A 288358-nucleotide genomic window follows, 5' to 3' on the forward strand; every position below is an offset into this window, starting at 1 on the left:
TCGATAAGTTTACCTTTGTGCAGTTCTGTATCACTTCTAATAATCATTTAAACCGAATATTCTCCGTGCTAGAGAGTACAGAATGTGCTGGACAGTTGTCAACAAGAACCAGTATTTTCCTTTTCTGACTTCTAAGCTCTCGTTCCCAACACCTGATTTCAGCTTCAAAGATTTCACAGATCATCCAGCACTTTTTATTAGCACTGTAGTGCACTGTCAGATTTTCAAAAAATGGTTCAAATGGCTCTGAGCATTATGGGACTTAACAACTGAGGTCATCAGTCCCCTAGAACTTAGAACTACTTAAACCTAATTAACCTAAGGACATCACACACATCCATGCCCGAGGCAGGATTCGAACCTGTGACCGTAGCGGTCGCGCGGTTTCAGACTCAAGCGCCTAGAACCGATAGCCACTACGGCCGGCTTGTCAGATTTTGTACCAGCTAAAAACACCAAGGATTTTTTTGTTTACCTATCGCGGGTAATTCCATCCTGTGTTAGAACAAATAAAAATTATTATTGTTCTTTAGATAAGATGCCTTGCAGATGTCACAGTCTGCATATCCTTCGCGAATTATAGGCCACAAGACAATGACCCGTTGTTAGACCATTTCAGTATTCAGACTGTTGGCTTCACCACTCACTTGCCAAAAGTAATGCAGCGACGTTGCATGAATCTGTCAATCCACAAGCTGCTGCACACAAATTTCTCATCTTTCAATTTCTTTGGAAATTTTTGATTTTTTGATTTGCCTATGACAAACATTCGTTCCCTATGTAACTTGCCATGTACTTATTTTTCGCCCTTGAATTCCAAAGTTTCGCCATGTGTCAATTTAAAGAAAACGCCAGTCTCGTCTGCGTTAAAGTTATAGCATTCTGCAGATCGTTCACGAATTGTAAGCCACACGGTAGTTGGATTGTTTCAGTATTCACGCTGTTGGCCTCACCGTTCACTTTGCAAAAGTAATGCCATGACGTTTTCTGAATTTATAAATACAGAAACCGCTCCATACCAATTCCTCATCTTCTAATTTCTTGGCAAATTCTTCTACTTTCACCATAAGGAGAGGTCCACTAATAGGTACATTGATGTTTCTCTGTTGCTTGAAGCACTTAAGCACAGCTTCACCCACGTCGCTCTATTCAGCTTTCCGTAACAGCTTAATTTTACATACATTTTGCTCAAACACAGTGTTTTATCCTCGTTTTTCCAATTCGTTTCGACTGTGGAATTTACAATGCCAAATTGACGACACATGTCAGACTTTTTAGCTCCATTCTCGATTTCAGGAATCACTTTCAGTTTTTCTTCTGCCATTAAAATTTTTGTTTTACCGGCCATGCTGTTCTAAAGTGAGTGTCCTTCGTAACGAATTGTTATGGAAACTGACACCATGCGTACTGTTGACGAGTTCTGTGACTGTCACCACTACTGTAGTATGAATGTGCTAGAGTAACAATGAGGTGAAGATCCTATACTGCACCTGTTTTTGACGAAAGGACAAAGAAAAGAATACGGAAAGTTGCCGTATTAGAACAACAGATTTCCTTACATTGATTCTTGGAAAGTCGTTTTGCTAACGGAGGCTGAAAAATACGTTATGCATGAGGTACAAGCATAGACATTTGTCGTATTAAGCAAGGATGAGATATTTCTCCTGAGGAATACGACCGTATCATAGGAATTCGGACGCTATAGTCGAGTTGTCGTTGTAACCGATGTCGTTCAACTGCAGTTAAAAGTAATTCGAGAACATATTTTTTGCTTAGAAATAATGTACCTGTGTTTTGTTCCTCTTGTGTTTTATTAACCTGTATTGAAGATTTGTGTCATACATATTCATCACACGCCACCTATGTCTGTAGCTTCGACTTATTTTTTTTAATATGGACCTTGTGTCTAAAGAGCTGTAACGTATCACAGTTTCCGTGAGGGATCTGTGACACTGCTTGCGAGGTAGATAAACTCTGCACTCGGCAGAAGCGTGTCCTTGTTGTTTGCTCCAGAAGAAACGAATATGCTCCAGTCGAAAGTAGCGTACTGTCCGAATGTAGCTGTTAATGACTCATGCCCACAGTGTAACATGCGACTATCTGTTTCGAAAGGAAAGAAGGAATCCACAGCAGATGCACGAACACTATGACTGCAAGGAGCTGTCTGCAAGTAATGGGTTGTAAGGTGGAACTCTGAAGCTACCTATTACAGTTCAAATGGCTCTGAGCACTATGGGACTTAACTACTGTGGTCATCAGTCCCCTAGAACTTAGAACTACTTAAACCTGAGTAACCTAAGGACATCACACACATCCATGCCCGAGGCAGGATTCGAACCTGCGATCGTAGCGGTCGCGCGGTTCCAGACTGTAGCGCCTAGAACCGCTGGGCCACCCAGGCCGGCGCCTACCACAGCTGTCGTATTATACAATGAGGTGATAAAGGTCATGGGACACCTCCTAATACCTTGTTGGACCTTCTCTTGCTCGGTGTAGTGCAACAACACGACGTGACGTGCACACAATCATGTGTTGAAAGAGTGCTGCTGAAATATTGAGCCATTCTGCGTTTACAGCCATCCATAATTGTGGAAGTGTTAACGATGTAGGATTTTGTGCACAAACCGACCTCTCGATAATGACCCAGAAATTTTCGATGGGTTTCATGTTTGGCGATCTAAGTGAATAAATCATCCACTCTAATTTTCCACAATGTTCTCCAAGCCAATCACGAACAATAATGGCCTGCTGACATGGCGCACTGTCATCCATAAATATTCCATTGTTGTTTGTGAATGGCTGCAAATGATTTACAAGTAGCCGAACACACCCATTTCCAGCGAGTCGTCATTTCACTTCGACTACCGGGCCCAGTCCATTTCATCTAAACACAGGGCACACCAATAGGGAGCCACTATCTACTTTGACAGTGCCTTTTTGACAATTTGGATCCGTGGCTCCGTGGTATCTGCGGCACACTTGAACCCTGCTATCAGCTCTTATCAACCGAATTCTGGACTCATCTGACCATGCCACGGTTTTCCAGTCGTCTAGGGTCCGAGAGACACGGCCACGAGCCCAGCTGAGCCGCTATGTTGTGCTATTAGCATAGCAACCTGTGTTGGTCGTCTGCTGCCGTAGCTCATTAACGCCAAAATTCGACCCACGGTTCTAACAGAAACTTTCGTGGTAGGTCCCATGTTGATTGCTGCAGTTATTTCACGTAGTGTTGCTTCTCTGTTAGCACTGACAACTCTACGAAAACGTCGCTGATGTTGACCGTCAAGAGAAAGCCGTCGACCACTGCGCTGTGTGCGGTGACAGGTAATGCCTGAAATTTGTTATTCTCGGCACACTCTTGACACTGTGGATCTCGGAATACTGTACTCTGTAACGATTTCCGAAATGGGATGTCCCACACTTTTAGCTCCAACTACGATTCCGCATTTTAATTCCCGTCATGCAGCCATAATCACGTCAGAAACCTTTTCACATTAATCACCTTGTAAGGTTCGTGTCTGATCAACAACAACTGTGTAAGTGGTAAATAACTTTGGTTTAATGTTGTGGACTTATCACAGAAATACACTCATTTACACAGTTTACAATGTGACAATGTTACGACAGTTGTCAAACGAACGGATCTCGTCCTCAGAAAGTGAAGTAATCCTAAACACAACAATGGTAAATTTTAACTAGAACTTTCTTTACAAAATTATTCTTACGACTACGGCACGATGTTGTCCAGTACCACAATATATCATCCGATCCCGATTCAAAGTTCGGTACTATTTAGGATGACAATCAAGTCTACCGTGGATGGTTGGTTTTGTGGCAAGTTGAGCAAAAGATTACCCAACGTCGTTCGAGTTTACAATGGACACAAGCTGGTGAACCAACAAGTTTACACCTCTCTGCGCGGTATTTACCTTAGCTGTGATAAGCTGGTGCCTGCATGCTTGCTCTCGCCCACTAGAATTCCTATAAAAAGCCTTTGCTGACTTTTTTCAGCAGATATTCTCCCTATGTTTCTCGTGATGCACTCATCCTTAGTCTTGGAATATGGCGATATGCACGCGCATGGCTGGAGCAGCGTGCACATTAAAATGCCTTCTCAGTCCTCGCAAGGAAAATTAATTACCTGGCTGATTCGTTTCTCCACAGTGGGAGCTCAACGCCGCTACAGCTGATACCTAGCTGAATGTCAGCCGCAGTGAACGCAGTGTTCACTCTAATTTCTCCTCTGCGCCGTACAGAGCGTTATGCGCTCCATTCTGAACTTGACGTCAGTTGAGAGAAGAGTCCCCGAAAATTTAGCTCCCGCCTTTGTCATAGCGGAACCTTCCCCTCACCTGGGTTCTTTCATTCTCCACATCACGACTTTTTTGGACCAATAGGAGCGTTCCTCTTATTTTGTGGAAACTCTCTCTACCAATTGCAAGGGTCCGACCATTGAAATGCGTCGAAATCTCGGCACTTTACTCTTTCCTAGTTCGTTTCCGCCAATCGGACGTTTCGTGCCTGCTTACATGTGTACCATTTGCAGTTCACGTTATCAGCTGCGTCACTGGTTTTGTTCGTATCCATTTGGAATTCCGAAACTCAGTTTTCTAAAGCTTCTTTCTGTCCTGCGTCTGGTGGCCCGTTACTCGCTCTGCAGCATGCGTCATTTGTCCGGTCACTGACTTCCGCCGTGGGACACCCCCATTAAGAGCTTTCCGTAGAGCCTGCCGGGGTGCGGCCTCTGAATCTGCCCACACTGCCTTCCACACAAAACGCTGCTTGTTTCACCTTCTGCTCACTGACATGCGTTATATAGAAGTGATGTGTTAATACCGTCGATTGAATGTCATCCCTTTTGAATTACATACGGTACTTACAGGCAAATCTGCTCATTAGCACCGAAGTAAGTTAGGTGTCATATTCACCTTCCCATTACGAAGTATAAAACTCTTATGGAAGGTGCGAAATTGACCTACATTTATTCTGCTACCTTACAACCTGAGTACAAATGACAGCTTCGCCAATGCACTGCCCTTTTATGTCTTGTGTACACGGTACTACCACCCATCTGCATATGCGCATATCACTATCCCACGCTTTTTGTCAGCGCAGTGCAGAACAGTTGAGTTACTGCAGTAGTGCCACATGTATATTGTACAGTTGTAAAAGAAATCTCTATGTATTTTGGGAACCAATACAGACCATTTTATTTTGACGCAAGATAAAATTTTCGGAAAATCGAAAATCCCTCTCTTTGTAGAACCTTGTTCATTATTGTCTTTGACCGTGCAGTGTTTAAATATCATATTTGGTGCATTCCAAAGCTGTATTTCTATATAACGATAATATGTGTTTGAAGTAATATAACACTTTAAACTCTTGAAAATTCACTATATTTAGAACTATTTGTTATGCTAAAGTATCGGAAAATGCGATTTAGATCGCTAGTAGGACATAACTTCGAGTTGGTCCAAGATCAAAAGTGATATAAAAGATATTTTTGAACAACTGTTTTTCCGGAAACAGTCTTGTAACTTACACAAATCTGTCATGAAAGGTCAATATGACTGAAATATTTAATTGACACTAACGAAGATGATAAATTGCAGTACTAGCGATTGTTGGTAACCTCACTCTTCTTTCACACGTTATTCGAATTTGCAAGTGTTGTAAAAGTGAGAGAATGTTGAGAGAATTCTGAATGATGGAAAAAGAACACTGAGCGCCAGGAGGAGTGGAGTCGGCCATCACCTCTAGAGTCAATTGTCAGAAGGCGTGCCGAGGAGAAGTAAAGGTCAATAACCCAACGGCCATCACCCACGCTTTTATAGTGCTGCACCAGATCGTCCACCTTTGTTCTGAACGAACGCAGATGCGGTCTCCTGTGCCGTGAACTCCTGGCAAAAAACTTTTTACAGCCTGGGAGGGGTGACGACAAAGATCGCCTCATTGGCCACATGAAGAGGAAGAGAGAGACAGAGAGAGAGAGAGAGAGAGAGAGAGAGAGAGAGAGAGAAAGAGAGAGAGAGAGAGAGAGAACATAGAGAGTGGAGCGACTCTTTTCTGTGGAATGTGGTAGGACATACATTAGCTAAACAAAGGGGACTATTGTTTTATAAGGAGCATTTTTATGGTTTAGCACTCTGTAATGCATGTTACATATAATCTGAGAAGAGAAGGATATACGAAAATTCTTTGATAAAAATAATGTCCTCAGTCGGACTGATTCATTGTTCATTAGTGAATCGTGATTTCACATCACGTGAAATGCCCATTTTTGATAACAAATATTTTATGATAAAATATCCTTTTCTTACGCCGTAGCTAAGTAATGAGAGCATGGAGTGTTACCATCCTAATTAACGGGGTTAGTTAAAAATTCTATGACTGTGGAATTTCAAATTATAAGTTTACCAATTTCTGCTTCCACTGGAAAATCGGACTTTGTGAAGATAAAATAAGCAGTTCTACGCTGAAGCGCCAAGGAAACTGGTATAGGCATTCGTATTCAAATACAGAGATATGTAAACAGGCAGAATACGGTGCTGCGGTCGGAAATATGTAAATAAGACAACAAGTGTGATTCTTGAGTTTCTCCCGGCGTATTTGATAGTCAAAATATCCACGGGTGTGCTGCCGGTCTATAGTGTCCAACGGGCACAATATTTCAGCGATCATACATGTCGCCATCATCAGGTGAACTGACGGACTGAGCTCCTGTGAACGTGCCGGCACAGAGATCCGTACGCTATGGCTGCTCAGAGGGAACTGGGTTCGGTCGCGGCGGCGGCCGATTTAAATACCCTCCGCCCGCGGCGCGCTCCCTCCGCCGTCCGCGCCCCGCGCCACGGTCGCGCGGTGGAACAGATTGCGACGGCGTCTGAGATGACGTCGGAGTGATGGCTCTGTCCGCCGTGGTCGTCACAACTATACGTTTGCTCGATTTACTCTTGATTAACCCGATCGCTGGTTCCCAAGCCTTGCTAAGTGACTGTGGCTATAATCTTAGCAAGGCTTGGGAACCAGCGATCGGGTTAATCAAGAGACATTCCTTGACGTTAATTATATATTTCTTGATGCGTTATCTTCTTTTCCGCCCTGAAATGGCGCATGATTAGGTACGTCTTCGTGCTACCAGTAGCATTGCTTCGTTTAGGCCTGTGAGAACATGTCAACTACCATTGCATCACGTGAATGGGTTTGTTTATACACTGAAGCGCCAAAGGAACTGGTATAGGCATGCGATTTCATATACAGAGATATGTAAACAGGCAGAATACAAGGCTGCTGTCGGCAACGGCTATACAAGATCATTAGTGTCTGGTGCAGTTGTTAGATCGATTACTGCTGCTACAATGGCAGGTTATCAAGATTTAAGTGGTGCTATAGGCGACGCACGAGCGATGGGACACAGCATCTCGGACGTCGCGATGAAGTGGCGATTTTCCAGTACGACCATTTCACGAGTGTACCTTGAATATCAGGATTCCGGTAAAACATCAACTTTCCGACACCGCTGCGGTGGAAAAAAGATCCTGCAAGAACGGGACCAATGACGACTGAAGAGAATCGTTCAACGTGGCAGAAGTGCAACCGTTCCGCAGATTGCTGCCGATTTCAGTTCTGGGCCATCAACAAGTGTCAGCTGAAGGCCCACTCGTGTACATTTGCTGAATGCCTCGCCTGGGCCCGTCAGCGCCGACATGGATTGTTGATGTTTGGAAACATGTTGCTTGGTCTTGTTTCAAATTGTCTCGAGCGGATGGACGTGTACGGGTATGGAGACAACCTCATGAATCCATGGACCCTGCATGTCAGCAGGGGACTGTTCAAGCTGGTGGAGGCTCTCCAATAGTGTGCCGCGTGTGCAGTTGGAGTGATATGGATCCCCTGATACGTCTAGATACGACTCTGACACGTGACACGTACGCAAGCATCGTGTCTGATCATCTATACCCATTTGTGTCTATTGAGCATTCCGAAGGACTTGGCAATTCACTACCACTGCCATACTCAGATAATAATTGAGCACGACAGTTTTCCCTGTTTTGTTCAGACATCAGAAGACGAGACAATGAGACACTGCTTGACCAGCATGGGAAAGTCTGTTGGTTTTTCTCCAAAATGTGGTGCACTCAATCGAATTGAGTCGTCCTACGACTGTGCTTGGCTTGAAGAAACCGACCTACCGATGGGACACTGCTCCACCCCAATACCATCATCATCTTTTTTAAGGTCCGTTTTGAAGGCCAAGAGTGGGAAGTTCTTGCAGCGTTTCCCATTTTTTCAAATGATATTTTCCGCCATCACAATGGCAGCAGCATTGAGTCATCTCCTCGATATAGATGTTCTCGAAAGTAGAGTTTTGTTGTCATTTGATCATCAACCGCTGTGAGCGTCACCCATCTCCTGGCTGCCATTTGATGTTGATGGGCACAGGATTTGCTGATTTTGGGGAAATGTAGGTGCAACCCAACTTGTGCTGCTTTATTAGCTTATAATTTGTGGCACCTTGTTGTATGTTTAACTTTGACTTTGCGAGCTGCGCAGGCAAGCACGTGTCTTTGAGATTTCTGTACACAGTGTTCCTCATATTTGGTACAGTGTTAGCGTCGTTTTTAAGTTTGAGTTGAGTTTTAGAGAACTTTATTCCCTGGTAATTTTTATTGTGATTTTTTCCAGTCATTAGAGCAAATAAATATCTGTTAATCTCAGTCAAATGGCTGTGAGCACTATGGGACTTAACATCTGAGGTCAGCAGTCTCCTAGAACTTAGAACTACTTAAACCTAACTAACCTAATGACATCACACACATCCATGCCCGAGGCAGGATTCGAACCTGGGACCGTAGCGGTGGTGCGGTTCCAGACTGAAGCGCCTGGAATTGATGGGCTACACCGGACGGCACTTAGCTTTCAAAATCCTTTACATTATCCTACAACTTTTCCATAGTTAGGCCACCCGCTAATAATAAATATAATCTGGTGCACACCTAAGTTTGTTGTCCCCATTGTGACGGTACTATCGTTGTGGGCAATGAACGAACTCAGCAGTCAATTATATCTACTATTCAGTTGCTGATGATATGTGATCAAAGATTTGTTTCGCAACGGGCACTGTACTTACGCCCCTCGACTCTGATTCAAAACTGAGACACAACTTCCAAGTTGCGGGATTTCACCAATCATTTTCAATGGATAAAATATAAAATGCATCAAGTTCTTTTAGCCACATATGGTTTTTCTGTTACAGGACAATAATGCAGACTATTTAGGCATGGAAGTAGCTTTTGGCAGTTAATTTGACAGCGTACAGTCTTAGTGTAGGTGTCAAGTATATCTTAGCCTGTAAATTATACAATAAGTGCACTCTTCCAAAACTTACATTAGCTTCATGAGCAACACAGCCTCTTTAGATGTGGAAATACCGTGATTGACACTGTTTATGTAGTATTGATAAATAATTTAGACATGAAAATAAATAGCGACATCTTACATAACCATTGTGGCTCATAACGCTATATGTTTTTGATAAATAATACACACATTTTAGATGTTGAATTAACCATAAGTTACACATTTTAAATATTTTTGACAAGCATTTGTTGTAAGTATACCAGTATTGTCAATACCTTTACGTGTTTTTGACAAACATTGTGCACACGAAAATAACATTGTGAGACTAAGGGTCCGCCAGCAGTGCCAGTAAGCGAGACACGTGCGTTTTGTACTGTTATAGAACAAATATTTGTGTGTTTTGGTAAATAACACAGTTTTTAGTTACATTTAACTGTGGTACAGTGATTAAAGCCTGGTAGTTGTCAAGTGCAGCTTCACCTGTATGTTTGATAACCAGTGGCAATAAGAGTCGTGAGTATGTCTTTTACTGCTAAGAAATTCTTGCGTAAATTGACAAAAAATATAGTTTAGATGAGGCGATATTTAATTGCGCATTGCACCAAGTCTGGCACAATGATCAAACTTTCCTCATTGACAAGTGGGAGGTACAGATAACATGACAGGGTCTCACAGTTTTGTCTTAATGGTGCGTAAAATACTGGTGTGAGATATACTGTTTCGTTTTAATGGCTGGTAATACACCGGACTGTGATAGGAGGAGAGCAGACGGTGTTAAAAAAAAAAAAAAAAACTAAGGTGTGATTGGAGGACCTAAACATATGCAAGTGGCATAGTCTAAGAATCTTAAAAACTCTACTACTGGTCTGTTTCCAAGAAAAGGGGCGTGATTTAGGAGAGGGGAGAGGCATGATGACATTGTAAAATGGACCGTGGTTTTTGACACAGCCGGTAAAGTATGTATACGTATATGGTATGTATACATGCGCCGAACAGTGTGCCAGAAAACTCATAGCTATACTAATCATATTAACTTCTGTATTGTTGATAAATGTCCTAACACTTAAAAAATGGAAATTTGGTAGACAAGTGCTTAACGATGTCCATGACATATTTGGTAAATTCGTTTCGTCGCTGTCCAGCATTTTCATCTCAATTACTTTATTAACATTTTTAGCACTACACCCATGTATCAGCCATATCCCGTACGGTTTATTTAGCGTATGGCATTCAAGTACATTACAATATAAGATCATCTTATTCTACATTACGTAAAATTACTATATGCACAGACAAACATGTAGTTCTTGTATATATTCGATGGATTTTTGGGATGCAACGAGGAATTCTTCAAAGTCCCCACTGAACGCTCTAGCACTGCATTCTTGTCTGATGTGCTGGATTGTCTGCTTAGGCGCGCCGCAGTCACATGCTGGCTTTGTCTACTAGATGCATCAGGCGTCGGTTTACCAGTGTGTCTTTGCTGAACATTTTGTAGAAACATCAGACACTAGGTGTCGGAACTGTCATGAGAACATAAAGGGCCTATCAGTAAAGTTCAAAACAAGGAAGCTGGTTTTTATTTTGAGGAATGCTCCTATTCTAGCACTTGAATGGAAAAATAAGGGTGATGTACATTCGTCTCTGGAAAACATCAGGCAGCCACAAAAGAAGATTCTGTAGGTCCAAAAGGAGGTTTTGCAAGAATACAACAAAACATTATCATAATGTAATACGAGTAAGACTGAGTAGACCGTGTCACTCAGCTTTACAGCTGATACCCATTTCCAAGAAAAACAATGAAAAGTGGTGGAAAAAACTTTTAACTTTTCTTTTACGTTTTCCAACTTTACTGAAAATGTTTTATTTCCTAGAAAGACGTCATCAAGGAAAAGATAAAGCTAGTGGAATATATAAGAAAAGTTAGCATGGGCTTGGTAGGTGCAAGAGAAGCCATTCGATCACTGGAACCAACACCAACCACTAGCCCAGATGGAAATTTTGGTCGCCATTTTCTAGGAAAGGAACCACCCGCTGGCAACAAAGTAAATGCCAAGCGCTACTGTTAAGTTTGCTCTGATGAAGGAAAGAAAGAGAGTGCCAAGATTATAAGGAAAGGAAGCAGATGCAGCTACAAAGAGTGTAGTGTTGTCTTTTCAAGACAAGCTTTTAGAAGTAAATTAAAAATTACATGCAATCGTTTTTTCATAAAACATTAAATAAATACCCCTGTGAAGTTATTTTTTGGTTTTATTTACGAGCAAATGTAAAACATTTTTCAGGGGGAGTTTTGTCTCGGTGACGGTAATACAGTAGTAGCGATGCGAAAATACACTGTCAGAAACAAATCGCAACACCAAAAAATAATTTACAGTAATGAAATTTACGGAACACATGTTTATAGGTACATACGAGGGTTGGAACTTAAATAGTGGCAACTATTTATTCACAACTGACACAAAAGAGTTACATGTTTGCACCTCTTACTGTCCTTCAAAGTAGTCACCAGCGTTGTGTAGAACCCTTACTTCATTTGGGCCTGAGGGACCATGTCAACTATCATGGCATCAAGTTAATGGCCAGCGACGTGGAGGGCGTAGTATACCTTTAGCAGAGCCTGTTCTGTTGATGGTGCGAATGGAGCGGTCTACTGCCTGTCGAATCTCTGGAACAGTTCTGAAACGAATCTTCGGAATCAAATCAAAGTCACAAGGAATTAAGTCCGCGGGGTATGGTGGAGGGTACAGTACTTCCCAGTCCCATCGACCGAACAGAGCAGCCACAGCTTGCGCTGTATGCGCCCCGCATTGTCGTGCAAAATGATAGGTGGGTTGGGCAGAAAGTGTCGCCGCTTCTTTCGCACGCCTCCTGAAGTTCTTGATGACACTGTCGTGCTGTACGACCTCTGGCACATTCCATCTTGATCCAGATCCGCTGTTCCTGTTTCGAAAACATAGTGACACCGTTACGTTAGACTGCTCACTCACAACTGACTGTGTTTTCCTCGATTGTGAGCACGCTGGTGCCGTGCGACGGGCGAGTCCATTTGCTCGGAGGTAAGTTAGGCATGTAAACAACGTGTGCTATCAGTGACAATAGTAGATTCCATTGCATAGTGTCTCCACAGCATGGTTGCCACTATTTAAGTTCCAACATACCTATTTACGTGATTAACATTGAATGTTCACGGATTAATGTAAGCGCGATACAAGCCATTGCAAATGTCAAATTCTGGTAGATTAATACCCGGTTTAACCGGCAGAATGTTGAATTCAAGCATGCAAACTTTCATGCGTTTCTTGTTAGATAGTTTGAGAGATGGAGCTCCATACCTGCTGCACTTGGTCGGTCAGTACAAAGACGATTAATGCTGGTTGTAGATGGCGCTGTGGTTGTCGTCCGATCATATCTCATATGTACTCTATTAGAGGCAGATCTGGTGATCGAACAGGCCAAGGCAATATCTCGACGCTCTGTACAGTATGTTGCTTTACAACAGCGGTATGTGGTCCAGCGTTATCCTGTTGGAAGACATCCCATGGAATGCTGTTCGCAAATGATAGAGCAACAGATCGAATCATCAGACTGGCGTAGAAATTTTCAGTCAGGGTGCGTGGGATAACCACGAGCGTGCTCCTAGTGTCTTACGAAATCGCACCGCAGCCATAACTCCAGGTGTAGGTCCAGTGTGTCTAGCAGGCGGTTTGCTGCTGGCTCTCAACTGGTCTCCTTCTAACCAAGGCAAGGCCGTCACTGAAACCGAGGAAGAAACAGCTTTCCTCAATCCCTCCAACGAGCTCTCGCTTGACACCACTCAAGTAGCAGATGGCGGTGGGTATGGGAGCTACAGGGCGTCTGGTTCTGGACTGGCCTTGAACTAACTGATTTGTGACAGTTCGTTGTGTCACTGTGGTGCCAACTGCCGGTCAAATTGCTGCTGCAGATGCAGTACGATGGGCCAGAGCCATACGCCGAACACAATGGTCTTCCCTCTCGGTAGTACCACGTGCCTGCCTGGAGACCAGTCTTCTTGCGACTGTACAGGGTTATTACAAATGATTGAAGCGATTTCACAGCTCTACAATAACTTTATTATTTGAGACATTTTCACAATGCTTTGCACACACATACAAAAACTCAAAAAGTTTTTTTAGGCATTCACAAATGTTCGATATGTGCCCCTTTAGTGATTCGACAGACATCAAGCCGATAATCAAGTTCCTCCCACACTCTGCGCAGCATGTCCCATCAATGAGTTCGAAAGCATCGTTGATGCGAGCTCGCAGTTCTGGCACGTTTCTTGGTAGAGGAGGTTTAAACACTGAATCTTTCACATAACCCCACAGAAAGAAATCGCATGGGGTTAAGTCGGGAGAGCATGGAGGCCATGACACGAATTGCTGATCATGATCTCCGCCACGACCGATCCATCGGTTTTCCAATCTCCTGTTTAAGAAATGCCGAACATCATGATGGAAGTGCGGTGGAGCACCATCCTGTTGAAAGATGAAGTCGGCGCTGTCGGTCTCCAGTTGTGGCATGAGCCAATTTTCCAGTATGTCCAGATACACGTGTCCTGTAACGTTTTTTTCGCAGAAGAAAAAGGGGCTGTAAACTTTAAACCGTGAGATTGCACAAAACACGTTAACTTTTGGCGAATTGCGAATTTGCTGCACGAATGCGTGAGGATTCTCTACCGCCCAGATTCGCACACTGTGTCTGTTCACTTCACCATTAAGAAAAAATGTTGCTTCATCACTGAAAACAAGTTTCGCACTGAACGTATCCTCTTCCATGAGCTGTTGCAACCGCGCCGAAAATTCAAAGCGTTTGATTTTGTCATCGGGTGTCAGGGCTTGTAGCAATTGTAAACGGTAAGGCTTCTGCTTTAGCCTTTTCCGTAAGATTTTCCAAACCGTCGGCTGTGGTACGTTTAGCTCCCTGCTTGCTTTATTCGTCGACTTCCACAGGCTACGCGTGAAACTTGCCCGCACGCGTTCAACCGTTTCTTCGCTCACTGCAGGCCGACCAGTTGATTTCCCCTCACAGAGGCATCCAGAAGCTTTAAACTGCGCATACCATCGCCGAATGGAGTTAGCAGTTGGTGGATCTTTGTTGAACTTCGTACCTGAAGTGTCGTTGCACTGTTACGACTGACTGATGTGAGTGCATTTCAAGCACGACTTACGCTTTCTCGGCTCCTGTCGCCATTTTGTCTCACTGCGCTCTCGAGCGCTCTGGCGGCAGAAACCTGAAGTACGGCTTCAGCCGAACAAAACTTTATGAGTTTTTCTACGTATCTGTAGTGTGTTGTGACCACATGTCAATGAGTGGAGCTACAGTGAATTTATGAAATCGCTCCAATCATTTGTAATAGCCCTGTACATTCTCGTGACCACCGCTGCCAGCGATTATGTAAAGAGGCCACATTCCTGTCAAGTCTTTCTGAAATATCGCAGAAAGAGCATCCGACTTTTCGCAGTCCGATTGCGCGACCTCATTCAGAATCAGAGAGGTGCTGACAATGGCGTGTTTATCGCCTCAAAGGTATTCTTGCCGAACATCAACTCACAACGTCCAATCCCAAAGGCATCTAACGCTCACAACCGTTACAGCGAGTATTTAGAAGCAAACCTGAGTTGCATCCTCACAGTGGCGCTAGTAGCGCCACTCTTGTGCGACTGGCGCGAAAGTTGAACAGGCACCATCTTTCAGACGAACAAACATGCCTAGCAACTTTCGGCTATGTCGCAAAAATCCTTCTTGGTCTTGTGATTCCTTTTTCGGCAGCGAATATATGAGGAACTGGGTTTCTTGATCTGTAATGAATAGGGTTTAAAATGACACTTTACTATTGAGTCAATTATTCTTTAAATTTGCTAGAAAATCGCTATTTCACTCACGCAGGCGAAGAGGGGAAATAGCAGTGCTGAAAGTGTTAAAAATTTAAATTTGTAATCAAATCGGCTTCTTCGATATTTTTACTAAGATAATTGTATAATGTGAAGTGTTCTCGAAATCTCTGCGAAGTGTGGGCCAAGTGAGCGGCTGTTTCTGTCTAAGTAATTTCAACTTTTAATAGTTATGAAATGATATAGCAGCACCGTTTTAAAGTGGGAGAGATTGGCAAACTGCGGTTGAAATTCCCGACCGCCATATAGACGCAAAGCGTAAAATATGTCGCAGATGTTACACATTTTTCCACTTGCGACACTACTTTATAATGTTCAGACAACTTTCATAAGACTGAAATAAGCAAAATCCAACACTTAACTTCATGAGAAATTCTAATACTACAAATAAGAAAATGACGCATAATAAATACCCTCACAGCAACTTACGAGTATGTCTTTTATGCAACTATACTGCTTTGACTCGGTTTGTCGTAGTTATTTTGTGCGGAAAACCAAACTGCAAAAAGAAACTGTTTTATGATGACAATGCTCGTCGCGCCGGTATCACCTGGTCGAATGGAGACCGGCGTTAAGGCCCCCAGTGGCGGACGGCCGGTGGCCGCTGTTGGGTGACAAAACTCGCGAACATAAACTGTTCTGATCTGGATGCAGCCACGAGCTCTCTCGCGGGAGGTTGTGGGCTGCGAAGTGACTCAGATTATCTTTGAACTACCATCATAAACAAAGGAAGGAAATCACGACCTTGTGTCTACACTGCGCGACGTTTACCACTTATTCTCCCGGCCTTTTGCCTCTTTTTCGCCAACATTCTGCCATCTCGGCCTGCCTTCAGTGGCGACGTAAACACCGGTAAGTCTTCGCATAGCGACCGCCGCAGGTAGACTGACTAGATCAATTACTCAAAAACAGTCTTAATCGCACTTATTATTATACCGCCAACCGATTTCAACCCGACGTAGGGGTCATCTTCTACACCCTACGTCGGGTTGAAACCGGTTGGCGGTATAATAATAATAAATGCAATTAAGACTCATTTTGAATAATTGATTAATCATACTAAACCCTGCTTCATCTCCACAACCATGTTCTCACCCCCCGCCCCCCCCCCCCCCCCAAAAAAAAAAGACTGATTAGACACTAGACTGACAGCACACTAACATATCCAACTGGAGACAACACCCAACACCCCCGCGTGCTAGGGTGTTACCAGATCGTGCTGATGGCCGGACTTTACTGCTGTGACGGGCTGCCGGTTTCATTGGCACCTTAAGTGAATGACTCGGACTTAGTCTCTGTGGCGGTTGACCAACGGGTTGCTATTAAATCTAAGATTGTACGTTAAAAACTCATGACACCATAAATGCGTAGTTATTGACACTAATATAGGCAACGGCAATATTGTCGAAAAACTCTGGCGGAATTGCAAGAGATTGGGTCAAAACTGGGTGCAGATTTTGTTGCTGGTGAGGTGACATGGAGAATGCAGTGGAGATCGATGCAGGGTCCTATTATGGCGAACATAGTGGACCGAATACTCGAAAACGTACCCACAAGTCGAAATGTCGTATAATTTACACTCAAATAGTAACAAATTTATAGTCTGTGTTTTCAAGTAAGCTCTTAAAAGTATTTTGTGAAAATTAAAAATGGTGGTTATAAAAATTGTCTGATAATAAATGGAATGCTAACAGACAATCTGATAATGTGTTTTTCTTTCAGAAAGATAAACAATCCAGTTTCTGTAGGAAATGCTGCTGGAACGAAGAGCACGCACTTAGTCATCGTAGATTCGCGTCCAGTTCCTGTGCATTGGAGATGTGAATAATAAGCAAAATGCAAAACGTTCCTGGACGTATTGTGCAGTTCTTTCTTAGAAACTGTTAAAATACGGATGTCATTTATTTTCACTAGATATAGACATAAAAATAAAGAAGCATACAAGGCGATTTAATTTATATATTACTCTTTAAGCCGAATTAAATTCAGGATTGCGAAAATTTTGGTTTGTTTACGTTAACGATTAGCGGCTATAGATATTTTGTAAGAGCTGCTGATGACTGGATGGTGTTGCTTTTAATGACAGGGAAGGTATAGAAGTCTAGAAATTCATTGATACGAAGAAATATTTTTATGATAAATTTACGACAAATATAAATGTAACATAAGTACTAAACAACAAGCGTTATTTGTATCATTCTCTCTATCTCGTCAGTGTCCTACAAATATAATAAATGTTTTATTCAGAAGGAAAACTATTTGTTTTGTGTAGGAACTATTGGACGCCTTTCATAAACGTTAGAAAGTGCACCGTACAACACATAAGTGTAATTATTCATTTATATTATCGATTTTGGCCAAATTCAGACCATCTTTGAGTCATAGAATCTGTTCAACCCTGTATATCTCAATTGCAATGACTTATCATTCTGAAATCTAACACATATTATAACAAACGCATCCTTTGTCAGGGAATGTAAACATTAGTGTCACGTGTTTGTACAAACATGCTTTATGCGAAACACTTTCTGAAAAAGGTATTTGTGATGTTACAGAAACTAACAAGAATTAAAACTCATTCATAAAAATTGGTGTCTGAAGAAGCCGCATTGAGGCTACTTCGTGCAGAACGGAACCAATTCCAAAGGTACTCTCAGAGATAAAATATAAATCGTAAACAATTTTAAGGAAATTGGATGATCGTTTTGAGAAAAAAAATGAAGATTCGCACAATTACCCATCCGTGAACGCCAACGCTAACTAAAATGGATGACCCTACATCAGACTTCCACTCTAGCAATAAACCAAAGAAACTGGTATAACAATGTAATCCGGAGGAGCTGGCATAGGGATATAATTCACTAGGTACAGTCAATTTTCAAAGAAATATAATTTCTTAAAGACATCCACATGTCATTTCGCATCCACCATTTACAATTTTTCTGAAATACTTTTAAATATTTATTCCTAAACATGAAATATATGTTTTCACCAATACTTAACTACATTATATATCAGGTATTCGGTCACGTTTTCAAACACGCCATCCATTACGCAGCAAGGGCGTAAAACTCTGCTTATACTAGGACCAACAATTGCAAGGTGAACCAGAAGTCCGTTAACATTAAAAAAAAAAAAAAATTCTTTATGGAGTGATGTACGAGGGCTATTCGGAAAGTAAGGTCCGATAGGTCGGGAAATGGAAACCACGGTAAAAATCTAAAATGCTTTATTTGCAACAGTTAGATACACCTTGCAGCTACTTATCTCCATAGTCGCCGATCCGACTTAGACGTGTATCGTAGCGTTGTACCAACTTTCCAATACCCTCGCTATACAAGGCAGCCGCCAGTGCTTTCCGCCAATTCTCTACGCTGGCCTACGGCTCGTTGTCTTGTGCCAAAATGTTGTCTTCGTAGCCAGCGGTTCATGTGAGCAGAGATGAAACTCAGAGGAAGACAATTACGGGCTGTATTGTGGGTAGTCAAACATTTCCAATTGAAAACGATGCAGGAGCATCTTCATTGCCCCTGCAGAATGCGGCGGAGAATGGTCTTGAAGAAGAAACAGCACGACAGTTATGTAAAGTTAGCTGCATAGCTTCAGGCGAAATTTCTCACCAGGCCCTCGTACTTGGCGGCAGAAACTATTTTCTAGACATCTTTACGCACTCACTGCGAGCTCAGAAATGGGAAGAGCGACGTGATGGTAACTGGGGTTATACTAGAGACACTACCCAACACATCTGTGCAAAGCTTTATCGGATTGTCATAGTCGTTTCCATTTCGCGACCGATCGGACCTTACTTTCCGAATAGCCCTCGTAGTTAGAGAGGTACAAACTGACACATATGATTCAAATGAGAAGGGGTTTTATTGAAACAGAACAGTGTACAAAATGATCAACAGATACCGATTCATACTATACAAACGTAATAATTAGAATACTCAACACATTGGCCGTTATTCATCAACAATACCTGTAGTCGGGGAACTATGTTGTGAATAACACTGTGCGGCATATCGGTAACTATGGTGAGAAATTGCCGACGGATGTTAATACTGATGAGGTCGGACGATCGCGGTAAACTTGCGACTTTAGCTAACACCACGACCACTAATCACACGGATTGAGGTCTGGGGACCCGGAAGGGCAACCATGACGGAAGTGGCGGCTCAGCACGCGATCCTCACCAGTCGATTTGCGCAAGACTCTTTCACATGTGTAGAAAAATGGAATGGAGCGTCATCCTGCATAAAAGTCGTACTTTCCAGAAGGTACCAGCCTGGTTATGGATGCTGCAACATATCTACATACCTCTGTCTCATCACGCTGATAGTTTGAAAGACAACACCCCGCTGTCCTGTGTCATCTATTGGGAGGTTTTTGCACTCGGTTTTCATTTCAGTAAGACCAATGTCATTTCAGATATGTGTGTCAAGTTTTACCTCTCTGCCTACATTATTCCGTGACTTAGTGCATTCTCAAATGTTAACGATCTTCTGGGTTACCACGTACTTTAACATTAAACGCACCTGACAAAAAAATTAGTCACCCACAGGAGACATCCCGTTAATCCAGGGCAACACTGCATCACTTCGGCGACTAAGAGTGTCTACAGCTTTCTTCATTTATGTCATATCCAGCTGAAGCCAGTCATTGCAGATTAGATCCACTACAGCTGCCGTTTTGATGTAATTTTGATTGCTAGGTATGAACTGCTGTTCCAAATGGTAACGCGCAGTTTCTGATAGAGTACACCAGGTGATGTAGCAGGCCCGTCGAGAGTGGTATGGTTCTCTGAATCTTCGTAAAACCAGCAACGGATGCTTGTTGCCCTGGAAACACTGCTATTATCTTCCTGGAAGATGAGAATAACACCACCACTCTCGTATCAAGATGTGGAAGAAAGGGCAACACATAATCACCGAGAAGTCGAAATAAAAACCCATATTCAAGTTAGCGGTAACTTGAAGGAGTGGGGTCCAAGTCACGATACGGGAAACACCTCCAAAACATTACAGAACCGCCGCTGGCATGAAATGCACCCACTACACATAGCGGATGAAACACCACATTGCGCCGTCGCTGCGTTCCATGCCTCGCATCATTCGAAAAGAGCAAACACTCGCGACTCATCAGACTAAAGTACGCACTTCTAGTCACCTACTACACAGTTTCTGAGTTGTTTTGTCCACTTGGCATGTGCAACTTTATGTGCTGCAGCGTGCGGAGACGTTTTCCTAGGTACCAGACATCAAATTTTTATTTTAATGCAGTTATCTTCGCAGTGTTCGCACGTCAACTGGTTGAGATACAGGGTGGAGCAAATAAAAGTGGCCAGGACGAGTAGATACGATTAGACGTGAATGTATGGATGCAACCACATACAGTGACGCGCAAACCATGTCTACGCTCGCCACGTGATCTACGCCGGTTCAGAGGGCAGTGCGGTCTGTGTCAGTGTGAGTGGGGCAGTGCAAAGTGGACGGTGGTACTCACAGTGGAGCAGCGGGTGTTCGCTGTGGAAAGTTACTTGACATCAAAGTCACGGAAACACTGTGGTCAGTTGTTTGCTGAGAAGTTTAATAGCGTCAAAGTCAGAAAACAGTGCCATGCAACGCCTAGTCGGAAAATGGCATCAGAGAAGATCTGTTTTGAACAAGTCAGAACACGTTCCGAAATTTGCCCGCACGCCAGAAAATGTTCCTGCTGTTCACTAGAAAATGTTTCAGAGTCCTACCAAATCAACCCGACGCCTGTCGCAAGAGACGGGCATATCACATCGATCAAGCAAACCTGCACATACATGTTCCTTCAGCCATCTTCAGAGTGAGCCGCAAGACTGCCGCTCCAGTGTTTTTTTTTTTTTTTTTACTTTATTGTTATATTAAAACCTGTACAATTCAGGTAGGCTGGCAGCGGCACACTACGCCGCTCTACAGCCATAGCGTTTTACAAGAGTATAAAACATGGTGAATGACAATGAACAAAGTGACGGGCAAAAGAGAGAGGTCACAGAGACATAAAAAAAAAAACACGGAGTCGTTCACATGTGACGATAACAATACTGAAAACACGTCGGCATGGCGCACAAAACACTGGTGAGTCCGACGGCACAAGTGAACGTAGGAGTGGGACGGCGGACACCAAAAACACTATATGACGTCACACACACGAAGCACAAAAGGAGACGATCTCCGGCGCGCGAATGTTCACTATACGTGTGCGAGTCCGGGGACCTGCCAAGAGAGGAGGAGGAGGAAGGGGAGTGGGAGAGCGAGAGGGGAGAGCAGAGATGCCACGGGCAGGGGAGATAGGGGGGGAGGGAGGAAGGGGGAGAGGAAGCCCGGGGGAAGAGGGGGAAGGGAGGGGACAGGGAGATGGAAAAAGAAGGGAAGAGAAGAGAAGGGAGGGAGGGTGCCGAAAGGAAAGGACACGGGAAGTGGGGGGTGGGGCAGGGTCAAAGTTGATAGGAGGGGTAGATGGAGGGGACGAGGACATCATCAGGGAGAGGGAGCTGGCGGAAGCCACCTTGAGAGAGGGTATGGAGGGTGGAGAGATGGAGACCGGGTGGGACGTGCGAATACAGGCGCGGCAGCGGGCGGGGGTGGGAGAGGAGCGGGGAAACGAGCGGGTGAGGAGGATCAAGTTTACGTGAGGTGTACAGGATACGTATCCTTTCAAGGAAAAGGAGGAGGTGGGGGAAGGGGATGAGATCATACAGGATCCGCGTGGGGGAGGGGAGACGGATGCGATAGGCAAGGCGGAGAGCATGGCGTTCAAGGATTTGGAGGGATTTATAGAAGGTAGGGGGGGCGGAGATCCAGGCTGGATGGGCGTAACAAAGGATAGGGCGGATGAGGTATTTATAGGTGTGGAGGATTGTGGAGGGGTCCAGACCCCACGTGCGGCCGGAAAGGAGCTTGAGGAGACGGAGTCGGGAACGTGCCTTGGCTTGGATTGTCTGGAGATGGGGAGTCCAGGAGAGGCGACGGTCGAGGGTGACGCCAAGGTACTTAAGGGTGGGAGTGAGGGCGATAGGACGGCCATAGACGGTGAGATAGAAATCAAGGAGGCGGAAGGAAGGGGTGGTTTTGCCTACAATGATCGCCTGGGTTTTGGAGGGATTGACCTTGAGCAACCACTGGTTGCACCAAGCGGTGAACCGGTCAAGATGGGATTGGAGAAGGCGTTGGGAGCGTTGCAGGGTGGGGGCAAGGGCGATGAAGGCGGTGTCATCGGCAAACTGGAGGAGGTGGACGGGGGGCGACGGCGGCGGCATGTCCGCCGTGTACAAAAGGTACAGAAGGGGGGAGAGGACGGAGCCTTGGGGCACACCGGCGGAGGGGAAAAAGGTGTAGGAATCGGTGTTATGGATGGTGACATAGGAAGGACGGCGAAAGAGAAAGGAACCGATCAGACGGACGTAGTTAATGGGAAGGGCAAAGGTTTGGAGCTTGAAGAGGAGACCGGAATGCCAGATGCGGTCATAAGCGCGTTCGAGGTCAAGTGAGAGGAAGATGGCGGAGCGACGGGAATTAAGCTGTTCGGAAAGGAGATGAGTGAGGTGAAGGAGAAGATCGTCGGAAGAGAAGGATGGCCGAAAGCCACACTGGGTGACGGGAAGGAGGCGGTGCTGGCGGAGATGCTGGTGGAACCCGCTCCAGTGCTCGCTTCGTCCCTTTATACTGGTGTACCCCGCGCGACTGCGCATGCGGCCACAGGTGCAAATGCGCCAGAGACGTTGGTCGGCGGCAGAGACGTGCATAATGCGCGAGTTGTATCTATGACTCCGCAGTTGATCTTTGTTGGCATATCGATATATCATTGTGAGCTGCACTGTGACGACGTCTTTGCGAGTTTATCACAGCAAGTGCCGGATTCTAGGATTTATCAAGATTGGAACCACTATCTCTATTAATTAAGTTCGTCGTCAAGCGAATTTCAATTGCCTCCTTCACTATCGACTCCCAAAAGGACGATGTAATTGCCAAAATTTCGACGTTGTCATACAACATACTGTGACCATTATCAATACAGTGCTCTGCCACTGCCGACGTGTTAGGCTGTAAAAGTCGTGTGTACCTCTGGTGTTCTGTACATCTTTCTTGGACATTACGAGTTGTTTGTCCGATGTAAGAAAGGCCACATTCACATGGAATTTTGTAAACTCCAGATTTTCGGAGCAGCAAATCATCTTTGACGGAGCCCACGAGTGCAGCTGTCTTAGGTGGAGGACGAAAAATCACTTTTACTTTGTGTCTGCCGAGAATGCGTCCTATTTTTGATGAGAGGCTACCCACATATGGCAGGAAGGCCGTCGATGCCTACCGAGTGTCTGTTGTTCGTGCATTAAAAACAGCGGATGCTCCTCAGAGCCTCCAGATTTGTGAGTGGCTGTTCACTGAGATAACAGTGAATGACTTGGAAATGGATCTGCTCTTCATGTCTGGTGAAGTCTGGTCTCATCTGAGTGGTTATGTCAACTCGCAGGTTCTCGACAGCGGAGAATCTGCACAACTTCCACGAAACGCCATTGCATGATCAACAGGTTGGGGCTTGGAGTGCAATGTCTGCAGGCCGCATTATTGGTCACATTTTATTTCATCAGACGCTGACTTTGACGAGTTACATTGGCAGTATTTAGAAACCATTTGTGTCAGCATTAACAGAGGATGAAAAGACCTAGAGCTACTTCCAACAGGATGGAGAAACTGCCCATACAGCCGGCCGAACCTTGGAGCACATTTACACATTTTTCACGTCTGACACAGATGTTAGCAGAGGTCAATCTAGTCACTGTCATAGCTGGCGATCCAGGTCACCTGATCTGTCAGTCTGCAATTACTTTGTGTGGGGAGCCTTCGAGTCTAATGTCTTTTGCAAGAACCCTCGTAGTCTTCAAGAAGTGCAGCAGAACATTTCGTATGAGACTGCAGCAATTCCCGCAGTCCATTCACTGACAGGGCGTGACACTCACCTTCCGTCCCTGTAGTTAAGGATGTCTTTACGACCACTACTCTTATGCCGTGACAGATACCTGTGAGTGGTATGCCATTCCCTGTCCATAAGCTGGACACTTCGCGTCGTGAAACTACAAAATCAGTGCTCTTGATTCGTGCTGTGCTCATTGGCGCGCCTTAACGCTGACCCATTTGTGTCATTCTGTCACGCCGATAGCGATCATATTGCCATTAATCCATTTCACTGTCATAACTTAGGTCAGCTGTGAAGGGCCACATAAACGCTAGCACCAGTTCTATTCCCTGCGTAGCGTTCCAAAGCGACCAGTGTGCTCTTGTAAGGGTACTGATATATAATTTCATGATATTTTTGCATGTAAAATAATAGTTACGATTGATGGTTTCACGAAAGTAATTTAGTAGCCGATAAGGTCAATACAGGGCGTCCCAGGAGAAATGGGAAATATTCAGCGATATGAGAGGAACGATCATTCAAAGCAAAAACGTCTAGTAAACATGGGCTCTAAAATGCGTACCTTAAGAGCTATGAGCACTTCTTCATCTTAAATATTATGAAGCCAGTCTCTTCTACCGTAAGCTCTTTCCTTTCCATATTTTGAGAGGTGGTAGCAAGGACAAAAAGAAGAAAAAAGCCCAGTAAACATCGTCTTTAAAGTGGATACCTTAAGAACTGTGAGCATTTGTTGATCTTCCCTTCTGTGAAGCACATCTCATCTACCTAATAATTGCTCGTAGGTCTTAAGGTAAGTGCTTTAGAGCTCATGTTTACCAGAAATTTTTTCCTTCCTTTCATTTCTATTTCCTCCCCCCAAAATATGAAAAGCATAGAGCTTGCAGTAGAAGAAATATTTTTCACAGTATCTAAGTGCTTAAAGCTCTTAAGGTATGCATTTTAGAGCTCGTGTTTACGAGATTGTTTTGTTTCGAATAAGCGTTTCTGTCGTATCTCTGTTACCCATTGCTCGCATAACAATCTGTATAAATTTCTTTTTGCATTTCATTAGCCGATTCGACGATGAAACTATTGGCTGAGGACGACACGACGGTAGGTCTTCAGGGCCTGATCACAGGGCTTAGTTTACGTTTCATTCCAAGAAACAGGTTGATCCAGTGGGTGTTGTCGGTCCTGGAGCGTGGAAGATTTAAACGAAGCCCAGGAAACCACGAAAGCCATGCAGTGTGTCTCCCCCCACCGACGACAGACACGCATGTCCTTTCCTGCTTTGCTGAATGCAAAACGTGTATGCGCAAAGCTGAACAGGACAGGAGCATTGTGTAGATGTCCTTGGACGGTGTTTTCAGCGAGGGCTCCGTCTGAAAAGTAAAGATTTTAAACCCCGGCGTCTGGTGGACCCTCCGCCACCACCGCCCCCGCTACCTGGCGCGGTGGGAGCGGCTCGAGCACCAGAACAATGCGCCGCCGCCCCCGCCCCAGGGCCCTCGCCAGCCCTCTCACATCTCCGGCGCGGCCTTGCCCCTCGTCCGAGCAGCCCGGAGAGCGTTACATTCCCTTTAACTGCTTCGAAGATGTCTTATTCGCTCACAGACTCCAGAAAATGAGCGAAAAACACGCGATGCGTGTAAAGAATTCGGTAAGCAGACTGACATCTAAATGTCTACGTGTTTGAAGACTCCTTTAAGCTACTAACTTCCTTGTATCCTGCTCGTGTCACGTCAGTCTACTGCAGCATCCCTGGCGCATTACTGATTTACTACGCTTTTAAAGTTCGATCAGTAGTATGTGTTCACATATTAGCGCCAAACTGCGTCTGTATGACTGCTGTCTGTTATGTACAAAGTGGTCTGCGGGTTTGAGACTTTCCTTCTCAAACAAAAACAGGGGGATAAACAGAAATTTATAGACACACAGTCCGAGGTGTCAGAGAGGGAATACCTGTGTTTATTATTTTTTTTTTTTATGAAGCGTACGTCTTCAACACTAAACATTAATAATTATCACGAATTACAAAGTAACATCCAGACCGTGAATGTAGTCTACTCACCCCTGTCATCACTAGGAACTCTGTTGGTGCACTAGGGAAAGCTGTTATAGGACATTCTTGACACCTGCCGGTGTTGGACAAAAATATGGAAACACCGCAGGAAATGTATACTTGAACATAAAAACAGATGCTAGCGAAGCCTGCAGGTAGCGCTGTTGTACTTGACCACGAACTCAATCTGTCCAATGTTCTCACCGTGTTACAAGTCTCAATCGTGGTCAGAACAGAGTCCCGTGCAGCTGTGAGTGCATTACGTCGGAGCTAAGTCGATCGTCAGCAGATTGTTTCCGTAGGACCAAAATGAGGAGCAAAGCTCCAAGTACGTGGAACGTAGCAGTACATTAAATTACAACGTAAAAATAATAACAGATAAAAATAAAATGTTTATGAACCCCAAAAAAATCAAGCCATAAGTTTAAGTAAACGTAATCAACAATACAACATAAGTATCAGCATAATTTTTCAAGGAACTCCTCGACAGAATAGAAGGAGTGACCTATCAGGAAACTCATGGTTTCGATTTGAAAGCGCCTGGATTACTGCTAAGATTTTTGCATTACTGTGGTAGCTTATAGAAAATGGATGCAGCGGTATACTGCACACCTTTCTGCCCAAGAGTAAAGGAAATCCGATCCAGGTGCAGGTTTGATTTCTGCCGACTATTAATTGAGTGAAACCTGCTTATTCTTGGGAATAAGCTGATATTGTTGTTAATAAATGATAGTAAATAAATATATATACTGAGAGGCCAGAGTCAAAATACTCAGACTAGTGAACAGGGGTCGACAAGAGGTTCGCGATCATACACGAGTTACTGCCCGAACCACCCATTTCTGAGCCAGAAATATACCTCAATATAATACCATTCGACATAATTGAATGAAAAGAAGCAAAGTACATTTCTTGTCGAACGATCACTTACTTCAGATACCGATCGAATAGTAAAAAGGCAGCATTAAGTCTTTGAACAAGATCCTGAAAGTGGACTTTCCACTATAGTTTACTAACTATATGAATACCTAAAACCAGTTCAACTAATCATATGCCCATTCTGTGAAATTGAAACGTCTAGTTTTGTCCAATTGTGTGTTGGAAACTGTAAAAACTGAGTCTTACTGTGATTTTGCGTTACTTTATTTTCTACAAGCCACGAACTTATGTCATGAACTGCACTATTTGAAACCGAGCCAATGATGCATACAACATCCTTTACTACCAAGCTAGTGTCATCAGCAAACAGAAACATTTTAGAACTACCTGTAAAACTAGAGGGCATACGATTTATATAAATAAGGAACAGAAGTGGCCCCAACACTGATCCCTGGGACAGTCCCCATTTGACCGTCCCCACTAACCCCCCCCCTCCCCCCCCCCCCCCCCCGCAGCCATTCTCAACACGATGAATAATGACCTTTTGCTGCCTGTTGTTAAAGTAAGAGGTGAACCAGTTCTGAGCTACTCCCCGTATTCCTTAATCGCCCAACTTCTAGAACAATATTTTGTGGTTAACACAATCAAACGCCTTATTTAAATAAAAAAATGCCTAGCGTTCGAAACCTTTCGTTTAATCCATCCAGTAATTCAAAGAGAAAAGAGAAAACAGCATTTTCAGTTGTTAAACGGCTTCCAAAGCCGAACTGTACATTTGATAGCAAATTGTATGATATAAAATGATCAATTATCCTTACATACACAGCCTTTTCAGTAACTTTAGCAAAAACTGATGGCATAGAAATATGTCTAAAATTATTTACATTATGCCTTTCTCCCTTTTTAGAAATCGGTTTTACTACTGAGTACTTTAATCGTTCAGGGAAGTGACCATCCCTAAAGGAAAAATTACAAATATGGCAAAGTACAGGGCTAACATGTGCAGCACAGTAGTTTAATAATCAGCTAGGCACTCCATCATATCTATGAGAGTCTGTAGTCTCCAGTAATTTAATTATTGACTCAATCTCCCCCTTGTCTATATCACAGAGAAGCATTTCAGACGTCAATCTCGAAAAGACTAAGAGAGTTATATGATTTCCTGAAGAAACCAAGATGTTATTTAATTCACCAGCAAAGCTCAGAAAATGATTGTTAAATACTGTACATATATTTTCGGTAACAGAAAATATTTTTGCTACGAACTGACTTTATATCGTCGACCTTGTGCTGCTGACCAGATACTTCCTTCACAACTGACCACATGGTTTTAATTTTATCCTGTGAATTAACCATCTATTTGTGTACCACATACTCTTTGCCTTCCTAATAACATTTGTTGCTGCTTGTACGATGGATGCTGCCATAACAGAGGCAACAGAAGTGTCTAATGTTTCAAGAGGCACCATATCGGTGGTTCACATCGTACACAGGCAATGTGGAAAAACATTATCCGCAAAGTCACAACGCGGACGTAGTGTGAGTTGAGTGATCATGACGGATGGTCGTTGACGAGTACTGTGACGAAAAATATGAGAGCGATAGCTGCAGAAGTCGCTGCAGGACTGAATGGCACACTCGTGAAACCTGTTAGCACCAAAACAACACGAAGGCAGCTCTATAAATGAGAACTGCAGCACGAGCTGAATGTCCAAAACCACTCATTAGCGATGCAAATGCCCGCAAGAGTGACACATGGCGGGTTTTCGGTGTTGATGCGTGTAGCTAAATCGTGTTTTCCTATGGTCCCCATAGGTACTCTGCAGGGTAGCATTACGGTCAAGTATTATGTGACCATCTCACTTATCGGTTTCATTATTTGGTACAATGGTTATTCCCTAACAGTGATGCTGTGTTTCAAGACGACAGAGTCCTGTTCATACAGCTTGTATCGTCCAGGTGAGCGCGAGGATGAATTGTCACATCTCCCCTGGCCACCATAGAGAGCAGATCTCAATACCATTTAGTCTCTCAGGTTTACTTTGGAGAAAATCTTTGATCCTATCCATCCTCACCATCGTTACCTTAACTTGGCTCCATTTTGTAGAAATAATGGTATAAGATTCCCTTGAAAGCCATACAAGACCTCTGTTTCTCCATTCAGATACGACTGGAAGCCCTTTTGAATGCCATAGTTTTCCTACTCCATGTTAGGGGCGGAAATGTGTCTTGTTTTTAGGGTACCCATATTTTTGTGTATGGCGAACACTCTGCATTTTAGTGCCACAGTCATAACTAGGAGAAATTATTTTCTTCCACTTGTGCAATGAATCAACACAACTACCAGTGTTGGTACACATTGGATTAAGAACCAATCAGATCTTGCGTGGCAATTCAGAAACAGGTAGTGCCGTCAACATGCACAGCGTCATTAGTTGTTCCATTGTAGCTTTAATCTGCCATGTGTTTCTCCAGTAGTTATTTGCATTACAGTCATTGCGAAATAACATCATTGCAGTTTCCAGCAGTGGATGACGATAGATAATGCTTTCCTTTGCTGATGGTTGGAATGTCTGTGTGAACAGGGAGGTAAGGTAAGCCCACTTCCCTGCCGCGCAGAAGGAACTGATACCTGGTTGAGTACGGGTATTCTCTGCCTCGTGATGACTGGGTGTTGTGTGATGTCCGTAGGTTAGTTAGGTTTAAGTAGTTCTAAGTTCTAGGGGACTGATGACCATAGATGTTAAGTCCCATAGTGCTCAGAGCCATTTGAACCATTTGAAGTACGGGTAGCCCGAATGTAGGTGTAGATCTGATTTACAAGTTCTAAGACGAATGAAATCATTGCGCTGTAAGTCAACAAGCAACAAGTCTTGTGTGAGTGCTAGCTGAAGAGCAATATTCCGCAAAGGGACAAACCAATCACAGGGAAAAACCTTGGTGCCATTTTACCAGCATGGTGTCCGTTTTGGAAGGTCATATCATGGACGAAACTCTTGAGTTTTAGACAGAAAGGAATCATGTGATATATTATTTATTTATTATTCAAAACTACAGCTGATTACATTTTAGCGGCTAATGAAAGACGTACAGTTGAACTTTCTTATAGCTACTTCGGTTACAACAACAACTCAGCCATGACATCGTGATAAATTTGTTACGGCTATATTTCTCATAAGGGCCATATGTCTCATCCTTGCTTAACACGACAAACATGTATGGGTGTATGTTGCATATAACGTCATTTTCAGCCTCAGTTAGCAACAAGATTTCCCAAGAGTCAGTGTATTAATCCGCGTAAACATACACTAGGCGAGCTGATTTGGGGAGGCGGGGGGGGGGGGGGGGGGGGGGGTTGATTCGATACAAATCGTATGCTTTCGATCGTCAGTGACAGCTAGCTAGCAAGAAGCATTGCAGCGTTAATGATTCTTCTGTTTGTTTGCGGTAGCATACGTGACAGAGTTAGTGACTGCTTCGTTGCTCTATATATATCCTCAGTGTTATGCGTAGTAATTAGAGCTGAAGAAGTCTAACTTACTGACATATCGTGCTTATTAACATATCCACTGCTGCAAATTACGCAGTGTAGTAGCTACGAAATCTCTATGTAAAGCCTATTTTTGCAGATGTGATGCATTAACAGAAGTTTACTAATGATTTTTACTTACATTCTTCATATGTACACAATATACAATGTGAAAATCACACAAAAGGAAGGAACGAACAATACCAAGTCTGTGTAAAGTCATTCAAGTTCAGACACTCCACTAACGTCGGCAGCTTGATATGAACTGGACTCTGACATTCACTGGGGTCACCTGTGCCTACAATAAAATTGATGTCATCAATGGCAACTTCCATTATACTGTCGTTCGTCCAGTACTCCTTCCCCGATTGTTACACCTTACGACAGTAGCCTGCCCAGCCATCTCCAGTGACTGACATAAGGGAACTGGCATCAAGTTTACGGATATTTTCCGCAGGTATGTCTCGAGTGACATTTTGTTCCCTGAACGCTCTTGTTACTTTCGCCCACGCAAGTTCGACTGCATTTAGGTCACAGTACAGAGCGATAAGCGTCTCACTGTGTGACCTTTGCCTTGTAGCAATTGTGTCGACAGCATAAGACTTTTTGGCGGACTTACGTAGCCGAATTAACGAGCAAAGAGCCTCCTCTCTCATGGTCTAGTCGCACTCTACTTTTTTTCTTAGTCATGTGTGCATTTCCGCCTTTGAATCGTAACATCGTAACCAGCTGGCTACTGTCATAGGGAGCATTGTCTAAGACAATAACTGAGTCAGAGGGAAGATATGGTAATACCATTTCTTCAAACCACTTTTCAAAGTTACTCGAATTCATCTGGCTATCGTAATCTCATTGGCTCGATCTCGCAAAGAGCTTGAGCTCAGCAGCCGTTCTTAGAGCTGGCAGATGCTACTGTTAATCTTTTGGTATCTCTTCCGTTAGCCGTAACACCAACCACGTCTTCGCTTTGCCAACATTTACCTCATGTTCGAGTAACAATGTCCTTTTCCACATGAAAGACTTCAAAACTGCCTTCAGAGAAGTACCACACCAATTTCATCGTATCTTTGATCTCAAAACTGGCAACAGTTTCGCTATGCCGCAACTTTCTGCATCGCATAAATGTATCTTACTGTGTCATGAATGATGTTGTTGTTGTTGTGGTCTTCAGTCCTGAGACTGGTTTGGTGCAGCTCTCCATGCTGCTCTATCCTGTGCAAGCTTCTTCATCTCCCAGTACCTACTGCAACCTACATCCTTCTGAATCTGCTTAGTGTATTCATCTCTTGGTCTCCCTCTACGATTTTTACCCTCCGCGCTGCCCTCCAATGCTAAATTTGTGATCCCTTGATGCCTCAAAACATGTCCTACCAACCGATCCCTTCTTCTAGTCAAGTTGTGCCACAAACTTCTCTTCTCCCCAATCCTGTTCAATACCTCCTCATTAGTTACGTGATCTACCCACCTTATCTTCAGCATTCTTCTGTAGCACCACATTTCGAAAGCTTCTATTCTCTTCTTGTCCAAACTAGTTATCGTCCATGTTTCACTTCCATACATGGCTACACTCCATACAAATGCTTTCAGAAACGACTTCCTAACACTTAAATCTATACTCGACGTTAACAAATTTCTCTTCTTCAGAAACGAATTCCTTGCCATTGCCAGTCTACATTTTATATCCTCTCTACTTCGACCATCGTCAGTTATTTTACTCCCTAAATAGCAAAACTCCTTTACTACTTTAAGTGTCTCATTTCCTAATCTAATTCCCTCAGCATCGCCCGATTTAATTTGACTACATTCCATTATCCTCGTTTTGCTTTTGTTGATGTTCATCTTATATCCTCCTTTCAAGACACTGTCCATTCCGTTCAACTGCTCTTCCAAGTCCTTTGCTGTCTCTGACAGAATTACAAAGTCATCGGTGAACCTCAAAGTTTTTATTTCTTCTCCATGGATTTTAATACTTACTCCGAATTTTTCTTTTGTTTCCTTCACTGCTTGCTCAATATACAGATTGAATATCATCAGGGAGAGGCTACAACCCTGTCTCACTCCCTTCCCAACCACTGCTTCCCTTTCATGCCCCTCGACTCTTATAACTGCCATCTGGTCTCTGTACAAATTGTAAATATCCTTTCGCTCCCTGTATTTTACCTCTGCCACCTTCAGAATTTGAAAGAGAGTATTCCAGTTAACATTGTCAAAAGCTTTCTCTAAGTCTACAAATGCTAGAAACGTAGGTTTGCCTTTTCTTAACCTTTCTTCTAAGATAAGTCGTAAGGTTAGTATTGCCTCACGTGTTCCAACATTTCTACGGAATCCAAACTGATCTTCCCCGAGATCCGCTTCTACCAGTTTTTCGATTCGTCTTTAAAGAATTCGCAGCTGTGGCTTATTAAACTGATAGTTCGGTAATTTTCACATCAGTCAACACCTGCTTTCTTTGGGATTGGAATTATTATATTCTTCTTGAAGTCTGAGGGTATTTCGCCTGTCTCATACATCTTACTCACCAGATGGTAGAGTTTTGTCATGACTGGCTCTCCTAAGGCTGTCAGTAATTCTAATGGAATGTTGTCTACTCCCGGGGCTTTGTTTCGACTCAGGTCTTTCAGTGCTCTGTCAAACTCTTCACGCAGTATCTTATCTCCCATTTCGTCTTCATCTACATCCTCTTCCATTTCCATAATATTCTCCTCAAGCACGTCACCCTTGTATAAACCCTCTATATACTCCTTCCACCTTTCTGCCTTCCCTTCTTTGCTTAGAACTGGGTTGCCATCTGAGTTCTTGATAATTATACAAGTGGTTCTCTTCTCTCCAAAGGTCTCTTTAATTTTCCTGTAGGCAGTATCTATCTTACCCCTAATGAGACAAGCCTCCACATCCTTACATTTGTCCTCTAGCCATCCCTGCTTAGCCATTTTGCACTTCCTGTCGATCTCATTTTTGAGACGTTTGTATTCCTTTTTGCCTGCTTCATTTACTGCATTTTTATATTTTCTCTTTTCATCAATTAAATTCAATATTTCTTCTGTTACCCAAGGATTTCTATTAGCCCTCGTCTTTTTACCTACTTGATCGTCTGCTGCCTTCACTACTTCATCCCTCAGAGCTACCCATTCTTCTTCTACTGTATTTCTTTCCCCCATTCATGTCAATTGTTCCCTTATGCTCTCCCTGAAACACTCTACAACCTCTGGTTCTTTCAGTTTATCCAGGTCCCATCTCCTTAAATTCACACCTTTTTGCAGTTTCTTCAGTTTCAATTTGCAGTTCATAACCAATAGATTGTGGTCAGAATCCACATCTGCCCCTGAAAATGTCTTACAATTTAAAAATTGGTTCCTAAATCTCTGTCTTACCATTATATAATCTATCTGATACCTTTTAGTATCTCCAGGATTCTTCCAGGTATACAATCTTCTTTTATGATTCTTGAACCAAGTGTTAGCTATGATTAAGTCATGCTCTGTGCAAAATTCTACAAGGCGGCTTCCTCTTTCATTTCTTCCCCCCAATCCATATTCACCTACAATGTTTCCTTCTCTCCCTTTTCCTGCTGACGAATTCCAGTCACCCATGATGATGGGTGACTGGTCATGAATTCAGGTCATGAATGATACCCTTCTCAAAAGCACCCAGTTTCTTTCGAATGTTACTATGTCTCCTATTAAGGAAAGAAAGGAACACCTATTCAAAACTTTGTATAGTGACTGTTTCGAAATACAGTACAGTACATACTTATAAACAAAGTCATTAGAGAGTAAGCAAAGACACATGAAAATAAATTAAGATGCAGTAGAGGGGTCTATTGAAGGGCATTGGAACAGTAGAGTACTAAATTAAACTAACATTTTCTTACGGGGTTCTTGGAGACTCGCCAGGATTACTTTTGGTAAATTTTACTACACTCCTCATATTAGACAGGTTCCTTCCCGTGTACTTAGCTGCTCTCTTCCCCTACTGTGAAATCGGGAAAAACAGTTGCTTCTGCATTGTTTCCTCTTTACAACACTTGATGACATTAAACACTATTTTACGTGCTTGTTTTCGTAACATTTTACTCCGTTTACCCTTAGGTGTGGAAGGAGTTGATAACTCCTCAGAAGGTATAGCATAGCTCATTCGGAAACTATTATAAAACAGTATTTACCGAGATAAATCTCAGCATGTCAAAGGCAAGATCGGATGACAACAATACCGGTATTCCTCAGAACCTGTATTACACGAAGGTTGATAGATCCCTAAACATACGAATGTAGGATCAATGTCGTACACTGTCCTTAGATTTTCGTGCATTCCGCTCCCCTCTCCATCAACATCCCCGAGTGCCAACTTAATTCGCAGGATTAATATTGTAGTAGGAACTCTGTTATTGTAACATGGCATCTTATCATATTCTTCCCTCTCCCTTCCGTCAACAATAGGTGTTGTATCGAACCTCACCTCATTGTTACCCTGGCGTGTTCATACTATAAGAGTGGTGACAATCAAAGGAAACGTCAACAGTACACCTTATGTCAATTTCCATAACAATTTGTTGCGAAGTGCACGCATCTTAGGACAGTATGGCTAATAAAAGAAAAGTTTTAACGGCGGAAGAAAAAGTGAAAGTGATTCATAAAATCGAGAATGGAGCTAAAAAGGCTGACATGTGTCGTCAATTTGACTTCGTAAGTTCCACAGCCCACAAGATTGGAAAGAGCAAGGATAAAATTGTTGCTGTGTTTGAACAAAATGTATCTAAAATAAGTGATTACGAAAAGCTGAATGTATCGACGTGGATGAAGCGTTGTTTAAGTGATTAAACTGTCGTGTGGCCTACAGTTCGTGAAGGTTGTGCAGACTGTGACACCATTAATGAAGACGAGACTGGCGTTTACTTTAAATTGACACCTGACAAAACTTTGAAATTCTAGGGCGAAAAATCAGTAGGTGGCAAGTTACCTAAAGAATGAACAACAGTCCTGGTTTGTACTAATGCAGATGGAACTGAGAAGAAAAAGTTGCTCGTGATTGGTAAATCAAAAAAACCTAAGTGTCTTCGGCATGTTAAAAATCTGACAGTGCACTACAATGCTAATAAAAAATTCTGGATGACCTCTGAACTGTATGAAGCTGAAATAAGGCGTTAGTAAAGGAGCTTAGAAGTCAGAAGAGGAAAATACTAGTTCTTGTTAATAAGTGTCCAGCATATATTGCACTCTCTAATCTGAAGAATGTTAAAGTTGTTTTTCTTCTTGCAGATACGACAAACTTATTGTAGGCTATGGACCAAGGAGTAATTAGGAGTCTGAAATGCCGCCTTCGTAATCTCATATTACTGAAAACGGCACAGTGCACCGAGAACAAACAGGATTATTCTATTACACTGACGGGTTCTATCAGATGCATATTCCTAGAGTGAGTGACGCTTTAAAAGCTACTAGGGTTGTGATCATATTCTATGAAGCTAGGAGACGGAGAAGTGAAGTAATGAACATAGAATGTAAATTAGGAAGTGTATGAACAAATAACAGATAACTGTGTGCACTGTGAATATACGTTACACATTTTTTGACATCTTCGGAAATTCCATTTCCGACTTTGTTATGTTGATTTGAAAATGGGTCTCGGCCCGAAACTTATCATCGAATGAAAAATAAAATATTTACAACTAGTACTGTTTTTCGTTTTTTCTGTCGTATTTGATCTCAAGTGTCTTGGTGGTGTCCCCCCCCCCCCCCCCCCCCCCAAACACACATTATCAAGTGCAACGTCGCAACTGTCCCACTGTTGTCCTCAATTCTTGGTCTCATTCAGAATTTGTATGGGCTTTCGAGCGCCCGACAAATCAAAATCATAATTATTATCATCTTGTCTCACTGTTGACTTTGTCATCTAACCGTTCTTCAGTTTTCTTTTCCATTCTTCTATGTGTTACCCTTGTCACTGGCTTGGATGTGTGGACTGTTAACCTGATCATGCGATAATTCTCGTATTTACGTGTCCTCTCTATCTTCCGAATTTTGTGGATATTGTTTTTTCTGAAATTCTGATAGTACGTCGCTAGTATCATAGATTCACACACCAACTTGAAGTCGTTCAGTTGGCACTTCTCCCAAAGATTTAGAAATACCGATGGAATCTGTTCTTTCTGCCGTGCTTGATCTCAAGTGTTCCAGACCGCTTGTAAATTCTGACTCCAATACTAGATCTGCTATGTCTTCCACATCGACTCCAATTTCCTCTTTTATCACGTCATCGGACAAACCCTCCCCTAACTACTCTCTCCTCTGCGTTCAACTGTGAGAATCTCATTGTTTTCTTAATATTGCTAACCTTCCTATTAATTTCACCGAAGGTTGTTTTGAGTTTTCTATATGGTTGAGTCAATCCTCCCCACAATCATTTCTTCTTCTACTTCTCCACATCTTCCCTGTTGCCATTTCTCATTGCCTGCCGTGCGCCTCCTTTTTATTTCATTTCTAAGGAACTGATATTGCTGTATTTCTATCTTTCCCTGAACATTTCCGTTCTTCCTTCTTTTGTCGATCAATTGAACCATTTTTTCTGGTACCCGAGGTTTCTTCCTTATACCTATGTGTGACTGTCCAACAGCTGTGATTACCCTTTTTAGATATGTCCAAACCTCTTCAACTGAACTGTCCACTGTGGTATTCTTCATCGCGGTATCTACACAGGTACACCCGTAGCGAACTTCAAACGCCAGTTGCTCGGCCACCATTGACGAGACGTTTTCAGTTGGTTAGAGATCTGGAGAATGTGCTAGCCAGGGCAGCAGTCAATCATTTTCTTTATCCAGAAAGGCCCTACAGGACCTGCAACATGCGGTCGTACATTATCCTGCTGAAATGTAGGTTTGCGCAGGGATCGAATGAAGGGTAAAGCCACGAGTCGTAACACATCTGAAATGTAACGTCCACTGTTCAAAGTGCCGTCAATGCGAACAAGAGGTGACCGAGATGTGTAACCAGTGGCACCCCATACCATCACGCCGGGTGATACGCCAGTATGGCAATGACGAATACACGCTTCCAATGTGCGTTCACCGCGATGTCGCCAAACACGGATGTGACCATCATGATTTTGTAAACAGAACCTGGATTCATCCGAAAAAATGGCGTTTTGCCATTCGTGCACCCAGGTTCGTCGTTGAGTGCATCATCGCAGGCGCTCCTGTCTATGATGCAACGTCAAGGGTAACCGCAGCCATGGTCTCCGAGCTGATAGTCCATGCTGCTGCGAACGTCGTTGAACTGTTCGTGCAGATGGTTGTTGCCTTGCAAACGTCCCCATCTGTTGACTCAGGGATCTAGACGTGGCTGCACGATCCGTTACAGCCATGCGGATAAGATGGCTGTCATCACGACTGCTAGTGATACGAGGCCGTTGGGATCCAGCACGGTGTTCCGTATTATCCTCCTGAACCCACCGATTCCATATTCTGCTAACAGTCATTGGATCTCGTCCAACGCGAGCAGCAGTGTCGCGATACGATAAACCGCAATCGCGATAGGCTACAATCCGATTTTTATCAAAGTCGGAAACGTGATGGTACGCATTTCTCCTCCTTACACGTGGCATCACAACAACGTTTCACCAGGCAACGCCGGTCAACTGCTGTTTGTGTATGAGAAATCGGTTGGAAACTTTCCTCATGTCAGCACGTTGTAGGTGTCGCCACCGGCTCCAACCTTGTGTGGAAGCTCTGAAAAGCTAATCATTTGCATATCACAGCATCTTCTTCCTGTCGGTTAAATTTCGCGTCTGTAGCACGTCATCTTCGTGGTGTAGCAATTTTAATGGCCAGAGTGTAGATTTTCGTCCCCCTTCACATTCTGAATTAAGCGTTCGATATCGTCATAGACCTTCTCTACTTCTCCATCTTCCGTTTCCCATGTTGACATGTACACCAATAATGACGTCGTTGAATGTGGCTATACACTGATGAATCAAATCATTACGGCTCTGAGCACTAAGCACTATGGGACTTAACATCTATGGTCATCAGTCTCCTAGAACTTAGAACTACTTAAACCTAACTAACCTAAGAACATCACACAACACCCAGTCATCACGAGGCAGAGAAAATCCCTGACCCCGCCGGGAATCGAACCCGGGAACCCGGGCGTGGGAAGCGGGAACGCTACCGCACGACCACGAGCTGCGGACTCAAATCATTACGACCACCGTTCACCGCCAGAGTGAATGCCACCTCGCGGCATTGTGGACACGCGATGCCGTAAGAAGCGAAAATGAGTGTGGGGACGCGAACTTGTGTGGCATACACGATTTTAAGAAAGGACAGATTAAGGCCCGAAGCCTGGAAACGAACATCTCGGGAAGGTGAATCAAGTCGGCTGTTCGTGAGCTACTGTCACGAGCGTTTATGGAAAGTGGTTGAAGGGCGGTAAATCCATGAGTGGGCAACAAGGTATTGGACGTCCACACCTCATCACAGAATGTGGAGGTCGGAGGCTCAGCAGCTCTTTAATACAGAATATGAACCAATATGTGCAGATCTTACGACATAGCACAACTCTTTCGGAGCACTCTATTCTGCACAGATAGCTGAAAATGACGACTTTGTTGCAGACGACATGTACATGTTTCCCACGGTGGCCGAGCGGTTCTAGGCGCTTCAGTCCGGAACCGCGTGACTGCTACGGTCGCTGGCTCGAATCTTGCCTCGGGCATGGATATGTGTGATGTCTTTAGGTTAGTTACGTTTACGTAGTTCTAAGTTCTAGGGGACTGATGACCTCAGATGTTAAGTCCCATAGCGTTTAGAGCAATTTTTTGCGCATGTTTCCTGGTGTTCCCAACGGAATTGTGAGTTACGATTGCAGTGGACACCGTATGGTCCATATTGGAACGCGGATCAGTGGAAACCTGTGACCTGGTCGAAAGATACACCAGATCGATGGTTGTGTCCGGCTCCGCCGTCATCCAGTACGGACGGTAGAAGAACGGCTCGAAACAAGCACCACGTTACGGTAAGGGCAATATTATGCTATCAGAGACACTTACTGGGCATCCGTTGGACTTGTGATTGTAAGCAAACGCACCAAGGCAGCTGAGGAATGAATGAACATTATTGCGGACCACCTGTGTCTCTTCATGTTTGGTGTCTTTCTCAACGGTGATAAAATCTTTCAGTAGGATAACTGCGCGTGTCAGAAGGCCAGAATTGTGGTACAGTGGTTTGAGGAGTGTCATAGTGAACTCACGTTCATGTATTGGGTACTAAATTTGCCTGATCTCAACCCGATGAAACACATCTGGGACTATAGTCGGCGTCAGATCCGCGCCCACAATCCCGTGACCCCATATTTACGGGGACCGCGCAACCTGCGCGATGTCTTTCTGGTGCCACATAGCTATAGACACCTATCGAGGACCTTCCGAATCCATTGAACTCAGAATGGTTATTGTACAGGCGGTCGAATACGATATTAGTGGTTACAATGTTTTTGCTCGTCATGTGTATTAAAATTTAAAGTGTGCTATGTGTGTAAAACATTCACAAATCGTTGTATAAAGAAACAATTACTATCGAGTTCCTTAGGCGAAAACCAATCACAAAAAAATTACGTTAACTGGAAAGAACTGTACTGTGTGGCGTAATAGCCGCATTAGGGCACTCCAGACTAAACTGACACAAATATACACGATACTAGTGTTGAAAAGTGTGGAATTTCAAGCAGTATTAAAGCATAGTAAGCCCACTTATTGAGGACATAGATGCAAGAGCTACACTGAGATGAAGAGGTTGGCACAGGAGGGGAATTCGTGGCAGGCGTCTTCAGATGACACACACACACACAAACACACAAAGAAAAAAAATGTTTGAATCCATATCAATAATTTCACAGGGACCAAAACGAGCAGTCACAACAAAACGATGCTGGACGGCAGCACCCATAGCAACCAACTCACTCTATCCATTGCCAACGACGATTTATTTTACTTGTTCTACCAATGGCCCATGTTACTTGACGAACTATCGAAAGAAAATAAATCGATGGCGGCAGTTGCCAAATAATAAAAATGAAACTTCAGTTAACCTGTAATATTTGTATGAAAGATGATGTGTGAGGTTACAGAATCCTCACACGGAGAATTTTGTCAATACGAAATGAATGTTAAGTTAATGAGATTCAACATTCGTGGAACACTGCGTGTCCAACAGATCTCCAAAGGAATACCAGAATATCAAGATATACCGCGGGGTGAATAACGTGTTTACAACTACGACGAGTAAAAGACCGTGAAAACTTGGCCTGAAGCCTGGCGTCAGACGAATCGATGATGGCGACAGCCGAAAGATGACGACCGCTGCCGCCAGCTAAACTTGTGGTGTGCTTGTCACGGCAGCCTACAAGTCGTGTGTGTTGATCCTCAGGTCAGTCGTCCTACGTGTTCCATGCCCATTGCAGTGCATACACTGATGACTGGACACCGAGCGAGGTGGCGCAGTGGTTAGCACACTGGACTCGCATTCGGGAGGACGACGGTTCAATCCCGTCTCCGGCCATCTTGATTTAGTTTTTCCGTGATTTCCCTAAATCGTTTCAGGCGAATGCCGAGATGGTTCCTTTCAAAGGGCACGGCCGATTTCCTTCCCAATCCTTCCCTAACCCGAGCTTGCGCTCCGTCTCTAATGACCTCGTTGTCGACGGGACGTTAAACGCTAACCACCACCACCACCACTGATGACTGGGGGCTTCGTGTAACATATAACAAACCAATTATTTCTGTTTTGGCTAGTTAAATATTGTGTCTGAAATCTTATGTGACTTAACTGCTAAGGTCATCAGTCCATAAGCTTATCCACTACTTAATCTAAATTATCCTAAGAACAAACACACACACCCATGCCCGAGGGAGGACTCGAACCTCCGCCGGGACCAGCCGCACAGTCCATGACTGCAGCCCCTCAGACCGCTCGCCTAAGCCCGCGCGGCTCTTAAATATTCCAACTGTGAATGGAGGAAGCGTAGTTTTAGAAACACTCGGATTCCCATGGAGTTATTTGTCCTCTGAAGGGATTTAACACGACATTTGTTCTTTTTTGCCAGAAAATCCATTCACTACCTCCAAAAATGCCTTGCTCACAACATTCTCCTTTACATTTATCTTACTCTCAAATTACATCATTTGTGACTTTTATAATATCAGGTCCAATGAAAGTTCCTTTCTTCAATTTCCTTAGAGTTTTCAGGTTCGTATGTAGGATCAAAGTTATTGCAAGGAACATCCTCAGTTGCATCACAGTGACAACTACATCCTGAGATTTCAATATCTTACCACTCTAATGGAGATTCTGGCATTGATGAACACTCTCCATGTCAAACTGGTCTAAGGATAGAACATCAGAGTAGACAATTTTGTTGGCTGGTTGGTTGATTTGAGGGAGGGGACCACACGGCGAGCTTATCGGTCCTAGTCGATTAGGGAAGAATGGAGAAGCAAGACGACCGTGAGCTTTCGAAGGAACCATCCCAGAATTTGCCTGAAGGAAATCACGAAAAACCTAAATCAGGATGGCTGGGCGCGGGTTTGAACCGTCGTCCTCCCGAATGCTAGTCCAGTGTGCTATCCCCCACGCCACCTAGCTTGGTGACAATTTTATTCTTTCGTTTTTGGGAATATCGTTTTGATTTCGTTATCGTAAAAATAAGTCAATAAAATGGTTAGTTGTCTCATGCCAAACTACAGGCGTGGCGATTGGCATTGAACTTATCTTGCCTTTCATCCACTGTATTAGACTGACATCGCAGCTTACACAACAAACACGCGGAGCCCATAGTTCATCTTGATCGTTTAATCTACACCTAAAGTATAAGAAATATGCTTTTCACACATATTTTTTATTGCTGGCCTAACTTCACAAATGCAAGGAAATGTACTCAGTGAGTTTTTATGCAGTCTTGGAGTCAACATAGCTGTTACAGGACTAAACTGCATTAGGAAATAAACAAAACTATAACGTTAATTTACGTTACTGTATTTTTGCTCTGGGTCGGTCGTCATTCTTTGGTTTATTCTTAGTGCGTGAGCTGTACTCAGCTGTTGGTCCCATTCGACATTTTGTGATACCACATTTGTTTTAAATTCTTCGTTTGTGTGGCCATACTGTCCGTGGTTGCTTTACAATTCTTGCGGATATATTCGTTCTGTCGTTGCAACTACAAAATATGCGAGTTTTTTTCACCGGAAATGTTTCGCTTTATTGAAGTAAAGAATCATCAGTGGTCTGTAATTAAGTTGTTTACATTTTTATTTGTTTTAAGATCGAAAAAGAGTTTGTTATCAATATGTTCTTTTTTACTTATGGTGATTTGCGCTTGATTTCTCGCCTACGTCGGGAAATGCCGTCTGCTTGCACATCGTTGATGTTTTTCTTCTTTAGACATTGATAGTCGTAGTCAAATTTTTAGTTGCTCTGCAGAAATATGCATTTTTTTTGTTTTACACTTTTTCGTACACCACTGTTTCTTGTTTATTTTTATGCTTCGAGGTATGTATCGCGGTGTGTGTTTTGTAGCGTTGCCAACATAATATTGCCACTAGTTTGTCTTTAACCTATTTTCTTTTTTCTAGTTTGTTGTGTGTATGTAATTCTATTTAATTATGTTGTTGTGTATTTGTATAACAATCTTTTGTTAGGGAATTAGATTATAAAGTGAAATAAAAAGATCTTGGTTGCCGAGAACAGTATAAGATGGAAATTCCGTATCTTCGTTCGTCATTATAAAAATAATTTTGGGCCAGGTTAATTACAATACAATGCCTTTACGCTGCCATTATGGGTGGCCACGAAATATGACGCCGACCGCTAGAGGAAAAAATTGGAAATTTGTGGTAGGGTCTTATGGGACCAAAGTGCTGAGATCATCGATCGGTCCCTAGACTTACACACTACGTAAACTAACTTACGCTAAGGACAAACACACACACTCATGCCCGAGGGAGGACTCGAACCTCCGACTGGGGAGCCGCCCGGACCGTGACAGACGCCTCAGACCGCGTGGCTACCCCTCGCGGCCAACCGTTACATGCTCTTTGGTTTGGATAAGGAGCATAGGTATATCTTTCTGGAAACTAGTTGGCCGCTAGGGCCTGCCAGATAACGGCAACTTATTAGGACTACAACTGTGCTTCCGCCGTTTTGCAATAGATGGCAGTAGTGGTGGTGGTGGTGGTATGTGTCAAATACGTAATAAGCATAAACATCAAAATATTAGTCGATTTGTGATTCCATCATAAAGTTATTCTCGAGTGAATAAGTCAACTACGAACCCAATTCAGTGCATTTCATTTGCGAGATATTTTAATTTTCTGCTTTCACATGAACAAATCTGCGGTTGAGGGTCATAAAATGCAGGGTAAGACCTACGGCGAGGCATCTATTAGTGAAAGAAAGCGCATGGAATGATTTCAGCGCTTCAAGAACGGTGATTTTGACGTCGAAGACCAGCGTAGCGTTGGAAGCGGGATGGTCTTAGAAGCCAGAGAGACCGACTGAGATAATCATACGAGACCGTTATCGAAAGCTACTGACGCGTCTGAGCCGACCGTTGAAAGACAAACGGCCACAATACACCGATAGACGTGAAAATGTGATTTTACAACATGACAGTGGTCGACACCATCTTTCAAAAGCCGTCAAAATATACTTGGGAACGTTGAAATGAGAAGTCCTACCCCATCCCTCGTATTCTCCAAACATTTCTTCCTCTGACTACCAACTTTTTCTGTCAATGGCACACGTCCTAGCTGACCAGCACAAGTGCAAAATTGGATCGATTTGGGGATCTCCTCCAAGTTCTTCCACCACGGACTTCGTATCCTGCCCGAGAGATGGACGAAAGTGGTGGCAAGGGATGGCCACAGCTTTTTATGGCAAAATTAAAGCAATAAACAGCCCTAGCTAGCAAAATGAGTTTTTTTTTTTTACCCAGGTTTCGGCTACTTCTAAGAGTGCCTTAATCGGAAATAAGACATTTAAACTGGCCTATAACATAAAAGTTTTAGGAAATATTTTTTTATGAGTGTAAGTACGAATTTTTTTTATAGCTGTATTTACTGACTAGCAGTATAAAAAGATAAGGCATAGTACTTACATGTCACGTATTAAAACTATCGAGCGATAAAGCTTTAGTTACAGAATTTTGAAATAGAAAACATAGAAGGCAAGCCACTATGGGCTGCTCACACCTGACGGACTGCGGTGGCATCAGACTGATGCTACTGCAGCTGGGTGGCTGCCCAGCCCATAGCGGCTTTCCACTGGAGAGAAGAGGCCCGTGCACAGCGCTTCCAGGGTCCTGGACGACGCCAAGTGACCACAGCGCGAGGTGAGCCCCGTCTTGTGCGCTTGGCCGTAACGGACACAACAGCTTCCTCCACACCGCTGGTGTGAAGTCGGAGCACTGCAACGCGGTTGGACATCTCTGGGTCGACGGTTCGATGCCGTCTTCTACGAGGTGAAATGGTGACACGCGTGCCATTCCGTCTGCTTCCGCTGGCCAGAATTTGCCAACGCAGCAGACTGAAATGGGCACGTGAACGCGTACACTGGCGTTCTTAGTAGCAAAATGTAGTGTTTTCAGTCGATTCCCGCTTCGTTTTGTCCTACAGTGACGGCCGATTACGCGTTAGACGCCTCCGTGTGAACGCAATCGGGCAGACTGTATTGTTGAGCACCATAGCGGACAAACGCCATGAGTAATGGTTTGGGGCGCATTTGCCCATAACAGGCGATCTCGCCACCTACGTCTTGAAGGAAATCTGAACAGCTACCACCACATCAAGGTGGTTTCACAGCCCGAGACTCCGCCCCTTTTGCAGGACGTTCCATATGCCATATTTCAGCAGCACAACGCTATACCGTATGTGGCGAGGAATATGCAAGGCTTCTTCGAGGAACAACGTGTACCACGCTTCACTGACCTGCTCATACGCAGAACATGTCGCCCACAGAGCATAGTTCAGAAATAATAAATACTAAAAAAAGTAATTGTTGGTAGTCGGGTTAGAACTGGCGAACCAGGGTACGACAACAAGCGACACTAAGCACTACGTACAGTGGATGCGATAAATGTCGCAATGTTATTGAAGAAGAACATAATGTTTACCAGTTAATGTAATAATGTTCAAACACAATTTACATAATCGAAATCACTGTTTACTTTACTGTATTTGAGAAAAAAAATTATTTACATGAGGCGAAAAATGTTCCATAGAAGTGGTAAACTTCGTGTAAAGAATATATAAATATTTTTTTCTCTAAAACTGCATTAACGTTCAGTGAAAGGAAATCAACTTATGGTAAACTGTCTGGCAAAATTCCCGTAATATATCCCGAATGAAACCATTTTGTAGTGTTTTATGTTGTTTACAGATACCGTTAGAAAATGGCTTTATACTAAAGACGAAGCAAAATCAAGGACTTTTCACAATAACTTCATTAATTGATTCACATCACCCACCAATCAAAAGACCGTAAGTACACAGAAAACATGGCATATCGTAGTTTAAGATACCCACAGAGAATATTCGTACAAAGTATGTCACTGTAAACTACAGCTGCTGAGTATTGATTTCTCTACTACTTACGGTTTTCTGTACGAGAATAACACTGTTAGGTAGTGAAACTATTCTACTGAAGTTTTAGTTTGTGATTGTAAAAGAATGCGTGAAAGCTTTGGTAATCTTCTGACTGGAATTTCACTCCTTGGCAACGTTCATTTTGTGTTTATAAGCCACTGTAGTCTGCTATCACTAGCACATGTCTGCAAGTTGTCTACATTTTTCTGCCATTCTAATGGATTACGTGCCATCTTTGAGGCATGTAAGCTTAATATTTTTAGTATTAACTCGTGGTTATATTACGCTCAATTAAAACATGGCCCAAAACTGTACGGTACACCAAGGTAAATTATTCTATTGGTAGCACGGTAGGGAGGTACGTCACTTTGGAAATGACACCGATCTTTCCAATACCATATTTGACAACAGATAAAACCCTTTGCGGAAAGAAACAAAAAGCAAGTGACATGACAAAAGGAGATCCAGCCAATGTTTTGCCTTATACTCTGAATAGCGTTGTGAGATCGAAGTGTGAGAGTTTGGAAATAGGTTCTTCAGTTATACCGAGCGAGCGCAATTCTTAAGACAATGGACTTGTCTTCGGGGGGACAACGGTTCAAATGCGAGTCGGACTATCCAGATTTTGGTTTTGCGTGACTTCCCTAAATCGCTTAGGGCACGATCGATTTCCTTCCCCATCTTTCACCAATCAAAGCATGTGATCTGTCTCTAATGTTCTCGTCATCGACAGCGAGTTGAACTACAATCTTCCCTCTTTTCCTCTTCAGTAATATGACGTTCCAGTCGGACATACGAAGAAGCGGGTGATTTACAGCTCTCACTGATGCCGGATGAGAAACTGGGACACACGACGTCTGACGGTATGAGACAGTTACGCCACAGGCTGTGTCACACATAAAGTCGCGACGCGTTCGGTGAATTTTTGTTATTCGCTGCTACAACCGTGTGCCAGCTGGTGAGTGTCAAGAGTATCGTTTGTACCGATTTGTGGAAAGGATTTTACAAGAGTGAGAGTGTTATCCTCAGCAAATCAGAGCAATAACAAAACGAAGACACCAAACTTGTCATTCTTTAGGTTTCTAGAGACCCTGACAGGTATGAGTCCTCACATTACATGCTGTTCGAAATTAGGAGGAATAATAAGTGGGCTGAGGCATGAATAGGAATTTGGATTGAGGAGGGAGGTGTGCTAGGGTAGTCCGTCAGTGTGCAAAGCCACTGTGCCAGGGTGGCGTAGTGGTTAGCGCGTCTGTCTAGTTAGCAGGCGAACTGGGTTCGAATTCCGAGTTTATTACAAATTTGCATTCGTCGCTTCAGTCTGCATACATAAATTACAGGACTGTTTAGCTACGATTCTCGCACAACGTACATACATTTATTCAATGTTAATATTTCTTTTTCGAACCATGTAACGGTTATTAAATACCAGGAGGAAGACCTTTCGCAGATATGTGTGGTAAACGCTTACAATAACGTGGAATGTTGTTGGCTACACTTTAAATAAGTTCCTTTGACGGCTTCATTGGCCCATTTCAGTCAATCATTTTCTGGTCATCTTCCTTAATGGGTTTTCCTTCCGAATTGCCCAGTATCTTTTCATTCGTTTCGTTCTTATTTGTCGTTCTCCTTCAGTAACTACCCATTTTATAGTTTGCAGTTTGTTTATTTTTGGTTTGAATCTCATTTTTATGTTTTTCAGTTTCTTTAAATTTTCTGTCTTGTTTTGCAAATTACCCAGGGTTAATTCTAGCTCTGTCATATCCTCCCAGATTTCAGTTACCCACCCTACTTGTTACTTCATCTTCTAAAGATTCTCTGCAATTTTTCTTGATAATCTGATTTCTGGCGTCCTTACAATGAGATAAAAAAAGAGATCCTTCTTTCCCTATAGTATCTGAAATGGGCTGCACTTCACTGTACACCACTTCACTTGGCACTATTCGCCATTGTCGCGATACGATACGATAAGCCGTAATCGCGATAGGCTACAATCCGACCTTTATCAAAGTCGAAAACGTGATGGTACGCATTTCTTCTTCTTACACGAGGTATCACAACAACGTTTCACCAGGCAACGCCGGTCAACTGCTGTTTGTGTATGAGAGATCGGTTGGAAACTTTCCTCATGTCACCACGTTGTAGGTGTCGCCACCGGCGCCAACCTTGTGTGAATGCTCTGAAAAGCTAATCATTTGAATATCACAGCATCTTCTACCTGTCTGTTAAATTTCGCGTCTGTAGCACATCATCTTCGTGGTGTAGCAATTTCAATGGCCAATAGTGTAGAAAGAGTGACCCATAAAGAAACTCTTCAGTTTCGATTTGAAAGCGCATGGATTACTGCTAAGACTTTTGAATTCTTGTTGTAGCTTATTGAAAATGGATGCAGCAGTATTCTGCACACCTTTATGCACAAGAGTTAAGGAAGTTCGATCCAAATGCAGGTTTGATTTCTGCCGCGTATTAACTGATTGAAAGCTCCTTATTCTTGTGAATAAGCTGATATTCTCAACAAGAAATGACAGTAAAGAATATATATGTTGAGACGCCAATGTCAAAATACCCAGACTAGTGAACGGGAGTCGACAACAGTTTCGCGAACTTACACCACTTTTAGAATGGGAAGAGTTACCTCAAAATGTAATACCATACGACATAAGCGAATTAAAATAAGCAAAGTAAATTAACTTTCGTGTCGAATGATCACTCACTTCAGACACCATTCAAATAGTAAAAATGGCAGCATTAAGTCTTTGAACAAGATCCTGAATGTGGGCTTTCCATGTCAGTTTACTATCTATCAGAGCGTCTAGAAATTTGAACTGTTCAGTTTCACTAATCATATGCCCAGTCTGTGAAATTAAAACATAAGGTTTCCTTGAATTGTGAGGTAGAAACTGTAAAAACTGAGTCTTACTGTGATTGAGTGTTATAGTATTTTCTCCAAGTCATGAACTGTACTAATTGAAACCGAGCCAATGTTGCACACAACATCCCCTGGAACCCCCCCCCCCCCCCCCCCCATTTGAGTGTACCCCACTCAGATCCCACACCACAGCAATTCTTAACTCTGTGGATAACGACATTTTGCATTTTGCTGTCTGTTGCTAATGTAAGAGATGAACCAATTATGAGCTAATCCCCGTATTCTCTAATGGTCCAACTTCTGGAGCAATATTTTATGGTTGACACAATCAAACGCCTTAGTTAAATCAAAAAAATGCCTAGCGTTCGAAGCCTATTTGTTTAACCCTTTCAGTACCTCACAGGGAAAAGAGAATATAGCATTTTCAGTTGTTAAACGACTTCTAAAGCAGAACTGTACATTTGATAGCAAATTGTGTGATATAAAATGATCAATTATCCTTACATACAGAGCCTTTTCAATAACTTTAGCAAACACTGATGGTATAGAAATAAGTCTAAAACTGTCCACTTTATCCCTTTCTCCCCTTTTATAAAGTGGCTTTACTACTGAGTACTTCAAATCGTTCAGGAAACTGACCATTCCTAAAGGAAAAAGTAAAGATATGGCTAAGTACAGGGCTAACATGTGCAGCACAGTACTTTAATATTCTGCTAGTCACTCCGTCATATTCATGAGAATCATTAGTCTTCAGTGATTTAATTATTGACTCAATCTCCCTCTTGTCTGTATCATAGAGGAGTATTTCAGACAACAATCCCGGAAAGGCATTGAAACGTCCCCTTTTTTACTATTTATGCATGACTGTGCTTAAACTGACACACAATATTTTTAGCGCAACGCAATCTGACTATCAAAGATCCCTGCAAAAGAATGGCCCTGACTAACATTAAACTATACCTCTCACAAATCACTTACCTCACAAAAATCTTCGCTGCTCAAGCTACTGCAATACAGCGAGCGCCACTACTGCCAGCTAAATAAAAGATTCAAACTATGGAAGGCACTAACTACTGATAGGGATAGTTAGCAAATGAAAGATATTAATAGAGAACAAACAATGTATTTACCTTAATATCATCACAAGTCTTAATATATATATCAGTTCATGACAAATTACAAATCTCCGCCATCTCTCTCCCCACATTCACCACTGCTGGCGGCTCACCTCCAACTGCGCAACGCTACGCGCTGTTCACAGCCAGCTGCCGCTGCCCAACACTACAATGGCGAGTATTACAACAATGCAAAGCAGACACAGACTGCCCACAGCACAGCCAGTGATTTTCATACAGAGGTGGCGTTACCAATGAAAAAACCTAAACAGCCTACTTACATAGCCCCCATGCTCCCCACAAAAATTTTTACAAATAGGATTGGGCAGTGGCCAATACAGAATTGAAAAAAATTTTTCATAATTACAATAACAAAGAAATCAAATGCACACACTTATTGATACAACGTTGGTCAAAAGCTAAAAATTTCTCACAGTCCATAAAGACAGTCCACATTGTTCATCACAGTAAAATAGTGTTTTTCTCAAAGTCTGAGCAGTAGAAGAAAGTGCACACGGAAGTAGTGGATTTCCATGCAGTCTTGAAGAAGTAGTTTTGTCCTTCCAACGGAAAGTCAGTGCTGACTCTCGACATGCTGACAGGTAATGGGCCACAACAGAGCAAACCCACTGCAGAGTCAGTCGAAGTTTTGATGAATATTGGTAGGTAGGTCATCACAGAGCAGACCCACTGTAGTCCTGGTAGAGATTACGGTATTGGTGGGCCACCAGAGGTGCAGACCCCACTGCAGTCCTTGTAGAAATAATGGTATTGATGAATCATCAAAGATGTAGACCTACTGTAGTCCTTGTAGACACGGCCAGCAGCCATCTGTTGCGACTGTGCAGGTGCACAATCACCATCGAAGAGTCTTGCGGAGAATATAGCAAGTCCATAAACCACCCCTTGTCCACTCACAAAAAATTTGTTTGACATGTACTTAGAACCAGCAATGCTGTTATCCAGTCCCTTGCGGAATTATTAACACATGTGCAAACACTAACAGTCCTAACTTCTCACATATTGTCCATATACTATGACCAACAGAAACGTGTGCAGTGAAATGTAACTTACGAGTTAATAATATCATGAACTGGTGACAATTACAATTTTATAACAGAAGAATACAATAACAAAGGTACAAAATACATCATTAAAGAACATAACAATACAGATAACATTTGTAGTACAGGCTTTACAAAAGAATCGAACTAACATAGACATCAGTGTTACAGGAATTATGACATGAGTACGTACATAAAAGATCAGAATAACTTTCGAAACATCAACTTCACACATAAGCATTTAAACAGAATGAATAATGTCTAATATCTTTACAAAGTAAATAACATATTATTAATGCCAATTATATTTGATGATAACAGTATTCCTCATCATAGTGAATGTAGCTTAATATTAAAAGAGGGAAAAATTCTATGAAACTACACAGAGACAGGAAGAAAACAACTACACAAGGGTACACAAACACATAGTGGGATAACACCAATAGGAAAGGACAGGGTTCGTTTTCAGTGTAACATTTGGTACTGCAGTCCAACCCAAAACTTCATTCTATAGATCTTTCATCTTATTTCAACCTTTGCTTCCCCCAAAAAAATCTTATCCAAGCATGCTTTCTGTATTCTGTTCATATTTCTTTCAAAATAATTATTTCTGATTGTACAATACTCATTTGGGGCCCAAATCCTTTTTATATAACTTCGCAATGCATTCTTTACCTATTCTCCATAGTCAGTTTCTCATATAGTCTACCCCCTCTTAAGCTAACTTAAATCTACTGAGCTCAGATGCTAAACTAAGGGACGAGGCAATGCAGCAGCACGTAAAACAATTATTATAAACAGCAATGCAAAAAATGCAAATTGGCAAAGCTAGCAGCATAAATGAGCAAAAGTCAAATTCAATAACACTATGCCTGGCAAACAGCAGCAACTTATACCTAAACATGACATAGCGCAAGCAGAAAAAATATTACACTAAAATGGCCATGTCTAATACCTATGTCACATCTTAACATTAGAGTGATGCATCACAATTTATTCTACAAAAGAAATTACCAAGTACTTGAAAAGAAAATTATGTGTTACTGTTATTAGTTCCTTCTTATTGTTCTTTCCTTTCCAAGTGCTCCTTTTTTTTTAAAGAATGTGGATCATAAAATAATTATTTAATAGATCTGTTGACAGAAAGTGTTCACATTAGCAAATGCATTTCATTTTATAAAAGCAATGCTGCAACACAGCTGAAAAACAGGTATCAAATGAAATAAGCAGTTACGCAAACCAAAGCATAAAAATATCATTCAATAGTCATGTGACATTTCATAAGTTAGTAGAAATTCTCTCAACTCTCGTAGAAAGACGCTTGTCGTAATCAGGTGTGCAGATGTACGAATATTTCCCATCAATTCAAAAGCATTTCAGTAATTAGCACAAAGTGCGAGTAATCATATGTTTTCAAGTAACGAGGGTGTCGCATTAGCGATGAAAGGCACACCCTAATGGCTTGTTCTCCAGGTGTTTGACACGTCCCACGTCCCCTTTTTTTTTCTACCTGTGCAGCTGAAAAGGGCTCGCAATAATGGCTTTTTCTCCAGGCGTCTGACACAGCTGGGTGCCCGCGACGCATTACGTGCAGGTGGTCACTTAACTTTCTTACGGAAATATTTACCACTACAGTGACAGCCTCACATAAAAATATTTCACAGGTCAAGAATTAGCGTTGCAAATCTGTAGAAACAAAATCCTATGAATATAACAGTGTCCAAAAAATGTTCAGTGGCATTGTGATACATTCACACATGATTCACACATGTCATAACTCTTAAAGTACGATTCTTGGTTTCCAACATCCTTTTTCACAAGTCAAGAGTCCCTACCCACTATTCATTACTCCTTACCTTATTACACATATACGTATCCATCGACACTCGTCAATATTTCGTCATTATAAATATGAAGCATAATCAAATAACTCATATAGCCTCAGCCTATTAATCGTAAACATACCTCAGCAGCATAATACACATCGTCGTCGTAAAAATAACATCATAACACCTCGGTCAAATCTCAAAATCGTCGTAGCTTCCTCCAATAATTAAAAAAATTCTCTGCTCATGTCAAAAGTGTCATCTGCCTCAAACGTACTTTAAAAATCATAATCCCTTTACCAAATACATCATTCAAAGCTCTCGTAGTATCACAATGGTTCCAAAAAAATATGAAGAGTTCACACAGTACAGACAAAATACAATTTCGTAAGTGTGAAGTTATCCAACGGTGTAATTACGTAAACATGTGTCACTGATGTAGTAAAAATAAATGTTTGTCTCTCTCAGTTAAATGATCAGATAGCTGTGTAAATTGTGTGTTAGAGAAATATGGTACCGATGTGTAAAGTTGTATAAGCACATACCATATTAGCTAGGGTTCCTTGTGGTTGCCACACACATGGTACACAAAGTAAGCATGTACCCCCCTGAGGATTAATGTAATTATACCCTCAGGTGCTACAGATTATTGCAATGGAATGAAATGTATCACGGAAAAACTTTGTATCATTGTGTTTCAAATATCTTTGAAAATAAATGTTTTTAGTACAAAATTGATCACTCAAATACGTGTCCTGTAGCGCTAAATGTGCGTCTTGTTGCAACATAATCTCTGTGGAAGTGTCGTAGTTATCGTCCTCCGAAAGCTAAGTTCTGCAGAAGTCAATGTACTGACCTCATGATAAACAAAGTGAAATGCTTTGCGTATGGATATCATACTTATTACGCTTATTGCCGTGATGAAGAAAGTACTGTGCTGTAACGTATTGTTGTGCTACAGAAAAGGCTGTCTCCTTGTAGCTATACCATAAAAGTTACTACTAAAACATGTTTTACTTTCCAGAATAATACAGAAAAACTATGCAGATATAAAACAGAAACACCGCAAAATCAACATTGTAAATTGTCACTCATTAGTAGCGTCGTGATAAAATCGTGTAGCTGTCACATAAACTAACTATTGTCTCATCTGGTATCTCACAGAAAGTACTTTAAATCCGGAATGTATTTTCAAGTAAACCAAAATGTTGCATTAAAATCTCATTAGCAGTACTGGTAAATGTTCTAAGTATGTGAGCTTTATAGTCGTTACGTAATCGTGCAACAAACAAGCAAGAATGCACACACACAATAACACTGTGTCGTCTGTCCACAATAACAATGCATTCGTAATTTCTGTTTAAATAAGTTCTCTTGGTTCTTGGCTGGATATTTAACTTCAAACATTGTTGCATGGTAACAGTTTCTAAAGCATACTAGTAACGTGAAGTGAAACGCTTTATGGCAAAGACAAAGTTAAAAAGCAGATTATCTCTCAGTAAGCGGTTTTACATGTGAAGTGTGGTGCAATCCTTTACTCTTCCTAGTATGCAGACTTTCAACTTCAAAGCAATTATCATGTTGTATACATCGGTAAAGAATGCTAAAATTTTTCTCAAGGCTAGCATCTTTGTTATTTTTCCCTGAGCCAGCGGCCGCACGCAGCTGCCTGCTGTGCGAGTCATTGTCTGTCTCTTTGTTGGCGCGCGTCGTTATTGGGATTAGGAGACCTAACTTCTACAAATTCGCCTTGCCGAGAGGGCCCAGCTCTGTTTAAAGCTCGCCAGTTCTGATGGAATTCAGGTCCGTCGTTTTGTCGGTAGTTTCTGTAGTTTCTTTCTTGTCGGTTAAGTCGTGGAGAATTTCTCCCTGAATCGTAACTGCGCGCTGAACTGTTGCGTCTGAAGTTATTCTGTCTCCCTTGATAATAATTATTTTGGTTCCCATATTGTCTGTGTCTCTGATTGTCTCTGTGATAGTCACTACCACGGAAATGCGATCTTTCTCTGTAACAATTATTACTCTGCCAGCGGTTGTCATATGGGTGGTGTCTGTTTTGGTCACGATTTGCGTTGTAAGAATAGCCTTTTCGTGTCCAGTTATTGTTTCTGTCGTCACGGAATTGTGACGGATGTGACCTGTAGTGATTGTTTTCCTGTTTTCGCATCCCGCGACGGTCTGTGTCAATTTCCAGTTCTTGTAACAGTCCCTGAAATGCTTCAATGTCGTCTTTGCAACGTCCTGCTAAAATAATATGTCGTAAATGTTCAGGCAATTTGAGTAAGCAAATACGGATGAGTTCTGAGGGGCTGTATGGGTTTGATAGATATTGATTCTTATGCAACATGTCTTCAAAATATTTGACAAGACTGGAAAATTCAGATTGTTCAAAGTGTTTCATCATCATGATGCTATGTTTTACACGGTCTTGTGTAGCTTGAGACCAATACGCTGAGAGGAAGGCATGATAAAAATCTCCTTCACTGTGACAATCGTGAATGACCGATCGCATTCTTACACCTGGTTCATTCTCTAAGTAGCCACACATAAATTCTAACCTGTGCTTCAATGACCAGTTGGGAGGGAAACAATGAGAGAATTGATGGAGCCACGCTTGTGGATGAATGTCGTTGGCAGAATTCTTAAACGTTTTGAATTTACGTGTAGTAATGAACAGCTTATAGTCAAAATCATCGTGTCTGCGAGTAGCATCTCGGTCATAGTTACGTCGTGTCGGCGGTTCCATCTCAAAATTCGGTGTACCTTGCCAATTTCTTTCATAATTACCGAAATGCCCTGTGTTATTATTTTGTGGCTTTTGCGTATTTCTAAGTTCCTCTTCCCGTGTTGGAGCGCGAGTGTCTTCTGAAATACGTAATTCTTGTATTACCTGTGTCAGCTGATCTTGTACTTCCCGGATTTCTCTCTGGTGTTGCGTATCAATTTGATTCAGATTTTGTTTCAGTTTCCTAATTTGTTCACTCTGTTCTGTGTCATTAAAGACTACCGGTTTTGCGTCATTCAGATTATCATCTACCTTCGTAGATAAATTATTTAGCTGATCCAAAAGTTGAACTACTTTCTCTGATAATGAACACATTTCCTCAGTGTGTTTTTCTGAACCAAGTTTCAGAGTGTCCATTTGTGTTGAAATCGAATCTACTGTGTCCTTTAAGTTATCCTGAGTTTTTGCAAGTTGCGTAACCGAATCGGTAGATGCAACTGAGTCAAATTTAGCTTGCAAGGTCTCATGATTTTCATGAACAATAATTTGCAGTTCTTTTATGGCTGCTTCATGATTCTGTAATGCATTATCATGCCGCGAAAAAATAGGTTGAAAATGCTCACAAATTTGTGTTTTTACGTCATTACAGACTTTTTGACATTTCGATTCAATGTTATGTAACTCAGTAGTTAAGTCTTCACGTGTTTGTTCAAGAGTTTGTTCCAATGAGTCTAACTTTTTAAGATTTTGTTCCACTGTGTCTAACTTTTTGAGATTTTGTTCCACTGTGTCTAACTTTTTGAGATTTTGTTCCACTGTGTCTAACTTTCGAAGATTTTGTTCCATTGTGTCTAACTTTTGAAGCTTTTGCTGTGTTTGTCCCATTTGCTGTATTAATTGTAATAACAATGCACTGGTGTCTGGAACATGTTCCTCAGTGCTTTTCGGCAGTGAATTTGCACCGGCAACATTCACATTTTGACAAGCAGAAAATGTGTCTTGACTTATTTGAGAAAACGGTGAGGAACCAAAACCTGAATCTACAGTATTTGCGAGATTGTTTCCTGTCATTTCGGATTCCTGAGGCGAGCTGTTGCCGACCGATCGTTCGATAATGCATCCCTCTTCACTAATTGTTTCACTGTCCACGCCATTGTTTGCCGCCCGCTCCATTTCCCTATGCACAGTTACCAAATTACTACTTTGAATGTCTGTTAATTCATTACTCTGCGGCGCTAACACACTGCTTTCATCTTCACTGTCATTTCTCAGTTTACTTTGGAGCCTAGTATTACGTTTTACACACGCCATTATTGTCACAATATTTCACACGACAACACAGAAAAGCACAATTTGAAGAGCAAAAATAAGAGAACACATTAACATAAAACTGAAAAAATATCTAGTTAATTGCACGCGCTGCTGAGAAATACTTGGTGTAAAACTGCATGCATGCTACAACTGTTTTACTGTACCACAATGAAAGACTGCAACTACAAAGGAAATTCTCTCTATAATTACGCGCTAGCAATAAACAAAATCTACACTAATTGCACAAACTACAAGGAAAAAATCAGAAGATTCCAGTGAGGTATCCTAGGCTAAGGGTCGACATATGAAACGTCCCCTTTTTTACTATTTATGCATGACTGTGCTTAAACTGACACACAATATTTTTAGCGCAACGCAATCTGACTATCAAAGATCCCTGCAAAAGAATGGCCCTGACTAACATTAAACTATACCTCTCACAAATCACTTACCTCACAAAAATCTTCGCTGCTCAAGCTACTGCAATACAGCGAGCGCCACTACTGCCAGCTAAATAAAAGATTCAAACTATGGAAGGCACTAACTACTGATAGGGATAGTTAGCAAATGAAAGATATTAATAGAGAACAAACAATGTATTTACCTTAATATCATCACAAGTCTTAATATATATATCAGTTCATGACAAATTACAAATCTCCGCCATCTCTCTCCCCACATTCACCACTGCTGGCGGCTCACCTCCAACTGCGCAACGCTACGCGCTGTTCACAGCCAGCTGCCGCTGCCCAACACTACAATGGCGAGTATTACAACAATGCAAAGCAGACACAGACTGCCCACAGCACAGCCAGTGATTTTCATACAGAGGTGGCGTTACCAATGAAAAAACCTAAACAGCCTACTTACAGCATTTGCCAAGAGAGTTATTTAATTGACCAGCAACGCTTAGAAAACGATTGTTAAATACTGCTCATACATCTCATTTATCAGTAACAGAAATATTTTAATGCGAACTGACTTTATATCAGCTATCTTGTGCTGCTGACCAGACACGTTCTTCACAACTGACCATATGGTTTCAATTTTATCCTGTAATTTAGCTATTCTTTTTGCGTACCATATACTCTTTGCCTTCCTAATAACATTTTTAAGCATCTTACAGTGCCGTTTGTAATGGGGTACTGTAGCTTGATATAATTCCTGCTTTGCTCTACATGATATCCTAATCCCAATAGTCACCCACCCATGCTGCCTTTTACTGCTAGTACCACGCTTAGAACGTTCCAATCGAAAGCAGCTCTCAGGGAGCATTAGAAATGTGTTAAGGAAAGCATTATATTTGTCAACTATGTTATCGGCGCTATAGACATCCGACCACTCTTGTTCCTTGACAAGGTTTAAAAAACTCTCTATTGTTGTTAGATTAACTTTCCTACATAATTTGAAATTATATGTGACATTTGTTTGAGTACAAAAGCATTTTAGTGTTAAAATTTGTGCATCATGGTCGGAAAGGCCTTTCACGCTTTTACTAACAGAATGCCCATCTAGTAATGAAGAATGAATAAAAATATTGTCTATGGCTGTGGTATTGTTCCCCTGCACCATAGTTGAATAAAAAAAATAGTCAGCATCAGATCATATGAATTTAGGAGATCTACCATAATCTTTTTTCTTGCACACATCACATAACTAATTTTTGGTAGTTCCTATAAAGTGAATCAAGAACCCTCTCTAGCTTGAGCAGAAATTTTCTGAAGTCAGATTTAGGGGACCTATAAGCAACAAAAGTTAGACGTTTAGTTCCACAAAATTCAACTGCCCCTATACAACACTGAAATGTCTGTTCAGTGCAATGCCGTTATACGTCTACGGACTCAAATGGACAACTGTTTTGTACGTACATGGCCACTACCCCACCCCGCAAGGCACTCCCTGAAAAACAGCCAGCTAATCTGTATCCTGGTAAAGGAACCTCTGAATTGTCAAATTACTTAAGTGGTGCTCCGATATACCAATAATTTCAGTCAACGTCTATAAGCAGTTCACTAACTTTATCTCACCTTAGGTACAGGGACTTCCTGTAAGCAGGTATGCCTATCAGCAGATATCAGTCTAAAAAAGCTGGAGCTCTAACACCAACTACTACAGGAATTTTTCCATGAGTGATCCCACCACCACCCACTACACTGTCACTTATAAGCTGTGCCAGCCTCCCCTTCCCATGCCTATTGAGCTGCAGGCCATGCACAGTGAAACCTGGTCCACAGATAGTCAACTGGCACCACTGCAATGTGACCCATGCCCTCTGTCATCAGTGCCTTCTCCAGCCCCATGTTAACGTCCCTAACTGCCTCATTAAGATGAGGCCGATCATGACGCTGAAACAGATACACGAAATGCCACCAATTTAGTGCCACCAATTTGAGTAGCTATCTTTACCAGGTCACCATCTACATCATATTTCCCGTCCCTATCAAGACTATTCCCTGCTCCACCCACTATCACTACCTAACTGTAAAGTTCCTACGTAGCTCCCCTATGCTGTCAGTCACCTGAGCCAACCCTACACTAGGCTTCACAATGCTGGTGACCTGGTATTCACTCCCCAACACATTCTACAACTGCTGTTCCCCCCCCCCCCTCCTCCCCCCTCACCACTTTTCTTGGAACGGCGTGTTGCAGGGTACACGTGGCCCTATGGTTGTTAAGTTCCGCCAACTTCTGGCCTTTGCTGCATTCTGGCGGCCACCCCAACATATTTCGCTTATTACTTACTTTAATCTTTTGTTTTCTATCTTTTCGCTTCTTTTCCTAGTTATTCTATCAACTTCATATTATTATATTTGCTTCATATGCTTGTTCTTACGTATGGTATTATTTTTATCTAAAATGATCGTAAGTGTCGAAGAATCGCATATTATTACTTAACCATTTCATTTTTAAGAATTTTAGATTTCAATTTATTCGTGTTTTTAATTAATACATTTTATCACTGTAACAACTTATACACTTGACGAGCACACTATAGACTTTACCTATTGTATTATTCATTTATTGAATTCTGTACAATTTCATAATTGACGAATGTGTAGAGTTACAGTAGCGATATCTAACGAGCTTATGGCACAAACATATGTTGTGCTGCAGTTTGTTCGAACAGTAGATCTATTAACAGGCACTATGCCCCAGCTTACACCACATTTAAAATATGTACGACGATGCTAAGCTGATTGTGGGTGTATTTTGTGACGATACTACTTTGGCTTTATTGTATTCGGACATGTTATAAAACAGGTACTCCTCGTCATATTTTAAGCTCATATTTCCGCATCCATGAAAGTAATAATTTGTCGTTACGACATATTTCATTGTTTTAAGATGTAATCTGTGTACTAGTTGTATTTCTATCCTATGTTTTTCTACAGATGGTCATTGCTGATCGAAACCGGTAGTCAAGGACCAAAAGCTTTGCGATCATCCAAGGAAATAACAGAAATTTATTGCACACTTTCGGAATCGGTTTTAATCCACGACTATGCTGCAGCTTGTGAAATATTTAAAGGGTGTCCATAAAGCAAACAAAACAATGTAACTCTTTATTGGATACAGTAAATGGAACATGCATTACACGACATATGCCTCTACTCATCAAAGTTTGAACCCTACATAATCATTTAATACAGGTAATATACTTAGACATGTCAGGGTATACATATTCACTCACATTGTTTCCGATGAGAAAAATGGACCAGTCACTCGATCACACATTAAGTTTTGGACTGTCCCGAATCTGTTGTCTTGCGACATAAGGATTTTCTGATACCCAAAACCGGACATGATGACTGTTGACTGAACCACAGATACGAAATGTAGCCTCATCGGAAATCACACACGCTTCAAGAAATTGTCGTCCTCATCCAAACGGTTCAGCATGTCTATCACAGACCGATCACGTTTTCGGAGATTACCTGGTTGTAATGCCTGAACAATTTGAACCTTGTACGCATACAATTTAAAACGTCTGCGAACCACTTTATGCACTGTACTCTTTGGCACTTGAAGTTTCCGCGAAGCTTGTCTAATCGATCTGTGTGGCGACCTTCTGAAAGCGTCTTCCACTGCCTGCACAGTCCCTTCCGAAACAGAAGGTCTGCTGCTTCCTGTCCATTTCTGAACCCCCTTCCATCCTTGTTGAGATTAACTTGACATCAAGTGCTTTCTTTCCATAATGGGGCACAAACTTTCTGTACACAGTAATCGTTGGTGGTGGTAAGTCCCTATGGGACCAAATTGCTGAGGTCATCGGACCCTAGGCTTATACACTACTTAATCTAACTTAAACTAACTTACGCTAAGGACAACACACACTCCCATGCTCCAGGGATGACTCGAACCTTCGACAAGGGAGGCCGCGATAACCGTGGTAAGACGCCTAAGACCGCGCGGCTACCCCGCGCGGCCCAGTAATCGGTGATTTGGTTTCTGCTGGGCGCACAACACATTGAACATTCTCCTAGGCGGCAGCCTTTTTTCCATATAGCTCACACAGCGCTCCTTGTGGCGAGACTATTGAATGAGACACAGGTGAGAATGAGATTTTCACTTTGCAGTGGAGTGTGCGCTGATATGAAACTTCCTGGAAGATTTAAACTGTGTGCCCGACCGAGACTCGAACTCGGGACCTCTGCCTTTCGCGGGCAAGTGCTCTACCAACTGAGCTAGCCAAGTACTGGGCACGCCCCGTCCTCACAGCCTTACTTCTGCCAGTAACTCGTCTCCTCTCATTCTGGAAACCTCCCCCAGGCTGTGGCTAAGCCATGTCTCCGCAATATCCTTTCTTTCAGGAGTGCTAGTTCTGCAAAGTTCGCAGGAGAGCTTCTGTAAAGTTTGGAAGGTAGGAGACGAGGTACTGGCAGAAGTAAGGCTGTGAGGACGGGGCGTGAGTCGGGTGGCTCAGATGGTAGGGCACTTGTCCGCGAGAGACAAAGGTCCCGAGTTCGAGACTCGGAACGGCACACAGTTTTAATCTGCCAGGATGTTTCGAGACACAGGGGTACAGAAACGTCATGCGTTCGCTAGGAGACCAGTAACAAAAAACAAACCTTACCATCATAAATACAATTAATATTTAATCTTGAAATTAGGGTAAACGTTTATGGACACTCTTTATATTGATGTTAGCTGTGGTGTAAACTACGTACTACAAAAAAGTTTGAATCGTATTTTTACCTTTGATTGTAAGAAGCTAATACTGCAAAGAAGAATAAGACGAAAGATGTATTTTTAGCAACGAACACACTAATGACTGCGGAGCGTATAAGGGGTGTTTCAAAGTTCCTGTTGCAGGCTTCTAAGCGTTGCAGACATAAGATTCGATAAGGAAGCTAAGTCCTGAAACGTACCTATTGAATGTAAAACAAGTTTGAAATTTCCAGCTTCATGGTACACACACGGAGGGTACCATGAAATCTCACCTCTGGGCTCTCCACAAGCTTCTTCACGTGGAGACCTTACCGTTGTTGTGCACAAGGTACACCTACGGCGTACGCTCCCACAAACCCTGATGCGACTCCGTGGATCATCACACTCAGCTCTTCTTGTTGCGAACGTACGAGTTTGTCGTAGCCGTTGTTGTAATAGCACGAAAATGGTATGTGTTGCACTGAGGCGATACGGTAAACGTTCTCGATACATACGTTGTGCAGTTCTACCATTACGTACCATACCGCAATGTGGGAGATATGAAAGTGATCTGATCTTCAATCCTGCTGTATATGCAAACAGTACGTTTCTGGGCACATATACCTAATGAAAACTTTTTCTACTGTTCCTCTCTACATCCCCCAAACGCCTGTAATTGAAACTGTGAAACACTCAATATATGCCTATGAGCAAGATAATATATATTCATTACCATATTTAGAGTATAGGGTTGCACCTGTCCCGTATTGTACGGGGCATCCCTTAACTCAGGTGAAAAATACTGCGTCCTGTGTTATGAACAGTTGTCCCGTAAAAACGAGCTTTTGTCTTTTTTTGTATCTAAATGTTTTAAAAACCCTTGAAGTTCAAAGTAGCTCCTTTTTTCGTTAGATCCTTAGAAGAAGGAAATCTCGTGATGTCTCGCCTTTGCAGGTGAAGCTGAGCACGCTGAATTGTTTGCCTTGTCTTCCGCCGCGTACTTTCGAAGAACTTCCATTTAAATTTCCAACGTCACTGTTGATACTGTTTGAGATTAAATCGACGTGAATTGTGAAGTTATCAAAGCTCGTCGAAGACACCAGTGTTAAGATGTCAATCTGATGAAAAATCAGTCAGTACAAGTCCTACAAAGACAGCTAAACGAGTAATGTCGTGTCAAAATAGCTGGAAACAAGTTACAGAACTTTTATGAAAGTGCCTATGAAACCCCAAGTTCAGTTCACGAGTGTGTCATTGGTCAATGAAAATGGCATGCCTTTAAACAAAAGTATTTCCTGTACTGTAGACAACACTAATTTAAATTACGTTAAGTACAATTCTGTTTTTAGGCTGCTACATGATGACATTGGAGAAACCTGAAAGTCAAACTTTTCACCTCATATTGAGGCATGCAACTGACTGCCTTGATACAGACATAGGAAATGCTATTTTGAAAATGCATAATCATTTTTCCATGTCAGCGAAGTGCCGCAAAGACCTGAACAAATATTTTGAACTTATCGATGTTGTATGGATGGAGACATTGAAACACGTTACAGCTCGCTGGCTTTCTTTAGAACAAGCAGTAGGAAGAACAATACACAACTGACCTGCCTTCAAAAGCTACTTCAAATCACTGGGAGACGGGTATTCCACAGTTCTGAACAAGTATTTTGATCCAGAAGAGTAACTTAGGGCTTTTTGCAAGAAGTCCATTTACTATTCTTTAGCAATGTAGCTACGATTTTTGTTAGGTGCATCAAGGTCTTAGAAAGAGACACCATTTCTGTGGTTGAAACTTATGACGAAGTGTGTTTACTGAAGAGAAAACTGGAGCGAAGGAAAGTTCTTCTAATATGTACCTACGAATGCCATAGAAGCTTCTCTCCAGAAAGAACCAAACTGAAGAGAATATTTACGCAGTTCTATCAAGAAGCATTAAACTACCTTCAAAAATCGTACGATTTCTCGGGGGAAAATGTTGCAGCGCACCTACAATTATTGTGATTAAACAGAAGCATAGATTTTTCTTCCCTGAGAGCTGCAGTGACATCGTTCCAATTAACTGAAATAACAGATGTGGAGGAACTCTGTGAAGAGTTCTGTCTTGTTGGGAACATTCCTGCAAGTAATTTGGAGAGTACGGTAGATACCTTAAACAAGTAGTTGTCAGTATTTACTAATTATAGTGATCAATACAAATTAATAGAATTACAAAAACTTGTATCTTTTGTGTTGAGCTTTCCTGGGTCAAATGCATATGTTGAGCCCATTTTATCTTTAATGTGTTATCAAGTGGGTAGTCAGTAGAAAAAGGTGTTCAGTAGATCTGATTAAAAGTGAACTACTAATTACTGTAAACATGAACATGCCTTTAAGAGAGTTCCATTGCATGATAAGGTAAGACAGTGCAATTTTAGTCAGCTGGGTCAAATGCGAAGTAAAAATGAGTAAAATATCGTTGTTCCACTAATATTTTTTTGCATGTTTTGTCATGGCTAATGCATTGCACTGCATATATCCTTAAGAGGTCGTAAGTTAGTCTTTTAAGAACTTCAATAATTATATCATTCTCTTAATGAAAAAAATTATAACGTAGTTGAAATTGGTAGCTAGCATTGACCTCAGAGTCTATCAGAAACTGACAACCCTGTTAGCGTATGTCATTTCATTCAGAAGGTTTTGCTCTGTTTACATTTACTTTGACATCTTCCATGTCTCTTGATAATTTAATACTGCTTGGGACGCAAAAATGTATCCACAATTTCCTAAATTATTCGGAAAAAATTTAATAATGAACCTAACCCTTAAGGCGAATATGACGTTAGTAGATAGTAGGCTTCCACGTCGCTTGGTGCGCTAGTGTCGCTCCAAGTTCGAAGGCCCCCGCTATGTTGTAAGCGTCTTTCATAAATAGCGCGCTACAGGTATATCAGAGTGCTGGGCGCGTACTTTTTGGTTGGACATGTCATACAGTTCTAACCACAAAGCAATCGCTTCGAGGCCAGCATAACGAGCTGTAGTAATGGAGACTTTCGTCTTGCGTATTTGATATAGTCGCTTCCGCGCAAGAACTTTCGCTATGGTGGTAAGATTTCAACAAGCTGTCAGCATTAGGACTGTATTCATGTTACTGGAAATCACAATTTTGGTTGTTGTTGTTGTGGTCTTCAGTCCTGAGACTGGTTTGATGCAGCTCTCCATGCTACTCTATCCTGTGCAAGATTCTTCATCTCCCAGTACTTACTGCAATCTACATCCTTCTGAATCTGCTTAGTGTATTCATCTCTTGGTCTCCCTCTACGATTTTTACCCTTCACTCTGCCCTCCAATGCTAAATTTGTGAGCCCTTGATGCCTCAGAACATGTCCTACCAACCGGTCCCTTCTTCTTGTCAAGTTGTGCCACAAACTCCTCTTCTCCTCAATTCTATTCAATACCTCCTCATTAGTTATGTGATCTACCCATCTAATCTTCAGCATTCTTCTGTAGCCCCACATTTCGAAAGCTTCTATTCTCTTCTTGTCCAAACTATTTATCGTCCATGTTTCATTTCCATACATGGTTACACTCCATACAAATACTTTCAGAAACGACCTCCTGACACTTAAATCTACACTCGATGTTAACAAATTTCTCTTCTTCAGAAACGTTTTCTTTGCCATTGCCAGTTTACATTTTATATCCTCTCTACTTCGACCATCATCAGTTATTTCGCTCCCCAAATAGCAAAACGCCTTTACTACTTTAAGTGTCTCATTTCCTAATCTACTTCCCTCAGCATCTCCCGACATAATTCGACTACATTCCATTATCCTCGTTTTACTTTTGCTGATGTTCATCTTATATCCTCCTTTCAAGACACTGTCCATTCCGTTCAACTGTTCTTCCAAGTCCTTTGCTGTCTCTGACAGAATTACAATGTCATCGGCGTACCTCAAAGTTTTTATTTCTTCTCCATTGATTTTAATACCTACTCTGAATTTTTCTTTTGTTTCCTTTACTGCTTGCTCAGTATACAGATTGAATAACATTGGCGAGAGGCTACAACCCTGTCTCACTCCCTTCCCAACCACTGCTTCCCTTTCATGCCCCTCGACTCTTATAACTGCCATCTGGTTTCTGTACAAATTGTAAATAGTCTTTCACTCCCTGTATTTGACCCCTGCCACCTTCAGAATCTGAAAGAGCGTATTCCAGTCAACATTATCAAAAGCTGTCTCTGAGTCTACAAATGCTAGAAACGTAGGTTTGCCTTTCTTTAATCTTTCTTCTAAGATAAGTCGTAGGGTAAATATTACCTCACGTGTTCCAACATTTCTACGGAATCCAAAATGATCTTCCCTGAGGTTGGCTTCTACCAGTTTTTCCATTCGTCTGTAAAGAATTCGCGTTAGTATTTTGCAGATGTGACTTATTAAACTGATAGTTCGGTAATTTTTACATCTGTCAACACCTGATATCTTTGGGATTGGAATTATTATATTCTTCTTGAAGTCTGAGGGAATTTCGCCTGACTCGTACATCTTGCTCACCAGGTGGTAGAGTTTTGTCAGGACTGGCTCTCCCAAGGCTGTCAGTAGTTCTAATGGAATGTTATCTACTCCGGGGGGCCTTGTTTCGACTCAGGTCTTTCAGTGCCCCGTCAAACTCTTCACGCAGTATCATATCTCCCATTTCATCTTCATCTACATCCGTTTCCATTTCCATAATATTACCCTCAAGTACATCGCCCTTGTATAGACCCTATATATACTCCTTCCACCTTTCTGCTTTCCCTTCTTTGCTTAGAACTGGTTTTGCATCTGAGCTCTTGATATTCATACAACTGGCTATCTTTTCTCCAAAGGTCTCTCTAATTTTCCTGTAGGCAGTATATATCTTACCCCTAGTGAGATAAGCCTCTACATCCTTACATTTGTCCTCTAGCCATGCCTGCTTAGCCATTTTGCACTTCCCGTCGATCTCATTTTTGAGACGTTTGTATTCCTTATTGCCTGCTTCATTTACTGCGTTTTTATATTTTCTCATTCCATCAGTTAAATTCAACATTTCTACTAGCCCTCGTCTTTTTACCTACTTGATCCTCTGCTACCTTCACTACTTCATCCCTCTGAGCTACCCATTCTTCTTCTACTGTATTTCTTCCCCCCATTCCTGTCAATTGTTCCCTTATGCTCTCCGTGGGAACTCTGTACAACCTCTGGTTTAGTCAGTTTATCCAGGTCCCATCTCCTTAAATTCCCACCTATTTGTAGTTTCTTCAGTTTTCATCTACAGTTCATAACCAATCGATTGTGGTCAGAATACACATCTGCCCCTGGAAATGTCTTACAATTTAAAACCTGGTTCCTAAAGCTCTGTCTTACCATTATATAATATCTATCTGATACCTCCTAGTATCTCCAGGATTCTTCCATGTATACAACCTTCCTTTATGATCCTTGAACCAAGTGTTAGGTATGATTAAATTATGCTCTGTTCAAAATTCTACCAGACAGCTTCCTCTTCCATTTCTTACCCCCAATCCATATTCACCTACTATGCTTTCTTCTCTCAGTTTTCCTACTCTTGAATTCCAGTCACCCATGACTATTAAATTTTCGTCTCTCTTCACTACCTGAATAATTTCTTTTATCTCATCATACATTTCATCAATTTCTTCATCATCTGCAGAGCTAGTTGGCATATAAACTTGTACTACTGTAGTAGGCATGGGCTTCGTGTCTATCTTGGGCACAATAATGCGTTCACTATGGTGTTTGTAGTAGCTTACTCGCACTCCTATTTTTTTATTCATTATTAAACCTACTCCTGCACTACCCCTATTTGAATTTGTATTTATAACCCTGTATTCACCTGACCAAAAGCATTGTTCCTCCTACCACCGAACGTCACTCATTCCCACTATATCTAACTTTAACCTATCCATTTTCCTTTTTAAATTTTTTGACCTACCTGCCCGATTAAGGGATCTGACATTCCACACTCCGATCCGTAGAACGCCATTTTTCTTTCTCCTGATAACGACGTCCTCCTGAGTAGTCCCCGCCTGGAGACCCGAATGGGGGACTATTTTACCTCCGGAATATTTTACCCAAGAGTACGCTATCACCACTTAACCGTACAGTAAAGCTGCATGCCCTCGGGAAAAATTACGGCTGTAGTTTCCCCTTGCTTTCAGCCGTTCGCAGTACCAGCACAGCAAAGCCATTTTGGCTAGTGTTACAAGGCGAGATCTGTCAATCATCCAGACTGTTGCCCCTGCTACTACTGAAAAGGCTGCTGCCCCTCTTCAGGAACCACACGTTTGTCTGGCCTCTCGACAGATACCCCTCCCTTATGGTTGCACCTACGGTACGGCCATTTGTATCGCTGAGGCATGCAAGCCTCGCCACCAACGGCAAGGTCCATGACTCATGGGGGGGGGGACGCAATTTTGGTGGGGTTACGTAAAATCTTATCCTTTTCCCATAGTATTTTCCATTAGGACTTGTTGTGAAAAATGTTATACCTTAGTTGTCGCTTTTGATCTCATCAAAACGCATGGTGATCGGTATCCGTTAGAATTAACCACCCATAAATTCAAGTACTTTATAGATTCTCTCAGTCTCATAGTCATTTCAAGAAATTCTTGAATTATTTATACATATTGTTGAAGTGTAATATTTAGAAAAGTGTTAACTCTTATAATCAAATGATCATATTTTCCCTTGACGATTAACTTTGTATTCCTTGGTTATTCATTCATTATACTGGATTTATCATACGTTTCGTCTTCACGAATTCACTATGTTACATTTTTTCCTTTGTTCTCAAACTTCGTCACAAATACCTTAACTCCATGTTTGAAGAAGGTTTGCTTCATACAAAGCATGTTTCTTTCACTTATATTGCAATTTACTCAAATTACTTAGCATATTTACATTAGCAGCACTTGCAGTTATCTTCTGTAAGAACTTTTCAATAATTTAGGTAACGTGTGGCAAATGCAGTATTTCAAGATATATGGCGACAGAGCCCATGTAATCATAAGATATTGCTTCTATGTAGAGTTGCGCTCTACCAAAACTGTGGTTATGGAGTTCTGATACACTACAAAAATGAGGTAGTAAACGGTTAAGATTACTGGTGGTGTTGGTAGAATTGGTAGGGAAAGAAACATAAATGAATGTGTGAAAGAGAAACTGGGAACCAACGATTTTTCTTTGTTCTTTGTTTGTTTGTTTTGCACGTATTAGAACCGCACATAATTCAGTGTTAATCCATTGTGTATTTCACGTCCTTGCACAACATAAATTGCATTTTATAAATTAAAAAAATTGTTGGTCATGTAACTACTGCAGTTTACAGTTTACATGTACCAACATAAAAAGTGTATATAACTGCTGTTGTTGTTTTGTTCTAAACAGAATGATCAATGCCAAGAGTTCCATCTTATTAGTAGTAAATGCGAAAGTTGCTTATGAATAACAGAAACATGTCTTATATACGTTCGATGCAGTATTGACACGATGTTTGACATATTTTTGTTTTGATGTATTTTATTTTACCTTTTTATTGAGAAAATCGCTTTCTCTAGCGTTATGTGATTAATCTGTTATGTTTTGCGATCAACAGTTTTCGAATAAAATATGAATTAAACATTGACAATTTCAATTTTGCTACCGTTTCTTTTTAAGTAACAAAATGTTCAACTGTGTGTGAAATCTTATGGGACTTAACAGCTATGGTCATCAGTCCCTAAGTTTACACACTACTTAACCCAAATTATCCTAAGGACAAACACACACACCCATGCCCGAGGGAGGACTCGAACCTCCGCTGGGATCAGTCGCACAGTCCATGACTGCAGCGCCCAAGACCGCTCGGCTAATCCCGTGCGGCTTAAGTAACAGACAGGAGGATAATTATGTAGAGTAAAAATTTTCTGGAGGTTACCTGATCCTATATATATCTTCATTCAGTTTATAGATAACTCACGAATTCCGGTTTTTAGGGAAATCTAGTAAAACACTGATCGCATATGTAAAGAAAGCAGATATTATGTGTAACGTCTGATAGTTATGCAATACGCCTAACATACAGGTAATGTGGGTCTGACCTTAACTGACCAAAGCTGCTATGACAACTACCGGATTTTATGCTTACTTACGAGAGTCTACGGTAGCCTACTGTAGTTTTACAACTGTAGTTCTACGACACAAACTCTCCATTTAGATACGTAGTATATGCGGCAGATAACAAATACATCTGTCCTTCACAAATAGAGCCAACGAGACCAAATTTCAACACACTTTGAGGCAGCGTAGTATGATGTTTGCAGTCGATTTTCTAATTCAAAACTCTGTTACTTCCGTGCTCCTGCCCCGCCCCCACCGGTCTCCCCCCGCCCCTCTTTCCCGCATCCTTTCGTTGTGCTTTGCACAAATTTTGCTCCGGAGCTTAAACACTGGTGCCGGAATGCGTTGTGAATGGGTGATATACAGTGGCTGAAGGTATATTTTAGGGTATAAATAATGTTCATAATCATATATGAGCACTCAAGTTCAGTTTCAAAGGAGTGGCAGGCTTACAGAACATCGAATGGTAACAACTTTCACAGCACTGAATGTCGGGACTGCGTATGCGAGACTGTGGAACTGGCAACGCTGCCACAAGTCGAGCCTTGCCGACCCTATAGTTTCCCGTCCTTCTGCCCACGCAACAACAACGTTACGGGGTCGGATATAGAATTTTGGTGCCAGGAAGGGAGTGCAGAAGGATGCAAGGAACGTGGTTCTGTTGTGCAGGAACGGGGGCGAGGGGTTGTAGCGATCGATCAGCGCTGGAGAGCTATTCGCGGGCGGCGTTTCCTCCGCCGTCCGTGACGAGATTTGCGCAGGAAGTCGCGCGCCTGCGAGCGGTCTACCCGCACGACGGCCGCCACGTAACCCAGCCGCGTAGCAGCAGTCTGCGAATCCTGCGGCGTCGCAACGCGGCGAGCATCTCAGAGATTCGCGCTGTCTGCAGCTCTTTGTGGCGCCGGCGCTGAAAGCCCGCCTGATTGGGCAGCGGCGTTCCGGTGTAAGCCGCGACAGCCAGACACCCCCTCTCAGCCAACGGGGAGGCCGACTATGTCGTCACACTGCAGACCCTACGCCACTGGTCTGCATCTACAAGCAGCGTATGAAAATGTTGGATGGCAAATAAAGCTGTCACTCTAATACCGGGTCACGAAGATGAGCCATTATCTGTTTTGTTAATTCAGTGCCATTTGTATATTGTAATACGTAATTTTCATCGTTACAATACAAAGAGCATATCTTTCCACTCACTTTTATCTCTAACCAGTCAGCGACGGGGTGTCGCTTTCATCGTTCAGTATTCCCTTCACATTTCTAAGCGGATGTAATTATAACTTGTAACACTGAAGGAGGACAGGGGCGGAGAAATGAAAGGAAAGGGAACGGATTATTGATATTAGCTGCGTTAGGACTTTGTGAGCGGCGACATGCGAAAATGTGTGCCGGACCTCGATTCGAACCTGAGATCTCCTGCTTACTAGGCAGTTACGTTAACCACGGCTCCACCCGGGCATAGTGTCTGCCTCTACTGTGCGGACAATCTCGGCACCCCTCTCAGCCGAACCACACTCCTACCTATCATCACCCATCCACAGTCTCTGTCCATATCCACTATTCTCGCTAGTTAAAGATTTCTGCAAGAGGTCGGACGTAATTGTGCATTTGCACTGAATGTGATAGATCCATTGCCTCCCGAGTGAATCAAATACATGAACTAACTCCCAGTTACGGTTCTGACTCTAGTGTCTGATAAAGTAGTTAAATATTTCGTGCTTTGGCCCTCCCGGTTGACCGTGCGGTGTAACGCACAGCTTTCCGGGCGGAAGGAGCGCCTGGTCCCCGGCACGAATCCGCCCGGCGGATTTTTGTCAAGGTCCGGCGAACCGGTCAGTCTGTGGATGGTTTTTAGATGGTTTACCATCTGCCTCGCCGAATGCGGGCTGGTTCCCCTTATTCCGTCTCAGTTATACTATGTCGGCGATTGCTACGCAAACAAGTTCTCCACGTACGCGTACACCACTATTACTCTACCACGCAAACATAGGCGTTACACTCGTCTGGTGTGAAACGTTCCCTGTCGGGGTCCACCGGGGGCCGAACCGCACAATAACCCTGGGTTCGGTGTGGGGCGGCGGAGGGGTGAAGTGGACTGCGGTAGTCGTTGTGGGGTTGTGAACCACTGCGGCTGCGACGGGGACGGAGCCTCTCCGTCGTTTCTAGGTCCCCGGTTAACATACAAAACAATATAATACAATGCTCCGTTTTATGCACACTCTACATGAAAAAGGGAAAAAAATCGCATGACGAGGGAGTTATCAGAATGAGATGGAAATCGGTAGATGTGACGTACATGTACAGACGAACAAATGATTACAATTTCAGAAAAAGACTGGATGATTTATCCAAGAGAAATAGCTTCAGAGGCTGGGTAAATCAATAACGTATTGGCCCACCTCTGGCGCTTATGCAAGCAGTTATTCTGCTTGGAATTGATTGATAGATTGTTGAATGTCCCCCTGAAGGATATCGTATCACATTCTGTCCAACTGGCGCGTTAGATCTCCAAAATCGCGAGCTGGTTAAAGACCCTATCCATAATTCTGTAAACATTCTCAATTGGGTAGCGATCCTGCAACCTTGCTGGCCAAGGTAAGGTTTGGCAAGCGCGAAGACAAGCAGTAGACACTTTCGCCTTGTGAGTGCTTTCATTGTATTGCTGAAATGTAAGCCGAGTGTAATGGGACGCGAAATTAAAGCTCAGTTTGCAGGTAAATATAAGTTTAATTTAGTGATTTGTTTATGTATTTGTAATATTTTGTTATGTTTATAAAATATTTAAAGTTTTGTACTGTTGTTTTGAATGTTTCATGTTTGGAGAGAGCATCGCAACTCGCGGAAACAGCATCTTGACTGCATGAACCAGAAAGAAAATTGCTGGCCACTAGACGTCGCGGGTCAACGACCAAAGAGCAGCAGAAGATCCTGTGACCGGGTTGTTGCGTCGAACCTCCAACCAATTTGTAATTTTCCATTGCAATGACGTCACAAAATGTTTAGTTCATGTTGTAGTTTGTTCAGTTCTGTTTTGTCGAGTCTGATGTTCACACTGTATGTAGCATATACGAGGACAATAAAACATTGTATGCTCTAAAGCTTAAATACGTGTTCGAGAATTATTTACGAAGAGTTATATCGAGGAAGAATTATTACTGAATTTTTCCAAGATATTAATTTCCAAAAGAGTCTGATTTCGATTTTTTGAATCTTAAAGGTTTTACAGTCTGATTTTAATATGGGAGAAATAAGATAACTTGCAAGAATATAATTTCCAAGATGAAACAAACGACATCTAAATTTCAAAAGTCTGCCCAAACCAGCTGGATTGAGTGACGTAATTTTTCACAAACGACTCTTTTAAAGTTTTTTGTAAACGACATAGGTGACGAAGTCTGCACATGGTCGTATTTCAAACAAAAATTATTGAGTCAAACGCGTCGTTACACTACAAAAATGGCTCTGAGCACTGTGGGACTCAACATCTTAGGTCATAAGTCCCCTAGAACTTAGAACTACGTAAACCTAACCCTAACTAACCTAAGGACATGACACACACCCATGCCCGAGGCAGGATTCGAACCTGCGACTGTAGCAGCCTCGCGGTTCCGGACTGCAGCACCAGAACCGCACGGCCACAGCGGCCGGCGTTACACTACACCGGGTTCAAAATGGTTCAAATGGCTCTGAGTACTATGGGACTCAACTGCTGAGGTCATTAGTCCCCTAGAACTTAGAACTAGTTAAACTTAACTAACCTAAGGACATCACAAACATCCATGCCCGAGGCAGGATTCGAACCTGCGACCGTAGTGGTTTTGCGGTTCCAGACTGCAGCGCCTTTAACCGCACGGCCACTTCGGCCGGCTCATCTACACCGGGATGGCTTGCTATGAAAAAAAAAAAAAAACGGCGCGTGGAATATCGTTTACGGACCGTTGTGATGTAAGGCTGCCGCGGATGACAACAAAAGGTGTCCTGGTATGAAAAGAAGTCGCACCCCAGACAACACTCCTGGCTGTCGAACCGTACGGCGGTCGATAGTCAGGTTGTCATTCCACCCCTGTCTGTGGCGTTTCTAGACACGTCTTCGGTCTGGAATCTCACTGACTGGAGTAGAACTGTCTTCAGTGATGAGTCCCGCCTTAAACTGAACCCCGATGACCAGTGAAGACGTGTCTGGAGACACCTCTGACAGGAGTGGGATACCAACCAGAGTGTAGCCCTCCATAGGGCCCGACAACCGGAAGCGATGGTCTGAAGTGCCATTTCGTTCGTAACAGGATTCCATTGGCTGTCATCCGCCGCACACTTACAGCACAGCGGCATGTCGATGATATTATGTGCCCAGTTTTTTTCCCTTCCTAACAAGTCACCCTGGGCTTAAATTTCATCAAGACAATGCCATCTTGTACACAGCGAGAGTTTCTACTGCTCGTCTTCGTGCTTACCAAACCCCACCCTGGTCAGCGAGGTCGCCGGATCTCGTCTCCAACTGAGAACGTTTGAAGGATTATGTGTAGGGTCGCCCAACCAACTCTGGGTTTTGATGATCTAACGCGCCAGTTTGTCAGAATTCAGCACGATATCCCTCAGAGAGTCATCCAACAACGCAATCAATCGTTGTCAAGCCGAATTAATGTCTTCATTAGGGTGCAAATAGTTCAAATGGCTCTGAGCGCTGTGGGACTTAAGTTCTGAGGTCATCAGTCCCCTAGAACTTAGAACTACTTAAACCTAACTAACCTAAGGACATCACACACATAAATGCCCGAGGCAGGAATCGAACCTGCGACTGTAGTGGTCGTGCGGTTCCAGACTGTGGCGCCTAGAGCCGCTCGGCCACTCTTCATTAGGGCCAGAGGTGGACTAGCGCTTTATTGGTTTGCTCAATTTGTGAAATTCTTTCTCTTGAATTAATCGTCCATTTTTTCTGAAATTGTAGTCATTTGTTTGTCTATACATTTACAGCACATCTGCCGATTTACGTCCCATTCGGATAATTCCTCCATCGTGCGTCTTTTTTTTTGTCTTAAAGTAAATTTACCGTACTTAACATTATTTTATTTGTGTTTGTTTTACTGTATCAGTCCACCCACGCTCCGTTCCTAAAATTGTATGTCGTCGGTAAGTACGCTTACTGTAGCCCAAGTATGTGCACGTTATGCTCTGTAAGTTCTATTTTTATTTTGTCAATCGAACAACCAACGGGTTTTCTATGGTTTGTATTTTAATTATGAGGTATGTCCACAAAGTAAGTTCCGTTTGGTAACATAAAACAAACGTGTACACACATAGAAAAAATATTTACTGTACAAAAATCTACAACTGTTAAACTACTTTTCTGCATAGCTTCCGAAATTTTGTAGGCACTTGTCATAGTGTGGCACAAGTTTCTGTGTGCCTTCTACATAGAAGGTTCCCGCTGTGTATTCAACCATGTGGTAACATGTTCTTTCAGCTCGTCATCACCGTTGAAGTGTTGACCAAAAAAGGCAGATTTTAGGGGTAAGAAGAGATGAAAGTCGCTAGGAGCGAGGTCCGGGCTGCACGGAGGCTGATCAAACGCGTCCCAGTGAAATTCCCGTAAGAGTTGTTTGGTCTCATTCGCGGGAATTATCGTGGAAAAAAACAACACCTTTTGACGGTAATCCTCGGCACTTGTTCTGTATTGCGCGGCGCAATTTGTTAATGGTCTCGCAGTAACCATGTGCATTGATTTTTTGCCCTCGTGGTAAGAAATCAATCAGCAAAATGCCTTTTCTGTTGCAAAAAACGGTGCATATGACTTTTCGAGGTGTCAAGATTTACTTAGGCTTACCCTTCGTTGAGGATGAAGTGTGCTTCCATTCCATTGATTGCTGTTTTGTTTCAGGGGTGTCGTATGATACCCAAGTTGCATCCCTTATCACTATCCGAGAAAGAAAACCATCGCCTTCTTCATTGTAGCATGTCAAAAACTAAAGTGTACTGCCCATCCGTTGTTTATTTATTGTTCAGTAAGAATTTTGGGTACCCAACGTCAGCAAAGTTACTGAAATTTCAGTTTTTCAGTAACAATTTCATGAATTAGTGATCGTGAGATTTGCGGAACTTCCATAGCAAAGGCACTAAGTGTAAACTTACGGTTGTACTTAATCTTCTCTTCAGTTGTGTGAACCAGTTCATCAGTAACCACAGACAGACTTCCACTTCGTTCTTCATCGTGCACTTGATCACGTCCTTCACTGAACAGTCTGACCCAGCTTCTAACCACTGAATTACTCATAGCATTTTGTCCGTAAACCTCGCAGATTTGCTGACGAATTTCCTTTGGTTTAACTTTCTTTGCATTTAGAAAACGAATCACAGATCTGATTTCACACGCGGAGGCACTTTCAATTACGGCTGACATTATAAAGAAGCACCACAAAGCACACATCGGCAGCAGCGATCTAATAATGACGCACATGTCTTCTCTTGAGTCAGAGTAAATGCCGCTCATGCTCGGAACTGCGGTCGTAGCGCTGGCGCGGATAGAAATAGAAACGTAAGTTACTTAGTGGACGACCCTCGTATACTATACCATTAACCCTATCCTCCATTCCCGTAACTATAGAGACTCAGACTCCCATTTATAAAATAGCTCCAAGTGTTTGATTACTTTGACTGGTTGGTTATAACGCGTCGTTTCAGTCATTGGAACATAGGACTTCGACGGAGCATCATTAACGGTCCATGTTCTGTGCCGTTGCCTTGATTTCTCCCCACGTTCTTCCTTCTTACGTTGCATCTCTTTCCACGGTGCTCCCCCACGTTATCCTCGGTCTTCTGCACATTCCAGTAAGGGCCATGTCTCTCCACTGCCACCTGATTTTTGCACAGTATGTGTCCAATTCGCTTCCACTTCCTTACCTTTACCTGTATATCCACAGCCTTCTCTTTGGTACATTTTCACACTTCTTTACTGGATATTACATTCGGGAAAAGTACTGCTAGGATTCTTGGTAAGCACCAGTTTCCAAAATTTTGCATTTGCTTGGTAATTTTGTAACATTCCGGGTTTCAATCCTGCACATCGGCAACGATTTGACCGTGCTCTTCGGCATTCCAATTTTTGCATTTCCAAAAGGAAAGCGGTTGAAAGAACTCCGCATTTGCTTTCTTGATCCTACTACAGACACCCTCTCCCGCTCCACACTGCTAGTCTCAATGTTGGGGAGGCGTGTGAAGTCCTCAAACATCTCTGCATTCCTACCATTTATATGGAACTTCCTATTGATAGCCGCATTTGGCACAGGGATCTGGCCTGTCCCAAATTTATATTTAGCCCGATGCTTCCCACCTCTTTCTGGAGATCTTTTAGTTTGTCATTCATGTGGCAGAATTTTCAGAGAGGAGACATACACGTAGGCAAAATCCTCTAGTTGGTATGTGACCCTCCAGCATATTCCCCTTTTTCTGCCTTCATTTGTTTTTATCATCTCTTCATCCACCAAAATTAAGAAGAAAGATGGAAAGAGAACTCATCTCTCTTTGGCCGCTGACTTCACGCTAATTTGTGAGATCAGTTTCCCTTGGTGGATTGCTTTGGAGTATCCATTATACATTTGCTACATTATTTTGACGATATTGACAGGTATATCACAGTTTGAGACGGTTTTCCATATGCTTCTTGATACTGAATCATATGCCTTTTCAAAGTCTGTAAACACTAGTTATAGACTGGTCATATACGCTACACGTCTGTCATTGGAGGTTAGTATCGACATAGTGTCTGGCTGGAATATCCGTCGCGGATGGCCGGCAGCGAGAGGTCAGGACAGTTGGCGGAAGAGGAGATTTTAAATTTGGATGAGCGGGCCGAGTGTGGGACGCTGGAGTTGGATCTCAGGTACGCTGTGAGCGAGGACAGCTGAGTTACAGCCCAGACTGGAAACTGCGCGGCGTGTCGTGGCTCTCAAGTTTGAACTAAGATCTCTCGAGCGAATGCGCCGTGGATTCGTTCACGATTGCACTGTCTCGTGAATGACGGGCCTGTGGATGTAGTCCGTCTCTAACCATGCATCATTTTGTTGACCAGGTGTCATTACTGTGAACACTGAATACAGAAGGTGAGAGTAGTCCTTACTAGCGTTCCAGAATTTATTAAATTGTTTTGCTGCTATAATATGCTCGTAATTGTAGTGATTAGTTATATTGTATGCATATTGAACAGTGAATTTACTTTCAAAACCTTTTCTTAAGAATTTACTTTATTTACTAGCGATTCATCAAAAACATTAACACATTTAATCACACTATGTGAGCGTGGAAGTAGTTGCCAATGGGTAACTGATGACACAAACTAAAATTCTTTTTTTTTTAATAAATGGAAATTTTATTCCTAAAAGCCTTTTTTTTAAAACAGATTTAAAATTATAATCAGAAAGCACTGTGTAAATATCAAGTTACAATTTATTCAGAGGCAGAAATAACATTATATTTTTTTTATAGTATGAGCTTTCGGGCTGAGAACCTTGCGGCTCTCTTTTAACACGGCCGTAGTCACGACCGCTCACAACAACCTCTGAAAGACTACACTGGTGCAAATCTGCAACACACCAGATTATTTTAAACTGAAAATTTTAACAACTCACACAAACAGATAAACTATGCACCCCGTGAGAGGGATGGAAATGGTACAAAACACTCACATTAAAAATTATTTGCCACGGAAAGTGCAACTTGTTTTTAAAAGAACTCTTACGGTGGAAGGGTGGCAACTTTATGTACAAAAAAGACCATTTAAATAAAATCCATGAAATGCAGTTTTACATAAAATGTACCAACATGCTCTACATTACACATATACCACCTCGCAAGATGATAGGCCAGATAAAAACATATTTTAGGAATTAGGCCTTTACACCTTAAGCAATAAATTCGTTAACACCGAATCCGACACACATGACAGAGGCAGCTACTAACGTATGGCTGATTGAGAGGGGGATTACTGAACAACCCGAACCGCAGATTGCTCTAACCCGCCCCAACTCCACAAGGGAATGTTTAGAGTAGTCCTTAGGTTTTAAGGTAAATTATTGGATGATTTATGAACTGTGTGACCCTCTGGGGCTGTGTTTTCATAGGCCGCCGCCACACCATTATTATTAAATGCGTTTGATACCGAAGCCGTTACGGGCTTGCATTGAGGTACGTTTTCCTCCACCTGAGTTGTCCACGTGTTATTGCGCCCCTTTCATTTCAAAGGCTATGGATAGTAAATAACGTCTCATGTTGACGCGTTAATTTATTGAAATCTCATCGACCGCGTCATTAGCACTAATATGTTACTTTATGTCTGTAACCAATCTTGTTGTTACATAAGACCTGAGTCACTTCTCTCAAATTTAAAACTGGCAATTGGCCGTTACTGTCAATAATGGGTTACGTGATTGAAAGTTGCCTTTGATATCTCTTTGTCTGAGGTAACCAGTGTCACGATCTTCGTTTAGTTAGTGCCTACATAAATTAAAACTCACTACTGTTCACTCACTACTGTTCTACTGTTAATACACGATGTTGATTCACTGTTTACCTCCTTATATAAAATCCGTTCGGCCTTTATTGTAAGTGACTGATACGTACTGCTACCCGTCTATTGCATTGATTGCTTGAAGTAACTTGCGCCATGTTTTAAGCTCAATCCTGTTTAGGTTTACATTACCTAAGTAAATTCAAAATTTGTCTTATCGCTGGTCATTTGTCCTGGAAATTGTTTCTACCGGTTCTGAAGAGGGCCGCTGGCCGTTATGTCAATTAACCGTTACTTGTGAGAATTGTCTAGAACATGATTACCTCTTAACTGAATTATGTCAATTTATTTTATTTTATTACTATTATGGCCTTGATGCGGGCCATGGAGCCGTGGCAGCTGAATAATGCCACTTCTCTTTTATGCGTTAATTTGTACCTGAAAATCATTAATGATTTAAAACTTGTTAAGGGTCAATCAGTCTAGAGACAAAGTTGTATGACCGTGAATCCTGGGGAAAAATTCTTTCTTGAATTTGAACATTAACGTTGTAATTAACGGTTTGCTAGTGAGCTACATAATAGTTGCTGTCGAGATTTCGGTATTGATACAGGCTGATAGTATTGTTTTAAATTTTCCATCTTGATTAATGCTGTATTATTTTGCGTCGCATGTAATTTAATTAATGTTTTAACAAAAAGTGTTAAATTATATTCCTTGCATTTAATGTGCTGAGCACCTTACCACTCCACCTTATCGGCATCCCACCAGAGTAACACAACGTTTGGATTTGTTTCGCAGTGCTTTAATCTGATCTACACAGGATCGGTTCCTACGAAACCCGACGTCTTCCTTTCGTAGGTGGGTTTCAAGCTAATCCTTTATTCTGCACGTCTTCTCTTCACTACTGCTATTTGTACACCTAGTGTTAGTATGTCTGCTTCCAAAAGTCCTCTACACATTATAACGACAAAAGGAATGAGGTGGCTTAAACTATTTTAACCCTTATCCGTGAAGATAGTCCATGACCTCGTATCGTATTTATGAAGTGACTACAGTATGAAACCTTTTAGTGAAAGTTTGGACGTTTTAAATAACTTTAGTTTGGAAGTTATTTGCGTGTTATCTTTCTTGTCGTGCTTCAAACTCCGCGTGGCGTGTTTCGTGAACATCGTGAGACATTATGGCGAGCACTTCTTTTTAAGAAGGCCACTCAACTATTTGATGCAGTAGTCCGCGCATAGCTGTGGGTCAGTGACTGTACAGGACGCGAAAATCATTCGGGTCAGACTGATAGACTTACGGCTGCTTTTTGTGTGAAACATTGTAATAAAAAGAGTGACGTCGGAGTCTTTTTGGCGCACCGGCCAGACTTGTCTTGCATCAGAAAGCTTTACCATACGTCTGTCCATAGTCATCCTACGAATGTACGCAGAGAATGGAGTTCACATGCAGCTACCAAGTGAGACAAACCATGTGGAGAAGAGCACCGAGACACTGTGGAAACAGCATAACGTACTGGAACGGTCACACGAGGCGTGGCCAGTAGTATTGAAAACTTCGTTGAGCAGGGTTAATATACGGTACTTTTTTCGTTGGTGACCAGGAGAATACGGCAATTCACAGACAGCGAGGAGGAACGGTGGAGAAGTTGGTTATGGGAAGACAGTGCACAGCACAAAGTTACGTGCTCTTTTGGTGGGTAATATTTGCTATTGGCAAGATGTAGTAGCTGTCAGAGTTAGGTCGACTACACTATAGTTCAGCGATTGGTGCCAGGTTAGGTAAAGCCAACTCACTTTAGTTTGTTGTTGTTTGAAAGAACGGTAAGGACCTGAGGAATCTGCTTGTGACAAAACTGTTGTCAGGTGTTTTGTACGGCATTGTCGTGGTGGAATGGTGTGTGTATTAGCAATAAGCTATGCGTCTTTTGCTGACCAGAAGTTTCTACTATTGTGTCTTTAGCTTATCTGTGTTTTCTCATATAGCAGTTGCAGTTCTGTGTGGTTGTGTCGCGTGTAGGGCTAGCTTTAGGTAGCAGTAGATCCTAGTTAATTATAGTGAATAAGCGGCTGGTCCTGCTTGATTTTCTGGAGTTCCTGTAAAGCTATTAGTGGGAAGATGCTAGTTTTTCTCTATTTGGTTAATCAGTCAGAAATAAGCAGCATTTTTGTTTTGTTTTTATTTATCTTGTACAGACTTTCTGGATACAAGCAAAATTATTTTCTCTCTGGAAAAAAACTACGCACCACGAAAGAATTATCCGAATGCTTCGAACTGAGCTGCAATGACCATTGACGTGTCTGACGGATCTTTCGTTTGACTGTAAATGTCCATCACACCTACTGATTTCCGCCTCATTCAACCGACAGGAAGAAGATGCTGTGATATGCAAATGATTAGCTTTTTAGAACATTCACACAAGATGCTGACATGAGGAAAGTTTCCAACCGATTTCTCATAGACAAACAGCAGTTGACCGGCGTTGCGTGGTGAAACGTTGTTGTGATGCCTCGTGTAAGGAGGAGAAATGCGTACCATGACGTTTCCGACTTTGATAAATGTCGGATTGTAGCCTATCTCGATTGCGGTTTATCATACCGCGACATTGCTGCTCGCGCTGGTCGAGATCCAATGACTATTAGCAGAATATGGAATCGGTGGGTTCAGGAGGGTAATACGGAACGCCGTGCTGGATCCCAACGGCCTCGTATCACTAGCAGTCGAGATGACAGGCATCTTATCGGCATGGCCGTAACGGATCGTGAAGTCACGTCTCGATCCCTGAGTCAACAAATGGGGAAGTTCGCAAGAGAATAACCATCTGCACGAACAGTTCGACGACGTTTGCAGCAGCATGGACTATCAGCTGGGAGACCATGGCTGCGGTTACCCTTGACGCTGCATCACAGACAGGAGCGCCTGCGATGGTGTACTCAACGACGAACCTGGGTGCACGAATGGCAAAACGTCATTTTTTCGGCCCCATCGGCGCGCAAGTCGCCGAAGTGGCGTCAAATCGAAAGACTTGCAAAGGCGAACGGTCTACCCGACGGGAGGCCCTCGTCACACGACATTTCATTTTTTCGGATGATCCAGGTTCTGTTTACAGCATCATAATGGTCGCATCTTGATATGCAAATGATTAGTTTTTCAGAGCATTCACACAAGGTTCGCGCATGTTGCAGGTCCTGTACGGGCCTTTCTGGAAACAGAAAATGTTCGACTGCTGCCCTGGCCAGCACATTCTCCAGATCTCTCACCAACTTAAACGTCTGGCCAATGGTGGCCGAGCAACTGGCTCGTCACAGTACGCCAGTCACTACTCTTGATGAACTGTGGTATCGTGTTGAAGCTGCATGGGCAGCTGTACCTGTACACGCCACCCAAGCTGTGTTTGACTCAATACCCAGGCGTATCAAGGCCGTTATTACGGCCAGAGGTGGTTGTGCTGGGTACTGATTACTCAGGATCTATGCACCCAAATTGGATGAAAATATAATCACATTTCAGTTCTAGTATAACATATTTGGCCAATGAATACCCGTTTATCATCTGCATTTCTTCTTGGTGTAGCAATTTTATTGGCCGGTAGTGTATATAGAGGTATTTTACCACAAGTTCTGTAGCTCCTTGTGACCTAAGCTTATTGCATTTCTTTTGGGTTTGCACACTGTTTTGATCTCTTGTCGCTTTAGATTCTTCTAACTAATATTTTTAATACTGAAATTGAGTGCGAAGATTTAATATCCGTGTGTTGTAAAACATATGTTGTGAAATAAAGGAAATATTAATTACAAGCTTATGCTTCCACACTCTCCGGCTAAACTTCATCGACCCAAATCCTACGCCACAAGGCGTACATTCTCCAATTAAATCACCTGGCCAGAATCTTTTTAAAAAACTTGAAGAATAGGTGCTCAAGGTAGAAAAATCTTCAAACTACTTCTTATCCATCGAGCAGTGAAAATTAGGCTAATAGTGGCTTGCACAATGACACACACGCAATTGTTCTTCTAACTCTTCATCATTAAATGAAAGTAGTAGGAAAAATACTGTATCGTTCAATAATAAATACTCTCTGCAACAGTCTTCATATTAACTCGCAGAATATAGCTGTAGAATGGAAAATATGATATAACCAAGAGCAACGTTTTCATTTCGATAACACATTGAGCTGTAAAATATTTGTTAGCAATCAATAAGGTACGGTTGATTCAAGAACGGGCACTGCTGCTGTTCAAGAAACATTAGTCAATCGCTCTTGTACGTAGTTCAGAAAATATTCTACAAGTGTTTGTAAGGTACAAGATTTGTAGCGTTTCTAATGAGGTTGACTGTCTACAAATGTAACAAACTCAAAAATGTATTTTAGATACTGTTCTTTACAATTTCCTGTTGTCTGAAAGGCTCTGGCATACCAATTGTACACATTAACATATGAACACGTTAACAAAATGAAGTGAAACACTTCGTTTCTATCATTGTAAAGAATTTAATTTTGAGTTTCACCGCATTTAGCTTCATAAAGAATTTCTGTGGAAAATATGGGCTTCGAATTTACGCCAGCTGCCTGATATTGTGGAGCAGAAACGAGCAAAGTTCTGTCGCCGCCATGTTCGCTGCAGTAGTCCTGAAACGCGGATAAATATTTCACAGAGGGACTGCGCGCATTGCGTTACCTTCCCCGTACCGCCCGCGGTTCGTTGTTAGGAATTCGTGCGCTGCATAGCGAATTCGCCGCATTTGACTTCGGAAACGACGACATGTAGCTGCAGCAGAGCTAAAAAAACTTTCTCGGGGGGCTGGGGAAACCCTGTAGAATGTTTTACGCACTCTTTCAGTTTACAAGTAATTCTTAAAGGAATTAATTGTGCTGAGGCTCTTCATTTTCTGTATTATTCATCCACACACACATTCATATTTCACAGTTATGTCGAACACATTTTGAATTTTATTACTCAAAACTAGCGAGACTTGTTTCTAACGTAACTGAACAATCATGTCGTTTTGTTGCGGCTCACAATGAGCGGAGTATCGCGACACAGATATAAGATACTGGACACCTAAATTGCAGGCATATTGTTCGAAACGTTATTTAATGATCTTAGTTTGGATTCTACATGGTTATGAAAAATTACTGAAGGAAAATGTGAAGATCCAGACTGCAATTTTCACTCTGCAGTGGAGTGTGCGTGGATATGAAAGTTCCTGGTAGATTAGAACTGTATGTCGGACCGTGATTCGAAATCGGAACCTTTGCTGTTCGCGGGAAAGTGCTCCAGCGACTGAGCTGTAAGAAAAAGACGTCATTCGTGCTTGGATAGCTCAGTCGGGAAAGTACTTGCCCGCGAAAGGCAAAGCTCCCGAGATCGTGTCTCGGTCCGACACACAGTTATAATCTGACAGGAAGTTCAAAACTACGAAGATATATCAGAGTGGCATCATTGTGGAACATTCCCAGCTGCTGACATTGTTTCAGTGGTTGTGAAGTCCTGAAGATAAAACAACAAAATTCAAATTATGTTGGTGGTGAACAAAAAGAATTGGACGTTTCTCAGGCGTAAAATACAGGACCTTACATTAAAAGTGTCCTTCAAGGCAAAAGCAGTCAACCGGCAATATCATTTGGGAACATTTTCTTTTCGGAAGCTTAATTCTTGGGCCACTGCCGGACGCCGTTTACGGCAGTTCGTTCGCTGAGAATGTCTGTGAAGTTTGATACTATTTTTCTTCTCTGAGGACATAACACGGGCTGTACTGGCAGGCTTTACACAGGCCTTTGTGCGACGCATTTGTAATGTAACAGAAATCACATTTTGCTTTCAATTGAGGACGTTTATGATAGCAATGTTATAAAGGAATAATCGATATACAACATTGGTGTACTACCTCATACACAATAATTTTTATTGTGTGGTCATTCATTTACTATTATCTTTATTTCTTCCACATTTATCAGTCCTTATGTAACAACGTTTAAATTAATTGAATGGCACACAGATAACAAAGTTAGTTATATCATTTGACATGCAAGATTTCTAAACTATGTGAAATTCGAAACTTAAATTTGGTGTAGGAGTATTTATATTCAGCCAGATCGATAACTTTAAATACATGAAGACAAAAACTGATTGTTAAGTGTAGATTGTGTATAAAATACGCAGATTCATCGAATAGATACTTCTGGAAAACACTGTAATATGTCAAAGTTAGTTAATCAAAATGTAAGCATTTTAGTTGTTAACAGCTTTCAATACGATTTTAAAGACAGTCCTCTGTATGAAGTGACATTACATTACAACTGAAAATTCTGTAAATGAATGCAATCTAAATACTATAACTGGAATTCGGGTGTTTCAGAAAATATTGCTAAAAGAAATATTTTATGAAATTTTGTAGACGTTTCCTAAAAGTAGAAGAAAACGTGCTCTTGCACATGTTAAACTTACAGTTACACTTACGGTTTTTAGACTATTTAATTAAACGAAACTATTAACATTAATGGCAACGGCCTTGCCGCAGTGGAGACACCGGTTCCCGTGAGATCACCGAAGTTAAGCGCTGTTGGGCGTGGCCGGCAGTTGGATAGGTGACCATCCAGCCGCCATGAGATGTTGCCATTTTTCGGGTTGCACTCAGCCTCGTGATGCCAATTGAGGAGGTACTCCACCGAATAGTAATGGCTCCGGTCAAGAATACCGTCATAACGACCGGGAGAGCGGTGTGCTGACCCCACGCCCCTCCTATCCGCACCCTCCCCTGAGGATGACACGGCGGCCGGATGGTCCCGGTAGGAGAATTTATTAATTGTTGCTTTCCTATTTAAGGACCGGTGCAAAGTATACTGAAAAGAGCAGCTGTACTAGTAATAAGAGGAAGTTGTGCATTGATTTTTCAGAGTTTGAGTCAAAATATTCCATGTAAAACCTTGACGCTGTATTGGAAATTCACACAATACAAGATAATATGAGCATAAACCCAGCGATTTATTATGTCTCAAATTACTGTTTCACTACCATGAACAAACGAGAAATGTGTAACCACATATCGTAGTAAGTCGGAAAAACAGCACCACAGCTTGATTCCCTTGTAATATCTGCAGACTCGTAGGATAGACGATAAATGTCTATATCTACACAACACAAACTACTGTGCTGTGTATTGTGGAAGTTACAGTGCCTGCCACTATCACTTCTTCTTCTTATGGCGATTTGTATTTTTAAGTCTGCCTCAAGGAAACAGTCACTTTAATCTCGGCTTAAGGCTGAGATACCGACGCTAGATAATTGTGGTTCCCCTTTTTGTTGTTCACACTAAACGGAGAGAATACAAAGAAACAAATCTGCAGCAAAATCTCCACAGCTGTCAGGAAGAACTCAACACGGTGTCTTCGTTCCCCCGCCCCGTCCTGTTGTTTTGGCGCTTACTTTAGTTCCCATGTTCGACAATAGTACACTGGACAGAGGGTAGTTATTCCAGCATTCATTTGCTGCTACCTAATCTAATTCATCAACCGACCACGGCATAACAGCCTGGATAATTATAATGGACATGATATTTCCGGCCGTGAAAGTTTACATTTTAGTATCAGACGCCTCTACGGGGAGGAGATGTCAAGAGAAGTGCGACGCCTGGAAGGACTCCAGAAGAAGAGAGTGCAGCTTCTGTGTTCCCTCACATTCCTGTCTCGTTGCAGAGCCGTCGGCGTTATACCGAAGTTTCTGAAGATAAAGCGACTGTTCTATTCGGGAAAGGCACAACGCATTTTCAAACGGACTGAGCAGGCCTTACTACGAGAGTGCATTCAGCAGACCCGCCGGGTCTTGGCAAGCACAAACTGTAAGTTAATGTCACTCCATATTACGATCAGTAATAAACTGTGCAGAGGTGACTGGGATAAAATTGATAGACTACTGCATGACACCATGGGGAAGCGTATGTTGACGACGTCTAGTAGACAGAAGAAGAAGTTTGATAATTTGCTACCTAATCAGACTGTTTGGCATTTAGACGTTTCCCGGACCGTTATCAATTTGTCCAAACGTTCGTTATCTGACGATGAGACATCTGTGCTTGCCAAGGGAGGAAATTTTGCTGTTAGTCCGCGTTTTGTGCCCACGGAAGAAATTATAGCCAACGTAGAAGCAGGAATTCGCAGTGTAAATTCTGTAACAGCTGAAGAAATCCGTATAGAAACAGTGAGAATATTAGCCAATGCAAAACTGTCGAAAAGTAATATAACTGTGGGTGAGAGAAGAGCTTTAAAACTCCTGAATGACGACGATAGTATTTTGGTTCTCCCAGCTGACAAAGGAAGCGCAACGGTGGTTATGGATGTAGCCGACTATCAGAGAAAAATTACGGATCTACTGGATCCGCAAGCTTATAGGAAGCTGAATAAGGACCCCACTAACAACGTTCTCAGAACTGTGTCGCGGTTAATAAAAAAGTCCTCCATTGAAGAGAGTGTACAGAAAGGTCTCTGCAGTTCGGTTGCGCTACCACCGAGGCTTTATGGATTGCCCAAAATTCATAAAGAAAATGTTCCGTTAAGACCGATACTAAGTGCCATTGGTTCGCCCACCTACTCGTTAGCCAAGTTTTTGACTACGCTGTTAAAACCACATGTGGGACGGTCGGACTCGTATATAAAGAATTCGACACATTTCATCAGCAGATTGAATGGCATAGTGGTCCAACCGGAGGACATATTGGTCATCTTCGATGTAGTATCGCTGTTTACCATGGTTCCACTTAATGATGTATTGGAACAGCTGGATCGAATTTTTCCTGCCGATATTTTAGAGCTGTTTAAGTGTTGTTTGACGACCACATACTTCAAGTGGAATGAACAGTTTTATGAGCAAACGGATGGCGTGGCTATGGGAAGCCCCCTAAGTCCCGTAATTGCAAACTTCTTTATGGAGAAATTCGAAGAACAGGCCTTAGGTACTGCCAGCAAGAAACCAAATGTATGGTTCCGATACGTGGATGACACGTTTGTGTTGTGGAGACATAGTAGGGAGGAACTAAGCCGGTTCCACGAACATCTGAACAGTGTAGACTCAAGAATTCAGTTTACAATGGAGGAGGAGGTAGACGGCAAGCTACATTTCCTCGATGTGCTTGTGTTTAGAAACGAAAATGGTAGTTTGGGCCACTCAGTGTACCGCAAACCCACCCACACGGACCGTTATTTGCACCGGGATTCGAACCACCACCCACAACAGAAGCGGGGTGTTATCAAGACGTTAGCGGACAGAGCTAGAAATATTTGTGAACCTGAGTTGCTCGACGCTGAGATGGAACATCTCCACAATGCGCTAACGAAGAACGGATATTCGTCCGCCGAAATAAAACGTGCGTTGAGGCAGCCACGCAGAAATCATACTGACGTACAGGCTACTGCAAAATCTAAGGTTTTCCTGCCGTTTGTTAAAAACGTAACGGAAAGAATAGGGAGGATCTTGACGAAGCGGAATATTACCGTAATTTACAAGCCCATCAGGAAGATACAGGAATACCTTAAGCCTGCCAAGGACGATCGCAAACCATTGGAAAAATCTGGAGTGTATAGGATCCCATGCAGCTGTGGTGATGTTTATGTGGGTACCACCAAAAGAACTGTTTCTAAACGTTTGGAAGAGCACAAGGGAAATTGTAGAAGAGGAGAAACGGAACGATCACCTGTTGCGAAGCATGCTTTCCAACCAGGGAACCACAATATTCGTTTCGAGGAGACGCAAGTACTAGCGGCCACGAGCGGATACTACGAAAGGCTCTACAGGGAGGCAATCGAAATCGCTAAACACCGAAATAATTTCAACCGAAAGGAGGAGGGCGTCAAATTAAACGGTATATGGATGCCGGTGTTAAAGAAGATGTGTACCACTCGTCCACTACTGGGTGATGGCAACGGCGATCGACGGCGACGGACAGCGGCCAATTGCACCGACGTATTCAAAACACGTGACGTCACGCCGCCGCGCGGGGGCGCGCGGACACGGAATTTAGCGGCAGTCAGTAGCGAGCCAGTGTGTGTGTTGGACCTTCCATCAAGCTACGGACCCCCTTGAAGATGTCTCCCGCAGTCGGAGACGAAACGTTGGGAATCACCACAGAATTCATCAACCGACCACGGCATAACAGCCCGGATAATTATAATGGACATGATATTTCCGGCCGTGAAAGTTTACATTTTAGTAATCTGTTTGTGTAATCTAAGCCATCATGGGTCTGCTATCTAAGTCATCAAATTATATTTCCCATGAACGGCTGATTTTCAGTGACAAAACTCACCTCCGTAACAGAGGCCCCTAAGTTCGCCGTCAACAGACTCTGCGCGTTCGTCTTGGATTCAGTTCCAAACCTCTTTGCACATCTCATGGCGTGAGGTCATGTGACACAGTTGACGGGAATCCAGCCGCAGATGAATCTCTTAGTGTTACTAGAGAGTAACAAGCTACAAGTGACACCCTCTCCTTGCTCACATCATCATACAACACAAACATGACACCACAATTTTTCTTGTCATCAGTCTTATGACTTATTTGATGCGGCCCACCATGAATTCAACTCTTGTGCCAACCACTAGCTCTGGAAGCTATCGTCCTAAATTATTAACTGAATATATTTCAGTTTCTGCCTTACTCTATACTTTTTACCTTCTACAAGTCCCTCTGCTGTCACTGAAGTTATAGACTTGTGTCTTGACACGTGCCCTAATATTCTCTCCCTTCTTCTTTTAGTGTTTTCCACCAGTTTCTCTGCTCGCCGGTTCTGCAGAGAACCTACTCATCTGTTATCAGTCCACCTAATTTCTTACATCCTCCTATAGCATGATATCTCAAAACGCTTCGATTCTCTTTTCTTCCGGTATTCCACGATTCACTTCCAGACGGCGGTCTGCTCCAAACGTATAACCTCACAAATCTCTCCCTCAAGTCAAGGCCGAAGTTTGATACTAGTTGGATTCTTTTGCGTCGGATCGCAGCCTCTGTCTGTGCTGGCCCGCTTTTTATGTTCTCTTTGCTTCATCCGTCAGGGATTGTTTTTCTTCCGAGGTAACAGAATTCATTCACATGGTCCACTTAATTTTGATGTTAAGTATATCACATATCTCATTTCTACTACTCCTGATTATGTTCGTCTTTCTTCGGTTTGTTCTTTCTTCGGTTTATCCTATGCTCAGTACGTCCTGTAATTCATTCTCGCTTTCACTGAGGACAACAATGTTATCTGCAAATGTTATCCCTGAATTATAACTAAAGTCCGAACCTTTCTTCTAATTTCGTCATTGCTTCCTAGACGTATAGATTGAGAAGTAAGATGAAAGACTGCTTCCCTTCCCAACGTTGTTTTTTATGCGAATACTTTGTTCTTGATCTTCTATTCTTGTTGTTCCTTTTTGGTTCTTGTACACATATTATATTTACCAATATTTCCGAGAATATCTAACATCTTGCACCATTTAACATTATCGAACACTTTATCCAGTTCGACAAATACTATGAAACTGTCATGACTTTCCTTGAGCCGTGTTTCCACTATCAATCCCAACGTCAGAACGCCTCTCTGGCCGCGCGGGATTAGCCGAGCGGTCTTAGGCGCTGCAGTCATGGACTGTGCGGCTGGTTCCGGCGGAGGTTTGAGTCCTCTCTCGGGCATGGGTGTGTGTGTTTGTCCTTAGGGTAATTTAGTTTAAGTAGTGTGTAAGCTCAGGGACTGATGATCTTAGCAGTTAAGTCCTGTAAGATTTAACACACGTTTGGACATTGTGAACTGCCTCTCTGATGCCCTTATGTTTCCTGGTGGTTGTGTAACAAATCATCGATTTTGTTTTCCATTCTTCTGTAAATTACTGTCGCCAGCAATCTTCATGTATGAGGCGTTAAGATGATTGTGATACAGTTCTCGCATTTATCTGTATCACATTATACTTAGGTCTATTACGGTCACCAACACTCTATGGATACACTTCAGACACAACACTCCGACCACGCGTAGATTGTGTGAGCGGCTGAAGAAATCCGTTTCCGATTAGATGACTGAACGTTCCCTCCGGAGTCTACCAGCCGATACGGTTCTTACTTCCTATTATAAGAAGGAGGTCATATGGCACGAATTAGAACTTTCTTACATTGCTTGTTTTGGTAGTTAGTACAAGGTAATACATTGCGGGTGCAGTCTCAACATTCATTCATGAACGAGTCAACATCTGAAGATGCGTTTCACAAAGTTTCCATCTGTCCATATCTTCAAAACAGTTTCATTAATTGATGTTCAAAATTCTCATTATTGATAAGTAGGCTTTCACGGGACAGTTGGCGCCTATCTTCGAGTATCTGATAGTTCAAGTGACGCTCTCCCATGATTCGAACAATCCCGTCATCATTTGTGCTGCCCTTCTTTGTACAGACTCCTTGAATATTGTATGTGCAACCGTCAATACGATCTATTAGGACCGAGTAAATCAAAACTTTATAACATAATCCCTGAGGATCCAAAGACCGTATATGCATTCGAGGACTAATACATATCAACAAATGCTGTACATGGTCACCGTTCATGTGAAGGTAAACTTCAGCACCTGATTACGTTCAGAAATCCCAGATATATTCCAAATGCATTGACAACCATCCACAATGCGTTTACAGAGTTCATAGGCGCTATCAGCAGGGCTGGAATGTACCAAACTTTTAAATATCCCCACACAAAAAAATTCAAATGTGGCCTTAGACATTGCAGACTTATAACATTTTCACAGTACATCTACGAAGCGAAGTCTACCTCCTTCATTAGCTATTACTGAGCCTAATCAACCATTCGATTTCATCTCCTCCACTAACTGTTACTCCAAAAAGTTAGTATGATTTGCCTGGTTTCAATTGTGACTCACAGATGTAGTAATCGTAGGATACCTTTTCTGCATTTTGTGAAGAATTCAGTTTTACTTTTCTGAATAATTAAATCAAGCTTCAAATCTTTGTACTACTTTCAAATCATATCATCATGTTACTATTTATTTAGCTTTTTACAGACTTACTTCGTTACACATAACTGCATCATCTGCGAAAATTCTGATGTTGTTATTAATATTGTCGACCAAATCATTGATATACAGCATTAATAGAGAGGGACCCAGAACACTTTCCTGGGGCACGCCGGAAGTTACTTTTACATCCGTCAGTGACTCGCAGTCCAAGATAACATACTGTGTCCTCCCTTCCAATAAATTCTCAATCCATTCACAGACATCGTTCGTTACCCCATATGGTGATACTTTATATAACAGACGTTGATGTAGTAGTGAGTCAAATGCTTTTAGGAAGCCAATAACTACTGCATCTGCTTGACTTCCTTGATCCACAGGTCTATGGATGTCATGTGAGAAAAGCGCGAGTTGGTTTCTATTTGATCAATGTTCTCTACATCCATGCTGTTTGGCATGGTGGAGGTCATGTTATTCGAAGTACCTCATTATGTATGAGATCAGCATATATTCTACGTTTAGCGTCTAAGACTCACATTTGGCTGTAGAGTACCGTAAAATTAATAGTTTTATTTCAAATATTTGAGAATGTAATACTATTTTTCTTTTCTAGTGACCTTTTTACGCTTTCCTGAATATCAGCCTTCTTCGTGCTACTGCTTTTGCCATTTTATTTTCCATCCTCGGCCCAAATTATGAGCTAAGCTGCAAGTCAATACCATTAAAAAAATTTTCCAAATCTTTCTTACTATCAGGGATAATGCCAAATAACGTTTACCAGTCTAGGTACTGATACCTTTACTCCACGTAGTTTTATCACTATTATCAACTTCAGTTTCATTCGTTGTCTTTCCAACATATAATTTAAGCAGCAGTAACGATAAGCAACGATTTTCCCATTACTCTGTAAACTCGACCTGGTTTCTTCAATAGCCATCTTTTTATCTCGTTATAGTTTATATTAACGAGATTTGAGTATGTACTAACATTTGTAGATCGAACACGTAACTGACTCTCATAAACAGTAACTTATACAGTTTACGAGAGGCGAACGAGTTAATTTAGAGGTGTACTACGGTCATGCCAAATTAATACTGAGATAGGTTTGCGTGATTGTAGTTTCTACTGCTTCATTACTTCAGATGATTTGCTCTTGGAACACATTCTGTGCTACAGAGCCGATATCAAGAACATTCTACACCGATAAAGCGTACCATCTGCTTTCTTATGAATGATTCTACAAAATTGTTCGTCCTCTATTACCTGAATTTACCAGTTACAAAACACTAACTCGCTGTTGCGCTGGAACACAACGCTCACTGTATAGTGTAACCTCCCCACAAAAAATTTAAAAGACGTACAATATTTAATAGAAATGTGAGCCAAACGTAACCTCCCTGCATGAAATGTACTGACTATGACAATTAAATGTTTGAATCTCAATCTGACTTCAGGTGTAAGCTCTCACGAAAATAATGAAAAACAATTCAGTGATAATAAGACTTCAGTGACAATGTAAACTCAATTAAACCGAAATGTCGGTCTTTGGCCCTGTGCAAAAAAATCAGAATTAATTTCTTACCTCAGTATAACTGCATGTCAAATTTCTGCTCTTATTGTTGGCCACGGCTTGGAGGAACTGCATTGCAAATAATATTTTTTTTTTTTTGAAATTTAACTGAAACTTTTCTTTAAAGGAAATGGAAGGAGATCGTTGGTTCAATTAAAAGGTTCTTTTGTAAAAATTGCTTTGAAATCAAAATTATTATTGGGGCGATTATTGCATAAATTAGTTACAGTTGATTTACATTATTAGCTGAGCATTGCTGATTCATTACCTTGTTTAAAAAATAATATACCTCGTCCTGAATCTTGACCAGAATGCCATGTCGACGCCCGCCGACTCCTCACACACAACTGCACTCGACTGCTACTACCGACATACTGTCCACTGACACTGCTCGCAACTGTACTGCACGACTACTACTGACAGAGTGCCGCTCGCAACACTCGCGCGGTCAAGCGCAGACTAACCACGATAAATGGCTCTCTGGTCAAAGATTTTATCATGCCTCACCATCGCTGTTACGTTACATACGTGTTTCATAACCCTCCATTGGGGGGGCAAAAATTTGGCAGCGATGGTGAGTCATTAGGACTTGCCAAGCGCGGCAAAATTTTTTTTTAATTAATGAACTTTTACAATTTACAGAATATTCAAATGTAGTACATAAATTAAATGTGGTGCACATGCACCGAGTACAAAACATTTCAGACAAAGACAAGATATGAGTACAAAACATAGTAGCAAATCAGAAAACTGTATATACAAATTATTTGACAGATAACAAAGTGCACACGCACTGAAAAAATTCTTTAGCATTTTCAGAACAAATAAACAGAATGGCAGAAAATCATGTTGACAAGTGACATGAGTGTAGTCGCACTGGAGTTGAGAACATATCAGCAAATGACGAAATGTATATACAATGAGTAACAAATGACATAAGTGCATACGCACTGAAGTATTGAACATACAGAATGAGTACAAATCAAATTGAAAAATGAGAAAAGTGCACAGGCACTGAAGTTCAGTAGAAAACATATTAACACATAACATAAGTGCACATGCACTGTAGTTCAGAACATATCATCAAAATAAAAATGTTTATACAATATAAAAGACAAGAGTGCACATATACTGTACTTCAGAACAAATCGAAAAAATGTCTTTAGCATTTTCACAAGAAATAAACATAATGGCAAAAAAATCATGTCGACAAGTGATATAAGTGTACTCGCACTGGAGTTCAGCGAATCGAAAAAAAAAATGTACAGCCATGAACATAAATGATGTTAGCAAAAAAATGATTTTCATTATTAGGATAGGAAAGGGAAGGATTGCATCATGGTTGTAGCACTTTAGATTGCACACAGCTGTTCTGAAAGTCCATATCTTTCCACAGAAGTACAACACCAAGTGACACAATTTGAAGTTCTTTTCCCATCAGAATTTATCAGCGTAGCCAAGACATTGAACTGTCGTAGTAATATTCCATGTTCTCATTTTGGCAGTACACTAGGTACACCAAACAGTGCGACCATAATAACGTCTTCATCGCTCATGGTGGTGGACAGCATGTCGTGTCAACACCACGCTCTTACAAGGCACACCAACGTAGAATTAGTGCAAAAACCAAATACAGTGCTCCATGATCATGAGGATGGACAGGACAAATGGATATTGCAGTAATTCAGGGTAGTTAGCTCATAAGGTAAAGGACATTAAGTCACATAATATTGAGAATTACAGTAGTAGTTTGCGGCATTCATAGCCCAGTTATTGAACATTTCTGTACCAAGTATGTAGTATTACAGAATAATGTCCATAAAATTAAATTATTGGCATCATGGGTAATCGTATTACAAAAAACAGTGGCAGTCCTTGGCCAGTTACAAAGCATATTTAGTATGACAGAATAATGTTCATCAGAAGTCTTAATTGAAAAGGAGAGTCAATTATTGGCCTAGCATTAACATAATACATTGAGTGATACAAATTATTGGCACTCATTGGCCATTTACCAAAACATGAAAAGTCAACATTGAAAACAAGAGCTAATTAATGGCATAATTAATAACATAATTCATTTAGTGACATTAATTATTGGCACTCAGTGGCCAGTAATAGAACATGAAAAAATCATCATTGAAAACAGGAGCTAATTAATGGCATAATTAATAACATAATTCATTTAGTGACATTAATTATTGGCATTCAGTGGCCAGCAAGTATTGAATAGTATAAAACATTGTTCATCATTCAGTGTTATTCAGATCATTAAGAAGTCATTATTAAAAATCAGTTAATTACAGTCATAGCATTAATAATCATGGGCATTATAAGTAGTCTCATTACAATAAACAGTGGCAGTTATTAGCCAGTTACAAAGCATTTTTTTTTGTATCATTAAGAAGTCATTACTGAAGTGACATACTATTCAGAGTTGATCAGTATTATTCAGAATTGTCTTAAACTAGGGACTGGTAATACATTTTTTTGTTAGCAATGCATTGCGTTGGGATCGATAATTAATTGCTGAGGCATAACAATATTTGCTTTTGACCTATTGCTGCAAATGAGGATAGGTAACGTCATTCGTCATGAGTCAGCTGTAGCAAGGTTATGTAACAAGGCAGTATATGTGATCACATTTATAAAAGATAGACACAAATGGGTAAAAAAAATGCAAGTACTAGAACAGGTATAATAAGTAACAGGTTTAGTAAGTATCATGAAAAGCTTCTCCTGGAAAAAAATACAAAATGGATTATTGAGCTGAAAGAAGAAACGCATACTATGCTGAAAAGTAGTGAACTTCGAATTAACAGGTAGTGAAATGTGTATAAAAATGTGTTCCATAGCTGTCCTTTCCAAAAGCTTCAGTCATCATACCATGCAATATAACACCTGCTGTCAAAGCAAACTGCAACAAATACTTAAATAACTACATAGCATAAATACATAACTTCAACATTATCCTCATCTGTAAAGAAAAAACTTCATTATCCATCACTTCATTATCCATATTATCATAATTTCATTATTATCATCACCTGTAAAGAAAAACTTCATTATTCATAGTAGTATATCCTTCATCATTATTCATCAGCATTCATTATCATCTGCAAAAAAAATCACTTCATTACTCATTATACAACTATTCCTTATTTCTAGCATATTTCACCACTAAAACTAAGATGTGTAGTTCTGTCTGACAGCCTGCATCAATCACCTTGTATTTTGAAAGAAAAAAATAGTTAAGACTGCTATTCTACGATGAGTATAGTATATTCTTGTTACTGCTTGTTAATCCTGATCCATTTACTCTTCCTCATAAAGTTATTGCATCTTCTTTCGTTTATTCCGTAGGTGAAATTCCCATTTCTGTTGAATTTATTTCTTACACGCATCATTTCTTTCTGAAATTGATGAACAAAGATTAATGTCTTGCATTTAAATCATATACCCACTAAATAATGACTGGTTTATGGTGACGTAATTAACCATACAGCATAACATGACAGAAAACGTAATATGTCAAAGACATTGACAGTGTTCAGATGCAAAAATGTACAAAGAAGAATACAATGCAGCAGCAAAAAAAAAAAAAAAAATGTAAAACAGTCACGATGTTGAGATATCATAGGGCAAAAAGAATGTCAAAGTCAACTGGTGAGTGTTATATCTTAACTATTTCACAGTGTATACAAACAAAACTGGAATACAATCATATACACAAAAAAATGGAAAATGTGCACGGTCTGATGTGTAACGACAAGAAAAGCGACCTGCTAACCTTACCTTGTCGGGCACTTGCCAAGAAAAAAATACGATAATCAACAATAATTAGTCATGTGAATATAATTGCATAAATGGTCATAAAAAATTAGTAAATGGCATCATAGTGTGTTAAATTATAAAGTGTCTTCATTCAATAAAGGGTTTAATATTTGACCAATGGTGGTTGCCTTTCGATTTTCTGGTTCTCAAAGTTTCGACGTGTACAACATTGGGGTGAGGGATGCTGCGAATCCGATATGGACCTGCGTATAGAAGTTCAAATTTATTGCACTTACCTTTTATTCTGCTGGATAAATAGTGTGTACGTACTAATATCTTCTGTCCAACGTGAAAGTCGCAGCGTGCACAAACCTGTTTTTGTTGTCTTCTCCGGCGCTCTGCGGCACGTTTGATGTTGTTCAGCGCAATGTCAATTATTTCGTGGTGTCTTAGTCGACGACAGGTAGGGAAGTTTACTAATTCTTTAATTGTGTTTGGTGGTTCAACGTTTTTCAGTATAACAGACGGAGATAGCATAGTGGATTCATTTGGAATGGAATTAATTACATCTTGGAATGAGGGTATGTGTGTATCCCAATCAATATGTCTTTTGTGGCAGTATATTCAGCACAGTTTACCAATTTCTTTCATTAATCTTTCACAAGGGTTCGAAGAAGCATGGTACTTGGATATATAAATCGGAGAAATGTTTCTAGCTCGTAACATACGTGTCCATATACCAGAACGAAATTGTGATCCATTGTCAGAAATTACTTTCATCACATGCCCTACATGAAATAGAAAATGTTTTACAAATGCTTTCGAAACAGTTTTAGCAGTAGCTTTGCGTAACGGAGTGAAAGTAACAAATTTTGAAGTGAGTTCAACAGCGACAAAGATGTAGCAAAAACCTCTGTTAGTTCTCGGAATAGGACCAAAAATGTCTACAGCGGCCATATGTTTTAATTTAACAGGTACAATGGGATATAAAGGAGGAATATGTGAAGTGGTGTCTGATTTAGCTTTCTGGCAAATTTTGCAAGACGCTAAAACTCGTCGTTTCCGTTTTTCCATGTTGATAAAATAACAGTTCTGTCTCAGTGTAAGAAAACATTTTCGTGCTCCGTAATGTGCGTAACTTAAATGAGTGTACCAGATTAATTTGTTAACCAGTTCGTCAGGAATGCATAATAACCAATTGTTGCTGTCAGGATGAGAGCGGCGAAACAGAATGTCATTGCGTACAGTGTAATGGTTTCTAATCGTAACATTATCCCTATCTTGCCAAAGGTGTTTAATTTCTTTCCACACGTTGTCGTTATTTTGCTCTTTTGCTATGTCCTGTAATGACGATGAAATAAAATTTTCAAATGCTACTTGCTGAATGTACATGACACTGAAATTTGCTTTGCAAAAGTTGGTTGCTACGACTTGCTGATTGTTGCTCAGAGAACGCGATAGTGCGTCTGCTATAACATTTTGTGTGCCGGGAATGTGAACTATTGTAAAATTAGATTCCTATAAGTAAAGTTTCCATCTGTTTAATCTGTCGTGAGTGAATTTAGCCGAAAGTAAAAATTGTATCGCTCTGTGGTCTGTGTAAACGGTGGTATGTCTGCCATAAAGAAAATGCCGAAATCTCGTGAAAGCACATACAACATATAATATTTCCAATTCTATAACGGAATAATTTCGCTCAGCAGGTGACAGAATGCGACTTGCAAATGCGATGTTTTTAATTACTATTGAACCATCTTCTTCAATTTCCTGGAAAATATGTACGCCTAAAGCCGTGTTAGAACTGTCGGTGGCAATGGAAAAATTTCTAGTAAGATCTGGGTGCGATAAAAGTGGAGCATTCCACAAGGCATGTTTCAGGTTCACGAATTCAGAGAGTGCTTCCTTATCCCAAGACCAAATACTGTTTCTACCTGTTAATTGGCATAACCTGGGTGTGTCTAATGCGGAGTGATGAATAAATTTACGAAAAAAATTAATTAAGCCCAAAAAACTGCGTAGTTGCTTTTTTGTCGTAGGAACAGTAATATCACGTAGAGCTTGAAGTTTTTCCGGATCAGGTGCAATGCCTTCTGCTGAAATTACGTGTCCAAGAAATTTTATAGAAGTTTTACCAAAATGCGATTTACTAAGATTAACTGTAAGTCCTTGTGCACGAAAAGTTTGTAACAGTTGTTCAAGAATCAGATTGTGTTCAGACCAGTTAGCTTCTGCGATAAGAATGTCGTCTACATACGTCGTAATTCTGTCTTTAAGTTCTGTCGGAAGTATTGTGTTCAAACCGCGAATAAAAGCTGCAGAAGAAATAGTTAAGCCGAACGGTAATTTGCAAAATTGATAACAATCGCCAAAACAGAGAAATGCTGTGTATTTTCTGCAATTCGGATGAAGCTGAATTTGCCAAAATCCCGATTTCAAATCTAATGTGGAATAAATAGCTGTACCGTGAAATTTCTGTAGAAGTTCCTCTAGTGTCTGTGGTCGATCTGTTTCATTAATAATAATTTCATTAATGTGACGTGAATCAAGTACAAGGCGAAGTGAGCCATCTTTTTCTTAACAATATGTAGCGGGTTTATGTACGGACTAACTGCCGGTTCTATAATTCCTTGGTCAAGCATATCCTGCAATTCTTTTTTAACCTGATCTCTGTGAATATATGGAATGGGATAATGCTTTGCTTTAAATGTGTCGTGCTGTTTCACTTGAAATTCATACGTAAAACCGGACATAGTACCAGGAATGTTGTCGAAAACTGTAGCTTGCTGTAAAAGAATTTTGTGTAATTGCGTTCGTTCATCATCTGTATTTGCACTGCTTTGTTTGACTTTATCATAAATCATCTGCATTACGTCGTAGTCAGTTTCGTCTGGAGTATTATAGTTGTGTACGTCCGTATCAGTGAACAATGTGGAATTACAGTCAATGTTACGTGTTACGGAAATGACCTCTGTGCGGTTAATTGTTTGTTCTTCCGCAGATAGTGAGTGCTGAAATTCTAAAGCAAGTTGTACATTTTCATCCTTTAACATTAAATAAGAATTTTGAAAATCAACCACTGCATCGTGTTGTACGAGAAAATTAGTACCTAAAATTACGTCTGTCGTCAATAAAGGAACAATCCAAAAATTTGAGTGAAATGTGTGACGTGCGATACAGAATGATAAATGCGTCTGTAATTTAACGTGTACTCCTTTACTTGGTACTGCTCCTTTCACTTTCATTTTGCCTAATGGTAATTTAGGATACGTATTCTCTTTGTTGCACTCGTTGAAAGTCTCCTCATTTATTACCGATACAGGTGATCCGGAGTCAATTACTGCTGAGAATTTCGATGAACCAATTTTAATTTCGATAACAGGATGTGAAATAGATTTCTGAACAACTGGTCTTTCCTGCAAAAGAGTGTCTCTGATGTCGTCAAAAGTAATTACATTTTCGTGAACAACATTTTGCGTGTCAAAGGTAGTGCTTGTGTTATTGGAAGATGCATCCTGTACAGTATCTAGTCAGATTCTATCTGACGTGTTATTATTATTAGGAGGATTCTGTGGCATTTCTAGTATTTGAACAGTTCTATTACTTCTTCCAGACGTATTACGCTCTGGATGATACCTACTGTCGGGTTCATTCATGAGAATAGGTTCTTGTGTATAATTTTGCTGTTGGTATGTCCAACTGTTGTTAGATGTACGCTGAAAATTGTTCTCATTATTTTTACGTCTGTCGAAATAGTCATTCCTATACGGTGTATTGCGATAGGAATTGAAATAGTGTCTTCTTTGTACGGAGTTGCTTCCTTGCTGTCGTGTGCTACCATTTGTTGGATCTGGGACTATACGTGCACGCGGCGGAACATTAAAGCCTGGTTGACCTTGTGCATTACATTGTTCGTTACGTATGCTAACCGGTTGACTTTCATGCTGTTGCGGTGGAAAACTTCTATTATTACCAAAATGTGGTTCCTGTTGCTGATGATTTTGACGATATTGATAAACAGAATTCTGTCTGTGATTTAAGTCCTGGTAGTTGTCGTTCCTAAAGCGTCTGTTACTTTTCCTACTGAAATTACGTCCCTGATCATAATTACTGTAAGTTTTTTGACCTTGGTTATTATACGAAAAGTTTTCGTTTACAAAAGAATAATCAGATTGTTGTACTTCCAAGAGCTGTAACAAATCTCTGAATGCTGAAATATTTTCTTTTTGCTGACCTGTTAAAAGTGACACTCTTAATGACCGTGGTAATTTAGAGATACATAATTGAATAAGTGCAGATTCACTGTACGGTTCACTTAAGTACTGGTTTTGTTGGACCATATGCTCAAAAAATTGCGTGACACTGGGAAAATTTGTGTTCTCATAATTTGGTAAGCTAATTAACTGGTCTTTAATTCCGCGCTGTGTCGTCTTCGACAAATACGCTGATAGAAAAGCATTCTGAAATTCTTCTACCGAGTAACATTGCCTCGCGATCAGTCTCATACGAGTTGCCGGCTCGCCTTCCAAAAAACTGCAAATAAATTCAAGTTTATGTGTTACAGGCCAAGTCGGTGGAAAAGCAAAGCTAAACTGTTGAATCCAATCCAGTGCGTGAATCTGCGTTCTATCGTTTTTAAATACTTTAAACTTTCTCACTGACAGAAAATGTTTGTAATCGAAATTATCATCTCTGTGTGATGGAACAGGTTCAGGATCGTAAGAGAATCTATTGAACTGTGATTGTTCGGAATCTAAGTCCCGTACTCTCTGTATATTACTCAAATTATACGCGTTGCGCGAGTCTGACAAATGTTCGCAAAGTGGCGTCTGCTGTGGTGTGTTATTAACTGAAATACTTTTCATTTCTGTTACCTCTTGCTGTAAGCTTGACAATTTTCTACGCAAGGTGTTGTTAGATGAATCTATCTCATTAATTGTCTGCTGTAAATTTTGAAATTCAGGTGTTTGATTAAATGAAACCGGTGAAGTATCGTCTGATTTGTTGTCATTACTACTTTCTATAACATCAATACGACTGGCCAATTCATCATATTTTTCAGTCAGTATTTTTGCCTGATCATCGGTTTTAGAATCGGACGCAGTAATCTGTTTTTGCAACTTACGTGTAGTTTCGCTCAGTTTTTTAACGTCAGTTTTGACGACATCGGAATCCTGTGTTAGTTCTAATTGTTCGAGTCTGTCGGTCACTGTTTGAAAATCGGTTGTGTATGTGTCTGTTTTCGATTTGAGATCAGAAATTTCGTCACGTAATTCTGTGTTCGACTGTATGATGGAATTAATTTCGCCGGACACTGTGGCAATATTGTTGTCTACGTATGTCTTCGCTTTCGCGAACATTTTACGTTTGTCTTCTTGTCTCTGAGCAGTGATTGTTTCCATGACTTGACGTTTGACTTTATTTTGATCCTGAATAAATTTGCGGAAACGCGTATCACTGTTTTGTATGTAAAGATTAAAGCGTTCGTCAATCTGAGTGTTCTGCTGTTCGAATCTCGCGTCTATCTTTGCGTGCATTGTGCGCGAAAGTTCTACCGTCATTGCTTTAAACTCGTCCCGTAATTGTGTAGCTTTTTCAGAGCATTGTTTAGCGACTCCGCTAATTTCGTCTCTGAGTGTTTCTGTTGCAGCTGTTTGCAATTCCCTTAATTCCTGAGCAACAGACTTAATTTCTTCGCTACTTTTTCTTGAACAAGCGTCAATTTCCTCGCGCAGTTGTTCCTTAGTGTCATGACACTGTGCGGCAACGTCTCTAATTTGTTCACTAAGCTGTCTAGAACTGTTGTCTAATTTTTCATTTAACTGTCTGGAACTGTTGTCTAATTTTTCATTTAACTGTTTGTTCTGTTCACTAAGTTGTCTGAAATCTTCACTTTGTTTTTCACTAAGTTGTTTGAAATCTTCACTTTGTTTTTCGCTAAGTTGTTTGAAATCTTCACTTTGTTTTTCGCTAAGTTGTTTGAAATCTTCCCTCTGTTGTCTGAAATTATTGTCTATTTTCTCACTTTGCTGTTGTAGAAAACTTGTCATAATTCGTACCAAGTCAAAATTAGCGTTAATATTCTCTGTGCTGTTTAGTGGTGGATCTGGAATTGTTTCGTTTTCTGTAACCATTTGGTTATTCTGAGATTTACAAAAAGGTTTGCCAGTTAAACATACACTGTCAGTCCCTATTTCGGAATTAAATAAATCTGTCGTACTTTCACTACACTGACCATTTTCATTCGAAAAATTTGTCTGTATGTTACTTGAATTTTCCAAACCGGTTGTGTTAAGCTGGGTAGCGCTCATTACAATAGAGCGTCCCGCGTCATCAATTGTCGTCAAATTAACAGAAGAGACAATTGAGTACGTTTGTTCATCATTAAGATAAAAGTCATCATTAATGGTTGGAATGCACTGATTGTTAGTGAACGCAGGATTGTCATCATTACACTGTGTGTCACAATTACTATCGGTCCCGTTGTTTAAGTAGGTAATTTCATTCACAATACTTCGCGATACACTATTCACAGTCTTTCGCGGCATTTTTACAATAGTCACAAATATTCACAAAACAATAAGCACAATGCAAAAACAACACACAAATACAACAGAGCAACGAATTGCCATTGACCTGTAGAGAGAAAGCCACAAGATTAGTAAAAGCGTTGCGCCAAACCCTAATTATATCTAAGCAAATAAGAGCAGATATCTGACTGTTTTTCAAAAGATTCTCAACGAAATACGATCCTGGCAGGGTCGCCAAGTGTAACCTCCCCACAAAAAATTTAAAAGACGTACAATATTTAATAGAAATGTGAGCCAAACGTAACCTCCCTGCATGAAATGTACTATGACAATTAAATGTTTGAATCTCAATCTGACTTAAGGTGTAAGCTCTCACGAAAATAATGAAAAACAATTCAGTGATAATGAGACTTCAGTGACAATGTAAACTCAATTAAACCGAAATGTCGGTCTTTGGCCCTGTGCAAAAAAATCAGAATTAATTTCTTACCTCAGTATAACTGCATGTCAAATTTCTGCTCTTATTGTTGGCCACAGATTGGAGGAACTGCATTGCAAATAATATTTTTTTTTTTTGAAATTTAACTGAAACTTTCTTTAAAGGAAATGGAAGGAGATCGTTGGTTCAATTAAAAGGTTCTTTTGTAAAAATTGCTATGAAATCAAAATTATTATTGGGGCGATTATTGCATAAATTAGTTACAGTTGATTTACATTATTAGCTGAGCATTGCTGATTCATTACCTTGTTTAAAAAATAATATACCTCGTCCTGGATCTTGACCAGAATGCCATGTCGACGCCCGCCGACTCCTCACACACAACTGCACTCGACTGCTACTACCGACATACTGTCCACTGACACTGCTCGCAACTGTACTGCACGACTACTACCGACAGAGTGCCGCTCGCAATACTCGCGCGGTCAAGCGCAGACTAACCACGATAAATGGCTCTCTGGTCAAAGATTTTATCATGCCTCACCATCGCTGTTACGTTACATACGTGTTTCAATAGGTATTATGCACGTTTGAGTAATATCATTTCTGCGAGATAAGTTTGGAATGTGAAGCTAACAAATACATTACAGGTCTTGGAATATGTGGTATATCAAAAATACTTTTATAAACTTTATGAACGAATATTTCACGCCAAATAATAATAGTTCACACATCTACATCTGCATCTACAAGCATACTCCGCAAGCCAGTTGAAGGTGTGTGGCGGAGGGTGCTTCCGATAGTAGTATGTTTCGTCCCCCACCCCCTCCCCTCCTCCCCGTCACACGTCCTCCTCCACCTCTCCTGTTGCATTCACGAATAGCGGATGGGAAGAATGATTGCCAGTAAACCCCGTATGGCATCTAATTTCTCTCTCGTCGTGATGAATTCACGGGACGTATGTGGGTGGAAGTAATATGTCACACGACTCTTCTTGAAACGGACGCGTTCAACATTTCAACAATAATTCACAACGCCTCTCTTGTAGCGTGTGCCACCGAAGTTCGCTCAACATGTCTGTGAAACTATCGCTCCTAGCAAACGCTCCCATGACAGAGCGCGACGCCCTTCATTTGATCTTCTCTCTCTCTCTCTCTCTCTCTCTCTCTCTCTCTCTCTTTCATGCTCGCTCGCTCACTCTCTTGCTCTCTCGCTCGCTCTCTCGCTCCCTCCCTTTCTCTCTCTCTCTCTCTCGCTCCCTCCCTCTCTCTCTCTCTCTCTCTCTCTCTCTCTCTCTCTCTCTCTCTCTCGCTCCCTCTTCCTCTCCCTCCCCCCCTCTCTCTCTCTCTCTCGCTCCCTCTTCCTCTCCCTCCCTCTCTCTCTCTTTCTTTCTTTCTCTCTCTCCCTTCCCCCCCCCCTTCTCTCTCTCTCTCTCTCTCTCTCTGTCTCTGTCTCTCGCTCGCTCTCTCTCTCTTTCGATATCTCTCTCTCTGTCGCTCTTTATCTCTCTCTCTTAGCTTGCTCGCTCTATCTCTCTATTTCTCTCTCTCTCGCTCGCTGGTTCGCTCTCTCTGTCTCTCTCTTTCTGTCTCTCTGTCTCTATCTCTCTTGCTCGCTCGCTCCCCCTCCCCCCTCGCATCTCTCTCTCTCTCTCTGTCTCTCTCTCTCGCTCGCTCTCCCACTTAATTTTGCAAGGTAAGAATTCCAGTCTGGTTAACAATAGTCAATACCCAGTGTTTTGAAAGCCATTTCTTTTGTGGATGAATTACATTTCCTTAAGATTCTCCTAAGTAATCTCAGTCAGGCATCTGCTCTTCCTACCTTTGAAACACGTATGTAACGTAACAGCGATGGTGAGGCATGATAAAATCTTTGACCAGTGAGCCATTTATCGTGGTTAGTCTGCGCTTGACCGCGCGAGTGTTGCGAGCGGCAGTCGGTCAGTAGTCGTCGTGCAGTAGTCTGACAGTAGTAGTAGTGCAGTACAGTTGCGAGCAGTAGTCAGTGGGCAGTCTGTGAGCAGTGCAGTATGTCGGTAGTAGCAGCCCAGTGCAGTTGTGTGTGAGGAGTCGGCGGGCGTCGACATGGCATTCTGGTCAAGATTCAGGACGAGGTATATTATTTTTTAAACAAGGTAATCAATCAGCAATGCCCTTAGCTAATAATGTAAATTAATTGTAACTAATTTGTGCAATAATCGCCCCAATAATAATTTTGATTTCAAAGCAATTTTTTATAAAAAAACCATTTAATTGAACCAACGATTTCCTTCCATTTCCCTTAAAGAAAAGTTTCAGTTAAATTTCCAAAAAAAAAAAATATTATTTGCAATGCATTTCCTCCAAGCCGTGGCCAACAATAAGAGCAGAAATTTGACATGCAGTTATACTGAGGTAAGAAATTAATTCTGAGTTTTTGCATAGGGCCAAAGACCGATATTTCGGTTTAATTGAGTTTACATAGTCACTGAAGTCTCATTAGCACAGAATTGTTTTTCATTATTTTCGTGACAGCTTATACTTCGAGTCAGATTGCGATTCTCATTTTTTATTGTCATTAAATTTAATTGCTAAGGAGGTTACGCTTGGCTCCCATTTCTATTAAATATTGTCTTTTTAAAATTCTGTGGGAAGGTTACACTTAGCACAATGTCCATTTGCTTTTAAAATATTATCATTTAAATTTCTGTGGGGAGGTTACACTTGGTGACACCCAGTCCAGGATCGTATTTCGTTGAGAGTCTTTTGAAAAACAGTCAGATATCTGCTCTTATTTGCTTAGATATAATTAGGATTTGGCGCAACGCTTTTACTAATCTTGTGACATTTTTTTCTACAGGTCAACGGCAATTCGGTGCTCTGTTGTATTTGTTTGTTGCCTTTTTGCATTTGTGCTTATTTGTTTTGTGAATATTTGTGACTATTGTAAAAATGCCACGAAAGACTGTGAATAGTGTATCGCGAGGAATTTTGAATGAAATTACCGACTTAAACAGCGTGACCGATAGTAATTGTGACACGCAGTGTAATGATGACAATCCTGCGTTCACTGACAATCAATGCGTTCCAACCACTAATGATGATTTTTGTCTTAATGATGAACAAACGAACTCGGTTATGTCCTCTGTTGATTTGACGACAATTGATGACGCGGGGCGCACTATTGTAATGAGCGCTGCCCAGCTTAACACAACCGGTTTACTAAATTCACGTGACGAACAGACAAATTTGTCTATTGAAAATGGACAGTGTTCTGAAAGTATGACGGATCCATTTAATTCAGAAATAATGACCGACAGTGTACATTCGACTGACAAACCTTTTTGTAAATCTCAAAATAACCAAATGGTTACAGAAAGCGAAACAATTCCAGATCCACCATTAAACAGCACAGAGAATAGAAATGCTGACTTTGAGTCGAATCCAATTATGGCATTGTTGCTACAAATGACTAAGCAGTTTAATGAAAGATTTGATAACAATTCCAAACAACAGAGTGAACAGGCCAAACACTTAAATGAAAAACTTGACAATAATGACGAAAATCTCAAACAACTTAGTGAACAGGTCAAACAAGATAACGAAAAACTCAAACAACACTTAAATGAAAAATTAGACAACAATGATGTAAATCTCAAACAACTTAGGGAGCAGAACAAACAGTTAAATGAAAAATTAGACAACAATTCCAGACAGCTTAATGAGAAATTAGACAACAATTCCAGACAGCTTAGTGAACAAATTAGAGCCGTTGCCGCGCATTGTCATGACACTAAGGAACAGTTACGCGAGGAAATTGAGGCTTGTTCAAAGAAAAGTAGCGAAGAAATTAGGTCTGTTGCGCAAGAATTAAGGGAATTGCAAACAGCCGCAACAGAAACACTTAGAGCGGAAATTAGTACAGTCGCTAAACAATGCTCTGAAAAGGCTACACAATTACGCGACGAGTTTAAAACAATGACAGCAGAACTTTCGCGCACAATGGATGAAAAGATAGACGCGAAATTCGAGCAACAGAACTCTCAAATTAACGAACGTCTTAGTGTTCACATACAAAACAGTGATACGCGTTTCCGCAAATTTATTCAGGATCAAAATAAAGTCAAACGTCAAGTCATGGAAACAATCACTGCTCAAAGACAAGAAGACAAACGTAAAATGTTTGCGAAGGCAAAAACGTCTGTAGACAATAAGATTACTACAGTGTCCGACAAAATTAATACCATCGAACAGTTGAACGCGGAATTACGTGATGAAATTTCTGATCTTAAATCAAAAACAGATACACACACAGTAGATATTTAAACCGTGACAGACAGATTCGAACAATTAGAACTAACACAGGATTGCGATGTCATCAAAGCTGATGTTAAAAAACTGAGCGAAACTACACGTAAGTTGCAAAAACAGATTACTGCGTCCGATTCTAAAACCGATGATCAGGCAAAAATACTGACTGAAAAATATGATGAATTAGCCAGTCGTATTGATGCTATTGAAAGTAATAATGATAATAAATCAGACGATACTGCACCGATTTCATTTAACCAAACACCTGTACTTCAAAATTTGCAGCAGACAATTAATGAGATCGATTCGTCTAATAACACGTTGCGTAGAAAATTGTCAAGTTTACAACAAGAAGTAACAGAGATGAAAAACATTTCAGTTAATAACATACCACAACAGACGCCACTTTATGAACATTTGTCAGACTCACGCAGCGCGTGTAATTTGGGTAATCTACACAGAGTACGGGACTTAGATTCCGAACAACCACAGTTCAATAGATTCTCTTACAATCCTGAACCTGTTCCATCACACAGAGACGATAATTTCGATTACAAACATTTTCTGTCGATAAGAAAATTTAAAGTGTTTAAGAATGACAGAACACAGATTCACCCACTGGATTGGATTCAACAATTTAGCTTTGCTTTTCCACCGACTTGGCCCGTAACGCACAAACTTGAATTTATTTGCAGTTTTTTGGAAGGCGAACCGGCAACTCGTATGAGACCGATCGCGAGGCAATGTTACTCGGTAGAAGAATTTCAGAATGCTTTTCTATCTGCGTATTGGTCGAAGACGACACAGCGCGGAATTAAAGATGAGTTAATTAGTTTGCCGAATTATGAAAACACAAATTTTCCCAATGTGACGCAATTTTTTGAGCACATGGTCCAGCAAAATCAGTATTTAAGTGAACCTGTAGTATCGGTAGCGGGACCGACACTGTGAAGTGGATTGCTGCAAAAGAAAGCTTGACTAACGCTGTAGCCGATAGTGCACGCATTAAGCATACGGGCGTGAAGTCTGGAACATGAGAACTTATTAATGAATAAGAAGAAAAGTATGTAGATGCTTTGTACTTATCTTTTATTTCTCTTGAATACTCGTAAGCTATAGGCACTGATACAAATGGCTCCTTGCTAGTTCGTAGCCATTAACTTCTGATGGCTATTCTGTCTCTCGGCTAATGAGAGAGAAAGGCTTCATACAACTGGGCGATAGCTAGGCTCGCGTACAACTGGTCGGTAGCTAGGCTCTCGTACAACTGGGGTCGAGTCCTCTCTCGTATCACGAGACCTGCCTTGGTGGTGGCGCTAGGTCTGCGATCACAGTGGCGACACGCGGGTCCGACATGTACTACATGGACCGCGGCCGATTTAAGTTACCACCTAACAAGTGTGGTGTCTGGCGGTGACACCACAGAACCCTATAGTGAATCCGCACTCATTCAATTATGTATCTCTAAATTACCACGGTCATTAAGAGTGTCACTTTTAACAGGTCAATAAAAAGAAAATATTTCAGCATTCAGAGATCTGTTACAGCTCTTGGAAGTACAACAATCAGATTATTCTTTCGTAAACAAAAATTTTTCATATAACAACCAAGGCCAACAGACGTACAGTAATTATGATCAGACACGTAATTTTAATAGGAAAGGTAACAGACGCTTTAGGAATGACAATCACCAGAATTTTAATAGCAGAAAAAATTTTGATTATCAATATCGTCAAAATTTTCAGCAACAGGAACCACACTTTAGTAACAATAGAGGTGTTTCACAACAACAACATCAAAACCAGCCGGTTAGCATACCTAACCAACAATGTAATGCACAAGGTCAACCAGGCTTTAATGTTCCGCCGCGTGTACGTATAGTCCCAGATCCAACAAATAGTAACGCACGGCAGCAAGGAAACAACTACGTACAGAGAAGACAGTATTTCAATTCCTATCGCAATGCACCGTATAGGAATGACTATTACGACAGACGTAAAAATGATGAGCACAATTATCAGCGTACATATAATAACAGTCGATCTTACCAACAGCAAATTCATCCGCAAGAACATATTCTCATGAATGAACCCGACAGTAGGTATCATCCAGAGCGTAACACGTCTGGAAGAAGTAATAGAACTGTTCAAATAGTAGAAATGCCACAGCATCCTCCTGATAATAATAACACGTCAGATAGAATCTGACTAGATACTGTACAGGATGCATCTTCCAGTAACACAAGCACTATCTTAGACACACAAAATGTTGTTCACGAAAATGTAATTACTTTTGACGATATCAGAGACACTCTCTTGCAGGAAAGACCATTTGTTCAGAAAACTATTTCACATCCTGTTATCGAAATTAAAATTGGTTCATTGAAATTTTCAGCAGTAATCGATTCCGTATCACCTATATCAGTAATAAATGAAGAAACTTTTAACGAGTGTAACAAAGAGAATACCTATCCGACATTACCTTTAGGCAAAACAAAAGTGAAGGGAGCAGTATCGAGTAAAGGAGTAGACGTTAAATTACAGACGCATTTATCATTCTGTATTGGAGGTCATACTTTCCACTCAAATTTTTAGATTGTTCCTTTATTGACAACAGACGTTATTTTAGGTACGAATTTTCTGGTACAACACGACGCAGTCATTGATTTTCAGAATTCTTATTTAATGTAAAAGGATGAAAATGTACAACTTGCTTTAGAATTTCAGCACTCACTATCTGCGGAAGAACAAACAATTAACCGCACAGAGGTCATTTCCGCAACACGTGACATAGACTGTAATCCCACATTGTTCACGGATACGTACGTACACAACTATAATACTCCAGACGAAACTGACTACGACGTAATGCAGATGATTTCCGATAAAGTTAGACAAAGCAGTGCAAATACAGACGACGAACGCACGCAGCTACACGAAATTCTTTTACAGCAAGCTCCAGTTTTCGACAACATTCCTGGTACTATGTCCGGCTTTATGTATGAATTTCAAGTGAAACAGCACGACACATTTAAAGCAAAGCATTATCCCATTCCATATATCCACAGAGAACAGGTTAAAAAAGAATTGCAGGATATGCTTGACCAAGGAATTATTGAACCAGCAGTTAGTCCGTACATAAACCCGCTACATATTGTTAAGAAAAAAGATGGCTCACTTCGTCTTGTACTTGATTCACGTCACATTAATGACATTATTATTAATGAAACAGATCGACCACAGACACTAGAGGAACTTCTACAGAAATTTCACGGTACAGCTATTTATTCCACATTAGATTTGAAATCGGGATTTTGGCAAATTCAGCTTCATCCGAATTGCAGAAAATACACAGCATTTCTCTGTTTTGGCGATTGTTATCAATTTTGCAAATTACCGTTCGGCTTAACTATTTCTTCCGCAGCTTTTATTCGCGGTTTGAACACAATACTTCCGACAGAACTTAAAGACAGAATTACGACGTATGTAGACGACATTCTTATCGCAGAAGCTAACTGGTCTGAACACAATCTGATTCTTGAACAACTGTTACAAACTTTTCGTGCACAAGGACTTACAGTTAATCTTAGTAAATCGCATTTTGGTAAAACTTCTATAAAATCTCTTGGACATGTAATTTCAGCAGAAGGCATTGCACCTGATCCGGAAAAACTTCAAGCTCTACGTGATATTACTGTTCCTACGACAAAAAAGCAACTACGCAGTTTTTTGGGCTTAATTAACTTTTTTCTTAAATTTATTCATCACTCTGCTTTAGACACACCCAGATTATGCCAATTAACAGGTAAAAACACTATTTGGTCATGGGATAAGCAAGCACATTCTGAATTTGTGAACCTGAAACATGCTTTGTTGAATGCTCCACTTTTATCGCACCCAGATCTTACTAGAAATTTTTCCATTGCCACCGACAGTTCCAATACCGCTTTAGTCGTACATATTTTTCAGGAAATAGAAGAAGATGGCTCCACAGTAATTACAAATATCGCATTTGCAAGTCGCATTTTGTCACCTGCTGAACGAAATTACTCCGTTACAGAATTGGAAACATTATGTGTTGTATGGGCTTTCACGAGATTTAGGCACTTTCTTTATGGCAGACATACCACCGTCTACACAGACCACAGAGCGATACAATTTTTGCTTTCAGCTAAATTTACTCACGACAGGTTAAGCAGATGGAAACTGTATTTACAGGAATTTAATTTTACGATTGTTCACATTCCCGGCACACAAAATGTTATAGCAGACGCACTATCGCGTTCTCTGAGCAACAATCAGCAAGACGTAGCAACCAACTTCTGCAAAGCAAATTTCAGTGTCATGTACATTCAGCAAGTTGCATTTGAAAACTTTATTTCATCGTCATTACAGGACATAACAAAAGAGCAAAATAAAGACAACGTGTGGAAAGAAATTAAACACCTTTGGCAGGATAGGAATAATGTTACGATTAGAAACCAATACACTGTACGCAATGACATTCTGTTTCGCCGCTCTCATCCTGACAGCAACAATTGGTTATTATGCATTCCTGACGAACTGGTTAACAAATTAATCTGGCACACTCACTTAAGTTACGCACATTACGGAGCAAGAAAATGTTTTCTTATACTGAGACAGAACTGTTGTTTTACCAACATGGAGAAACGTATACGACGAGTTTTAGCGTATTGTAAAATTTGCCAGAAAGCTAAATCAGACACCACTTCACATATTCCTCCTCTATATCCCATTGTACCTGTTAAATTAAGACACATGGCCGCTGTAGACATTTTTGGTCCTATTCCGAGAACTAACAGAGGTTTTTGCTACATCTTTGTCGCTGTTGAACTCACTTCAAAATTTGTTACTTTCACTCCGTTACGCAAAGCTACTGCTAAAACTGTTTCGAAAGCATTTGTAAAACATTTTCTATTTCATGTAGGGCATGTGATGAAAGTAATTTCTGACAATGGATCACAATTTCGTTCTGCTATATGGACACGCATGTTACGAGCTAGAAACATTTCTCCGATTTATATATCCAAGTACCATGCTTCTTCGAACCCCTGTGAACGATTAATGAAAGAAATTGGTAAGCTGTGCCGAATATACTGCCACAAAAGACATACTGATTGGGATACACACATACTCTCATTCCAAGATGTAATTAATTCCATTCCAAATGAATCCACTATGCTATCTCCGTCTGTTATACTGAAAAACGTTGAACCACCAAACAAAATTAAAGAATTAGTAAACTTCCCTACCTGTCGTAGACTAAGACACCACGAAATAATTGACATTGCGTTGAACAACATCAAACGTGCCGCAGAGCGCCGGAGAAGACAGCAAAAGCAGCTTTGTACACGCCGCGACTTTCACGTTGAACAGAAGATATTAGTGCGTACACACTATTTATCCAGCAGAATAAAAGGTAAGAGCAGTAAATTTGAACTTCTATACGCAGGTCCATATCGGATTCGCAGCATCCCTCACCCCAATGTTGTACACGTCGAAACATTGAGAACCAGAAAATCGAAAGGCAACCACCATTGGTCAAATATTAAACCCTTTATTGAATGAAGACACTGTATGATTCAACACACTATGATGCCAATTACTAATGCAATTATATTCACATGACTAATTATTGACGATTATCGTATTTTTTTCTTGGCAAGTGCCCGGCAGGGTAAGGTTAGCAGGACGCTTTTCTTGTCGTTACACATCAGACCGTGCATATTTTCCAGATGAACTTACACATTTTATGACCACTTATGCAATTGTATTTATGTGACTAATTATTGATGATTATCGTATTTTTCTTGGCAAGTGCCCGGCAAGGTAAGGTTAGCAGGTCGCTTTTCTTGTCGTTACACATCAGACCGTGCACATTTTCCATTTTTTTTTTTTGTGTGTATGATTGTATTCCAGTTTTGTTTGTAAGCACTGTGAAATAGTTAAGATATAACACACACCAGTTGACTTTGACATTTTTTTGCCCTATGATATCTCAACATCGTGACTGTTTTACAATTTTCTTTTTTTTTTTTTTGCTGCTGCATTGTATTATTCTGTGTACATTTTTGCATCTGAACACTGTCAATGTCTTTCACATATTACGTTTTCTGTCGTGTTATGCTGTATGGTTAATTATGTCACCATAAACCAGTCATTATTTAGTGGGTATAGGATTTAAATGCAAGACATTAATCTTTGTTCATCAATTTCAGAAATAAATGATGCGTGTAAGAGATAAATTCAACAGAAATGGAATTTCACCTACGGAATAAACGAAAGAAGATGCAATAACTTTATGAGGAAGAGTAAATGGATCAGGATTAACAAGCATTAACAAGAATATACTATACTCATCGTAGAATAGCAGTCTTAACTAATTTTTTCTTTCAGATTACAAGGTGATTGATGCAGGCTGTCAGACAGAACTACATATCTTAGTTTTAGTGATGAAATATGCTAGAGATAAGGAATAGTTGTGTAATGAGTAATGAAGTGATTTTTTTGCAGATGATAATGAATGCTGAAGAATAATGATGAAGAATATGGTACTATGAATAATAAAGCTTTTCTTTACAGGTGATGATAATAATGAAGTTATGATAATAGGGATAATGAAGTTTTTCTTTACAGATGAGGATGATGTTGAAGTTTATGCATTTATGCTATGTAGTTATTTAAGTATTTGTTGCAGATTGCTTTGACAGCAGGTGTTATATTGCATAGTAGGATGACTGAAGGATTTGGAAAGGACAGCTATAGAACACATTTTTTATACACATTCCACTACCTGTTAATTCGAAGTTCATTACTTTTCAGCATAATCTGCGTTTCTTCTTTCAACTCAATAATCCATTTTGTATTTTTTCCAGGAGAAGCTTTTCATGATACTTACTAAACCTGTTACTTATTATACCTGTTCTAGTACTTGCATTTTATTTTTTTTACCCATTTGTGTCTATCATTTATAAATGTGATCACATATATTGCCTTGTTACATAACCTTGATACAGCTGACTCATGACGAATGACGTTACCTATCCTCATTTGCAGCAATAGGTCAAAAGCAAATATTGTTTTGCCTCAGCAATTAATTATCGATCCCAACGCAATGCTTTGCTAACAAAAAAAATGTATTACCAGTCCCACATAATGTCGCTAGTTTATGATAATTCTGAATAATACTGAATGAGGAACAATGTTTTATTGTAATGAGACTACTTATAACGCCCATGATTATTAATGCTATGATTGTAATTAGCTGATTTTTTATAATGACTTCATAATGATCTGAATAATACTGAATGATGAACAATGTTTTATTCTATTCAATACTTGCTGGCCACTGAGTGCCAATAATTGATGTCACTAAATGAATTACGTTATTAATTATGCCATTAATTAGCTCCTGTTTTCAATGATGATTTTTCATGTTCTATTACTGGCCCCTGAGTGCCAATAATTAATGTCACTAAATGAATTATGTTATTAGTTATGCCATTAATTAGCTCCTGTTTTCAATGATGATTTTTCATGTTCTATTACTGGCCACTGAGTGCCAATAATTAAAGCCACCAAATGAATTACGTTATTAATTATGCCATTAATTAGCTCTTGTTTTTGATGTTGACTTTTCGTGTTTTGGTAAATGGCCAATGAGTGCCAATAATTTGTATCACTCAATGTATTATGTTAATGCTAGGCCAATAATTGACTCTCCTTTTCAATTAAGACTTCTGATGAACATTATTCTGTCATACTAAATATGCTTTGTAACTGGCCAAGGACTGCCACTGTTTTTTGTAATACGATTACCCATGATACCAATAATTTAATTTTATGAACATTATTCTGTAATACTACATACTTGGTACAGAAATGTTCAATAACTGGGCTATGAATGCCGCAAACTACTACTGTAATTCTCAATATTATGTGACTTAATGTCCTTCACCTTATGAGCTAACTACACTGAATTACTGCAATGTCCATTTGTCCTGTCCATCCTCATGATCATGGAGCACTATATTTGGTTTTTGCACCAATTCTACGTTGGTGTGCCTTGTAAGAGCGTGGTGTTGACATGACATGCTGTCCACCACCGTGAGCGATGAAGACGTTATTATGGTCGCACTGTTTGGTGTACCTAGTGTACTGCCAAAATGAGAACATGGAACATTACTACGACAGTTCAGTGTCTTGGCTACGCTGATAAATTCTGATGGGAAAAGAACTTCAAATTGTGTCACTTGGTGTTGTACTTCTGTGGAAAGATATGGACTTTCAGAACAGGTGTGTGCAATCTAAAGTGCTACAACCATGATGCAATCCTTCCTTTTCCTATCCTAATAATGAAAATCATTTTTTTGCTAACATCATTTATGTTCATGGCTATACATTTTTTTCGATTCGCTGAACTCCAGTGCGAGTACACTTATGTCACTTGTCGACATGATTTTTTGCCATTATGCTTGTTTGTTGTGAAAATGCTAAAGACATTTTTTCAATTTGTTCTGAAGTACAGTATATGTGCACTCTTGTCTTTTATATTGTATATACATTTTTATTTTGATGATATGTTCTGAACTACAGTGCATGTGCACGTATGTTATGTGTTAATATGTTTTCTACTGAACTTCAGTGCCTGTGCACTTTTCTCATTTTTCAATATGATTTGTACTCATTCTGTATACCTTTTATGATTTCCTGATATGTTCATTACTTTAGTGCGTATGCACTTATGTCATTAGTTACTCATTGTATATACATTTCGTCATTTGCTGATATGTTCTCAACTGCAGTGCATGTGCACTTATGTCACTTGGTCACTTGTCAACATGATTTTTTTGGCCATTCTGTTTATTTGTTCTGAAAATACTAAAAAATTTTTTTTTCAGTGCGTGTGCACTTTGTTATCTGTCAAATAATTTGTATATACAGTTTTCTGATTTGCTACTATGTTTTGTACTCATATCTTGTCTTTGTCTGAAATGTTTTGTACTCGGTGCATGTGCACCACATTTAATTCATGTATCTAAATATTCAGTAAATTGTAAAAGTTCATTAATTAAAGAAAAAATTTTGCCGCGCTTGGCAAGTCCAAATGACTCACCATCGCTGCCAAATTTTTGCCCCCCCCCCCAGTGGAGGGTTATGAAACACGTATGTAACGTAACAGCGATGGTGAGGCATGATAAAATCTTTGACCAGAGAGCCATTTATCGTGGTTAGTCTGCGCTTGACCGCGCGAGTGTAGCGAGCGGCAGTCGGTCAGTAGTCGTCGTGCAGTAGTCTGTCAGTAGTAGTCGTGCAGTACAGTTGCGAGCAGTAGTCAGTGGGCAGTCTGTGAGCAGTGCAGTATGTCGGTAGTAGCAGCCCAGTGCAGTTGTGTGTGAGGAGTCGGCGGGCGTCGACATGGCATTCTGGTCAAGATTCAGGACGAGGTATATTATTTTTTAAACAAGGTAATCAATCAGCAATGCCCTTAGCTAATAATGTAAATTAATTGTAACTAATTTGTGCAATAATCGCCCCAATAATAATTTTGATTTCAAAGCAATTTTTTATAAAAAAACCATTTAATTGAACCAACGATTTCCTTCCATTTCCCTTAAAGAAAAGTTTCAGTTAAATTTCCAAAAAAAAAAAATATTATTTGCAATGCATTTCCTCCAAGCCGTGGCCAACAATAAGAGCAGAAATTTGACATGCAGTTATACTGAGGTAAGAAATTAATTCTGAGTTTTTGCATAGGGCCAAAGACCGATATTTCGGTTTAATTGAATTTACATTGTCACTGAATTCTCATTAGCACAGAATTGTTTTTCATTATTTTCGTGACAGCTTATACTTCGAGTCAGATTGCGATTCTCATTTTTTATTGTCATTAAATTTAATTGCTAAGGAGGTTACGCTTGGCTCCCATTTCTATTAAATATTGTCTTTTTAAAATTCTGTGGGAAGGTTACACTTAGCACAATGTCCATTTGCATTTAAAATATTATCATTAAAATTTTTGTGGGAAGGTTACACCTTTTTATATGTGGTTATCCCATTCTGGTCGCTCTGGATGGTCACTTCTATGTATTTTATGGTAGTTATCAAGTCCAGTATTTATCGACAATAGTGTAACTGTCTTCCCTCATGGTGGGAGTTTTAGTGTGTGTGGAAGTTCTACAGGTTAGGTGGTGATGCTCCTGGTGTTGGAGGCCGAGTTCAGGACCTAGTGTGAATGACACTCTAAAGTAGCGATGCTCAGTCTTTTTGGGCTTGAGATCTACTACATTCAGTTTCTTTATTTAGCAATCTACTGACTTAAAAATTCATAAATGTTTGAACATAAAAAACATTGTATCGAAAATCAGTCACTTTAATTACACGAAATGCACAGATGGTAATTTTTTCTCTATCAAAGTTGCAAGCCTACTACTCACTTTTTAAGATACTACAGGTGCGAAAACAGTTAAATTATACACTATCATAAATATTAAAAACGTTGAGTGAGATACTTGGCTTTGACTGTCGTTAGCGAGTTTATTATAACCTGGTGAGTAATTTGTTAGAGCCAACCTTACAGTCTGAAAAACTGAGATCAGCCGGTTTATTTCTACACTTGGATTTCATTATGTTCATCGTTGCCTCACAGAGATAAACTGATCCAAAAAAAGATTTGACGTACGATATCACTTTTATAATGTTAGGGCAGGTTTTTAAAATCACTAATTTGCAAACGTTATCTTCATTGTATTCTGACTTTAAGGAAATGACATTTTTAAATCTAATTATTTCCTCTTCAAGTTCAGTCTCACTACAAGAGGAAAAGGCACTCATTTTACCTCATATATCTTCCACTTCCTTTTTTGGAAAGGTGTAACTGTGAAAGCTAGACCAGGTCTCATTTCCGTGAAATCAGAAAATTGGTTTTCTAAAAACCTGTCTTCCATGCTGTCTCGTCGGCCGTATACTCTCTGCAGCTGTTTGATTCAATGATATTTGTTAATCCGATAGTTCTGACTGTATTTGAGGAAAGAGTTTCACATTTAATTTCTGTAACTGTGCTACGCAGAAGGTCAAACGTTTGTGTGAACCACTTTGTAGAGGACATGACGGTTTGTTTTTTTCCTTGAAGTTCTTTGTTTAAGTCATATTAGTTACAAATGCCAGACCTAAAAATCTCTTCAAATTACGCAGTAGTGAGGAATCTCCCTCTTATTCAAATGCAAAAGATTTTATTGCTTGTGGAAATTTCCTAAATCTGTTTAGAACCATACCTCTACTCCACCATCGATCTTGATGTATAATTGCAGGTCCCCATACTACTGCTCCAATTCTTCTAATAAAACTTTCTTTTCTGTAGTGATTGTGAGCGAACTGAATTCTCAATTTTTGTGACAATATTCGCAGCATATGTCATTTTCAAAATATGTGGGTCCAAACAAGGGGATTTTATGGGCTGCTCTGCTGTGTTTCCCGATACTGTCCGTAGGATAGGGCTCCCAGAGCAGTTCTCAGTTTACTATGCAGAACTGTTTGACATTCTGCAAGCATTAGAGCATATACGACGACATCATGGCACGAAATTCATCATCTGCTCCGATTCCCAAAGTGCTCTACACGCTCTAGAACAGATGTACCCAGCAGATCGGATGGTGCAAGAAGTGCAGGACGCACACCTGCTCTTGCAAAAGCAGGGTAAGGATGAAATTTTCTGCTGGGTTCCAGGGCACATAGTAATTCCTGGAAATGAACTTGCAGACGCGGCTGCCAAGGAGGCTTGCTCCATCCCACCTCCTGCTCGCTGGTCCGTCCCCCTGCAGGCAATAACGTCATTCGTGACTCGGAAGGTCATGCGTTGTTGGGAGACTCAGTGGCTGGAGGTGAGGGATAATAAACTGCGAGCGGTGAAGGATTCTGTCCGACGGTGGCTCACCTCCTTCCGACAACGACGCGCTGAGGAAGCAGCCCTTAAACGTCTTAGAATAGGGCAGTATCCTTTGACACATGGCTTTCTGTTACGTCGTGAGGGGCCACCAACGTGTCAGACACGTGGGACACAGCTGTCGATACGACATATTTTAACTGAGTGTGTTTTATATGCGGGTTTGAGAGAAGATTTCAGTTTCCCACCAGACCTGCCCTCTATTTTAACTATTAATGAGGCGAGTGTCGCTAGAGTTTTACGTTTTTGTGTGATGTCTGGACTTCTTCCCAAAATATTGGGATTGAGATCTTAATGTGCTGTAAAGTGGTTTGGTCACCCATTATTTGTAAGTGGTCACTTAGCCACCGTTAATTATTTTTACCTGTTTTGTACTGCTATTTTATTTTTAGTTTTATCTACCTGTTTTGATGTGCTGTGTCCAATCTTGAAATTTGAACATTTACAATTCTCGCAAAGATCGGCCCTGAGTTGATCCTTGTTTAACAGATCTTGGCTGCACTCATCAATATTTCTTTTGGGAACGGGCGCTGATAACCTCGTTGTTGTGCGCCCTGAAACACTAATCATCATCATCATCATCAAAAAGCACCTGCTGATGCATAGTACAAAGGCAGGAAAAATTCGTCGTTCGCACACAAGGTAACAAATCCTTTGTGTGCGACTACCATGCAAGACGCTCCATCAGCAGTAATAGATGCAAATTTTCTAATTGGAAAATCATATTCAAAAATGAAAGATTGAACTCATTGTAAAAATATTCTCCTAGTGTGGTGCTTTTAAAGGCGAAAATCGTAAGCAAGTCCTTTACAATGAAGTCCGAAAATATCAGTCTTACAAAAATAGTAACTTGAGGTGAAAGATTCCACCTACTAACTCACGTAACTGCCATAATGAGCGTATGGCATTGGTGGCCGGGAGACCACACTACGGCGACTTGCGAGGGAAGGAGGATCAAATGATAATGAAAGACACACAACACCCAGCCATCTCGAGGCAGAGAATATCCCTGACCCCCCCGGGATTCGAACCCAGGACCCCCACGCGGGAAGCGAGAACGCTACCGCAAGACCGCGAGCCACGGACACGTAACTGCAGTGAGAAATGCATAGAGGCTTGCACATATGTTATCAGGTGGTCTTTCACATTTTCCGCGATTAATTCCACTTTTCCTGTTTAGTATGCCTTGACAGAGGCACGTTCCTGATGGTTGATATTGTGGTGTCACCGCCAGACACCACACTTGCTAGGTGGTAGCCTTTAAATCGGCCGCGGTCCGGTAGTATACGTCGGACCCGGGTGTCGCCACTGTCAGTGATTGCAGACCGAGCGCCACCACACGGCAGGTCTAGAGAGACTTCCTAGCACTCGCCCCAGTTGTACAGCCGACTATGCTAGCGATGGTTCACTGACAAATTACGCTCTCATTTGCCGAGACGATAGTTAGCATAGCCTTCAGCTACGTCATTTGCTACGACCTAGCAAGGCGCCATTATCATTTGCTATTTATCTTGTGATGCATGTACCGTCAGACTGATGTTCACCAATAATGGATTAAAGCTAAGTATTCCAGAAGCTGCGTACTTTTTTTACTAGACTCAATTCCTTTAACTGTTCCAGACCTCACGCCCGCCTGCGTGAGCTTAAACGCGTGCCTTTCGGCTATCTCCTAGTGGTTTGGCTGTCTTGCCAAGTCACAACAGATATGATCTGTGATTTGTTTTTAAATATGGGGAACAAGGACTCACTAGCTGCAACGGTTCTTCTGATACAAGTAATTATGCTATGTTTGATGAAAGACTTTTTTGTATGTGCTTAATTAAAATGACAGCTGTCATTGTAAATTAGTTTTAAGATTATAAAGTTTCTTCCTTCTCAGTCCACACCAACAGCTGCTTCCGATTCGATGTCTTCGTGAACTGTTCTAAACTGGAGTTCAACATTTATCATTTTGAGTATGGCTGAGGTAGCATCACATATAAAACGTATACACCTATCTTTATGTTTTGTAAAAAAGAAAAAAAAAAACTTTTCTTTCCACTTATCGTGCAAATTTTTTCTTACGTTTAGCTGCACTCATTTTTCAGAAACACACTACTAAGCGAGAACTAAGAACTATAACTAGGTTCGTGGAGTCCATAGTTCTGATTGTTAGCCCACAGCAGCGTGCGGGAGACTTCGCGCTTTAGTGGTTTGGAAATGTTCATCGCAAACTTTACAGTATACCTGATCACCTGCACTGACTGCATTGTCACTCAGCTCTGCTGTCGGTGTGATGTGCATCGTAGCGCCCCCTCCTCCCCGCAACGCACACCACACATCAACCCACAACAAACAATGAGTGTTCTCCCAGCACACCGCAACCGACGCTCACAATGGGCCAAGTTACAGTTCGCGCATAATAACCTCAGCGTGGAGGAATAAAGATTGTTGCTTGGTGCGAGCATTAAGGGCGGCGAAATGCAGATGGAGTGAAAGTGGCAGAAATAGCGCTTTTTCAGATTTACCACCTGAGCCGTGCTGCGACTCGCGTTGGTGCCGTGTGTAGGTTTCTGCCAGACCGTATCGTTTATTTGGCATGGTTGTGTTCTATGTCTTCTTCTCGTGTCCACTGGCGCCGCTCGGTTTCGTAAGTGTTGCCTGTCCGCTAGTGGCAGCAGCAGCGCTTATCGATATGTAGTTTTGCAGCCGTATCTTTGGGACCACCTCGTCCTTCTTCCGTGTGATGTGAGTGTGGACGCAGGAGCTCCGAGGTCCGCGCAGAGCGACAACACGCTGGGACCGCTGGCGGCGTGAATGGACTGCCGGTTCGAAGGGCAGTGGTTCAAATGGTTCAAATGGCTCTGAGCACTATGGGACTCAACTGCTGTGGTCACAAGTCCCCTAGAACTTAAAACTACTCAAACCTAACTAACCTAAGGACATCACACACATCCATGCCCGAGGCAGGATTCGAACCTGCGACCGTAGCGGTCGTGCGGTTCCAGACTGTAGCGCCTTTAACCGCTCGGCCACTCCGGCCGGCGAAGGGCAGTGGTCACGAGGGTGCACGACCTCGTCGTAACCGGATCCTGCATGTTTAAGTTGAGTGCATTTCAATCCCAGTAGAGAAACCTCCACCATTGTGAAATCTCGCGATTCTCCAGTGACTTGGGTTAGTGTTGCTACTCGTAGTGTCGCCGAGGCGAAAAGCAGCGAGTGGAGTACCTGGGGAAGGCGGATATGATTAGCCTTCATGAGCATCTAATTACTATTTACTATTTTCAGCTTCTTACATTGTTCAACCAGCGGTATTTTTCTGTCTTGTGGCCGCTAACGCCCCAGTTACCTGACCTATGGTTAGGGTATGTAACGGCAGTGTACAATTCCTCGCCTTGCCTCCGCTGTCCAGTGAGACGTGTAAATTTGACAGCTTCTTGATTGTAGGTTGGGTGGCGTCCTTCTACCTTAGTCGTAGTAATTCCCTCTTGTTCTGGGCGCTCTAAGCACAGTATTCTGCTGCCGGAGCCCAGACCGCCGGTTCTGGCTTTGGTGTAATTTTACATCTTGCATTTGTTTTGTTGCATGTCAGGTAGCCTCACCAAGATTATCATTAGTCGCTCGTTAGACTGCCACTAGTCCGAATTACCATCTTGTGATCTGAATGCAGCTCTTGGCTGCATTTCTTTTCGCTTGCGAAAGTGTTTTTGGTGTGACCTACTCAGAGGTCGATTCCTGGAGCACCGTCTGTCACTGGCCCTTTTGTTTTATTTTATGATTGTATTATTAAGTTACCATCATTTGTCTCACCTGAAGTGGATGGATAGTGACAGATGATGACGCGAGACTGGACGCACACGTAGTTTATGTATCAGCCGATAGAGGACAATATTGTATAGGGGACTGTGATTTTAGTTTCGATTGTGCCAACTAGAGTGCACTAAAGTAACTGAATGTTTTTCATAAACTGTTCTAGTATTTTCATAAAGTGTTATTATGTCTTTTTTGTGTATGTAAAAATGTTATGAATGTATTTTAGCAGTATGAATGATGCGTGAGTGTGATTTAAGGTTAAATATGAAGATAATTGTTTAAAGAGTTATGTAGCTGGATTTAGTGTGGGAACTGTTGTGGCTTGGCAAGACAACCAAGCCATGAAACACGTATGTTGTGTGGCGGCGATGGCGAGGCATTGCAGAGTCTCTGACCAGAGAGCTATTTGTCGTTCCTAGTCTGCGCTTGACCGTGCGAGAGTTCAGTTCAGTTGCGAGTTAGCAGTTCGAGAGTAGTAGCGCATGCGAGATGAAGTAGTCTGTGGTTTTAGCGCGCGAGAGATAGTCGCAGTTGCATGTAGGGAGTCGGCATTGTTGTTGCAGTCGAGTTACAAGAGAGTTCAGTGCAGCTGCGAGTTAGAGTTCGAGAGTAGTAGCGCATGCGAGATGACGTAGTCTGTGGTATTAGCGCGCGAGAGATAGTCGCAGTTGTGTGTGAGGAGTCGGCGGGGGTCGACATGGCACTATGGTCAAGATTCAGGACGAGGTATATTTTTAAATAAGGTAATGAAGCAGCATTGCGCACATTTGATAATGTAATGTAAATTAACTGTAACTAATTTGTTCAAGAATCGCCCCAATAATAATTTTAACCAAGCATTTCAACAAAACAAGCAGTTTATTGAAAGTGTGTTTGCCTTCCATTTCCTTAAAGAAAAATTTACTTAAGTTCAAAGAATATTTGCGTTACATTTCCTCCAAGCTACGGCGAAAAATAAGAGCAGATGCAGTTTTTACTGAGGTAAGAATTTGAGTTTAATCAGGGCCTAAGATCGACATTTCGGTCTATTTGCATTTTCATTATCATTGAATTGACTTACATTTTTGTGGGGAGCTTATACCTGGGTCAGATTGCTAATTTTTATTTAATTGCCATTGTCAATAAATCATGTTATTTTGCTGGGAGGTTACACTACGTTTTATTCTCGTTAACATTTAAATATCAGTCTTTCGAAATTTTGTGGGGAGGTTACAGCCACTATGAGGAAGCCGAAAGGCACGCGTTTAAGCTCACGCAGGCTGGCGTGAGGTCTGGAACAGGACAAGGAATTTATAGTAGCAAAGAACGTACGTAACTACTGGAATACTTAACTTTAATTCATAATTGGTGAACATCGCTCGTGACGGTACATGTTTTACAGCATCAATAGTAACTGCTAATGGCGCCTTGCTAGGTCGTAGCAAATGACGTAGCTGAGGGCTATGCTAACTATCGTCTCGGCAAATGAGAGCGTAATTTGTCAGTGAACCATCGCTAGCAAAGTCGGCTGTACAACTGGGGCGAGTGCTAGGAAGTCTCTCTAGACCTGCCGTGTGGCGGCGCTCGGTCTGCAATCACTGACAGTGGCGACACGCGGGTCCGACGTATACTAACGGACCGCGGCCGATTTAAAGGCTACCACCTAGCAAGTGTGGTGTCTGGCGGTGACACCACAGGAACATTTGGAAAAAGTATAGATATGGACAAAGGGGATTTTTGTAGAATAGATTTGTAAAGTCAGTTTATGGTAAAGGGAAAGTTAATACAGATATAAATAACAATAGTAAATAACTTTATGCATAAGCAAAACTTCAGAATATTAGATAATTACGTCGGTAAAAAGTGCAGTCGTTAGGTTTACTATTTTGCGATTGGTTATTGATGAAAAGCACGGACTGACGCGGGAGAATGTTGAATTGCTATTGGCTGTTGAGTAAACTGACCAATCGTAAAGCAATATTCTTCGCGCGCTTTCTCTGCTGGTAGAGAAGACTTAGAGTATTCTAGAGAAGTGTGGGAGCCTAGCCATGAAACAGTTCGGACGTGTGTAGTAGTAGTTCCGATGGAAACGATAAGTTGCCGGATCTAGCAGTGTTTCATACATCGAAAGTGTGGAAAGTGACGGCATAATTATTCCAATGTGTGTGTAGAAATTTTGGAATTCTTAAGTGAATTTCGTGACGAGAAAAGACATATATTCCGCGTGGCTGCATTTGGTACCGACAGGTTTAATATTTGGCGAGCATTGTCGATCTAAGACAATCAGTATTTTCGTAGCTATTATGTTTCCGGGAAATGCAACACCATAAACTTGCTAACGTGAGTGAAAGGGATTGTGAGTGACTGTGTTAAGACTAGCACGGGCTTGGCAGTGATACTTGTTCACCTAGGTTTCAGAATATATTAATTGATGACCTAATTTCCAACCTTTCATTTCGTGTTTCTCCCGAAACGTAGATTAGTGACTTAAATTGCAGCCTGGTTCACGTCGAAGTACAGTAGGTTCGACTCGGCTTCCCTACTGATGGTCTGCTGAGACAATGTTCACAGGTAGGTGCAGTTCCGTCGTAAAATGGACGGAAAGAACCGAGCCGCCGCAAGCCGCAATCCAATCCTGCCTACCTTAATTACCAGATTTACCACCCATAAAAATCGTAAGAAACACTTATTGTCAACAATCTGATATTTCGCAAAACAGCTAATTTAAACAGATTTCGCATAGAGGTTTTGAAAGACCGACTCATATAGCCACGGTGACTGGTTGAGCACGCGTACCCTACAGCGTCAGTGGAAAAGCGGTTATCTGGAATAACATTTGTTTGGTGCGTAAAAAGTGCAGATTTGTAGGTGTCTTCAGAGGTGTAGTCGACGGCCGTACACGGAAGTGTACGCGCCGCGAAGAAGTCCGGATGCCTTGTCCCGTGAGTCGTGACGATCATTGTGCTGTGCTGGTAGCGGCGGCGAGCGAAGAAGGCGCTGCCTGCCCAGATGTTCTGTGAAGACACAGTGTGGTTTCCAAGTCAGCGCCCTCAAAGAGGTATGTGCGCTTAGGTGCTGGCATGTCACAGACAGCAGATGTTCTGCAAGTGGAAGCCGAGGACCAGGATCGGCGAATAGCGAACAGCCAGGAAGGCAGTACTAGCTACAGCCAGGGAAGCAGTACTCCAGTGTCACACACAACAGCTGGTAGACACTAGTTTGCAGTGGCTCGGTATGGCCTTTGACTAGAGGAAGGCCCAGTCTCTCCCACGTCTTCTTCAGGCCAACGACCAAGCAGCAATAGCAAGCTAAGTCCCACTGTAACCAACTGGCTCGAGTCCTGGAGGCGAAGTCTTCTTTCGACAGCGGAGAGCACATCACAATTAGTCCGTCAGGTTATTCCGTAACTAGCAAGATCTTCATTCCTTCAGAATCAGAGATACAGACGGGATGATCACGACACAGAGCCTTCAGAAACGGTCGTATTTAAAGCTGGATATAAAGTCATCGCATCATAAGGGGGTATTTGTCCCCATTATCCGGAGGTGTCAGCGGACTGTCCCCATCGTGGTATCTCAGTTATTACCCACTCCCCTTGCCTGCGCACTTCCTGTCCGTACTTAGTTACGGAATGACTTAGGGTGGAGGTTACATGTTATGGCTCTGTAGTGCAAGGCTCACAAACTGACGTACTACGTAATGTCATACTACGTTGTTTGCTCTTCTAGATTAAGGCTCGCCTCGGCTCGATGTGGCAATGTACTACGAGAAGGGCCCTGCCTTCTCCAACATAGCGCTCCTTGCGTTCTCAAAATATTAATTGTGAAAGACAGTATGAGCCGACTCTGGTTTTCTGCCGTCCGTGCCAAGTAATACCTCTAAAAAGTTATATGCGCACCGGAGAATTAAATTTGCTGTGCAGCAGTAGCGTAATAGGACAGTATTGCATCTCTTAGTGCATCTCAAAAAGCCCTTTCTATCCCTTGGAGTAGAGAATCGGAAAGGTCTTCCAACGCTTAAAACAATACCTTGTAATTGATCGCACTACCGTCTAGAATGCAATTTCCTTCATCGACTTCATCGATGCACTGCCCTTTCCCAAAAACCTTCAGACAAATCTGAGTCTTCCAACCGCTTTCCATAATATTGATTTTAGGTCATCATCTCATTTCCCTTCCTCGTATTGCCCCTAAATACTTATAGGGTCTGACCTTCTCAAGACGTTCACCGCTAATCTTGTAATCAGGTAGTATCGGGTATTTTCTCGTTGTTATTGTTTTGCATTTACACCAAGTGAAAATATTTTCAAAGTCTTTCTGCACTTGCTTAGTACTGTCCAACGACGATGTTGTCCCTTAGATAACGTGTTGTGACAGCGAGGCGAAACCGCTGCCAGCTAGACGTCCCTCTAGCAACGCAAGCTACCCTGCACGGCCTAAGAGCCAGGTGGAGGGAGCCACCAGCAAATTCTAGAGACCTACTACAGAGGTCACTAGCCTTGCGGGAACTATGTTTCATGTCACGCACCACGTGGGCCAAATAGTACTGAGAATCGTATCACTGCGCACCAGAGCATAAGCAACTCTCTGAGGCTTAACTGGCAGAGTTCCTGCACAGTTCCGGTGAGAGCCAATCGTTCAAGTTTCAATGGCAGTCGCTGATGTAATAAAAGACGTAGTTACAGTCCATCGCAGCTCACCTGTCAGAAGAAGTGTCTGCCGCTCATCGACACTGAAAAAAAAAAACAAACACACACACACTCCTCTCACGTCTCTACCTACATACGAGACAATTTCACTAACTCTCTAACTCTCTCTCTCTCTCACTGACACACACACACACACACACACACACACACACACAAAATCGTTTCATAGGTTGGCAACACTCGCACCGTGAACGAAAACAGACGAATAATCATAAACACTGTGGCAGTGAAGAATGAAAAACAGTTAAGAAAGTCAAAAAATGGTTCAAATGGCTCTGAGCACTATAGGACTCAACTGCTGAGGTCATTAGTCCCCTAGAACCTAGAACTAGTTAAACCTAACTAACCTAAGGACATCACAAACATCCATGCCCGATGCAGGATCCGAACCTGCGACCGTAGCGGTCTTGCGGTTCCAGACTGCAGCGCCTTTAACCGCACGGCCACTTAGGCCGGCTTAAGACAGTCAATTTTAAATAGTGCAGCACAAGAAATAACGCAGAATACCAAAAACTGCTAAGTGCAGATGTGAAATGAAGCCTGTCGATACCAACCACTGCTATCAAGAGGGGAAGGAGTAGATTATGTGAAGGAACACCATAAGTAGCTTGCAGACCAACTTTGTAAAGAAAACGCTGTTTTTAGCTATAAACAATAAAAAAAAGTACAAACGTATTTATCCAATTTAGAGAATAACCACAGAAGATGCTTTGTAAATACAAGCGAAACGCGTCTGGTGTAATTCGTTTTAATCAGATTGCAGTTAGTTCAAGACAGACAACATATAGCAACAGATGTTGACAGCTGCTACGGAAGATGGCCACGCAAACAAACGTAAAATTGGTAGATATTTGACTGCATTTATTTGTAGACACTTGATTTGAATACATCAGCTACATAATAGACAAAAATGTTCTATTGCAAAATATAACACGTGAAAGGTGGCTACACTGAGTCACAGCGCCAGAGATTGCGCCAAAGGTTATTATTCCGCCGCCTCCACTGGCGCAGTAGTAGTTTAGAGGATGTCGAGAACAGTCGTTGTTCTGTTGGGCGAGAGAGTAGATGATCTGGGTGTTGACTGAAATGTTGTACTGTTCGATTGGTGTAATGTATGGCTGGAAGAAGATGCAATTGTCAGAATATATTTGAGAAAGGAGATGGATGTTTGATTTATGATGCTGGTGTTGTGGAATATTTTCGTCAATATATAATGAGGTAAGAAGGTATTACAGTTTTCTTTAATAACAATTCCTCTTGATCACAGGTACAGTCAACAAGCATCTGGCTCGTGTTCACTTATTAGACTTGTAATTCTGGTTTCTATGTGCAATTATAGTATTTCTGGTTTTTCAATTAACTCATTGTAAATGGTGTTTAAAATATTTTGTCGTATTGAGAAAGAACCGAGTCAAATACATGTACGTTGAGACACACTACCACACACAGAACTGTTACACTTGCGCTTTGTTGTTTCGTAGCTTTTATAGTTGCAGGGCACTTAATTAATCAGTTGTGTTAATGGAAATTCCTTGTCATTCTTTATTTTAATTTTATGCAGTCAGATTGCGTGCTAATAACAGTCAGGGCCAACCGGTTTCGAGACTTCGTAACCGGTCACACAGCTAACAAAATTATTGCATTTATTCATTAATATTAGTCTTTTTTTTAAATGAAGCCCCCATGCACACCTTACTGCAACCCTTACGAAAAGGAATAAATAAACTCATGTGATAGGAAGCGAGGTGAGTGGTAGGGTGCTTGGCACATTATATCCAAAAACACCTGTTAATAGTCTTTTTATAACACTAACCCAAAATAATACAATATTAATCAAAAAGCAAAATTTAAAACAAATACTACATAGCCTGCAACGCTATTGAAATCTTGGAAGCAATTATACGAGGGCTATCCACAAAGTATATTACGTTTTGGAATTAAAAATAAATAAAGTATTGGAATTTTTTTTATTATATACAGATGAAAGCCACACTTAAATACTACTTTTCTACATAGTTACCATTTAAATTAAGGCACTTATCGTAGCGATGGACGAGCTTGGAAATTCCTTCGTCGTAAAATTCGTCCGCCTGCGCCTTCAACCACGTGGTTACCTCTTTTGGGACAGAAAAGGTGTGATTTTTGTGGATTTCCTGGAAAGAGGCACTACAATAAACTCTCAAAGGTATTGCCAAACTCTGCACAATCTCAGAAGAGCAATACAAAACAAGCGCAGGGGAAAGTTGGGCTGAAAGATCTTGCTGATTCACGGCAACGCCCGGGCCCACACGGCAAATGCCACTCGTGAAGTTCTCGAATCTTGTTAAGTGGGAGTTGTTTCCTCGTCCGCCGCACAGTCACGACGTGGCACCGAGCGACTTCCACTTATTCCCAGCAATGAAGAAGTGATTGGCTATGCAGCGATTTGATGACGACGCACAGATTCAAGAAGAGGTAACCACGTGGTTGAAGGCGCAGGCGGCCGAATTTTACGACGAAGGAATTTCCAAGCTCGTCCATCGCTACGATAAGTGCCTTAATTTAAATGGCAACTATGTAGAAAAGTAGTATTTAAGTGTGGCTTTCATCTGTATATAATTTAAAAAATTTCCAATACTTTATTTATTTTTAATTCCAAAACGTAATGTACTTTGTGGATAGCCGTCGTATAATCTCAATAGACATCATTTTATTTGCAATGTTAAGGTTCAGATTCTAGTAAACAATTTTTCTCCAACTCTCAGTCTTACAACTCTGTCCCTAGACTGACTGACCTTTAACAAGTTTTAAATACCGCACCACAACAACTAATCATTCTCAGACGCAAGCTAGTTCAAAAAAGAAGTCGGCATAACGCAGCTATGCTATTGCTGTCACGTCTTCACGACCCGCATCAAAGGCATCACAAAAATAAAAATTAAAAAAAAATAAGTAAATCAAGTAAGAGGGGATCAAGTTCTAGACAAGTCTCACAAGTAACGGTTAGCTGTTATAACGGCCAGCGATCCGTTTTAGAACCGAAAAAAGAACTTCCAGGACAAATAACGGTCGTTAAGACGAACCTTTAACTTACTTACGTAATGTTAACCTAAACAGGAGTGAGCTTTAAACGTGACGTCACTTCAAGCAATCAAAGCAATAGACAGGTATCAGTACATAACAGTCACTTACAATAACGGCCTAACAAACAAAAAAATTGGTTCAAATGGCTCTGAGCACTATGGGACTTAACTTCTGAGGGCATCAGTCCCTTCGAACTTAGAACTACTTAAACCTAACTAACCTAAGGACATCACACACATCCATGCCCGAGGCAGGATTCGAACCTGTGACCGTAGCGATAGCGTGGTTCTAGACTGTAGCGCCTAGAACCGCTCGGCCACCCCGGCCGGCCCTAACACACAATCTGTCAGTAAGCTGTACCTGATTACACTATATCAAAGTAACAGTACAGAATTTTAATGTTTGCAGGCACAAACTAAACAAGGATGATAATACAGAGGAACATCAGAGACAATTTTCACTCAAGTGACCCCTTCTTCACAGTAACGCCCAACTGCCACATTTAAGTTTGAGAAATGTAATTGACCCAATATCGTAAGTAGCAGCAGGATTAGTTACACCCATAAAGTAATAGAGTACTGCTAATGATGCAGTCAGTAGGATTTTAATAGATAACAGCGCGAACACAAGATGAAGAAATTTGAGGCATTGTTTGCAGTCCATAACATTTGAAATGAAAGGGGCTCGATTGTAGGTGAACAAGTCAGGTATGGTGGACGAAAACGTATCTCAACGCAAGCAAGTAATGCTGTCGACCGCTAACACATAATAATAACAATAACAGTATGGCACCTGCCTATGAAAACACAGCCACCGGGGGTCACACAGTTTAGTCACGCAAATCAGCTAGTAATTTACGATAAAATCTACCTAAAGAGTACACTAAACATACAAGATCAAACAATAGTAAACGGTGGCAAAATATTCATCTTTTGAGAAACGATACGATCAGCAAGACCATTCGTTTAAGATATCTAAAGACAATGGTCTAAGTACAAATTGTGTCAGTCAAAGTTTTGATGGTTCATAAACTTAATGCAGTGGTTGCCTGAAACCTATGATACAAATTACACGTCACGAAAGAAGCAAAACAAAACTACTGGAAATCGGCACACACATAATGCACGCAATATAATCGCTCACTACAATTAACAAGCGTTTTATATCAGCAAATCAATTAAATAAATCTTGAAACGACAATAAAGACTACACACATTTTCTGTATTCAACGCACACAATAATGACACCTGTTAAGAAAAATGACTAAATCCACAGGCCTGTCACTCGCTAGTAATGCAGCCGTGAACGAATCCACGGAACGTCCGTTCAACGGAGTTTTTGTATGAAGCCCGTCTGTTCATGCTGTAGGCTATAAGGAGCGCGTTTCCAATAGAAAGTATGGCAAATGTCAGTTTCTTACTTAATGGTAACGAAAACCATTTACTATGGCTGCTAAATACAATTTAGCCATTAATTCAAACTCGAGAGCCACAACAGACAGCACAGCTCCAGTAGTCTGGGCTGTCTCCGTCGGAACTGCTCAGTCGAATGTATGAACGTCTACTGCCGCTGTTTTGCGCCAGCCGCCACGCGCCACCGCATCTGTTCACACTCACAGTCTGTCTGCGATCAAGCTCCAACTGCGCTCGCTCTCCCTGGGCAGCCAAACTTGAAAGTCTGCTTCTTTGCCAACTGTTCTGATCCAACGCCGCCTGCCGTCAGCCACAGTTATTCTAGTCTGCTGCTATATCGATACTAACCTCCAAAAACATCGATATAGCTTGAAACGTCCCCTTAGAACAATTGTACACGGCTGTGTTTAAACTGACACACAATATTTTTAGCGCAACGCAATCTGACTTTCAATAATCCCTACAAAAGAATGGCCCTGACTAACATTAACCTATACCTTTCACAAATCACTTACAAAAATCTTCGTTACTCGAACTACTGCAACACAGCGAGCGCCACTACTGCCAGCTAAATAAAAGATTCAAACTACGGAAGGCACTGACTACTGATAGGCATAGTTAGCAAATGAAAGATTTTAATAGAGAAAAAACGATGTATTTACCTTAATAGTGTTGAAAACTCATAATATACATAGCAGTTTATGACATCCAGTCTTGCAAATTTCAAAACTCCGCCATCTCTCTCCCCACATCCACCACTGCTGGCGGCTCACCTCCAACTGCGCAACGCTACGCGCTGTTCACATCCAGCTGCCCAACACTACAATGGCAGACAACAATGCAAACTAGCCACAGACTGCACACAACACAGCCAGTGATTTTCATACAGAGCGCTACGTAACGTTGCCAATATGAAAACATAAACAGCCTACTTACAAGCTGGCGCACGGCACATAAACGATGTTCATTATTTCGTCGGGAGAGCAACATTTGTTATGTACACCCATCCAAATAACATCACTTTTTATAACATACAAAGAACAACACTAATCGGAAACACCTCCAATATATCTCGGAGTCAGTGTCCCCCCGCAGGAATGCACTGTCTTCATGCATCTGACCCACGTCTAGATTGTGTTTAGCAGACAAAGTAAATGGTTTGCGTTACCATTCAGTACGAAACTGATATTTGCCATATTTTCTATTGGAAACAGCGCCCGATGAGCTTCATACAAAATCAGAAAACAAATCGTACTTTCAGAAAGCATTTTCACTCCGCAGCAGAGTGAGATCTGATTTGAAACTTCTTGCTGTGGGCCATATTCGATTCCAGGTCGGACACACAGATATACTCTAGAAGAAAGTTTCTAACTAGTCACATTTATCTCTCATGCATATTGAGGCACTTGGGTCCACATAACATACGTTCCTATTCATTGAAAGTGAACTACCTGTAGCACCTACGACGAAAGTTTGATCTACTTCAGGATTATGTTCATTTCTTCAGTGTGGAAGTATCTGTTCCAATGGAAACACCGCATCCCCTTATTGTTGCTTTCCGTCACGTTTTTCTTGTCTAACTGTTATCCTTGAACAAGCCTTTGTTAATAACACTACTGCAGTTCTTTATAAATGCTTAGGTCTGCGGTGATACATACTCTAGAAATTTCATTTACCATTATCGCTAGGTTGAATAATTCAGGAAAACAGGCCAACCTGATTGTTCCAGCTACTCATCATTAACATGAAATCATAGATTTGTCCACTTACGAACGTTTTTTGTATATCCTCTCTGTGAGTAGCAATGTATAATAACTGTTATCAATTTTCTTCCCCTTATACAGACTCTCTAACGTATGTTCATTCGATCTTTCAGCTTTCTGTTCTTTGCTTATTAATGGCTTGCCATCTGAGGTCATGATTTTTAGTTTACTCTCCTGTAAATGGGTCTTTAATTTTCCTATAGGCAGCATATATCTTACCCCTAGGTATGCTCCCAAGGCCTGGAATTTGTCCTCTAGTCATTCCTGCTTAGACATTTTTCACTTTATCACTCACGTCTTTTGTACCTCTGTATCCCTTCTCGCCAGCTTCATTTGCTGCAGTTGTACTTTTTTTTCCTTTCGTCAATTATACTCAGTATCTCCTGTTATCCAACGTTATGTTTCTGTGGAACGTACACTGTGACTCCCTTCTGAACGGATCTTGAGGAAGTGGATTCCGAATAAAAAATTCAGGGTGCCTCTTAAAAATATACGTACCACTGTTCATATAATCGTAACGAACAAAGTTGCGAGGAAGATAGTCATGCTGTAATGTCCCGCATGGTAGCTAAACAACATCTGCCTGATACATTTTATAATTTGCATCTGCACAAAAGTCATTTCTGTTGGTCAAGATAAATGGTGTACCCTGCATACACTACTCTCTGGTGCAGAAATTTTCTTATTAGTTTCGTGACTACGTATGCTGCGATAGCAGCAGTTCCTATTCAACAACGTTAAGCATAGCGGTTCTCATGACTTTTCATGCAGACAAAAACAATCTTTACCGGAATGTAGTTTCAAATGGAATGGATCTATATCCTTAATCGACTTAAACCAGTGTTTAATAACTTGCTTCTCAGTCAAATTATAAAATGCAAAGATAAAAAATAACATAAATCTTTATTTATTTATTTTTTTTTTTTTACGTGTATGCAGAATGCGGAGAAAATTACATACTTGCGGGCAACTGTACGTTTCTTCTGACAACAGGGGCTTCCATATCAGAACGTTCAGGTACAAGTGGTTCAAATGGCTCTAAGCACTATGGGACTTAACATCTGAGGTCATCAGTAGCCTAGACTTAGAGCTACTTAAAACTGACGAACCTAAGGCATCTCACACATCCATGCCCGAGGCAGAATTCTAACCTGCGACCGTAACAGCGCCGCGGTTCCGGAATAAAGCGCCTAGAACGTTCAGGCAGAAAATGGTTCTGCATAGCTCTGTACGGTCTATTCCCTTAATAACATTTTCATTCGAAGGAAAGGGTAAAAATATTTCGTCACTAGGAAACAATTTTACAGGTACGGAAGATTATGTAATTAAAATGCCCGAAGTTAATATCGTGGAAAATAGAAGAATGAAGTTACTGATATTTAATAAATTTCGGCAAGTACTTTATTTAGATCAATAAAATATACCTACTTTCAACAGATTTGGAATCCTTATACACACCTTCATACACTAAAGTGACAAATCATTTAATTAAATATCTCGGTCTCAAACACTTTGTTATATATTTTAGCATTATTAAAATACATGCAGACGGTTATTAGGTCTACCTCCATATATTTCCCTTTATGCACATACTAGACCCAGTCTATACGTTCACGGACCAACAAAATGATGGAAGCCTACAATCGCATAAATATCAACCAGCTGTATATGGCCAGTGGTTATTTATGTATACTTTTATATTTGCAAGCGACTGCGAGAGCGCAGAATGACGTTCATTCTAACAACTAACACGTATCCCATCATATCCGAGCTTGTTCTCCGTCACGTGGCCGACGGAATGCTACGCCCTAGTTGTGTCTTTTTAGCAATACAGTCGCTATAAGTCCAAGTAATTTTCAGTTATGCAAGGAAGAAAATTTGGCGAAGTACGAGTAGCACTCGTACTCTGAGGGCTCGATACAAACTTAATTGTGTGTGTAGATAGTTCATCCGTCCCGGGAATCGAGAATTTCGACGATTTCTGCCTGATATCGATACTGGACAGATATCGGTCGCGGGAAATCCAGGACTTTCGAGAATGTTGTAACTTAAAGCTGCAACTTTAAATTGTTTGTGTAATTTCCCATTTGCTATTGTAATTCTTTATAAAAAGAGGTCTTAACAAACGGACAGACTCACACTCGGGTAACAATTGTCAAACCGACAGACATAATCACAAATTAACAACTTCACGATTGTTTCATTTACTTGTCCTGTGAAACGTTGCTTCTTGCCAAATTTCATGATTGTGGGTCAACGAGGTTTTGATGAGTGAGTTTTACACCGCCAAGGAACCGTAGACCTTAGTATATGAAGTAAGTATCAACTTAATACGTTTACCCTTTCCTGAGAGAAAGGGTTCGTAACAACAGCGCAGAGAGACGGACAATAAAACGATCAATAAAACGATCTTATTAGCGTTCTGCTTTTGCCGAATGAGGTACAGAACATTAAAAATGTCTACTTTGAAAAGATGCAAACCCCAAAGAAAAACTTGACCCTGTATAAGATGGGAAATGTTGTTGGAAATCGAGGAAGAACGAGGTCGAGTACAAAGAGAGACGAGTAATGTACAGCGAGGAAAGCAGAGAAATAACTGTGGAAAACTCAACACCAAAAATTCTTAAACTTGATAACGAAGCACAGTTTTTATCAAAGTTAAACGCACTGTCACGGCCACAGATGTAACAAATGTGGTGATCGGTAAAGGGAAGTTCTCATTGGGAAGATGGAAGGCAGGATTGCAACTACTGTTTAAATTGCGTGATGAAGCAACAATGAAGGAAGGAAAAGAAAATTCCAGATCAGAAATAAAAGTACATGTATACGCTGGAATGCTATTTGGGATACACCTGTTCCTCAGTACTTCCAAAATGTGTAGCTAGCAGCCAACAGATAACACTACAGCTCTGTGCTTCCCAGCAGTTTCATGCTTTAACAAAACAGCACGCCGAGAGTTTCGCAAGTTCGGCAGTGTTTATCCATTTCGCGTCATTTAATCATCGGGCTCTCGGTGCATCTCACAAGGGGAGGTCGCCAGTCAGGACACGCAGATTTCGCCCAAATCGCGTGTATAGAAGGAAGTGGGTCTCCACATCAAGTGCCTTAAATATTTCTCCTGAGTTGGTCTTAGGAAAGGAGAAAATGCTCTCGAAAGATTTTCCGATAGCAATACACACCTTATTCATCGCTACGTTTCTCGTTAACCGCGTAGCGTGATGGTAAAGCGCGTTGCGTATGGAACAGGCGACCTAACATCAATCCTAGGTGCTTCCTGGTCTTGTTTCCCCATCTTTATCTTACTTTGTTTCTTCCGATTGTTCAACTATTTACCGTAGAAATTAAACACATTCAAGCAGTTTGTTGCTGTTGTGGTCTTCAGTCCTGAGACTGATATGATGCAGCTCTTCTTGCTACTCTATCCTGTGTAAGCTTCTTCATCTCCCAGCACCTACTGCAACCTACATTCTTCTGATTCTGTTTAGTGTATTCATCTCTTGGTCTCCCTCTACGACTTTTACCCTCCATGTTGCCCTCCAATACTAAATTGATGATCCCTTGATGCCTCAGAACATGTCCTACCACCGATCCCTTCTTGTAGTCAAGGTGTGCCACAAATTTCTCTTCTCCCTAATTCTATTCAATACCTCCTCATTAGTTATGTGATCTACCCATCTAATCTTCAGCATTCTTCTGTAGCACCACATTCCGAAATCTTCTATTCTCTTCGTGTCTAAACTATTTATCGTCCACGTTTCACTTCCATACATGACTACACTCCATACAAATACTTTCAGAAATGACTTCCTGATACTTAAATCTATACTCGATGTTAACAAATTTCTCTTATTCAGAAACAACGCTTTCCTTGCCATTGACAGTCTACATTTCATATTCTCTCTACTTCGACCATCATCAGTTATTTTGCTCCCCAAATAGCATTAAAAAAAGGTTCAAATGGCTCTGAGCACTATTTGACTTAACTTCCGAGGTCATCAGTCCCCTAGAACTTAGAACTACCGTACTTAAACCTAACTAACGCAAGGAAAGGACATCACAAACACCCATGCCCGAGGCAGGATTCGAACCTGCGACCGTAGCGGTAGCGCGGTTCCAGACTGTAGCGGCTAGAACCGCTCGGTCGCTACGGCCGGCACAAATAGCAAAACTCATTTACTACTTTATGCGTCTCATTTCCTAATCTAATTACCGTCGCATCACCCGATTTAATCTGACTACATTCCATTATCCTCGTTTTGCTTCTGTTGATGTTCATCTTATATCCTCCTTTCAAGACACTGTCCATTCCGTTCAGCTGCTCTTCCAGGTCCTTTGCCGTCTCTGACAGAATTACAATGTCATCGGCGAACTTCAAAGTTTTTATTTCTGTATATTTATATAATTAGGCAGAAGTGTTAATGACAATAAAGTTTCCAAAGGTTCTTGTGATTATTTGCGCTACTTCTTATTCGTTATCACAGTAGAAGGTTTGCAATTTTTATGGTGGTCTCTATCATAGAAACATGTGAAACATGTATATGTTTCACACCAGGCACATTTTATGAAGACATTGTTTGAGCATTTACATTTTACCGAAACATCAGTCATTGGAAAGGACACTTCATTCAAGTTTTGAAACGACGGTTTGTCCGCTATCAGTTTGGATGCGAACCAAGCGTACTGGATCATAGGAGTGAACACAGGAGCACTGGATTGATGCTGCACGATCGAATGAATTTTAATTGCATCTTCTCTTGATGATATTTCTCGCTGTTGTCGGAGCAATTCAGGGGCACTTTGTAGTCTTTTAATTAGAATTTCGACTTGGCGATACATAAAAACACAAGGGGTAAAAGTTTCCCTGAAGCGGTTAAACTGTACTGTGCTGTGTAAGAGTTGTGGTCTTCGATAGATTGAGTTTCTTCACCATATCAGTCTTCGCACCTTTGACATCCAGAGACCTGTTGTACGTTTACTCATACTGGTATCCGGTCTGGACGGTGTTAATTATATAGTCGATGTTGAAATGTGGCATTAAATGTCTCATCTGCATACGAAACTTCTCTGCTGCTGCCACTGTTTCGTCCAAGGGTGCGACATCATTTTTGCTGACGAATTTCGTGATTTTTCGCTTCCTTATCGAATATTTTTTCTTGATGGATTTTGCCCAAGTATTAGAAGCACGGAAGTGGAACCTCTCCGTCAAATATGGGAATGCAGCGGTCATTGGCCATTGCTGAAGGGTTCTAGTCGTCACCTGTTCAAAGCAGCGTCGTGCATCTTAAAATTTTTCCCATGTTTCCGAGTCAGTTAAGGACAACTTTTCAAGTCTGGTTCCACCACGGTGTACTTCTTTCCTCCAAATTTTAAGATAATCCCTTTTCTTCAGGATTGGGACCCTAGACTGCAATGTTGCAAATTTCCATTTCGGATGAGCGTCAGCAAATTCCAGGGCCTTCTTCTTGTCAGCCAATGTTGCCGATGTACGTGAGGAACTCGTGGAGAAATCTTCAGGAGTATAATCCTCATCTGTACATGAAGAAGTCACCTGTGACAAATATAAAGAGATTGCATATGATAAACGTGTGTGTGTGTGTGTGTGTGTGTGTGTGTGTGTGTGTGTGTGTGTGTGTGTGTGTCAGAGAGAGAGAGAGAGAGAAAGAGAGAGAGAGAGAAAATGTGATGTTCCACGTGCTTTTCATAAATATTTTCTCCATCAGACTCTGTGCATAGTATCAAATCTTCGTCGTGCTCTATGAAGTGCGTATTCGTAACGTCGACAACTGCCTCTGCAATTGCTTCACCTTGGATATTACTGTAGGACTGAAGGACATAGGTGGATTGTCAGTGATCATCCCTTTTTCTTTACAAATTGAAAAAGCGTAGGACAGACCACTGGTGAAGTTTGCTTCGAAATCTTCATGAAACGTTTCGAGATTATCAGTCACTTTATGTTGGGTTGCCGTGTTCGGTTTTGGCGCGACGTTACAGCTTCACGAATCGTTGCGAACTGACAATAGATGATAATGATGAATGCTGAACCCCTGGGGGGCTGACAATAGAAGCACAGTCTAATACATACAGTCGCGGCACTCACTGGTGAGAAATCCATTACCGTCTGACAGCTGACGCGACGCTTGCGGTTCCAGAGCTCAGCTAGGGTAACGTCTGTTAAGCGTCATATACATAATAAAAATAATATATTATTTTCTAATCCTTTTGTACGTCATTTACGATATCATTGTTTTATATTTGATTCGAAAGCTTGAATGTACACTCCTGGAAATTGAAATAAGAACACCGTGAATTCATTGTCCAAGGAAGGGGAAACTTTATTGACACATTCCTGAGGTCAGATACATCACATGATCACACTGACAGAACCACAGGCACATAGACACAGGCAACAGAGCATGCACAATGTCGGCACTAGTACAGTGTATATCCACCTTTCGCAGCAATGCAGGCTGCTATTCTCCCATGGAGACGATCGTAGAGATGCTGGATGTAGTCCTGTGGAACGGCTTGCCATGCCATTTCCACCTGGCGCCTCAGTTGGACCAGCGTTCGTGCTGGACGTGCAGACCGCGTGAGACGATGCTTCATCCAGTCCCAAACATGCTCAATGGGGGACACATCCGGAGATCTTGCTGGCCAGGGTAGTTGACTTACACCTTCTAGAGCACGTTGGGTGGCACGGGATACATGCGGACGTGCATTGTCCTGTTGGAACAGCAAGTTCCCTTGCCGGTCTAGAAATGGTAGAACGATGGGTTCGATGACGGTTTGGATGTACCCTGCACTATTCAGTGTCCCCTCGACGATCACCAGTGGTATACGGCCAGTGTAGGAGATCGCTCCCCACACCATGATGCCGGGTGTTGGCCCTGTGTGCCTCGGTCGTATGCAGTCCTGATTGTGGCGCTCACCTGCACGGCGCCAAACACGCATACGACCATCATTGGCACCAAGGCAGAAGCGACTCTCATCGCTGAAGACGACACGTCTCCATTCGTCCCTCCATTCACGCCTGTCGCGACAGCACTGGAGGCGGGCTGCACGATGTTGGGGCGTGAGCGGAAGACGGCCTAACGGTGTGCGGGACCGTAGCCCAGCTTCATGGAGACGGTTGCGAATGGTCCTCGCCGATACCCCAGGAGCAACAGTGTCCCTAATTTGCTGGGAAGTGGCGGTGCGGTCCCCTACGGCACTGCGTAGGATCCTACGGTCTTGGCGTGCATCCGTGCGTCGCTGCGGTCCGGTCCCAGGTCGACGGGCACGTGCACCTTCCACCGACCACTGGCGACAACATCGATGTACTGTGGAGACCTCACGCCCCACGTGTTGAGCAATTCGGCGGTACGTCCACCCGGCCTCCCGCATGCCAACTATACGCCCTCGCTCAAAGTCCGTCAACTGCACATACGGTTCACGTCCACGCTGTCGCGGCATGCTACCAGTGTTAAAGACTGCGATGGAGCTCCGTATGCCACGGCAAACTGGCTGACACTGACGGCGGCGGTGCACAAATGCTGCGCAGCTAGCGCCATTCGACGGCCAACACCGCGGTTCCTGGTGTGTCCGCTGTGCCGTGCGTGTGATCGTTGCTTGTACAGCCCTCTCGCAGTGTCCGGAGCAAGTATGGTTGGTCTGACACACCGGTGTCAATGTGTTCTTTTTTCCATTTCCAGGAGTGTATTTAAACTCTACGGTAAATAGTTGAACAATCTGAAGAAACGAAGTAAAATAACAATGAGAAGAAACAGAAAAAATTAGGAAGCACCTGTGATTGATTTTTTTAAGGTATAGTAGATCAGGGGACAAAGTGCGCAGGAGTCGTACTTGGAGGCCTGGCCACGGTGTTCCCGTCTCCTGACAGGATAAGGGAGAGGCAGCGGGAAGGAAACATTGTACATGTATGTAATTCTTTATTATTATTATTATTATTATTATTATTATTATTATTATTTATTTAATTTTAATGTCTCAGAAGAAAAACCGTATATGAAAAAGTAATATCCTATCCATGGAAACTATGTAAACCTGGGACTCCCCACCGCTTCGGGGAGGGGGGGGGGGGGTCATGAAATATGCCGCCTAGAAAGTTCGCAAAGTGCGTTTTATATTTAAAGTGGCGTCGGATGATTTCGTGTTGTTCTAGTAGATAATGCCAATAGTCCATGCCCGATATCAAGGTCCGCGAGAGCACGTAGTGCGATGCGTGTCCTCGAATCCAGCGGATTGCCGCTGTTTTCTGTGAGGTGAAAACGACAGCGTCAGGAAAAATAAAGCGTCCGTCGTGATCGTGGAGTCGTCGGAGCGTCGGAGGTGTGCCGTGATGCGTTGCGTCAGCCGCCAGACATCCTTTGCCTCACCGCACTGCAGAGAATGTTCGCCGGTGTCCTGCGGGGAATCTACCATACGAAAGTCGTACAATCGTTGGCGGTTGAATGTCTTGCGGTTGATTAATGTATACCATGACGATCTCGCTGCCGTGGTGAGGAGAGGCGTATGTACAGCTCGCCAAATCTGTCGCCAGTCTCGCGTTGGGCGTTTAATGTCGATAACATTGATGCCATGATGACGCCTCAAGTATCGATATATCTCGAGGGTAGTGGGGACTCTTTTAGACGGTATCTGTAACTGTACATAACTAAAATCAACAAAGAATAGCGCGACGAGAAAAAAAGACGGCGATATTGTGCCTACCGCCACCGACGGTTTAAAGGACAGGGGAAGAAGCACGTCCAGGATGGCCGATGTGATGGCGTGTTGCCGTTGGTTCCATGTTCGTAGCGTCGCTCGCAGGTATAGAGCTAGAGCCTTGTTCCGCACATTCGTGAGATTAAGACCGCCAGAATGGTGTGGGAGAACTAAAGTCTCGTACTTGATCTTAAACATCCCTTGGCTGACATAGTATCCAAAGGCCTCCATTTACCTGTCAGCAATACCATGTGGCATTGGCAGTACCTGTGCCAAGTGCGGCAGTCGCGAGGCCAGATGAACGTTAATGTATTCTACCCTTTGGAGCAGGTCGTGGGTTCGGAGTGAATTGTTGCGTATGTGCAGTCGGGCGTGCTGGAGGAGACATCGGTAGCTCGCGGCCGCTGATTGCCGTATCGATCGGCTGAACAATACACCTAAGCATCGCTAGATGTCCACCGTCGTAAGCGGACTGTGCAGAGCGTCCAGCCCTCGTCCGATGTGTATAATCTTGGTTTTATTCATGTTGACCCTCCTTCCCGCAGCTACTCCGTACGTAGTAAGAAGGGTAACCACCTTACTTCGATCTCCGACCGGACAAGTATCATAAAATCGTCGGCGTATGCACGACGCGTGAAGGAGCTCGCACGGAGTCGGACGCCTGTAAGAGTCCGTTTAAGAGTCTGCATCATTGGTTCGAGCGCTATTGCAAACAGCACCATCGACAAGGGACATCCTTGCCAAACTGAGCTGCAAAGAGGAATCGTTCCTACCTCCATGCCATTGACTCTCACCGTCGAAGAAGCGCCGCGAAGGAGGCGCATGAGGACGGTAATAAAATCCTGAGGTATCGCCATGCGTCGCATGGTCGAGTCAAGTAAATCATGGTTGATCCTGTCAAAGGCACGATCAAAATCCAGCGACATGCACGCCGCTCGCATGCGACAAGCTTCCGTCAGGGAATTTACGTCACGGTATTCGCCTAGGATAGAATGGATGTTGCTCCGAACCCCTAGACAAGCCTGGTCTGGTGGTATTGTCTTGGATATTACAGTCTTGAGCCTTGCCGCCAACATCCGCGCAAAGATCTTACAGTCAGTATTCAACTTCGTGAGTGGTCTAAATTGATGGGCACTGACACTCGCTGTCGATTTCGGTATTGGTATAATCAGTCCCTCCATGAAGTGCGACGGAACGTCCTTGTCAGGGCTCAATAACTCATTATACATCAACACCAACTGGGACATCATTAAATCCGCAAATGCGCGATAAAATTAGAGTGTCAGCCAATGTGGCCCAGGGGATTTATGCACCGCACCCTTGGTGAGTGCCCTCCGTACGCCATCTTCCGTTAGGGGTTCCAATAGCGCCTCTGCATCAGGACCATCCACCTCCGTTTGCATCTGTCTCAAAATTTCTTATCCTATCCGATTGTCCTTGGGCGTCCCAGTGAAAAGGAGGCGGTAATGGTCCAGAAACCCAGTAGCAATGTCTTGTTGTGACGTCAAGGGCCGACCATCGTCATCATGGAGCACTGTGATCAAGGGTAGGCGATTACGCGCATGTCCCTTGGTCACATGATGCCCATCGACGCTGTCCAAGCACCGAGCACGGATCGAAAGTCCCTCCAGTCGACGTCTCGTGATCGATAAAATGCAGGCCTGAATGCGATGGACTTCCGCTTGACGCTCGGGCGATGGGGCCCTGGAGGACAGGTCGCGGAGCACCATGTAGTAGTAATCAAGTGTATCTCGGAACCATTTCGTCTTTTCCTTGCCATTCGTTATGAGAGCTCTTCGTATCGCAGGTTTTGCACATTGCAGCCACCATGAAAGACCCGTACGGTGCAGCGGCAGACAGCGAGTGAATGTCTTCCAAGTTTCTTCGATCCTCTGGCGACATTCGAGATCCACCAATAAAGATGAATTAAGTTTCCATGAACTACGACTCCATCAGACCCGCTGCCGTGGGAGGGTTAACGTGCATAAATATGCAAGGTGATCCGTAAAAGCTGTGGGACAACGTTCAGCAGCCAACACGTGATCCCTTAATCTGTCAGAAACGTAAATCCGATCCAGCCTGCTCGCCGAGTGGCTTGTAAAAAACATGTAGCCCTCTCGCTGCCCATGGATCTTTTCCCACGTGTCCATTAGTGCCATGTCCCGACAGATCGTGTTCAATGCGTGGCAGGACTGAAATTAGGAGTTTGATGCTTCGGTGGGAGACCACAGTTAAAATCCCCTCCTACCAAGATGTGGTCATATCTCCTCCGAGTAGAATCGCGCTCGCGGCCGTCGTTTGTCAGATCCGGAGGGTGCATAGATGTTGACGATACGAATGCCGTTCACGGTCATAGCCAAACCCCGAGACGAAGGGAGGTAATCGAGGTCATACATCGGAATCCCTTCCCAGACTAATATCGCTGTGCCACGTGCTCCATCTGGAGTCGGCGCTAGATAAGTGTTGTAACCACACACCTCGGGCAAAGCAGCATTTAAGGTTTCTTGCACCAGCAGAAATTCCACTTCTGTGTCGTAAATCATGTCCCGGAAAAGTTTCATCTTTGCAAGCGAACATGCAGTGTTAATGTTCACTGTGACCACCCTACATGCTTGGTCCGTTGTCGTTGCCATGCTCGTGACCTGACATTGAGAACTCCAAGGGCTTTAGGCCACTATTCGTGCTCAGAGGGGTGTCCGCCAACAGGTTGCCCTTCGTTGTTTTCGTTCTGTGGTGTGCATCCCGTAAGTGAGTTGTGATCAATTGGGGGGTGCCAATCCCTGTATCTCTTCGACTGCTTGCGCCTTGTCGCAGTGGTCATAAACCCCAGAAACGTCCTCTGCTGTATTTCGATGCAGCTGCCGGGACAGTGGTGTCCCTGACTCCTACGTCGGCAGCGCTGGGTCAGTCGGTGTCAATTAAGAGGGAACATCTGAAAGTCAGGACATCCGGTCACCATCTGAATCCCTGTCAGCGTCCTCTAAAGGCACGTGTTCCGTGTCAGACAGTTCTTCGGCTAGAATAACTTCCGCGTCCCCTAGGCTAGGGGGGGGGGGGACGTGTCACCCGAACTATGGCTATGCCTTTTTCGACGCCTCGGCGATCGCTGTTTGCGTGCCCTGCCCTCTGCTGCCGTAGGCGACGCCTCACTGTATTCGTCGATCTTTCATTGGTCCGTTGCTGGCGCCATTGTCTCGACCTCTACTTTCACGCCGCGTGCTAGATGCGAGGGTGCGGAAGGTTCCTCCCTCATCTGACGTGACGTGGGTCTAGGGGCATTTTCTGTGTCACCTCCATGCTCCCCTAAGTCGGTCTGCTCTTGCATCAACACGTCATTCTCACGCTCCGAACTTGGCAACACCTCCCGGCGGGCCCCCCTCACTTACGTCATCGGCAAGTGCGTGGGAACTTCTCGCTGTGACGCGTCTCCATGTGACAGTTGCATGATGGCAGTTGCATGACACTACGTTGTATGCACTCCGAGGGGATATGTGCTTCTCCACCACAGCCAGAACATGTGCGTGGCTGGCCATCGCAAATCACAATAGCTCGACATCTTCCAATATATAAATAGGAAGGGATATGTTTAGTAAGGACGATCCGCACCTGTCGGATAGTCGCTAAAACTTGCCCAGGCTTCAGGCGTATAACTGAGTACCGTTCCATATGGTCGCAGCGATTCAGTAACCATCGATTCTGGCACCTCAAACGGCAATTCAAAGATCCGAATGACTCTCACACCTAAGCCTCAAGCAGCTACTGTTACATCGCTGATATGTCCATCAGAGTGTCGAAATTTAAATCTTCTTTGAGCAGCGGCGAGAGTTCTTTCACACGCAACTTCAGCGGTCTCTTGACGTACATTGCACTGCTTACAATGGACAGGTGTATTCCAGTTAGGTCTGTAGACGGTAAACGAACTTCTTCCCTCAAAAAACGCTCTATTTAGAAAGCTTTGGGTCTGGCATATTCGGTGTCAAACGTAAACTGGAGCTTAAGTCTTTCTAAAATTGTGTGCCATGGCGATCTAGTCAGACAACAACAGGCGCGAGCGCCGGCGGTGTAAACGCTTCCTTGTCCAAGCGCGTCCTTGGCCGGAACAACAGGTCCGGTCCGCGCCACCGCCTAAAGCAGACTGACTCAGGTCGCCTGTCTCGTAAGCAAGGCGCTTCACCATTACGCTACGCCGTTAACGACGAACAGAGCGCTGAATAAGGTATATAGTGGTATCGGAAAAACTTTCGACAGCACTTTCTCCTTTCCTAAGGCCCACTCAGGCGAAATATTTAAGGCACGTGACGCGGAGACCCACCTCCTTCTACACACGCAATTTGGACGAAATCGGCGTGCCCCGGTTGGCGACCTCGCCTTATCAGTGCTGCATAATAGACAAAAAAAAAAAAAAAAATTCCGGACTATGATTCTTCATACGTGTAAAGTATGATATCAAATACTATTACGCTACTTTTAAACAATGAATTTAAGATTATGTTAATTATAAAGCTTAAATTACGTATTGTTCTATAGCAGTTAATGTAGGCCGAAGCAGTGAATTAAAATTTGTACCAAGGCAGGGATCTACTAGGCAGATGCGGTAAGGAGACATCCATTAATTACGTGAGGGGTTTTCTTTAAAATTTGAATCTCTCCTGGCCCCTCGGTAAGGTATGGTGAGATGTAGTGGGACCCTCTACCCTCTTCCCCATGTGATCATCCCACTGATGATGCCTTATAACAGGAGAAGGCGAAACGTGCATGGGATAAATAAAGTAACTAGCAGCAGGAAAAGGCAGATTTATTTACAAAACAAGTATTTAGGAAAATGTGTTCATTTGTTGTCATCCTTCTTTTGACTGTTTGCATTTATACAGCGCCCGACAAAAATGTGAAACATTCAGAAAGAGAGGAGGAAGTTAAACGAAATTTCATGGTTTGATAAGATACGTGATGTAATTCCAGTAACTGCAAAATAGACTCAAATTTGCAGTATGGGCCCAGTTATCAGTATGAAGTCACAGCCTCTCTGGCCTGGATGTACGCACTGATGTGGTTGGGAAGGGTGCCGTAAATCTGTAGTACCCTCTCCTGAAGGAGATGTCCCACAAATATTGTAACTGGTCCTCGATATCCTGATGTAATACTGGGACGTATTTGATGTCGGAGCTGGTCCTACACATTGGGGACGGATCTCAGGGTATTGCTGGCCATGAGGAACCTCAACATCACACACAGCTCATAAGGAAACGTGCCATGTGTGCGGACGGGCTTTGTACGGTTCAAAAGTGGCACCGCAAGACTGTCGCATGTGACGGCGCAGGTTGTCCGTGACTTACTGTTGTGCCGCCAGTTTTCCCTCAGCCGTGACCTGAAGTCATACTCGATGGTTCCCACACAGTAACGCCGGGAGTAACACCGTAGTGGTTCCCTGAAAACCTTGGAAGAAAGGGAGTGCTCCCAGTGTCGCCGCCGTAATCGCCAATGATGGTCATCTGGCGCAGTGCAGAACATAGTGAACACAGTGCCATTCATGGGCAGTCCATGAGGCTCAATACGGCGGTCCTCTCTTGTGGTGATCGGATGAGGTCGATCGGAAACTTCATAACGGGTATGGGGTATGCTTGCCGTCAGGTTCCCGTGCATTCCAACATCAGACCACTGTAACACCAAAATTCATCATGAATCTGGACACTGCACGGTTGGACCAGCTGACCAAATGGAGTCCCACAGCGAGGCCACTTTTATGCCCTGTTAGGAACGATAACGCTATCTCAGACGAGTACACGGCATCTCCATTCCCTTCAGAGTGATCACGCTCCTTAGACTCCGTGTCAGGTCTGATAGCGACACTAAGCACGAGCACTAATGCATTAATGCACTACTTGTCACAGAGGATTGTAACTCTAATGATTTACGTAACCAACGATGGTGTGCACACAGATTAAGTTGCACTGACATTGAACTATGTCTGCTGTGTGCTTCACTTTTTTTGTCAGGCAGTATGCAATATGTCACGTTTGCAGGAAATCCCAAAACATTGTACATGATTTAATTGATAACACAGTCTCGTGTCAGCAGTTGTGTTACTAGTAAAAATTATAACAATAACAGAAAGCTGCCGAATTACATCAGACTAAAAATCAATACCCGAAGGCTGCACTTCAGTACCGGGCTGACAAATGGGGGAATAATGCATCGGATCGGCAGTTTTTGGAGAAGTCGCAACGAAAAGTAGAAGAACAAAATACCTAGTTATGGATGACCAATGGAACCCTAAAGAAGGAAGCGAAGGACAGATTTTTGCAGCACAGGAGCAAACCATGACAACTAAAGTCATCAAAGATATAATCGACAGACCAGTTGAAGAACCGAAGTGCAGACACTGAAAAAAAAAAAAGAAAAAAAAGAAAAAAAAACCGGGAAACAATCATCACCACTTAGAGCACTTTCAAAACGATCTCCCAGATTAATTACAAGTAAAGGTGAAACTCGTCAAAAATAATTCACTGCAATGTTTGGCAATATTACCGTCTGCCTATGGAAAAGAACCGGTGAGACCATAAGACAGAGAAAATGTTGATCACAAACATAATAAATTACTGTAGAACTTCTTGCTTCAGACATATAATGCTGGAACACAATACTCCAGGTATTACTAATGTGGATAAAATTAAGTATGGCTTTTTGATGTTGTTATCCCACGTGATAATAGAATCGACGAGAAACAATTGGTAAAACTTACCAAATATGAGGACTTGAATCTCTCACTATTCTGGCGTAATATGTGAAAGCGGTCCCAGTGGTTGTCGGCACACAAGGAACTGTGAGAAAAAACTTAGTGGACACATGAAAACTCTACTGGCACTTATAAAATATCCATCTTATAACTATAAAAAGTCACTTTGCTGGGCTCAGCATGAGTTATCTGCCGACACATTCCGCACGCATAGATACTTGGGAAGTGTCGGACTAGAGATAATATACGCAGTTCAACATAGTGATATGTTATCATAGGTAATAATAATTTAAGTAAAATACGAAAGTTGAAACTTCCTGGCAGATTAAAACTGCGTGCCGGACCGAGACTCGAACTTGGGACCTCTGCCTTTCGCGGGCAAGTGCTCTACCACCCGAGCTACCCAAGTACAACTCACGCCCCGTCCTCACAGCTTTACTTCCAGGAAATATCCCCCAGGCTGTGGGTAAGTCATGTCTCCGCAATATCCTTTCTTTCAGGAGTGCTAGTTCTGCAAGGTTCGCAGGAGAGCTTCTGTAAAGTTTGGAAGGTAGGAGACGAGGTATTGGCGGAAGTAAAGCTGTGAGGACGGAGCGTGAGTCGTGCTTGGGTAGCCCAGGTTGTAGAGCACTTGCCCGCGAAAGGCAAAGGTCCCGAGTTTGAGTCTCGGACCGGCACGCAGTTTTAATCTGCCAAGAAGTTTCATATCAGCACACACTCCGCTGCAGAGTGAAAATCTCATTCTAAAATACGAAAGTTGTTTACCAAGTATGCTGTAGTTCACCCCAGAACTGACATCGACAGCCTGTACGATAGACGTAAGGAAGGAAGCTGAACTGTGAGACCAACAAAAAGAATGTATTATAGCGCCATGGTTGCATTTGGCAGGTATGTGAATGACCCCATAACGTGTGAAATAATACTGTTGTGAATATCAAATGGAAAAACAGGAAGTACAACCCAGGGTAAGAGGGATGAAAGATCGATGTAACACAATGCGCGGGGTACTGACACTGACTTACATCGAGAAACTAACAGCAAAATGGAAACTGAGATTAAAAACAAAAATAAAAAATAAAAAAACTGTCAAAGTACGAGATGTGAAAAATACCGTGAATAATTTTTTTAGAAACAAATTAATTAGCTTACATGAAATTAGATTTAATCTTCTTCAAAGTTTTGCCACTGGCTAGCGGTACACTTACTCCAACGTTGTATCCTTGACTGGAAGCATTTCTGCAAGCCTTCTTTTGGAAGGGCGTACAGCTGCTCAGCAGTGGGCCTCTAAACGTCAGGAATGGCGTCAAAATGTTTCCTTTTAAGCACTGTTTTAATTTTCGGAGAGAGCTAGAAGTCACGTAGTGCTAAATAGTGTTAAATTTGGTGAGTAAGAAGAATGTGGACAGGCAGGAACACTTTTTTGGCCAAAAACTCCAAGGAAAATCATCTCGCGGATGTTTCCGCGTATAAAATTGGTTTTCTAGAAATCCGAGAATGATACATCATAAGTAATCAGGTACTTCACTCCTACCGGTTGTATAAACCATCTCCTCGACTTGCGACCGAGTTACTTTAAATTTTTACATCTACATCTACATCCATACTCCGCAAGCCACTTGACGGTGTGTGGCGGAGTGTACCTTGAGTACCTCTATCGGTTCTCCCTTCTATTCCAGTCTCGTTTGTTCGTGGAAAGAAGGATTGTCGGTATGCCTCTGTGTGGGCTCTAATCTCTCTGATTTTATCCTCATGGTCTTTTCGTGAGATATATGTAGGAGGGAGCAATATACTGCTTGACTCCTCGGTGAAGGTATATTCTCGAAACTTCAACAAAATCCCGTACCGAGCAACTGAGCGTCTCTCCTGCAGAGTCTTCCACTGGAGTTTATCTATCATATCCGTAACGCTTTCGCGATTACTAAATGATCCTGTAACGAAGCGCGCGGCTCTCCGTTGGATCTTCTCTATCTCTTCTATCAACCCTATCTGGTACGGATCCCACACTGCTGAGCAGTATTCAAGCAGTGGGCGAACTAGCGCACTGTAACCTACTTCCTTTGTTTTCGGATTGAATTTCCTTAGGATTCTTCCAATAAATCTCAGTCCGGCATCTTCTTTACCGACGATCAACTTTATATGATCATTCCATTTCAAATCACTTCTAATGCGTACTCTCAGATAATTTATGGAATTAACTGCTTCCAGTTGCTGACCTGCTATACTGTAGCTAAATGATATGGGATCTTTCTTTTTATGTATTCGCAGCACATCACACTTGTCTACATTGAGATTCAATTGCCATTCCCTGCACCATGCGTCAATTCGCTGCAGATCCTCCTGCAATTCAGTACAATTTTCCATTGTTACAACCTCTCGATATACCACAGCATCATCCGCAAAAAGCCGCAGTGACTTCCGATGTCATCCACAAGGTCATTTATGTATATTGTGAATAGCAACGGTCCTACGACACTCCCCTGCCGGCCGGCCTCTGTGGCCGAGCGGTTTTAGGCGCTTCAGTCCGGAACCGCGCTGCTGCTACGGTCGCAGGTTCGAATCCTGCCTCAGGCATGGATGTGTGTGTTGTCCTTAGGTTAGTTAGGTTTAAGTAGTTGTAAGTCTAGGGGACTGATGACCTCAGATGTTAAGTCCCATAGTGCTTAGAGCCATTTTTTTTAACTCCCCTGCGGCACACCTGAAATCACTCTTACTTCGGAAGACTTCTCTCCATTGAGAATGACATGCTGCGTTCTGTTATCTAGGAACTCTTCAATCCAATCACACAATTATTCAGATAATCCATATGCTCTTACTTTGTTCATTAAACGACTATGGAGAACTGTATCGAACGCCTTGCGAAAGTCAAGAAACACGGCATCTACCTGGGAACCTGTGTCTATGGCCCTCTGAGTCTCGTGGACGAATAGCGCGAGCTGGGTTTCACACGGTCGTCTTTTTCGAAACCCATGCTGATTCCTACAGAGTAGATTTCCAGTTTCCAGAAAAGTCATTATACTCGAATATAATACGTGTTCCAAAATTCTACAACTGATCGACGTTAGATATAGGTCTATAGTTCTGCACATCTGTTCGACGTCCCTTCTTGAAAACGGGGATGACCTGTGCCCTTTTCCAATCCTTTGGAACGCTACGCTCTTCTAGAGGCCTACGGTACACCGCTGCAAGAAGGGGGCAAGTTCCTTCGCGTACTCTGTGTAAAATCGAACTGGTATCCCATCAGGTCCAGCGGCGTTTCCTCTTTTGAGGAATTTTAATTGTTTCTCTATCCCTCTGTCGTCTATTTCGATATCTACCATTTTGTCATCTGTGCGACAATCTAGAGAAGGAACTACAGTGCAGTCTTCCTCTGCGAAACAGCTTTGGAAAAAGACATTTAGTATTTCAGCCTTTAGTTTGTCAACCTCTGTTTCAGTACCATTTTGGTCACATTCTGGACATTTTGTTTTGTTTTGTTTTGGCCCTCCTCACATTACATTTCGCTGCGCGTAGTTTTTGTTTGTCTGCAAGGCGTTGGCTATGTTTATGTTTGCTGTGGAGTTCCCATTGCTTCCGCAGCAGTTTTCTAACTCGGTTGTTGTACCACGGTGGCTCTTTTCCATCTCTTACGATCTTGCTTGGCACATACTCATCTAACGCATATTGTACGATGGTTTCGAACTTTGTCCACTGATCCTCAACACTACCTGTACGTAAAACAAAACTTTTGTGTTGAGCCGTCAGGTACTCTGAAATCTGCTTTTTGTCACTTTTGCTAAACAGAAAAATCTTCCTACCTTTTTTAATATTTCTATTTACGGCTGAAATCATCGATGCAGTAACCGCTTTATGATAGCTGATTCCCTGTTCTGCGTTAACTGTTTCAAATAGTTCTGGTCTGTTTGTCAGCAGAAAGTCTAATATGTTATCGCCATGAGTCGGTTCTCTGTTTAACTGCTTAAGGTAGTTTTCAGATAAAGCAAAAAATTTCTTGAAACGTTCCATGTGCAGGCCAGAAGTTGCCTCCATCAGCTAGTGGAAACAGGTCTTAAGCACCACTTCAAAAATCTGATGACTGCGAGGTAGATATAACTTTTCACGGCTGAACTATTTTTCTAGATTTGTAGAGTTGACTTTTACTCAGCCTGTATCGCTTGCTACCGTACCACATACGCCGCTTTTCTGATGACTCGTGAACAGCCATGGCTGGAACTTCTCCAGAAGGTGTTGGGATTTCAGGCCTCCCAACAAGCGTTCCTTGCCTTGAAAGCTTTTCTAATACAGCCAATCTGTCTACGTTTTCAACACTTTGGAGCGCTGGGTGCAAATGTCCATCCCAGTGCAACATAAGTAATAACACAGCAGACGACTGCACGCAACTAACGCCGCGAAACTCGCTGACAGTGTCAAAGTAGTCTCTTTGTTTCATTTTAAGTGTTCACGGCTAGGCTGCAGTATTCTCCAAATCAATAAAAGCAAGACGCCTTTCTTACTCCCGCCTGATTACTACACAAGTCCTTACTAACACTATTAATCTTGTGCTGAAGTTATTGAAAGTGGAAAAATGAGGGCCACCCTAAGTGTCTACCGTTGAGTTTTGGTTGAAATGTATTCTAATCACCACATAGCGGACATGCACCTGACGTACTTACCAGAAAATTGTAATGCATATGAAACCAGACGTTTGTACGCTGAATGATTTCCTAATAGACAATTAACGAACAATAAGTCCTTTCGAAGAATACATGAACGTCTTATGGAGACAAGTTCTTCCGAGAAAAGGAAATTCATTGTGAAACACCAAACAGCGTTAGGACAGCTGATTTAAAACATCGACTACTTGATCATATTGAAGACAATACTGGCAGCTGTACCAGAGATGTAGTAAAAGCTGAGAACGTGAATCTTATGACAATGTGAAAAGTGTTACGAGGGAAATTCCTTTATCCATACCATCTTCAGAGAGTGCAAGGTGTTACTGAAACATATTTTCAAACCAGAAATTTTTTGTACTTTCTTGTTGAGGATATGATACTAATCACTGATGAAGCAAAGTTTACCAGGAAAAGAGTGTAGAATTTTCTATATATACGGGCAGATGAGACTCCTTCTGCAGTTCTGGAACAAAGACATCAACAACAGTTTAGCATTAATGCGGGGGATGGTATAACTCGAGACATATTGTGTCTTTCATTTCCCATGGGACACTGGAGCATCCATCTTGCAGTGAATTTTAAATGGAACATTTAAATGTTTTGGTGGAAAAAGATCCATTACCCTAATTCAACACATGTGGTTCACGCTCAATGGGGCACCACCTAATTTTGCTCTGCAACCAACAACAGTTTTAAATCAACGTTTACCAAGTAACTGGGTAGACCATGAGGAAGCAACATCTAGGTCTTCTCGATCTTCTGATCTCAATCCATTGAATTTTTATTTTTGGGGACATCTAAAGGATACAGTGTATTCAAGACCTATTTCGAATGTTTAAATTCTCCGCTACTGTGTTCAAGAAGTATTTCACCACATACAGCAGACACCTGGAATATGGCAGCAAGTAGGACAATCCATGACGAGGCGTTTCGGTGTCTGTGTTATAGTTGATGTTAGGCATTTTGAGCACTTTATTTACCGCTCAGAACACAATATCTGAAAACAAAACAAACTCTAAGTCTGAAAACAAGAAGACGAAAAAGAACCAACAAGGAACAAGAAAAAGTGTTTGTTCCTAAGAAAATAAAAAATTGACCTTATGTATATAGCAACTGTTTCTTTCTTTTTAAGTCCTCTATCCATTCTGTAGATGTTTTCCAGGTGTTAAGTAACACCTCCTATGTTCTGTCTGGTATGACGCTGTGATATTGGGTGCATACTCATATTTTCTACCACAAGAACCGCATTCACATCTTTCCTAACACCAGTCGTACTAGCTTACACATCGTCATTCACATTCATTAAACTACAGTGTTACAAACTTCCAGCCAACCGGTTGCAAACAGAATTTAAAATTCTTTAACTAGTTCTCAAGGCCAACTAGTAACAGCTGTTACTTACTCGTGGCCTTCACCACTGTAGTGCTCTTAGAGGCATGTTTACACATTGTTTTAAATTTTTATTCTATCTGTTATGAATCCAGGTGGAAAATGTTTTAGTCGTGGTTTTAACGTCTTGGCTAGAGCGATGTCGCTCATATATTCCTTTTATCCACACGTAACAGTTTCTTCTGACGAAGGCGCCCCTAGTTGGCGTTGAAAACTAGTTAAAGAATTTTAAATTCTGTTTGCAACCGGCTGGCTGCAAGTGCGTAACATAATTAATTACGGTTGCTGAGCACAACCATGTTCAAAACATTATTCACTAAACTGTGATTATGCTTGCGGATCAGGTGGGATGTTGGTCGTATCTTTTCAAAACTATCTTTCTCATATCGCGGAAATAACTTTAGTTTCATGTGGCCAAAGCATGTGAAACTTAAATTAATAATACCGACGAAGGATTTGAAATTTGTTCCAATTGAGCAGTCAAGTGATGAAATTGTAGGCAAACAAATACTGTGTAATACTACTTTAGTAGATACGCATATCTGAGAAATATTAGCAAAAGATAGAAAGAAATGGAAGGTTACTTGACACTTTTTGAATGAATGATGACGTGGAAAATAGTTTTTTCCCAGCGACCATATTGCAATAACTTAAACCAGGAGACCCGTGCGAAACTTCTTCACTTTTATAGTTTTCAATAATGAGAGTATTTGGAACAAAAATAGTGGTTGGGATAAGCTTAGTTCTGGGAATGAAGAGAAAACATCTTTCAAAATGAACCGAACAACTGTAATAATAATCATGAATTTATGACAGAATTTTGTATACACACTTCTATGTGTCCACTAAGGTGTCTTGCATTCGGAATGTTTGTCCCGGCTTTTACGACAGGGACTGTCAGTAGCGCCACAACGTATAAATTTAACTCGACAAACATTTACAGCCGTGCGGTTCTAGGCGCTTCAGTCTGGAACCGCGCGACCACTACGGTCTCAGGTTCGAATCCTGCCTCGGGCATGGATGTGTGTGATGTCCCTAGGTTAGTTAGGTTTCAGTAGTTCTAAGTCTAGGGGACTGATGACCTCCGATGTTAAGTCCCATAGTGCTTAGAGCCATTTTTTTTTTTTTTTTGGAAACATTTTCAGTTACAATAAGTACTTTAGAATCCCGCGTCCGGCCATCCTGATTTAGGTTTTCCGTGCCGGGATGGTTCTTTTGAAAGGGCACGGCCGACTTCCTTCCCTGTCCTTCCCTAATCCGATGAGACCGATGACCTCGCTGTCTTGTCTCCTCCCCCAAACAACTCAACCCCAACCCAATAAGTACTTTAAGCCGTTGTAGCAATAGGTAAATTACAACTCAAGGCGACAATGACAAAATGACAAATACGTTTGTCGTTTCGGGATGTATATTCGTTTAGAAAAGTCAACTTGTAGAACGAGAAGAGATAATGGATTACCGCAGTGTCACGGTTGTTATCTGTGACAATGATGTATACAGTTAATAAATGTTTTAAAACAAATAAAGTTATGTTTGCTATAAGATAATACGAAACGGGAGTCTTATTTGTGATCAATAAGGTCGTGTCATGAAATATATGTTTGAACCAGGGCATACATGATAGTTAAAGGTAACTATTTTGTTAAAATTTTCCAGAAGTGAAACGTCAGAAGCCGGTTAAGGAATCTTCCTAACGATGCAGCAATCATATGTAAAGAAAAAGGGATGTTGAGTTGGAAATAGTGTATATGATAATGACGGCTGTGTTGTCAGTATCGGCATTTCAGTGCAAAAACGCATGAAGACTCTGCGAAACATAAAAGGTGGTTTATTTATTTATGTGAGCAGATCTGTTGTTTCGAAGGTAAATCTGTAGAATGGTTTGCCTTGAATGTGCTCCTCACCGGCGCGCGAGTTGCTGAAGTCAAAAGCGTTTTTTCCCGAGACTGCGGTTACAGAAAACTTTGTGTAAAATAAAGAGCGAACCTCGACAGAGATCTAAATAAAGTGCATTCCCGTGTCCAACAGCTTTAGCAGGATTTGTAGCGCACAGTAAACTTTGTACTAGGAGGTCCAACAAATTAGAAAAGAAGGGCGGAAGTTACCCGCCAGGGCAGAGAAGTTGGCGGCGATGCCGGACGCGGCGGCGGTGGAGCCGTCAAATATTCATGGCCGCGGCGGGCTCCCCGAGTTCACCGCAGACATAATTCATTACCGTTAGCGTCAGCAGCCAGCGCGGAACCGAATAAATTCCGAATCAATGTGTCTAATCTCCGCAAAGGGATTATCGTCGTGATGGATGCCAACTCCCCGGCGCGCCTTCCCCGTACTAAATCTTGATATATGACGCGTTAGTCTCAAAACCCGCTATCTGTCTTACGAAAAAGCATCATTGACTAGTGTTCCTCAAACGCACCTAACAGTAACATTAAAGTTACTGAATGATTCAGTCGGTTTCTTTAACAACTGCGTTCAGAAACTGAACCAAAAATTAGCGGTTCTGGCAACTACCATATTAAGGGGAGTCGTACCGCCCTATCTCAACAACGTTAAATTGGCTATACAGGGTGTTACAAAAAATGTGCGGCGAAACTGTCAGGAAACATTCCTCACACACAAAGATAGAAAATATGTTATGTGGACATGTGTCCGGAAACGCTTACTTTCCATGTTGTAGCTCATTTTATTACTCCTCTTCAAATCACATTAATCATGGAATGGAAACACACAGCAACAGAACGTACCAGCGTGACTGCAAACACTTTGTTACAGGAAATGTTCAAAATGTATTCCGTTAGCGAGCATACATGCATGCATCCTCCGTCGCATGGAATCCCTGATGCGCTGATGCAGCCCTGGAGAATGGCGTATTGTATCACAGCCGTCCACAATACGAGCACAAAGAGTCTCTACATTTGGTACCGGGGTTGCGTAGACAAGAGCTTTCAAATGCTCCCATAAATGAAAGTCAAGAGGGTTGAGGTCAGGCGAGCGTGGAGGCCATGGAATTGGTCCGCCTCTACCAATCCATCGGTCACCGAATCTGTTGTTGAGAAGCGTACGAACACTTCAACTGAAATGTGCAGGAGCTCCATCGTGCATGAACCACATGTTGTGTCGTACTTGTAAAGGCACATGTTCTAGCAGCACAGGTAGAGTATCCCGTATGAAATCATGATAACGTGTTCCATTGAGTGTAGGTGGAAGAAGTAATAAAATGAGCTCTAACATGGAAAGTAAGCGTTTCCGGACACATGTCCACGTAACATCTTTTCTTTATTTGTATGTGAGGAATGTTTCCTGAAAGTTTGGCCGTACCTTTTTGTAACACCCTGTATAAATGCCCCGTTTTCTCAGTAACTGTTGAGTATATAAATGTGGTGTTTTTATCACATGTTCTCCCATGTTTCGTGACTGTATCGCTCTACAGTCACTACTTTAAAATAACAACTGGAAAAAAGTTGATTTTTTCCCTAAACATATAATTTTTTGGTGTAAATTTTCACAATTTTAATTTCTTGAATTTTAACTATTACAGTAAATACTACTAAAGTAGAGCTACATCATTGTACTATCTATGTTATGTGGTGAATAATTCCCCGATGTAGATTCAGAAGTATCTGAGAAAAAGGGGCTTTTATACTGAAAAATGTCATGTTGAGAAAATTGCGTTTAAAGAAAAAATTTTAATATACAGCCAACTGATATATAAAAAATATGTTAGAATCCTCCTGGATGGTAGTCCTAATCTCCTCCTTCATCTTCCTCACCCAGTGCTGCCCTTCTCTTGGATCTGGCTTATTTTGACATAATGTTTGTTGCGATCTCTGCCTTCATGATTCGCAGTTGGTCCAAGTCCATCACACTTTTACTGGTGTAACCTTTATGAAAACCAAGATATTCCAAAACCTGTAGTCGTACAGAATAGCCATTGTTAAAAGTAAGAACAGCATCCAAAGCACAAAGTTCAAATACTGACCCAACAAACACATTCTTTGGTATCCTTGACCATACAACATTGTTAAATGATTCATTCTCATTTTGTGTTTTGCCATTGAAACATTTCTTCAACAACTCTGGTTGGGCTAGATCCTGAAACACAGGTTTCATGGCAAGCATAACAGCATTTGGTATAGTAACTTTGTGCAAGAAAGTGTCTACTTTACCCTCCTCTTTTGCTTTCAAGTATTTACACCACTCAGTGGAACATAGGTTGTGTATTGGTTCAGCATCTGTAGACATATTGTGAAAATAAATTGTCCGAACAGCTCTCTTCATACCATCTAAATTATCTCTGTTACTTCTAATAGCCATAGAATAATATTTTGTAATATGATCTATATGTTTATGAGTCAGTCGACGTCTTATACTTAGACCATCAGATAACTTGGTACTTCCCAACTGCTGTTTGAGTCTACGTAGTCTCGTGCCCATCCTCTTATGCACATGGTTAATGCACTCTAGTTTTGTAACTGACAAATCACCATAGGGTTTACTCTCCACCAGTGCCTTATACGATCGTGAGTCTCCATCCCCAAGAAAACCGCATATAGCGAACAGCACGGTCATGCTGGGAACGTTGGAAGCAACCTCCATCCCTCCACTAGTTCCTTCATTTCTCTGATAATTCATTTCATGCTTAGTTTGCTTTTCAGTACTGTTGCCTGCTTGCCTACAACCCTGACAGTACATGGTCAACACAACATCCAACATTTTCCCACTGTCGATGCTGATAATAGGTGCACATGAATTCTTTGACTGGAAACCTCTTTTTTTGGCAGGATCCGTCGAATGATATTGCAATGTCAGAACTACCATTTTCTACTACAGCCTGCTCTGCTGCTGTAGTCTTTGACTCCATAGCACACGCCTTGACACTACTTCTTACTACAGAGTTGTATTTGATAGATTTTGTAGCGGGACTGGGGCGGTTCAGCAAGACACAAAGAATCATACCAGCGTAATGGCCTTTTCCTATGCATCTAAGTCCATAGAAGTATGTTAAATTAGTGTAAAAAAATACATTCTTTACCCTTACTTCTGAAGTCTTGAAAGTCTTTTTCCTTTTACAGTTCAAACACATTATTTGTAAAGTGTACCCCAGACCATCGCGTTGAGAGATAGCTTTTCAGAAATTTCAATTTCCCCTCCAAATATACGACAACACACTGTTTCGCACAAACCTGAAATAGGTATATGGAGATTAATAATGATATTGCAGTTTGATTCATTGTCTGAAACTGCGTTGTATTTTACATCATTACCCAGCAGTTTTTTCTTGGAAGCACTCGGAGGAGTAGAAGGAGTGTCACTATTTACAACCAAATTATCACACCTTTCGGCGCTAATCACTCTTTTTACTGCTGCTAAATTTGTTCTGTAGTATCTGTTTTCTTTGTTTCGTATTTTTTAAACACTCATTTTGGTTTAGTCATGACGAAAACCATCACAGGAAACACAGAAACTAAAACGTGGCAAGTAGATAACTGTTGTTGTCAAACACAAACAAATATACAGTTCAAAGAGTTTACTACGAAGTACCGGCAGTGTAGGCAACTTATGAAACGGACAGTTCTCTACAAAACAAAAGAAACCACAGCCTTCTAGACTATATAGTTCCAGAGAAAAATGCCAATATGTGAAATGACGAAAACCATCACAGGAAACACAGAAACTAAAACGTGGCAAGTAGATAACTGTTGTTGTCAAACACAAACAAATATACAGTTCAAAGAGTTTACTACGAAGTACCGGCAGTGTAGGCAACTTATGAAACGGACAGTTCTCTACAAAACAAAAGAAACCACAGCCTTCTAGACTATATAGTTCCAGAGAAAAATGCCAATATGCGAAACGACGGAAAACAAAATTCTCGGAAATGTCATTGCATGATTGTCACTTCGGGCGGCACGACTCCCCTTAAGAGCAACCACATGCTGATTTACCCCTAAGTCAGAACATTTTCGTAAAAAAAATCATCTCACCACAAGTTCAAAATTTCCCCTCTAATTAAAAAATATATTTACTCAAGACCATTGTTAGAGGATTGTGACAATTCGTACCAAACGTTGTTTAATTATTTTGTGACTGTTATTAATTATCTAACATTCTGGTGGCACAATGCGGCTATCTGTTTCACTGTATTTTACGCTAAGCTACACATCCCCAAAAGTGCACTGTCCATAACATATTACATATTTATTCATTTCTCTAATACACAACTCATTTAATGATACAGTGTCTTCATCTTCAGTAAAATGGTTTTTTTGTCTTTTTGAAAAATGCGTGTTAACTTTGCTGTATTGAATTTATTCCGACCGGTTTCGCTTTCTTAACCATCATCCAGGGAAAATCAAAAAATAATACGACTTTTAAATAGTTGGAAACCGAAACCGGTCGGAATAAATGTGTAAAATTCAATACAGAAAAGTTAACATGCATTTTCTACAATATATTCATGCTTCAGACTGTCGCCTTTTTTTTATTATTTCAGGGGGTACAGTAGTTATCGACAATGTTGGAAGGTTAACAACGTCCGCTATTGTTTCAGTTATTCAATTGAAAACAACACATCAACAACGATTATCACAGTGTAGTGAGATTTGAAGGGACAGTACACTATGACAGCACTATGTTCTATTGTGGTTTCTAAATTTCTCCTAATAAAGGATATTTAAGCAGGACTGCACCTAAATTCTGCTCTAACTTTCTATTCTGTGAGAGTGGAAAGTATAAAAAATTAATGTTCAAAACCCGCAGTTAGCATCTTGCTGTTGCCTAAGGTTACACGAATTAGATACATTCTTTCCTTTAGAAATTCAGTTGTTGTTAGTTTTTCTCAGTCTGTAACTCTGCGTAATTAGTAGACTTTGTGCAGAAAAACTTGAAACTTCTTCTCGCGACACGATGCAAGTAATAAAGAAAATTTAAGCTCTCTTAATTAAGACGGAATAAAGAGGAATGGTACCACTAGGTCTTTCTAAGTGGAAGAGATTAAAGGTGATGCGCGAGAACCAGCAAAACATCACAAAGTACACTTGTAGTCCGGCGTGTATTTCGTCGGTACGGCTATTAAAGTAAATGAAACGTTCAGCTCAACTGCCTGCAGCTGCAAGCGTTGCTGTAACGCTAAGTGAAGTAACGAATATCAGTTAAAATTAATATTCAATTTGAAACTGAATCTCTTGACTAGAAAACGGAAATATAGCATCGCAATGGAACAAACAAATGGTAAATATTCTAGTACGTGAAACTGCTAAAAAATACACCATGGTGCAGAGCGTAAAACTGGAAAAAATAAAACAAATGCTATCATACTTGAATCAATTCGAAAATAAGAGTTCAAGCAGTGAATAGTTTTACTTTATCCAGTATTAAATCGTTGAGCTTTTGAAACATTAACGCTCATTGCTCAAGTAATCGACATTCATTCGGCGAAAGTGCTTTCCACATTGTCTGCTTAAATATTTGAGTTCTGTTTGGTGTAGACATTCTCTTGACTAGAAAACGGAAATATAACATCGCAATGGAACAAACAAATGGTAAATATTCTAGTACGTGAAACTGCTAAAAAATACACCATGATGCAGAGCGTAAAACTGGAAAAAATAAAACAAATGCTATCATACTTGAATCAATTCGAAAATAAGAGTTCAAGCAGTGAATAGTTTTACTTTATCCAGTATTAAATCGTTGAGCTTTTGAAACATTAACGCTCATTGCTCAACTAATCGACGTTCATTCGGCGAAAGTGCTTTCCACATTGTCTGCTTAAATATTTGAGTTCTGTTTGGTGTAGACATTAGGGATGTGATTCCCCTTCGATCTTCGCTAAAAAGTTTCAGAACATTTTAGGGAGCTGCACATAACGTCATCTGCTTCTTTGGGAAATGATTTTATGGTTAGTTACAAAAAATGTTAAACAAAAGTTCGTAGCACTATACGATAACAGTGGCCAGTTTTCCGGTGGAAATGAAATGAGCGTTTGGCGTCATTGGCCGCGAGGACCCTTGCAGGGCAGGTCCGGCCGCCTTGGTGCAGATCTTATTACATTCGACGCCACATTGGGCGACCTGCGCGCCGGATGGGGATGAAATGATGATGAAGACAACACAACACTCAGGCCCTGAGCGAAGAAAATCTCCGACCCAGCCGGGAATCGAACCCACGCCCGTAGGACGGCAATCCGTCACGCTGACCACCCAACTATCGGGGCGGACAGTTTTATGGTAAAAGGACGGAAGAGAAGAAAGACTGTTTGTATGCAAAATTTCGATTTTAATATTAGAATTGATAGAGGGGGAACAAAAGAAAAATTTGGAGTAGAAATTAAAATCCATGGAGAAGAAATAAAAACTTTGAGGTTCGCCGATGACGCTGTAATTCTGTCAGAGACAGCAAAGGACCTGGAAGAGCATTTGAACGGAACGGACAGTGTCTTGAAAGGAGGATATAGGATGAACAACAACAAAAGCAAAACGAGTATAATGGAATGTAGTCGAGTTAACTCGGGTGATGCTGAGGGAATTAGATTAGGAAATGAGGCACTTAAAGTAGTAGATATGTTTTGCTATTTGGGAAGCAAGATGACAGATGATGTTCGATGTAGAGATGATGTAAAATGTAGACCAGCAATGGCAAGGAAAGCGGTTCTGAAGAAGAGAAATTTGTTAACATCGAGTACAGATTTAAGTATCAGGAAGTCATTTCTGAAAAAAAATGTTCAAATGTGTGTGAAATCTTATGGGACTTAACTGCTAAGGTCATCCATCAGTCCATAAGCTTACACACTACTTAACCTAAATTATCCTAAGGACAAACGCACACACACTCATCCCGGGGGAGGACTCGAACCTCCCCCGGCATCAGCCGTATGTCATTTCTGAAAGTATTTGCCTGGAGTGTAGCCATGTATGAAAGTGAAACATGGACGATAAATAGTTTGGACAAGAAGAGAATAGAAGCTTTCGAAATGTGGTGCTACAGAAGAATGCTGTAGATTAGATGGGTAGATCACATAACTAATGATGAGGCATTGAATAGAATGGAGGAGAAGAGAAATTCGTGGCACAACTTGACTAGAAGAAGGGATCGGTTGGTAGGACATGTTCTGAGGCATCAAGGGATCACCAATTTAGTATTGCAGGGCAGCGTGGAGGGTAAAAAATGCAGAGGGAGACCAAGAGATGTATACACTAAGCAGATTCAGAAGGATGTAGGTTGCAGTAGGTACTGGGAGATGAAGAAGCTTGCACAGGATAGAGTAGCATGGAGAGCTGGACTGAAGACCATATCAACAACAACAACAACAACAACAACAAGAGGGGGCGCACTGGTGGAATTATCAGAGAAGATAATGACCATCCTAAATCTATTTCGGCACCCAGAAAAAAGTCAAGGAAAGTAATAAACATAAAAAATCAAAGTTAATTACAGTGCTAAATATAAATAATTTGTACACCTTCTTCGAGGCTTCCAGTTCACTGAGGGTTTATTACTGAAACAGTGAATACTTAGTACATGCAATGATTACATTTACAGATCAATACCACAAGCGGATTTGAGGTGCCATAATCTCGCCTCGCTGAAACACACATCTCAGAACGTGGTGTAGCCTTCACAGGCGGCAATGCAGGCACTGACTTTGGCACCCAGTCGGTCGTACAGACGGCGAATACTGTTCCGAAATACTCAGTACCTGGCCTGCTCGGCCTGTTCGCGTAGTTCTGTAAGAATTGTTGGTCGATGAGTCATACTAGTGGCTTTTCGTTCCATCATATCCCACATGTGCTCGATTGGAGACAAGTCCAGACATCGTGCTGGCAGGGAAGTTGCAGCACGTGTTGCAGAGTACGTTGAGTTTCACGGCAGCATAACTGTGTGCCGGACTGAGACTCGAACTCGGGACCTTTGCCTTTCGCGGGCAAGTGCTCTACCATCTGAGCTATCCAAGCACGACTCACGCCCCGTCTTCACAGCTTTACTTCAGACAGTACCTCGTCTCCTATCTTCCAAACTTTGCAGAAGCTCTCCTGACAACCTCGGTAGAGCACTTGCCCGTGAAAGGCAAAGGTCCCGAGTTCGAGTCTCGCTCCAGCCCACAGTTTTAATCTGGCAGGAAGTTTCGCATCAGCGCACACTCCGCTGCAGAGTGGAAATCTCATTCTGAACACAACGCTTTCCTTCTACAAGAATGGCGGAAAACGGGTCTAACAAAAGTTCTGCACATACCAGGCTCTGGTTATCATCCTCTCCAGACACACTGTAGATGAACGAGAGTTGTAGCCTTCCGCATCCCAGACCATATAGCCTAGGATGGGACCAGTGTGTCTTCGACGAATGCACTCTGCGAGACAGCATTCACCAGGTCTACATCATAACCACAAAAGACCATCACTTGGGTGCACACAGGAATCGCATTCGGGAGGACGACGGTTCAATCCCGCATCCGGCCATCCTGATTTAGGTTTTCCGTGATTTCCCTAAATCGCTCCAGGCAAACGGTGGGATGGTTCCTTTGAAAGGACACGGCCGAGTTCCTTCCCCGTCCTTCCCTAATCCGATGAGACCGATGACCTCGCTGTCTGGTCTCCTCCCCCAAACAATCCAATCCAATACACTGGCGTGCAGGCAGAATCTGCTTTCGTATCTAAAGACCACAGCGCGCCATTCCGTCTACCAAGCGATTCTCTGGCGGCACCAGTCGAGCTGTGCACGTCGATGCTGTGGCAGGAGTGGAAGATGGACTAGAGTGCTCGTAGTCCCACTACTAATAAGTGGTTCGCAACAGCTTGAGTTGACACGTCTGGGCTCACAAGGTCTCTTATCTGTGCTGTGGTAGCTGTACGATCTGCCACTGTTGCCCTAACAATAAGAAGGTCATTGTGGGCGTCTGTGCTGCATGCAAGTCCAGAAACTCATCTGCAGGTGTGGGAAAGCTAGCATCGTTGTAAAACTGCCAAAGCACGTCCAACTGATGTGGCAGTTCTCCAAAAGGACCATCCTGTCACTCACAAGGCCACATTTGGGCCCTTTCAAATTCATTCGGTTGAGTGTAGGAAGCACGAGTGCGTCTCGGTGGCCTGCATGCTTCTCACATTTGGACCCCATTGAGCCTCCTTTCTATGAGCATTCCACGTTAAAGAACAGACACGGATGGCGCTCTGTTGGTTATGTCACTACGCTATGTGTTAGCAGACGATGTTGAAACCATTATCAGCACATCTACTATCCCCCACGTGGTATATTCCGTCATCGGAGCCAAATCGACATTGTCTTTCCACGTGTACTAATTTTTTTTTTTCTTCTTACAGTGTATATTCTCTCATGCAACAAGAAATTTATGCAGGATGTGTGTGAAAGACGCATTGAGCACGAAATAAATTTACAAAAAGCTATAGACAATTTCGAAATAATAGGAACGTCAACCAAGGTTTGCTGGAACTGATTAGAAACTTTAGATGAACCAAAATAAATAAACCAAAAACAAAGTCCGCACCCGGTAGCTGAGTGGTCAGCGTCACAGAATGTCAATCCCAAGGGCCCGGGTTCGATTCCCGGCTCCGTCGGAGATTTTCTCCGCTCAGGGACTGGGTGTTGTGCTAATCATCGTCATTTCACCCCCATCGACGCGCAAGCCGGCCGGTGTGGCCGAGCGGTTCTAGGCGGTTCAGTCTGTAACCACGCGACCGCTACGGTCCCAGGTTCGAATCCTGCCTCGGGCATGGATGTGTGCGATGTCCTTAGATTGGTTAGGTTTAAGTAGTTCTAAGCTCTAGGGGACTGATGACCTCAGACGTTAAGTCCCATAGTGCTCAGAATCATCTCAACCATTTTCTTTTCAACGCAAAAGTCGCCGAAGTGGCATCCGGCGAACGGTCTACCCGACGGGAGGCGCTAGTCACACGACATTTACATTTAACAAAACACAAAAACAAAATGAGTCAGGTCACAGTCTAAACACAGAGAGTTAAAAAATACATGGTTTCACTAATTGAATTTCTTTCTCTGTGCTTTGTAGAACTATTCAAAGTTGTGTTCAGTGAAACGTCACCTTCTGAGGCTTTCAAGTAATCACAGTATCACTGAAATGTTTACCGAAAAGGAATAGTAAGTATACGTGTATTGCCCTTTGCAAGTTTCCCACTGATCATTAGCTAACGTTGCTTAGGTAGAGGACACAAGATAGCACTGTAATGAAGCCCACGGTCAGTACAATGACCCTTGGAAGGTAGTGACATAATTAGTGAGAATAAGCCACACATCGTCAACAGCATCTAAATCGAAACTGAAGCAACATCTCCCACCCCCCCTCAAAAAAAGCGATAGTCTACCGACGTCTACGTCTACATCTAGTCCAAAAGCCCCTTGTGGTGTGTGGCAGTGGGTACTCTAGTATCACTATCATTTCGCCAGTTTCTTGAGCTCTGATTTCTCTGATGTTTCCTCGTGGAGAGAGAAGTACATAAAAGGAAATAGTACATTGCCTGACTCTGCTTGTGAAGTGCGCTGTCTGTATTCTAACAGTAAACCACTCCATTAGGCGCAACGTTGCTGTTGTAGCGTCTGCCGATGCGGTTTGTTCAGTATCTCTGTACTGCTCTGGCGTTCGCTAGACGATGCTTCGACGCAACATGCCGCTCTTCGTTGGACCTATCCTCTCTCTTACTCGTACCTGGTAAGGGTCTTAGACTGAGAAGCAGTATCGATTTCTTTTGATGAATCTTATCGTGGTTTCTGATCCCCCTTCAGATAGTTTTATTGTCGTCCCACTTTTGGTTGGTCCAGAGCACGATACTTTCAGATGATTGCAGTGACTTAGCACCAACGTACTGCTCGGTTTAAGTTGCGCTACTAGTGCAAATAAATACCAACTTGCACTGATCTGAAAAATTGCGTCCTATCCTATATAAAATTTCGACCCGTGCAATTAATTTACGATGGCAGTTTGACTAGTACATGGTAAATGAGAGTTATCTGAGCAGTTCATATTTACTTTAAACGTACGGCCATACTGAGCGGAACTGCATGCAGCAGAACGGCGGGGCACGACGACGGTCTATTTGCTACATCGCATTTCAACTGCAGCGGCGCGATAACACACAGCAAATTATTCACGGAAGTCGTTCGACAACCGCCTAGAAAAATGGACCTAAGTGACATGGATGTGATGCTAATTTCTGTGTTATGTGTGGAAGAAGAAAGGCTGAAGCAAAAGGAAGCAAGAGAAAGACGAAGACTATGCCTACATAAAATTTCGAACTGACGATGTGAAGAAGGAAATTATCGCATGATTCTATGAACAAACAGATGGTGTTGCCATGGGTTGCCCCCTGGCCCCAGGTATTGCCAACTTGTTCATGGAACACTTTGAAGATGTGGCACTGAACACGGCCCGCCGTAAACCAAAGGTGTTTTACAGATACGTAGACGACACTTTTGTAGTGTGGTCCCAAGGCAAGGAAAAACTACAGGAGTTCCTATGCCGTCTCAATGGCATGCATGACAGCAACAAATTCACCATGGAGGTAGAAGAGAATGGCTGCCTTCACTTCTTGGATAGTTTGATCAAGAAAAATCCGGACGGTACGTTGGGACAATCGGTTTACCGGAAGAAGGCGCATACGGACTTATATCTCAATGCTCGGGGCTGCCACCATCCAGCACAACGTAACTCAGTACTGAACACCTTAGTACAAAGAGCCAGGTCGATCTGTGACAGCAAGAGTTTGCCGCGTGAGTTAGCACATCTGCGGGAAACCTTCCGTAAGAACGGCTAGACCGAGACACAAGTAAGACGCGCCTTGCGTGCAGACAAGAGGCGGGAGGAGAAACTAGAAGAAGACGAAGCAAAACGCGTGGCGTTTCATCCGTTTGCTGGACCGCCAACAGCCAAGATAGCAAGAATATTAAAGAAGCACGAAGTAACGACCATCTTTCGCGCACCGAAAAAGTCAAAGATACATTTGGCTCGCCCAAAGACCAGCTGGGGTTGCTGACTCCGGGAATTTACAGTATTGAGTGCGAATGTGGGATGGAATACATCGGGCAGACACAACGATGTATCTGCCAGCGCTGTACTGAACACATCAGGAACGTACGACTAGCACAGACAAACAAGTCCGCGGCAGCAGAACATGACATTATAGAAAAAAACGAAGAAGCTGTGCAGCGCGAACGGTTTCTGGGACTCGATCTTCAAAGAGGCAGTGCAGATACGTCCGCACAACAATTTAATAAACAGGGATAGCGGTTTTCGGCTCACTGCAGCGTGGAATCTCACAGTTGACAAAATGCGTCAGCAACGCTCCGGTCCGAAGCGGCGTCCGCAGACAGATTGGATAGCCACCGGGTCCCGATGTTGCGCCGTGCCGCCGTCCCCCCCCCCCCCCCCCTCCCCCTCTCCCCCCTCCGCTACCGATGCGGTATCCCTTTCCGAAGGAACGTGATTGGCCGGCCTACAGTAGCGGACGACGTCCAAGCAGCTATATACAGGGTAAGTCAAAAAAATGTATACACACTTCGAAGCATCATAGAAAATTTATTTCCCGTTCTCCGATGTTAAATTTCTGGAAATGGAAAGCTTACAGTCCAATTGGAAAAGTAAATGTACTTTGAAAATGAGATTAATGTTCAAACTGGTGGCCTTCAGCATCAATACATTTTTGAGTACGAGTCACCACTGATTTCGTACATCGTACCAAAGTGTCCAATGCACACCGCCTGAATCTCATTCCAAAGCGTGTCCAGGTTACGTGGTTTACGTTTGTACACCTCATCTTTTACTGTGCCCCATAAGAAGAAATCCAGCGGCTTGAGGTCTGGAGAGCGTGCAGGGAACTCGATTGGTCCCCTGCGTCCTATCCACTGGCCTGGCACATTGTGACCCAGGTATGCTCGTACGTCCCTATGATAGTGCGGGGAGGGGGGGACATCTTGTTGGGAATAAAACTCATCATTACCGTATAATGCACGAATGGAAGGGAATATGGAGTCAGCAAGCATTGTTAGATACGTTTCTCCAGTAACACTATCTTCAAAGCGGAAAGGCCCAATGAGTCCCCTTGCAGACAAACCACACCACACATTTACACCAGGCAAATTCACAGCCTTTTCAACTGTAATGTGAGGATTATCTTCAGCCCAGTAGACATAATTGTGCCTATTGACAGTTCCATTGAGTCTGAATTGGGCTTCATCCGACCAAATTATGCTACCCATAAATCCCAGTTCACGTCTCACCATCTCCTGAACCCATTCACAAAATTCTAACCTTCGATCTGGATCGTCGCTCTTAGCTGTTGCACCAGCCTTGGAATGTACACACGAAAGTTGCCTTTCTTCAGAATGCGTAGAACACTACTAGCACTTATATTACTCTCACGTGCCGCTTGCCTTGAAGATTTTTGAGGCGAACGCTGAAACAGTTCCAAGACCGCAGTTGTGGAATCATCACTTGTAGTTGTACGAGGTCGCCCTGATCGACCTTTATGCACATCACACACTGTTCTATGAATTTCGAATTTGTCTCGTAGACGTGTAATTGTTAACCCTGAAGGTGGTTCTGTACCATACTCACTTCTCCACTGCCTTCGAACCGCAGCTACATTCTCAAACTTCCAGTACCACTTAATTATCTGCTTCCGCCCTTCAAAGCTCAAACACACATCCTCCATGTTGCAGTTACTTCCTTGCCACTGCTGCCACCTGTTGAAGAAACATAACGTTACTTTCTCACAGATATTTAACCTTGTAGAACGGGAAATAAATCGTCTATGACAGTTCAAAGTGTGTATACATTTTTTTGACGCACCCTGTAGATATGCAGAACACAGCATCCCGACACTTCGCCAGAAGATGATGGGTACAAAACTCATTGAAACGTTGCGACAAGATGACGCCACCGCTCGGCTGATAACCCGAGAAGAATTCATCAAAGTATTACATATTTTACCACGGCTTAACAATGCTCCAAAGAAATTTCATACGTACTTGAGAATGTCTCAAGACAAATTCAGCGATTTAATACAAATTATGGAGTCCCATATAATAAAAGCGGATGCACTGTTCCGAAAATCGATAAGTGTGGTGGGAAAACACATGGTGACTATTAGGATGGTAGTTTTTATTACGTAGATACACACCATATGTTACATTTTGTGTCTGTAGAAAGCCATCCGAGGTTATGATATATATGGTTTGTTTATTCGGATCTACCTCAAGACTACTTTGGGATCCGTTGTCCGTTCCCATGGCTGTACCAGAAATATTATGTTGTGACTTACTAGAAGCAATCTGAACTCTCTGGATTTCAATATTCTGAAGTCTTGTTATCAGCGCATTTTGTCTTTTGTGGATCTATTTACTTGGACAGATAGAGATGGAGTTGGTTCATGTAACAGTTTATTTAAATCTTAAGGTGCACATGGAGTCGTTTCCTTTGTTGCTGCTCGGGCTCGTCTTGTGGATGATGTCGAGCTCCTCAGTAGATTGTCGTATTCTGAATTTGATACTATAATATTTTGCAAGTAGCCTGCTTGTATGTTGGCAGCGCTATAGGCTGTGTTAACATCCCGTGACAGCACTTTGCGCCCTCTGCAAGAGATTCTGTGATGGACGGACTAGCAGTTAGCGAGTGTTAGGGAAGTGTATGGACATGATATTGTTGGTAGGACATGCATTGTAAAATGAGATGGAATGATATGTTTGTAAGAAAATAACCAAGGAAATGTATGATGATAAATGTATGGTTGATAATGTTTGGGCAGTGGAATTATTGACAGCTACATGATTTTTGGAACTGGATTTCACATGAAAAAGATAAAATTTTCTATGAACATTGTTTGCTTTTCAACAAAATCTTTCTTTTTGCTAACCATATGCCTCCATATGCCTCCTAGTAAAATCTGTAGTACTTAGAATCTTTTTATTTGGCTGGCTGCTTTTGCTACTTGTTGTAATTGTTGTAGTTCGTGTTATGAAGATTTTCTGTAAGGTAACTGACTTATGAAAAAGAATGGGGTTTCCACAATCGGGATTCGTGAGTGAAATAAGTTTAGGCACTTAATAGAGGTCGAGGTAGTTTTATATTTCTTTCATTTCGTACTTTTGAGATTTGTATTACTGTTAGGATTTGTTGTAATTCAGTGCCAATCGTTTGTGTTAATCATTGGAAGTCGTGTTGTTAATGTATAGCATTCATATTGCGTTGCTTGCATATTGTAGGTAATAAATGAATAGGTTAAGTTTGAGTTGTCTTTATCAGGGAAAATTCTGTAGGTCAGTGTTTTAAAAAAATTAAAGAGATAGTTTCAATATAAATTTTATTTTTTGGTTTTAGTTGTAGATCTGGTGGCATGCCTTTGCCGGAGTCAGCCATAACTTTGGAAAAGTAACTTTCCCTTGTTGTTGCCGGTGCAGTTGTAGCTGGTAGTGAATTCAGATAATTGTGGAGAATACTGGCTACTGATAGCTGATGCGTTCGGTTTTTTTCCTCACGTTAATATTTTTGAATGTTAATAATGTTGCCGATGAAGAAGATAGGGCTGAGTTCACGGGCTGAAGAAAAACTGCCATTACATCACGAAGCGAATCGGATTAGTAATATTATCATCTCTAATAACTCGGCGTCTTCACTGACGCTCTTTGTAAATCTCTCCTGAAGATATGGCCGTAACAATTCTTTTTGACTCTTGTGTTTTTATTTTTTGCTTGTCTAGGGCCATCTCCATTCTTGCGTTTGCGTCTCTTTATATTTACATGATAGTGTCTCTCACAGCTTTACATTTCTATTTTCAATGGTATCTGACAATAAAAATATTATTTTTTAACTTTGCTTGTTTAGGTTTCTTGCTATTCGTGATTCATTCAAGAATATTGCAGAATCTTTTCGTTTGGGGTATACAACCGAACAATAAATCGTAGACACTACATTTACTGCATTGTGGGAAGTGTTATCCAAGACAGTAATGACCATACCGGATCAAGAGAAATGGAAGAAAATTGAAAAAGAATTTTCTGAAAAATGGAATTAGTCTGTAAGACCTTCGGTATACACACCATCAGATTATTTGACTTGTCGCTCTAACGAAGTAGGCGAGTGTCAGCAATATGTCTCGGGGTCTTATCGTTGCGTGTTTATCTTCTGCCGTTAGGTCAGACGATAGAAATGCCACTTGCACGCTTAGAATAGCAGATTGACGGTGACCAACTTTAAACAGAACTTGATTAATTTTCACACACATTTACTAAAATAATAACAAGCATAAAAATTACTTAACTTGGTTCTGCATGCTGTGTACAATTGACAGGTTCTGTATGCCGTGTACAATTGACAATCTGAAGTTCCTTTGGTCTTCGTACGTTACTTTTATTCTCACATATCTCTGATACTTGACAAAGTGTCTATACATTTATCTTCATGGCTATGTACAGGAATATGATAATCTTATTAGGCGCAGACTGAAACTTGACTACAGACAAATGCAGACTAACGCAGACTGATGCAGACTAACTAATCGGAGGTCTGTACACTCGTTATAATACCTCGAGCGTTCAGGTTTGACTATGTTGTGTACATAGTTTCGCGTAGTCAGCGCGTACACAACTTTCCCACTAGAGCGCGCCCCGCTAAGCACAACAGCGCAGGCGCAGCGCTCGTCCGTCTCCGCACTACGAGATGGCGCTGTCTTAAAGACGGAGCAAATTCTGCTTCCGCCGATCCGCGTATTAATATGTAACGCAGCCAATGAGATTGCTGCTAACGTAGAATCTTTTCTCCTCGCGGATCACCATCTCATGAATGATTAACGAAATTGCCTATGCACAACCAAGTTACATGAACCATCTCATCAATCAGAAACTAAGCAACCAAATTCAGACCAAACCACGTCTTGTTCTCCTTGTAGCACACCCAACAGCAGAGTACTTGAAAGCCAAACCTGCGTGCTTTTGTGAGCGCGTTCATTGGGCTGGACACCTGGAAATGCTGACCACACTACCCATAAGCCACACAGAGAAAAACTCCGAAGGTAACCAATGCTTGTAGTCGATACTGCGTACAGAATCGTCTTTGGAGAAGTGCTGGGATAACCACGAAGTAATGGAAAACTGAGATTTTACAGCCAATTTTCAAGTGTAATCGAACATTTTCTCTGTCGTATACGACTTAGTGCACAACGATAAAGGTATGTGGGCACAGAGTTGTGTAGCGACTGTCATCGTAGGGAAGCTGGACAGGAGCAGAAATGATTAGCGAACAAGTTAACACAACAAACAGAAGATTTACTCAACGTGTATTTCTCGAAACGTATGAAGACTTATTAAACAGAGTCGAGCTATCGCAGTATCAACAAGGATGAAGCTCGCTGTTGTAGGCACGACCTACGGTGTTGGTACGATGGGGATGCAAGTGCAAGTGGGGTGAGTGTCTTGTCACCGGCCGTCCTGCATCGTGGCGGCAGAGGGCACTCCTAGTCCACAGCCACTAGTCCGTATAGCGCTTGGCGTATTTTGAGTGGTATTACTTCGCTAGAACAGATACATCACCTGCGGAAGGATCCTGAAACTATCTATATGCGTTTTATATACATCTTAACAATTTTATACCTGGAACTGACATCATTATAAGGCTGTGAAGAGCAAGGATATTGTGCTTTCTCGCCGCAGTATCATAGTTCAGTTCCGCTTTACTTAAGTTTTTTCGGGTGCGGGAAAAGAAGTGACGGCCAACAATACCTTTTTAGGTTATCTATTGCACTTATTCATGTTGCGGAATCTCCGTTCTAGTTAATTGCGTCACAATGACACTGTATAGGGCGCCGACGCATCACTGGAAGAGGGAGGGGACGCATTTATAGCAATGACAATGAAATAGTTACTGTAAATAGGCTGTTTACACCACCTATGAAAAGTAAGTGTTCCTCCTTTCACGTACTTGACTTTCCATCCGTAGCGACAACAGTACTGCACCATGGCTGTTGTTACGTGTAGAAACGTAAGTGAAACCGGGTGAATATGTCTAATATTATGGTTTCGCTGTTGCGACAAACTGCAGACAAGCAGCGACGTCCCAGTACCACGTAACCAGCCCGGTTTGATGTTGAGAACTGGCCGATGTGGCCGAGCGGTGCTAGGTGCTTCAGTCTGGAACCGCGAAACCGCTACGGTCGCAGGTTCGAATCCTGCCTCGGGCATGGATGTGTGTGATGTCCTTAGGTTAGTTAGGTTTAAGTAGTTCTAAGTTCTAGGGGACTGATGACATCAGATGTTAAGTCCCATAGTGGTCAGAGCCGTTTGAACTACACTCCTGGAAATTGAAATAAGAACACCGTGAATTCATTGTCCCAGGAAGGGGAAACTTTATTGACACATTCCTGGGGTCAGATACATCACATGATCACACTGACAGAACCACAGGCACATAGACACAGGCAACAGAGCATGCACAATGTCGGCACTAGTACAGTGTATATCCACCTTTCGCAGCAATGCAGGCTGCTATTCTCCCATGGAGACGATCGTAGAGATGCTGGATGTAGTCCTGTGGAACGGCTTGCCATGCCATTTCCACCTGGCGCCTCAGTTGGACGAGCGTTCGTGCTGGACGTGCAGACCGCGTGAGACGACGCTTCATCCAGTCCCAAACATGCTCAATGGAGGACAGATCCGGAGATCTTGCTGGCCAGGGTAATTGACTTACACCTTCTAGAGCACGTTGGGTGGCACGGGATACATGCGGACGTGCATCGTCCTGTTGGAACAGCAAGTTCCCTTGCCGGTCTAGGAATGGTAGAACGATGGGTTCGATGACGGTTTGGATGCACCGTGCACTATTCAGTGTCCCCTCGACGATCACCAGTGGTGTACGGCCAGTGTAGGAGATCGCTCCCCACACCATGATGCCGGGTGTTGGCCCTGTGTGCCTCGGTCGTATGCAGTCCTGATTGTGGCGCTCACCTGCACGGCTCCAAACACGCATACGACCATCATTGGCACCAAGGCAGAAGCGACTCTCATCGCTGAAGACGACACGTCTCCATTCGTCCCTCCATTCACGCCTGTCGCGACACCACTGGAGGCGGGCTGCACGATGTTGGGGCGTGAGCGGAAGACGGCCTAACGGTGTGCGGGACCGTAGCCCAGCTTCATGGAGACGGTTGCGAATGGTCCTCGCCGATACCCCAGGAGCAACAGTGTCCCTGATTTGCTGGGAAGTGGCGGTGCGGTCCCCTACGGCACTGCGTAGGATCCTACGGTCTTGGCGTGCATCCGTGCGTCGCTGCGGTCCGGTCCCAGGTCGACGGGCACGTGCACCTTCCGCCAACCACTGGCGACAACATCGATGTACTGTGGAGACCTCACGCCCCACGTGTTGAGCAATTCGGCGGTACGTCCACCCGGCCTCCCGCATGCCCACTATACGCCCTCGCTCAAAGTCCGTCAACTGCACATACGGTTCACGTCCACGCTGTCGCGGCATGCTACCAGTGTTAAAGACTGCGATGGAGCTCCGTATGCCACGGCAAACTGGCTGACACTGACGGCGGCGGTGCAAAAATGCTGCGCAGCTAGCGCCATTCGACGGCCAAGACCGCGGTTCCTGGTGTGTCCGCTGTGCCGTGCGTGTGATCATTGCTTCTACAGCCCTCTCGCAGTGTCCGGAGCAAGTATGGTGGGTCTGACACACCGGTGTCAATGTGTTCTTTTTTCCATTTCCAGGAGTGTATTTGATGTTGAGAACATGTGCAGTAGGCTATTCTCACGCCACAGATATTTATACTCTAAGGTGTGGCTCAGTGGGCGTGTTCCAATGGGTCTTTAGGGCCCTGCACTACGGCTGTCAGTGTTGGACGGAAACATGCAATTCCGTTTTTATTTTTCCTGCTGGATATCGGTTTTGGTACACAGAACCTTCTCCGGGCCATGCTATAATCAAAAAATTTCAGTATATGTATTTAAAATAATAATGAAATAAGCGATTACAAAATATTTCCTCTCTATGATGGCAAATATATGGTACAGAGTGCAGCCTTAGAATATATAGATGGCCATCTACGACTGGCATGCAATGGTCATAATTGCTTCTCATCTAGGTACGCCAAATACTAGAACTAAAAGTCAATGGAAAGCTTTAAGTAGACCCAATCTGCTCACAGTAATGCTAAGGGTGAATCCTATGCACAGAGTTTCAGTTTTCTTCTTAAAAAATGTTGTATTATTAAAAATATACGTAGAATAAAAATAGCACAATATATTAAATTTACGAAACCACATTGTAAAACAAAGAACAGGAAAAAAATAAAGTGGGTTGGTAGTAGATTTTGAACGCGATGTCATATCGGGAGCAAAACGTGTTTAACACATGCAAAACATTTTGATGACTTTTTACCCACGTTTCCCAACCAGTATTGGTCCACCACCACACAGAATAGCATCAGAAGTGATATAACTGAAGGGAGGCACTTTCGCCAGAATTTTGCCAACATTACTGGGTGAAGAACATATATTTAACTGACTCACTGGAAGAATCGAACCTTGTTTTTAAAATAAAATTGTAACTCTCAGTGTCAGTAGAGGAAAATCTTATTAGCGTTAACAAAGATGCCGTTCAGTGATTTAACTGTCAGTGATTTAATGCATGTACTTAAGTAGTTAGATTCACTGTCACGCAACAGACATGCGTAGGAAGGGTGGAGAGGAAATACATAGTGAAGGGAAAGGCATAATGACATCGAGGAAAGCAAAGGCAGCGGCGCTGACAGGAATGGTATGTGTCACAGCTGAGAAGAGAGTAGACTAATGCAACATAGCTGCAAGACATGTAGAAGAGGAAGGGGCATCTTTCAGCAGGTCATCAGAAAGGAAGCTACCAAGGAGGCAACAGAGAGTACCTGAATAATGGAATTTGGGAGCACGTACCTGTGAGATATAGAATTTGCGAGGTGCAGGAAAATTAGAGGGTGGTTCCGACCTGATTCAGTCGCTAATGGCAAAATATAATGGATCACTTACAAAATTACTCGGAAATGAGGGGCAATGGAAGACGATACAAATGAAGTAAAAAAACTGTACCAACCAACTATTGAAGTTAGCATATAAAACATGAGGGTGGTTGCAATTCTGCATTCATATATCAAGTGAAATACCACATCCAATGATATCTTTGAAGAAATGAAGAAGACCAGTACAAGAGGTTAAAGTTGTTACAGTGTGTAGAACCAGAAGCAGGCTAATAAAGAAGTAAATTCCCTTAGAGTTTAAAGTGTAAGAGACACTGTTAAGCGCTGTGCTACTGCCAACTTAATATCAGGAATGGGTTGTCTAACAGCAAACAGGGCAGTGTTAGATTTCACTGAAAGCATAATAAAGATAACAGAGGATGACGAAGAGACGATGTTCAGGTTCAGAGGAAATGAGACCACACAAGGTAGCAATGAAAAGCTAGAACATTTATAATGAGGACACTAGTGTACTGGAATCTTGGTTCAGACGAAAATATTCATATACACGAGAGGGTGGTGCGACCCAAAGTGGTCAGAATAGAAGTAAATATTAAAGAAAAGGTCGAAAGCACCAAAGGATTAACTGAATAAGAGGCACATGTTTTGCGTGAGGTACTGCTTAAGCATTAAAATGCATTTTGGAAGAAAATAGTGTCCACGAAAAAGTATATGTAATGTTTTCAAGATAAGCCACATGATGCATTTAAAGTTACACTCTACCCCACAGCCTTATCCAAGAGGGAAGCAATGGGCAAAGAAATAAAAAGGAATCAAAAGTGAGGAATAATTGAGCATTCAAAAAGCAGTTACTGTAGTCCCATTATCATGCAACCAAAGACAGATGGATTAGTCCACATAACAGTAGACGTAAGAGCAATTAAAAGAAAAATTTTTGCGTTAGTAGTTAGTATACTCGTCATCTGAGTGAAGTAAGGTTGAAATATTGACTCAAATCATACTGTGCAAAAATTTTATAGTAAAATAGGCTTCAGATACTTTAGACATATTAAGAACCATAGATTATGAACGGACACTTTTTTAAGTAAAACAAAAAATTAAGAAGATTCAGTCCATAATAATGAGTGCTCTTAAGAAACAAATGACACAAACAACACACAGAATTGTATGAGTTCGTCCAAATAAATGGAATGTATTACGCAGAACAGGGCAAATGGTCATGACGAAATAATGAAACAATGATGATATAGAAATATACAGACGTGGTGACTGAGACGGCTACAGGGTAGTCAGGTACAGTCTGAAACGCTTGTAAGAGTGTTGTAGGTTAGGTTGTGCTGAGAAATAATTTTTAAGAAAAAAATTCGATACGTTGTACCTTTTTCGAATTAATTATCATTGAAGTTAGCCAATCAGGCCGTTGTGCGCGCAAATCCAAGAGGCCCATCAGAGGAACGTAAACATCGGACGATTGAACAGTGGAAAAACGTTGTGTGGAGTGACGAATCACGGTACACAATGTGGCGATCCGATGGCATGGTGTGGACATGGCGAATGCCAGGTGAACGTCGTCTGCCGGCGTGTGTAGAGCCAACAGTAAAATTCTGAGGCGGCGGTGTTATGATATGGTCGAGTTTTTCATGGAGGGGGCTCGCACCCCCTGTTGCTTTGCGTGGTACTATCACAGCACAGGCATACATTGATGTTTTAAGCACCTTCTTGCTTTCCACTGTTGAAGAGCAGTTCGGGGATGGAGATTGGATCTATCAACACGATCGAGCACCTGTTCATAATGCACCACAATAACATCCCTGTAATGGACTGGCCTGCACAGAGTCCTAACTTGAATCCTATAGTACACCTGCGGAATGTTTTGCAACGCCGACTTCGTGCCAGGCCTCACCGACTGACAAATACCTCTCCTCGGTGCAGCACTCCGTGAGGAATGGGCTGCCATTCCCCAAGAAACCTTCCAACACCTGATTGAAGGTATGGCTGCGATAGTAGAAGCTGTCATCAAGGCTACGGGTGAGCCAACGAATTACTGATGGAGGGCGCCAGGAGCTTGTAAGTCATTTTCAGCCAGGTGTCCAGATACTTTTGATGGCATAGTGTATCATCGTACTGCAAACCACCCCGGTCATAAGGACACCACCATTGCCCGCTGTTGGGGACAATGCATACAGTCATGTGTGCATGCCTGATATGTAGAATCTGGGCATACGACACTCTCCACGAGGAGGGAGGTTCAAATGGTTCAAATTGCTCTGAGCACTATGCAACTTAACTTCTGAGGTCATCAGTCGCCTAGAACTTAGAACTAATTAAACCTAACTAACCTAAGGACATCACACACATCCATGCCCGAGGCAGGATTCGAACCTGGGACCGTAGCGGTCGCTCGGCTCCAGACTGTAGCGCCTAGAACCGCACGGCCACTCCGGCCGGCGAGGAGGAAGGATCGACGGGTAGTCTGCCACGCACAAACACATCCTGCGGCAGCGATGGGACCCATTCAGCAGGGTGTCTTGCGTTCTAAGCAACGTCCCGTGAGTGTTAGTATCATCTGTGGGTGGCTCCTTGACGCAGGACTCGCCGCACTCTGGCCATAACGACGTCTGCCACTTTCACCCTGCAAAGCCACGCCTGGTGTCGGCAATGACGAACATTGGGCCCTGCAGACTAGCAGCAGATCATCTTTCGTGACGAGTCCCGCTATTGCCTTGGAGACGACGTCCACCGGATCCACTCCTGCAGGCACAGTGCAGAGCGCCACGAAGAGCGGTTAGAGGTCTGCAACCACACGTCCTACCAGCCTGGTTTAACGGTTTATGGAGTGATATCGTGTGGTATCCGGTCACCGTTAATGTTCCTAACGCCTTCCGTGTGAGCTGCATGGTACGTGGAGGAGGTACTGCAGCTGGTGTCTCTCTGCTTTTCGTAATTCCCAAGCCAATGCCCTACTTCAGCAGAACAACACGTCCTCACGTCAGTGCCTTCTCCTGAGCGTACGTTGCACCTGTGGATACTCTGCCATGGGCAGCCGCATCTCTTCTCTGTCGAAAATGTGTGGAGTACTACGGAGCATGGCATCTGTACTCCACCGACCAGTCTGCGGGAACTGATCCCAGGTGAAAATGACATAAGACACAGTATCGTTGGTCTACATCCGAGATCTGTACAACTCCGTGCCATGACGTCTGGACGCCTGTATTCACAGTCACTGGGGCCTCGCGTCGTACAAACACATAAGTTTTTGTCGTCTACCACAAAAAATTTTGCTCCTTCATAGTTGAAAGAGTAGTCGTTTTGTGCGTGTGGTACCATGCACCTACCCACCAACAATGAACGCAGCCCACTTTGCCCTTCTGGGGCCTCTTTTACTCTGACGATCAGTGTATTATGTATGCAGTCCAATCACCGCGTGTACCTTTGAATCGTGCCCACAGTTCGCACCTAACAAACTGTTTCATGCTGGCTTTATGTTTATACTGCCGGAGAAAAGTACCCGTGGGAAGACGACGTAATTTTGATCTGATGAAGGCATATGCCTCCTGGGAGATAGAGGATGTACTGATAATGCTTTGAACGTTGTCTATCAGCAGATAGCTTAGTGACATAGCTAGCAGAGCTATTTCTGTCTACCCTTTAAGAGGGAATGCTCATAGCCAGAACGCTCAGTGTGGTGCAAACATGTGGAGTAAGCAGGCAACCATGTCACAGACATGCACTTCCTACAGCCAGCTGAGCGAGTTTGAAAGGGATGAAATAATGGCCTTACGAATGGCAGGATGGTCCTTTCAGAGAATTACCACACGAGTTGGGTGTTCTGCTTCACTTGTGCAACGATCAGTAGTCACGTGAACATTCTCACACCAATGGACGAGGTTCTGCACGTCCACGTAGCACAGACGGCCGCCAGGATTTTCGTGCTGTAGTGCCAGCAGTGGCAGATCGTACAGTTACAACAACCCAGATAAGAGGTCTTGTGAGCCCAGACGTGTGAGCACTGGCTGCTGCGTACCGGTCGTTTGCAGCGCGACTACAGACAGCCACGCGCGCCTCACCTGCTCATGCCACAGCGTCGACGTGCACGGGTCGAATTGCGCCGTCAGAGTGCAGCGGGGCGGGTTGGTCTCTCAGAATCCATTAAACTATCTGTCTACCTACCTGGATACGTTTTGGATTGTCTGCCACCTCATTCTGCGGTGGTGGATATGGTTCAGCCGACAAAAGCAGCGTTGACGAAAATTCGACTAAATACCTACCACGCAAACGCCACGGAACTACAGTCCATGGGTAGCATCTGAAAGTTAGTTTAACTGTCGGGCGGTCGGGATTCTGGCATGAGTCGTTTGAAAAAATATGTAAAATTTCCTTTAAGTTGTTTTCTTTAAAACTAGGAAAAAGGCACTCAAGTGCTTATTTAATATCCTGATATGAATTATGCAATGTTACTGACTGTTACTGTAACAAGGTCATACCTGAAAGCATCTAGAAAATATTTAGTTCGACTACTTGCGAGTTAATACATTCAGTCGTTCAGTAGGATTCCTGTAAGTGCTCTCCATAACGTCTCACTATCTGCACGAAACATGCCACGCGGAGTTGGTTCACAGGCAAATATCTCCGTAAATAAACCACTCACAAGGCTCAAACTTTCAAAAAATACTCAACGCTGTAGTTCCTTTCTTGTCAACTACACGAAAACCGATCAAACGCTCCCATTTCTTCATTTTCGTTTAAAATTTGATCAGCGTGATTTAACATAGGCGCCTACCAGAAGACGGCTCCCAAGCGACTGTCTCGACTCACAGAACTGAGGCACGTAGCCCTACTCAAACGTGCGGGAAATAATTAATTCGTATTGGCTAGTATGTTAATCAGCCAATCAGATCATCTCGAGCATTTCTATACACGCGGTATTCCTAATGTCGGCCAGTCATAAATCTCGTAATTCCGAAACTAAATAAAATTTAATGAAAAGAAATTCCATTCCTTTCACGAAATAAATTACTATTAAATTTACAACTCAACCCCCCTCCTGGCTGCCTTTTACAAAATCAAGTTCACTTGGACGTACTTCACAAATTTCCCTATCACACAACAATTTTCTCAGGCATGTATAAATATAGTTTTAATAAAACTATCACATTCTATCTTTACACATGTCCGCCATTCACTCTCTCAGCCTCTCCCAAAACTCTCACACAACAAAAACACGATGAAGTAATAATTTTTCAAAGTACTATTTATTACGTCAGAAATCTGTTGTAATGGAACTGAAGCAAATTCCAGAAAATTTGATTATATGAACCTATCCTGTTGGTTACAGTTTCAATTGATACTATAGATGACTACATTACAATCCCTGCCTCGGTTTCACAATGCCAGCACAGTTGTTACGTGGTTTAGTTGAAAATGTATATCTCCGTAACTATTGAAGTTATTGATTAGAAATTTTAACAGTGTCGTTGTGTTATGCATAGAATTTGATATACTAGGTATGAAAAGATCGATTATTAGTTAACAATACTTCTTCAGATTCATAGTGTGTATGTGTAAGGTATATTATTGTATGTCAACCGGGGACCTAGAAACGACGGAGAGGCTCCGTTCCCGCCGCAGCCGCAGTGGTCCACAACCCCACAACGAATACCGCAGTCCACTTCACCCCTCCGCCGGCCCACACCGAACCCAGGGTTATTGTGCGGTTCGGTCCCCTGTGGACCCCCAGGGAACGTCTCACACCAGACGAGTGTAACCCCTATGTTTGCGTGGTAGAGTAATGGTGGTGTACGCGTACGTGGAGAACTTGTTTGCGCAGCAATCGCCGACATGGTGTAGCTGAGGCGGAATAAGGGAAACCAGCCCGCATTCGCCGAGGGAGATGGAAAACCGTCCAAAAACCATCCACAGACTGGCCCGCTCACCGGACCTCGGCACAAGTCCGCCGGGCGGATTCGTGCCGGAGACCAGGCGCCCCTTCCCGCTCCGGAATGCCTTGCGTTAGAACGCTCGGCTAACCGGGCGGGCATGTGTAAAGCCCATCTCACACGGAGCAAGATTCACTGTAAGGTTCCTTGCTGGCTCTCGCGACGGCTACCTTGCGGGCTCCGTCGTCTGCTAGCGGGCTACCTCGCTGGGAATCTTGTAAGATTTCCAGGATAGGTCAGGTGCTATTTTTCTTGTAAGATTCCCTGTGTGCTACTTGCGTTGGCCAATCACGAGACGTTTCGTTTGTGACGTCAGACGCGGAAAGCTTGGGCGGGAAGCCTTTGTTGATAGTCGCTTTTCTGCTGTTGTGAGGTGCGGTAGGATGTTCTTATAATTATTAAATAATGGCACCGCAGTGGTCCAAGGAAGCGATTGAAGCATTGATATGTGCTTATAGGGAAGAACAGTGTCTGTACGTCGTGAAAAGCGCAAACTATTGTAACAAACACTTGCGTGCAGAAGCACTCGAAAGAGTTGCAAGTGCCGTGTGTCTTGTTCGACCATATACATCCATTCGTATAAAATTTACAAAGGATAAACGATCTTCTATCCTATAAAACAAAGTCGTATATAACAGTCATTATTGGTATATTTATAAAGTCAAACAGTAATGAAACGGTGACACTTTTCAAACAAAAGTAGGTGTTATGCGAACTAACCTCAACTCTTTATGAAGCATGAGAGCACAACTTTTCCACCGTTTCTCCTCTTAATCCAGTTTTTCGTCCATTCTTTCTTTCTTCTTCTCTCATTAGCATTCATTTCTGCATCGTTTAGCACCAAAACAGCTAATAACGCCAGTTTGTTCTGAACATATGTACCTGAAGCAGCCATCTTCGTTCTATACAACATGCAGCCGACCACAACACAACTAGCTGCCCATCTGGCACCGTGGGAGAGCTTCGGCATGGAAGACAGCCGGCTCCTTTACCTGCAAGCCGGCAGGCATGAACGCCATCTCGCAAACTTGCGGCGAACCTTGCTCCGTGTGAGATGGGCTTAAGGCAGGGGCGGGCAGGAATTCTGCACGTGTGCGGTGAACATGCACGTGTGCAGTTAACAGATGTTCTGCGCGCACACAGGGGCAAGCTGGCCACCCGCTTCTCTCCCCTCCCCGCCATACCGTCTCACCGCTTCTTCCTTTGTAATGCGTCTTGTTTCCTGGCCTGCTTTATTGAATGAAGGAATAAGGTTAGTAGGAGTGCTTGAAAGTAATCGTGGTTTGAAAGAGTACCTATTACCTACGATACGTTTTCTTTAATTATCACAGGTGGAGTTTACAATACGTTTAATGTCTGCAACAAAATTTCTACATACAGACAAACGCAAACAGCTACGTAAATTTTCATTACTGATGTTTGCTCTTAACCGAGACTTTCATAACAGAAAAAAATCTCTCACAAACTTATGTCGAGCCAAACATTGACATTATCTTCATGGCTTCACGATGGAAACGAGGAAACTCTTGCTGTGGAAACTCGTGATAAAAATCTATTACACGTCTTGCCAAAAGGAACTTGTCTCTCAGACGAGAATTACGCTGTAGATATATTAATTCCATTTGCAAACTGGGATGAATATCATCTACAGAAACAGCAGACTGTCTCGAGAACTATTCAAAACCTTGGGATAAGTAAGATATATCCCCAAATCGCTTGAGAAATTCCTCTTTTATTGCACCAAGAACGGCAACATACTGAAATTTATTATAATGGCGTTCAATATTAAACTTCCGCTGACCAGCCGGAATACTGTTACATATTATACATTTCAAATTTTCACGTTTTTGCACAGAGAAAAAAATGATTCTCCCATTCCTTTTTAAAAGATAGCAAATCTCCACTTCTCCGTTTCCTTGTTTCACTCTGCATTTTCCGGTTATTGAAATACAACGTTCACTACGTAGTGGTCGCTTCGCATCAACGTCCGCAGCATAGCCTGGTACTACACTACCGCAACCTGCCGGCTGTCGCCACTGCCCCTGTCGACGATTGCACGCGAGCAGCACACGTGCAGCGCTGTGTGCTCATGAGCCGCGTGCAACGTTTGCCCGCCCCTGGCTTACGGTATTGCACGCAGCATTAGTCAACTACCCGACACAGTAGCCAGCGTCATCTGTGCGAGCGTGAGAACCAAAATCTGCCCTCCTCCCGGCTACACCGTAAGCTTCGCTTTCAAAGCAAGACGACAACTCGTAATAATTTGCTACGTTACAAGAGGATCACTGGGAAGATGGAATGACTTACCGTCGTCTTCGGCGTGAAAGCAGATTCTGTCTGCGCGCAAGTAATGGTCGTTTGCACTTACGACTTAGACCTGGTGAGCGTTGCGTCGTAGAGCAAATTCGTCAGAGATACAAGGGCCCCACCCCAGACCTCATGGTCTGCGGTGCGATAAGCTACAACTCTCGTTCATCTTTGATGTTTCTGGAGGGGACACTAGCCAGCGGGACGTGCAGAATTTTGTTAGACAAATTCTTCTGACGTTCCTGCGACAGCAAAGTGATACAGTATGTTGTTCCAACGGGATAATGCTCCCCTACACACTTCCCGTGCAACTCAGCGGAATCTGCAAGACTTGCAGCAACTTCCTAGCCACCACGATCTCTGGACTTGTCTCCAGTGTGGGATATGGTGCGACTCGTCAATCATCAAGTCTTACAGAACTACGTGAACAGGTAGAGCAGGCGAGGCCCACCTGTACGATCGACTCGATGCCCTACACCACGTGCTAACATGGGTGTTACAGCCTGGGTCGATAACTGGACCTTTAGAACCGCTAGTGCTATCGATCCGTAAAGTAATCATTTCATACAGCCGATAAGCACTGCTGCACAATAAATATTCAGTGAACCGAAACTCTCTAAAATGATATACAAATTACATATATCAATAAGGTACGACGACCAAAGGTCCATTCTTTCAGTGCGAATGCACACCAAGCCCGATCTCTTGCAGTAATCAGGAATGGCGAGTGAAGATTTCATGGGTAGGTGCCGCTACGCTAGTAGTCCTTAACAGGCTAGAATCTGGGTCGGATGGAAAGCGTGCTCAGATGGCAGTCGCGTTAAGTTGGAGATCCGAGGTCGACTCCCGGTCCGGTACAAATTTTCACCTGTTACCACTGATTAGAGCAACAGAGTTTTGGGAGTCGAGTGGACGCGTCGGGACCCAGCGGGTGCACGGTACTGTTGTATGCGGGAGTCCAAACGTTAAACTTCTTAGTTGTGTGCCGTATCTGTAATTATGTTAATGAATCGCAGCAATGCAGAGGGGGGGGGGGGGGGGGGTTGTAAGATCATTTGGTATGTGATTGCAATTTATGTAAAGTATTTTATGGACAAGAATTTCGATTGTTACGCACTGGAACTGTGTGACATTGTAGCAGAACGTAGCAGAATGTTGTTAGCAGTTTGTGACTTTGTGTGCTACGTCGTATGACCATTAAAAGCCACTGGCATCCGTTAACCGAAACCTGACTGTTTTGTAACGTTGAGAGCCTTAGGTCTCTCATTAGAGAGTTTCATATAGCTTCGCATCAGAAAATACACTACTGGCCATTAAAACTGCTACACCAAGAAAAAATGCAGATGACAAACGGGTATTCATTAGACATATATATTATACTAGAACTGACATGTGATTACATTCTCACGAAATTTGGGTGCATACTTCCTGAGAAATCAGTACCCAGAACAACCACCTCTGGCCGTAATAACGGCCGTGATACGCCTGGGCATTGAGTCAAACAGAGCTTGGATGGCGTGTACAGGTACAGCTGCCCATGCAGCTTCAACACGATACCACAGTTCTTCAAGAGTAGTGACTGGCGTATTGCGACGAGCCAGTTGCTCGGCCACCGTTGGCCAGACGTTTTCAATTGGTGAGACATCTGGAAAATGTGCTGGCCAGGGCAGCAGTCGAACATTTTCTGTATCTAGAAAGGCCCGTACAGGACCTGCAACATGCGGTCGTGCATTATCCTGCTGAAATGTTGGGTTTCACAGGGATCAAATGAAGGGCAGAGCTAGGGGTCGTAACACATCTGAAATGTAACGTCCACTGTTCAAAGTGCGTCAGTGCGAACAAGAGTTGACCGAGACGTGTAACCAATGGCACCCCATACCATCACGCCGGGTGATACGCCAGTGTGGCGATGACGAGTACACGCTTCCGATGTGCATTCACCGCCATGTCGCCAAACACTGATGCGACCATCATGATGCTGTAAACAGAACCTGGATTCATCCGAAAAAATGACGTTTTGCCATTCGTGTACCCAGGTTCGTCGTTGAGTGCACCATTGCAGGCGCTCCTGTCTGTGATGCAGCGTCAAGGGTAACCACATTCACGGTCTCCGAGCTGATAGTCCATGCTGCTGCAAACGTCGTCGAACTGTTCGTGCAGATGGTTGTTCTCTTGCAAACGTCCCCATCTGTTGACTCGGGAATCGAGACGTGGGTGCACGATCCGTTACAGCCATGCGGATAGGATGCCTATCAAATGGCTCTGAGCACAATGGGACTTAACAGCTATGGTCATCAGTCCCCTAGAACTTCGAACTACTTAAACCTACCTAACCTAAGGACATCACACAACACCCAGTCATCACGAGGCAGAGAAAATCCTAAGATGCCTATCATGTCTACTGCTAGTGATACGAGGCCGCTGGGATCCAGCATGGCTTTCCGTATTACCCTCCTGAACCCACCGACTCCATATTCTGATAACGGTCATTGGATCTCGACCAACGCGAGGAGCAATGTCACGATACGATAAAACACAATCGCGGTAGGCTACAATCCGACCTTTATGAAAATCGGAAACGTGATGGTACGCATTCCTCCTTCTTACAGTAGGCATCACAACAACGTTTCACCAGGCAACGCCGGCCAACTGCTGTTTGTGTATGAGTAATCGGTTGGAAACTTTCCTCATGTCAGCACGTTGTAAGTGTCGCCGCCGGCGCCAACCTTGTGTGAATGCTCTGAAAAGCTAAACATTTGCATATCACAGCATCTTCTTCCTGTCGGTTAAATTTCGCGTCTGTAGCTCGTCATCTTCGTGGTGTGGTGTACATACGTACGTTCTAAGTGCTGCTTATGTGTAGGGGCATTTATAAAACAAATCGTGGGAGTTCAACAATTGAAATCTTCGTATTATGCCTTGATGTTGCAGAAGACAATTAGTTCTTTGCTCTAGCTGCATTCATTGGATTAATGGGCATGCAATTTGTAGTAATACAGAGAAGGGAATGCAAAGGATGCTAGTTGGATTTAATGCTGACACATTTTTCCACGCGGTTGCAAAATTAATTTGTTTTAAAACCGTCATTAATGTCTCACTGTTTCATCGCGCTAGCTATCAAACTTAAAATCTACTAGCACCTCAGGATAACCGATACCTTCATTTAATCAAACTGAGCCACAAATGCGTTACACACGCTCTTTTATTCATTTTTTTCATAAAACAAGAAAAGACTATATAGTTTTTACCACCTGTCGACAGCGCCGTCGTTTGAAACGGAGTACAAGCAAGGATTGCGAAAGGATACGGAAGGGAATGAGCCGTGTCCCCTTCGAAAGAAGTAACCCAGCATTTTGCTGGAGCGATGTAGGGATATCACAGAAAACCTATACCTCTTGCTGTGGTTATATGTCCACAATAATGCGTTTCCTGACACAGAGTGTTGTAGAATTTATGGTAGGTATAAATTTTCAGCAGAAAATGGAATGATAGCAGCATGAGCGACACAGAAATAAACAATTACCCGTCGAAGATAGTACGGATGTTGTTGAAACACGTTTGGATGAAATAAAAATTAGGAAACTATGCCTCGCACAAAACGGAATTCTTTTCTTAGTTTTTCTCTGCTCAACAAGCACGAAAAGTAAGAAGAGCTACAACATCATAAAAATGAATATTTTACATTTTTATTGTTGTTAATGTTGTGGTCTTCAGTCCCAAGATTCGTGTGATGAAACTCTCTATGCTATTCTACTGCGCGCAAGCTAGGTCCGAACAACTACTGCAACCTGGATCCATTTGAACCTGCTTGCTGTATTCAAGCCTTGGTCGTCTCCTTCAATGTCTAGCCCCAGCACTTGCTTCCAGTAGCAAATTGACGAATCTTTGATGCATCAGGATGTAAAGTGTCAATCCACTCTTCTTTTAATCAAGTTAAACTACAAAATAGTTCTCCCCAATTCGACTCAGCACCCCCTCATTGATTATTCTATTTACCAATCCATTTTTCAAGATGCTTCAGTAGCGCGACATTTGAAAAACTTTTATTCTCTTTTTGCCCCAACTGCTTATCATCGTGGTACGCACTGCTGGTGTTAGATTACCTGGCAGTAATAGGAGTGGGTCAAATGAGGGTTGAACATCATTCGTATGAAGTTTTTTATTAACACTTGCCAGTAAAACAAATTTACCACCTACAGCAAAATGACATTAACTTTCTAACATTCTGCGTCGTGTCTGTTGTTCTATATCGTGTCTCCCTACCACTTTCACGCAACGACGCTCTGAGTGTGTTTTTTAGGGAATTGACTAGTTTGAACCTGGGACCTATTGCTGGTAAGGAGACGTCAAAACCACACATGACAGGTGGAGTTCAGAAGAGTTTAGTGAGACTAGCGACGATATAACCAAATACTTAATGATTTCAGCGTCAGCTCCACTGCTCTCCCTGTAAAAGAATCTTAATACTAACTAAATTTAGTGGAAGGGGTTCAAGGCTTTCCTACTTCTAGTTAGCTGGTAAAATAACGTCGAAAAAGCAGTTAAGTTTACCATTGGAAATTTTATTCTACTCACAAAATATTGTTTATAAATTGCACTATTGATAAAAGGAAATGTTTTAATACAGGATGGTAAAAACCAACTGCGTTCAACAAAAATGTGAACGAATAGTCCCTGAATGGGTTTCCAAGTTCTACAATGGATCTAAGGATGACCTATGCCATATCACATCTATAATCTAGGTTTAAATTAAGTTTCACAAAAGAGAAAACTATCAAAATGGTCTACAGTGACCCTCAATTATCTTTAATTACTTATCGAACTTGTCGTAAATTACAGCGGCTGATGTGGCTTCTCAATAACTATATAACAGAAAAATCATAGCGTTTCAGATTTTTACTTCAAGTGGCAAATGTGAACACCATGAGCTTTAATTGACGATCGACACTAGTATTATGCAAAAAGGGGGTGTAACAGATGAGACTTCTGCAGTTCTGAGTGAAGCTTTATGCGCTGTTATGCGGCATCGCGTGCATTCATTACCTTGTCGGTGTTCGTCAGGGGGCGGCGGCTGCACAGCTCCGCTCACCTCGCCGTCTCGGAAGCAACTCTCTCCTAACTTCTCCTTACTACAATTTGCCGAAGTTGGTTTAAAAAAACTATATGGCTGTGTTTTCATCTGACCAATAAGGGTCTCAGTGTTAACCTTAAGTTCCGCCTACAAAAATTCTGTCTATCCAATGAGAAATGTTATACTTTTCGTGGTGGGGCAATGTTTTTAAAGTTTGCAACGTAACAGAGACGTGAAAAAGTCTCACCCTAAAATTTGCAGCTGGTGTGGTCCTTTTAGTGTTGTCGTAAGATCTATACTGTTCTTTTGGAGGGCTCTATCTTTGAACATGGACTGGGGGGTGGTCCTAACGAAACAGAGGCGCGAAAAAGTCTCACACTAAAACTTGCGGGTGGTGCAGCCTTTTTTGTGTTATCGTAAGAACTATACTGTTCTTCTGGAGGGCTCTAGCTTTTAACATTGGCTAAGGGGTGGTATTGACGTAACAGAGACGCGAAAAAGTCTCACGCAAAAACTTGCGGGTGGTGTGGTCCTAGCGGTTAGCTGGCGACGTGAGTGTCCGTCCGTCTCTTATCGTAGGGCCTTCCAGCTTAACACGGTTCTGCTCTCAGCTTCTGTTCTCGTTTCTCCCCTCAGAACTGCGGCTGTCCCATGGTGGGAAGGTATGACATGCATTTAGGCATTCTTATGTTAGTCTGTGGTATTCCATTTGCTCACTTGTTACTCGTATTACTTTGGTTAATTTAATGTCACGGTTTATTCAGAGCTATGTGACATACTACTGGATTTGCTTATCATGTCAGGGTTTTCATGGAAGGTGTTGGATTTGCGTGACACTTTACATATCACCACCCTTTGAACTTAATTATTGCACTGAATTTAGGCAATGATTGAATCGTTGTCTAAGTTAGTCAAAAATTATTGCTTTATCTAAATTTTGTTGCCTACTGTTCAGCCATGTTATTCTGGTTCTATGGTAGTTTGTATTACTAATTTATATTTTTATATTCTTCCACATTATTCTCAAAAGTGAAAAGAGAAGAATATTTTTATGCTATTATTAATTTTTAATTATTTTCTTTCTTTATTTAGGTGTGAAGTTTGTTTTTTAAGAAGTTTGTTATCGAAAGCGAGCAGTCTTTCACATCGATTTTCTTAGAAATATATTTTCTTATAAGTGTAGTAATTAATTAAAATCTATTCCTAACACATTTTCTAAACATCATGTACAAGTACAATGTTATTGTTTCTAGACACTCATTTCAACATTGCTACACTAACAAATAAGAATTATTTCCAAGAATTGCTTCGACAAAGAAATATACATACACAAGTATTGAGATATTATCCTAACAAATGGTACAAATGTTAAAAAAAAGGATAACATCCAACAAGATAATTTTTTATTCTTTGCTTTTATAAGGAGAAAACAGGTAAAATATAGTAATTCTTTTATTTTTATGAGGAAAAAAAGAAGTGGCATACAGTTTTAGTGTTTGTTATGCCTTACTTTTGTTCATTATATACTGTCTATTTCAGAACTAATGACTTATTTTTATCGATAGTCTATTTTTTTACTTAAGTCCATAGTCAATGACTGTTATTTTGTAGTTTATTAGCTGTCTGGTGTGCTTAACTTATTTAGTTCTTCACACGTTTCTTTTGCACAATTCCTACATCACATAATTTGATTTCACACATTCAAACAATCCTATGAATGTTTAAGCATGAGGTTGGAGAATGTTTTTTGCACGAAAGTGATGGACTTGAGCGAGATGGATGTGGGCAAGTATTTGATGTACAGCTTCGTTCGTCGTTCCTTGTTGGCTTTGCAAGTGTGTGTTGCTGTTGTGGAGGTCCCATAATGGAATGGAGCTGTGAGTGCACAATCTCGTGGTTTACTGGCTTTGTATGCGTAAAAGTCACCGTTATGTATCGCTGAAAGCGGTCGTTTTCGTTGTAATACTTCGCAGACGACTAGTTCACAATAGGATAGGGATTTGGGAAGGTATGTCGTCTATTCTTCACCCATCCTCTTTCTTGGTCTCAATCTTGCGAATATTCAACTTCTGTTCTTCCTGCTTTTTCTCTGTTTCTTACTTGATTCTTGGTTCTTCTCTGGTCAGGATATGGAAATATTTACTGATAACTAGTCGCTTTCAAGTGCTCCTCTTAGTAACAGTTTGATAAATTGTTTGGGTGTGTCATTTTTACTTTGTGGAAGTTTTCTTCAGTTTCGTGCATCAGCGTGCTGTTTAATAGCAGTAGTGTGACTTTTACACATATTATTTTTTGCCAGTGGTGGCTTGCCCAAGCGGTCTTCTCGTCGGGCCGTTTTTTGCTCGCTCCGCTGAGTCGGGGCGTTCAGAGATCCTTCTGGCGTTTGATGTCCTGTCGTGTCTCTGCAGGGTTCCGCCACTGTGTGGTTCCGTGTTCTGTCCCAGCAGGGTTTCGCCACCCTGTGGTTCAGCTTGGCAGCAGAGTTATTTACTGCCCACTTTGGCTACAAGGGCCTTCTGTTGGTCTCACTGCCCTTTCCCTTCTCTTGACACTTCTGCCTTGTAGGAATCGTGTCTTGCTAATTACGTCCTTTCCTTTCTTGATATTTCTCGCATTGCAACTTGTGAGTCGTTGCATCTCATCCTTGCTGGAGTTTTTACAATTGTTCTTACAAAAAGTTTTACTTATAATCATCTAACATATATCTAGTACCTACATTGGTTTACGCCTTCTTAAAAGCTTTACAAATTTCGGCGCCCTTTCCATGTTACAATTCTAGGATATCCTCAAATTCGTTTTTTATTTTTGTGTAGTCTCGTGGTGTATAGCATTTTAGCATTTCATGCTGTTAGACTATCTACACTTTATCCCTTCACCCTAATCTATGGTACTATTGATGTTATTTTTGTTTTTGTTTCTGTTGAAACTACTTTGTTTTTCCCACCTTCCTCTCTCTTCATTCTTCTTTCTCCTGACGATCTTATCTGCAACATAATCTTGAAATATTGTGCTGATTATTTACCAATATAAAATGAATTTTCAAACTAGTACTGAAAGTATTTAATACTGCCAGTCTTAGGTAAAAATATCTCTGCTTTATCTCGTAAATTCCTTCTAATTCTGTTTTACTGTGTTCTGAAATACCTTGAATTTCTTGCAATTTTTCGTCGATTTCTTTATGGACTTCAAACATGAGTTGAGGCGATTCCCCCTTTTGTGCATACCATTCTAACTTTTCATCCTCTTTATCTCGCACCATTCTTGTTTGTTTATAACTGGTATTTCTTCTAATTTTAGCTTTTGCTCAAAGAGAAGTGTGACATTCCCGAATGTTACGCTACCTTCCCCCATATCTATTATTACTTGTCTCTCATTTAAAAAATCTGCACCTATAATCAAATCTACAGTTAGTTTAGGCATAATCACGAAGTTGGCACGAAAGTGTTAACCTTGTTTGTCTCGTAGCTTCCGCAGCATTGTTTCAAATAGGACCTCTTACTTTATTCTTACATGTTTTCAGAACTGGCAATTCCTCATTGGCATTACACTGCATGAATAAATTTTCTGAGATCGCAGTCAGTTCACTTCCGCTATCAATTACAATATTGACTGGGATATGCATTACCATGGCCTTCACAATTGGTTGAATTTGAAAGGGTTGGTTCTGTTCTTCTTCTTGCATCAACGAATCCTCCACTGAATGATACATGAGTCTTTTTAGGAATTTCCCTTGTGAATTCGAACTTTCTGTAGGATAAGCTTCGACTGCTACTTCTCTCTCTTTTATTTCCTCTTCTCTATTTCTTCCATCATTTACGCTTTCTTCAACATCCTCTGCTTTTCGTCATCCTCATCTATCTTCTCCTTCTTCGTCGCTACTCTCACATAATCGCATCTAAATACTCTAATAATCGCTTCATAACTTCCTTCATTATATACAATGGGTTGTGTGAGCACTAGTAACTTATTTTCAACTTCTGTCGACTGCGCATTATCCTCATTGAATTCGCTTTCCCTGGTTTCCATCTCAAATAGCTCTGCAATACTGATTTCTTCGTCCTTTTCTCCTACATTCGTTGTGCATGCCTCTGGTATTTCATCTTCCTTGTCAGTATTCTCCCAATTAATTTCGTCCGAACACGATATTGTTATTTTCTTGTCTTCGTTTTCATCTGGTCCCAGCAGATTTGTTTCTTCCTTCTTCTCTTCTCGTGACAAGGTATTTACTTCTCTGTTCAAGGTGCTGCAATTGTCTTGGGTTGGTGCGTCATTCTCTTTGGCATGGGCGGTTAGCTGTCAATTCGAACGTTTATCGGGGTTTGGTGGTCTTACCTCCACCTCTTGTATCTGTATTCTCTTTTCTTGCTCAGCTTGTTGATAGTGGTTTCTTTGTTGATAATTTGTCGGTCTATTGGTTCTCCAGTACCCGTTCCGGTTGTCGTTATTCCCTCTGTAAAAGTTGTTGCCGTTCCTGGGTGAATTATAGTTATTGCCATATTCTCTTCTAAATCCATAACCGGTTCCTTTTTGAAATCTATTGTCGTTTCTTGGTGCGAAGTTATCACATGGTTCGTAATTATTGTTTCTTCGTACTGTGTCTTGTGGATTCCACTGCTCTTTGCTTTCGTTTTCACGTGCGCTTTGTCTTTTTCTTGCGTCATCTTCCGAAAATATGAAAATATAAACTCTACTTCCCTTAGAATACCTTTAAATGTTTTGACGTCATTGCCTCCGCGACCTAGTAATGATTGCTGGTATTTCAATGGTAGCTTCATCGCGCATAATTTAATCAACTCTCCGTCACTGTATGGTACATCTAAACATTGATTTTTCTTCGCCATTAATTCGAAAAATTTCACGGGTCTCTTCTCTCCTGAATTTTCAAAATATGGGTTCTGTAATAATTCGTACTTCACTCTGTTCTGTGCTTCGCTGGACCAATATCGTGAGAGAAACTTCTCTCTGAAATCTTCGTACGATCGGCATGTCGCTGCAACATATTGCATGGTTTCTGCGACTGTTCCTGACATGTGTGAACATATCAAGTCTAATTTGTGTGCTAGCGTCAAGTGTTCTGGTAATCCTTCTCGGAATTGATCGATAAAAGTTCGTGGATGTAATGAGTTTCCTTCTCGAAAGTGTTGAAATTTTCTGACTGTGAGGAAATGATCGTTGTCGTACTTCGTCATAGTTCCATATGAAATTCGCGATTCTTCACCACTTTTGTTTCTGATCATTTCTCGCGTCGTTCTTTCCGGTTGTGGTAGATCCATTGGATATTGTCCACTGTAAGTTTCGCCTACCCTTGCGTAGTATCGTTGGAGTGGTACGCAATGATTTTCTTCCATCGGTTGTGAATGTGTAGCTGAATGCATTGCACTGTACTCTTCGCGACCTAGCATTCCATTGTAAGGTATTGGTTGGGTATCTTGTCTGGCTAACCTTGCTGCTTCATTGCACGATCCAAACTGTCTTGAAACATACATTTGTGGTTCCCCATGTGTTTGTGATGAAGTTTGTTGATCAAGAGTTTCGAAACGTCTTTGTTGCTGTGCAGGCTGTCTGATTTCACGCATGTTACTTTCCGCCTATGATTGGAATGTGGCTGCAGACTCAGTGCTTGTTCGATCCTGTTCACTACGCTCTTCAATGGTTTGCAACAACTCTGTTCGCAATTTCTGAAATTGTCGCTTCGTTTGCGCTTTTATTTTGACTATACGGTTATCATATCTTTTCAGCGCTGCTTTTGTGATACGTTTGTGTAACACACTGTTTTCAACAACTTCACGCGCTGTACCTGCTGCTTGTCTAGTAATTACGTTTATCTGTTTCTCTAGTTTCTTGACTTCTCCCTGGGTGTTCTTACGTAATGTTTTGATCTCGTCCTAAGTGTCATTACGCAATGTTTGTATGTCCGCTTGTACCTTGTCAATGTCTGTTTCCAATTGATTGTGACCTGTTATTAAGTTTCCTATCACTTCTCGAGATTCCTTTGCCTCGTCTTCAATACGACTTAGGTGTAACTGAATTTTTTGTTTTGTTCTTTAATCTCACGCATTTGTCTCGTGGTTTCTGCATTCTGAATTTGAATTTGGTTCGCTATGTCTTTATTTTGCTTTGTTATGGTTTCCGTAATTTGTAGTAATAATTCTGCCAGATTGGTGGGTCCTATTGCGTTTTCTTCCGACGTCCTACGCTCTGTGTTTTCGCCCAATTGTTGGTTCGCAATCGATTGCAGTGAACTGTGCTGTGACACGTTTCTGCTCGCATTCCTTGTACTCTGTGGTGAGGGAGCTCTGCTTACTTGTACTATGGGTTCTACGTATTCAAGACGCAAGTTAGAATCCTCATCGATTGTCTCTCTACTTTCCTGCTCCTCTGTCGTATGCTGACTTACGTTTTCTATGCCTTGACGTACATTATCCTTGTTATGGTGCGTTATATGTCCTATTTCTCGCGATACTGCATCGTCTGTTGTGCTGTCCTCTATTATCTGTCCATTTTCATGCTGGGTCTCTACCTCAATTCGGTCAAGGTCTCGATTTGCCATTGCTAATCTTTCCGAATCCCTTATTTTCTGTTTTAAAAGCAATTCACGCCCCATACTTCAAGTCAACATGCGCTCATACGATCTCACGCGATTCATAAACTGTTTGTTCACACGACTTGACACTTATTATACCCAAGACTGACAATCCATTCACTTACTTGTTAAGTCAGAACCAACTTGTCAACGATGTATCCGCCACCTGTGCGCCTGCACTGGAGAGAAAACTTAATTCTAACACTTTTTAAAATTCATAACTTAATTATGCTATTGTCTCTGCTAGAATGCCTCACTGTCTATCGCTGCAGCTACTGTTTTCAACTATTTATGCCTTTCAAAAAAAATTTTTTTATTACGAAAATTTTTAACGGGATATTTTTCTGACCTAGTTAGGCATGTGGTCGACCTTCAATCATGGTATTTTACCATCCTGGCAGGAGCGCCATTCCCTAAAATTCTGCATGGTGTCTGTTGTTCTATATCGTGTCTCCCTACCACTTTCGCACAATAACACTCTGAGTGTGTTTTTTAGGGAATTGACTAGTTTGAACCTGGGACCTATTGCTGGTAAGGAGACGTCAGACCACACATGACAGGTAGAGTTCAGAAGAGTTTAGTGAGACTAGCGACGATATAACCAAATACTTAATGATTTCAGCGTCAGCTCCACTACACTCCCTGTAAAAGAATCTTAATACTAACTAAATTTAGTGGAAGGGGTTAAAGGCTTTCCTACGTTTAGTTAGCTGGCAAAATAACGTCGAAAAAGCAGTTAAGTTTACCATTGGAAATTTTATTCTACTCACAAAACATTGTTTATAAATTGCACTATTGATAAAAGGAAATGTTTTAATACAGGATGGTAAAAACCAACTGCGTTCAACAAAAATGTGAACGAATATTCCCTGAATGGGTTTCCAAGTTCTACAATGGATCTAAGGATGACCTATGCCATATCACATCTATAATCTAGGTTTAAATTAAGTTTCACAAAAGAGAAAACTATCAAAATGGTCTACAGTGACCCTCAATTATCTTTAATTACTTATCGAACTTGTCGTAAATTACAGTGGCTGATGTGGCTTCTCAATAACTATATAACAGAAAAATCATAGCGTTTCAGATTTTTACTTCAAGTGGCAAATGTGAACACCATGAGCTTTAATTGACGATCGACGCTAGTATTACGCAAAAAGGGGGTGTAACAGATGAGACTTCTGCAGTTCCGAGTGAAGCTTTATGCGCTGTTATGCCGCATCGCGTGAGTTCATTGCCTTGTCGGTGTTCGTCAGGGGGCGGCGGCAGCACAGCTCCGCTCACCTCGCCATCTCGGAAGCAACTCTCTCCTAACTTCTTCTTACTACAATTTGCCGAAGATGGTTTAAAAAAACTATATGGCTGTGTTTTCATCTGACCAATAAGGGTCTCAGTGTTAACCTTAAGCTCCACCTACAAAAATTCTGTCTATCCAATGAGAAACGTTATACTTTTCGTGGTGGGGCAATGTTTTTAAAGTTTGCAACGTAACAGAGACGCGAAAAAGTCTCACGCTAAAATTTGCAGCTGGTGTGGTCCTTTTAGTGTTATCGTAAGATCTATACTGTTCTTCTGGAGGGCTCTAGCTTTTAACATGGGCTGGGGGGTGGTCCCAGCGGTTAGCTGGAGACGTGGGTGTCCGTCCCTTATCGTAGGGCCTTCCAGCTTAAAACGGTTCTGCTCTCGGCTTCTGTTCTCGTTTCTCCCCTCGGAACTGCGTCTGTCTCACGGTGGGAAGGTATGACATGCATTTAGGCATTCTTGTGTTAGTTTGTGGTATTCCATTTGCTCACTAGTTACTCGTGTTACTTTGGTTAATTTAATGTCACGATTTATTCGGAGCTATGTGACATACTACTGGATTTGCTTATCATGTCAGGGTTTTCATGGAAGGTGTTGGGTTTGCCTGACACCTTACAACATATTAGGATAAAACTGCTAAATTAAATGAGAGTAGTTAAAAACAATTACTGATAATCGGTCAACAATATGACACATATTTCAGTGAGACCAAGTAATAAAAGATATAGTGAAAATTCAAATACTTACTCTCAGCCATCCAAACATCAGTCATAGGAACATGAAGTATAAGACTTTAAACTTACAACAAATTTTATAATTTTTCCAAAATATACAAATCTTATGTGGCACTGATTACTATTGTTGATATATTCGCAGCAAATTTTATTACATGAAGTAGGATAACATTTCACCAACTGAAGCCGGCTTTTGTGGCCGAGCAGTTCTAGGCGCTTCAGTCCGCAACCCCGCTGCTGCTACTGTCGTACGTTCGAATCCTGCCTGGGGCATGGATGTGTGTGATGTCCATAGGTTAGTTAGATTTAAGTTGTTCTAAGTCTAGGGACTGATGACCTCCGATGTTAAGTCCCATATTCCTCAGAGCCATTTGAACCATTTGAACGAACTGAAGTTACATAACAGTCTCCTCAAAGGTTCTGAGAGAACAGTCTTCAGATAGGTAGCCCACAAATATTTCTTGAATGTGTTTGACTAAAAAGTAATTGAGGTCTCAGGAAAAAGGAGTTCCTTAAGAGGAAAAAAAAAAAAAATTGAGATTGCTTCATGTGAAACCAGTACACGTCAGGCAATGTGATCCTGACGAACAGACCTGAAATTACTTAGGGCAGGCCCAATATGATCCTCACCACGCTCCTCGTTCCCTAAGCAACCAGTGAGAACACACCCAAACGCACAAAAATATAACGATAGCCTGATTACCAGAGAAGCAATTTTTAAGTAAAACGAGTAAAACTTAAGTCGTCGGATTATACTCTAGCAGCGCAGATAAACGTTTGTGAAAAATCGCTGAAAGGTAATATATCTGGCCAAGGCAAACCCCCTCACCCTTCCCCTACACCTGATAGTATCCCACGTCCGGCCATCCTGATTTAGGTTTTCCGTGATTTCCCTAAATCACTCCGGGGAAATGCCGGGACGGTTCCTTTGAAAGGGCACAGCCGACTTCCTTCCCCATCCTTCCCTAATCTGATGATACCGATGACCTCGCTGTTTGGTCTCTTTTCCCAAACAACCACCCTACAACCCCCTGATAGTAAGGAAGTTCAGTGGCCAACCGAGATTCAATTCCAAATCACGCCACGAGGCACGCACGGTAATTAATCAACCGTCGCGACGGACGGAAAATATAGGTGGAAGAAAGACGCGAACGGTTGGCTGATGAATCACACCTACGTAAACAGAAGCCACCAGAGTACAAGCAACGTGATTTTCCCGGTGAGGCGCATAAGTTAGTGGCCTCGAAATAACTAAGCAAAGTTACTTGGTGTTTCTGTACACAAGCTAGAGGAAAAAAGGTGTTGGAATTCGCAAATAATAACAATGAACGTACAAGAAATTTATAAAATCCCAAAACTTTAAAACATACATTCAAATTGTAACTCATTGACAATTGCTAAATGGAAGCTGTTGTGGCTTGGCAAGACGGTCATGCCACTATGAGGAAGCCGAAAGGCACGCGTTTAAGCTCACGCAGGCTGGCGTGAGGTCTGGAACAGGTCAGGGATATGAGACTAGCAAAAATAGTACGTATCTGTTGGAATACTTAACTTTAATCCATAATTGGTGAACATCGATCTTGACGGGACATGTTTTACAGCATCAATAGTAACTGGTAATGGCGCCTTGCTAGGTCGTAGCAAATGACGTAGCTGAAGGCTATGCTAACTATCGTCTCGGCAAATGAGAGCGTAATTTGTCAGTGAACCATCGCTAGCAAAGTCGGCTGTACAACTGGGGCGAGTGCTAGGAAGTCTCTCTAGACCTGCCGTGTGGCGGCGCTCGGTCTGCAATCACTGATAGTGGTGACAGGCGGGTCCGACGTATACTAACGGACCGCGGCCGATTTAAAGGCTACCACCTAGCAAGTGTGGTGTCTGGCGGTGACACCACAGAAGCAATTATGTTTCGATATGAGCGACACGCTTCTCAAATAGCTTGACCAGACACAAGAACAACAACATGAGACTGAAACGAGTCCGGTATAAAAGCAGCAGGACTCAAACACGACAGGAAGCGAACCAGTCATAATTATCACGCTCACAGCGGGTAGGATGGTCAGTCTTTACGAATGCCGCATGGTCACGGCACCGAAGCAACGAACTGAAAGTAGTTCACCGAGGATACAAAACCGCTGTGGGATGGGAAACAGTAGAGAACTCGGAGCGGCCAAGAGACGTGTGTATGACGACGACCCACCGCCCGCCTCCGACCTAGTCGGCCAAAGGATGTCCACGCTCGTTTCCGGTGCACGTCCTTGTGTGCGGTAGGTGCTCAGCTAGATTGACTTGGAAGTCACACGTGCGGCGGAACAAACAGCCGACCCGTTACCCCGCAGACCTACACTGTCGGTTCGGCTTCGCTGACTGCCTCTACTCGGAAAAAAGGTCTCAACGGCATTCGAGGCAAACGTGCCACACCCCGTTCATGCCAAAGATTGTGTTCCAGAAAGGTGACGCCAGTCGATCGCGCAACGGTTCACCTCCGAGTGGTACTACCTTCCAAGGCTCCACTCTCAACAGCTACTTTCAGAAAAAAACTGCCTAAGTTAATTTTATATTCAATGTTATGATGTCACTCTTTCTGAGAAAAGATTTTCTTGTTATTGTCAGTTTGCATTTTATATCCTTTCTACTTCGGCCCCATCATCAGTTACTTCGCTACCCAAATTGTAAAATTTATCGACTACTTTCAGTTTCATATATCCTAATATAATCACATTAGCATGAACTGACTGTATTCGCAAACAATCCTATCAAAGGAACATCCGAAACTGAACATTACATCAGACGTTAAAAATACCGCTTATACGCCCCTCTTCAGGTGTCGTAACTTGGTGCTGCGACTCCAAGCGCCGCTGTAGACGAGCACAAGACGCGGTGTGCTACCAGCGAGCGCAGAACACCACTGTATTCCATTATCCTTGTTCTACTTTTGTCGATACTCATCTTATAATCTTATAATCTTTTTTCAACACACTATCCATTTCGTTCAATTGCTCTTGCAAGACCTTTGCCGTCTCTGACAGGTTGAAGATGTCATTGGCAAACAGCAAAGTTTTAAAAGTATTATTCATTATCTTTAATTTTCTTCCCAGAATTTTCCTGGGTGTCTTGCGCTGTTTGTTCCCTGTACAGACCGAATAACATTGAGGAGAGGCTGAGGTTACAACCCTGACTCATTGCCTGCTCAACTATTGGTTCCCTTCACGCCCTTCATCTCTTATAACTACAGTCTGGTTTCTCTAGAAATTGTTAATAACTTGTCGTTCCATGTGTTTTATCCATTCTACGTTGAGAGTTTCACCGAGAGTATTCCAGTCAGCATCGTATAAAACTTTCGTCATATCGACGAATGCTATAAACATAGGTTTTTTTTCCATTGTGCCGTCTATCTTCTAAGGTTGCATTTACTCAGAACTTCAAGTGATCTTCCCACAGGACATCTTCTATGAGTTTTTCTATTCTTATAAAAAAGTATGCGAACATGACTTATTAATTACTGCTTCGGTGATATTCACACCTGCCAGCATTTACGTTCTTTGGAATAGGAATTATTACATTTTTCTTGACAGCTGAGGGTACTTCATCAATCTGATATAGTTTGCAAACAAGATGTCATGTACAGGGTGTCCCATTTATCTTGACGACCCTAAATAACTGTTTGTCCAGATTCAAAATGTTTCAAGCACATGTTCTTTAACTGTCAGGGGGACATCAATCAGCATGGTTGCCTTCGCTGTAGCATTGTTTTTACAAATATATGGACAGCAGCATGACTTTTTTAAATGGCACTCTATATTTTTTATTCGGTAATTCATTTCCTTTCCTAATGACCTATTAAAACTCTATCACAATGTACCATTCACTGAAACACAACGTTATTAATTACATAACATAACATTGTTGAAGCTCCCAGCGCTTAGTGCAGGTACTCGGGGTAATGGAACACATCCACGTGCTCACGTTGACAGAGGACTAATGTAAACGTAAGTACAATGCACACCTGTCATTCTGTCAACCATCGTCAGTTGAAGAGTCGTGTGAGTAGAATGTACACCAACGAAGAGAAGGTAGAAATGCTACTCATCTATGGGGAATGTAAGTGAGCAAAAATGGTTCAAATGGCTCTGAGCACTATGCGACTTAACTTCTGAGGTCATCAGTCGCCTAGAACTTAGAACTACTTAAACCTAACTAACCTAAGGACATCACACACATCCATGCCCGAGGCAGGATTCGAACCTGCGACCGTAGCGGTCGCTCGGCTTCAGACTGTAGCGCCTAGAACCGCACGGCCACTCAGCCGGCTGTAAGTGAGCAGAACACTAATTTCAATACTGTTTTCTTATGTACGGGTACATTTAGTACAGTAGTTTAGTCCTTTTAAATACTGTTGTGTAGAGTAGGGATAAAGTAAAGGCTGTCCTTCCTACAAACTGCATCGACATGTTTCTTTTGTTGTTGTTGTACTGTTGGAGGTAGGCGAAACGCTACGCAGGCAGCGGAACAGTACAGAGAGCGATATCCTGACAAGAACCCACCTTCTCTACGCTTGTTTTCCTGTCTTGTTGTGACGTTTCGGGAAACGGGAAGTTTCAACCCACGACACTGTAATCATCGTAGGACTCGAACAGACGAAGCTGCCAATGTTACTGTTATCGCTTCCGTTGCTCTGAAACCACATGTGAGCACACGACAGCTTGAACACGAGATTGGCATTCCTAAAACCAGTGTACATCGTATTCTTACACGTCACAGGTTCCATGCTTACTATGTACACCTAAATCAAGAATTGCATGGGAATGATTTCCAGAATCGTGTACAGTTCTGTCAGTGGGCACAGCAGCAAATCCTCGCCAACCCGAATTTCTTCTCCAATGTTCTATTTACCGATGAATGTTGGTTCTCAGACAAAGAACAGATAAATAAAAGGAACATGCATTATTGCTCCAGCGACAACCCGCGGTAGCTTAGACAGGTGGAACATCAGTGCCAATTGAGAGTTAACGTCTGGTGTGGGATGCTTGGTACTACAATTATTGGCCCTTATTTCATCAATGGTAGTCTAAACGGCACAGCGTATGCCAACTTCTTCAGACGAACTCTTCCTCCTCTTCTGGATGAAGTGCCTCTAAGAACCGGAATGCTTATGTGGTATCAACACGATGGATGTCCAGCACATAATGCCTTGCGTGCACGTCGTGTTCTGAACCGAAGGTATCCTGTCGGATGGAGTGATCGAGGAGGAACAGTTACTTAGCCTGCTAGGTCTCCTGATTTAAATCCTCTGGACTTTTTTCTTTGGGGAAGCACTAAAGACGTTGTCTTTCGCGATATTCCAAGAACTCCAGAGGACATGCAGGAACGTATGGTGCTTCCTTGTAATTCTCTTCAGCAGGCAACACTGAAAGCAATAAATAATTGTTTCATTCAACGAGTGCACCAGTGTATTGGTTTCCAGGGTTACCACTTTGAGCACTTTTGAATGTTCTACTCCTGGACAGTGGTACAGGAGAGTCAAAGTCAATTTTGTGTAATGTTTTTACTTGGTTTTCATTTGCTTTCTGACAACTCCAGCAAGTGGACGAGTTTGTGATCACGGGCTCAAAGTCAATGTTGTTATGTAATTAATAACGTAGTGTTTCAGTGAATGGTACACTGTAATACATTTTTGAATAGGTCTTTAGGAGAGGAAATGAATTACCGAATAAAAAATACAGGGTGCCATTTAAAAAAGTCATACCACTATTCATATCTTTGTAAAAAACAAAGCTACAATGAAGGCAATCACGCTGATTGATGTCCTCCTGACAGCTAAAGAACATGTGGTTGAAACATTTTGTAATTTGCATCTGGACAAACATTTGTGTTGGGTAGTCAGTGCAATGTTTACAAATGCGGAGTTGGCAGATGCCCATTTGATGTATGGATTAGCACGGGGCAATAGCGGTGGCGCGGTACGTTTGTATCGAGACAGATTTCCAGAACGAAAGTGTCCCGACAGGAAGACGTTCGAAGCAATTGATCGGCTTAGGGAGCACGGAACATTCCAGCCTATGACTCGCGACTGGGGAAGACCTAGAACGACGAGGACACCTGCAATGGACGAGGCAATTCTTCGTGCAGTTGACGATAATCCTCATGTCAGCGTCAGAGAAGTTGCTGCTGTACAAGGTAACGTTGACCACGTCACAACATTTTCTGTGAACGTTTGGGCAGGCATTGTTGGTGATGTCTTGATTGGGCCCCATGTCCTTCTACCTACACTCAATGGAGCACGTTATCGTGATTTCATACGGGATACTCTACCTGTGCTGCTAGAACATGTGCCTTTACAAGTACGACACAACATGTGGTTCATGCACGATGGAGCTCCTGCACATTTCAGTCGAAGTGTTCATACGCTTCTCAACAACAGATTCGGTGACCGATGGACTCGTAGAGGCGGACCAATTCCATGGCCTCCACGCTCTCTTGACGTCAACTCTCTTGACTTTAATTTATGGGGCCATTTGAAAGCTCTTGCCTACGAAACCCCGGTACCAAATGTAGAGACTCTTCGTGCTCGTGTTGTGGACGGCTGTGGTACAATACGCCATTCTCCAGGGCTGCATCAGCGCATCAGGGATTCCATGCGACGGAGCGTGGATGCATGTATCCTCGCTAACGGAGGACATTTTGAACATTTCCTGTAACAAAGTGTTTGAAGTCACGCTGGTACGGTCTGTTGCTGTGTGTGATTTGAAGAGAAGTAATAAAATAAGCTCCAACATGGAAAGTAAGCGTTTCCGGTCACGTGTCCACATAACACATTTTCTTTCTTTGTGAGGAATGTTTCCTGAAAGTTTGGCCGTACCTTTTTGTAACGACAGATGAAAAGAAGGTCTCTAGAACTGTATAATATCACAAGATGGAATAGTTTCATACTTGAGATAACGAATAGTAAGTGTTTCTGCGGACTGGTCTGGACACTAAGGCGTCGCTCGTCGCCAGCAAGTTGAGGTAGAGACAGGGGAGCGAGGAGGAGAGGGGGCAGGGGGAGGAGCAACAGTTTGCCGATAGAGCGGGGGGGGGGGGGGGGAGGGCTGCCAGACAGTGCGCTAATGAGCGCCCCCCTGCCCCCCTGCCCCCCGGTCCCGTTCATCGGAGATCGATTCACGCCTCGCTTCGCAGGCGCCGCCGCAGCCGTCCTTTCTGGCCCCTGGCTGGCTATTACTGTCACCCAGGGACAGCCACTTGCCAGAGATACTCGCCCCGCAAGAAACAGAGCAGCTGCGACTCGCGTCTCAAATGTGTTGTCTTACAACTTCGTCAGTGTCAGGTCTGTGTGTATCATACAGGCTTCGTAAACGTGACCCGTTTCTAGACTACCCTGGTGGATGTAAGATATTGAATAGGGCACATACTAGATGGAGCCGTTTCTCTGTAATGTAGTAAATATAAAGTGTGTGACACCTAGGTACAGGCCTTCAGAAAACGACTGATAAGGATTCACTGCAGATGTCGAGCAAGTCACCATGAATCATCTTCTGTTTCCACACCAGATGCGGTTTGCAAAGTACTCTCAACTGGTCATCTACTCCTTTATATGCACACAAACAGTTCACGTTCACATACATGGTGTCGGATAGATCGTCAAAGAATTAATTTACAAATAGTTGCTCATGTGCCACCTTCTAGAGACAAAGTTTCAACACTTCTGTACTTTATATGGGTATGCATAGAAAAAAAGTCTACAAAAACAAATTACATGAAAGGTCTTCACCAGTGAATTTAAAGTTACAAGTTCCCATAATAAATAAATTCCACAATGCTTGAAATACGAGGGTTGGAACTTTAATAGTGGCAACTATTAATTTACAGCTCGTGCAAAATAGATACGTGTTTCAAAGTTTTATTGCCCTTCAAAGTAGTGACCAGCATTGTGTACAACCCGTTGTCAGCGATGTGGAAGTCGTAGGACACTCTCAGAAGTGCCAGTTGTGTTGAAAGTTCGAGCGGCGCGGTCTATTGCCCGACGAATTTGTAGCAGTTCTGAAGCGAATGCCGTGAAGAGTTTCCTTCAGTTTAGAAATCGAGTTGAACTCATGAGGGCGTAAGTCAGGGGAGTGCAGTAGGTGGTATAGCACTTAGCATGCCCATCAGTCAAACAAATCAGTAACAGCCTGCACTGTACGTGCTTGAGCATTGTTCTGCAAAATGATGGTCAGGTCCTGCAGAAAGTGGCATCACTTCTGTCTCTACGCTCTTCATTTCTGGAACACAACCTACGACCAGCTTAGAGTGGAAGTAGTCCTTCTAGTAGGGCATCATTCAGCAAGTCTGTCAGACATGGCACAACAAGTGGAGCAGCTTGTTTGATGGTTTCGGGGTGGGTGCCATCCGGGCCCGGAGGCTTTTTGTTCTTTATTTTGTGTATTGCCAAAGCAACGTCCTCGCGTGCGAAAGCAATGGTGATACCTTCGTTTCCGTATTTGCAATAAAGTAGTTTGTGAGGGAGGTATGAAGTTGTTTGCCCCGAGTGTGGTTCAAATGGCTCTGAGCACTATGCGACTTAACGTCTGAGGTCATCAGTCGCCTAGAACTTAGAACTAATTAAGCCTAACTAACCTAAGGACATCACACACATCCATGCCCGAGGCAGGATTCGAACCTGCGACCGTAGCGGTCACGCGGCTCCAGACTGAAGCGCCTAGAACCGCACGGCCACACCGGCCGGCCCCTGAGTGTGGTCATCGTCAGGAAGTAGTTTGTTGAGCAGATACTGCGTTGTACATCTTCCGCCTCTTCGTTTCTTCAGTGCTGATAATACTGTCGGCGACTTGATATGTTCAGTCTGCAGTTTGATCGGCTCTCCAAAGATGTTGTTTTGTCAGTTTGACGTAACATATGTGTCTGATTGGTCTTCCCTGGTCCTATGTAGTTTGTCTTTTTATCTTGTTTTAGCTTCTCGGTAATGCTGATGTCTACTTTATCTTTCTTTATTTGATTTTTGGTAATATCGTCTTTCATCAGGATTGTTCTTTCTTAGTCTTGTTAATAGTGATTCAGATGGCTCTGAGCACTATGGGACTCAACATCTTAGGTCATAAGTCCCCTAGAACTTAGAACTACTTAAACCTAACTAACCTAAGAACATCACACACACCCATGCCCGAGGCAGGATTCGAACCTTGTTAATAGTGCTGACCATGATCTCCTCTGGGTGCATCGCGTACTACAGGTATTGCTGTAGCTTGTGCTCTTTGTAAGACATCAATAATAACGTAAGCTCTGTAATCTACGCTTCTTGGGTGCCACATAGAGGAAACTCTTCTGACAAGAGCCTTAGTTTTTGCAAGTTTGCTACGTGTAGCAGCAACCTTGGGTGTTGCGGTGTGTTTGTATCTGTGTTTCTGTTTGTTGTAGTGTATATAATTGTTGCGTTATTACCAACAGGAGCAAGCAACAAAGTAGCTTACATCATAAGAGTCCTATACCTACACCACGTGCTAATAGAAAAAATGGCTCTGAGCACTATGGGACTTAACATCTATGGTCATGAGTCCCGTGCTAATAGAATACAGATTAACAGCGACCACTGGTGATCTATGGACGTGAGTACCAGATACGTATATACGAAAATATGATTACCCAACATTATAACAAAGTACAAGTATTATGTAACTTTCGCAGATGGTTAAAAAATTGTTCAAATGGCTCTAAGCACCATGGGACTTAACATATGAGGTCATCAGTCCCCTAGAGCTTAGAACTACTTAAACCTAACTAACCTAAGGACATCACACACATCCATGCCCGAGGCAGGATTCGAACCTGCGACCGTAGCGGTCGCGCGGTTCCAGACTGAAGCGCCTAGAACCGCTCGGCCACACCGGCCGGCTTTCGCAGATGGTCTGAAGATGTCATTCTAGCCATCACAATAAGAACATCGTTAAACTACTGTAGCATTAATCCATATTTTATCACATAATGTTTCTAAGAGATATCTTCGGCACTGCGAGCCCAGCGAATTGTTTCTTCTTCTATGATATTTGTGACGTATGACCTGACTGCTTCTACTAATAATCAGGTATTGTTGATTGGTGGCTCCCAAAATGGAAATGCTGCCTCACCTTCCACTCGTATTGAAGAACTTATTCAGATCAAGCTGACATTCCACAGTTTCTTGTCTGTAACAGTCCCACGTCACCCAGTGTACTCACAGAGTAAGTTTCGGCAGAAACGCCTGCAGTAAGACAAGACGTCCGCTGCTGCCACGATCAGGGTGACAGGAGAATTTCCCTGGTGGTAAGAAAGCACTTGTGTGTGAGAACGGAAGGAAGCGACAGTTAGGGGATTGCGACTGGAACAGAAAAGCGGGCAAGAGGTACATGAAGAACCCTCCGCCACTCACCATAAGGTGGCTTGCAGAGTACAGATACTGGCACAGACATTGTTGTGTGCCACATAAGGTCAGTGACCAGTCTTAAAATGTATCATGCCTTTTGCCAGATACATCATGCAAATAAAACTTCTTACACATTGGATGTATTCGATTTACACGACTACCAGTAGTCCTACTCGTGTTACAATTATGACCACACGTCTAGGTTACTCCTATTACGAGTTTATCAGAAAATACGTGCACCTTCTTAATACTTTGTCTCCATCAGTAGAGGATCTGGGTATGTTCTGGAACAGTGCGTCCTCTGTCCTCCTTCTGCAAACGCACTGGTCCTTTGTCTAGTGTCGTTATGTAAACAAATCGTTCAGTTGTTCTCTTAAGTTATGTTTATGCAAACTCAATTTGTGGTCCTAACATGAACAAACGACTCACGTATATTCTTATGTTTATGTGACTGTTTTATTACCGGATTGTTTTAGCCTTATCGTAATAGCTACATTTATTTATTTATTCGTACGGCTCACATGCAGTGTAAAAACACAGATATGTAACATTAGTATATGTGTATAACAAGGGTACAGAAAGACAAAAGTACATATAAACCTAACTAAATATGAATATCTAAGTTCGTAGTCCATATAAGAACTGTATCATCAGCCTTCATGAGGTCGCTCCAGCTCCCCTGATACGAATGCAAGGGGCATTCATCTCTAATGTTCTTGACTGCCTGGTTAGAAGTCCCACATTAACAAACTAGAGACTCTGCCGCACCCCATTTGTTAAGCGAGTCTGCGCATCGACCATGCCCAGTGCGATCTCTGTTCAATTTGACCCAGCAGCTAGCTGTTCTGCTTTCCGTAATGGCGGGTTTTTTGAATAAAGTCTATATCGTCGTAGACTTGGTGTGACTTCCTGTATGGGTAATTCCAGGTCCTCCTGTAGCTTGCGGTATTCTCTCAGTCAGGCCTTGCTTCTACGGGTTGCGGGTGGGTAGATGTTGTTCGACAGAGGAAGCCATTAGATTGGTGTTGGTCGGATTGTCTCAGTTAGTAACCGCGTAGTGTGGTTCAACTGGACGTCGATCAAGTTACTGTGACAGCTGTTTAGCCACACAGAGGCACAATACTCGGCTGCTGTGAAGACTAGCGCAGCGGATGATGAGCGCAAGGTTTCTGCTGAAGCTCTCCATGTCATTCCACAATGTTTTTGAATAAACTGTTAGGAGTTTTTATCTTGGCAGCGGTTTTTTCAAGCTTTTTTATGTATGAAAGGGTGCGGTCAAGGGTGACACCAAGGTATTTGGGTACTTCTTATGGCAAACATTGTTTCTGGTAAGTATCACTGAACTCCGAGTTAGCTTGTTTGTTGTTCGGATGGAATGCGCATACTTCGCTCTAAGTCGCCACTTTCTAAAACAGAAGATCATAACGGCTAGATCTTCTGTGAGAACTCCTTTCGCTTGACCGCGATATTTGGTTCTACAAGCAAGAGCGATATCGTTCGCGTAGCAGAATTTTCTTGACCTGGTATTGGCGAGATCGGAGATATGCAAGTTCAATAATAGGGGGGCTAAGATGGAGCCCTATGGTAGACCATTATTTAATTTCCTCTCCTATCTCACATTTTCTCCCAAGTAAACGGGGAAATATCTGCTATTTACCAAATGTAACAGATCTAATATGGAGACTGCCTACTTTATGTTTGTCCGTCCTGTTTCAGAATACTGCTGCGCGGTGTGGATCCTTACCAGATGCGGCTGACGGAGTGCATCGAAAAAGTTCAAAGAAGGTCAGCACGTTTTGTATTATCGCGAAATATGGGAGAGAGTGTCACAGAAATGATACAGGATTTGGGCTGGACACTATTGATAGAAAGGCGTTTCTCGTTGCGATGGAATCTTCTCACGAAATTCCAATCACCAACTTTCTCCTCCGAATGTGAAAATATTTTGTTGACACCGACCTACATTGGGTGAAACGATCACCACGATAATGTAAGGGAAATCAGAGCTCGTACGGAAAGATATAGGTGTTCATTCTTTCCGCACGCTATACGAGATTGGAATAATACAGAATTGTGAAAGAGGTTCGATGAACCCTCTGCCAGGCACATAAACGTGATTTTCAGAGTATCCATATAGATGTAGATGTAGAAGGTGTTGATGAGAGTTAAGTTTTTCGACATCGGACTATTTTCAGTAATTTGTATATCATCCTTTCTCTCCAGACCGTGTCATATGCCGCGGTTAGGTGTGCGAAAGTGACAGATGTCTTCACGTTTTTTTATTTTTTTTATTTTTTTATTTTATTTATTTATTTTTTTTTTTTTTTTGGAAACCAGCCTCTATGAAAGTTGTTAGGGCCAGTACCTGGTCGCCGCAACTTGTCAGTGGCCCGAAACCTGCTTGCTCTGCTGGGATATGGTTATAACGAAGCCGCTACTTCTATTAGAGTATAAATGAGCCTATCCGATAGTATTAGTACAGTTCAAAAGAGAAATTGTTCTGAAACATTGAGGGTGGTTAGTTTCTTTTACGCGGCTTCAAAATTGCCACTATTTTTGTTCTCTTTAGTTTGTTGCACAATGACCCATTATCTAGCGTGTCGGAGAAGAAGTCGACCTGCTATTTTTTGCATAATTACCCACGTTTATCAGAAAGTCCGGATGCTTCAGCTTGTTTAGTTTGTTTCAAGGCCTCATCCAGTTCAGTGGAAAAGGTGGAGAGAAACTGGATTCGTTTGGGCACTGAGCTTGTAGAGAGATGCGATTTCGTTTTATTTTGTAAGCATATTGTTTGTCACGGGATGATCTACATTTCAACTATATGGTTAGCGATTTGGTTACCCGAAATAGCGGTCTTCTGATCGGATTTATTGGCGACTCCATCAAGCTTACGCAGAAGACTCGATGCCTTTCTGCTTGAACGTTTTAAGTGTACATTTTCTGCAGTCTCGCAACAGCGTACTCTTCTAGCAGAGTCAAGACTTTGGAGGAGGTCATCTGCAATATCGCTGTCGCCAGTTTCGCTATATTGTTTATAAAGTTGTTCGCAATATTCATTCAGCCCAGGTGTATATTACTTTCTGTATCCACGAGGGATAAACGTCTTAGCAGCAGTAAGAACAGCCCCTACAAATAGAGGGTAGCTTTTAGGTTCTGATACAATAACACAGTTATATCTAAGTGGTCGGGAAAACTCCATCAATCAGCACTGCCGAAATTCCATCTGGGTCGCGGTACAGATCTCGCTATTGGGACAGAGAGCCCCGTATCGAAGATTAGTGAACCGTGTTGGCTGTTAAGAAAATTATGTATGACTTCTCCGGATATAGGTACTGGTTGCCATGTAAAAGCAGAGATCCGGGTTGTAATCTATTCGCCAAGCGGCCAATTTGAAAGTTCTGAAATCCTTGACATCATAAACCAGGTATAGATTTTCATTTTTAGCCCAGTCGTTGAGCGCAATACCACATTCATTGTCACGTGCATAGTTTCAATGACCATGGTGACTATTAAAATCTCCAGCATAAATCAATGGGTGGGCAGTAATCGGCGTAACATCCAGTGGCCACAGCACATTTGGTGGCTTGTAAATGTTAAATAGTATCTTCCATTTGTATCCAGACATAATAGATCTCATTTTCTGTGTTTGTCGAAATGTGGGGAGCATGACCGATATTGCTCCTTACGTAGGCGGCAATACTATACACACTGTGATATGTAGTACCGGGTACTCGCTTTTAGCTAGGCTAATGGCTGCTAAGTTTAAAATGCATACACGGACTGAAGGGCAAAGTCTTTTAAGCAGTTGGTCCTGAAAAGATCCGTTTTTTGAGGCTTTTTGATTTTGATTTTGCGCATGTTTGTAGCCAGGAAATACAATATTTGGTCTGGCTGCCGGTTCGTTCTTGGTCATTTAGCGTTATCCTGGGTGCACATGTAGAATTCCACTACGGATGCGAGCGAGTTTACACCCCGTAATAGCCACAATTTAGAACAAAAGATGGCCACCTTTCCACACCCCTCCCCCAGTCCTCTGGTCCAGGTGGGTGAGAGGCGGGGGGTAATTACCATACCTTATGACGTCATGGCCGCCTGAAAAAATCCCCACACCACTCCAAAATAGATGTGGTTTACCCTAACAATTGATCAGGGTATGGAAGCCATCACCATGAAATGGCCTCATCATATATGCTCTGTACGTTCGTCAGTCGCCATGAAGCATCATTATCATCATCACTGTCTGCAGGAGAGATCAGCCACAGCCCCCAGATAGAATAAAAAGAAGACTGTCGCATTCGGAGGAGAGAGGGTCGATTAGTGTTTAAAGTTTCACTGCAACGAGATGTTGCACAGCATCGAATTGTTTCAAGTGTGGTGAAGGGAATCAATTGTGTTCTTACAAAGAAGCCATCCTGGCATTTGTTAGGAGCGATGTGGAGAAATCACGGAAAACCAAAGTCTTCCAGAACGTGAGCTCAGCGAGTGAACCACTGCACCACATCCCTCGGTATCTCATTTGAATTTAAGTATTATTTATTACTCCATCCCTCTCTCTGGCATAGGTAAGAAAAGAGGGTTGGTTTCAGCTACGTAGTTTCGCTTCTTTTCAAGGTCAACAAATTAAACATATTTTAGCGACGAAGCAGGAACTTTTTCAAAAAGGTAGCCACGGTAAGAGACTTGTGCTCTCACCATATAACATTATCAACACTAGTGATGCCTCTATTTGATGTTTAGACAATTGCCACCACTATTATAGTGGGATAGGAATAACTGCGACGCCTGATTTTAAACAAAGACCATCCGTGGAGCAGGTCTCTGCACGTGTCGAAGCATGCCACATACTAAACTCTGTCCGAACAGGCCTGGAAAGGTCTAACGGACCGACCGGCCTCCGTGTCATCCTCAGCCCACAGGTGTCACTCGATGCCGATACGGAGGGGCATGTGGTCAGCACACCGCTCTCCCGGCCGTAAGTCAGTTTTCGAGACCGGAGCCGCTACTTCTCAAAGAAGTAGCTCCTCAGTTTGCCTCACTAGGGTTGAGTGCAGCCCGCTCGCCAACAGTGCTCGGCTGATCGGATGGTCACCCATCCAAGTGCTAGCCCAGCCCGACAGAGCTTAACTTCGGTGATCTGACGGGAACCGGTGTTACCATTGCGGCAAGGCCGTTGGCCTGCTACATGTCTGATGGAAGCAGAAGTGCCACGCCGCAGACATCTACCCATCGCTGTGCTACTGTCATTATGCCTCATGCCCCTAACATCCACATGAGCAGGCAGCTGAACATACAATTAACGCTACCTCGCATGTGCGGAACAATGTGCCACTGCCTTCGAGTCCCACGCAGGCTGTAGGCCGCCGCAAGGAGGCAGGAAGCCACCAACCTTAAATGCTCTCTAATAACTTTGTATAACTCGACTATTAGTCGACGGGGATATTTTCAGAAATGAGGCTTTATTGACATTCCTTCACTCTGACATATTTTTCCATAGCAAGACTTGTATAGTAACCATTTATATGTCGGCTGTACTATACATCAAAAAACTGTCACGCGATATGCAATGTACGCGATGCGTGCTCTTGTTATTGTGCGCTTGTACATAAAGAGGATATTTACCCTTTTTAAGCATAGTACAGGCTATACAACTTAATGCGCAAGCTGGAATGTTACAACTAGCGCACCCACATCGCTTCCTTAACGCACAGATGCATGCATGAATTTTCGACAGCATTAGGACTTCTATATCTCCTCGAATTGCTTTCCACTGCGTCCCAGTATGCTTGTCCTTATCACACATTGTACTTCTCGAACAGGAGATGATATTTTTATCATTACGTTATATATCGCAGAAACGAGACAAACAACTGCATTTGACCTAGGAGCTGACTCAAAGAACTGGCCTTTACAGCGGTTGTTAATGTACCGGCAGATACTATTTGCAATGGCTTATCTCGCGCTCACATAATCTCGCAATGTTAATCATTTAATTATGCTACCTACGCAAAAGTATTCCCGAAATTTCATTACTCTACATTAATTATTTTCTGTGTTGCGATTTTTTCCGTTAGTATATATCGGAGTGATCTTCTGATCTGAAGAATGTGATTTTCACTCTGCAGCGGAGTGTGCTCTGATATGAAACTTCGTGGCCGATTAAAACCGTGTGCCGGACCGAGACTCGAACTAGGGACCTTTGCCCTCCGCGGGCAATTGCTCTACCAACTGAGCTACCCTAGCACGACTCACGCCCCGTCCTCACAGCTTCACTTCGGCCAGGCCTGCTAGAGCAATTGCCCGCGAAAAGCAAAGGTCCCGAGTTCGAGTCTCGGTCCGGCACACAGTTTTAATCAGCCAGGAAGTTTCTTCTGATATCTGTTACAATCAGAATATCTGTTGCTCCGCGGTTATGTGCGTAAAGTAAAACTGCTTGTGCAGCTGCTGCTTCTACAGAACTTATAGACATCCCACTGTCAAAAGGGCAATGCGTGGATCCTTCAACGATTGGCGTAGCATAATCTTCATCCAGAAACCATATTTTCGGGCAGTTTGTGGCACCAATGTTAGTGTCCAGACACTCATGACTGCCACATTAATCGAACCAATACAAAGATGGCTGATATACATATTAATGTCAGTGGTATTAAGGAACAGATGCAGTCGCTATACAGTGGAATCTCTGTCAGATGCTGCAAAGAATTTGCTACTGAGTTACGTACTCTCCCAACTACAATACGCCATAGTTCATCTGAGCGTAAAACGGACCCAAGTGCTCGCAAGGAAGCACATGTTACACCCATCTACAAGAAGTTTGGCAATAGTGATCAACGGAACTATCACCCATCATCATTGAGATCCAGGTGCTGCAGAATCTTGGAACACATTCTGAGCTCCAACGCAGTGCTGTACGTCAAACAGAATGGTCTCCATTCCCGCTATCATCGGTTTCGAAAACATGAGTCATGCGAAGGCCATCTCGCCACCTTCTCATACGACATCATAAAACCCATAGGCGAAATGGCTGCAGTATTACTTCACTTCCAAATCGACAAGACTAGACAACGCACCAACACTTAACTAATGGCAGCATTTTTATGTATGACATCAATTGAATTTCAGACTGATTTGAAGGTTTTTTGGTTAGGAGAAAGCAGCATTTCATTTTGGCTGGATCATCATCGATGGATGTAGGTATGATTTCAAGCGTGCAACAGGTGTGAAGCGAGGAGGGACCCTTACAGTTCATGGTATGCAACAGTGTCCTGGCAGACAATATCATCAGTAACCTCATACTTCTTGAAGATGACATAGTTATCAACAATAACGAGTTGTCGTTGTTGTTGTGGTCTTCAGTCCAGAGACTGGTTTGATACTGCTCTCCATGCTACTCTATCCTGTGCAAGCCTCTTCATCTCCCAGTACCTACTGCAGCCTACATCCTTCTGAACCTGTTTAGTGTATTCATCTCTTGGTCTCCCCCTACGATTTATACCCGCCACGCTTCCATCCAGTACTAAATTGGTGATCCCACGAGGCCTCGAAAGCTGTTCTCGTCTTGTCTAAACTATTTATCATTCTTGTTTCACTTCCATACATCGCTACAGTCCATACAAATACTTTCAGAAAGGTCTTCCTGACACTTAAATCTATGCTCGACGTTAACAAATTTCTCTTTTTCAGAAACGCTTTCCTTGCCATACCCAGTCTCCATTTTATATCCTCTCTACTTCGACCATCGTCAGTTACTTTGCTCCCCAAATAGCAGAACTCATCTCATTTCCTAATCTAATTCCCTCAACATCACCTGATTCAATTCGACTATTCCATTATCCTCGTTTTGCTTTTGTTGACGTTCATCTTATATTCTCCTTTCAAGACACTGTCCATTCCTTCAACTACTCTTCGAGGTCCTTTGCTGTCTCTGACAGAACTGCAATGCCGTTGGCAAACCTCAAAGTTTTTATTTCTTGTCCATGGATTTTAATTCCTACTCCAATTTTTTCTTTTGTTTGCTTTACTGCTTGCTGAGTGTACAGATTGAATAATATTGGGGATAGGCCACAACCCCGTCTCATTCCCTTCTCAATTACTGCTTCCGTTTCGTGCCCCTCGACTTTTGTAACTGCCATTTGGCTTCTGTACAATTGGTAAATAGCCTTTCGCTTCCTGTATTTTACTTCTGCCACCTTCAGAATTTCAAAGTTTTCTCTAAGTCCACAAATGCTAGAAGCATAGGTTTGCATTTCCCTAGCCTATGTTCTAAGATAAGTCGTAGGGTCAGTATTGCCTCGCGTGTTCCAGCATTTCTACGGAATCTAAACTGGTCTTTCCCGAGGTCAGCTTCTATCAGTTTCTCCATTCGTCTTTACATAATTCGTGTTAGCATTTTGCAACCGTAACTTATTGAACTGATAGTTCGGTAATTTTCACACCTGTCAACACTTGTTCTCCTTCGGATTGAAATTATTATATTCTTCTTGAAGTATGGGGGTATTTCGTCTGTCTTATACAGCTAGCTCACCAGATGGAAGAGTTTTGTCGTGGCTGGCTCTCCCAAGGCTATCAGTAGTTCTATTGGAATGTCGTCTACTCCAACGTACCGTCGGATAAAAACTGTTCAAACATCCAGGAAGATTTCGGTAAGATTTCAATGTGGTGCAAAGACTGACACCTAGTTTTAAATATTCCGAAATGTGAAACTGTGCCTTTTACAAAACGAAAGAAGTTAATATCTTACGACTAGAATATCAGATAATCACAAAGGATGTGATAGACCTCGGGTCATTGGTAGGGTACGGGCAAAGTTCAGACAGTCTACAAAGGAGATTGCTTAAAATAGTCTCGTGCGACTTTTCCTTGAATAATGCTCAATTATGACTGACCCATATGAAACAGGACTAACAGGATATTGAACGTTTACAAAGAATTGCCACCCACGCCGCTCCCGCCAGTCAACCCGCACGCTATTCGTTCGTCAATCGACTCGACAGAATCGAATTATCGAGTAGTTGTACTTTCCTATGAAGCACACGCTTCCGCGTCATCGTATCTTACCGGTATACGTTCCTGTCTGGCACATAGATAGCTAACACAACACATATCTACGAGAAAAGTCGTGACCTTTCTCGTGATCTTGATGTTATTTTGTCTGGCATTTGTTCGATAATAGTCTCGAATATTCTACTGTTTTCATGTACAGAGAGTCCGCCACCGGTAGCTGAGTGGTCAGCGCCACAGAAGGTCAATCCTAAGGGCCCGGGTTCGATTCGTCGCTGGGTCGGAGATTTTCTCCGGTCAGGGACTGGGTGTTGTGATGTCCTACTCATCGTCATTTCATCCACATCGACGCGCAAGTTGCCGAAGTGGCATCAAATCGAATGACTTGCACCCGGCGAACGGTCTACCCGACGGAAGGCACGACTTTTTTTTTTTTTTTTTTTTTTAAATGTACAGAGAACCTTCGATACGTAACGTTATGAATACGGACTATTCGCCGAATAGGAAGATAGTTTACATTCAGAAGCAGAAATATTAGGACTGAAGAATGAATAAGTAAAAAGTCCTAGTTGTAGCAAGAGTGAAGATTAGTCAAGAGTAAAAGTGATCAGCTGATTGTGAAGTATTAATAATAGTAGTTCACAGTAATTTCTCAGTAAAAATATTGTTACGAGACTCGTAACAATATTTTTTCTAATAACGTACAAAGGTAGCTCGAGATATCTTTAGCGCTCCCACCTCGAGTTTTTTCTATGCCGCCACTACAAGTGCCGCACTATTTTTTTCGCTGTTTTACTTCGGAATCATAATTATTCGGAAATACAGAGTCTGTATGTAGTTGTAAAGAAAGATTATTAAGGATTAATGTCCACTTGTGGCGCGAACAGGCACATGATAGGTATAGCTCTCAATTTCAAGCTCTCGCAGTCGCTTATATACTTGAGAGTATATATATTAATGATTGGCTTCCATTACCTTTATCGTGCAATTTCATGTATTTCAACACCTTCCGCTTATTGGGAGGAATGTAATGAGTGTATTACGAGTCTCAGCGCTTTGTATTAGCTATCACGGAAGTAAAGATTAATGTGTTACTGCAACGCAATGAGTCTCTGCGCTGCTCATACGCTATTGGATAGGAGACGAACGTCTGTGGTGCCTGCTTACTATTGTGTTGGGAAGCTAAGGTAATGGTTGTAGTATTGTCACAATATGACAGACATCACTGCTGCACCCTTTCTGACCCTTCGCTATTGGGAATATATTGTATCTAAAGTCGGCTGGCTTATAAATATGAAATTACTGCGTATACGGCGAAGTTCATGTCCTAGCCATCTCCCCCAGGTAGGATTATCTTATGTCACAACTTGACAGACATCACTGCTGCCCCTTTTCTGACCCTTCGCTATTGGGAATATATTGTATCTAAAGTCGGCTGGCGTATAAAGATGAAATTACTGCGTATACAGCGAGGTTCATGTCCTAGCCATCTCCCCCAGGTGGGATTATCTTATCATAAATTTATTAACAGAGGAGTCTCTGCCGAATGAAAATTTGACGATGAGATGGAAGACTTGTCTACTTTATGGGAAGGGAAATGAATGTTTTGACTTCAGTGCTGTCCGCTTGCTCTCGGGAAGGAGGTGGATGTAGTATTGTTTTCTGGTCCTTTGCTGTTGGGAATAGAATGTATGCGCACGCAATGAATGCGTACACCGCGAGCTGCATGTCCTAACCATCTCTTATAGGTAGGTATACATCTACCATCAACTTGTTAACACTAATCTCTGTCGAATTAAAATTTCACAGTGAGGTCAAGACTCGTCCACACTGTGGGAAGGGAAATCATTTCTTTGGAACCAGAGCTTGGATAGAAGACTGCGCAACTTTCTCCTTATTTGCCTGTAGTATTGACTCCATACAGATCTGAAATAAGCCTGGGTATTATCAGCAGTGCAGATTTTAGCTAATCAATGTGATGCGGCGTATAATTTTGTTGGAAAGTAGAGTTTTTATATTGGATACCAGAAGCAGGACGTTCACGCTCTTGTGAAAATTGATACGACTTCCTTCTGATTCATGAAGCTGATACTTAATTCTTCTTCACGCAATGTATTGCAGTGCATTTTCCGTATTCCTCTGTATTCCATGGCATAGTCCTTCGAGTTTCTGTGTTACTGGGTCGTCAGTTACAGAATGTCATTGTAGGAGGAGGACGTCTGTTGGGTGTTAATTTTCGCTAGTCATAATTAAAACAGTTTCCCTTTTTAAGGGATACGTAATTAAAATAACTGTTTGAACGATATTGTTGCTACATAATTTGATATTTTGAATATTTTACTTGGCTGCACTTTGTCCGATTAGCCGTCATCAGTAAACCATTACAGCTTTTACATTAAGCACTCACGATGCCAAGCACGAGCGCCACTGAATTAATACAAACCGAATCCGTCAAATACTGCAGAGGAAGTGATTCGCATTAAGAGTAGTGGAACTATATGCACCGTGAAATTGTCAGTAATGTCAGGAAGCATGGTTTTACGCGATCCTAGTGTCAATACGCAATTTACATTCGCTTTCTTATGTTGTTAGTACATTCTTGAGCTGTATCTATTCTGCAATTTTTAATTTGCGCCCTTTGAAAGGCCTGTTGTTAAACAGATAAATAATAAATTTGTTTGCGACTTTACGCCTTATACATAGAACTACAAATCACAATTATATTTGAAATAACGTCTTTAGCTCAAAAATAATTGCACAGGTGCAAAACAGTTCTTTATAATGAAGTTCATATGGTTATTTGCTGTGCTTCTTAACTGCGGCATTAAATGAATATAGGTGGATGGAGTCAATATTATTAATTAAACTAGACGACAGTGAGGTTTATACTTTCAAATAAAATGTATATTTAAAAGAAAAATACACCAGACCCGAAGTAAATGATGAACAAACTTCGTATCCTACACCTCTTGTTCTTTTTCCCACGACACCTGACGAAAATTTCAAGAGTTCACAACCTGAAATGCTTCGTAAAAACATCTAAATCACATACTGATTTATCTCGCAAAACTTGTGACTTTCATCTACGTGACTGTCTACTGTCCCGAAACGAAGAAGACCTGTTTATCCGTGCTGTGTCCCAACATTAAGTCTACCCGCCAACATCTCCCAGGAAAAAGTGTCCTCTTTCCTCCCCAAGCAACAAATCCTTCCCAATCCTTCCATACTGTACGTTCCTCCGCTGCCATAGTTACCCAGCCTGTTATTAACTGTCGCTTTTTACTGCCCCCTCCCATCTGTGGTGGCCCTATGACGTACCTTACCACAACATGAAATTTACAATTTTCGAGCCTGTTGACAGATTTATATACGCAGCGATGAACATTTCTGTTTTGCAGTTGTTTTTATTATCGACAAAAGTACAACAGTGCCATAAATATACATGGAACACTAAATCATAGATTTACACCACAGTCGTTACTTATGACTGTAACGGGGTTGATAAACATCTATATGACAGCTGAAAACTTGCTACCGGAATCGGAATTGAGCCTAAATTTTTATAGTTTTTGCGTAGAGTTGTCGTCCACTTTACTACTGTAAGAAAACTGGCATAGTTGAGAGAATTGTGTCACTCGAAAACACGAGCATTTAAATGGGAAGGAAAAATTGTTCCTTTCCCGAAGCCTCTTACACCGTTCACCTTCACAGCTAATTCGACTACGCTGTTATGCAAACCTAATATGTAATTAGAAGGCTCAATTATCGTAGTATATCCACTGCGCAACACCTGCAGCAAGTCTGATAAGAATGAATCTTTATCGCGCTGTGTGAAATATATGTAAATGTCCATTATCCATGCGTAAGCGTTGCGTTTGGCGGTTGGAACCAAGACAAGGGCGGCCGCAGAATATTTACCAAGGTGCACTGTGATTCACTGGAGTTTTCTGTTAGTTCTTTTTTTTCACGTGTTCTATGTTTTAGGTGTCATCCAGTTATTAATGGTTGCGTGCTAGGTCTGCTCTCTGCTCTAATCCTGAAACACGTATCATCCTTGGGGAATACATTATTTACTACTTCGCATCAAGTGGCTCGTCTGTATGGAGCACTAAACCAAAGATTGAGATGAGAGAGGCTACTTGGGTGATAACTTCACTGGTATGTTCCTGTAGTATCAATTAAGTTCTTCCTCGATAGGGCTCGAACGTGGACAACCTTCTTTTGGCGAGCATACATATGGCTTCCTTATTTTCTGGAGGGGCGGGGAGGCGCGAGTGGTGGTGTTGGGAGGGGGGGGGGGGGTGGCGAGAGGAGGAAAACCTCCTCCTTCAAATGGTTCAAATGGCTCTGAGCACTATGGGACTTAGCTTCTGAGGTCATCACACACATCCATGCCCGAGGCAGGATTCGAACCCGCGACCTTAGCGGTCGCTCGGTACAGATTGTAGCGCCTAGAACCGCTCGACCATTCCGGCCGGCCCTCTTCCTTCGCTTCATCCCTTCCTTGCGCTGTCCAAATTCGAGTCCCTTGGCACCGGCTTCAGACTCCAGCTGCCTTGTAGATGGAAATACCCTCTTCAACTTTCTTTTTCCATATGATGTTGCTGTCAACATCCAGCAGCTTTTCATTGGCCTTCTTGTAATTCTCTAATTACGAACTTAAATGTAACAGACACATAGATTTCACGTAAAACAAATAAAAACCATCTTCTTGACTGGAAAATAGTAAGGATGGCATTCACGTTGTATAATAAATGAAACAGAATTCTTTCTTATGATGTCCACATAAACCATATGTTGCTGGTGTTTTTATTTTTTTAACATAGTGTAATAGGTAAACTTAATACTTCTACCCTCTTATCACCGTGTTCTCTGATTTCTTTCTGGAAACTACGATATATTCAAGATAACGAAAAAAATCAATAAAACTCTATGTTCACTTAATTCCACACGAGTGTTAATCAACCTTTGTCACTAGTGTTTACACAAGTGTGTGTTAAAAAATAGGTTTAAGCTTCGTTATACTTCTTTATCATGGTTAGGTTGTCAAGCTGTATGGTAGGATGTAAACAAAAGTCTTTATGGACTTGGCATCCTTTCGCAGGATGGAACGGATCACATGTCCCTTATACCAATCCTTTTCGTGCTGGGGTAGGGGACGCCATCCGGATGCAAAAAGTCTGCTGGTGTGATACTGTTTGGTGCTGTCCTGGATACATGTGATAGATTATGCTGAATGGTTTGCCAAACGAACTCCACTTTCTCACACAAAAAACTTTGTTCCTCAGCATCTATTAAGCTACAATAAGCACACAGCGACCATTGTGTTAGGTGAAGCGCCTGCAGTTTGTAGTTGGTCGGTATTATTCTCTTCCTGGCTTTGTGCCACGTCACTTTTCACATTCAAACGTAAAATCAAGTAACCAATGTTTTTTTTATCAGATCTCCGTCCAGTCATAATGTGGATATTTCTGTTCTGTCATACTTCTGTAAGGACATTTTATGCATTTCTGGTCTACGCTAGTACTTTCACTTTTGTCACTTTCGTGACAAGAATTTGCATTTTGGATAGCTAAATTCTATTAAAAGTTTCTTGAAATGACGAAATCCATTCGGAATGTTCCGCACAGCTACGGGCGGTCTCAGATTAACAGGAGTGATTTCATCTACTAAATGGGCCATTAAAAAGTTGGATGACTTTCTCTATAGCTTGGTGTTGCATATGTATAAATCTTGCAGTCTAAAACTGACGCCAGCAAAACCACTTCTATTTGTCCAGTGTTTCGTGCAGGGACTCCTCATACTCCATTCATCATACCTGATTTCGTATAGTTCAGTTTTGCACCTGATACCAGTTAGTATCTGTGTACATGTTGAGCTATGCAACCACGGCTCCTACCCAATTCAAATTACTAGTTACTCAACGTAGGTCCTATACATGAATCAATGATACATATTGTCCCATCATGGGAAATATGATCTCCATAACGGGATACAGGTACTGAGAGCAGTAGGGCAAAGCCTGCGTCACCCCACTCTGCATTGTTGCCAAATGTATTCAAGATGACAGATCCAGGATGGCAGCGATGGATATCGCAATGTCACAATGACACCGTGGCAGGAGGTTCAAATTTTGGCAGGAAAATAGGTCAATTGGGCTACCTACATTAACCTAACCCCCTCCCCCTCCCCTCCCATCCCCTAGAAAATAGCAGGAAGTTCTAATTCCAGCAGGACAATGCAACATACCATGGCTACCTCCACTAACATAAGAAAATGGCGGGAAAATAGGTCATTTGGGATACCTCCACTAACCTAAGTTATTTGACCACCACCTCTTCCTAGGAACTGGCGCAGGAAGGACTCAGCCTGCACTGGGCTGCTGGATAGGATCTTCGTAAGTCTTCATTTTGCATGCACTGTCTATTTAAACAATTAGAGGCTGTTTCTCCACCCAGTGTGTTCAACATGAGGTCCAGAGTCCAACTGACCTAGTACACAGTACTGCCACCAGAGGGCACTGTCGTCCCTTCTGTGATGTAATCCAAGATGGCGGACTGAGGGAAAAATGGCGGGGAAAGGACTCAGCGTGTTATGGGCTGCTAGAGAGAGGAAGGACTTAATTTATTTATTTTGGAACAACTTATTTAGCGATGGGTTTCACGTAGTTTATTTATTACACTGATACAAAACACTGGCTCTTACGTGCTTGGGGTCACAATACACAGCCCGCAAACCTGCAGAATACTCGTAAATTATCTAAATAATGCAGTAAACTGATGTGCAGACTCGAAAACAACTCTTAAATTACCAAAACAATGCAGTACACAGCATACAGACCTGCAGACTACTCGTAAATCACCGAAATAATGCAGTACACTGATGTGCAGACACGAAAAGTACCTGTAAATTATCAAAGTAACCCACGTAAAACGTTCTGCAGACATGGTCACTTAACTCTAAACTGTCCATAGCCTACACACCCGCAAACTCCTCGTAAATCCTATAAATAGCACATATATAACGCTCTGCCGGTACGCTCATAATGCTTAAACAGCCGAAAATAATATAGTGCACAAACACTCAGTACACATAAAAAGTGCCTTCAAATTATCGTCAACTGCAACGTATCAGAGGCTCCAATGTGCGTATATGCCATCGCCACCGTTAGCCTTCCTCAGACAGACGAGCACAGGGGTGTAAGCCATTGCTCTCAGGCCACTATCGCCTACAGCCAGGAGGTGAAAGTCATGTTTGTTTTCTCATATACAGTCAGAGTTCTTCGAGTGTTATACTGACGTCACACGTTATGCAAATAAGATCCAAGTCACGCTCTGGGCTGTGCATGTGTGTTTACCAGTCCTGGCACGTACCTCTCTACATGGGGATACCGACATCACAGGTCGCGCTATAGAAATCGCTTCCAGTGCTTCCCAGAATAGCATAGGGTGCAGTGTTCCTAGAAATCCTAATGGGACATGTGAGACACCTCCAGCCACGCATGTGTTTACTGTAGCTGACATCTACCTACAAATCCAGCATCAAGTTGTAATGTGTCAGGCAAATCCAACACCTTCCATGAAAACCCTGACATGATAAGCAAATCCAGTAGTATGTCACATAGCTCCGAATAAATTGTGACATTAAATTAATAAAAGTGATACGAGAACCGAGCGAGCAATTGGAATACCACAGACTAACACAAGAATGCCTAAATGAATGTCATACCTTCCCACCGTGAGACAGACGCAGTTCCGAGGGGAGAAACTAGAACAGAAGCCGAGAGCAGAACCGTGTTAAGCTAGAAGGCTCTACGATAAGGGACGGACACCCACGTCGCCAGCTAACCGGCAGGACCACCACCCAGCCCATGTTAAAAGCTAGAGCCCTCCAGAAGAACAGTATAGATCTTACGATAACACTAAAATGGCGACACCAGCCGCAAGTTTTAGCGTGAGACTTTTTCGCATCTATGTTACGTTGCAAACGCTAAAAACATTGCCCCACCACGAAAAGTAACCGACAGGATCACCCCCCCAGCCCATGTTAAAAGATAGAGCCCTCCAGAAGAACAGTGTAGATCTTACGGTAACACTAAAGGGCCACACCAGGTGCAAGTTTCAGCGTGAGACTCTTTCGGATCTCTGTTACGTTGCAAACTTTAAAAACATTGCCCCACCACGAAAAGTATAACGTTTCTCATTGGATGGACAGAATTTTTGCAGGCGGAGCTTAAGGTTAACATTGAGACCCTGATTGGTCAGATGAAAACACAGCCAGATAGTTTTTTTAAACCAACTTCGGTAAATTGTAGTAACGAGAAATTAGAAAGGAGTGGCTTCCGAGACGGCGAAGGTGGAGCTGCGCCGGCCACTGCCCCCCTGAAGTTGCCAAACCAACGACAAGGTAATGAATGCACGCGATGCCGCATAACAGTGCATAAAGCTTCACTTAGAACTCCAGAAGTCTCATTTGTTACATCCCCTTTTTACGTAATACTAGTGTCGATCGTAAATTATAGCTCATGGTATTCACATTTGCTACAAAAGTTAAAATCTGAAACGCGATCATTTTTCTGTTATATAATTATTGAGAAGCGACATCAGCCATTGTAATTTACGACAAGTTGGATAAGTAATTAAAGATAATTGAGGGTCACTGTACACAATTTCGATAATTTTCTCTTTTGTGAAACTTAATTTAAACCTAGATTATGGATGTGATATGGCATAGGTCATCCTTCGATCCATTGTAGAACTTGGAAACCCATTCATGGAATATTCGTTCACATTTTTGTTGAACGCAGTTGGTTTTTATGATCCTGTATTAAAACATTTCCTTTCATCAATAGTGCAATTTATAAACAATGTTTTGTGAGTAAAATAAAATTTCCAGTGGTAAACTTAACTGCTTTTCCAACGTTATTTTACCAGCTAACTAAAAATAGGAAAGCCTTGAACCCCTTCCACTATATTTAGTTAGTATTAAGATTCTTTTACAGGGAGTGCAGTGGAGCTGATGCGGAAATCATTAAGTATTTGGTTATATCATCGCTAGTCTCACGGAACTCTTCTGAACTCTACATGTCATGTGTAGTCTGGCGTCTCCTTACCAGCAATAGGTCCCAGGTTCAAACTAGTCAAATCCCTAAAAAACACGCTCAGGCCGTCGGAATGTTAGAGAATGGTGACCCTGCCAGGATGGTAAAATACCATGATTGAAGGTCGACCACGTGCCTAACTAGGTCAGAAAAATATCCTGTTACAAATTTTTCGTAATAAAAAATTTTTTTTTTGAAAGGCATAAATAGTTGAAAACAGTATCTGCAGCGATAAATAGTAAGAAAGTATTCAATAGATAGTGAGACATTCTAGCAGAGACAGTAGCATAATTAAGTTATGAATTTTAATATTGTTAGAATTAAGTTTTCTCTCCAACGCAAGCACACAGGTTCTGACCCAACAAGTAAGTGAATGGATTGTCAAGTCGTGTGAACAAAAAGTTTATGATACGCGTGAGATCGTATGAGCGCATGTTGACGCGAATTAGAGCGCTTGAATTGCTTTTAAAACAGAAAATAAGGGATTCGGAAAGATTAGCAATGACAAATCTAGACCTTGACCGAATTGAGGTAGAGACCCAGCATGAAAATGGACAGACAATAGAGGACAGTACAACAGACGGTGCGGTATCGCGAGAAATAGGACATATAACGCACCGTAACGAGGATAATGTGCGTCAAGGCACAGAAAACCTAGGTCAGCATACGACAGAGGAGCAGGAAAGTAGAGAGACAGCCGATGAGGATTCTAACTTGCGTCTTGAATACGTAGAACCCATAGTACAAGTAATCAGAGATCCCTCACCACAGAGTACAAGGAATGCGAGCAGAAACGTGTCACAGCACAGTTCAATGCAGTCGGTTGCAAACCAACAATTGGGCGAAGACACAGAGTGTAGGACGTCGGAAGAAAACGCAATAGGACCCACCAATCTGGCAGAATTATTACAACAAATTACGGAAACCATGACAAGGCAAAATAAAGAAATAGCGAACCAAATTCAAATTCAGAATGCAGAAACCACGAGACAAATGCGTGCGATTAAAGAACAAAACAAAAAGTTCAGTTACACCTAAGTCATATTGAAGACGAGGCAAAAGAATCTCGAGAAGTGATCGGAAACTTAATAACAGGTCACAATCAATTGAGAACAGACATCGACAAGGTTCAATCCGATGTACAAACATAGTGTAATGACACTCAGGGCGAGATCAAAACATTACGTAACAACACCCAGTGTGAAGTCAAGAAACTAGAGAAACAGATAAACGTAATTACTAGACAAGTAGCAGGTACAGTGCGTGAAATTGTTGAAACCAGTGTGTTATACAAACATATCACAAAAGCAACGCTGAAAAGATATGATAACTGCATAGTCAAAATAGAAGCGCAAACGAAGCGACAATTTCAGAAATTGCGAACAGAGTTGTTGCAAACTATTGAAGAACGTAGTGAACAGGATCGAACAAGCACTGAGTCTGCAGCCACATCCGTATCTGCAACAGCACCGGAAAAACAAGCAATTAACGAAGATATCATGCATTTTCGATTCAAATCACAGGCGGAAAGTAACATGCGTGAAATCAGACAGCCTGCACAGCAACAAACATGTTTCGAAATTCTTGATGAACAAACGGCACCACAAACGCATGCAGAACCACAAATATATGTTTCAAGACAGTTTGGTTCGTGCAATGAAGCGGCAAGGTTAGCCAGACCAGATACCCAACCAATACGTGACAATAGAAAGCCAGGTCGCGAAGAGTACAGTGGAATGCATTCAGCTACACGTTCACAACCGATGGAAGAAAATTATTGCGTACCACTTCAACGATACTATGCAAGGGTAGGCGAAAGTTACAGTGGACAATATCCAATGTATCTACCACAACCGGAAAGAACGACGGGAGAAATGATCAGAAACAAAAGTGGCGAAGAATCGCGAATTTCATATGGAACCATGACGAAGTACGACAACGATCATTTCCTCACAGTCAGAAAATTTCGGCACTTTCGAGAAGGAAACTCATTACATCCACGAACTTTTATTGATCAATTCCGAGTAGGATTACCAGAACACTGGACGCTAGCACACAAATTAGACTTTATATGTGCACACATATCAGTAACAGTCGCAGAAACCATGCAAAATGTTGCAGCGACATGCCGATCGTACGAAGATTTCAGAGAGAAGTTTCTCTCACGATACTGGTCCATCAAAGCACAGAACAGAGTGAAATACGAACTATTACAGAACCCATATTTTGAAAATTCAGGAGAGAAGAGTTCCGTGAAATTTTTCGAATTAATGACAAAGAAAAATCAATGCTTAGATGTACCATACAGTGACGGAGAGTTGATTAAATTATGCGCGATGAAGTTACCATTGAAATACCAGCAATCATTAGTAGGTCGCGGAGGCAATGACGTCGAAGCATTTAAAGGTATTCTAAGGGAAATAGAGTTCATATTTTCGGAAGATGACGCAAGAAAAAGACGAAGAGCACGTGAAAACGAAAGCAAAAAGCAGTGGAATCCACAAAACACAGTACGAAGAAATAATAATTACGAACCACGTGATAACTTCGTACCAAGAAACGACAATAGATTTCAACAAAGAACCGGTTATGGATTTAGAAGAGAATATGGCAATAACTATAATTCACCCAGGAACGGCAACAACTATTACAGAAGGAATAACGCCAACCGGAACGGGTATTGGAGAACCAATAGACCGACACATTATCAACAAAGAATACAGATAGAAGAGGTGGAGGTAAGACCATCAAACCCCGAAAAACGTTCGAATTGACAGCTAAGCGCCCATGCCAAAGGGAATGACGCACCGACCCAGGACAATTGCAGCACCTTGAACTGAGAAGTAAATACCTTATCACGAGAAGAGAAGAAGGAAGAAACAAATCCGCGGGGACCAGATGAAAACGAAGATAGGAAAATAACAATATCGTGTTGGGACGAAATTAATTGGGAGAATACTGACGAGGAAGATGAATTACCAGAGGCATGCGCAACGTATGTAGGAGGAAAGGACGAAGTAATGAGTATTGCAGAGCTATTTGAGATGGAAACCAGGGAAAGCGAATTCAATGAGGATAATGTGCAGTCGACAGAAGTTGAAAATAAGTTTCTAGTGGGCACACAACCCAACGTATATCATGAAGGAAGTTATGAAGCGATAATTAGAGCATTTAGATGCGATTATGCGGAAGTAGCGACGAAGAAGGAGAAGAAAGACGAGGATGAGGAAAAAGCAGAGGATGTTGAAGAAAGCGCAAATGATGGAAGAAATAGAGAAGAGGAAATAAAAGAGAGAGAAGTAGCAGTCGAAGTTTATCCTACAGAACGTTCGAATTCATAAGGGAAATTCCTGAAAAGACTCATGTTTGATTCAGTTTAGGATTCGTTGATGCAAGAAGAAGAAGAACAGAACCAACCCTTTCAAATTCAACCAATTGTGAAGGCCATGGTAATGCATATCCCAGTCAATATTGTAATTGATAGCGGAAGTGAACTGACTGCGATCTCAGAAAATTTATTCATGCAGTGTAATGCCAATCAGGAATTGGCAGTTCTGAAAAGACGTAAGATTAAAGTAAGAGGTCCTATTAGAAACAATGCTGCGGAAGCTACGAGACAAACAAGGTTAACTCTTTCGTGTCAAGGTCAAAAGATCGAAGCCAATTTCGTGATTATACCTAAACTAACTGTAGATTTGATTATAGGTGCAGATTTTTTAAATGAGAGACGAGCGATAATAGATATGGGGGAAGGTAGCGTAACATTCGGGAATGTCACACTTCTCTTTGAGCAAAAGCTAAAATTAGAATAAATACCAGTTATAAACAAACAATTAAGAATGATGCGAGATAAAGAGGATGAAGAGTTAGAATGGTATGCACAAAAGGGGGAATCGCCTCAACTCACGTTAGAATTCCATAAAGAAATCGACGAAAAATTGCAAGAAGTCCAAGGTATTTCGGAACACAGTAAAAGAGAATTAGAGGGTATTTTACGAGATAAAGCAGAGGTATTTTACCTAAGACTGGCAGTATTAAACACTTTCAATACAAGTTTGAAGTAAAACAGCACAAACCATTTACAGTGCCACCCTATACAATCCCATTAAGCTACAGGAATAAAGCATTCCAGGAGATATCTAAAATGTTAGATGATGATATTATTGAACCAGCTACCTCCACATATAACAGCCTGTTCCATATTGTACAAAAACGAGATGGGAGCATCAGGTTAGTGCTTGATTCCAGGCAGATCAACACAATCATAATCACTGAGACAGATCGCCCAGAGTAATTAGAGGAATTGATACAAAAATTCCACGGTGCTAAGATATTTTCATCAATTGGTTTACGGAGTAGCTTCTGGCAAATAGAATTGGCCCCAGAATGTAGAAAATTTACAGCATTTATCGTATTAGGTAGATATTACCAGTTTAAACGATTGCCATTTGGTTTAAACATATCATCAGCAGCGTTTATTAGGGGATTTAATACTATATTCAGTCCTGAAATTTTACAAAAAATTACTTGTTATGTTGATGATGTGATTATAGCAGGACCCTCTTGGGAACATCACAACGACACAATAAATCTGTTTTTACAGATCATGAAAGAGCATGGGGTCACAGTTAATATAACAAAATCCAAATTTGGAAGGCGAGAGGTCAAATTTCTAGGACGCATAATTTCAGAGAAAGGGGTAATGCCCGACCCAGAGAAACTAACGGCAATCAAAGAATTCTGTACTCCATATAATAAGAAAACTCTCACTGGATACTATAAAAAATTTATTTGGATTGACTCTCTCGCAACACGCCTATGTGGATTGACTGGAAAAAACACGCCATAGGTACGGGATCAACAAGCCAATGAAGAATTTTTAAAAGCGAAAAATGCACTAACAACAGCACCGATTTTAGCACATCCTGATCTAACACAAAATTTTTGTATGGCCACTGATAGCGCGAAAACAGGTTTAGGAGTTGTTTTATTCCAAGAATACGAACAGGCAGGTCTAAGATCATATAGAACAATTGCATTTGCCAGTCGGGTACTCACAAAAAGCGAGAAAAACTATTCAGTCACGGAGCTGGAAGCACTGGCCATTGTATGGGGCTTCCGACATTTTCGATACTTCCTATTCGGAAGAAAAACAAAGGTATACACTGACCACAAAGGATTAGAATTTCTGTTATCCGCCAAACTAACTCATGGGAGGTTAGCCAGATGGATGTTAATACTACAAGAATTTAACTTCACTATTACACACATGCCAGGACCAGCGAATGTATTAGCAGATGCTTTATCATGATGTCCACAGGGTGCATCCAATAACATAGGTTGTGAAGCAGCAGAAGACCAGTTAACAATGTACTATATGAAACAAGTACCTTTCGAAAACTACATTACGACAGCATTGAAAAACATAGGCAAAGAACAGGACAAGGATCCCGAAATACTAGGAATCAACCACAAGTGGAGAAGTAAGGATTTTCCAGACATTCGACAGCACTATTATTTTTTAGACGAAATGTTGCAACGAATGAATGGTTAATTTATATCCCAGATGAACTAATTAATAAGTACATATGGTATACACATTTAAGTAATGGCCACTTTGGACCAAAGAAATGCTTTTAAAAAATAAAACAAACAAGCCATTTTCCTAATATGGAAAGACGAATTAGAACAGTATTAGTCAAATGCAAAAAATGTATGATGGCTAAACACGTCACTTTCCAAACCAAACCACCTATGTTTCCAATAATCCCTAAAAGATTAAAACAAATAGCTGCAACAGATTTGATGGGGCCCCTCCCACGCACAAAAAATCGATATATTTTCATATTTGTCGTTTTGGAACTTACTTCTAAATATGTTAACTTGACACCATTAAAACGGGCAACAGGTCTTACTATAAGTAAAGCATTTAGACAAGATTTTCTCAGACAAGTAGGTCGAGTGGAACGAATAATTTCGGATAATGGCCCACAATACAAATCAGTGCAATGGCAGAACACATTAAAAAACACAAAGTAAAACCCATCTGCATATCTAAGTACAAACCTAGCGTAAATCCAGCAGAACGATCTATGAAGGACATAGGCACTTTATGCCGATTATATGCAGGCTAAAGACACAACACTTGGGATATATACCTTAAAGATTTTCAAGAAGTAATAAATGAAAATGCCACAAAGCACTACACTACTACCTCCAGTTACTGTACTTAAAAATATTGAACCACCAAACATAACCAGAGAAAATATTAGACTTCCCATTGTACCATGTAGACAGCACAAACAAGTCATAGCAACAGCACTCTCCAACATCCGAAAGGCAGCCATTAAAGAAAAGAAAGAGGAGATATAACAGCAATTAAAAGAACATTCTCAGTAGGCCAGAAAGTATTTTTAAAAACACACCATCTCTCCAGCAAACAGAAACACAAAACACATAAGTTTTACGCTGCATACAAAGGACCTGTCATAATTAGCCGAATTGGTCATGATAATGCTGTGGAACTAATGAACCCAAAAACAGGCAAAACCTTAGGACTTCACCATGTGAGCCATATCAAAAAGTTTGAAGATTAATTTTATTACTGGTAAATAATCAGCACAATATTTCAAGATTATGTTGCAGATAAGATCGTCAGGAGAAAGAAGAATGAAGAGAGAGGAAGGTGGCAAAAAGAAAGTAGTTTCAATAAAAACAAAAACAAAAATAACACAAATAGATTAAGGTGAAGGGATAAAATGTAGATAGTCTAACAGCATGAAATACTAAAATGCTATACACCATGACACTACACAAAAAATAAAAAAAAACGAATTTGAGGATTCTTGTAGAAGTTCAGACTCAAAATATCTTAGAATTGTAACACAGAAAGGGCGCCAAAATTTTTTTAAGAAGGCGTAAAACAATGTAGGTACTAGACATATATTAGATGATTATAAGTAAAACTTTTTGTAAGAACCATTGTAAAAACTCCAGCAAGGACAAGATGCAATGACTCACAAGTTGCAACGAGAGAAGTATCAAGAAAGAAAAGGACGTAATAAGCAAGACACGATTCCTACAAGGCAGAAGCGTCGAGAGAAGGGAAAGGACAGTGAGACCAACAGAAGGCCCTTTTAGCTGAAGTGGAAAATAAATCTGCTGAAGCACAGGGTGGCGGAACCCTGCTGGGACAGAACACGGAACCACCCCCGACTCAGCGGAGCGAGCAAAAAACGGCCCCACGAGAAGACGGCTTGGGCAAGCCACCACTGGCAAAAAAATATGTGTAAAAGTCACAATACTGCTATTAAACAGCACACTGATGCATGAAACTGAAGAAAACTTCCACAAAGTAAAAATGACACGCCCAAACAATTTATCAAACTGTTACTAAGAGGATAACTTCAAAGAGACTAGTTATCAATAAATATTTCCATATCCTGCCCAGAGAAGAAGCAAGAATCAAGCAAGAAGCAGAGAAAAAGCAGGAAGAACAGAAGTTGAAGATTCGCAAGATTGACACCAAGAAAGAAGATGGGTGAAGAATAGACGACATACCTTCCCTATCCTATTGTAAACTAGTCGTCTGCGATGTATTACAACGAAAAACGACCTCATTCAGCGACACATAACGATGACTTTCACGCATACAAAGCCAGTAAACCACGAGATTCTGCACTCACAGCTCCATTCCATTATGGGACCTCCACAACAGCAACACACACTTGCAAAGCCAACAAGGAACGACGAACAAAGCTGTACATCAAATACTTGCCAACATCCATCACGCTCAAGTCCATCACCTTCATGCAAAAACATTTGCCAACCTCATGCTTAAACATTCATAGGATTGTGTGAATGTGTGAAATCAAATTATGTCACGTAGGAATTGTGCAAAAAGAAACGTGTGAAAAACTAAATAAGTTAAGCACACCAGACAGCTAATAAACTACAAAATAACAGTCATCGACTATGGACTTAAGTAAAAAATAGACTGTCGATAAAAATAAGTCATTAGTTCTGAAATGGACAGTATATAAAGAACAAAAGTAAGGCATAATAAACACTAAACCCATATGCCACTAATTTTCTCCTCATAAAAATAAAAGAATAACTATATTTTACTTATTTTCTCCTTATAAAAACAAAGAATAAAAAATTATCTTGTTGGATGTTTTCCCTTTTTTTAAACATTTGTACCATTTGTTAAGATAATATCTCAATACCTGTGTATGTATATTTCTTTGTCAAAGAAATTCTTGGAAATAATTCTTATTTGTTAGTGTAACAATGTTGAAATGAGTGTCTCGAAACAAAAACATTTTACTTGTACATGACATTTAGAAAATGTCTTAGGAATAGATTTTACTTAATTACTACATTTATAAAAAAATATTTCTAACAAAATCGATGTGAAAAACTCCTCACTTTCAATAACAAACTACTTAAAAAACAAACTTCTCATTTAAATAAAGAAAGAAAATAATTAATAATAATAATAATAATAATAATAATAATAATAATAATAATAATAAATATTCTTCTCTTGTCAATATAAACATATTTTTGAGAATAATGTGGAAGAATATAAAAATATAAATTAGTAATACAAATTAGCATAGAACCAGAATAACGTGGCTGAACAGTAGGCAACAAAATTTAGATGAAAGAATAATTTTTGACTGACTTAGACAACGATTCCATCATTGCCTAAATTCAGTGCAAAAATTAAGTTCGAAGGGTGGTGATATGTAAGATGTTAGGCAAATCCAACACCTTCCATGAAAACCCTGACATGATAAGCAAATACAGTAGTATGTCTCATAGCTCCGAATAAATCGTGACATTAAATTAACCAAAGTAATACGAGTAACGAGCGAGCAAATGGAATACCACAGACTAACACAAGAATGCCTAAATGCATGTCATACCTTCCCACCGTGATACAGAGCAATTCCAAGGGGAGAAACGAGAACAGAAGCCAAGAGCAGAACCGTGTTAAGCTAGAAGGCCCTACTATAAGGGACGGACACCTACGTTGCCAGCTAACCGGCAGGACCACCCCCAGCCCATGTTAAAAGCTAGAGCCCTCCAGAAGAACAGTATAGATCTTACGATAACACTAAAAGGACCACACCAGGTGCAAGTTTTAGCGTGAGACTTTTTCACGTCTCTGTTACATTGCAAACTTTATAAACATTGCCCCACCACGAAAAGTATAACGTTTCTCATTGGATAGACAGAATTTTTGTAGGCAGAGCTTAAGGTTAACATTGAGACCCTGATTGGTCAGATGAAAACACAGCCAGATAGTTTTTTTAAACCAACTTCGGTAAATTGTAGTAACGAGACGTTAGAAAGGACTTTCTTCCGAGACGGCGAAGGTGGAGCTGCACCAGCCGCTGCCCCCCTGAAGCTGCCTAACCAACGACAAGGTAATGAATGCACGCGATGCCGCATAACAGTGCATAAAGGTTCACTCAGAACTGCAGAACTCTCATCTGTTACATCCCCTTTTTACGTAATACTAGTGTCGATCGTCAATTAAAGCTCATGGTATTCACATTTGCTACATAAGTTAAAATCTGAAATGCGATGATTTTTCTGTTATATAATTATTGAGAAGCTACATCAGCCACTGTAATTTATGACAAGTTGGATAAGGAATTAAAGATAATTGAGCGACACTGTAGACCATTTTGATAGTTTTCTCTTTAGTGAAACTTAATTTAAACCTAGATTATGGATGTGATATGGCATAGGTCATCCTTCGATCCATTGTAGAACTTGGAAACCCATTCATGGAATATTCGTTCACATTTTTGTTGAACGCAGTTGGTTTTTATCATCCTGTATCAAAACATTTTCTTTTATCAATAGTGCAATTTATAAACAATGTTTTGTGAGTAGAATAAAATTTCGAATTGTAAACTTAACTTCTTTTCCGACGTTATTTTACCAGCTAACTAAAAATAGGAAAGCCTTGAACCCCTTCCACTAAATTTAGTTAGTATTAAGATTCTTTTACAGGGAGTGCAGTGGAGCTGACGCGGAAATCATTAAGTATTTGATTATATCATCGCTAGTCTCACTGAACTCTTCTGAAATCTACATGTCATGTGTGGTCTGGCGTCTCCTTACCAGCAACAGGTCCCAGGTTCAAACTAGTCAATTCCCTAAAAATCACGCTCAGAGTGTCGTTGCGTGAAAGTGGTAGGGAGACACGACTTTGAACAAACAGAAACCGCGCAGAATGTTAGAAAGTGAGAGATGTATGCATAGCGGCTCACGCACACAGGCGCATCAAGAAGGTTCTCAATGTTATACTGCCATCACATGGATATGTAAATGAGAACTAAGTCAACCTCTCAGAAATTGTAAAGTGTCACAGAAACAGTTAAAGGTCGCAATTCTAGGAGCTTTTGTGATGTCTCAGCTTTTTCACATGGAAATTCTTGTCCTAACAGAACCTGTTTATGAAACTAGCCCAGAATAGCGCGGAATGGATGATGGTCCATACGCTACACACCATACATCACATGTTACCCTTCCTGGAAAGCGTCAAGTTCTGCTTTCAACAAACATCTCCAAAACACAAACTTTCTCACCACTGTATAGAGGCTCTTATGCCCCAGCTCAAAGGATGTCTTGTGAATGAATGGAGCATTATGATCAGCGCTTACTTAATTTACTCGCCAAATTACTGATGCTGCTGGTGAGGCAGCACTGTCTGCCTTTTTCTTTCTGCAGATGAGACTTTCAGTGGCAAAACTGTTTTGTACAGATCGCCATATTGCACTGACAGTAAAACCATGCAAAGTGGCCTACAAATCGTAAAATACACAAAGACTCTCACTCAGATACACTGCCCTGCCACTGAGGATGGAATCTTGAATATCAGAGCGTGAAACCGATCTCCAACCTGACAATATATCACCACATACTCTGTCAATTTAGTGAACATACAATTCATATCCTATGCCATACAAATTCGCCCGTTTTACATCATTCATAAAGCTATCGACTGCCAGACACTTGTACGCATACTGCGAAGAGAGACAGCCCCATATATACTGCTTGCAGCACTAGATATTTCCCGTGAGGTCAGGTGGTCACAAGTCATCTGCTCCCTGTCAGCAGACCGAAGTCACCCTCTGAACTGTTGTACAAAGACGTGATAGTTTCCCCACGGCACAACGGTGTTACTGTTTCTGGTCCGGACCTGCATGCTTGCTTCATTCCTACATCATCTCCAGACTCTGGGATTACAAGAACATACGTAATTTCACATGGTTTTCCGAAATATCATACTATTTACGCGATACTTCTCGATATCCAGCACACAGCAAAATCGCTTGCAGAATAGTAGTATCGCTCGCACAGTATAATTCTGGAGATTGGAAATTGTTACTCTAGAAATCCGAAACTTTAGCGAGGTATAGCAAGCTGTAAACAACTGAAAAAAAAAAAGAAGACACCGATACTTCCACTCGCGAATACCGATTTTGGTGATGTAACAGATTTCAGATCATCCAACTAAGGTATCTCTCATGTCTATAGAACCAGCAAATTTCACTTCCACCTGTCTTTCATCTGCTGGATCTGCACACCACAGTCGATGTTCTCTCAACTCATAAAGGTGCGAAATGTGCAGAAGCAGTCGACCGAACAATTTACATGGGAGGGAATAACAGTCCAGCCCAAACACACGTCCATATTCATCTTCTCAAATTTACAGGCGGTCATGAAAGCTATCCAACACAAACTAAGTATTAGTTCGCTATTCGGTCGTCTAGAGGACAACACGGGTAAGTCATCTATATTCCTACAATCCAACAGGCCTCTCCATTTGGACGGCGCCTACTGTTAATGGGAAACGTGAATCATTCCCGTCACTGGTGCTGCACGCCAAGCGCACATAGACAGAATCATCCTAGGAAACTGGCCACATATATATTTTATCACTGTACTTCCAATTAAATATTACGATCGCAGTCTCAATTGGACGACATTCGACAATGAGCAAAGTATCGGAAATACACACTGCTGACGGCTGTGGCTCTGGAAATAGAAATATCTGTACCATTCTTATGACTTGACATACTCTTCCCTTTCCTGTAACAGTATTCGACTTCAAATCCATCCTTATGAGTGGACATTGTCATTTCCTTTGCACATGCCAGAAGACACACACACACATTCTTTATAAGCCTGATGCTCAAGGCGAAACTATCATGTGTCCCCTACTACTAAGTATAATACTTCGCCAATAACTGATTGCTGGCGATACAAAATAAAAATGAGAGAAAGTCAGCGATGGGTGGACATCTCTCATAAGTTTTTCGTGCGAGTGCTACGACTGTGTCTTAGAAAGAGAGGTGTAATCGTCTTACAAACCACCAGATGTTAGAAAAACACGATCGCAACTACCATATTACTATCACAATCGTTTTTGGTTCTACAGGTGCACACAATTATCCATGTTAAAAGCTATTCTGGCTTTATAAATCGAGGTATGGCATTAACTCTCAATGAAGTGGTTTCTCCAGACAAATACCACGACACAGTATAGACAGTAATCGCAGGAGTGTATATTATCAGAGTAACAGTGCGGTTACACGTCGCCTATCTGCTGCGGTAAAATTTCAGATAGTCGCTATGCGTTTTGCAACTGCTACCATTTCTGCAGCTTTGTGCATGTGATCGTCGGAACTCATCAGAAGTCGGACAGAGCTATATCCAGTAGAGAAGGGGTGGTTTAGCGATGATACTGAAATTGACAAACATGCTGTCGCATCATTGGCCAGTGTTGAAATTACTGTAAAACTGCTAAAATTGTTCGCACTATCAACTGTGAGCTTTATTATTACAGTACATTGACGGTGTCTTTTCCATCCCATCACATTAGCAACTAACTAAAAATGTCTTAGACAAAGGCATGTGCGCTTCGGCGGTTCCCTTCTTGCACCGCCTAAAATGTCTGAAGAGGATGTTGATTGTGTCAGAATATCTTACCTTTGTAGTCGTAAGAAGTCTCTTCAGAAAGCAAATCTTGAACTTCAGTTACCAAAGACAACAGTGTGCAACGTTTTAAGAAAATGCTTGCACATGTGTCCATACTAGTTACAGTCGGTGCATGCATTAAAGCCAGATGACTGTGGTGTATGATATAATTTTGTAAGTTGGCTTTGCAATTAAAAGATGACTGTCTTGATCGTGTGGTGCTCAGTGATGAGGTAACTTTTCATCTAAGTGGGAAGGTAAATAACCATAACCTGGGGGGTCAGAACATCCTCATGAACCGGTACTGTACAAGAGATTCCTCAAAATCAAACGTTTTTTGCCCCGTGTCCCGACGTCAAATGCACAGACCACTGAAGCTGCCGTAACAGGATGGTTTATCTAGATACATTGCGAGGATAACTCCCCGATTATAATGTGAGCTTGAAAATTTTATTTGGCAACAAGATGGAGCGTCTCATGATTGTCTCCACGAAAGTGGCTGAACGTTGACGTTCCTGGCCGTTTGATTGGTCCTAATGGTCAGTAAGACAAAGCTCTTTGCTGTTGCACCACCTTCATCTGACCTCACGCCCTGCGATTTTGTCCTTTTGGACTTTATAAAAGATTTGTCTACATTCCGCCTTTGCCTAATGATTTACCAGAGTTGAGACACAGAACTCTACCATTCCGGACTTGTTAACCAACGTGTGGGATGAACTGTATTTTAGGATGATTTTGTGCTGTATAATTTACATATGTAAGAAAAACTAGGTTAGTTTGCCTGCAGTTTGATGTAGGATTTGTTGTAAATAGTCTAAATTAAACTTTTGTAATATGCACAGAAACTAGAACATACTTTTATAGACAGCTTGTATTACATCTAGCAGAAAAAAGGGCGACTATGAACCCATTAGCAGGAATGGAGCTACACAAAAATAGCTCCCCCGATCATTTCCTTAAAGAGAAATGTTGTTGTTGTGGTCTTCAGTCCTGAGACTGGTTTGATGCAGCTCTCCATGCAACTCTATCCTGTGCAAGTTTCTTCATCTCCCAGTACTTACTGCAACCTACATCCTTCTGAATCTGCTTAGTCTATCCATCTCTTGGTCTCCCTCTACCCTCCACGCTGCCCTCCAATGCTAAATTTGTGATCTCTTAATGCTCCAGAACATGTCCTACCAACTGGTCCCTTCTTCTTGTCAAGTTGTGCCACAAACTCCTCCCCAATTCTTTTCATCATTAGTTATGTGATCTACCCATCTAATCTTCAGCATTCTTCGGTAGCACCACATTTCGAAAGCTTCTGTTGTCTTCTTGTCCAATCTATTTATCGTCCATGTTTCACTTCCGTACATGGCTACACTCCATACAAATACTTTCAGAAACGACTTCCTGACACTGAAATCTATACTTGATGTTAACAAATCTCTTTTCTTCAGAAACGCTTTCCTTCCCATTGCCAGTCTACATTTTATAGCCTCTCTACTTCGATTATCATCAGTTATTTTGCTCCCCAGATAGCAAAACTCATTTCTACTTTAAGTGTTTCATTACTTAATCTAATTCCTGGTCTAAAACATTCCAGTAAGTACTTCTCAGACTCCAATATACGTTAGGGTTCTTTCCTGTGTGCAGATAAAGTAAGGGATGTTATTGTATGTTCTATAGTCATTACATTTCATGCCACTAGATATTTAATAAGCATTAATGAACTGTCTTCAACATTATTCAAACTGCACATTAAGCGTTATATAGCTTTATATCAACATTTATTTCTCTACCGTTTTGTAAGATACGTTGCTAATGCTCTAATTGTTTACGTCCCATTTATTTATCTACATTTCACGCTTTATATTTAATATAAAGAACGTTTTCCAGTTAATGTAACAGTAATTTACCCTTCCTTTTCCCAAAATGTCACATCACTGTAATCTATCACTGTACTGCAGTGTCTTTGACATTCACGTACTTCGTAACCACTTTTTATTTGTTTTCGTATGTTATAAAAGAGTCTAAACGCATGGTGCGCACTGCTAGTTCGTTTTGTGGCCCAGAGAAAGTGCATAAAAAATGAAAACCAATGTGTGTGTCCTTGAATTAGGAGCAACAGCATATATAGCCATATAAGAAGCAAGAATTTGCCAAATTTAATCCCGACTCTTGTAGCGATGGACTTTGCTCAATGTTGATGGTCAGTGTAAAGGCGAGCTGCACTAGAAGATGAAAACGTTTGAATCTAAATCTCACATCTGTCGATAGCATTGGAATGCGTGGCATTCTTCTCCCGTAAATTTTCCATTTAAAATTTTAGCTATCTTGATATTGTTTATCACTTTACCATTGAAAGCCTGGAACCCTCGCCAGGTCATTGTGAATTTATGTTTTGGGGAAGAATGATATACATGGCAATTTTCAATGTTAAAAGTGTGGCAGCTTGCCTGAAAAATAATGTGAATTCAAGAATTAATTTACGTAACTGACAACTTCGTCTTGATTCATTATAGTATCGATGATCTGATAGTTTGCCGCTTTGCCTGGTTCTTCGTTTTGAATTCTGATGTTAATGGCGTTGACATTTTTTGCTCATATATCACGTGCACTCAGTGAGCAATGATTTCTGCAATTATGTGCAATATTCTGGAACAATTTGTGAATCAATTCGTGTCTGGTTGCTGTGATTTTACAGAAGGTTGTTGGCAATGTGGTACGTGGTGTGTATTCATCGATTGGTGTTTTCCCATGTGTAATTCTGACAGGCATTTAATTGCCTGGTTGGTCGGTTGGTTGGTTGGGGGGTGGGAGGGAACAAAACAGCGAGGTAATCGCTCCCTCATAAATACTTCCTTCGCCTTAAATGACTGCTTAAAATCTGCTAGGGACTCTTTCGATGAGGTGCCGGAATGTCTATGGATGGAGGAATGACAGCCCATTTTACCTCAAGAGAAAATAGTGGTTCAGGACGATGTGGTATGGAGCGAAGTCGATGTTCTGATGCATCTCAAAATTGTCTTACTGGAATGAGGTAGGCAGTCTGGGCAGGACAGTTCATTTCAGGAATGTTACTGTCCACAAAGCGTAGTTGCTGTTAACCGCAATCAAGTTACCAAACCCTAGGCACGAAAAACACCACCTCCTCCGTATTCCACTGTTGGCGCTATATGTGACGACAATTTTATCCAGGTATTGGCCAATTCTAAACACTTCCGTCGGATTGGCATAGGGTACAGCGTGATTCATCAGTCCAAAGCAATTGTTTCCAGTCATCCACTATCCAGTTACGTTGTTCTTTATACGACCTCATGCGTCGCACAAATGCACAAATGTGTGGGATATGAAGAGCTGCTAGACCAGTCTACCCAATTCTTTTTAACTCTCTATGCAGTCATTGCGCTACCTGGATTGCTGGTAGAATTTTGTAACTTACGAGTGATTCCTTCTATCGATTACATGCAATTTTTTACAAGCACCTTCGGCGATTCTCGTCGGTCCCCGTTCGCCATCACGTCAGGCCTGCCGGCTCTTGACTTAACTGTGATTCTTCCTTCGCTTTTCTACTTCACCATCACACTATCAATAGTTGATGAACAGGAGGACAGAAATGTCTCTGATGGATTTGCTACTCCGGTGACATACAATGATCGGTCAACGTGCGAAGTCACTGAGCTCTGCTGACCAACCCATTCCGTTGTTACTACTTCTCTACTTACCACACAGTACTCCTCACTTGGCATCTAGTGGGCAATGCTGTATTACATAAGTATGTTCGGATGCTTTTCATATTGTCCGTGAATCGGAAGATAATGTGATGGCAGTAGGCTCAGTGGCTGGGAGTGGGGCACGTTAATCCCTGGTCAGCTTATGTAGCGTACGACAACAGTAAGGACAGATTGGCCTAGGCTACAAAGTGGTGCAGCAACTGTCGTCGCAGGAAATCTGGACAGGAGCAGAAGTGATTAGCGAACATATTAACACAACAGACAGAAGATTTACTTATGTTATATTTCTCCAAGCGTACAAAGACACATTTCAAATAAAGCAGCAAAAATTAGAGTCCGAATGTCAATAAAGATGGGGCTCCCTCAAGTAAGCACAATGGTGTCGGAGACACGAATAGGCGACGCCCGCTTACCTTCATATGGTGAAGGGCCCCGAGTGTGAGTTGGCTGTGTGGCTGTCGCCAGCCGCCCTGTATTGCACTGGCAGAGGGCGCTCCGTGGTAAGGGCAGGCGCCAGGCGTAGCTCAGCGGGTCTACACCACTGGGCTCGCTGGATCCTGCATGACCACCATCGGTGTCTGCGAACTGAAAGACGCCAGCAGGGTGGTACTGAATTGCGATACCACGCCTTTAGTGCGACCATGGAATACGTCCTTTAGAACACGGCCGCTCGATGTAACCGTGCAATCTCAGGCGCCTTATCACTGTTCACGCGGCTCCCCCATTGGGAGGTTCGAGTCCTCCCTCGGGCATGGGCATGTCCTTAGCGTAAGTTACCTTTAAGTTAGATTAAGTAGTGTGTAAGCTTAGAGGCCGATGACCTCAGCAGTTTGGTCCCATAGATCTTACCACAAATTTCCAATTTTTTCCGAAAACGATATGCTGAGAAAGTAGGTCTTACTAGGCTAAGAATGGGACATTTCCCCTGAACAGATGCCTTTGCTTACTATGGGAGGAACAAACAGTGTGCCGTAGATGTAGAATATGGTGTCAAATGGTTCAAATGGCTCTGGGCACGATGGGACTTAACATCCGTGGTCATCAGTCCCCTAGAACTTAGAACTACTTAAACCTAACTAACCTAAGGACATCACACACGTCCATGCCCGAGGCAGGATTTGAACCTGCGACCGTAGCGGTCACGCGGTTCCAGACTGAAGCGCCTAGAACCGCACGGCCACATCGGCCGGCTATGTTGTCAATACTGCATTTTTAAGAGAGTGTCTTTTATATGACGAGGCAGACTAGCATCTCCTACAGGAACTGCTCTCTATTTTAAATATTTATGAGGCCCGGTTGATTCATATCTTAAAGTTTGTATGTGTGGAAGCTTCTCGCCAGATTGTAGGTTGCGCGATTTTAATATGTTACAGAGTGGCTAGCTCATCCATCATTTGTAAGTAGTCACCCATATGCAATAATCTTGTCCTTCTTAAATGGATCTGTGCCAGTGAATTATACACGATTTTATCTACAGTCATTCACCGGTGTTTTGTCTGAAATTAATTAGCTGTCTTTTATGACTCTCCTGATGTTGGTGTTGTATTTTAAATTCATTTTTGTTGATACGGTTTGAAATTACGATTTATTGTTATTTAAAAGATTTTAACCGTCCTTGTCACGATTTATTTCATGCAACAGCGCTGATGACCTAGCCGTTTAGCGCCATAAAACTCTAAACGCTTACGAACTGAATGTGTAGAACGAAATTATATGAAATATTAACGAATTGGCGTACTATCTAGAATTGATACTCTTCCATATAGATTTCACATTGGTTTCAATTAAAGAACATGTACATCTACAGCTATACTCTGCAGTCCTCGTTACGGTGAGTGGCAGAGGGTTCGTTTCCCTTCTTCAGAGTTCCATTCGCGAAAAGTGTCTGGAACGGTCGACTGTTTATGAACTTCCGTTAGAGGTCTAATTATTGTGATTGTTTTCGTCGTGGTCATTTCCCGAGACATGTGCAGAAGAAAGTAATATGTTGCACAACTGTTCCGCTCTCGGAATTTCAATAGTTAATTCTATCCTCCATATACCACGCCCCCCCCCTCCCCCTCCCCTGCAGCGTCTGCCATTGTACTTTTTTGGCATTCCCGTTAACTCTGTAGCCCCTACTAAACGATCTCGTGACGAAACATGCCGCTCTGCTGTTTGGAGTACCTCCTTTATCTCTTACGTTAATTCCACTAGCTAATGCCCCCAGACTGATGAACAATACTCAGAAATCGATCGAGCAAGTGCTAGGCACTCCAGTTCTTTTGTGGATGAATAGCATCTCCTTAAGATTTTTCCAATGAAAGAAAACCTGACGCTACTTTCCATACGTGCATTCCACTTTAGGTAACTCCGGACGGTTACTCGTAGGTATTTTAGTGCTCTTACTTGTTCCAGATATTCTTCACCAATAGCATAATCGAACAGTAAAGGATACGTTAGCGCTACAGCTATTGACGTAACTTATGCAATTTTCTTTTTGTTTCACAATAAGGCGTTTCACACGACTATAACAAATTTACATTTATTTACGTATGGTCGTTAATGAAAAATAAGTGGGTGACATTTGTATTACAAATGTTACAATTCGAAAAATGTCGGTATCCATTTGGTAAAAAACATGGAATTTAATTAAGAGTGAAGAAAGTTGTTGCTAGCAACGTTCGAATTAGAGACTGTTGTGTTAAGAGTCTTTTGCTGCGCACTCAGCTACGCCACCAATGTTATTTAACTCGAAATGTTTTATACTTGATGTTTCTCCGAGAATTGCGTCGTACCCCTGTAGGAAATCGATGTCCGTGCAGTGACCGCGATATCCTTTTAAGCGTGAAAAAATGGTTCAAATGGCTCTGAGCACTATGGGACTTAACTTCTAAGGTCATCAGTCCCCTAGAACCTAGAACTACTTAAACCTAACTAACCTAAGGACATCACACACATCCATGCCCGAGGCAGGATTCGAATCTGCGACCGTTTAAGCGTGAAGAAAATGGAAGAGGGACAGGGCAGTCCATAAGGTTCCCTTGTTAGTGGACTGATTTAGACTGCAAGAAAACAGTAGAATCCTTGTACGTTCGCGAAAGAGGGTGTTCGAACACCGGCTGCGAGCGGCGGGAAAGAGAATTTATTCTCGCCCAGGATTACGCGTAACCCCTGACATTTTTCCGCGGGAATTACGAGCGTAATTGATAAACTGTCAGGTCACGGCAAAATAAAACATGGCGGTAGCTGCAGAGAGAGCGACCGCGCTGTAATCTCGGCCAGGGAACACGGCCCGATATCAGTGACGACACGGCAACAGGCCAGCATGCTATACGTACGAAGCGCCAACACCACACAGTGCCATGTTCTGTCGTCGGCTGCTCACACGTAGACTGCCATACGAGCGGGCGTTTAATTTTGTTTATGAAGTGGTAACGCTACAGGCTGCCTTGTTACGTATTGTATTACGTATCGGAAATGAGGGGCGAGGGAGGGGGGAAACGTGATTTCTTTATTCGTGTCAGCAGCACTCGCTACATTAATCCAGTATCATAATGGAAAAAGTAATTACATCTTGCGCGGGACAGCAAAAGAGATAAGTAAAACCGTATAATGCAGACAATGACATATATAGGAAAAAAATGAGGCATGGAGACCAAAAATAAATAAAAAAGAAGTTGAAAAGCGGCATGTGAAAATGTCCGCAGAAATAAATGGTTCAAATGGCTCTGGGCGCTATGGGAACTTAGAACTACTTAAACCTAACTAACCTAAGGACATCACACAAATCCATGCCCGAGGCAGGATTGGAACCTGCGACCGTAGCAGTCGCGCGGTTCCGGACTGAAGCGCCTAGAACAGCTCGTCCACCGCGGCCGGCCAGAAATAAATATAAATACACTTCTAGATAAGCAAATTTGGTCCGTATTCAACATTTAAATAAAGAAATGTAAATTAATGGCAACTGTCATTAGCATTTGAGCCGTGCTGACCCCGGCTTATGTGTTGCTTTAAAACTTGGCTGTTACTCTGCGTTTGGTTTCACATGGTTATATCGGTTATGCTGTGGCTCTTCCTCTTTATGTATGGCAGCAGCGGTGAGTATCCTTATTTGCACCATGCACCATTTTGGTCTGGTCCCTGTACACTACTGGCCATTAAAATTACTACACCACGGAGATGACGTGCTACAGACGCGAAATTTAACCGACAGGAAGAAGATGCTGTGATATGCAAATGATTAGCTTTTCAGAGCATTCACACAAGGTTGGCGCCGGTGGCGACACCTACAACGTGCTGACATGAGGAAAGATTCCAAACGATTTCTCATACACAAACAGCAGTTGACCGGCGTTGCCTGCTGAAACGTAGTTGTGATGCCTCGTGTAAGGAGGGGAAATGCGTACCATCACGTTTCCGACTTTGATAAAGGTCGGATTGTAGCCTATCGCGATTGCGGTTTATCGTATCGCGACATTGCTGCTCGCGTTGGTCGAGATACAATGACTGTTAGCAGAATATGGAATCGGTGGGTTCAGGAGGGAAATACGAAACACCGTGCTGGATCCCAACGGCCTAGCATCACTAGCAGTCGAGATGACAGACATCTTATCCGCATGGCTGTAACCGATCATACACGTCTCAATCCCTGAGTCAACAGATGGGGTCGTTTGCAAGACAACAACCATCTGCACGAACAGTTCGACGACGTTTGCAGCAGCATGGACTATCAGCTCGGAGACCATGGCTGCGGTTACCTTTGACGCTGCATCACAGACAGGAGCGCCTGCGATGGGGTACTCAATAACGAACCTGGGTGCACGAATGGCAAAACGTCATTTTTTCGGATGAATCCAGGTTCTGTTTGCAGCATCATGATGGCCGCATCCGTGTTTGGCGACATCGCGGTGAACGCACATTGGAAGTGTGTATTCGTCATCGCCATACTGGCGTATCACCTGGCGTGATGGTATGGGGTGCCACTGGTTACACGTTTCGGTCACCTCTTGTTGGCATTGACGCCACTTTGAACAGCAGACGTTACATTTCAGATGTGTTACGACCCGTGGCTCTACCCTTCATTGGATCCCTGCGAAACCCTACATTTCAGCACGATAATGCACGACCGTTGGTTGCAGGTCCTTTACGGGCCTTTCTGGATACAGAAAATGTTCGACTGCTACCCTTGGCAGCACATCCTCCAGATCTCTCACCAATTGAAAACGTCTGGTCAATGGTGGCCGAGCAACTGGCTCGTCACAATACGCCAGTCACTACTCTTAATGAACTGTGGTATCGTGTTGAAGCTGCATGGGGCAGCTGCACCTGTACACGCCATCCAAGCTCTGTTTGACTCAATACCCAGGGGTATCCAGCCCGTTATTACGGCCAGAGGTGGTTGTTCTGGGTAAAGATTTCTCAGGATCTATGCACCGAAATTGCGGGAAAATGTAATCACATGTCAGTTCTAGTATAATATATTTGTCCAATGAATACCCGTTTATCATCTGCGTTTCTTCTTGGTGCAGCAATTTTTATGGCCAGTAGTGTAGTTCCGGCTTGGCAGTGTGCAGCCAGTCGGTCGGTTGGAGCGGATCAGGAAGCAAGTCTCTGCGCGGCGCTGTCGACCAGCCGTGCTGGCAGTCTCAGATCTTGTGAGGCCTGTTCCGAGTGCTGCGAGCTTCGTGGCTCACCGACCCAGGACATTAAACTTGAGTGGTGATTTAATTACCGAAGCCACCTGTGTTCACGTTGTCCCATTGGTTGGTGGTTCGCTGTTGGTGGTATTCCTGGCAGCAACAGTGAGTGTTCGAGTTGGTGAAGATTTTTGTCACTGTGTGGTGGAAATAACTATATTCGTTGATTTGAAATTCAAGTGCACCAGCGGAATTTTCTGCCTTGTGGCCGTTAGTGTTCCGGTTATGTGCCCTGGTCGCTGACGTAAATTCAGGCAATGTCCTTTCCTCACCTGTTGTCGCTGTCCAACATGGTGTGTAGCTTTTGACAGCTTAATGTATATTTGGTTGTGGGCGGCTGTGTCTGTAACGTTTCGGCTTTGGAATCCTCGAATACTGGTCAGTGGTTAGCGAGTCGTCTTGTTGGTGGGGCCTTGACGGTCTCTTGGTTGTGTAGCCGACGGATCGAGTATAGTTGGGCCGACTTCTTGTCTCACCTGAAAGAATGTTAAGATTTGAAGGGAAGACCGAGTCCCCTGGAAACTTCTGAGCGCCATTGCCTATACTGCCTTTCTTACTGGCATTTAATTGTGTGTTTTTAATGGCTCATAGCCGATGGTTTGAATTTATATTCTTGTAATTGTGTTTTTAAAATCAAAGGGTTTCTGCCTGTTAAAAATTTATTGTATTGTTTTTTTAAAAGCATCGGTTGAGCTGTGGTAAAAATTGCTGTTTTGAAGAGCGCGCCGCAGCGTGTTGTGTGAAGCAGTCGTCCTCCGTTTCTAGCGGTGGCGCCGCTGTGGCAATCGCAGCTTTGGTGTCTCCCTCTGGTGGGAAAGGGGACAGATTGCCTGTTCACGTTCATTTAAGGGGCGCTATGAGCTCGCCAGTCGACATTCGAGGGTTGGATTCCCTCACTTCTTCGTCGAAGAGTTTCACTGCCTGGGCTACTCTCAGGGTGCACCCTCGACGTGGCAGATCCCCACCCTTGCCTTGCCGTCTGCTCGTCGTCAGTACTGCTCGCCGCCGCCGCCGCCTGGTCGCCGCCTGCCGGTGCTCGCCGCCGCCGCCGCCGCCTGCCGGTGCTCGCCGCCGCCGCCGCCGCCGCCGCCGCCGCCGCCGCCGCCGTCGTTTGGTTGCCGCCTGCCGGTCCTCACCGCCGCCGCCGTTTGGTCGCCGCCGCCGCCTGGTCGCCGCCTGCCGGTGCTCGCCGCCTGCCGCCGCCGCCGCCGCCGCCGCCGCCGCCGCCGTCTGGTCGCCGCCGCCGCCGTCTGGTCGCCGCCGCCGCCGCCCTTCTCGCGCGCCGCCACCATGTCCCAACCCACCACCACTACCACTATCATTTTCACCTCTCCCTCCGCTGCTCCAACCACCATCACATGGAGCTCATCCTCCACCCCACTTCCCGTCCTTCCTTCTCTCCCTGTCCACCCCACCCCTGCGCCACTTTCGACTGTACCCACCCCCAACTCCTCTTCCCCTATCACTGTCGCCCCATCGACAGCTACTGACTTTCCGCCGCTCCCCGCACCGCCTCCGACAGGCTCCAAGCCAGCACGGATCTCTGCTCGACGTTCCACAGTCTCAGTGACACCCACGCCCCCACCGTCTGCTTCTTCCGCTGCTCAGGGTGGTCCTGCCCCCCGCCATCTCCCCCTGCAACCCGTCCCCCTGCCCCCTCCCCACCCAGTGGTGTCCACGAAACCTTCCAAGCGCCCGAATGCTGACCCTTCCCCTGAAGTCTCCTCCAAAAAAACCCCCAATCCCCGTGACCCACCCACTCCCATGGACGCGGCCCCGACCCCCACCCCCGCCACGCCTGCCACCCACACCTTTGTCCTCTCCAATCCTGACCCTCAATTCCTTGATGCCCGCTCCCTCACTCTCGCCATCCGGAAATACTGCCCCAATGCTCCCATCTCCCAACTGATTCCTCGCAAGGACTCGGTCCTCATAAAATCCCCCAATGCTTCCTTCCACACCGACCTCCTCTCCCGCATCCCTCGTATCCAATTTGGCCAACGTGCAACCCTCACCCCCTACCACACCCCGTCCTCTCCCCGTCAGCCTCAACCTCCCCGACGTCCGCCGACCTTCACCGCTGTGATCACGAAGCTTAGCCCCGTGATCACGGAGGCTGAGGTGTTGGCGGAACTCAACTCCCGGCCCGACATCGAAATCCGCTCGGCCCGTCGCATCTTCAATGATGCCGGGCCGACTTTTCTCATGCGGATATTCACTGAATCCTCCTCCTCCATTGACCGCCTCCTCACCGAGGGAGCCCTCATCTACAATCAGCGCCATAAGGTGGACCCCTCCCGTTCCCCTGTCCAATCCTACCGCTGCCAACGCTGTCTCACCTACAATGACCACGTTACCTCTGCCTGCAAGAACCCCCCTACTTGTCCCCACTGCAAAGCCTCCCACTTCCTCAAGCATTGCCCCAACCTCACCTCTCCCCCCTCCTGCAACACTTGTAATGAACCACATCCTACCTACTCCTCGAAGTGTAAAGCGAAACCTCCACCAGTAACCCCTGAGCTCACCGTCCCTGTCCGTCCTGTTGATGACCCCATCCACCCCAACAACTCGCTCCGCCCTCCCCCTACTGCTGAGGACATCATCCGTTTCACCACCATTGTGCTCCAAAACATCCACCCCTTCCAGCGCTCCCACACTCTTTCCCAAATCGCCCTCGCTGCCCGTTCCATCTTCCATCTTACCACCTGTGCCACTTACTCCCACAACCAGGCCCACTTCACCTTCACCCCCCTCACCACCCTCGTCTAACTCTCCACTCCCATGGTACAACAACCGTACCGTATCCTGTACCACAACATTCGCTCCCTGCCCACCCACAAACTCCTCTTCCTCCACACCCTACGTCAGCACCGCGTGGATGCCTTCGTCCTCAATGAAACCTTCCTTCAGCCCCGTATCTCCGTCTCCACTGCCCCTTACACCCTACATCGTACCGATAACCCGTACCCTCTGGCACGTGGCGGAGTTGCTATAGGCCACCTCAAGCACCTCTCTGTCCGGCCCCAACCTCTCCTTAACAATCCTGCCGAGCATCTCACCCTCAGCCTCTTCTTCCCCGCCCTTACCATCACCTGTGCCACCATTTATGTCCGCCCTCGCACCCCCATCCCGTATGATTTCCTGGCCCACATTGACCGCACCTTCTCCACCTACGTGATTGCCGCCGACCTCAATATCCACAGCCGCGATCCTGCCGACCTCCGGCGGTGGCATCAGTTTCTCACCACTCTCCAGGGAGACCTGGTTCCCCTGCCCCAGCACACCCGGCCCGAATCCAACACCACTCCTGATGTAGTCCTTGCCTCTCCCAACCTCCTTGGGCGCATCACCGCGGATGTCCTTGACCTCATTGGCAGTGACCATGCTCCTGTCCTCCTCACTATCTCTAACGGTCGCCATCCCCGCCACGGCCCTCGCCCTGACGTCCCTCCTAAACTTGTCCATGATTACTCCCGTGCCAACTGGGATGCCTACCGGGATTCCATTCACACCCAGGTTGACAGCCACGTCCTTACCCTCCAGTCTCCTGATGACATCTCTCGCACTGCTGCCTTCCTGCACCAGACCTTGTCTGACGCCGTCGCCACCCATATCCCCACCAAAGCCGTCCACCCTCACCGCCCCGCCCTGCCTCCACAGGCCGTCCTTCTCCTTCGGGAGTCCCGCCGCCTCTACCGCTCTTTTCTCCGCACTCGTGACCGGGATACACTTACCCGCCACCGGCAATTACAGCGACACATCCGCAACCTGCTTGTTGCGAAGAAACGCCGAGCCTGGCGCCAGACATGTACCCACCTCAACACCACGCTCCCCATCAACTCTTCCAAGTATTGGTCTGCTTTCCACCGCCTTACTGGGAACCGCCCCACCCCCCAGTACCCTCTCCTCCTTAATGAGCGTCCCTTTCCTGACAACCTCAGTAAGGCCAACCACTTTGCCTCCCACCTCTCTGATGTTTTTTCCATCCCAGATGATCCCCACTTTGATTATTCCCTCTTCCCTGATGTCATGGACCGTACGAATACCTCTGTTCCTCCCCTTGCTCCTAGCTTCCAGTACTTGGGCCACACCCCACCATCTGCACTTAACACTCCCATCACTACACAGGACATCAGCCTCACACTCCGCGCTAAACGCAACACTCCTCCCGGCCACGACTGCGTTACCTACCGCCACCTCAAACACTGCCCTCCCTCCTTCCTTTCCCTCCTTGCCGCCCTCTACAATGTCATCCTTGCCACTGGCTTCTATCCCGACCTGTGGAAAACCTCCCGTATCCTGATGTTCTCCAAACCCAATAAGCCTCCATTTGATGCCTCTTCCTATCGTCCTATCTGTCTCACGTCGGTGTTCAGCAAGCTCTTGGAATCCATCCTTTCCCGGCGCATCCATCTCCACCTCCACCAAAACCACCTCCTCCCAAACACCCAATGTGGCTTTCGACCTTCCTTCTCTGCTGATGACCAACTCCTCCGCCTCACTCATCTCCTCTCCCTCCAACTTAACTCCCGTCGCTCCGCCATTTTTGTCTCACTTGACCTTGAAAAGGCCTACGACCATGTCTGGCATCCCGGTCTCCTGTTTAAACTCCAAACCTACGCCCTTCCTATCAACTACATCCGTCTGGTGGCCTCCTTCCTCTCCCGCCGCCCCTCCTATGTTACCATCCATCATGCCAATTCCCGCACCTTCTACCCCTCTGCCGGTGTGCCCCAGGGCTCTGTCCTCTCCCCTCTCCTCTACCTCCTGTACACAGCAGATATGCCCCAACCCCCCCCTCCAGTGCACCTCTTGCAATATGCTGATGACACCGCATTCCTCGCCCTCGCTCCTACCCTCCAACGGTCCCAACGCCTTCTCCAGAATCACCTTGACCTTTTTGCTGCATGGTGTAACCAATGGCTCCTGAAACTCAATCCTTCCAAGACCCAGGCAATCATCGTAGGTCGTACCACTCGCTCCTTCCGGCTCCTGGATTTCTCCCTTACTGTCTGCGCACGTCCTGTCCGTCTCACCCCCACCCTCACCTACCTTGGCCTCACCATTGACCGTCACCTCACCTGGATCCCTCATCTCCGATCCATCCAATCCAAAGCCCACAACCGCCTCCGCCTCCTCAAACTCCTCTCTGGCCGGACATGGGGGTTGCACCCCTCTACCATCCTCCACACCTACAAATCCTTAATCCGTCCCATCCTCTGTTATGCCAGTCCTGCCTGGATATCTGCCCCCCCCCCCAAATTCTATCAGTCCCTCCAGATCCTTGAGCGTCATGCACTCCGCCTCGCCTTCCGTATCCGCCTCCCGTCCCCCACGCGGCTCCTCTATGATCTCATTCCTTTCCCCCATCTGCTCCTCTTCCTCGAACATATCCGCATCCTCTACACCTCCCGCCGTCTTGAACCCCCTCACCCCCTGGTTGCTCCTCTCCTCTCCCACCCTCGCCCCCTGCCCCGTCTTCACCGTTGTGTCCCCCCTACCCTCCATCTCTACACCCTCCATCTCCTTTCCCAAGGTGGCTTCCGTCAACTCCCCCTCCCGGATGATGCCCTCTCTCCCTCCATTTATCCTTCCTATCAACTCTGATCCTCCCTCCCCCTCCTTTCCTCTGTCCTTTCCCTGGGCTCCCTCTTCCCCCCCCTTCCGTCCTGTTTCCTCCCCACTACACCTCTCCCTACCTCCCTTCTCCCCCCCAGTCCTTTTGTATTCCCCTCCTCTGCCTACCCCCCTCCCTGTCGCGTCTGTCCCCACCCCTCTTATGGGTCCTCATCCTCCATCAGCTCCTTTCCCGGTTCCCCCCCCCCCTTCGCTTTTACTCTCCTTTCCCCCCCTTTTTGTTTTCCCATCTCCTGTTCAGTTTCCCCCCACCTGCTCTCGACTGTGGTGTCACCTTTGCCGACTTTTTCGTGCTGTGTTCTAGTGACTATTCAGTGTTGTGTTGCGAACAGAAACCATGCTGTCGCTGGGTGTGCGTTTTATATACTTTGCGAACAGAATCCAGGCTGTCGCCGTGTTTTTTTAATTGTCTATTGTTTCCCCTGTCTGCTCCGTATGTATTTTTTTATTCGCTTCATCATCCCTCTGTTGTTTGTTTTCATTTCCCCATTTTCTTTTCACCTTGTTACTCAATGAGTCCCCGATTTTATCGCCTGTTTTTTATTATTATTTATTCTCCTGCTCTTTGTCAGAAAACCTGTAGGCTGCAGAGCGGCGTCCTAAGCTGCTGCCAGCCCGCCCCCTTCGGGGGGAATTGAAATTCAATAAAGGAAAAAAAAAAAAAAAAAAAAAAAACTCGCCAGTCGGTCGGCCTCCAGCTTGCTAGTCTGTCTCTCGTCCGCATTTGTAAGGCAGTTAGTGTCTGTCTGTCGTTCGGAGTGCTAGTATGTCTGTCGTTCGGATCAACCTTTAAAACCGGCAAAATGAGAGTCTTTACACTCCACCAATAAGAGAACTCAGCGAGTGGTCGCCCGGTCGGGGCTTAGTTCCAGCACCTGAGTCTGCGCGTTAGGCTGCAGTCTGCTCGAGTTTGCTCACGCAATGGTCATTGGCGGTTGGATCGATCGGTTGGTCGGTCGCGCACTGTGACACAAGATGACTTGACTGTCTTGAGCGTCGCCGCGTGAGTCCAGTGGGCCGCGGCGTATAGCGAGGGGTAGTGACTTCCCAGTCGACACGAAAGCAACAGGAGTCAACCCACGACGTCAGTCTGGCCGGTGCTTCCTGCGTCCGTTGAAGTGGCTGGCAGCGGACGGTTCGGGAGAGTGATTTGGCGGTGCTGCGCCAAATCTTCTCGAGAAATCGCAGTTTATTAGAAGTTAGTGATTGGTCATATGTTGTTTGATTTATTCTTGTTAAATTCTAATTGTTTTCTTGGTGAGGTCACCAGCCGTTTTGCTTTGGGGTCGTCCCACCATTCTTCTCCGTTTGCCCACCCTCGGGAAGGTGGTTGTTTATAGATTTGGTGGAGTAGAGGTGGGTTAGAGCAACCTGAGGTTAGGGTTGTTTGGTAATCTCCCTATCAATCCACTGTACGTTAGTAGCTGCCTCTGTCATGTTTGTCGGATTTGATGTGTTAACGAATTTATTGCTTGGAGTGTAACAGCCTAATACCTGAAATATGTTTTGATCTTTGGAAACTTTGATATTATTGCCTATGATCTTGAGAGGCGGTATCTGTGTACTATAGAGCGTCTTAACTATTGTTTGGCCAATCTTGTAAAATTTTATATAAGATTGCATTTCATGGGGTTTTATTTAAAGGATCATTGTAGTATATAAAGTTGCCACCCTTTCACCGTAAGACTTTTCTTAGAAGTTAAAATCAAGTTGCACCTTCGGTGGCAAGGTTAATATTTTGTTAGTGTTTTTTTACCATTTCCACCCCTCCTACGGGGGGTGCATAGTTTGTGTGCTTGTGTAAATTGTTAAAACTCTTAGTTTAAAGTAATCTGGTGTGTTGCAGATTTGCACCAGTGTAGTCTTTCAGAGGCTGTTGTGAGCGATCGTAACTACGGCCGTGTCAAAAGGGAGCAGCAAGGTTCTCTGCCCGAAAGCTCAAACAGTCAAAACTTGTTTCTTTCTGCCGCTGAATAAATTGTAACTTTGATATTTAGGGGGTGCTTTCTGATTATGATTTTGAATCCGTTTCTTTAAAAAAAAATGCTTTTAGGCACTATGAAAGTGAATGAAATTCCCATTTGTTAAAAGGAATTTGGTTATGATTTCATCAGTTACTCCCTGGCAACTACTTCCATGCTTACGTAGTGTGATTAAATGTGTTAATGTTCTTGATGAATCGGTAGTAAATAAAATAAATTCTCAAGGATATTCTTTGAAAATAAATCACGGTTCATCAGTCTTCAGCTGCTTTAAGTTTTAGGGATCTTACTTATGAAGTATTACCTTTTGGAAGATAAAGCTGTGGGCTTTCTGCCTGTTGAAAGTTTATTGTAGTGTATTGTTTTTAAAAGCATCGGCCTTCAGTAGCTTTAGGTTTTAACGATACTATTTATCAAGTATTACACATTTGAGCATAAAGCTGTGGGCTTTCTGCCTGTTGTCTGTGTCATTTTGATACAATTTCCATATGATCCCTGGAGGAAAAATGGGCCAACTTGTTCGTTTCTTCTTCGATACACATTCCTCTCGACACTTTATCTTCTGTCTCCACCACGCCTGAGGAAACGAACATATCAGAAGTGCGAATGCCTTCACAGGAAAGTTGCGGATGCATGAGCATCAGACAATGAGGTGACAAAAGTCATGGGATAGCGATAAGCAAATGCAGAGATTGTAACACTACCGGCTACTACTAAATGTTTAGTATACTGGTAATGTTATACCTGTGAGGATTTTTGTGACCGTGACTGTGTGTAACTGAAACACATCGGTCTATTTTTAGATTATGGAAAAATTGTTATTGAGAGGAAACAATAGCAAAATAAAGGGAAATCGAACGAATGTTCTATTAGTAACCAAGAAAACTATTTACGTAATGAGAAACGATCTTCTTGTACTCAGTACTAGCATGATTCATAAAGAGAATTAACTATGTGTGTTGACTTTATTTGATACTAAACTTCTGTTTTGCAGATAAGATGGACAGTAGCACAATTTAGCAAGTAATGTTCCAGTGAATTTACTTGAACTACACTGGAGAAGTTCCCGGGAGTAGACAACATTCCATTGGAACTACTGACGGCCTTGGGAGAGCCAGTCCTGACAATATCTGGTGAGCAAGATGTATGAGACAGGCGAAATACCCTCAGACTTCAAGAAGAATATAAATTCCAATCCCAAAGAAAGCAGGTGTTGACAGATGTGAAAATTACCGAACTATCAGTTTAATAAGCCACAGATAAAAAATACTAACGCGAATTCTTTACAGACGAATGGAAAAACTGATAGAAGCCGACCTCGAGGAAGATCAGTTTGGATTCCATAGAAATGTTGGAGCACATGAGGCAATACTGACCCTACGACTTATCTTAGAAAATAGATTAAGGAAAGGCAAACCTACGTTTCTAGCATTTGTAGACTTAGAGAAAGCTTTTGACATTCTTGATTGGAATACTCTCTTTCAAATTCTAAAGGTGGCAGGGGTAAAATGCAGGGAGCGAAAGGCTATTTACAATTTTACAGTAACCAGATGGTAGTTATAAGAGTCGAGGGGCATGAAAGGGAAGCAGCGGTAGGAAAGGGAGTGAGACAGAGTTGTAGCCTCTCCCCGATGTTATTCAATCTGTATATTGAGCAAGCAGTAAAGGAAACAAAAGAAAATTCGGAGTAGGTATTAAAATCGACGGAGAAGAAATAAAAACTTTGAGGTTCGCCGATGACGTAATTCCGTCAGAGACAGCAAAGACTTGGAAGAGATAGTTGAACGGAATAGACAGTGTCTTGAAAGGTGGATATAAGATGAACAAAAGCAAAACTAGGATAATGGAATGTAGTCGAATTAAGTCCGGTGATGCAGGGGAAATTAGATTAGGAAATGAGACACTTAAAGTAGTAAAGGAGGTTTGCTATTTCGGGAGCAAAATAGCTGATGATGGTCGAAGTAGAGAGGATATAAAATGTAGACTGGCAATTTCAAGGAAAGCGTGTCTGATGAAGAGAAATTTGTTAACATAGAGTATAGATTTAAGTGTTAGGAATTCGTTTCTGAAAGTATTTGTATCGGTAGATCACATAACTAATGAGGAGGTATTGAATAGATTTGAGGAGAAGAGGAGCTTTTGGTACAACGAGAAGTAGGGACCGGTTGATAGGACATGTTCTGAGGCATCAAGGGATCACTAATTTAGCATTGGAGGGCAGCGTGGAGGGAGACCAAGAGATGAATGCACTAAGCAGATTTAGAAGAATGTAGGTTGCAGTAAGTACTGGGAGATGAAGAAGCTTGCAGAGGATAGAGTAGCATGGAGAGCTGCATCAAACCAGTCTCAGGACTAAAGACCCCAACAACAACAACACACTGGAGAAGTATTAATGTGTTTATTTACTCTCTGTACATTGCAGTGGGAAAATGATGATAATTATAGGTAAATGATTGGTAATGATAGAGCACTATTGACATGGACATGATGCTCTTTAGTCAGTTTAATTATAGGAAATTGTTAGTGTTGAAGTAGTTATGAATTAATAGTATCTTTAGTACTGATTATTATTTGCATTCCAAAGGAATAAACACTACCTTACATTATTTAGCTCAAATGGAATATGCAGCACCTGGATCTAGTATAGTTTGAGTAATTGTAGCCGACTGATTATTGTAATTAGCTGTTACTGTAATATAACATTTAAATTTGGCTCAACAACGAGATGTGTACCCAGAAACTAATTTATCGATAGATTAACATCATAGCTGAAAACTTTAGTTACTACGTAAAATAGAAAACACTATTAACTACGTTACACATTAATTGCAAATACTGATATTTCAACTGAAAGACACTTTGAAAGGAATGATTTAACTGTGCGTTCAGGTAAACTACGTAGATTATTTTTCGAAACTTATGCTCACTAAAAAATTACGTGCTTTACAACTCCACGAAGTTAGTTAACGTGTGTTAAAGAAAATAATGGATTTTCAGTTCAGTGAAACAGCATACTCGAATTCATCGTAACACTTGTGATAGGACCCTGTCTATGTAAGCCGGCCGTTGTGGCCGTGCGGTTTTAGGCGCTTGAGTTTGGAACCGCGTGACCGCTACGGCCGCAGGTTCGAATCCTGCCTCGGGCATGGATGTGTATGATGTTCTTAGGCTAGTTAGGTTTAAGTAGTTCTAAGTTCTAGGGGACTGATGACCACAGATGTTAAGTCCGATAGTGCTCAGTGCCATTTGAACCATTTGTCTATGTAAATGTCTAAGGATCAAATGCGGCGGCTCAACACAAAGGTTACAGGACACAAAATTATTATTGAAAACGAGACCATGTAACTGCTGACGTGAGAGGAAGGCGGTGGCAGCGTCGATCTCCAATGCTGTTCAAAAAGGGCGACGAAGGCGAATGTATCCATGGCTCTTCCCGTACATTACGGTCTAAGAATTCTCTTCTTAGCGTCGGATTTTCACAGTACAGAGCTAAACAGAGTATTCCATGAATAATAAGCCGCATTACTTCATCATCCGAGGCTATATTATATAATGACGCAATTCTTCTCGCCTCTTTCAGTTCAAAAGATGCGCACCCATTCCCTGCTAGCCACCGACTGATTCATGCAGCAAAGGGGCTTCGCATTTCGTCCATCAGGTCCGTCTTTTCTATTCCTGCGTAGCCAGTTCCGCTGCGGAGGGGCTTCCCTCCTAGTTTTACATGATTACAAACCCACTTTCCGTATGCATGAACCAGTATTACAATTAAACTTTCGGCTTTTAGATTCTTTTACAGAACATTACTTTTGAAATTATATTCATGGATTAATTACATAAGTAAAGAATAAAACATTTACATCGACGTTATACCAGAGAGCATAGTTATATAGTAGCCACATAAAGTAAAAACAGAAAAATAATTTAGATAAGACTGCTATAGGTAATATCAATAATTATGTTAAAAGATGACGGTAGTCTTCCGTACACAAGGTATAAAAGGTCGGAGCTGTCAGTTTTAATAAGGTGACTGACGTGAAAAGATTTACGACGTGATTATGGCCATACGACGGGAATTAATAGACTGTGAACACAGAGTGGCAGTTGGAGTTAGACACATGTGACATTCCATTTTGGAAATCGTTAGGGGATTTCAGTATACCAAGATCCGAAATGTCAAGAGTATGCAGAGAGACCAAATTCCAGGCATTACCTCTCACCACGGGCGACGCAGCGACCTTCACTTAAAGCGCGAGAGCGGAGTCACAGGTGTAGAGTTGTCAGTGCTAACAGACAAGCAGCACTACGTTAAATAACCGTGGAAATCAATGTGGGACGTACTATGAACGTATCCGTTACGACAGTGCGGCGAAATATGGCTATGGCAGCAGACGACCAACGCATTTGCTAACAGCACGGCATTGCCTGCAGCGCCTCTCCTATGCTAGAGACCATATCGTTTGGACCCTACACGACTGGAAAACTGAGGCCTGGCCAGATGAGTTCCGATTTCAGTTGGTAAGAGATGATGGTACGGTTAACGTGTGGCTCAGACCCCACGAAGCCATGGGCTCAAGTTGTCAACAAGGCATTGTGCAAGCTGGTGATAGCTCCATAATGGTGTTAGCTGTCTTTTCATGGCATAGACTGGACCCTTTGGTCCAAATGAACCGACTGACAGGAAATTGTTATGTTCGGCTACTTGGAGACCATCTTTAGCCATTTATGGACTTCATGTCCGCAAACAACGCTAGTATGGACGCCTATAGGGGCAGCAAGACTTAATATATCTGCAGGGGACTCCCAACGACTTGCTGAGTCCCTGCCACGTCGAGTTGCTGCATTAACGGAGGTCCGACGCTATATTAGAAGGCATCCCGTGACTTGTGTCACATCAGAGTAGCACCACTGCGAATCTTACTTCATAGATGTGCCGTACTCGGCCACAGCAAACCAGGTGTTACCCCCCCCCCCTTCCGACTTATTTGAACAGGAAACCGTTTTCTCAGTGGTCGCCACCATATACACTCCTGGAAATTGAAATAAGAACACCGTGAATTCATTGTCCCAGGAAGGGGAAACTTTATTGACACATTCCTGGGGTCAGATACATCACATGATCACACTGACAGAACCACAGGCACATAGGCACAGGCAACAGAGCATGCACAATGTCGGCACTAGTACAGTGTATATCCATCTTTCGCAGCAATGCAGGCTGCTATTCTCCCATGGAGACGATCGTAGAGATGCTGGATGTAGTCCTGTGGAACGGCTTGCCATGCCATTTCCACCTGGCGCCTCAGCTGGACCAGCGTTCGTGCTGGACGTGCAGACCGCGTGAGACGACGCTTCATCCAGTCCCAAACATGCTCAATGGGGGACAGATCCGGAGATCTTGCTGGCTAGGGTAGTTGACTTACACCTTCTAGAGCACGTTGGGTGGCACGGAATACATGCGGACGTGCATTGTCCTGTTGGAACAGCAAGTTCCCTTGCCGGTCTAGGAATGGTAGAACGATGGGTTCGATGACGGTTTGGATGTACCGTGCACTATTCAGTGTCCCCTCGACGATCACCAGTGATGTACGGCCAGTGTAGGAGATCGCTCCCCACACCATGATGCCGGGTGTTGGCCCTGTGTGCCTCGGTCGTATGCAGTCCTGATTGTGGCGCTCACCTGCACGGCGCCAAACACGCATACGACCATCATTGGCACCAAGGCAGAAGCGACTCTCATCGCTGAAGACGACACGTCTCCATTCGTCCCTCCATTCACGCCTGTCGCGACACCACTGGAGGCGGGCTGCACGATGTTGGGGCGTGAGCGGAAGACGGCCTAACGGTGTGCGGGACCGTAGCCCAGCTTCATGGAGACGGTTGCGAATGGTCCTCGCCGATACCCCAGGAGCAACAGTGTCCCTAATTTGCTGGGAAGTGGCGGTGCGGTCCCCTACGGCACTGCGTAGGATCCTACGGTCTTGGCGTGCATCCGTGCGTCGCTGCGGTCCGGTCCCAGGTCGACGGGCACGTGCACCTTCCGCCGACCACTGGCGACAACATCGATGTACTGTGGAGACCTCACGCCCCACGTGTTGAGCAATTCGGCGGTATGTCCACCCGGCCTCCCGCATGCCCACTATACGCCTTCGCTCAAAGTCCGTCAACTGCACATACGGTTCACGTCCACGCTGTCGCGGCATGCTACCAGTGTTAAAGACTGCGATGGAGCTCCGTATGCCACGGCAAACTGGCTGACACTGACGGCGGCGGTGCACAAATGCTGCGCAGCTAGCGCCATTCGACGGCCAACACCGCGGTTCCTGGTGTGTCCGTTGTGCCGTGCGTGTGATCATTGCTTGTACAGCCCTCTCGCAGTGTCCGGAGTGTACATTCGGTCTCCTAAGTTGTGTGAGAGTGTCTACTTCGGTTTATGGACTCAGCTGTCAGAATGTGTTATTTACTTGTAGAAACATCTGATTGCCTTTCGGTCTGAGTTATCCATGATAGTGTGGTAGGTCCCTTTAATCGTAGTTATTTTCGTAAATTCTGTGTGAAGAATTCAGTCTGACTATGTTCTCATTGAGTGATCTCGTGCCACCGATCAATATTTGCCTAAGTATCAGATGATTTAAGCACTTTGTGACTACGAGTTGGCAGGTAGTTCACGTGGGTTTCCGAATGTATTTTAGCAATTCATCTGGAAAATGTTCGTTAAGGTTAGGATGCCCATCTCTGTCCCCCAACCCTCGTTCCCTGCGTGACGTTCGTAGTTCTATGATGACGAGCTATGTTATTTTCTATGGAAATAATATTTAATTCCGCATAAGATTTTAAGTGGATTAGAGTTCGTCTTAGTGATAGTGTCTTTGAGATTATCAGGTCCACTTTTATGGACCACCACTCATCCTGGCCATGGTCTTACAGCTAGCAGTTCATAGGATCCTCCGTTATATCGTGCAATAAATTCTGCGTACAGTGCGTACCTAAAACCCCGCGTGAAATATTAATCTGCGTCTATGTAGTCTCTGAATTCTTGGGTAACATTATTCATGACGGTGTGTACTTAGCATAGTTTTCACCGGTCTGTTTTTTTAATTAATCCGCCAATAGAAGCATAGGAGACGGTACTGCCTTCATCTGAACTTATTCTGGTATTAATTTCTTTACGAATGGCGGGTCTGCCTTTGTACACCGATACCCCAGGTGCTCATGCAATCATACCAAGCAAGCAACAGTTCCGTTCCATAGAGACCGCGTATAGTAACTTACTAGATGTCCTCTGTGTTGTATTCTGTAACCGCGGTTCGCATGTTTCTGACATTAGGGTGAGTCCAACCATTCTGTGACGGCATAATGCTAATTTGCGAACATTATTACCTGTAAATAGAAAATATGAGCGTACGGGAAATTTAATTTTAAATAGAGTTACTTTTCATGAAGCTAGATCCAAGTTGTTAATACGATTTTAAAAAATCCACAGAGTTGCAAAAAGAAAAAAAAATACGGCTTTTCTTAAGTAAGTAAAAAAGCTGTACCTCCAATTGAAATGTTAAATGGAAAAACGTAGGGGTTAAAATGGTCTAGCCTACTCCTTTTTAGGGTTACGTACCTTAGTCGATAAAAACTGAAACCGTATAGCATCACTTTGTTGTCCGTCTGTTGAAAACGCTTTATCTCATGAACGGGTAGATGTATCAAGTTTAAATTTATTACACATGCTGAGGTCTACGGTTCCTTGGTGGGCTGTAAAACACAGAAGATTCTGAGTCAATGCAATCGAAAGATACGCTCATTTATGTCACATATTTTCTTACTCCCAAACGCACTCATCAAGATAAAGTTTACTTCCCGTTGGGCTAGACTCATGAAATTCGGCAAAAAGGGGGGCTTCAGAGTACAACCAAAGGAAAAAAATCCGGAAACTGTAGATCTGTAACTACGAGTATTAAGGACTCCGTCTTCAGGCCACGAGTGGCCTACCGGGACCATCCGACCGCCGTGTCATCCTCAGTGGAGGATGCGGATAGGAGGGTCGTGGGGTCAGCATACCGCTCTCCCGGTCGTAATGATGGTATTCCTGACCGAAGCCACTACTATTCGGTCGAGTAGCTCCTCAATTGGCATCACGAGGCATCCACAGAGTTGCAAAAAGAAAAAAAAGTACGGCTTTTCTTAAGTAAGTAAAAAAGCTGTACCTCCAATTGAAATGTTAAATGGAAAAACGTAGGGGTTAAAATGGTCTAGCCTACTCCTTTTTAGGGTTACGTACCTTAGTCGATAAAAACTGAAACCGTATAGCATCACTTTGTTGTCCGTCTGTTGAAAACGCTTTATCTCATGAACGGGTAGATGTATCAAGTTTAAATTTATTACACATGCTGAGGTCTACGGTTCCTTGGTGGCCTGTAAAACACAGAAGATTCTGAGTCAATGCAATCGAAAGATACGCTCATTTATGTCACATATTTTCTTACTCCCAAACGCACTCATCAAGATAAAGTCTACTTCCCGGTGGCCTAGACTCATGAAATTTGGCAAAAAGGAAGACTTCAGAGTACAACCAAAGGAAAAAAATCCGGAAACTGTAGATCTGTAACTACGAGTATTAAGGACTCCGTCTTCAGGCCACGAGTGGCCTACCGGGACCATCCGACCGCCGTGTCATCCTCAGTGGAGGATGCGGATAGGAGGGTCGTGGGGTCAGCATACCGCTCTCCCGGTCGTAATGATGGTATTCCTGACCGAAGCCACTACTATTCGGTCGAGTAGCTCCTCAATTGGCATCACGAGGCTGAGTGCACCCCGAAAAATGGCAACAGAGCATGGCGGTCTGAATGGTCACCCATCCAAGCGCCGACCACGCCCGACAGCGCTTAACTTCAGTGATCTCACGGGGACCGGTGTATCCACTGCGGCAAGGCCGTTGCCCGTAACTACGACTATATCAAACGAAAAAAAAATTTTTTTTGTCATTTGTTATCTGATGTTCCTCCGTCTTTTAAGACAACTTTTCCAGAGCAACAGGTCGACGTATTACGCTCGATTCTAAGGAAAATATTAATGCCTACAGTCTCTTGGCTGTGTAAAAATTGAAGCTTCTACGTCAGTGTAGTCAAAAGATGTGGCAATTTATGTTACACATTTTCATACTCGCAAAGTCAATCATCAAAATCCATGGGGTACTTCTCGCTGACGTAGAATACTGAAATTTGGTGCAGTACAAGTAAAGGAAAAAAATCCGAAAGTTGTTAATCTGTAATATTATCAAAGAATGCATGTCTATAAACAGTAGATATGCATGCAGGCTGACTGGCTCGCAATGGTAAAAGTCAAACATCAGGCAAGGAGTGAGTGTATCGCTAATATGATGCGTTTCGGAATTTATCTATCATCAGATACCCAGGAGAGTTTATTGTACATATGTTTTCAAATTATATGTGAAACAAACATTCGCAGACTACTGATTACTATAATAACGCTCGCCTGCCTCTTCCACGACTTTATGTCACACTTATATAACTAAAGCAAACTCGAAAATCGTAGAAGGTATCTTGTCAGTATCAATGTCAAAAACAGGCAAATGTGGTCGAGATTCTCGTTTCCCAGTATGGATGAGCTGTCTATATACATAATTAAATTTGCACGGAGTTCTCAGTGCGCGCATTGTATTCGCATCCGGATAATTTTTTGCAAGGATTGATTGCTTTCTTACGATAAAAGTCGGGTTTTCTATAACTTGTTAACATTCACGTTACCATACTTGCTATTTACTGTAAGCGTATCCCGCGATAAGTCAAGAAAGTGCCTGTTTGGGAAATTAACGATTTTAATTATTTTTCTACATATATCGATTTTTCGAAATAAAAAGGCACTCTCGATAATTGGCTAAGTCTTCTCAGCGGATGGCCCTACAGTAACAGTTGTATGCTTATTTTCTTCGTAAAGAGCTGTGATAGCATGCTATTAATTTTTATGATTTTATTAACTGCAAGAACAAAAATGACTTAGACAAACTTGCACAATTGTTGGGCGTGTTTTATGACTATCTGTGTCAATTTTTATTTTATAAAAATAATTTATAAGGAAAGGAATTGCAGACATTTTTTCATGAAATAACAGGAAAGACAAAGCGAATACGTTTTGACGTAACTGAGGTCCCCTTGATTCTAGTAGAGAGGTGTCGGCTGCTAGCTGACTGCGTACATGGAACGCTTGTGAACAGCTCCCTTCCGCCTGCAGAGTATTCCGACGGGTCACGGACGCAATTAGTCGCGAACAAATCTGTCTACAAACGACGTTTCCGGACAAATTTGGTCTCCATTTGCGAAATGTCACAGCGCATGAACCCACCAGCGTGGCTTTAGCGCAAAGTTTCCGGGTCGCAAGTAGCATCATTTGATCTCATGTTTGCCAGCTGTGAAGCCTCTTCTCGATTCGTTGTTTACATATAATTTGTTTGAAATTTTGCCTTAAATTAATATTCACTTTAACTGCGGAGAAAGTGAAAAGGATTAGTGACAGTTAAGCGAAAGAGACTAAGCGTATACATCACAAAACAAGAAACCAATATTAACTAAATATGAGAATGTAAATCGCGTTTTCTAAGTTTACCAACAGAACGACATGGCTACTACTACCATCTGCACAAAGGCGCGTTAAAGGTAGCTAATGTGGTTAAAAGAGCGAATACGAAGGCGAAGCAGAGTTCACAAATATTGGAAGAAACACGAAAACGTGTAACTACATTGCGCAAAAGAGGTATCACTTTTTCGAAGCCTCGTATTGGCTCCCATTGCAACGCATAAGTTCGAAATTTGTCTGAAACATGTCTGCAATCTTCTTTTACAATGCTGCAAATGCATGGCGCCCTGCGACTTCAACCTCGGGATCGTTGTCCCTTCAAGTAGCGAGGCATGACACATGCGGAAAAAAGGCTACGGTTCAGAAACTCAGGTGAGGTTTCGTCTTATTTTATTTTCTTATTTTCGTCAGTAGAAGAAGAATGGGTAGCTTTGAGAGATGAAGTAGTGAAGGCAGCAGAGGATCAAGTGGGTAAAAAGACGAGGGCTGGTTGAAATCCTTGGGTAGCAGAAGAAATATTGAATTTAATTGATGATAGGAGAAAATATAAAAATGCAGTAAATGAAGCAGGCAAAAAGGAATACAAACGTCTCAAAAATGAGATCGACAGCAAAATGGCTAAGCAGGGATGGCTAGAGGACAAATGTAAGGATGTAGAGGCTTATCTCACTAGGGGTAAGATAGATACTGCCAACCGGAAAATTAAAGAGACCATTGAAGAAAAGAGAACCACTTGTATGAATATCAAGAGCTCAGATGGAAACCCAGTACTAAGCAAAGAAGGGAAAGCAGAAAGATGGAAGGAGTATATAGAGGGTCTATACAAAGGCGATGTACTTGAGGACAATATTATGGAAATAGAAGAGGATGTAGATAAAGATGAAATGGGAGATACGATACTGCGTGAAGGGTTTGACAGAGCACGTCGAAACAAGGCCCCGGGAGTAGCCAACATTCCATTAGAACTACTGACAGCCTTGGGACAGCCAGTCCTGACAAAACTCTACCATCTGGTGAGCAATATGTATGTATGAGACAGGCGAAATACCCTCAGACTTCAAGAAGAATATATTAATTCCAATCCCAAAGAAAGTAGGTGTTGACAGATGTGAAAATTACCGAAAAATCAGTTTAATAAGTCACGGATGCAAAATACTAACGCGAATTCTTTACAGATGAATGAAAAACCTGGTCGAATCTGACCTCGGGGAAGATCAGTTTGGATTCCGTAGAAATATTGGAACACGCGACGCAATACTGACCCTACGACTTATCTTAGAGGCTAGATTAAGGAAACGCAAACCTACGTTTCTAGCATTTGTAAACTTAGAGAAAGCTATTGACAATGTTGATTGGAATACTCTCTTTCAAATTCTGAAGGTGGCAGGGGTAAAATACAGGGAGCGAAAGGCTATTTACAATTTGTACAGAAACGAGATGGCAGTTATAAGAGTCGAGGGACATGAAAGGGAAGCAGTGGTTGGGAAGGGTTGTAGCCTCTCCCCGATGTTATTCAATCTGTATATTGAGCAAGCAGTAAAGGAAACAAAAGAAAAATTCGGAGTAGGTATTAAAATCCATGGAGAAGAAATAAAAACTTTGAGGTTCGCCGATGACATTGTAATTCTGTCAGAGGCAGCAAAGGACTTGGAAGAGCAGTTGAACGGAATGGATAGTGTCTTGGAAGGAGGATATAAGATGAACATCAACAAAAGCAAAACCAGGATAATGGAATGTAGTCGAATTAAGTCTGGTGATGCTGAGGGAATTAGATTAGGAAATGAGACACTTATAAGTAGTAAAGGCGTTTTGCTACTTGGGGAGTAAAATAACTGATTACGGTCGAAGTAGAGAGGATATAAAATGTAGACTAGCAATGGCAAGGAAAGTGTTTCTGAAGAAGAGAAATTTGCTAACGGCGAGTGTAGATATAAGCGTCAGGAAGTCGTTTCTGAAAGTATTTGTATGGAGTGTAGCTATGTATGGAAGTGAAACATGGACAATAACTAGTTTGGACAAGAAGAGAATAGAAGCTTTCGAAATGTGGTGCTACAGAAGAATGCTGAAGATTAGATGGGTAGATCATATAGCTAATGAGGAGGTATTGAATAGGATTGGGGAGAAGAGAAGTTTGTGACACATTTTGGCTAGAAGAAGGTATCGGTTGGTAGGACATGTTCTGAGGCATCAAGGGATCACCAATTTAGTACTTGAGGGCAGCGTGGAGGGTAAAAATAGTAGAGGGAGACCAAGAGATGAGTACACTAAACAGATACAGAAGGATGTAGGTTGCAATAGGTACTGGGAGATGAAGAAGTTTGCACAGGATGGAGTAACATGGAGAGCTGCATGAAACCAGTCACAGGACTGAAGACCACAACAAAAACATCATTTTCGTGGTCAGTCTTTTGCCTGGGTCTGGTGCGGCCCGCCTCAAATTTCTCTTCTGTGTCAACCTTTTCATCTCAGAGCAGTAACTGCAACTTACGTCCTCAGTTATTTGCTGGATGTGTTGCATTCTCTATCTTCCTCTACTGTTTTTAATCTCTACAGATTCTACTAGTACCATGAAAGTTATTCGATGATGCCTTATCAGATTTCCTACCATCCCATCTCTAGTCATGGTTTCCCATATATTCCTTTTCTCGCTTATTCTGCAGACTACCTCCTCATTTTTTTACTTCATCAGTCCACTTATTTTCAACATTCTTCAATAGCATCACATCTCTTCTGTTTCGGGTTTGCCGCAGTCCATGACTCATTGCCATAGAATGCTGTGCTCCAAATGTACATTCTCTCAAATTTCTTGCTCAGATTAAAGCGCATGTATGATACGGGTAGGCCGGGAATCCCCTTTTCCTCAGTGCAATTCTGCTTAAAGCCTTATTAGTCCTTCTTGCTCCGTTCGCCATTCGTTATTTTGCTGTCTATGTGGCGGAACTCCTTATCTTGGTCCACTTCGTTATCGCCAATTCTCATGCTAAGTTTCTCGCTGCTCTCATTTCTGCTACTTCGCATTACTTCCCTCTTTCTTTGACTTACTCTCAATACATATCTGTACTCATTAGACTGTTCATTGCATTAAACAGATCCTGTAATTCTTATTCGCTTTCACTGAGGATGGCAACGAAATCAGCCATTTTTATCGCTGATGTAAGTTCACCTTGAAATTTAATCCCACTCTTGATCCTTTCTTTTATTTCCCGTACTGCTTCTTCGATGTGTAGATGGAACAGTATAGGCGAAAGGCTACACACTATTATTACACCCTATCGAATCAGAGTATTCTCATCTTGGTCTTTGAGCCTTTCCCAACAGTTTACCCCTATTTTATTCAGAACTTCGAACATCTTGTACCATTTTACATGGTAGAACGCTTTTTCCAAGTCGACAAATCCCATAAAAGTGTCTTTATTTTTCTTCAGTCTTGCTTCCGTTATCAATCGTAACGTGAGGACTGCCTCTCTGCCGGTCGCGGTGGTCTAGCGGTTCTAGGCGCTCAGTCCGGAACCGCGCGACTGCTACGGTCGCAGGTTCGAATCCTGCCTCGGGCATGGATGTTTGTGATGTCCTTAGGTTAGTTAGGTTTAAGTAGTTCTAAGTTCTAGGGGACTTATGACCACAGATGTTGAGTCCCATAGTGCTCAGAGCCATTTCATTTTCAACTGCCTCTCTGGTGCCTTTATGTTTCCTAAAGGCAAACTGTCATGTAACACATCCTCAGTTTTCCTTTCTATTCTTACGTTTTATTATTCTTGTCAGCAACATGGATGCAGGAGCTGTTAAACTAACCGAGCACTAAGCGCTAATTGTACCAGTTGTCGACTCGTACAGTCTTAGGGATTGTGTGAATAATGTTTTTCATACAGTATGATAGTACATCGCCAGTCACGTACATTGTAAAAATTAACGTGAATAGTCCTTTTTTGTCATTTATTCCAATGGTTCAAATGGCTCTGAGCACTATGGGTCTCAACTGCTGAGGTCATTAGTCCCCTAGAACTTCGAACTAGTTAAACCTAACTAACCTAAGGACATTACAAACATCCATGCCCGAGGCAGGATTCGAACCTGCGACCGTAGCGGTCTTGTGGTTCCAGACTGCAGCGCCTTTAACCGCACGGCCACGTCGGCCGGCTATTCCAATGATATTAGAAATTCTGATGGAATGTTGTGTGTCCTTTACGCACTTTTAAAGTCTGACTCCAATACTGGATCCCCTATCTTTCTCCTATCGACCCCTCTTTGTTCTAACACGTCCGGGAAGTCCTTCGTACCATCAGTTCCTTTCCGATTTTTTTACATTTTTCATGCAGCCATTTCGCCTAAACTTCCCTGCATTTCCTATACATTTCATTCCAAAGTGACATGTATTTCTGGATTACTGATTTTCCCTAATATTTTCGTACTTCCTTCTTTCGTCGGTCAACTGAAGCATTTCTTCTGTTACCTAACATTTCTTCGCGGTTACCTACATAATACCTATCTTGTTATTGTTTCCCACTTTTCTGATTGCTATTTTGAGAGATGCCCATTCCTCTTTAACTTAATTGCCCACTGAGCTATTCATTATCGCAGTTCCTATAATCTACATCTACATCTACATGATTACTCTGCAATTCACATTTAAGTGCTTGGCAGACGGTTCATCGAACCACAATCATACTTTCTCTCTACAATTCCACTCCCGAAGAGCGCGCGTGAAAACCATACACCTAAACCTTTCTGTTCGAGCTTTGATTTCTCTTATTTTATTTTGATGATCATTCCTACCTATGTAGGTTGGGCTCAACAAAAAATTTTCGCATTCGGAAGACAAAGTTGGTGACTGTAATTTCGTAAATAGATTTCGCCGCGACGAGAAACGTCTTTGCTTTAATGAATTCCATCCCAACTCGCGTATCATATCTGCCACACTCTCTCCCCTATTACGTGATAATACAAAACGAGCTGCCGTTTCTTGCATCCTTTCGATGTCCTCTGTCAATCCCACCTGGTAAGGATCCCACATAGCGCAGCAATATTCTAACAGAGGACGAACGAGTGTAGTGTAAGCTGTCTCTTTAGTGGACTTGTTGCATCTTGTAAGTGTCCTGCCAATGAAACGCAACATTTGGCTCGCCTTCCCCACAATATTATCTGTGTGGTCTTTCCAACTGAAGTTGTTCGTAATTTTATCACCCAGGTACTTAGTTGAATTGACAGGACAGCCTTGATAATTGTACTATTTATCGAGTAATCGAATTCCAACGGATTTCTTTTGGAACTCATGTGGATCACCTCACACTTTTCGTTATTGAGCGTAAACTGCCACCTGCCACACCATACAGCAATCTTTTCTAAATCGCTTTGCAACTGATACTGGTCTTCGGATAACCTAACTAAACGGTAAATTACGTCATCATCTGCGGACAACCTAAGAGAACTGCTCCGATTGTCACCCAGGTCATTTATATAGATCAGGAACAGCAGAGATCCCAGGATGCTTCCCTGAGGAACACCTGATATCACTTCAGTTTTACTCGATGATTTGCCGTCTATTACTACGAACTGCGACCTTCCTGACAGGAAATCACGAACACAGTCGCACAACTGAGACCATGCCCCATAGTTCCGCAGCTTGATTAGAAGCCGCTTGTGATGAACGGTGTCAAAAGCTTTCCGGAAATCTAGAAATACGGAATCAACTTGAGATCCCCTGTCGATAGCGGCCATTACTTTGTGCGAATAAAGAGGTAGCTGCGTTGCACAAGAACGATGTTTTCTGAAACGATGCTGGTTACGTATGAATAGATCGTTCCCTTCGAGGTGATTCATAATACTTTAAACGGATCTCTTTATTCGTTAGTATTTCCTTATCTGACTTCTTTGCGTACTTATTCTTCCATACTAATCTCTTAAAAGATGGGAATTTAAAGAGATGGGACCTGGATAAAGTTAAAGAACCGGAGGTTGTATAGAGTTTCAGGGAGAGCTAAGGGAACAACTGACAGGAATGGGGGAAAGAAATACAGTAGAAGATGAATGGGTAGCTTTGAGAGATGAAATAGTAAAGGCAGCAGAGGATCAAGTAGGTAAAAAGACGAGGGCTAGTAGAAATCCTTGGGTAACGGAAGAAATATTGAATTTAATTGATGAAAGGAGAACATATAAAATTGCAGTAAATAAAGTAGGCAAAAAGGAATACAAACGTCTCAAAAATGAGATCGACAGGAAGTGCAAAATGGCTAAGCAGGGATGGCTAGAGGACAAATGTAAGGATGTAGAAGCATGTATCATTAGCGGTAAGATAGATACTGCCTACAGGAAAATTAAAGAGACCTTTGGAGAAAAAAGAACCGCTTGCATGAACTTCAGGAGCTCAGATGGAAACCCAGTTCTGAGCAAAGAAGGGAAAGCAGAAAGGTGGAAGGAGTATATAGACGGTCTATACAAGGGCGATCTTCTTGTGGACAATATTATGGAAATGGAAGAGGAGGTAAAAGAGGATGAAATGGGAGATATGATACTGCGTGAAGAGTTTGACAGAGCACTGAAATATCTAAGTCGAAACAAGGCCCCAGGAGTAGACAATATTCCACTACAACTTCTGATAGCCATGGGAGAGCCAGCCTGACAAAAATTTCCATCTCGTGAGCAATATGTGTGAGACAGGCAAAATACCCTCACACATCTAGAAGAATGTAATAATTCCAATACCAAAGAAAGCTGTTGTTGACAGATGTGAAAATTACCGATTTATCAGTTTAATAAGTCACGGCTGCAAAATATTAACGCGAATTCTTTACAGATGAATGGAAAAACTGGTAGAAGTCGACCTTGGGGAAGATCAGTTTGGATTCCGTAGAAATGTTGGAACACTCGACGCAATACTGACGCCACGACTCATCTTACAAGATAGATTAAGGAAAGGCAAACCTCTGTATCTAGCATTTGTAGGCTTTTGACAATGTTGACTCGAATAATCTCTTTCAAATGGTGAAGGTGGCAGGGGTAAAATACAGGGAGCGAAAGGCTATTTACAATTTTTACAGAAACCAGATGGCAGTTATAAGAGTTGAGGGGCATGAAAGGGAAGCAGTGGTTGGGAAGGGAGTGGACAGGGTTGCAGCCTATCCTCGACGTTATTCAATCTGTATATTGAGCAAGCAAAGGAAACAAAAGAAAAATTTGGAGTAGGTATTAAAATCCATGGAGAAGAGGTTCGCCGATGACATGGTAATTCTGTCAGAGACAGGAAAGGACCTGGAAGAGCAATTGAACGGAATGGACAGTGTCTCGAAAGGAGGATATAAGATGAACATCAACAAAAGTAGAACGAGGATAATGGAATGTAGTCGAATTAAGTCGGGTGATGCCGAGGGAATTAGATTAGGTAATGAGACACTTAAAGTAGTTACTGAGATTTGCTATTTGGGAAGCAAAATAGCTGATGATGGTCGAAGTAAAGAGGATATAAAATGTGGACTGTTAATGGCAAGGAAAGCGTTTCTGAAGAAGAGAAATTTGTTAACATCGAGTATAGATTTAAGTGTCAGGTAGTCGTTTCTGAAAGTATTTGTATGGAGTGTAGCCATGTATGGAAGTGAAACATGGACAATAACTAGTTTGGACAAGAAGGGAATAGAAGCTTTCGAAATGTGGTGCTACAGAAGAATGCTGAAGATTAGATGGGTAGATCATATAGCTAATGAGGAGGTATTGAATAGGATGGGGAGAAGAGAAGTTTGTGACATATTTTGGCTAGAAGAAGGTATCGGTTGGTAGGACATGTTCTGAGGCATCAAGGGATCACCAATTTAGTACTTGAGGGCAGCGTGGAGGGTAAAAATAGTAGAGGGAGACCAAGAGATGAGTACACTAAACAGATACAGAAGGGTGTAGGTTGCAATAGGTACTGGGAGATGAAGAAGTTTGCACAGGATGGAGTAACATGGAGAGCTGCATGAAACCAGTCACAGGACTGAAGACCACAACAACAACATCATTTTCGTGGTCAGTCTTTTGCCTGGGTCTGGTGCGGCCCGCCTCAAATTTCTCTTCTGTGTCAACCTTTTCATCTCAGAGCAGTAACTGCAACTTACGTCCTCAGTTATTTGCTGGATGTGTTGCATTCTCTGTCTTCCTCTACTGTTTTTAATCTCTACAGATTCTACTAGTACCATGAAAGTTATTCGGTGATGCCTTATCAGATTTCCTACAATCCCATCTCTAGTCATGGTTTCCCATATATTCCTTTCCTCGCTTATTCTGCAGACTACCTCCTCATTTTTTACTTCATCAGTCCACTTATTTTCAACATTCTTCAATAGCATCACATCTCTTCTGTTTCGGGTTTGCCGCAGTCCATGACTCATTGCCATAGAATGCTGTGCTCCAAATGTACATTCTCTCAAATTTCTTGCTCAGATTAAAGCGCATGTATGATATGGGTAGGCCGGGAATCCCCTTTTCCTCAGTGCAATTCTGCTTAAAGCCTTATTAGTCCTTCTTGCTCCGTTCGCCATTCGTTATTTTGCTGTCTATGTGGCAGAACTCCTTATCTTGGTCCACTTCGTTATCGCCAATTCTCATGCTAAGTTTCTCGCTGCTCTCATTTCTGCTACTTCGCATTACTTCCCTCTTTCTTTGACTTACTCTCAATACATATCTGTACTCATTAGACTGTTCATTGCATTAAACAGATCCTGTAACTCTTATTCGCTTTCACTGAGGATGGCAACGAAATCAGCCATTTTTATCGCTGATGTAAGTTCACCTTGAAATTTAATCCCACTCTTGATCCTTTCTTTTATTTCCCGTACTGCTTCTTCGATGTGTAGATGGAACAGTATAGGCGAAAGGCTACACACTATTATTACACCCTCTCGAATCAGAGTATTCTCATCTTGGTCTTTGAGCCTTTCCCAACAGTTTACCCCTATTTTATTCAGAACTTCGAACATCTTGCACCATTTTACATGGTAGAACGCTTTTTCCAAGTCGAAAAATCCCATAAAAGTGTCTTTATTTTTCTTCAGTCTTGCTTCCGTTATCAATCGTAACGTGAGGACTGCCTCTCTGCCGGTCACGGTGGTCTAGAGGTTCTAGGCGCTCAGTCCGGAACCGCGCGACTGCTACGGTCGCAGGTTCGAATCCTGCCTCGGGCATGGATGTTTGTGATGTCCTTAGGTTAGTTAGGTTTAAGTAGTTCTAAGTTCTAGGGGACTTATGACCACAGATGTTGAGTCCCATAGTGCTCAGAGCCATTTCATTTTCAACTGCCTCTCTGGTGCCTTTATGTTTCCTAAAGGCAAACTGTCATGTAACACATCCTCAGTTTTCCTTTCTATTCTTACGTTTTATTATTCTTGTCAGCAACATGGATGCAGGAGCTGTTAAACTAACTGAGCACTAAGCGCTAATTGTACCAGTTGTCGACTCGTACAGTCTTAGGGATTGTGTGAATAATGTTTTTCATACAGTATGATAGTACATCGCCAGTCACGTACATTGTAAAAATTAACGTGAATAGTCCTTTTTTGTCATTTATTCCAATGGTTCAAATGGTTCAAATGGCTCTGAGCACTATGGGTCTCAACTGCTGAGGTCATTAGTCCCCTAGAACTTCGAACTAGTTAAACCTAACTAACCTAAGGACATTACAAACATCCATGCCCGAGGCAGGATTCGAACCTGCGACCGTAGCGGTCTTGCGGTTCCAGACTGCAGCGCCTTTAACCGCACGGCCACGTCGGCCGGCTATTCCAATGATATTAGAAATTCTGATGGAATATTGTGTGTCCTTTACGCACTTTTAAAGTCTGACTCCAATACTGGATCCCCTATCTTTCTCCTATCGACTCCTCTTTGTTCTAACACGTCCGGGAAGTCCTTCGTACCATCAGTTCCTTTCCGATTTTTTTACATTTTTCATGCAGCCATTTCGCCTAAACTTCCCTGCAGTTCCTATACATTTCATTCCAAAGTGACATGTATTTCTGGATTACTGATTTTCCCTAATATTTTCGTACTTCCTTCTTTCGTCGGTCAACTGAAGCATTTCTTCTGTTACCTAACATTTCTTCGCGGTTACCTACATAATACCTATCTTGTTATTGTTTCCCACTTTTCTGATTGCTATTTTCAGAGATGCCCATTCCTCTTTAACTTAATTGCCCACTGAGCTATTCATTATCGCAGTTCCTATAATCTACATCTACATCTACATGATTACTCTGCAATTCACATTTAAGTGCTTGGCAGACGGTTCATCGAACCACAATCATACTTTCTCTCTACAATTCCACTCCCGAAGAGCGCGCGTGAAAACCATACACCTAAACCTTTCTGTTCGAGCTTTGATTTCTCTTATTTTATTTTGATGATCATTCCTACCTATGTAGGTTGGGCTCAACAAAAAATTTTCGCATTCGGAAGACAAAGTTGGTGACTGTAATTTCGTAAATAGATTTCGCCGCGACGAGAAACGTCTTTGCTTTAATGAATTCCATCCCAACTCGCGTATCATATCTGCCACACTCTCTCCCCTATTACGTGATAATACAAAACGAGCTGCCGTTTCTTGCACCCTTTCGATGTCCTCTGTCAATCCCACCTGGTAAGGATCCCACATAGCGCAGCAATATTCTAACAGAGGACGAACGAGCGTAGTGTAAGCTGTCTCTTTAGTGGACTTGTTGCATCTTGTAAGTGTCCTGCCAATGAAACGCAACATTTGGCTCGCCTTCCCCACAATATTATCTGTGTGGTCTTTCCAACTGAAGTTGTTCGTAATTTTATCACCCAGGTACTTAGTTGAATTGACAGGACAGCCTTGATAATTGTACTATTTATCGAGTAATCGAATTCCAACGGATTTCTTTTGGAACTCATGTGGATCACCTCACACTTTTCGTTATTGAGCGTCAACTGCCACCTGCCACACCATACAGCAATCTTTTCTAAATCGCTTTGCAACTGATACTGGTCTTCGGATAACCTAACTAAACGGTAAATTACGTCATCATCTGCGGACAACCTAAGAGAACTGCTCCGATTGTCACCCAGGTCATTTATATAGATCAGGAACAGCAGAGATCCCAGGATGCTTCCCTGAGGAACACCTGATATCACTTCAGTTTTACTCGATGATTTGCCGTCTATTACTACGAACTGCGACCTTCCTGACAGGAAATCACGAACACAGTCGCACAACTGAGACCATGCCCCATAGTTCCGCAGCTTGATTAGAAGCCGCTTGTGATGAACGGTGTCAAAAGCTTTCCGGAAATCTAGAAATACGGAATCAACTTGAGATCTCCTGTCGATAGCGGCCATTACTTTGTGCGAATAAAGAGGTAGCTGCGTTGCACAAGAACGATGTTTTCTGAAACGATGCTGGTTACGTATGAATAGATCGTTCCCTTCGAGGTGATTCATAATACTTTAAACGGATCTCTTTATTCGTTAGTATTTCCTTATCTGACTTCTTTGCGTACTTATTCTTCCAGACTAATCTCTTAAAAGATGGGAATTTAAAGAGATGGGACCTGGATAAAGTTAAAGAACCGGAGGTTGTATAGAGTTTCAGGGAGAGCTAAGGGAACAACTGACAGGAATGGGGGAAAGAAATACAGTAGAAGATGAATGGGTAGCTTTGAGAGATGAAATAGTAAAGGCAGCAGAGGATCAAGTAGGTAAAAAGACGAGGGCTAGTAGAAATCCTTGGGTAACGGAAGAAATATTGAATTTAATTGATGGAAGGGGAACATATAAAATTGCAGTAAATAAAGTAGGCAAAAAGGAATACAAACGTCTCAAAAATGAGATCGACAGGAAGTGCAAAACGGCTAAGCAGGGATGGCTAGAGGACAAATGTAAGGATGTAGAAGCATGTATCATTAGCGGTAAGATAGATACTGCCTACAGGAAAATTAAAGAGACTTTTGGAGAAAAAAGAACCGCTTGCATGAACTTCAGGAGCTCAGATGGAAACCCAGTTCTGAGCAAAGAAGGGAAAGCAGAAAGGTGGAAGGAGTATATAGACGGTCTATACAAGGGCGATCTTCTTGTGGACAATATTATGGAAATGGAAGAGGAGGTAAAAGAGGATGAAATGGGAGATATGATACTGCGTGAAGAGTTTGACAGAGCACTGAAATATCTAAGTCGAAACAAGGCCCCAGGAGTAGACAATATTCCACTACAACTTCTGATAGCCATGGGAGAGCCAGCCTGACAAAACTCTTCCATCTCGTGAGCAATATGTGTGAGACAGGCAAAATACCCTCACACATCTAGAAGAATGTAATAATTCCAATACCAAAGAAAGCTGTTGTTGACAGATGTGAAAATTACCGATTTATCAGTTTAATAAGTCACGGCTGCAAAATATTAACGCGAATTCTTTACAGATGAATGGAAAAACTGGTAGAAGTCGACCTTGGGGAAGATCAGTTTGGATTCCGTAGAAATGTTGGAACACTCGACGCAATACTGACGCCACGACTCATCTTACAAGATAGATTAAGGAAAGGCAAACCTCTGTATCTAGCATTTGTAGGCTTTTGACAATGTTGACTCGAATAATCTCTTTCAAATGGTGAAGGTGGCAGGGGTAAAATACAGGGAGCGAAAGGCTATTTACAATTTTTACAGAAACCAGATGGCAGTTATAAGAGTTGAGGGGCATGAAAGGGAAGCAGTGGTTGGGAAGGGAGTGGACAGGGTTGCAGCCTATCCTCGACGTTATTCAATCTGTATATTGAGCAAGCAAAGGAAACAAAAGAAAAATTTGGAGTAGGTATTAAAATCCATGGAGAAGAGGTTCGCCGATGACATGGTAATTCTGTCAGAGACAGGAAAGGACCTGGAAGAGCAATTGAACGGAATGGACAGTGTCTCGAAAGGAGGATATAAGATGAACATCAACAAAAGTAGAACGAGGATAATGGAATGTAGTCGAATTAAGTCGGGTGATGCCGAGGGAATTAGATTAGGTAATGAGACACTTAAAGTAGTTACTGAGATTTGCTATTTGGGAAGCAAAATAGCTGATGATGGTCGAAGTAAAGAGGATATAAAATGTGGACTGTTAATGGCAAGGAAAGCGTTTCTGAAGAAGAGAAATTTGTTAACATCGAGTATAGATTTAAGTGTCAGGTAGTCGTTTCTGAAAGTATTTGTATGGAGTGTAGCCATGTATGGAAGTGAAACATGGACAATAACTAGTTTGGACAAGAAGGGAATAGAAGCTTTCGAAATGTGGTGCTACAGAAGAATGCTGAAGATTAGATGGGTAGATCATATAGCTAATGAGGAGGTATTGAATAGGATGGGGAGAAGAGAAGTTTGTGACATATTTTGGCTAGAAGAAGGTATCGGTTGGTAGGACATGTTCTGAGGCATCAAGGGATCACCAATTTAGTACTTGAGGGCAGCGTGGAGGGTAAAAATAGTAGAGGGAGACCAAGAGATGAGTACACTAAACAGATACAGAAGGGTGTAGGTTGCAATAGGTACTGGGAGATGAAGAAGTTTGCACAGGATGGAGTAACATGGAGAGCTGCATGAAACCAGTCACAGGACTGAAGACCACAACAACAACATCATTTTCGTGGTCAGTCTTTTGCCTGGGTCTGGTGCGGCCCGCCTCAAATTTCTCTTCTGTGTCAACCTTTTCATCTCAGAGCAGTAACTGCAACTTACGTCCTCAGTTATTTGCTGGATGTGTTGCATTCTCTGTCTTCCTCTACTGTTTTTAATCTCTACAGATTCTACTAGTACCATGAAAGTTATTCGGTGATGCCTTATCAGATTTCCTACAATCCCATCTCTAGTCATGGTTTCCCATATATTCCTTTCCTCGCTTATTCTGCAGACTGCCTCCTCATTTTTTACTTCATCAGTCCACTTATTTTCAACATTCTTCAATAGCATCACATCTCTTCTGTTTCGGGTTTGCCGCAGTCCATGACTCATTGCCATAGAATGCTGTGCTCCAAATGTACATTCTCTCAAATTTCTTGCTCAGATTAAAGCGCATGTATGATATGGGTAGGCCGGGAATCCCCTTTTCCTCAGTGCAATTCTGCTTAAAGCCTTATTAGTCCTTCTTGCTCCGTTCGCCATTCGTTATTTTGCTGTCTATGTGGCAGAACTCCTTATCTTGGTCCACTTCGTTATCGCCAATTCTCATGCTAAGTTTCTCGCTGCTCTCATTTCTGCTACTTCGCATTACTTCCCTCTTTCTTTGACTTACTCTCAATACATATCTGTACTCATTAGACTGTTCATTGCATTAAACAGATCCTGTAACTCTTATCCGCTTTCACTGAGGATGGCAACGAAATCAGCCATTTTTATCGCTGATGTAAGTTCACCTTGAAATTTAATCCCACTCTTGATCCTTTCTTTTATTTCCCGTACTGCTTCTTCGATGTGTAGATGGAACAGTATAGGCGAAAGGCTACACACTATTATTACACCCTCTCGAATCAGAGTATTCTCATCTTGGTCTTTGAGCCTTTCCCAACAGTTTACCCCTATTTTATTCAGAACTTCGAACATCTTGCACCATTTTACATGGTAGAACGCTTTTTCCAAGTCGACAAATCCCATAAAAGTGTCTTTATTTTTCTTCAGTCTTGCTTCCGTTATCAATCGTAACGTGAGGACTGCCTCTCTGCCGGTCACGGTGGTCTAGAGGTTCTAGGCGCTCAGTCCGGAACCGCGCGACTGCTACGGTCGCAGGTTCGAATCCTGCCTCGGGCATGGATGTTTGTGATGTCCTTAGGTTAGTTAGGTTTAAGTAGTTCTAAGTTCTAGGGGACTTATGACCACAGATGTTGAGTCCCATAGTGCTCAGAGCCATTTCATTTTCAACTGCCTCTCTGGTGCCTTTATGTTTCCTAAAGGCAAACTGTCATGTAACACATCCTCAGTTTTCCTTTCTATTCTTACGTTTTATTATTCTTGTCAGCAACATGGATGCAGGAGCTGTTAAACTAACTGAGCACTAAGCGCTAATTGTACCAGTTGTCGACTCGTACAGTCTTAGGGATTGTGTGAATAATGTTTTTCATACAGTATGATAGTACATCGCCAGTCACGTACATTGTAAAAATTAACGTGAATAGTCCTTTTTTGTCATTTATTCCAATGGTTCAAATGGTTCAAATGGCTCTGAGCACTATGGGTCTCAACTGCTGAGGTCATTAGTCCCCTAGAACTTCGAACTAGTTAAACCTAACTAACCTAAGGACATTACAAACATCCATGCCCGAGGCAGGATTCGAACCTGCGACCGTAGCGGTCTTGCGGTTCCAGACTGCAGCGCCTTTAACCGCACGGCCACGTCGGCCGGCTATTCCAATGATATTAGAAATTCTGATGGAATATTGTGTGTCCTTTACGCACTTTTAAAGTCTGACTCCAATACTGGGTCCCCTATCTTTCTCCTATCGACTCCTCTTTGTTCTAACACGTCCGGGAAGTCCTTCGTACCATCAGTTCCTTTCCGATTTTTTTACATTTTTCATGCAGCCATTTCGCCTAAACTTCCCTGCAGTTCCTATACATTTCATTCCAAAGTGACATGTATTTCTGGATTACTGATTTTCCCTAATATTTTCGTACTTCCTTCTTTCGTCGGTCAACTGAAGCATTTCTTCTGTTACCTAACATTTCTTCGCGGTTACCTACATAATACCTATCTTGTTATTGTTTCCCACTTTTCTGATTGCTATTTTCAGAGATGCCCATTCCTCTTTAACTTAATTGCCCACTGAGCTATTCATTATCGCAGTTCCTATAATCTACATCTACATCTACATGATTACTCTGCAATTCACATTTAAGTGCTTGGCAGACGGTTCATCGAACCACAATCATACTTTCTCTCTACAATTCCACTCCCGAAGAGCGCGCGTGAAAACCATACACCTAAACCTTTCTGTTCGAGCTTTGATTTCTCTTATTTTATTTTGATGATCATTCCTACCTATGTAGGTTGGGCTCAACAAAAAATTTTCGCATTCGGAAGACAAAGTTGGTGACTGTAATTTCGTAAATAGATTTCGCCGCGACGAGAAACGTCTTTGCTTTAATGAATTCCATCCCAACTCGCGTATCATATCTGCCACACTCTCTCCCCTATTACGTGATAATACAAAACGAGCTGCCGTTTCTTGCACCCTTTCGATGTCCTCTGTCAATCCCACCTGGTAAGGATCCCACATAGCGCAGCAATATTCTAACAGAGGACGAACGAGTGTAGTGTAAGCTGTCTCTTTAGTGGACTTGTTGCATCTTGTAAGTGTCCTGCCAATGAAACGCAACATTTGGCTCGCCTTCCCCACAATATTATCTGTGTGGTCTTTCCAACTGAAGTTGTTCGTAATTTTATCACCCAGGTACTTAGTTGAATTGACAGGACAGCCTTGATAATTGTACTATTTATCGAGTAATCGAATTCCAACGGATTTCTTTTGGAACTCATGTGGATCACCTCACACTTTTCGTTATTGAGCGTCAACTGCCACCTGCCACACCATACAGCAATCTTTTCTAAATCGCTTTGCAACTGATACTGGTCTTCGGATAACCTAACTAAACGGTAAATTACGTCATCATCTGCGGACAACCTAAGAGAACTGCTCCGATTGTCACCCAGGTCGTTTATATAGA

At 42.4% G+C, this 288358-nt stretch overlaps 1 pseudogene; it reads right to left on the reverse strand.

Moving 5' to 3' along the window:
• Window positions 1-218051: 218051 nt before the first annotated feature.
• Window positions 218052-218169, reverse strand: LOC124799651 (annotated as a pseudogene).
• Window positions 218170-288358: the final 70189 nt, after the last annotated feature.

This window comes from Schistocerca piceifrons, chromosome 5 (genome assembly GCF_021461385.2).
Source record: "Schistocerca piceifrons isolate TAMUIC-IGC-003096 chromosome 5, iqSchPice1.1, whole genome shotgun sequence".
Lineage (NCBI taxonomy): Eukaryota > Metazoa > Arthropoda > Insecta > Orthoptera > Acrididae > Schistocerca > Schistocerca piceifrons.